Consider the following 288,358-nt stretch of genomic DNA (forward strand, 5'->3'; position numbering starts at 1 on the left):
AAAAATCTAAGGATCTAGAACAGTCAAAATAATTTTGAAAAAGAAGAATAAAATTGGAGGACTCATACTACCTACTTTCAAGACTTACTAAAAATTTCATTAAACATAATGGTATGGTATTGGCAAATAAATATACACAAAGATCAATGGAACAGAATAGAGAGAATCGAAATAGATTAATATGGTGATCAATTGAATTTTGTCAAAGATGCAAAAAGAAATTCATTAAAGAAAGGTTGATATTTTCAGCTAATTGTGCTGAAACAACTTAATGTCTATGTTTTAAAAAACAATAACAACAACAACAAAAACATGTGGCCATGGTGGATGAAAGACTCACAAGAACCCAGAGGAAAGGATTCACTTCTCTCTCTAAATTTCCAGTCCCATGATGTTCCAATTCACTTTTTCTTAGTCCCTCAATATGAGTCAGTAAAACAAAAGAATTCATCTTCCTAAGAGAGTTCAGACTTCCAGAGTTTTTGTTTTCTATGATTATATAATATAAATATGTTTTATGTCTATTAGCATTTGTGAATTGTCTTTCCACTTCCTTATATTTTTATTGGGAGCATTAACCTTCTTCCTATTTTATTCTTAAGAGCTCTTTATATATGTAGGATATTATACTTGTGTTTGACACATAGCATTTAAATTTTTTTTTTTTTTTAAGTTTCTTACTTGCTGTTTATTTTGGGTCATATGCTTTTTGACATTTAGGATTTTTGGTTTTTATGCAGACAATAAATCTTTTTTCTTCTTGGCTATATTCTTATTATAAATTCTCTTGAAACACCTCAAATGTTCATGAAACTTTCAGAATTGTATCTTAAAATTAGTTGTATGTGTAAGCATATAAAATAGGTTCAATTTTCCTTTAATAAATTCTTACATACTTGAGTGTGTAGGGTTTTTTGTTTGTTTGTTTATTTGTTTGCTTTTTGGACAATATAGGTTGATTGATAAGAGAAACTTTTAAAAAATAAACATTTCCAAATTGTTTGAAAAAGCACTGGTAATTAGAAGTTACAGACTTAAATTGCAGAATTATGGTACAAGCAAGTAATTAACTTTAAAAGATTTAGAAGGTATGATTTGCTTATCTATCTCTAACTTATTCTAAGTATTCCAAGCATTAAATATTCACCATAATAGTTTACTATTGTCCCCATGAAATGATACTTTTAAGATATTTGTGTGATGTGGAAGCTTGCATGGCTAACCATTTTGAAGTCTAGAGCCTAAAATGGTAATCATTCCAATTTACACATAAGCATATAAGTCCTGTTTTAAAGGGGAAAATAAATACCAAGCTGATAAATGCTCAGTTTTAATGGTGATTCGTTCCGTGATTTTTTTTAAGAGAACCTGTGATACCTCTTCCAGAAGTGGTTGATGAATAGAAAAGAAATGGGGAGTTGCTGATGTTGAAAGAGATAAGAAGATTTAAGGAGAGTTACACTTCACACAGATGGGTAATTTGCATGTTGAGCCTTCTAATCTTGAATTGGCTTGGACATGCTACAGCAAATTTTCTAGAAATCTAATGTTTCAATTATTGAAAAGAACCCAATGATCTAATTCTAACACAGTGTCATGTTTCGTTGCTGAATAAGTCAACACACAACATAGAATTAAGAGGCTCATTAATTATATGGTTATAAATTTCAGAGTGAAAAAGGCAAATTGGGTATTTTGGAGTAGTTAATGGCTTTGGGGAATGAACAGCCAATTTAAGGTGATTAACCAAATGAAAAGAAAAGCTGACCTAGGGGCTTTGGCAAAAAATCATAGAGCCTGTGACAAGGATGGTACTTGTGTTTGCTACTTTTCATTTGTATCTTTGGTTATGCTTTTAAAAATAATCTTTAAAAGCCAAAAAGAAATACCTACAATTCTTAGTTTACATCAGCACATGTGAGAAAAGCACTTGATATTTGTCAGGAACAGCTCCGAGGGGGTAGGCTTACTGGGACTTGCTCTGTGATATCTTTCTGCTCTATGTAATATTTACTATGTCCCCTAATCCTGACCAGATAATACTATTGTAAATACACACAGAGAAAGAAGGGCCGAAGAGAACATTTTTTTTGAATTGAAGGGAATGATTCTTTAAATGTAAAGATCATGGATAATTTTTTCATAACCCAAGATATCATTATTCTGGAGGAATATACACTTAACTGAATGTGATGTCAATGACTTAGATATCTTATAGATTCTGTAGCAACTTATATCAAGATTTATTCTTAAAACAAGGACAACATTTTATTAAATGAGAGATTGAATAATAAACTCTATTCACCCGAATGAATCCTTTCAGCAATAATTCTTAAGTTAAGAGATTGAGTCCCAAATAATGGTCCACAAATCAGAAATTAGTTCTAGTTTCAGATCACAAGAAAAATATTAGTGTCAAGGTATGAGGTATACTATAGCAAGTTAACAAGTTTTGTGCACTATTTTAACAGGGAGTGGGGGGCGGGGGAGAAAGAGAGCAGGGAAAGGGGATATGATTAAAGATAAATCCTAAGGAGTATTTTCAGCCCAGACTCAAAAACCCAAGCCATTCATACCTAATCTGGAAAAACATTTATAAAACATACATCTGCACCAAAGAGCACCATTTTTTATATTGTAAGCAGCAGGTCTTCATTTGCAGCAAATACTTTATTTTTATTTAAAGGAATGATGTTTTATTCAAAGGAATGATGTTAAGGTCAAAATCAATTTTCTCAAGTCAAATATCTGCTTTCCAAGATTGTTATGTAATGCCTCAGTTTTTCCAGAGGAGATTGGATCCAAGGTCCCAGCCACCTGGCTTTGAAATGAACGGTCCCAGGGCAATTTTCCCAACGTGCAGGTGTGCTCTAGTGCACGATGCCCTGTCTCTGAAATACAGCTCAACATTTGAACAGCGAGAAAAATTAGCTTGCCCTTTATCCTTGTAAGAGGAAACCTTGTGTCAGAAAATATCAGCAATGTTTCTAAGCTAAAATTGACTAAACCTAAAGCTTTAATTGTCAGGTGGCGTCCTGCAGTTTGAAATGTCCAAAGCTCAGGAGTCTCACATCCATTGGAGCTTCACAGGGGATATGGGGAAGCCAGACATGTCTAAGAGGCCTGTCTAAAGAGATGCATTACTGAAAATATCAGAAGGACCTTATTAAAACAGCATGTAACATAGTCTATCTGACTAGGTCCTCCAAGGATTATGTTATAGAAATGCTCTAGTGAACCTCAAAAATTAGAGAAAAATGCAGTAATTTATTCTAACTGGAGATATTGTCACATGGAATATTTGGATTAAATGACAATTGGAGAGGTTAAAGACATTTGTAGTAAAAACATTTTGAATACAACATTACAGAAATAAATATGCATTTTATATTTTATCAACCATCTTTTTGCTTATGAGGACAGCACTATTTAGACAAGCTGCAGGCAAACTATAAAGTATGGGAATTTAGTTTAGAATCTAATTATGTTAAAGTTAGAAGAACCCTTAGAAACCCTCTGGGCCAATCATTTCTAAACCTCCAAGTGTTTAAGAATTATTTAGGGAACTTCGTGACAGTGCAGACTCCCAAGCCCCACCTCAGAAATGTCAACCCTTGGAAAATGTTTTGGTTTTGAAGCAAGAGCTATGTGAAATATAACTGGGAAAACACTACTTAGTCTAATTTCCGTGGTGTGCAGTAAAGGAAGCTGAGAATCTTAGAGGATCAGTGCCATGCTCAAGGACATACAGGGAAATATTATCAGACATACTTCCCTCATCTGTGGCAGAACACTTGGAGGCTGACATCCCAAGGTAGTAGAAAACCAGCCACTCATTACTGGCCCTGACTGAATAGCCCTGGCAACTGCTTTTGTTAGGAGTTAAGAAAATTAGTTTCTGCCCTTATTTATGTGGGGAAAAAATGTGTGGATAGCACTTAAGTGCCCTTTCTGTCATAGAAACACATATATAGCATTCACTGGGAATCAGGAGGGCTAAATTCTAGATTCAAGTCCTCCCTTAGCAATAAGATTCTCTTAGGTGAGTCACCCTCTGACTTTCACTTCGTGCATTGTTAATGAAGCTGGGTTAGGAGATACCTAATAGCTTTTTCAAACCTTGGATTATGAGTTTTACCACAGGCAAAAATATCCAAACTTCTTTTTCTATTTTATTCGCTTTTTGGATTATGAGTTTTACCACAGGCAAAAATATCCAAACTTCTTTTTCTATTTTATTCACTTTTTGGATTATGAGTTTTACCACAGGCAAAAATATCCAAACTTCTTTTTCTATTTTATTCACTTAATTGTTTTATGAATGATAATAATTATACCAATAGTTAGCAGATAGTGAGTACTAAGTGCCAGGCAGTGTCCTTAGCATTTTACCTAATTTTTTGGACTCAATCCTTATAATAACCCACTGTTACTTATACCCAATCCTTATAATAATCCACTTATACCCATTTTTCAGATGCAAAAACTGAGGTACAGAGAAGTTAAATATCTTTCCTAAGATTTCATAATCAGTGAGTCAGTCGTAGAACTAGGAAGAAATCAAATGAGGAGGGAAAGAAAAGAAAAGCAATACTGTATGATGACATATTTTAAATATTAGCTATTTTTTAGCATTTTATTTTCCCCTTTGTCTTCCTCCACATGAAACAGGCTTTTTTGTGCTTATGGCCTCAAAGAATGAATATGACAGACAAAAGAGTCTTTTTCTGGCTTTTATCTTTCAATTAATTAGGCTTTTGGCGAAACCAAAACGAGTCACTGCGTAGATGATTTGGGAGGAAACATAAAGAATGAAGTTTACACATGTGCGTGCATACACACACACGTGTACACCTACACAGGTGTTCGAGCTTGCGAGAGACAAAAGCAATGAAAAAGAAGCATGAGAAGGCAGATATTGTAATGTAGAGCCTGTGTCTTGCTACCAAACCCTACCAAGGTGATAAAAATCTGCAAAGGAGTTTATGGAATCTAGAAGGATAGGGGCTTGAGCTTCATTTTCTGGGGAAGGCCAGCGATAGACAACCCAAATCCAGAGCATAAATGGCCAGTATTCTCAATGTTCAGGTAGTATCCATGTTCCCATGTGACATGGAAGCATCGGAATGCTTACCATCTCCTTAGAAGCAGCATCAAAAACACCGAAAAAACTGTTTGACCTAGGAGGACACGTCTGCCATAGCCTGGGTGCACAAATGGCAGAGGACCAGATGGAGTAAAGGATATGTCGGTGGCTGTCTGTGGGAAGAGATGACATTAAGGATTGTTGGACCATCTCTAACACTTAAGTATCCTTACTTGGCTGTAACTTGGGGAAAATCTGGTGAAATCTTGTACTGGTTGAAAATGGATTTCTGCCACCCGGGCAGAATTTGGGTTTAAAATAGAAAACAGTAAAATTTTATTTTCTGCATATTTGAGTTTGCGAAACGATGTCTATAATAAAGGAGCAATAATTCCAAGTTTTGAGAGGCAATAATTAGCTTTGGGGTATGGTGTGGTTTTGTTTGTGCATTTGTGTGCTTCTTTCATTGTCTTATATGCAGAGAAAATAATCAGAGATCTACGAAATACTAACAAAGTAACACTGACCATTAAATAATTACAGTCGCATCTGCAGGAGTTAAAAATAGTTGAAAAACCTCCATAGGAGCTCAAACCATACAGCAATGCTTTTGTTTCTAGTCATGGATACTCTGACTCCAGCACTAAACAACTTATAATTAAGTAATTTCAGTTGGAAAAGGTATTATAAAAAGATGAGAGGTGTGCCTGGCCAATATCTTGATTTTGAACTTTTAGCCTTTAGAACTGTGAGACAATAAATTTCTATTATGTTACTAGTCTGGGGTCTTTGTTACAGCAGCCATAGAAAAGTAATACAGAAATGTAATTGATAAGAAAACTTAAAAAAAAAAAAAAAGCTTGACAGAATCAACAGGAAGCTAGGGATAGCACACAGTGCATTACCTCTTCAATGCAACAGTGCATACCTTTTCAAAGCTTAGTACAATCAAAAAGACATTCTTGGCCCAGTCATATCCCAATTATTAGAATCTTTGGCCTCTGGTGAAGAACTCCCCTAATTCTCAATGCTGTTAAGAAAGAGTTCAACTTTGAAAGATGTTGCTCTTTTCTTTAATCCTTAAGGGAAGATGATTTGAGTCTTTATTCCTTATTCACCTTTAAAGAACCCACAAAAACCACTGCTACAATTATGTATACTCATGCTATCAATAGATATTTACATATAACAAAAGTTCAAAGCTCCACAGAAGTCTTTTAAAATCCCCCTTTCTATATCAGAATTACAAACTGGACTCTTTTAACTCCAAGACAAAAGCATGTGCACATTACACTTTCTATTAAATCAATTAAACTTAACAAGTAGTAGAGTTAATATCTAGTGACTTGAAGAGTATCAACTTACTGAAACTACCTATCTAAGATTAAATATTTTAAAAATAATTTCCTAATAGTTAACTCTAGCAACCCTTAAAGCATTACACTAATATCCTTCAGATAAAACTTAGATATTTATTTTATTAGAAGCTGATTGGTGATTTGCAGTGCATCTCATAACTAAAACCTTTGGTGAAGAAATAATGTTTTGTTTATGTTTTTTCCTCATTGTCTAAGAAAATTTGTACTTCTCACCAATAAAATAAAATTCAAAAGTCCTCAAACATTATATCTTTTAGAGGAAAGTGGATATGTGGAAGTCCTTTGGAATAGTCCGGATTGTAGAAAAAGAGATGCCAGAATAAATTCTTTGCATGAGTGTAGTATCTTACATGCAGTAGGCACTGTCTATTTTACTTTATCCTTCATTATAAAAGTTTATGTAAAGGAAGAGTATTTTATTTCAAACCAAGTAAGTTGAATGAGAACAGAGGGCTTTCTTCTTTAAGAGTACCTCATATTTATTTAGTATTTGACACCACCCTTCCATATGTATTATATCATTTTGTTTTGCAACAAACCTATGAGATAAATATGAGTTGGCCAAGTGTACAGGAAAAAAAAAAAAAACTCAGAGAGATTATACCGTTGGTAAGATCACCTAGCTAGGAAGTAGAAAAGCTGAGTTAAACTCAGGTTTCTAATTCCATATCCTGTGCCTTTCGGTTTTCTTCCAGGCCATACGGAAGCCTATCTCTCACACCACATCTTTCAGGGAAGTTTGTCAACTGGGTTTACGTTACAATAAAATATAACTTTCCTGCATGATTCCTTGATCTTGAACTGTTGTAGCTGATCAAGGCCTATTTGTAGCCAGAGTATAAATGGAGGCAAATAATATACTTTGATCTCATTACACATGATCTATTTCCAAGCTTCAGTTCCTGTAGTATATACTTGCTAAATATCAGCTAATAATAAAGTGACAGGAAAACATTTTACTCCATTTATTTTCTTGCTCAGTTAGAATGGCCAATGAGAAGCAACTGAATTATAGCTGAATTTATAGTTATAAATGTTATCACCAGGAAATTGTTGGATTTGATGTTATCGTTTCTGTAATTACAAAAGAAATATCCATTCCACTAGAAGTTACCGCAATATGGGAGTAATTGCTACGCTATTACAGAATAGTTTGCATGACATGGTTATTCTTTTCATACAAACTATAAATTATGTACTGAACATAATATAATTTATAATGAAAAATTTCACATGGCTTAAAGTAGCTACCAAATACAATTGGAGCTCTGTGGTTGTTACTAAGTAATTACATAATTATTTAAGTCTCACAAACTTTGAAATTACAAAGTACTTAGGAAAATCATTACCACGAGAAGTTAAATGGAACTTAAAATAGTTACTAATGCAATTTGGGTAATGTTTTTTTGTTGTGCTAAATGACAATCTCATCATTATCTTTTCCTGAGATAGCATCTAATGTATTTTAACAAGTGCTTCTCATTCATACAATCCTAGAAGCTCAGTGTAGGGGAAAAACAAAACAAAACACTTAAACCAATTCTTTACCCAAACTATGAGCCTATTCTACAGCATTCAAGACAACTAGTTATTGGGCTTCTTCTTGAACCAAGGCAGCCCAGAATTTCATAAATTAAAACAAAGTCAGTGAATTGGTTAGTATTCTTTGAATGCATGTGGTAGAAGACCCAACTCACACTGGCTTAAGAGAAAGAACAAACTTACAAGCTTAGGTAATTGAAGAGCCCAAAGGTACTGGCTTCAAGCTTGGCTCTGGTAAGTATTCAATCTTCTTTTAAATATCTGGTTGCATTTCTCCATTGGCTGTGTTCTCAGATAGGCTCTCTCCCTGTAATGGCAAGATATCTATCAGAAGAGTCAGATACATCCTACAAGCTCAGTAATTCCAGTCGAGAAAATTTCTCTTTCCTAGTAGTTCCAAGAAAGACCTATAATGTTCTGATTGGGATATTCTGCACTACATGCCTTCCCTTGAATCAATCATTATATACAGGTTTTCATGGGTCATGTGAACATCCCTAAAACAAGGAGGGTAGGGTCATTCCTAAAGAAATATTGTGATACTGTTAATAAAAGAAGAAAGAATGAATGTTGAGTAGAGAAATACAACAGATTTCCATGACAGGCAAGATTTATTGTTTTTCCTCTAATAGAGATACTTCTTGTCTTTCCCTTTCATAGTGGAGGACCTCTGGGAGATGAATTCTGGTGAAAATAAAATGGATCCAGTCAAATATTGGCCCAAGCTGGAAGCTGACATCTGTACTGTTGGCATTTACCATAAGCATGCCAGAAGGGTAATTACAAGTTTACAGAAGCTCTTCTTTTATTTTTCATCCAAAATGCAGTTGCTCTGGACACAATGTTCTCTAGCCTCAATCCACAGAGCATTGATTCACCAGCACCAATCTTTCAAAAGTACTTAAATTTTTCTTCTGTGCGTGTTTTTTTTTTTTTTTAAATAATGGTCATGCATGACTCAGGATCTCTGCTGACACCATTCATAGCCCACAGAACACTCTGGTGAACCACAAAGTCCTGCCATACATACTGATGACCTTAGAATCACAGAGTTGGGGATAAGGAAGACCTTACACTCACATGGAAAAGGGGTAAATTGTGTGATGTTAGAGAGGCTCCCACTCTAGTTCTCAGGTGTAGTGAGCATCTGTTATTCCTTCTGCCAACTATCTAAACCTCAACAGGCAATTATTTCCCTATGGATTTCGGTGGGCAGTACAGACATCTGTCATCACAGAAGCTAAAAATGCCCCAAACACACTGTCCCAATTCCCCTTGAAGCTAGTGTGTGGGCATATGATCTAGGCTCCACCAATCAAATTCATCTACTCTGGTCTTTGACTAGGCAGCTAGAGATGCAAGGAAGCAAAGATCCAGACAAAGCTTCTCTGGGATTGGAGGCCATTGTTATGAGATCAAGTTCTCAGAGCAACAGAGCAGCAGTGCCAGCAGCCATGTCCAGTGTCTGAAGTCATTTGTGTCCGTAGCTTAAGTGCATGTCTAGGGTTCAGTGACAGCCACTCCAGGGCCATCCTTCTTGGACCCATCTGCAGTGTAACTGTGGTGTTATTCCCAACCACAGAACCTCTGAGCCTAGATTTCCGGTACTCAAGAGTTTCTATGAGCTCCCCATGATCTTTTTGGGTTTTTTTTTGAAAGAAGACAGTATCTGTTGCTTGCATCCCAAAACTCAGGCTGATATGTTTTCATCTCATGCAGTCTAGAAAGATTTTACCAGTGTAGTGTTTAAGATGATGGGCTACAATCCTGTTTTGCATAATAACTCTATGATTTTGCTTTTAAGATCTATAACTATTCTCTTTCATAATCATCTTTGTGAAATGGAGAGAATGCTATTCCCTAAAACTGCTGCAAAACAAAGCACTTCACGTATCTCTGGAACATAGTAAAGTCTCAAACGAGCTTTTAAAGTTAAAAAAGAATTCTTAGTGTGGTGGCCTGGCTTCTGAGTTATAAGAAACATTTACTGTCATTGATAGATAAAATGAGGGGTATATATATAAAAAAATAAAAATTCTGTCATGAAGAACATTTAAGCATTTTAAATTTTTAACATTTCCTAATCTATTTAAATAAGTTTGTCTGCAGTAGTGGCCTTGATAAAGGGTGGAGGGAGCCTTGCTTGATGGGGAAGTGACTTATAGGTGTTTCTGAGGTATCTCCCTGCAGGGAGTTGGGTGCAGGGGGTGAGAGCCCTCTAATGGATTAGTTTACAGTTCGATCTCTATAAAAATGTAAAAATATATCTGTTGTGATTCCCCTCATTTATACTTTAGCATATTTAATGGGTCTGATCAGGTGTTGGGTAAAGGTATGAAGCAAAAGAGGATGACTTATAAATCCTGAAAGGGAGGGGGACCTCGTAGCTGAATTAGAGGGGAAAAATGACACTATGGTGATGCCTGGGCCACCCCTAGAGAGGAAGAGTGAATTTTCTGTCATACCTTTGCCCTCCTAAAAATTGGTGATTGACTCCTGTTTTGCTGTGGAATTTTACTGAGAAACTAAAAACGTATGTGCTTATTTTTCTTTTGGACAATAATTATAGCAGAAAATGCTCCCCCAGCTCTTGCAGGCATTTACCCCCCATACTCAGACAATTGTAGCAGAAATTGGAGATGACAGCTATGGTAGAAAGATTGAGAAAGAAGAGAAAGGGAAAAAGCCCACGTTACTAAGTTAATAACCAGAAGAACATCTAAATAGGGGCAGTTTTCTTACAATACCACATACTATTTCTTAAACAGAGTCATTCTGTGGTTTGTAATCAAGTGTCTGAATTCTGAATTTATAGGCCCCAGGATGGTAAGTGTGGTTATATGGTATTTAGCAATTTTGTGTGGTGTTGTGCTAAATATGGAAAAGTTAGAAAAGTATTTCGGTTCTTTTCCTTTGAGTCTACTCTAAAAGTTGGGTTGGATGACAGCTAAAAAAAAACATCAGCCTGGCAAGGGGCAATCAGGTTTATCTGCACTGGAGCTTTAATTTTGTTTGAGAAACATCTCTTTAGAATATGTCTAACCTAACTTCTTCCTTCTTGCTCGTATTGCAATCATTTCTCAAAATCTTAAAATATATTTTATACATGATGATGAATTTCTGTTCAGTATATAAAGAAAAAAAAGATGTCTTACATAGTTACAATCTTCTCCAGGATCAGAGATAGGGTCTATTCATAATCCCTGGAAGTTTTAAGCACAGGATGAAGGTTCACTAGCTAGGGCCTTGGGCTCTGAAAACATTTCTCAGTGTTTAGGGGCAAGAACAGACAGTAGAAAGAAGTTGGAGTCTGACAGCCTGGGCTTCAAAGGTTTGTTCTGCCACTTGCTGACACAGAATTTGAGAAAAAATTCAGTGGCCTCCAACAGCCCTTTCAATTCTAAGTTTCAGTGGTGGGATTGTAGATTTGATATAAAATTAAAATGTTAACACTTTCTATGCCAGATCTTACTTTTTCAGGATCCATGGTGGCTTAGAAGTTCCAAAATCAATGGTATTTTAAATTATCTTTTACTTTAGTCTAAAAGTCATACAAAGGCATTCACTACATTTCCTCAAGGGTTACACCTCATTTTTGGTCACAAATCATATTAATGTACCTTAGTCTCTCACCATTTTTGTCACGATTGATTCCAAAAGATTTCGGACTAATTTTAAAACTCAAATTCATACTGAAAGTAAAAAGATTCATTACTGTTAATATATTAAATGGATGTACCATAGGTTCTAATAGTTTTCCAAATAAATGTTTTAAGTCAACATGGCAGAATAAGAAGAATGTGAGCTTAGTCTCAAATTGCATTTTGACCAACTGTTATCTCTGCCACTGCTAGCTGTTACTCCTTTGGAGGCAAGTTGCTTAGTTTTCTCATCTATTAAATGAATATAATGCTTACCTCTTATGAATGCTATAAGATTAGAGATTACAAAGCATTCATAGTAGGGTCCAGCATATGATAGGAGTTCAAATTAGAACAAAAGAGAAAATGCAATATGATTTTGCTAGGTATGCAGTTGCCTAAGGTAATCACTTTGAAGGAAAAAAAATCCTTCTTTTGCACGTATAAGTTGTGGTTTTTTAAAGCATTGGTTTTATTTCCCTAAGGTTAAATTGACTATAAACTCTTGAGACCTTCTAAGATGAATATTTTCTAAGTTCACACATTTCTAGTCATGTATTCTTTACCAGTTCAACAATACTATTAATCATACTCATCACTGCAGTTTATTCGGATTGTTCCCAGATAAGGAGCTTCAGAGAGTGTTACCAAGTTGGCATATTCCTTCCCCTCCCAAGCACAACTCCTCAAAACGACTGAAATGCTAATGCTAGACAGATATTCTTACCATAAAAATATATGAATAACAGTACCATAAAACAATAATAAAGCTGTGCTTATGATGTAACGTTGACAACTACTCTCTCCCTGACCCCAAGTTCCTAGCCTTTACACTGGTCATTACTGGTCCTGAGGATGGTAGAGAAGGTAGAGGTTCCTCCCCTGGAGGTTTCTTTCTTCTGTGGCTGCAGTCTGTCCTGTGTGCTATTTTCTTGGTTCCAGAGAACATTGAAGAGCTGCTCTCTTCACTCAGCCCTGTGCTTGTCCATCTTTTCTGACAAAGCCCTCTCATTCCTCAGGGGATGGGTCCTTATATGGTTTTTTCTTTCTCTCTCACATTCACTATCATTCTCATGATCACCATTTTCCTTAGCTCACCAGTCATCCTGTTCACGCCTTTGTTCACGCCTCTCAGTCTCTGCCCATTATATCCTCTCTATGGCACGTTATTAGAGTCATGTCACCACATTGGTTGAATATCTACCACATTTCATGACATAACTTTCTAAGTGATATGAGTGAGGTGTGTGCAAAAGTTTTAGAAAGGAAAAAAGGTGAGAAAATAATTAGTTTGGCCTATAGAAACCTAGGAAGATATCACAGAGGAGCCAGGACTTGACAGATGATTAAGCCCAGTGCAAAGAGAGAAGGGAATGGGATTTCAGGTGGAAGGAATGAGAAAATCAATGGCAAGAAAGCAGGAAAATCCATAGAATCAGGAAAAAATGTCCACTATGAGTTCACCTGTTAAATGTGTGGTAGAGAGTAACTGAGGATGAAACTGGGAAGGGAAGTTGGGATCAAATCACAAGGAGCTAAATAGGGCTGTTTATGGAGTTCACATTTACATTGTTGGCTATAGGAAGTCACCAAAAACGTTAGACATGGCAGTGACATGATAGAGCTGCAATTTTAAAATAAATGTTTTAGCACAATGGGGGCAAAATAGAAAAAACAGATACTAGAGATAGGGAAATCAGTCAAGAGGTATTTGAGAAATCCACACCAGCAAGAATGAGCTTTTACTATTGAGTAGCAAGGGAAAAAGAGGATGGGATTGAATCAAATGACATTTAAAAGAGAAAGTTACAGGATGAGATGATTAACTGAAACTGAAAATAGAAGACATCAAAGATGATTCTGAGATGACATTTTTAACTCCTGTGTTCTAGATAGATAGATGATGGATAGATGATAGATAGATAGATAGATAGATAGATAGATAGATAGATAGATAGATAGATGATAGATAGATAGAGGATAGATAGATGATAGATGATAGACAGACAGATGATAGATGATAGATATAGATGATAGATATAGATGATAGATAAATAAAAAATCTATATTTCACATATAAAATCTTATATATCTAATATATATAAGATTTAATAAATATAAGTATTATATTAGATATATAAGGACATGCACAATAGACTAGAAGAGCTTCAAAATGCTCATCTCTTTTTCAGAAGAGCTGGGCATCTGGAATAAGTTACAGGGAGTATTAGATAAGTATTAGATAATACTTATCTAATATAAGTATTAGATATATAAGATTTTATATGTGAAATATAGGAAATATTTTAGGAGATACCTAATATAGGTATCTCCTATATATATATAGGTATCTCCATCTTACTTTCACCAGTACCCTTTTTAAAATCTAAACACCTGCATATAATATACTACCATGATGACAAAGCACTCGGTGCATGCACAATAGACTAGAAGAGCTTCAGAATGCTCATCTCTTTTTCAGAAGAGCTGGGCATCTGGAATAAGTTACAGGGAGGTTATGGAACTTTCTTCCCTGGAGGTCTTTTACAACAAGCTAGATACCCATCTGTCCATGATGGCTTAGGTGTGGTCCTCTCTGAAGCCTGGGAGGTGGCCTATTTGAATTCTTGTGATCTCTTCCAGGCCTACAATTCTATGCTTCTACATCATTGTATGGCTTAACCCCAAGGTATATTATTCATTTAATAAAATAAATAATAAGATAAAACTTGGAATTTTTTATGGACACTGTCATAGAACGTATTCTGGAAATTCTTAAAATTAACCAGCGAGTCCATCGAATAAATTATGAATGATGTTATGGGTCAGGATTTCCCAAAGTGTGTTTAATGAAACTAGTGCTCAATATTTTTGTTCAAAAAAATGGGAAATTCACAGTATACATTGGCATATCAAAGTCCTGATATGTCCTATAGGAAAGAAGTTTTTAAATTTTTATCTAGAGCTTCTCAAAACTTTTAGAAGAGATAAATATATCTATAACTATATATATGACTCTCTCACCTCTCTCTCCCCCACCTTTTTAACTTACTATGAAAATGAGGTTTCATAGACACACTTTAGTAAGTAGTATTCTGACTTATTCTTCTAATCATAAGAAAATCTGGGTTGGGCATATTACCAATAACATCTAAGCTTGTCCAAGGATGATCTTTGGTTAATCTGGTAATTGAGTTATTTTAAAATTAGTTTGTTTCTCTATTAATGGAGATAATAATACTTACCTTATATAGTGGTTAAGAGGATTAAATAAAATCAAATGTGTAAAGCCCCTGGCACAAGACCTGGTACTTTGTAGGTATTTCATAAATGTTAGCTTCCTACAATTTGTTTCTCCATTAAGTTTTAGTATCTAATACATCTTACAAATAAATAGTTTACGGGCAAAAATGCTTAAGTAATTTAAACCTTTGCTTCTGCTAAGAAATTAACATATTATCCTGTGTTAAGTTAAAATGCAGAAGATCAAGTGATTATTCTTCAATAATTGTGATTATATGGAAACGTGTGTGTATATTCACAAGGGCCACTGTAAGAAAATAAGAATATTTGTAATAAGTGGTAGGATCATGAGCTGTTTGTTTCATTTTAAAAAGTTAATGGATTTTAATTTTTAGAGTAGTTTTAGATTCACAGAAAAACTGAGCACATACTAGGAAATTTGGGGAAAAATTCACACCTTAATACTGAGTTTGCCAATCCATCACTATGGGGTATCTCTAATTGTCTTCTTTCATTTATTACAGTAATGTTTTATAATATATGTGTACATTTGTTACAGACTTTTAAAGTATATCCATATTTCATGTTTTTATGCTATTTTAAATGATATTGCTTTTTAAATTTTAATTTCAAATTGTCAATTGCGATCATATAGAAATATAATTGAATTTTGCATATTGACTTTTTATTCTGCAACCTTGCTAAATTCATTAATTAGTTCTTACAGTTTTTTTAAAGATATCTTAGGATTTTATACATAGAAGCTTATTGTCATCCATTGATCGATCAAGAAAGTTTTACCTCTTCTTTTCCAGTCTGTTTGTCAAGATATATTATCTTTTTAATATGTTATTGGATTCAAATTATCAATGTTTTGTTAAGGATTTTTGATCTATGTTTATGAATGATATAGATCCATAATTTTCATGTCTAGTAATATCTTTCTATTGTTTTGGCAACAGGTTAATGCTAGCTTCCTAAAGTGAATTGAGAAATATCCTCTCCTTTTTTTGCTTCCTGGAAAAGTCTATGTAGAATTGATATTATTTCTTCCTTAAATGCCTGGTATAATTCATTAGTGAAGTTTTCTAGGCCTAGGATTTTCTTTTGTGGGGAGATTTTAACTCTGATTTCAATTTAAAAAATAAATGTAGAGCTATTTGGCTTATCTTCTCTGTTTGGTGTAAGCTCTCGTACTTTGTGTCTTTCAAAATATTTCATCCATTCTATCTAATCGAAAAATTTGTTGGCATACAGTTATTAATAATATTGTTTTATATTTCTTTTAACATCTGTAGACTCTGTAGTTATATTCCCTTTTTTATTCCTGATAGTGAGTGATAATTTGTGATCAGCCTATTTAGAGTTTTAAATCAATATTATAGGTATTCTCCAATAACTAGCTTTTGGATTTATTTTTCTCTATTGCTTTCATAGTTTCATTTTTCTTATGTTTCATTGGTTTCTGTAGTTTTTACTTTTACTTCTTTCTTAGTTAATACTGATGCTCTCCTTTTTCTAGTTTTTTCAGGTAGAAGCTTTGATCATTAATTTTATAACTTTTTCTATAATATAATCATTTAATGCTATACATTTTTATTTATGTATAATACTTTTAATCAATCTCACTACTAGATATGTTGTATTGTCTTTTCAATTCATACCAGATTACTTTCTAATTTCCCTTGTGATGTTTCTTGAGCCCTGAGTTATTTACATTGTGTTGTTTAATTTCTATTTATGAATTTTCCAGAAATATGTTCTATAATTGATTTCTAGTCAATTTTATTGTCGCTGTTGTCAGAGAAAATACTCTGTAAAAATTTAAATCCCTTTAAATTTTTTGAAACTTGTTTAATGCCCCAGGATATTGTCTATCTTTGTGAATGTCTCCTGTACTTTTGATAAGATAATATAGTATGCTGTTGTTGGGAGTTTAGTATAAATGAAAATTAGGCTAAGTTGGTTCCTTAGTCACTTGAGACTGCTGTAATGAAAATATCATAGACTGGGTAGCTTAAGCATAAACATTTATTTCTCACAGTTCTGGAGGCTGGGAAGTCCAAGATCAGGGTTGCCAGGAGATCCAACAGCTGGTGAGGACTCTTCCTGGTTTGCAGATGGCTGTCTTCCCACTGCATCCTTACATGATGGAGAGCTGGGAGCAAGAGAAAGCATCCTGGGTAATAGTCTTTGTTCTGAAGTTTACTTTGCTATAAATACAGTCATCCAAGCTTCCTTTCTATTAGTGTTTTATGTTATATATTTCCTTAACCTTTTATTTTTAACCTATGTCTTTATAGATAAAGTGGGATTCTTATAAAGTGCATATATTTATATCTTGTTTTTGTATCCAATTTGACACTCTGCCATTAATTGAAATGTTTGGAAAATTTTAAATTTAATGTAACTATCGACAAGCTTGGGTTTAATTCTACCATCTTGCTTTAAAGTTTTCATTTGTTCTGCTATTTTTCTTTTTTGTACTCTTTTGTTTCCATCTTCTGCATTAACTTAGTATTTATTATGAAACCATTTTGTCTCCGCTATTGGTTTGTTAGCTATACATCTTTGCTTTAATTTATTATTTTTTTACTGTTGTTGTTGTTGTTATTATATTATTATTAATTAGTAGTAGTAGTAATAGCAGTAGTAGTAGTAATAGTAGTAGTAGTTGCTTAAAGCCAGGGGATGGCAAACTTTTCTTGTAAAGGGTCAGGTAGTAAATATTTTAGGTTTGTGTTGCAACTAATTAACTTTGCCATTGTAGTTGATAAGTATCCATGGACATCATGTAAAAGAATGAATATAGCTGTGTTCCACTGAAACTTTAAAAGTATAAAAACAGGCAGCATGCCAAATTTGACCCACAGGCTGTAATTTGCCAGGCCCTATTGTAAATTTTGCAATATATATCTTTAACTTATCCAGTCTAAGTTCAAATAATATTATGTTACTTTGTCTATAATGTAACAACTTTACAAAAGTATACTTCCACATACCACCTTCCAAATATGGTGCTATTTTTATCATATATTTTAAATCTGTATATGTTATATTCCCCATGATACATTGTTATTATTTTGCTTTAACTTTAAATTATCTTTCAAATAAATTTGAAATGAGGAGAAATGCCTTTTTCTTTTGAAATTTACCACATAGGTCTACTTTTATCTTTCTTCATTCCATTGTCTAAATCCAAATTTCTATTTAGTATCATTTTACTTCTGCTTGTAGAATTTCTTTTAATATTGCTTAAAGTGCAGATTTGCAAGTGGTTAATTCCACTATTTTTAGTTTTAAAAATTATTTATCTTAGATTTTTATAAGACTCTTTTGCTGGGATATTTTGTACAGAATTCTAAGTAGACAACTTGTTTTTAGAACTTTAGAGATATCGTTTCATTGTCTCTGAGCCTTCAGTGTTTATGATGAGAAGTCTGCTGACATTCTTCTTTCCCCCAGTTACATAATGTCTTTTATCCTTTGGCTACTCTTAAGGTTTTAACTTTGTCACTCTCTCTTTTTTTTTTTTTAAGAAATTTGATTACAATGTACTTTTATGTGATTTTCTTTATGTTTTTCTCCTTAGGTTTACTGAGATTCCTATATCTGTGAGTTTAAAGTTTTTAACAATTTTTTAATGGCTATTAATTCTTCAAACTTTTTTTCTGTCCTCTACTCTTTTATCTTTATTCTCCTTCTAGGAGTCCAATTACATATGTTAGGTTATTTGATATTGCTCTGCAGGCCATAGGACAGGACGCTAATTTTTCTTCCTTCATTCTAGATAGTTTCTATCCCCATGTCCTCAAATTCACTGACTTTTCATCCTACAGTGTGTACTCTGATGCTAATCCCACTGGGTGTATTTTTTTTATTGTAGATATAAATTTTTTTCTCTGGAAGTTGAATTTGAATATATTTCTTTTCTTTTAATGTTTTCCTTTATAGCTTTGAAAATATTTATAATTTTTTTTTAGCTGGTTAACAGTTCTTTTACTAATTCCATAGTCTCTATTATTTTTGGATCTGTTTCTATCGCTTGGGTCTTCTTCTGGGTATGAGTCATATTTTTTCTACTTCTTTCCATGCCTTTGATTAGATGCTGGGTATTTTAAATTTTATGTTGTTCAGTGATTAATTTTATTTTATTTCTTTAAAGAGTGTTGGACTTGTTCTGGTGTGCAGTTAAGTTACTTGTGATTCAGTTTGATCCTTTTAGGCTTGTTTCCATGCTTTGTTATGGCAGGTCTAGACTAGCCTTCATTCTGGAAATAATTTTGTCCCACAACTAATACATGACACTTATAACAACACTATCCATGTCTGAATTTTTAACGAAGTTCTTCCATTCTAGTTGGTAGAATCACACACTATATTCAGCCCTGATGAGCTCTGAGAATTGTTTGTCCTATTGTTTTATACTGATTTCCAAGCTTTAGGTAGTTTCACCCCATAGAAAAGTACACATCCACAGACTCTACAGGTCTCTTCTGTAACTCTCCTCATTTGATGACACCACTAGGCTCTATGTCACTTTATTCTGCCTGCTCTTAAGCCTGGGAACTGCCTCAAGCAGTAAATAGGGTTATCATAGGACTTACCTAATCTAGTCTTCTCAGGAATCATCATCCTGAGCCACCTACTATCCGATATCTGAAATCTTTTATTTCATTTATTGTGTCTGGTTTCTAATTGTTTACATTGGAAAGGCAATTCCTGTGGCAGTTAATCCTGCAAGGAAGGAAGCTCTAGTTCGTTTTCTTTTTTTTCTTTTTTCTTTTTTTTGGCATGGTAATTTATTTCCAATAGGTCAGTGTAGTTTTCTCAACTATCTTACAATGAGAAAAATCATCCTTGATTCTCATATTGCATTCTTTTTCTGTTTTGTTGTTAAAAAAAAATATACCTTTTATGAAACAGCTATGACGGTATATGTAGGTACTTTTAATACAGGTAATATAAAAAACCTGGAAACACAACCTATTTTGCTTATTTTACTAGGCCATAAAACTGAAAAATGTTTTTTGTTTCACTACCCTAGGTCACAATTACACCTATACAGAGACTGACAAAAGATGTAAAACAAAGGAAATTGGTGATGTCTACATGTTTGGTCAGATGGATATCACAAGGTTTTAGTTCTACCCCTATGGCTATGTGAAAGTGGTATTAGAGTAGTTAACATAAGCAGGTCTCTGCCAGCTAATGATGTTGTAGACAAGCTGTGTCAGTTCAGGTTCTCCAGGAAGAAAAAGTTAAGAGTGCAAGGTATTTGGAGATGGTAAAACCATGAATTATAAGGGAGTGCTCACATAGGCAAGGAAAGCCTTCAGACTTCTGACCCCTATACAGGAAGATGAAGGGGGAAGGAGTATTGTGTAGGAAGAGCCCTGGTTTGTGCTGAAGCTCTGAGAGAGTCTCAGACAGCCCGGTGGGCAGCTCTAGTGCAAACACTGCTCACAGTGTTTATTAATTCTGCCATATTCTGTTACTGGCCACAGTTTCTTAGGAAGAGGGTAGTCTTTCTTAGCTCAGATGTTCCAGCAGACCCTGAGGGAACTGCAATGGGTAGCTGCCATCTAACTTAACTTACAGAAACAGGTTTGTCCTTGAAGGGAAATTAGAGCAAATCTTCTCCAAGTCCTTCATTCTATTCTAATGCACTAAAGCTGCAGACATAGTGGTCCTGAGAAGGAAATGGCTCACATCAGAGAAATGCATCTGTCTTAGTCCATTTACTAGAACAAAATACCACAGACCTAGTAGTTTATAAACAGTAGAATTTTATTACTTAAGTTCTAGAAACTGGGAGTCCAAGATCAGGGTGCCAGTATGGTTGGGCAAAGAACCTCTTATGGGTCACAGACTTATGGTATTTTCACATGGCAGAAGAGACTAAAGAGCTCTGTGGGATATATTTTATAAGGACACTAATACCATTCATGAGGGATCTGCTCTTATGATATGATGACCTCCCAAAGGCCCTACCTCCTAATACCATTACCTTTGGGGGAGGGGGGTGTCAGTATTTTAACATATAAATTTGGGAGGGGGGGCACAACTTCAGACCTTAGCAGTATTCTAGACATCATCCTCCTATTTCTCAAGATATGTTCTAATCTTTCAGAATAAGCATAGGTCTGGCACTGGAACAAAAACTGCTATTTCTGGTTCCCTGGCTGATTTTTTAAAATTTGAGTTCTTGTGCCATTGAGTCTTAATTCCCTTACCCATAAAATGGAAATTACAACAATATGCTCTTCTGGGCCAAACATAAATTGAAATTAAATATGAGTGGCAGGGAGGGCATGAGGAGGGAAAAGGAAGCTATAATCTGCATCTCTTTTAAGCCAACATATTTTACAGGAAATCTATATGTCTTCATCAATTAGCATGGTCTCTCTTTCTCTACCACATTCCAATTTTTAAATGGATATTGACATCTCGGTTTTTTCCAAAATAGAAAGTCATAGTACTACCTCACTTTAAGTTATTAGAAACATCCATGAAGAATCTTTTCCTTTCTTTTAAAAAATTTATTTGGAAGCACCATTAAGTTAATTCTTACATCATGTTACGATAGAATTACTTGGCTTGCTTGTGGCCACCTTATTGCAACATCACTAAACTTTCTATTTAGTATTAGTTCTCAATTAAAAAACTGTACTATAAATCACTGGCTTCTTTAGCATTTAAGCTATTTCCCTTGAAGTAAAAAATAGTTTCATCATCTTTTCTGAAAGGTCATGATTTATTGTTTGTTCAGACCCAATGTTCTAAATTTAAAAGTTATAGCATACAGTTCTGTAGGGGGTGGGAAATGGAATACACTAAAATGCTGACTCATAATAGAGCGCAACTCTGATTAAATCCAAAAAATCCAAATTATGATCTTGTTCAAAATAAATTTTACCACAGAGAGTGAGTTGTTAAGAAAGCAAAAATACAAGCTGCACGTCACTGCCATCAACAGTGGTTTGAAAAGGCAGCTCCAATCTAAAACCCAATCAAAACTATTTTAGATTCCTCTGCAGTAATTTGAGGAATGCCTCCTTATTTCCCTGATGTACAATCTTAGTCTCACTAGGATTTGTGGCTTAGGAATATGGTAAAAATGTCATGATATGTCAGCAGGAATAACTAAAACAATGGAAGCACATCTGGGAAAGGGAGTGTACCAAAAGATGCGAACATATGGACAAGCGTTTCTAGGGAAATACAACAATGCTCTTTGCTGATCTACGGGGGTAAAATCATGAGGAAAGTAGGTGGGTGGCCAGATTTCACTTGCTTTCATTACACTGTTGTTTGCTCTTACTTATCCAAAGGCTTCTATTTCTCAAGGAATGCGCTGAGGATGAGGTTAGGAAGGTAGCTGAACCCCGAACTGCTTCTTCCATCAGAAGTACTCCTGGGAATACACGCAAGGGAGCATTTCATTTGGGAGAAGTCAGAAGCAAAAGAAAATTGATAAAGGCTCAAATATGTATCTAGCACTGGCAATTCAAAGGGGACTTGGCCTCTGCCCTCTGATAGCTTATCTTCAAACAAAAAAAATGAGGAAAACACATCTGAAACAAAAGTGAACAAAATAAGGTCATAGGTAATTTAGTCCTAGATTATTGCTCCATTGTTAATCACATTTCCATTCCATTTAAGTCTCACATCTTCTCTTATATAAATCCTTTTCTAGAGGTTGAAATTCTCTACATTCTTTTTTCTGCTTAAGTGGGTACTACTTGAGGAGAGAGGCCCATGTCTTCTACTTGCTTTTACCCTTACACACTGGGCCTGATATACATATATATTATTATTTATTATGAATTGATTAAGACTAATAAAAAGAAAGAGATTAATAATGATGAGGTAGCCAAAAAAATTAATGAAAAAATCTTGATCTTAGCACTCTAAGATTTGGCATGTAGGAGGCCCTCAGTATACATGCTGTGAATGAATGAATAGTTTGAAGAGATAAAGTATTCTAAGATAGGAAAACAAGATCAGCAGTGCAGCAAGAGAATGGCATATTGATAGATCTGAGAGAGATTAGCCAAACTGGAGCTGAAGTTGGGTATTATGAAATAACAGGAAGTAAGGATCACCAGGAGAGACAAATTATGGGTCTGGAAAACCCAGAATGAGGCTTAGATTTGTTGTTCTAGAAAACAGGGAGTCTTTGAAGGTTTGGGGACCAATGAACTGTGGAGCAAGAGTGTCTGAGGAAGATGAATAGCCTTACCATGTAGGATGAGTTAGGAAGAAGAGAAGGCCTCACCTAGTCTACCTCTGAACCCATGCCAGCCATGCAGGTGTGAAGTGATGGCTGGGAGAGGGGGAGGTGATAGAAAGGAAGGGGTGTGGATAAGAGGCATTTCAAAGGAAGACTCAGCAGGATTTAATAAACACTTTTCAGTAGATCGAAATCGCTGTGCTTACTGAGTCTGCAACAGAAGAGATAAGAAAATGACTAACACTTGTAGAAAGAGCAAAAGATAGAAGGCCTAGGAAATAGAAGCCAGGCCTGAAAGGACCCCATGGCCTGCCCCAGTACACTTGTTAATTTATTCCTTAAAATTAGGATGTAACCTCAGCATTATGGGAACTCACTAGCCTCTCATATTCTGCCATCATGTAAGGTTCAAGATGCAAAGAAAAAAAGATATGCCAGTTCTTGTCATTAGCAGCCTTTCTGGAACTGCCACTTCGCAGTTCATGCCTCCTATGAAGCTAAGAACATGCTAAGACAAGCCCCCAGGAATGTCTTTACCTACTGGAAGATTTGGGTCCATGAGCAACGTTAGCAGGTGACAACAGTTTCTTATTTCAGCACTTAAAATACTCACGTAATGTGTAGAGTGAACTTACCCGGTTGTAGAAATACACCTCAGCATACAAAAAAAAAAAAAAAAAAAAAAAAAAACCACACACAATGCAGTTAAATTAAAGCAGAAAGTGAAACTACAAAAGCATCATCCACTATACGTTTTCTTTATGTTTTCTCTCTGAGAATCTTTTTCAGGTGGGGATACTGCATGTCCTGAGGATTCTGCCATCTGAGGGTCCCAATAATGCTTCTAGTATTTCTATATCTGTTCGGGAGGAAAGAAGAACTTCCATGAAGAGATAACTTGATCCATGACAAAAAAAGAAGATAATTAAATGATATGTTAGAGGTGTTACTAATGCTAGGGTGCTAATCATATGGCAATACATAACTGTAGCAAACCAACCAGCATACTGCACATATTAAATTTGCATAATGTTATATTCATTTATATCACAACAAAAATAAATTAAAAAGAAAAACTTTATCCACATGGATAGAACTCAAAAACAAAACAGGCAAGTTGCAAAATATCTATCATCTATCTATCTATCTATCTATCTATCTATCATCATCATCTATTATCTATCTATATATATGTTATTTTATCTGTATAGAGCAAGATTCTATTTACATAGTCTCAAAATTGTAAAAGAACACTATTTTTTGTTTAGAGACACATTAATGTGTAAGAAAATCTAAAGAATTGTATCTGGAAGAGAGAGAGAGGCTAGCATATGGGAAAATACAATGAGATGTACATAGGGGCTTCAACTATATTTGTAATGATTCACTTCTTTAGCTGTGCAGTGTGTACATGAGTGTTCATTACATAATTCCTCATGCCTTTCTATAGCTTTGAAATATTAACAATATATTTTCCTTAAGTCTTCAGTTCTTTCTTCAGAAAGGTGGTGGAAGCCCAAACTGGTGCTGTCCATTCCTAGTGGACTGTGTTTCCTCCCTCCTCAGTGCAGAAGACACTCACATCCGTCGCAGAGAGACAAAAAAGAAGGGAGGAGACCCCTGAGTCAAGGGTTCGGTTATTACAGGGGAAAATGTCTTTCATTCAACTCTCACTAGTAAACTTTGAAATGTCCATATATTTTTATTTTTGCTGCACAAAAGTTTCATTCCAGGAGGAGGAGGGGAATCATTTCTTAGCATTCCTGAGCAAGGGAAAAGTCTTCCTCCTATTACAATGCTTAAGAAGGCAAATATGTGAGAGTCACCAAAAATGCCTGCTGCTGTCTTGCTGGCCCACAGAAAGGGGATTAGTAAAGCACCATTAACCCCACAATGAAAACACATCAGTTTGGGGTTTTCTTTCATCCTAAACTCAGTTTATAAACACAGCCTTATCACAGGGAGAATGTTTATCATCATGTGTTATAAGTAGATTCCCAAAAAGCAACAGTAGCTAATAAAATTAAATATGATGTTGGAAAATCTATTTTCTCCTTCCAGCAAAAATGACACAGAAGAGAGTTGAGCCAGAGTGTGGTTTAGTTTAAGCACCTTCTACTCCAATTAATTTAGAAGCTTTATTAATAAGTTTAAGAAAGACAGAGGTTTGAACCTAAGCATCTCCTACTTTTTCAATTACTTACACCAAATTTCTAAAGCAAGTCAAGAGATAGTTTTTTTTATGCCTTTGCAGTGCCAAGAGTAGTAATTTACGATCAGTTATCTAAGAAGTGGTTGATGACAAAGGGAACTTAATTACAACTTTCCTCTCCTCCCACTTCGAACCAAACAAGAGGTCCTTGAGCTTCTCTGTTTGTTTTTATTTATGTATAAACTTCCAGAGGCTAATTTGACTAAAGACCTTAACTAACCTCAACTTTTCTAAAAGCTTTCCTTAAGGGTTATAATGTGTTTCTATCCCTATTATCATTTTTTACTGGAGGGTCACATCATTATGCATAATTACTAATGAAATGATGAAACAAATGGAGAAATAGTACAGACTGTCACTCCCAAAGGGCCAACGTGCAAAATTAAGTGTTTTAAGCTCTTGAACATCAACACACATAAATCTGTTCAGCATGTGCCACACAAAATTTCTGACAATGCAAGGATCACAAGGTAGAAACTTGAAAGCAAAATGCAACTTACCACCTATTTATTTCTGCTGGTGTGTGGGTGGGGTAGGGGCAAGTTAGCAATGGAACTAAGTATATACTATTTCCTAAGCCCAGACTTGGAGCTTGTGGGCTTGTGTGCAATCAGAAAGACAAGAATTTTTGAAGTTAGGACTCTCCTGGAATGTTTGGGATGTGTGGTTTGCATGGATAGCTGATGGTAGAAGCGGGGAGACTCGAATGTACACATTAGAACTCATACATGGAGAAAGATAATTTTTTTACTTTCTATAACTGACAACTCTTCTCCTGATCTCCTAGGACAGACAACTTATCCTATTCTATTCAGATCTATATAGCCTGATCTAATGATTTGTAACCAGGTCTGAGCATTATTATCTCAGCCACTACCTAATTGTCACATGTGATTTATGTATCAATCATCCAGGACTTCTACCCTTTCCTTTTCTCCTGTCTTTTTCCTTGGAGGTAAACGAATTTCCTGGCTAGCATTCACATTGTCCTGGCATTGAGAAGGAACTCTAGCTCTGAGTGGTTCCTGGTTTAGGTTTCTCATCTTGCTTAGTCTCTGATCATTGGCTTCTCTCCTTGCCATGTTCACTGTGTTGTGCCTTCTGCTTGGTCTTTAGAGTGTCAGGATGGAATCTATAGACTTTTCTGTTACCTCTGTTCTGCCCTGGTGCTCTTGCCTTCTATCCTTTCTGATCCATTAGTTTGCTTATCCTTCTATATTTCTGTCTCCCTGCTGGGCCTAAGAATTCTCAGCCACTTTCTCCGTGAGTCCTGGGAGGCTACTCAAACCTACCTCCAGGGCATTTCCCTGAGACCTCACAATTTTACTGCTCCAATCCCACAGATTGGATTTCTTCGAGTGACTTGCAGGCTTGCAAAGAAAACCCAGCACATGTCCTGATGTTCTCAGAATCCTTCAAAAGCTTCTGGGGGTTATCGTCCTGCCCCTAGTCCAGGGTATTGGTCTATGAAAGGGGGGACAGAATTAGGCAATAGTTTAATGATAATAGTTGAGTTTGGAGAAGGATTTTCCAGAATAGAGGATAATGTAGAATGTTTTATTCATTCACTTATTTATTTATACATTCATTTATAAATATTTACTGTGCTGATTATATAAGTGTAAGCAAGACATGGTCCATGCTTTTAAGGAATTCTCAGATTAGTAGAGAGCAGGCATGTTAGCAGGTATTTCCAGGGCACACTAGGGACATACAAAATGTAAATGGATATCTGTGCAGAATAACAGGGCTGCATGGGAATTAAGAAAAGTTTTCTTAGAAAAACTGAAGCTTCTGTTAAATTCTTGAGGCATGATTAGGCTGTCATCAACATTGGGACAAAGCTTTTTTGGCAGTGGGAACAATGGGTGTAAAAATATGGGAGCATGAAACAGCATTGAAGAGCTACAAATACAGTACAATTTAGTTTGGTTGAAGCAAAGAAGGTAAAGTGGGGAATAGAAAGAAGTAAAAAGGGGAAAATGGTCAAGAGAAGAACATAAAAATAAGGAGTTGGAGTTTTAGTTTAATAATTAGGAAACTAGTTATTAAACTAAATCAAGGAAGAGATATGACCATATTTACTTCGTAGAAAGACCATTCTTGTCATAGTGTAGGGGGTGGACTTGAGTAAGTCAAGATTGAAGTAAGGAAGCCAAGAAGGGAATTATGAGAATGTGAATTAAGATAGCAACAGTGAGAAAAAAAAGGGGCAGGGGAGGGGGAGCGAATAGCTATAAGAATTACTTCATAGGTAGAATTGAGAAGACTTGATTACTCATTAGTGTTGGTGATGGAAGAGAGGAAGAATTTAGTGATGATTGAAAATTTGGTGGGTAGATAATGGTATAAGTTGCTGAGATTAAAAAAAAAGTATAATACAGGAAATAAATTTTATGAGGCAGGTTGTTTAGTTTAGTTTTGAAAATACTAAGTTTAGGGATGTTTTGAGATATCTAGATGGAGCTATTTAATAGGTAATTAAACAAGTCAGGAACTAAGTGTCAAGGTCGAGGCTAATTGAATAGCTTTGGAACTCATTAGCGTAAAGATTGCATTAATGACTGTGGCAGTCTTTGCATGCTTGAACGTGTTCTTATTTTGCACGAATAATTTGGTTGGGCATAGGATTATAAATGGAAATTATTGTTTTTATATGTTTGAAGTATCAATTGATATTCTAGTATACAGGCTTGTTGATGAGGTATCCGATTCCCATTTTGTCCTTATTTCTCTGATTTTATTCCTACCTCTGGGAGAACATTAAAAGAAGAAAAGAGAAAACAAAGATTGAAACTTGGAAACACCAGCATTTTGGAGGTTAAGAAGAGGACATGGAATATTATCAATCAGCCTGAGGAAAAGAAGTCAAAGACCCGGGAGACTGTCAAGTTTTTACAGGGAAAGGCTGAGAGGTTTTCAAGAAAGAAATAACCAACAATATCAAATTTCAGAAAGATCATGTAAAATAAGCTGAGAATGGGCCCGTTAGATGTGGCAATCTATACATTCACCAGAATAAGTTTTAGTGGAGTTTTAGGCTGGAAACTGAATGAGGGACATCCGATTCAAAATGGCAGACTGAATATACACATCTACCTCTCTTATCATCCTTCTGAGATGACTGGAAATATTAGAAAAGAGTCTAACTCCATGGCAGGTTGAAAAAAAGGAGGCAACGTCATCAGTGTACTAAAAATTTTGATAAGTTTCTGGAAAGCAAAAAGCAAACAAGCTTTTTGCTTTGTGACTAATCATAACCAAGTAAGTTAAAAACCAGAACATACAGAAAGATGAAGGAAAATATTCTTTCTATGGGACCTGGAAAGTTCTGCAATTGAAGTCAGAACTCAAATCCAGAAAGGGACAGTAAAGATATTATTAACGTATGTGGGCGAAAATGTACTAATGTGTGAGAGAATGGCTTTTGAGGTGTTGGAACATCTCTATCTTCAAACCACTAGATGCTAGTAATATACGCCACCCCACCCCCACCCCGACACACAAGTCATGAAAATCAAAAATGTCTTCAGACATTGCCAAACATCCCCTAGGGGCAAATCACCCCTCCTTGAGAACCAATGGTTTAAGGCAATGTATTGTAAATCTTATGAAAAGAAGAGCTGGCTTTATTGAACAGTTGGATGTTTTATTTTAGAGTCAGTTACAGTACCAGCTGAGAGATAGTACACAACCTTGTTAGGCTGGAGAATTATTTTTTAGGATGTGGTTTATTCTCTGAATCAGTATCCAATAAAAATGACAATTCCTCCACAATGAAAGACAGGCATCAACTCTCATCATTATATCTAATGATTCACTTAAAAATGTTTGCTCTACCATCCCCACATGATGCTTGTTACCATCCCCACATGATGCTTGTTACCAAAAGAAGAAATTATTCTGCAAGGACACAAAGCAATTGTTTCATTGGATTAGACACTGAGATCACCATTTGGTTACTTCATGCTCCTTTTGTTAAGGGAGAAGTATTCTAAAGAAAAGGTGGAGTTTGAGTCTTAACTGAGGAACTGAGCTTGCTTAGTAAAGATTGTTGCCACACAGTGGTGGCAAGGGAGTATAGAAGGACTATCTGTGTTATCTCTTAGCATTGCCAAGTCCAGCAAGGTTAATGGGAGAATCCCACATCAGATCATGAAGCTTAGCTTGTAGAAAATAAATCCCCCCACTGACCAAGAGAAAACTGTGAACATTTTAAAAGTGGTTTTTAAGGCATCAGAGAGCTGCTAAGGCAGTCAGGACCTTAGGAAACCCATTGAGGTGAGCCAAAAAATTCTGTGCTGTTTTTTTTTTTCTGAAGTCTAAGCAATGGGCTGAAAAGTTTGAAAAACTGAGTAAAAAGTAGCTGTTAAGAATCAATCAGAGAAGTTGAATAGCTCTTCAGGTGTCTCACAGGGATGGGGAGTGAAATACTAGAGGTCAAGACTACCATGGCAACCAGATAGTGAGGCTAAAAATCTTAGAGGAAAGAAAAACACATTAAAGTGAGCCAAGCACTCTACTGCTTTTTTCCTGGAGGCATTCATAAGTATCACAAGCCTATAGGTGGAGACTTCAAGCTAAAAGTGGAGGCTAAAAGGCTAAGACATTAAACAGAACCATCAGTAGTTTCATGGCTCTGAGGAAACTGAAATTGGAGTTCAGGGCCCACCAAGGTAGAGCTCTCTGATAAACACTAAAAGCTTTGGAATCTCCCCAAAAAACTACACCCTAGAAATAAGGACACACTAGAATTACATCAAACCTTACAATGACTGAAACTCAGCCTTGAATCAGATCAGTTCCTGATTGGATTAAGTGATTTACTCCTATTGTAACTGCCTGCCAAAAGCTAAAGAAAATCCTCTTTGGAGAAAGATAACCATCATACAGATCCTCTATAACATATTCTACACAATATCCAACATTCAACAAAAACTTATCAAGAAACAGAAACAAGTAGGAAGAAAATAGAAATAGACGCACAGGCAATCCAGATAATAAAGTTATGAGATACAGATATTAAACAAGCTATAATTAATATATTCTAGAAGATAAAGGCAGAATACAAGCTTTTACCAGATAATTGTATCTATTTAAAAGAAAAATCTGATGGAATTAACAGATATGTGAAATTAAGAGTACAATAAATGGACATAAATGCAGATTAAATCCAAGGAAAGAGAGAGAGAGAAGTAATGATCTGATGAACAGATCAATAAAAATTACCCAGATTGAAAAGGGTAGAAGAAAGAATGGGCAATATGGGACATGGCGAAAGATCTAACACTGTGTAGTTGGAATCATGGGAGGAGAAAAAGAAAACATAGCAGAAGTATTTAATGAGATAGTGGTAGAAATTTTCCCAAATGGACTAAAGCCACAGAATCAAGAATATCTGAGAATCCCAAGTATGATAAATACAAAGAAAATCACACCTAGGTAAATCATAGTAAAAGTGCTAAAACACAAACAAACAAACAAACAAAAACAAAGGCAAGAAACCTTATTTGAAGACAAGAAAATCTTCAAAGCAGCCAAAGGGGCTGTGGGGAAGTTCTCCTACTTTCAAAGGACCAAAAGTAACAGAAAGGATGGAAACCAGAAGACAAAAGAATGGTATTCTTTAAAGCAGTGAAATAATAACAACCATCCTGGAATTCCATACATAATGAAAATGTCTTTCAAAGGTGAATGGGCAAAGACCTTAACAGACACCTCACCAAGGAAGATATAGAGATGGCAAATAAGCATATAAAGAGATGTTCCACATCATGTTATCAGGAAAATGCAGATAAAAATAACAATGAGATACTATTGCATGCCCATAAGAATGACCAAAATTCAGAACATTGACATCAAATGCTTGTAAGTATGTGGAACAATGAGAATTCTCATTCATTGCTGGTAGGAATACAAAATGGTACAGACACTTTGAAAGACAGTTTGGCGGTTTCTTACAAAACCAAACATACTCTCACCATACAATCCAGCAATCACACTCCTTAGTATTCACCCAAAAAAAGCAGGAAATGTAAGTCCACACAAAAACCTACAGACAGATGTTTACAGAAATTTTATTCATAACTTCCAAAATCTGAAAGCAACCAAGATGTCCTTCAGTAGGCGAATGCATAAATAAATTGTGCTATATCCAAACAGCAGATTTGATTATTCAGTGCTAAAAAAGAAATGAGTTAACAAGCTATGAAAAGATATGGAGGAAGCTTAAATGTATATTACAAGTGAAAGTAGCCGATCTGAAAAGGCTACACACATAATTCCAACTCTATGACATTCTGGAAAAGGCAAAAGTGAGGAAGACAATAAAAAGATCAGTAGTTGCCTGGAGTTATGGGGCGGGGGGAAATGAATAAGTGGAAAACAGAGGATTTTTAGGACAGTGAAAATACTCTCTACGATACCATAAGGTGGACACACTTCATTATATATTTGTCCAAACCAAAAGAATATATACTAAGAGTGAATTGTAATGTAAACTGTAGATTTTGGGTGATTATAACACGTAGGTTCATCAACTGTAACATACCACTCTGGTAAGCTGATAATGGGGGAGGTATGCATGTGTGAGGGCAGGAGGTATATGGGAAATCTCTGTACGTTTCCCTTAGTTTTGCTGTGAACCTAAAACGTCTCTTAAAAAATAAAGGCTTAGAAAATAAAATTAATTAAAATTTTTAAAAACTAAAGTTGAAATAATGGCCATTCCAGAAACAAAAGCTGTAAGAATTTGTCACCCACAGGCTAGCAAAGAAATAATTAAATACGTTTTTAAGCAAAAGAAATTTAATGTTAGAATAAAAGCATGGAAATGTAGCAAGAAATAAAGATCGAAAAACAAAGTAATTATGTTGGTAAATCTAATTGAATACTGACCCTTTCAAGCCATAATGAACAAACTAATAGAAAAGAAAAGAATAAAAAATGCTTCATTAACCAAAAATGCAAGAAAGAGAAAAATATGTATAATAGGATAAATAGAAAACAGTAAGATGATAGATATAAACCCAAATATATGAACAATCACATAAATGTAAAATAACTCACTAACTCAATTAAAATGTAAAGGTTTTAAGACTGATTAAAACAACAAAACCCAAGTACATGCTACTTTAAAAAAGATATACCTTAAATATAAGGAAAGATGAAAATTGAAAGTAAAAGAACGTGAAAAAAATAAATATGATGTTAATATTAACCAAAATGTGTATTATATATACAAAGTAGATTTGGCCAAGAAGCCTGACTAAAGATAAAAGAGATAAAGAAGGACAATTTATGTATTAAAAAGGGTGAATCCGCAAGGAAGATGTAACAATTTTAAATTTGTACCGGAGTATAGTTTTTAAATGTATAGTTTTTAAATAAAGCAAAATTTAATAAGACCAAAAGGAGAAATAGACACATCCACCATCAGTGGGATTCTTTAATATACCACTTTCAGTAACTGAGAGAATTGAAAATAAAAATTAGTAAAGATATAAAAGGTATGAACAAATTTAAACTAATTGATGTGTATGTAGAACTACACCAAAAGAATACACAATCTTTTCAAGAGCACATGGAACATTTACCAAAATTGGCCATTCTGAACCATAAAACAAGTGTTAACATTCTTTGAAAATTGAAACCAACAGTCTACATTTTCTGATCATATTAGAATTAAGTTAGAAATCAGCAACAATAAGATAACTAGAAATATCAAAATGTTTGGAAATTAAGCAATATACTTACAAATAATCTATGGATGAAAGAATTCTTAGTGGAAATTAGAAAATATTTTGAACTAAATGATAATGGAAATACAACAGCATATCAAAACTGTGGTATCACAACAACTAAATACAACTTGTGATCCTTGTATTGGCTCATCCTATAGATCCTACAAACATTAAAAAGATTATATGGTGGTATTTTAAACTGTATGGTAACCAACTGGAGAATTCTGAATAAATGCATAATTTCCTAGAAAAAAAGTTACCAAAATAACTTCAAGAAGAATAAAAAATATGAATAGTTCTATCTGTATTTAAGAAATTAAATCTGTAATTTAAAACTCTTCAGAAGGAAAACTCCAGGCCCAGATGTCATCCCTAGTGAATTCTTCTAGAAGAAATAGCATCTGTCTGCAAAGATTAGAAAACTTAATGGGAGATTACATCAATTTTAAATAAAATCATCAAGATCTAAGAACTTTTAGGTATGAAGGTATGATTTTACCCACTGAAGAAAAAACTGCCTGCAAGCAAAGAGAATATGGAATGAATAATAGAATAAGGGAATCATAAACACTAACCATAGCTTTTTGACCAGCTGCAGATATATGAACTATGATATCTACCTGTATTTTATTTTTTCCTTGTTATATTATACATATATAATTTAGAAAATGAAAATTATATTTCTCTATGTATATTATATACATGATATGTATCTAGATAATTCCAATTTTTAAAATAATTTTTCTCTTCCTCTCTTTTCCCCTATAGAGTATATTAGTGGCAGTTTACCTGGTTATTTATAGGTTATGAGGTATACAGGAAGAATCACAATAGATAAGGAGGAAAGACATGATCTAGAAATTTTAGACTTGTTGCCGAACACAGTAGCTAAGGAGCCATAGTGAAGGTTGATGGGTAGGAAATAGACATCGGTCAACTGCTGGCTTTCTCGTGATTGGGCTTAGGTTTTTTTAATCCTATGAAGTACCCATACTGCTTATAAGTTATCCTCTCCCAAGGCTCCTGGGGCATCTGGAAGTCCAATATGGTGATTTGTGTTAACATGATCATCATCGTATAATGAAGGGCACTTAAAAAATAAGAATTGCAGGTGGCAAATGTAGTAATGAAAAAATAAAGCACAGAGTGAGCTCCCTCGGGTCACCGAGGATCACACCCAGAGGCAATGTGTCTGAGTAATTTCTTCAGAACAAAGCATAGCTCAGTGCTATTCCTGGATCTAGGCCTACTAAATATGTTAGAGTTTGATAGTGATCAAGATTACATCAACAGATAGTTGAATGAACAAATGGATTAACATCATACTTTAAGTATGAGCCCAAGAATGTGTTTGAAAACAGCTGCTGTGAGAAGTACTGGAACACAGTCATACTAACAGACCAACACACTCTGGCCCCCAGGACAGAGAGTCGGCCGATTGATGAACTCAATAAAAGGATTGTATTATCTGACATCGCTGCTGCAACGAGCTCAAATCCCCCAAGAGCAGACAGAGAAGCTAAAGAATGAGGTTCTAACCGAGCCCTCACTAAATCAAACGGGAAGCCCAAGCCCAGGAAAGACAAGCCAACTATCAACTCAGAGACATGGGTGGTTCCCCACATGCTGCTTAGTGTTCCATTATTTTTTTGGCTCAGTTCAAAAACTAGTACTTCTGGTAACCTGTCATAAGCAGGAGATTCTTATCTTAATAAGAGATGATTTTCGTGTACTTGGAAAATTCCCATCTTGTTACAAAATGTTATGAAATAGCAAGAGATAGCATATTTTCTTTCTTCCAAAGAAGCTAAAGTACTTTGACATATATCTTACTTAATCTTAAAACAACCCCCTCAGAGCTATGGGAAGGAGGGGATTAAATGTACTTTGCATATGGGCTACCCAAATCTTGCACAAAAAATTAGTGTAGAAAATGGTCAAGAATAGAATGCAGGGCCTTTAGCTCCCAGCCCAGTGGCCTTTCTTAGCCTTAGCCTTTCTTTGGTGACTTTCTGGACCCAGTTCTATTTATAGAAAATTCAGTTCACAATCTAGATTTCTATTCAATCAACAGATCTGTTGACATTCACTACATGCAATTTACTATCCAGGTAAAGGGACTGTATGGCGAATGTTGTGGTTGATAGGCAACCTCCATCCCTCTGCTCCTGGATGGTGTCAGAGCAGTTTTTGGAATTGTCAAAAGCGCAAAGGGTGAATTGATGAGTCTAGAGGGTTATCCTATCTATCCTCCATGACAGTGACTGGTTTAGGATAGGGCATGTGACCAAAGAGAGATTCTTCTGGAGGCTTCTGACTAAGTACTTTCTCACTCTGAAGAGAGAGCAACAGGAAAGCAGACGCTCCCCTGCTGAATGCTACTGGCAGCCATCCCACAGCCCCAGGAGGAATTGCCTTAGGATTAAACTGACACTGTGGACAGCAATGTGGAAGATGAAAAGACACTAAGTCCTTGATGACATCATTGAACTTCTGGATCTACTAAAGCTGAAGCCCACCCCTACTTCTGCCTTCCCTCACATATGTAAGCTGAAGAATAACCTTATTGTATAAGCTAGTTTGAATTGGTTTTCCTATTGCTTATAGCTGAAAACATTCTAATGCAAAAGGACTCCAAAAGAACTATGCTGACATGCAAAAAGAACCTACTCCAGCTCCAGAGCCTCCTTTCCATTCTTTATTCCACCCAACCAGGACCTGGTGTTTACAACCTCAAGAGCCCAGGATGTAGACTCTCTATTTCCAACTCCAAGCTCTCCTCAGGTGCCTTCTCAAACCATTCAATAGTCAGGGTCCAAGACACAAATACTCAAGTTTATGAAGGGATTCATCCTCATTTATAAAATCCTCTGTGTGAAGTTGGCCCAGGCACTTCCAGGGTCAGGGTCATATTGAGATAGTTGACCTGTTAAGTGCTTTTTAAATTTTAGCTCTAGTTATGTCCCTCTTTCTCACTTCAAGCCTTCCTCCTGGTATTTTGTTCTTAGAGGAAAAGGGGAGGAAGGCTTCTCTGTTGTCATTTTCTAGTTCCACGTAGTGATTTACACTCTCCTTGATCTTTCCTGTCTCTAGTGTACACAGACCTACTCCTTAAGCTGCCTGTGTCCAGGTGTCCCTGACTTAATGGTCTCCCAACACCAACCTAAAAGAGGCTGCAGGTGTCCAGAGCTGAGCTCCCAAAGGGAGACTTCTCACCCTACAACAAATGTTCCAGTGTAACTGAAACTACCTGCTAAGCAGGGATGCAAGTGTTATACTGAGCCCCCCACAAGAGCTGAGGGTCTGGGAACTGGGGATCAGAGCAGAAGGACAAGGAAGAGCAGACTCACTGGTAATTTCCGGAAACCCATACAGGAATCAGCTTGGGGTGAAATCCTGGGTGGCTTCACCATTGGGGATAAAGGAGCATTGACTTCGAAGTCAGATTGACTGAATTCACTTGTCACCTCCCAAATTTATTCACTTTGTTGCCTTTGAGACATCTTTAACTTCTCTGAGCTTCCTGTAGAATGCAGCCAATGATCACAGCCTCTTGGGGTTATTTTGAAGACAACAGAGACAAAGCACCTAGTACACACCTTTCTTCCAGCAGCTTTTAGGATCCTTTGCATGAATCTGAAAGCATTCAGGGAAGTACTCTGCACAGAGAGGAAGTGGGGACTTGGTGCTAAGATACTATCTGATTTGAGGACATGTGCCCCAAGGGATAAAGCAGAGGTGAGGAACCTGACGATTAGATCCAAGACCCAATTCTGTAAACTGGGTGAGTGAGCACCACACTCATCTTCTCTATGGTTAGCATCCTTTTCTGTAACCCACAGTGTCAGACTAAATGCTAATCCCTAAATTCACTTCTGGGTCTCAGGGTTTTCAGAGGAGAAACTGATAACTCTGGACTTGGCAGGTAAGGCTTGCAGGAGAATGTGATTACATCTGCACACAGCTTTTCTGCTGGCCCCTTCCAGGACTCCCTGCAGGTTCTCTGTCCTCAGCCACCAGCCACACAATGCCCTGCACTCTCCCACCTTCCTATTTCACATTCCTTCAAGAAGGCAAATGGTAGTGCCTTGACCATCTCTTTAAAATAGACCAAGTATAGTGTTTGATCATATACTTCAGGATGCTGTAAGGGCTGAATGTTTACCTAATTACTTCTCTTTCATCTTGTCGGTTCCAAATTAGGGGTCTCTTACTGCTCTAGGACTTTTTGCCTTGGGATTCTATGCCAGAGTTCAAAAACTCTAATAACAACCTTTTCACCTCTCCCCATGTAACATTCTCCCAGTGTCTGATTTTCACTATCTTTATGGAAACTTCTCCTCTGTTGTGCTCATCTAAATGCCATCGCCTTTGTGAGTTTCACCTTGAGCAGTTCAAATGGTTTCTTGATAACCTTGTCATGGTCTCCACAACCTCTCTTCTCAAGAAGATATCTTTCCCACTGGTCGCCCCAGTTGAGGTCCCATTTTTTGCTTCTCCTTTTGTTAAAGACTCCAAAACCAGGCTCTCTCTTTCCAACAGAACTGCATGCTTGGAAGTTGAGTGAGAATGTGGAACTCAGGCCATGTGTGCTGAGAAATCCCAGGTGATGTGTGCTAAAAATGCAGATTTCTGACCCCAGGCATGATGCCAAAAAGAAGTTTTAATGTCCAAGTGTTTTATGCTTCAAAGATAGGCCCTTGTGGTTGTTGGTTTAAACCTACATTCTCCACAGGAAGCAATCTGATATCCCACTGACTGGAAGCCATAAGGTAATTCTAAATTGCTTAGATCGAGGCCAACAACTTTGCTGAAGATTTGATACTCTCTAGAGATTATTGCCCAAAATAGGTGGGTAGAGTAACAAGTTGCTCCGCCAGTCATACGTTTACTGTATTCCACACATTACAGGCCAAATTTAAGAATTTGAGCATTAGGATAACCAGAAATGAAGCACTAGAATTAGTTTATACTAAGTATTTTCTGGCATTCATAGCTTCTCAAAAATTTCTGAACCTTCAGTTCATAAACTTGGTTGTAGTCCTCTTATCATTTGTTAACTATGAGGCAAATAAATTTCTTCAGGAAGAGGGGTGCTCCCCTGTTCTGGTCAAATAATGGTAGAGGATTGCGTTTATGGTCTCCTTCTGAGGGGATGCTTCAATTCTGCATGATTGCCCAACCCAATCAAGATGCTCTTTTAAAATATCATTTAATCCAATAAACACTGATTGAAAATGTCTACGTGCAAGGCACTAAAGATAATACCAAGATGAACAAGACATTATGTATCCTCTCTGAGGCTTACGGGTTAAAAGACACACATGTAGGCAAATAGCTATATAAAAATAGATAACATGCAGTGAAAAATGGTCAAGGAGGTAATTAACAATCCTAAGAGAATCGGACAAAGTCTTATGGAAGAAGTGGCTTTGAACTGAGCCCTGACTGATGAGAAGCAATCTCACAGTTAGAGGTTATGAGAGAGTGTTTCATCTGAAGAGGACACCTGAGCCCCAAGTTCAGGAAGAAGGAGAATGTAGACCCAGATGAAAGCCAGAAGGTGGTCTACACGGTGTACATGGGAAACGCAGCATTAGTAGAAAGTGAGAGGCCAGGTCAGAGGACTATGAATGCCTATCCAAGAATTTGGCAATTTTTTCTGTTCTGGCTTGTCTCTCTGGTATTGCTCAAGGGAACCATTCACAAACGTTGTGTAAATAACCCCAGAAAAATGCTATATCAAATTGCCCGTGAGAAAAAGCAACTGCATGGAAAATCAATACCTATTGCAAGTCAGCATCTGCAATTCAGAGAACCTGCCCTTAAATATTCGATTTGGTCTCGGATTGGAAACCATCGTTTGTTTGTTTGTTTGTTTGTTTGTTTGTTTGTTTGTTTGTTTTGTCCGTGACTGGTTTTGTTAGCTTTGCTCCTTCCAAGCAGGAGTCACACAGGGTGGTTCCAGGAGTAGGTTCCAGATGCTCTGAAGGTTAACGACCTGCAACATCGAGACGCCCTCTTGGGTGCCTCCAGGGGAAATTTGTGTAGTCCACATAACTCTATCTGTTGAATCATACCATCCTAAGTATACTCTCCACATTTGATGAAAACTCTTTCATCCATTTTTAGGTGATGTAGTAAGACTCAGACAACAGAAACAATTTCATTTATCAAGGTGAATGAAAAGCATCAGCAAGATCAGTGGCACGCTTTAAAAGGCACACTCCCATGGCAGTGGGTTTATAGGTAACAGGAGGGGTCGGGCCTGACAGGAGGATTTTTACAATGCTCCAGGCAAGAGGTAACAAGACCTGAATTAAAGCCCTAAGACTTAAAAGAAGGAGCAGACACAGGAGGAGTTTTAGAGATAGGATCAAAAGCATTTGAGACTGATGGAAAGTGCAGGGAAAGGAAGGCAGAAATGCTGAAGTGGCTTCCAAGGTGTGAAGCTGAGTCCAAAGGAGGATGACAGGATCATTACACCAGGAAGGGGGACCCAGGAAAGCAGCAATTCTGGCACTGAAGGGGGGTGACTTATTTAGAGAATAACAAGAATATGCTTGGCTTCCATTTACTGAATTAGTTATGATTAAGGTGACTATATCATTTTATCATTGAAACTGGGACACTGTTGAGAGAAAAAGAAGATACTTTCATAATTGCTCCAAGATGACAGCTCTAAATTAAGATTCTTCCAAGCATATCCAGATGTTTGGTTTCCCTATATATATAATAACTTTCCGTGTTCACCTAATTGGGGACTAGAGCTAATGACGATGACTCACAGTTTATTGAACTTAGGATCTCAGAGTTAGGGGATATCCTAGAAATTCATGTAACGTAGATGCTCAGCATTCCCAGAAAGTTCCCTGTATTCCATTACTCAAGTCCAGCCTCTGCTGGAACAGTTCCCAGGGACATGGGATTCACTAAGACATTCAGAAATCCATTCTATTTTTAGGCAGTGATAAGTGTTCTTCCTTATTATCCTTAGCAAAAAGTGGCTTCCCTATAAACTCCATACATTGGTACTAATAATTGTTCCAATAATAATGACATCAGCAATATTAAAATAACAGTTATTGAGCACCTACAAAGGGCCAGGCCTTACACGTATTATTTCTGAAGCTCTCCAACAACTCTAGCTTTAATGAAGCATCCATCACCATTTCAGAGATGAGGCAGGAGACACTGAGAGGGAATGTCACCTGCCAAGGACACATAGCTAATAAATAGTAGAGTAGGATTTGAACCAGGTTCTGTCTCCCTGATCCCCAAACTCATATTTTTCCCAAAATAACATGTATCTTCATGTCACAAAAAACAATCTCTTTTTATATATCAGCCCTTATGCTGTTTGAAAATAATTATCATCTCTTCTCTTACTAACCCTGATTCATATTCCATCCTCCCCGTATCTGCTCTGCCAATATATACCAGTGTTTTCTTTTTAAATTTTCTGGATCCCTTACTCATGACAAGTTTTAATTTAATAAAATACCTCTTAAAATATGATGACCAGGACCAAACCCCACATTTTAGGTGTGTAGAAACCAGTACAGACTATAATAAGCCTCCTACTTGCTCTGTCTCAGTGCAAGATGCCGCTTTTGAAGGTTGGTTTTTACCCTTCATTACCATCTACCATTCATTGAACAGTTGATTGCCACATGCATGTCAGGTTGTCATGCTGAACAAGGGTTCAGCATGGAGATTGTGGCAGCTTGATGCAATCTATCACCGACTCTAAATGCAGGTTTTGCTGATGGTGGATGCAGCAGACATCTGTTGTTTTTTCTTGTCAGCACTTCCTTCCGCTAACAGTATCTTTATTTCTTTGCCCTTTCAGCCTTTACGCCAAAGGTGAGCCGGATTCCACCACTGGGTTCCAGCAGTAGAACTCACAATCTAGACTTATCCAATCATATTCCAACCTACTGCCTTAGTAAATGGCATAAGGATGGGCATGGTAGGCTAGGGGACTGTATCTGTTAGCTCTTGTTCTAATATTGCCGTATAATAAATTATTCCAAGACTCACTAGCTTATAGCAACAAACATTTGTTTCTTCCTCACATTTCTGCTGGTGGCTGAGACTTGGCTGATAAAGTCTGGGCTTATATGGTGGTGACTCCAAGTGGATGATTATATGATACAAGAAGCTTGAGTGTATTACGAAGTTGGGCTTGCTCTCTTGCTGCACCCCTGTTTTTGTCATGAGAGGAACATACTTTGTATGTAAGTTTTGTTTGTGCATGGAAAATGAAAGACACATGGAAAAAACCTGGATATAATCATCCCCATTTGCTTCAAGCAATTGAGTCAGGCTTTCTGTCACTTGCAAACAAAGGAGTCCTAACAGCTATAGTGAATTAGCGAAACTGTCTTCACAACTGAGCTGTACATGATTATTAAGCCTATAACTACCTCAGCTAGAGTTTTTATAGCACAGCCTTCTAGCCCATTCCTCATTGTTGTAGTCCTTCTTAGGTGGTGTGATAGAGTACAAAGCACGAAACTAGGTCTTTGGTATTCACCCAAATCTTTGAAACCATTTCTGATCATTAGTAATCTAGACTGATTTTTAATGATATTTTATCTAAGGAGAAAGCCCTTTTTACCTTACATGACTTGAGATATTTCTCCATGTAAAAATATGGAGGAAATGCAACTGAATTTAGAATTCCAGGATTAAAAACTCAAAAAAAGAATATTTTTCAGGCAAAAAAAAGAGAAGAGTTTTATAATTACATTGTATCCTTGGCCTGAGTGATTGATTTTTTATTTTGACTACTGAAGGAAGAATCAACATGGTGTGATAGAAAGAGTGCTTAATTTCAGAAGCCAGCGGCTGTCCAGGCCCATCACATTAGTCTCTGAGTCTCGGTTTCCCTGTCTGTTGTAAGGAGGATGGTTTCTGTTTCATGTGACTTACAAGATTTGTTATAATAATTATTTAAGGTAATAAATGAGATCAGGATAGTTTTATTATTTTCCTTATAATAGAATTATTTCCTAAATATAACAAGTTTAGAGAGAAACCACTTAGTCTGAGCTACTAGAATGTAGTTTATGATGCTTCATACCATATTGCGAGACGATTCCTAGTATCATAATCTCAAAAATGGAAGGAAAAGAGGCCATATCTTCCAGTGCTTTCTCAGGAGCAAGAAAGCCTTTCCTAGAAGATCCCAATCAAGTTTCTCTTCACGATTCATTAGCCAGAGGTGGCTCACATGTCCAACTCATAAACCACTGTCAAGCAGAATGGAACAGCCAAGACTGACTTAGAGCAGACTCGCTTTACACCTTGGAATAGACTCACGTTGCGCCCCGTGCCATGTGCAAGAGAGGGTATACCGGAACAAGACTAAGGTTTATTTCCCAAGGTGGGGAAATGGCTCTGGGAGTAGAAGCCAGCAGTGTCTGATATAGTATTGTGCTTAACTAAACTCAACTGTAAATTGCCTGTTTATGTGCTTGAACTCCCCTCCCCGCCCCCACTGCTCTCTAACTTCTGGGACAAGAGCGGCAAGTTCTCACTGTGCATCCCCAGCACCCAGTACAATTTCTGAGACCCAGTGGCAACAAAGTAAGCATTTATTGAATTTTATTATCAGATTTTAAATCTATTTCAGCTCTAAGCTCTATGAACATGTTGAAGTAGTAGGCTGACAATAGTTTCTGAGCTTTTTTCGGTGCTGGGCACAGACCTAGCATAGAGGAAGAAGAAACACTCCCGGTACCTATGAAACTCTTGTTGGCCTTCTGTGATTCTCTGATTTTTAGAATGGTTTCATTTCCCTGCCCCCTTTACATTATTATCTAAAATCTTTAGAACTAATTAGAAGTGGGAGGATCAAAGATGATGTATTTTAAATTTGCTTCCCGCCTCACCCACTTAAAGTAAAAAATCCTGCATAGCCCATTAAGCTGGAGGTACTTGCTGACAGGAAGGAAACCATCTGGTGAACAACTTCTGTTAATTATGTTGGAACATACTAACGAGAATAAAGAACAGCCCTTAATGACCTTCCCCATTGGTGGCAGAATCCACTGCAGAGTAGACAGTCATGGCTCAGAGCCAAAAGTTAATGGTTAGTATTGGCACCAAACACTCAGGCTCACTAGTACTTAATAATCTCCCCTCAGTGGAGAAAGTATTTCAGGCATTCACAGCATAAATCCTCCTAGCACCTGCATGTAACTGAGCTCCAAAATAGTCATTTAGGGCATTATTTTGAATCCCTTAGTAAATGTGAATGTGGGTGTTACTTTCTCTGTATCTTTCTTCGCATGTGGACACACTTGATGAGGCCAGAGATTTGCATTTTGTTTCAACCAATGACAATATCTAAATGTTACTTGGCAAAGCACTGATACAATTATTTCATATCCCAGAGGGATAAAGATACACAAAAATAATTATCCTCATTAAGACCTAGACGAGTTAATCATTTTTAGTATTACTATTTCAGATGCCACTTTACCCTTGGAAATCTAGGCAATCCTGTAACTTCTTTTGACATCCATGCGAAAGGGCAGAGTTAAAACTTTGCCATTTTTATCATGAGTTAGCTATAAGTGTCAAAAGAGCAGCGATTTTTGTTTCATTCATTGCTACTCGATTTGAAAAAGATTTTTTAGAGTGCCTTATATATTATAATAAGATCAAATAAAAGTTAAAAGGAAATTATTTAAAATTAAAATTTTAATATTAACACATTTTTGAAGAAAACTTACAAATCGAACAGGATTAGGAAAATAAATTCAAACTAGGATGAGACTACTATACAAATATGCCTGTCATGAAATCCTATATGTTACTAGAGGCGGGCCACAAACATGGATCTAAGCTTCTTAGTATCCAACTGGAAGAGACAAACAAATGTTTCAGTGGGCATTTGGGGGCTCAGGAAAAGTTTTAAAAACATTTCAAGCATAAGAGTTTCCTAGTATTAAAAGTACTATAAGTCAACCATATCTTCTAGTGCATTCACAATATGTATGCATTAAAAAAAAAGAAGAAACGGTCCTAGAAATTGTTGCTTCAAATCAGGTGGGAAGTATTATTTTAATAGAAATCTTAAATAAAAGTTCTGTAACTAGGAACTGTCAACATTTAGCTCCTAAATTATAACAAATCTGTAAAGAATATGGATCTGTAATATATTAAATTTTAATAACCCTAACTATTAGCCAAGAAACTGCTTTCTATATCATTTCTTGATGTATTTTTAAGGCTTTTCATATGTACATTAAGAATATAAGTTTTATAAAGGCAGGTATGTCCAAGACTTTGCACAGAAGTAACAAAATAAAAATTGTTTGTGCCTAAATCATCCCATCTGTGCCTCTTGGACAATACTCAATGCTCTTTGCAACCACATGCATCAAGCAATTGGCTAAATATCCTTGTAGACAGGATGTCTCCTATTTGCATTTGAAATCCTCTTCTGTTTAAAATATAAATACAATTAATTTGCATTATTTACTTAATCTGTCTTTGTATACTAATGTCACAAAAACTGAAAATAAATGTTAGGTTCTTATCAACCAACATACCTCAAAATATTTTTGTGTTCAGTGAATTTTAAATGATTTTTTAAAAACTCACCTCAACTTTCTTTGAAGCCTTGATGCTTCCACACGTCCTGCTATCCTCTGCACGCCCACTACTATCTTTGAAGTTGGCTCATCTGGTAACAGCCTTATTGCAAGCTGTAGTGCACACCTACCATTCAAAGAGTTAGATGTTGTCCATGTGACAGATTTAATCAGTCCCTTGGTCTCTCAGACACACAGCTGTTGGTGAATTCTTTTTTGCTGGTGTAATATTGTAAGTGTCTTAACTTAAAATTAAAGCTGCCATTAAATTTTCATCTCGTTCTTCAAGAAGACTGTTTTCTGGAAGTAACATGTGTATACATTTTTAAGTGGCAGTGCCAAGGAGATATTTTATATTACATCCAATCTTTAATGTTCAGAAAAAAATGGCCCAATTTAATAGAAAAGTCAGTAAATAATCCAAGTTGTTGGATCTGGGCAAAAGCAGGTCGCCTGGAATCATTGGTTAAAATAAAAATACGACCTTCTTTGGCAGTTTTATGCTACAGATGCTGCATTTAAGATGACAAAATTGAAATAGAGAAAAACATGTGGGATTTATAGACATTCTCTCCATGTCCAGATTGCCTGGCCCCTCCAAGTCGAAGTGTCACTTCTGAAACACATCATTTACCAATCCTTCGGCAAAACAAACAGCCCGTAAAAAATTCTCCCATGGAACCAACAAGGTAAATAGTAATAGAGTAGGAATGTCATCATGATCAAGAGAAAATGGCGCTTCAGATATCGCCAACTTTTTACAGAGGAGTCAAAAAGGAAAGGGAACTAAAATTTAATATCAGACAGGAGAGGCTTTGAAATAACAAAACGAACTTTTGATAATTACCTACAAGCATGCATTTTCAGAGAGATGCTGGGTGTGGTTGGGGAGTGAAGGGTAGATTACCCCATTTTGTGAAGAAGAATGAGAACTCCAGAGATCAGGCAACACTCTAAAACTAATGCTTTGCTATAGCTGTCTCCAAACCTCCTGGAAATTCTAGATCTGGGCCTGTAGCAGGAGCCACCTTACAAATTTCCATTATTATTTTGACCAGGTAAAATAAAAACATGTTTAATACTTAACCTGATTTTAAAAGAAGCTAAACCACAGGAAAAGACATATTAAATTTCTATTATTCCTTAGGAAGGGATTCCAATGAGTTGGTGTTTGTGCTTAGGACTCATATTCAGAATTGTTGGGGTCTGGGGTCAGACAATCTTGGGACAGACAACAGGCTTTACCACCTTCTGGCTTTGTCATCTGACTGAGCAAGTTTTCTAACCTATTGAAGCTTCCAATTTCTCATCTGTGAAATGGAGAGAGTATATTATTCACAGTGTTTAAGGAATAAATGTGAATTATGTTGAGACTTTAGCAAAGTATGTGTCATGTAATAAGTAAGAAGTGCTCAGTAAAGTATAGCTGGTATTACTAGAGAAAATACACTACAGCCCTACATGCTAATAAGAGGTATGAAATTTTTCTCATCTAAAGCAGCAAAGTATTGTATTAGGAGCATCTTGCAAGGTATAGATCTAAATGTAGGATAGATTTAAATCAGAGAGCATTCTAAATACTAACCCAATGCCTTCTTTGAAAAAATTGTATTGCAGTTACAAATTGGTTAAAGAACAAAATACTACTGTCCTACAGTTATGTTAGCTGATGAAGAAACAAATTCGTACATGTAAATATGAGATTCTCCCTTTTTGAGAAATGTGTTATCATTTTTTATTTTGGATGCTCTCTAGATTCTTGGGTAACTTGAGAGTGAAAAGGCTGTGATTCAATTTTGTACAATCATTTTAAAAAGATGAGTGAAGGCTTCTATCCTGGTTTAGCAATTACTGTGTTCATCTCAGAGGGTGGAAATGTGACTCCCTATATCTACAAACTCACCTTGTCATGAGCAAATTGCTTAATCTCCTCATTAATCATCCTACTCATCCATAAAATAGCACAATAATATTTACCTAACCCACAGGGTGTTGTGAGTTGTTATTAATTAGTGTTTGGAAGATTAAGATCCTTACATAAAGGGAACTATCAAGTATAATTATCATTTATTTTTGCATATATTATGGAATAAAACTTTAAGATGGTATTCCTATGACAAAGGCAAATAACAATATGCAGATCTATGCATCTGATTACCAACAAACAGCCTATAAAGTGATTCCCTTTGGAAATGATAACAGAGGTTTCAAAAGATTCTAATTTTAGAATGTCTCTTTTTTAAGAGAATGTTTCCTTTCCTTCTCCAACTGCATGAGTTAGCCAGTGATGAAGGAAGAGAATTAAAATTTCCTACCATCATCACAGCAGTCTACCTTCATTCTTTACCTGTCACGCAATCATAACCACTATTGTAACATTCAGAGTTTATTCTTTTCAAGGTCGGGTTAAGGGGAAGGATCTCTAAGGATAAAAATCTAATAGTTAACAATAGGAACATGAGAAAAGCAATGTTCACCTCTTTCTTTCTTTCTTTTTTTTTTTTTTTTCATTTTTGATATTTCCCCCCACCTTTTGCATCCATAGTTCTTTCCTTTTCAGGGAAAATGCCTCAAATTTTACCATTGAATTTGCAATTTTAGTACCCAGAGATAGACACACTGATTAGAAAATACCCAGTTACACAGTGACTGCTTCCTCCTTACTTTTTAATGGCTAGGACTGTTTTTGAAAGACTATTGCAGGGTTTGATGATGCTTAGAAAACAGTTTAGACTCCTGAAGAAAGCAGGAAGCAGACCAAGGGATTTCTAAGCAAGTTACTGACCCTACAGACTTACTTTCTAAAACAAACATCTAATCACACGCCTGGTCTGGTCAACATCACCTTCCCATAGCCCCCCACAGTCCATAGATGAATGCCATGATTTATGGACTCTTTACAAAGTAGCACCAATCTTCATTACAGCCTTATTGCCTACCGCTGTCCTCATCCCAAACCCTCAAATCAAAATGCCTTTTCTCAACCTCACACTAATCCTTCAAGACTCAGCACAAAAGTTCTCTCTTCTACCATCCCAGAAAGTTAGTTATACCATCTTCTGTGTTCTCATATTATTCAAAAACACTTGTGCAGTAGCTATTGTTGCATTCACATATATATAGCACATATGAAAATTGTATATTTATTTAAATTGTTTTACTGTATTATTTAAAGTTAAATTATTTAAATTATATTACATTTTCATTATATCTATTTTTATTTAAATATATGCTTATATATTTATTGCTCTAATTTATATTTTATACATATATTTATATAGTTTTTAGTATTCAAATAATTAAATAATTAAATATTATTCAAATATATCTACATGTTCAAATTAAAATGGACATACTCATATATATGCCTTATATTTTTCATTATTATATGTTTTGTATTTTATTCATATATTTCTATTTCTATTTAAAATATGTTCAATTAAATATTAAACTTAAAATAAATATAATTATTTCATATTCTTTCTGCCTCAAGCACTAGGCTTGTGTGAACACACCCCTAGGAGAAGAATTTAGAATGAGATTCAGACTCAATTAACCACAATAATAATATCTACTTTTATTGAATACTCACTCCATGCCAGACATTAAGGTAAGTGGTTTGTGTATGTTATCTCATTTAATCTACAAAACCATCCAATATAATTGATGTTATTATTATCCACATTTATAGATGAAGAAATGGAAACACAAACAAATGAAGTAACTTGCCCCTCATATTAAGTGTTTAGTGAGGCTGTGGCCCAAGTTTGATGCTGACTCCAAAGACCTGGTTGTCAAACACCTGGTTATGGGGGATGTAGGACTGGGGCTGTGCATCACAGTGCAGCGCAAGGGAAGCAGATGACCCAGGTGCAAATTCGCATCCTATTCTCTCTTAGCAGTGAGGTTCTGGAATATTATTCCTGCCTTTCATGGCCACGTTGTATGACAGAGACTCAGGTCTGGAGTGAGTCCTGAGAGAGACAGGGAGGAGGTATCAGCAGTTAGTGATGGAAACTATAGACTTTGTAAAAAATTGACATTTTTACGTACTTCCTCAGTGATAAAACTAGAAAGAGCACTGGCTAGACATTAAACTTGAATATCTTCTGTACTTGGACAGCTTCGACCCTTTAGAGTCTTGCTACTTAAGAACAGATAATATTAGTATCACCTGAGAGCTTGTGAGAAATGCAGCATCTCAAGCTCTACTACAGACTATGGAATCAAAATTTGCATTTGTCTCAGAAGCTAAGCAGGGTTGGGCCTGGTTAGTACTTGGATGGGAGACCACCTAGGAAGACCAGGTGCTGTAGGTGTAAAAAATAAAAAATAAGGGATGTAAGCTGACAAGGTCCTTGTAATCTGTGAGGGCAACCGAGGGTTGCCTCACCTAAAAAAAGATAAAAACTATTTTAAAAATTGCATTTGGTCAAGACATTTGGGCAATTCCTATGTACAATAGAGTTTGAGAAGGACAGTTCTAGAACATTCTCACTTTCTGCTCAATATCATTAAATCACGGTTGCGAACACTAATCTGATCTTCCACTGTTATTTCGACAACTTATTTCAAAGAAAGATGTGAAGATCATAAGAGAGATGTGGAAGTGAGGAAGCAGGTAAACCAGATTCTAATATCAGATTTGTTACAAGTAAGTTGTATGACCTCAAGCAAATTACTGTGTCTGTAACTTAAATTCTACTTTTATAACAAGTGTTTTGAGAGGAAGGAGATAGGAAAGAGGGAAATTAGCATGGATTATTTTAAAAGGCGACTTTTTAAATTTGAATATTCATTAAATAAAAAATTAAAGTAAAACATAGATCTGACTAAAAATTGTGAGAATGTGTCTCTGTCTTAACCTCTGCTGTATTTTTAGCACGTAGTATTAGTTGAATAAATATGTGAACCAAGAATAATTGAATGATCATTCTTATATGTTCAGAAGCACCTTCTGTATGCTTATCATAAATTTTACATACATAAATGTTAATTGACTCAAGACAATATAACACATTTTTTAAGAGCACTTATACATTATACATTACACTGCCAATTAAAAACATATCTGCAACTTATCTTTCATAGGCATAAATCTTTCACATAGCTAACATCATAGCGTACATAGATTTGAAATCTGCATATTCCTTTATTATATCAGGACCCTGGTACACAGAGGCATTTAATAAGTCTTTGTAAATGTATGCAGCTTTTATAATTATTTTAGAATTACCCATTCGTTCAAATTAATGTATCCCAACTTTCAAAACAAGGTCTATAATGCCGAACATCTTGGTGATTTCTCAAATTTTTCACTTTTACAAAAAATATACTAGAGTGAACATCTTTGAGAATGTATATTTGTGGGTCTGTCAAGTGACATTTATTTGAAATCTGTTGGAGTGGATTGACTGGAACGAAAGGTATGAGCATCATGATGGTTCTTGTTGCATACTGCTGAGTTTTCTTTCTAGTTCCCAAATTCTAGGATTCTTAGAGAATCTCACATTCTTAAGTGACTGCAGCAAAGACTAGGAGCCAACAGCCAGCTACTGGTGCCACAACAGTCCTTGAAAATGGCAAAAGAGATATTCTCATGTTCTTTTCTTTCATAGATGGCTAAAACAAAATGGAAACCTTGTGCTACAAATTGGCTTACAGCATCCAATGGATGAAATATCATGTTACACAAATGACCAGAGACTACTTGGATAAACCAGATAAACTCAGAGTCGCATTCTTTCCCAGAATCTGAGAGTAGCACTTTGGAGCATGGACTCATAATTCTGTTTCTAGCTTACTTTTGAAAATCAAAGAGAAGGGCCCGATGTCACGATGAATTAATATTGTAGACTTTCAAATCTGCAGACATAGGTTCAAATTCTCCCTGGTTGAAAGTAAATATGAGTTTTCTGGCTTCTTGGAGCTCTTTAATGGATATTTCATTCACGCTTGAATTTGACAGTTTGACAGGATGATCCAAGCATCTTCTTTTTCATCATGACCTGAGGTCTGAAAGCTCAGATGAGGTGAGGCAGGTGCCATAAATGAGTTGAGGGAAAAGTCAATCTTGTCTCACTACACAATCCTTTTGGGATTTCTAGCTACTCTTTAGCATCTCCCCTTCAAGAGGCACTAACTTACATAGCTGTTGTTCAAGAAAGGATGAGGTCTGGCTCTTCGACTGACTTAGTGACGGAAAGTTGAAGGCCATCAAAATGCAGCTGCAGAATCCACTGGCATGGCCACAATACTGTTGCAGTCCATCCAAGTGAATCTAATGGAGGTTCTCACCCCATAGCTTTCCCCTCAGGGATACACATCTTTATTTTCTATTCAAGTCAGTTTATGAGTTATCACAGAAGCTGTGGCAATGTCGCTAACATTCTTATGCACGATCACCATTTCTTCTGGGAGGTCTTCCTTCTAAGTCAAGGTTATATACCCCTTCTTTGTGCTCGCATGATGTTCTTCTCCCCAGCACAGCATTTCTCTCATTTGTAATAACCTGTACTTATTTGTTTTCCCTAATGGACTCTAGACTCCATGAGAACAGAGAATGCGCCTACACAAGTCACCAATGCCTAGAAGAGTACATGCCCATCTCTAGTTCCATCCTTTGACTTGCATCTTTCTAAGCATCTCAACAAGATCTTCTGAATCACCCTGGAAATCATCTGGAACCAAGAGCGGTATTTAGGAGGCTTTCCTGATGGAATCTGCAATGAGGGATTTGTTTCAAACTTCCTGGCAGCTGGGCATCTCAGCTCAGGTGAACTAGATTTCCACAAGAAACTCCATACAGGTCCTCACATAAGAAGTGTGACTGGTGTGATGATAGAAAATGACAAGTGGTCTCTCTCAAAACAAGTGAACAGAAGGAAGCAAATTGAGCAGCCTATATTCAACCAATGTCAATATGCAATCCAGGACAATTACACTTCAGAAAAACCTGGACTGAGAAATTTTCAATCAAAACAAAAAAACAAAACAAAACAAAAAAAACTATGTGCAAGACATTACTTCTTACCTGCTTTTCCTTCTAGTTAAGTTGAGTTTTCAATTGAAAGTGTGTTCAGATAGACTTAAAAAGGCAGAAGGAGCACATTATTTCACATGTCTTCCTCCTGATAGTTTCCCATGGTATCCCTGAGTGAAGAAAGCCTGGCTGATCCTAAACTTTCTAAATAGGTGGGCTCTCCACTTACCTCCGACAGCGATGCCCTTCTTTTATTTGAGTTCAGCTGTATCAAACCATGAGCATATGTTTGAAAAAAAAATATGTCTTTTAGACATAGTAATGACAGTTGAAACATTCCTTCTCCCCTTCCATAAACCTAGGAATGAATTGCTCACCACAGAGGAAAAGTCCAGAAGAGAAAAGGGCAGGCAGCCAGCCAGGGAGGAGAAAGGCACCCAGAGAGCCAGTCGAGTCAGACCTGGAAAGCCCAGCTCCCCAGCCTCTGACCTGTGCTCACAGAGAAATCCCAGAGAATCGGTCTCTTTTACACTTTTTTCCTAAAAAGTATTACCCGGAGCTCCTCCCCTGAGCCTCACTACACCCCAATATTTGGGACAATTGTGTCCCACCTCTCTTGAGCCTGGGTGCTAAGATCTCCTTCTGGAGTTGGGGTTTTAAAGAAAGCAGGTTTAAAACTGTCAGCAAGAGAAGAGAGAGGGCCAAATAGCTCTCATGCTTGAATCTCATGGGCCAACTTGTTTGTAATTGGATTGGTATGCAGTGAAGATAGAGCTGTCTGGGGGCAGTGCTCCATAACTCCCCTTCTCAGGAGGGTGTTCCCCCTCATGCTGCTCCTTAGCCCAGTGCCAGCCCCGAGTTGGGGAGAGGCAGGGAGAACCCCAGCACAGAGGAGAAGGGCCAATTTTGTGTACTCCCAAGACAAAAGGACAGCAGGGAATGCCACATGAAAGGAAACATGACCTTTCACCAACATCTACCCAGATTAAAGCACACATTGCAAAGTCCATGTCTGAAGTTAGGGACTGTGGGTCAAGGAGGAAGTTTGGATGAGAGAAGGGAAGAAGGTGAGGACAAAGCTAGAGAGGGGTCCAACAAGAGACTAACAGCAGCCCTTACCAGAAACCTAAGGAAAACTTTTTTCATAAGATGAAATTGCTGCCACTTCTATTGCCACCTCAGTTGAGCCTACAAGGTCCAACTTCCAGACAGCCATATAGATCCCATCCCACAGCCAGCAGCAGCAGCAGAGGCAGAAAAATGTAGGCTTTGGGAGGAACAGATCTAGGTTCTAATCTTGGTTTTTGTTACTTCCTGTTTATGAGATTTTTAGGCAAGATAGTTAACCCAACTGAAACTTAGTCTTCTAATCTTTAAAAGGAAAATAATAACTCCTACCAGAAGTCTGACTTAAAAGGATCTTGAAAGTTTGAAGTGCCATATAGTGTATGATTCATTGTCAATTGGCTTCATCCTCACTCCCTTTGACAGATTGCCTTTTACCTAAGGTGCTAGACGACTGGGAACTACATATCCCAAACTTCCTTTCCACCAAGGTTTTGTATAAGGCCTGTTTAACAATAAAATTCATTTGTGAGAGATATCTGCAAGGCAGAAGAGAACAAGAGGCCCCTCTTCCTCTGTCAGCAGTGGTGGGGGTGACTGAGTGTGAGCTTCAGCTGATGTGATCAGCAGCGTGGCAGCTGGCTTGTCTCCACATTCCAGGGTTGTGGGTCAGTTGTAATTTCCTATACCTACCTGACCTCAGGTGGCAGCTTGTAGTGGCATAACTTGAAAGCTAGGAGTAGCCTTCCTTACTTTCTTGACTCTAGGCTTTCTCACAATTTAGTAAGTGCTTATATTAGTTTTTATTGCCAGGTAGCAAATTAATACAAACTTAGCAGCTTAAAATAACACTTACTGATTACTTCACAGTTCTATAGAAGTTCAGGTGGGCTCAAATGGGTTCTAAGATGGATCTCAAAAGGCTGAAATCAAGATGTCAGCCAGGCTAGATCTTACCTAGAGGCTCAGGGAAGAATCTACTTCCAACTCACTCAGGATGTTGGCAGAAGTTATCTCTGTGGTTTTAGGACTGAGGTGACCAATTCCATTCTAGTTGTCAGCCAGAGGCTGCTCTCAGCTTCTTAAAGCCACCCACATTCTTCTCCATGTGGCCTCCTCCATCTTCAAACCAGCAATGGAACATTGAGTCCCTACAACATCACAGCCAGCCCCAGGGTCTCTCACACTGAATCCCCTCACGCTCACACTCTGCCTTTCTTTTCTCTCAGTTGAAAAAACTCCCTGCTTTTAGAGGTTCCTGTGATTAAATAAGGCCCATCCGGGCAATCTCTCCTTCTTAAGATAAATGGTACCATATAACACAACAACCACAGGAGTGATGTATGAGCATATTCGAAACTTCTGGAGGTTAGGGTAGAACATCTTTAGGGGACCATTTTAGAAATTCTGTCTACTATGTATCTAATTCTCTCTATTAAATCAAATTCTATTTGGAAAACCTGGAGGGATTTCTGTTTTCCTGTACTGAACCACACGCGATCTAAGATCATTATCTGTAAACAAACTCTAAAGTAGAAAAAACAACCCTTAATATTATAATAGTTTTACCCTTAGAACATTCTGGACCCTTACCCAACAAACATCAGTTCAACAATTATTTAGCAACTGCCATATATCAGGTTGTGTTACAATTCAGGAAATTAAAAAAGAATAAGAAACGCTACCCAAGTGATCTGATAGGCAACACAGACCCATGAAGAGAGTATTTCAGTGTAATATATACTCAGAGATGATAAAAGAGATAGTGTTTAAAGTTGAGTATCACTCATTTACTCAAGATGTATTGATCTGACATCTACTCAAGGGCAGGCATTGAGTGAGTTAAAGATCAATGAGGCAGATTACTGCTCTAGACAATCTCAAGGGTAGCGGAGGAGTCAAATATTCGATAAAATGCTGCATTTTTTATAATAGCTGCAATTTGTTTTTATTTTTTACTAGTTACTTCACACTATGCTAAATACTTTGTTCACATTATCCTATTGAAATCTCACCTTAAACCTGAAAGTTAGATACAATTATTTTCTAAATATAGAGGAGGAAACTGAGATAGAAAACAATTGAGGCATTTCTCTAGGAAAAGACAGATCTGGATCTGCAACCCAAATAGACTCAATTCTAATGTCCTCAGAGTGGATAATGTCATATGTCTAATGGCTTCACTTCCAACAGCCAGAACCTGCTCTCTTTCTTGGAGAAGTAGCCTTTGAGTCTCCTTTGCCCACACAAAGAGACTAAAGTGCCTGGGACCGCCTGCCCAATAATTGATGAATGTGTGAGAATGAAAATTCTAGTTTCTTTGCCTCTGGTCCGGACAACTTTGAGACTTGATTTACAGAGTTAATAAGTCTGCCTGCAGAGCAGGCCAAATCTACCCTCTGTGCGACTGTGTGATTGCACACTTACTTGGCTTCTTCCCCTCCCTGCCCCCCACACCCCACCCACAACTTTCCTAGTTTCCCTTGGGAATTTTCCTTCAAATATTTGCACACAGATCTGAGGGTCTGCCTTAAGACACTCCTGCTCTGACATTTACACTATACCACTATGGAAACTAAGGGAAGAGTGTGATTAATGGTTTGGGGCAGTTAATGAAGATTTTCCATAGAAAGTAATCTTTCCAGTCATGAAAGCTGAGCAGAGGTCTGCCAAGATGGACAAGTGGAGAAAAGAGCATTCCAGGCAGAGTGATCTGCACACACAAAAACACAGGAAGATGAGGGCAAGTCAAAGGATAGATTAAACATGTGTATAGGCTGGAGATGTATATGCTGGACCAGAAGGTAGAAGGAGTTGAGAGGCTGTCAGAAATTGTAGCTCACAGGCTAGGAGAAGCACTAAAGAGTATTAAGGAAAGATGGATTTTTATCAGATTTATATTTCCATACAATAAATATTTATTAGGAACTTACAGTGAAGGTAGAAAAATAACCTAGATACTGGGGATATTGCAATGAAGACCAACCTAGCCTATTATGTCCCTTGTTATGTTACAGAATAATTCTTTTCTGTTCCATACAGTAACTACTAAATACATATGCCTATTTAAATTAAATTTACTAAAATTGAAATTTAGTCTCACAATCACATTAGCCACATTTTAAGTGCTCAGTAGCTACATGTGGCTAGTGGCTATCACATTGGGTGGTGCAGGTGTAGAACATTCGCAACATTGCAGAAAGTTCTATTAGACAGTGCTAGTCTAATCACATGAGAGGATAGCTACAAGCCTCCAACTAATTTTTAATTTGTACATGGCTAACTTACTTAATCTTTATTTATTTATTTATTTAAAATTTTTTGAACTCTTAATTTATTTTCTAATTACAATTGATATACGATATTATATTAGTTTCAGGCGTACAATATAGCGATTAGACGTTTATATACCTTACGAAGTGATCACCCCGATACGTCTAATACCCCCTCTGACACCATACAGTTATTACAATATTATGGACTATATTTCCTATGCTGTACTTTGCATCCCTATTTAGTTTTTCTTTCTTTCTTTTTTTTTTTTTTAAGTCTCTTCTTGAGCCTTGCTTTTTTATACAGAAGCAGCTGAGGATTCTTTTGATTGCACAACTGGCCTCTGCACAACCACCTGCATTTGGCAATCAAATCGTAGGAGTGGTTGTCAAAAGACTATATTTGCAGAAATCCCTCTTATGCATATGGTCTTTTTATGAGGGAGATATGGTCCTTTTATCAGATGAGGGAGATATACTTATACCTGCCTACAGAATCGAAGTAGTGGGCTCTACCTGACTCAGTCTGTTTGCCTTGTTCATTCTCAATGTTTGTAGCTCAAAGCATGCCCTCCAAAAGCAAAATAATATTCATGAAAGAGGAATTCCTCCCGTGTCTTTCTGTCATTTCCAGGGCTACAAAAATGAAAGTAAAATAGCCACTAGTTAACAGTAATCTCTGAAATCTATCATGGAATTTTAAATTGATGATTAAAAAAAATTTTACATGTGAAAGTAATAGGAACTGGAATTTTCTTTGAAGAGCCATTTCCCTCTACTTTTATTTTCTTACAAGAATCAATGAACAACTAAGTTTTTATTGATCTTCTAGAATAAATCTATCATAAACAAAAAAACTGAGCTATGCAATCAAATATTTTAATCAAAGTGTCACTACAGAGAAATTGAAACCTAACAATTCTGAAGGATGCAGTACAAACCCTGATATTGTGGCATTCGAAAACTCAATATTCACCCTAAAGAGGCAATTTAATATTCGATTGAGAAAAGATTATATGTCTTCCTATTCCTTGTGTGATACAGCTTTTAGGCTCCAAATGAACACTGCTACTGATCTTATGAAATCTCTCTCCTTTTTTAAATAATAAGAGGAGTTAGTTATAATATAAAAGTGTTATTTTTAAAATAACAAAATACCGACTTTTGTTGACTGTGATGCCTGCATCAGAAGCTTTTTCTTTTCCTTTTTCTTTTTTTTTTTTTTTTTTTTTTTAGCTATGTTATTTTTTATTGTGCAAAGTAGGAGCAAAACAGGTGCACCAGGGACAGGATACTATGTACTCTTGATTTATAATAAGCTGATAAACACTAGTAGACCTGGTCCTGAAGGCCTGGAGCAGCTACAGGCACCAGAAGATAAGTAGAAATGAGATTGTGTTATTTCCAGGATAGAGAAGGTGTTATTGCAATTAACAGGGTTGCTTTTACAGATAGGTTTCTTTGTTTGGGGTTTTTATTTTTTATTTTCGTGGTTTTGTTTTTGTTTAGCTCTTGGTTAATTCTCTTGCCCTGGCACCTGCAGGCGAAAGGGTATGAATATTCCCACTCTCCCCTTTGTCTAATTCTGAAAGCCTAAGAAGGCACTAATGACCAAGCTCTTGGAGTTCTCCAGCTGATTATAGAGAAGTGCATTGTATTCCACAGCATATTCTTGCAGCTCTGCCACCAGATGAAAGGAAGAGCATAAAAGCACCAGCAAAGCCGGGACTCTGCTGTTCCTGTTCTAACGTGCCATCAAATAAGGACGGGGCACTCAACTGATGTAGGCATTCTGTTGTTCACGTTCCCCAAGTTCAGCTGAGAATGTCTGAGATCAACAGGTGGCCTCGCTAATGGAACAGATTCACTCATTGTTTGTGTGTTTAATGAATCATTGAGTTACTGATCAGCAGAGAGCAATGGAAGCTGTTCAAACAGAAAGGAAGCTCAGAGAGGGGGTGCAGCTGCCACAGTCTTTGAAGCATTGCTGGCTCCTGGGGAGTGCAGGAGCCTTGGGGTTTCCTCCCTAAGGTTCCCAGAGAAGCTGGTAGCAAGAAGAGGGTGTTATTTCTAATTGGATGATGAAAGTCAACTCAAGGGACAGAGACCAAAGGGCCCAAATGTAAGAAGGGGAGGAAGTGAAAACATCGGAATCAAAGGCTGAGGTAAAACTGAGAGACAGGTGCTTGCAGTGAACTGTGCAATAACCTTGGGGCTGCCTCCCCCCTCCCCCCAGTCCTCAGGAAGCAACTAAATGGGGAAGGACTGAAAGAAGTAAGAAAAGCAAGGCTTAGGATTGGGATGCTGATTTCCTTACAAAGAGTTCATGTTCTAGTGGAAATTCTTTTGGCATGTCCAGAGGCAAGGCTGACACTGCTTTGTGAGATTCCCACATGTTGCACGGGGCTTTCTTGTGGCCAGAGTTGGACTGAAGGTATACCAGAATTTTATTTATTAGACTGTGCTTTTCTTTTTTTCCCATAAGTAAGAATATTTATTTGTCACCATTAAGTCTGAATTTTAAGCAGATTCTTGGACTGGTGGCTTATATCCATCAACTTGTTCAACTTATCATCTGTGTCATCCTTGGAGCTTTTCTAGAACTATTGCCTTCACCATGAAGCTTGATGGGTTCTCCCAGTTCAAACTTGGGCTTCTTCAGCATCCTTTTCTAACAAAGACACCAAAGAGAGGATAAACAGATTGGCAAGGCTTTCCTGTATCTTTCCCAATGCTGTCTGGAATCTATTATGACCATTTCTTTCAAGTCATTTTTCTGTACCTCTTGGGTCATGATTTCCATCATCTTCTTCTGGATTTGGTGGATTTGGTGTTAAGTGTAAGATGTGTTTCAATCTATTGTTTTTTGGGTTTTTTTTTTTTTGGTAAAACCAACATGGAACAAACAAAGCAAATAACCATTGGTAGTTTCGACATCAACATGAGCTTCAGTTATCTGCAATTTTTTTGACCATGGAGCACATTTTTTCATGGTTAAGATTCATGTCATGTGATCAGGCAGTCTGTGTCCTGAATAACTTTGGGTCAGTAGTTAGTTTGGATTTTCTAAATGCAACTTCATCATTCTGCGGAGCAACAAGCCTCACTTTAAAAACATGACCCTCAAGGCCATCAGATGAAATTTGAGTTCTTTGAGTTCTCAAGACTAGTGTTTTTTTTGTATTTCTTATACTGAACATAGCTGGTGCTTTTACAGCATACCAGTCTTTCTTAGAAAATGAACCAGCCTCTTCTTCTTCCAGTATGTACAGTGGAATGTTAGCTCCTCCCAGACATAGAAGCTGCACCGTATGTCCCTGTAATGAGAATAAAATGTGTCCCAATCCTTGAATAAAGGGGTTGCGTTTGGTCTACAATATTAAATAGTCAAACTAAGCACTCACCATCGAGACAAAAATAAGTGATCTACAAAGATGTTTATAAGCCCCCTTTTTTACAAGGTAGATAAAAGATAATTCCACACATTTTGTCTTTTTTAGATCTTTGAAACACTTATTTAGTGTTTATTATATAATAAGCATAATTTAACCAACAATGTTGTAAATGTTTCTATGGATATTAGTTTATTTAATTCCCATTTTAAAGGTAAAGAAAATGAGAAAGAGAGACTAGAGCACCTGCCCAAATTCACACAGCTAGTTAGTGGCAGAGCTGGCATTCGGACCCATGCAGTCTAGTGCTATAGTCTGTATGCTCAGTAACTATGTAGTGCTGCTCTATTGCTATAATAATTGATGAACCGGTATCTATATTTCCACACACACACACACACACACACACACACACACACTCCCCTGCCCCTGCCCCTATTCTCTTCCAGTCATTTAAACAGGTACTACCCAAGCCTTATGGATCAACAGCAATAAGTCTAAAGTGTGATCCTGGCTATGAAAATCCTTCATGGCAAGTATGAAAGCTGAACATAGGTTCTTGGTGAAAAATAAAATTGTTTTCCATATAAAATTTAATTCATAATGAGAAGCAAATGTTTAAACTATCTCGCTTTGTAGAAAATAGAATCTACTCTACAAAATTAATTTTGCCTCTATGATTATCTAGTTTTGCAGAATATGAGTCAAAAAGATAATACAATTGTGACATACTTTAAAGACTAGGTACTTAAATATTTAATGACATTCAGGAGTCCTGCTTTTTTTAGCATTCAGGAAGAATTTAGTGGAAAGTGTCAAAAGCTGCACGTCATGAGATCATTTCCACTCAGAGTATACCAAGGTTAGCTAGTGGAGATGGAGTGAGAAAATTTCATCTCTCTAGGCTCTGTTTCCTCGTTTCTGAAATAGGAAGGAAGAATAGATGATCTCTAGGGTCTAATCCGATTCTAGGACCATTTTGAATTCACTCTCCTTCTGGCCCATGAAGCTCCTTGTGATCTGGCTCCTGACAAACTTGATAAACTTATCTCATATCCCAACCTTGCTTAGCTCCGGCCACATGGGCCTCTCTTATTTGTTCCAAAACACTTAGCTCCTCCCCAGTTTAAGGCCATTCCACTAACAGTTCCCTCTACTGGGATGCTCTTTCCCTACATCATTACCCACTTGTCTCTTCTTATCATTCAAGCCACTGATTAACCTCTTTGGTCACCTCTTCAGTGAGCCTGTCCTTAACACCTTAATCCAAACTATTCTCCTACCCCAGTACTAACTCCCCATCACAAGTGATTTACTATTCCCTAGCCCCATCTTATTTGTTTATTGCCTGTAGTCTGTCTCCTCTCATTAGGTATAAACCCATGGGAGTAAGACATTCTCCGTCTTATTTGTCATTGTATCTCCAGTGGCTGTATGAGTGTAGTAGCTACTGAACTCAGCAAATCTAGAACTTGCAAAAGAGGCAAAAACAGTGTCTAAGATTTAAAGGCAGCAGGATTCCTTTCTAAGAGTCACATTAGAAAGGAAAGGGATTAATGAGTGCTACACTTTCCCTTTCTTACTCAATTTAGTGGCTTCAGAGCAAATATCAGGGTGTCTATGCACAGACACACATCACAAGAGGTAGGTTTGTGCTTCCTTTCTCTCCTGCTGACTTTCTACCTCTCAGTGATAAGCTGTGACTCTTTAGTGACATCTCGTCCATTTATATCACCTGCTGTGTCACAAGCAGAAAATGGCCTGGCTACCTAAAGAGACCAGTACCTTACTGCTGAGGATACTGGTGCAGCTCTAGTTGTGCAGATTCTGGGCTTCAGGATCTGAGGGAGGGAGGTTCCAGTTTGGTGGCCAATGAGGCTCAGAGAGTCTGGATGCTGAACTCTAAGTTGTGTCCTGCAGCAACAAGAAAGGAGTCAGGTGTCCTGCTACATCAGCTTAAACATTAACTGAAGCTGATTTAATGCTGGCTACTGCCCTGATGCAAGAGTGTTACCATATTAGACCACAATAAACATTCCATCTTGGGTCTCTGACCAGACAGAGAAAAGCTTCTCAGGCTTAAGGAAGCTGAGTGGAGTTTCTGGGAGGGACAGCTACAGAAGCTGCTCCTCCCAGCTCAAAAGAGAGAAGTGGTGCTTAACTCACATCCAGAGGCAGAGTCCTCACCCAGGTGAATCACCTGGTACTAAAGTAGGATAACGAGGAATAACACTGGTGAAGTCATAGGCAATATCAGAGTGTTACCAGCTAGTTTTCAGAAGTGGGGGCTGGGCTCCATGTGTAAGAAAACATCTCAACACACCCACAGCCCAGGGATAGAGTTTGCTTTAGCATTTTTATGGTTAATTGACTTTGCCTTTTCCTTTCTCCCTCCAACCAGTTTCAGAACTTCCAGATCTACCAAGAGGCACCCTCATACTCTCTCTCAGATTCCTCCACTTACTCCTCAAAACCTCCTACATCAAATACCTTGTAAAATGACAAGTCAGGACTAGTGATTTTCTATTCTATCATAAAAAGATTACAGGGTCAGAGATTTCAGCTTCCCTGCCTCAGTACTCAGTCAAGAAGTTCTTCTTTAAGCATTAGTAATGCATCTCTTTCTGCAGTGTCAGCACATTTCTTCTTTCGATCTACTGTGAAGAAGCAAAATAATAAGTATCCATATTCTTCATGATACTTCAAAACCAGTGAAATCAACTCTTAGTTTTCTCCCTCGCTCCACTAAATTTTATGAGGGGCCATGCTCTCACCACTATAATCTGTCTGATAATTCTTTTCTGGACTTTAATTCTTTGCATTATTTAAAAAATGCAGAAGTCAGAATTGCACATACTGCTCTCATGAGGTCCTTGGCAAGTCTTGGAGCAACAAAAGTTTTCTTTCTGATTTGTGAGGTACAATTTCTATCATTTTTGATTTGGAGTGTCCTGCTGACCGACATTCAACTTGCATTTGGATCTCGGATCTCTTATCATATATACTCACCCAATTCTTTCCTTATCAACACTGACTGTGTTAGTTTTTGTTCCTAGGTGCACCAATCTTATCCCAACCTTATCCTCTTTCAGATAATTGGCTTTCTAACTGTCCCAAGTTTACTTACATTTATTACTTGTTCATTAGAGATTTCAGAAAACTCAGCCAGCTGAGAAGAGATGCCTGCACATTGTCTGACAATATAGAAAAGTCCTGTCCCCAAAACTCCTGGCCCCAAGAATATACTGATGGAGAAAACCTGAAGTCTCTCTCAAGTTCACCTTGAGCCTTTGATGACCTTGATTTGCTTCAGACTCCTTCTAGTGATGTACCCACCTGATATTTGATCAATCTGGGCCTCACCCCTCCTCCCCAAATAATTGTTGGGAATCCATTCTCAGCTTCCTTTGTTCCCTCAACTTATCTTCGCTTACGCACAACTGCCATATTGTTCTGTGTATCTAGATACATTTTTTTGTTTCTTTCTTTCATACGTACTTGCTCAATTCCTTTCTAACATCATTAACTGCATTCTATTTCTGTCCCTAGGTATAATGCCCTTACCCCATCTTTATCCTCTTTCAGATAATTGGCTTCCCACACTTACCAAGGTTACTTACATTTTCCTTTCCCTTTCCTGGGAGATTTTGGCAGGCTCAGCCTGGGATAGTCCCAGTTTACATTTTTTAGTTTCAGCATAATTATTATAGAGTTTTCGTTTACTCTCAAAGATATTTTGGTTTGGATAATAAATTATATGGTCACCCTACTGATAGGGCAGGCTGAATCTCTGCTATCTATTCAGACTGACTCTTCACCGCCCCAGTCACCTGCATGTACCTTAACTTCGTCCAGAACTTCAGTTAGAGGCTACACATAGTCCTCCCTCTGGAACTAGTTTTGGTGGTCTAGAAAATGAGCATCTGGGCCCTAGCAGGGGTACAGTGGCACTGTCTAGGTTTTTAGGCTGATCTTTCTAGCTGTTAGGGCCCATGAGGGTTAGATGATGATTGCTCTGATTCTGTGTATATATCAGGAAGATGTAGTATAGTGTAGCAATTAAAAACTGGAACTTTGGAGCTGGACTGCTTACATTTAAATTCTGATTCTGTCACTTTCAATTATATCATTTAATTGGGGCATATAATCCATATATATGTTCTTTATCATGAGAGCTCTGAAACAGTATGTACACATGCACAGAACAAGCACTCACTAACATTTGTGGATTTCCCACGTCACAAGATCTAATAAGATGGATATGTCACAGATGACTCAGCTCCAGGGCGGCTTGCCCATTCTACTCTAATTCATTGAACAGTAAGCTTGCAAAATCTCTAGCACTACAACTTCCTCTCTCCAACACAGATTCAACAACTGTTCCCCTCTAGATGCTCAATAAAGATTGAGTTATGTCATTCACATAGTAATTCACAAAGCACAGGTTCTCTCGGACACAAAGTGCTAAGAGCTATCAGAGATCTAAAATGGTGTAGATCCTAACCTCAGATGAATTATTATTGAGCTGGGGATAGTAGATGTATGCACACAAAAATTAAATGACCTGCAAGACACTGGACTCAGAAATGTTACAAAAAAATATAGTGATTAAATGTCAAATGAGTAGGAGGACCTCACATATAATCATTAGGAGTTCAGAAAAAAAAAGAAAAACCCACAGATCACCTAAAAACAAAAACACCAAGAGAATCAAAACCTAGAAGAAGATGAAAGTAATAGATTTGGGAAGAAAAAGATAACTGTTAGATATGCACTAAACTTCAGATTTGGACTAAATCTAGTATTTGGCATCAGCTTCAGCTTCTAGAAGGTCAAATAGCTGAATATCTATTTCAACACCATTTTTTAGTATCCTGGAACTTATAAATGATCAGTTTCCAATCATGTTTAATAAGCATAACACTATGAAGATGAGATGACCAAAACATGGCATTTGGATTAATTTTTTAATAAGAGTTGCCAAGTTTTTATTGTGCTAACTAAATACATTAGGAAGGACAATACTTACAATCATTTCATAAAAAGGATATTTTGACACCACAAAGTAGATTAGACATAATCAAATAATTTTGATATCTTAATATGAATTTTCAGCTATAAGTCAGTATTCTAAATATCATTAGAGTAAAAAAATAATTTTTTTGCTTTATATGCTAACATAGTATCAGTCATTGAAACATAAAATATATTTATGATTGTAAAAGTTAAATATTTTATTAACTAATCATAATTATAATAGCTAATAATTTGTGTAAAAATAAATAACTTTCTAATAAGTAACTATAAAATAATAGTTTGACAGCTAACAGAAATGTTATGAAAAAGTACATTTACTAGATAAATTAGAATTTTATAACTTTCAAATCCATACATGTTTATAAAAATTTAAAAAATATAAGACAGAGTAATAGTGATTAAGTTTATTGTAATTCTAATCTTTATATAATTGTTTACTACACTATTGAAAAACTTTTTCTTGAATTACAGTCTGCTTTTCACGAAAAGTTAATGATGTTATTAAATGTACTAGAAATCTTATTTTTAAGTTTGACAGCATTTAGGATTAATGATAAATTCAATAGGTTTCTACTTTACCTGGTTCCCGAAGGATTTCTGGATCTCGAACAGTGATAACCACAATGAATCTTATTGAAGAAATATTTACAGAATGGAAAAATCAAGAAAGGAAGTATCATGTACTTATTGTCATTGGAACCAACAGGAAGATTCCATGAATGATTACAAAAATATGACATGTCTTGTTCATATATGTGCGCTTAGAAAGTAATTCTAGGACAGAATAATGTAACAGAATAACTGTTGATCAGCAGATAGATGGTGAGCCACTGTGATCAGTCTTCTTTAGTCAAAGATAAACTTGATACATAAGAGATTTGAGAACTTCCAGGTACTTATGCAAGTTATACAAATAAGATGGAATAGCAGCTAATACATATTTTTTTAAAAAAAATAGAAAAGGCAGTTAGACAAAAGAATGCCTTTGACTTCACTGATAGCAGCACCAACACAGCAGGACCTATTGCCACCAAGATCAGCTGTGAAGAAGTTTGTGTGCTGAAACCTATTGAAGAAGTAGCAAGGGAGGTGCTACTCCCTTGTAGTAGGGAGGTGCCAAGAAAGGGCAACAATTCCTACAAGGTACCTTCTCTAAAGATCCCCCCCAACAAAATTGCAGGAATGCAGCAGGAAATTCTGGATGGTTGCGTTGTCTGGAGACCCGATTACCTTTCTCACTGACAAATTTCCATATCCAAATTCAAGAACAACTTTTTCTCAGGTGATTGTAGGAAGCAGCAAGAACATGCAAAATACTAGAATAAACAATTTAAATGAGAAGAAAATAATCTTAAAGTAGCTTTTGAAAAGAGAAAATAACTTCAAGTGTTTTTTCATTCAATAATCATTTATTGAGTACCTCTGTAGCACTGAATCTGGAACCACATTGGATTTAAATTTCATCTGAGTCACTTGTTGGCTGTATGGCCTTGGGTTAGTTATTTAAATGTCCCTCAGTTTTCTTATCTATAAAGTGGGATTCATCATAATACCCACTTCATAGGGTTCTCTTGAGCATTCAATGAGCAATATTTGTGAAGCACTGGGAATAGTACCTGGCAGATTATGCACATTATGTAGTGTTTGTTAAAAGAGATGTGCCAGGTATAACCACATACAGTGCAAAAGTAAGCTGTTGTGAGCTTTTTTCCAAGAAATTATGTTATCACCATCAACCAAATCTTCAAGTCCAGGAGTTGAAGAAGACATAATTCAGTATTTAGTTTTAGAGAAAAAGGAAAACTAAATAATTTGGTGGCAACACTGCTATCTGCTATATCCCATACTGGCAGGATTAGCAAAAAATATCTTGCTTCTTCATCGATCTCAGTTGAAATTAGTGAATGGTGAATAAACATTGATTGAATCAAATTATGCCAAACTTAAGAAGAACCAGTTAAGACAGAACCATGTGGTGCCATGGATGCTGTTGGAAGAAAGGGGGCACATGACAAGGTTGTGCACTTCAGGAAAGTTAAGGAAGATACAAGCGAAGAAAGGGATAATGGTTCAGTGGATTAGGAAACCTGGTGGCCTTCAAAAGAACAATTTCACCAGAAGTACTAGGGAGGCCAGATTACTGGAAGTGAAGGAGGGTGCTCTCTGGGGGAAATTTGAGGGCAAAGGAAAGAAAACATAAAGGATGATTCCTGTAGATGTTAACAGTGTTTAAAACAATCTTTGTGACAACATGGATGGGCTTAGATGGTATGATTCTAAGTGAAATAAGTCAGACAGAAAAAAATAAATACCATATGATCTCACTTATATGTAGAATCTAAAGAACAAAATAAACAAACAAACTGAACAGAGATAGACTTATAGATGCACACAACAAACTGATGATTGCTAGATAGGAGGGGGGTTGAGGTGCTGAGTGAAAAAGGTGAAGGGATTAATAAGTACAAATTGGTAGTTACAAAATAATTATAGGAATATAAAGTACAGCATAGGGAAGATAGTCAATAATATCGTAATAACTATGTGTAGTGCCAGGTGGGTATTAGACTAGTCAGGGAGATCACTTCATAAATGATATGAATGTCCAAGCACTATGCTATATACCTGCAACTAATATAAATAATATTAAATGTCAACTCCAATTGAAATATAAAAAATAAATTCAAAAATGCGAAAAAGGGAAATCCACATGATTAGAAAGAAGGCACTGGAGGAGAGATTGAAAATATATAGAAGGTAAGGAATATAATTGTTGAAGAAGATTCTAAAGGAGGTGAAAGGGGGATGAAATCCATAATACCAGCAGAGCAATCGTGAGGCAGCAAAAGGCAAATGTGGAAGAGCTCAGGTCAGATATTCTTGATTTTCCTAGTAAAGAAAGAGGTAAGGAGTAAGGGTATAGGAGTCTCTTTGGGGAGTTAAGGAAAATAGAAAGTTTTGAAGTGCTTCTACAGGGAATATGATATGGCATTAACTTGTCATAAATAAAAAGATATTCAGTTAACCCTGGACATCCAACTGAGATGTGATCATAGGGATTTGTGTGAATCCAAGTTCAACCTCCAGTTATGATCCATTCTCTGGAATGGTTAGAGATGGGGCTTATAGAGATTATAGGCTTAGAAGAGCCAAGTTTGGAGAAGAGAGATTTTCACACCAAACGATTTTGCTTGGCCAACCCAGGCTCAAAGCGAAGTGAGACTTAGATAGGAAACAGGTGCAGCTCTAAGAATTGGAGGGTATAGCGAGAACATGGAGTGGCTTGATGTGCATGAGGTGGAAAGACTCTCCTCAAGTGCCTTCTGATCCTCCAAGGTCTGTACCTGGTTCCCATCTATGTTTTTCCTACAGGTGGCAGAGATAAGAGGGCTAATAATGAAGTCTTGAATAATGTGCAAATGGGAAGGAAGAAGAGAAACTAGTAAAGAAGATTCAGGGAGTACCATCAGAGAGGTAGAAAAACAAGACATGGTCATGTTAGGGAGATCATGTTAAGGAGAAAGAATTTCAAGGAGAAAGAGGAATTTATACAGTATATTTACACATAATATGCAATATTAATATTAATAAATATACAATGCTATATAATAATGATTATTGAGCGCTAGCTATGAGCCAAGAACAATGCTAAGAGTTCATAGGCACTGACCTACTAAATTTTCTCAGCAACCCAAGAAAGCAAGTATTATTATCACTGACACTCTATAGCTGAGGAAAATGAGGCATAGCTGTGTGAAATAAGTTAGCCAAGGTTACACAGCATGAGCTCCTAACCCTGACCCTGAACAGCCTTCTACTTTAATAAATGAGCATTATGTCTGAAGCAGTTTCTGTATTATTACAATAGTTTTGCAAATGCAGTATCATATGCATGTATTTTTATTATGTTTCAGTGTAAATAATGTAGAATTCAAGTAGAACTGAGACCAAGAAGTCATAGTGGGATTTGTGTGTTAGGAGAGTGTTAGGAACTGATGGCAGAGCAGAGAGGTGGGATGTACAGAGCACATTGCTGGGAGACAATGACGGGGTAGGAGAAACAAAATTGTGGCATAGCAGGTGGCATTAGGATCGTGGGAATTGGAGTCTGGCACACGTGAGTTCGAATCCAGGCTGAGTCATTTAGTTTTGTGATCTCGGACGCATTATTCTATATGAACTACATTTCATTTTCCTTAGATGTAAGATGATCATGATAATAATACCTATGTCATAGGGTTGTTCTGAAATTAACCAACACGATTCCTATAAATATTTTTTCTCAGTGCTTGGCTCACAATACCAATTTGAAAATGTTTTATTATGCAAATTGCATATATAATATGGTTAACTACACTGTAATCTGCTGACTTTCTTTTTAAAATTCTCTTCTACCTAAGCATTTATGACACAGTCATGTTTTGATAATCTTACTACCTCTCTGCACTCTGGTTTCTTGAATTAATATAGCCCATTTCAGAGCACTTTTGTGTATATTGGGTTTTGTTTCCTCAAACAAAATATTGTGAGACAGGTACAGTAAATTCTGTTACATACTGAAGGAAGGGAATAATGTGTTCTGATTGAACAAATATTCTTCCTTACTGATAGCTACTATATGTACCATACACAGATAATCATTTTTTTGAATAATTAACCTATAATAGAAAAATTTACTAAAACCATGCTCCTCATAATGTAAGTACTCTTTATTGATTCAAAAAGTCAGCTTAGAATTTTTACTGTCTTCATTATTTATGCAGCATCATTATAAACATTTCTTTTCACCTTTTTGTAGATGTGTAGAATACTAGTTACACTCCTTATAACAGAAAGCATCTCACCTCTGCAAATACAAATACATATAATAAATATTTACATGCACCTTTTGTTTGAAAAGACCAAGGTCCTAGAACACTGAAAATATTGTAGAGAAATCAACTACAGAGATTAAGGAAACACCCAGAGTTAGCAATAACCTTTGAAGAACAGCATCAATGGTTTAGGTTGTTTCTCCAGATAAGGGAAATATGGGTTCAGCTAGGCAAAGGGAAAACAAAGGATGGCCTAGAAATTAAGCACATCTGTTATGATCATTGAGACATCAGAATTTAACTTTTAGAACTAGAGATTATGTTTTAGATAAAGTCCATTTAAAAAAAAAAAAATCCTTATTAAGAACTTCTAAACACAGGACCAAATTCTGTCCTCGGATTCTTAAGCAAAACTGGGTCAGAAATCAATATAGGCACTGTTAGAAGGAATTTGAGGATTGAATCAGAGAATAGGATTTGGCTCCTAGGACACAAACCACGCTACTAATCTCGGAGAAAGGATTTGCCTGTTTAAAGGGTTATAAATTTTTGAAAAGCATATTCTGTTGATAATACTTTTCATTTCCTACAAATCAAATTACTGAGAGATATTTTCATAGTGAATAGAATTGGACAATGTTTTCATTGTTGTTTTCATTTCCTTTGTATCTAAGATACCAAACTTCAAAATTATCAAACATGAAGTTTCATGGGCAAAATGGCTACACATCCGAAAACTTAAATAAATTGAAAATAAAGCCTACTGGCAAACCAAAAGACAATTACATCTGATAGAAAGTCTCCTTGATTTCTAACACTGGCATTTCTGAGAGGAGAAAAATACATGCCGGTTTACGTGACTATGATAGCATGGATAGATCTGGGCAATGAGGACAAGCCCCGCTGCCTTACTTGGTGGCCTTCGTTGCATCCTGGCCACTTCCCACTCTGGACCATTTAATTCTAGTGAAACACATGGATATAAATAACAATGAAAGAGTGTTTTAAATTAGAGAAAATCTATTGGTTCTTGAACTTCCTTAATGGAACTGCCCCTCCAGAAGCTATTTGTAAGGCTCAAAAGAAAAAGAAGGAGAGAAAGCAAGCAAGAGAAACATTTGAGGTCATATAACACTTTGGTCTCTAGTGTTCTCTATGCCTCCCTCTGTGCACAGACTTCACTTTGAAGTTCCCACCAGCCACAGGCCTAGAAAATCCACTCACTGGAGACCATGTCTAATTCTTTGTTCTAAAAGGCACCCGGATGGTTTTCTCCAGAGAAGTAGTCATTATTGGTATTATCGTCACATTTTACATACACCAGCTCAGCATAAGACCATCCCCATAATACATCAATAAAGATTTGACCTTGTGGGCTTTTTATTGTTCGGAATTTTCTGCTTGTGCTTGGACAGAGGGCCCATCATTTCTGAGAAAGAAAAGGTGTGGTTGGGGTGGGGAAGGAGACTGCCAGAAGTCACAGCATAATACTATTAGTCTAAATTCTCCCATGACGGAGCTCTAGCTGGGAAAGACAATTACACGTGACAGGATGATAACTTCACGAGGCAATAACCTTCTGAGAGAGCCTGTGCCACTGTGCACAGGTTATTAATTTGATTACCTTACAGAAAAGTAGCCAGACTTCAGTAGCCCTCTCAGAACCTAGTCAATCCTTTCAAGATTTGCCCATCTCTAATGAGCTGGGTCTTTGCAGCAATCATCTAACCACATGATTTCCTTAATTCTTAGCCAGTTGCGTAACGACAAAGATAAATGTAGCTTTTCCCAGCTGCTTCTAAAATAAGTTCAAGACTGAATTAACATGAATGAAAATACTTTTTGTTCATGTAAAGAGTAAGGGGAAGAAACCACATGTGTGGGATTTGCTGACACCTGCTAACATGTACACTGTGTGTCCCACATTGAATGAAAGAGACAGAATAATGAACTTCTAGAACCTAAACTCTTAAGATGGTGAAATTTCATCAAATTCATTCAGCTTCAGTGGGAGCTAGAAAACTCAAAAACTTCCAAAAATAGACTTTGTCATAAAGGGATCTTTTGGGGATTCTTTAATCACTTGTTCAGTAAAATATGACAACTATGTTATTTCTAAAAACAAGGGATAAAATATGTTGGAATACCTCCAAACTAAAAATTTACATTCTCTTTAAGTTCTCATTTGTATTAGAAATATAATGGGTGATGGGAGAGCTTGAGAGTCTGAGAACAGCAAAGGTTTGATGACTGCAGAGGAAAAATATCTTACTTAAAATTGTGCAGAAAAGTGGGAGCTTCATACTGAGTGAGAATCTTGACCTAACAGAAAAAGAGGATTCCCTACTCATTAAATTGCCATTAGCCTTTCTTTGGGACACATTTATAGTTACTAGATGCCCTCTAATTAAATGACACATGTGTGCAGAACACTATGAATTAAAAATAAAGAAACAAACAAAAAACTTGGCTTGTTCTGTCACAGGATCTTATAATCTACTGGGGATAAATAGCTACCATGGACCAAAGAACACTCGAGATCTCAAAGATGACTATTCCAAGTAAAAATATGCACATGAAGGACAAAGTCCCTAAAGGCTGAATAGATATTGACAAAAATAAGTGAGGTCAGTCACGGATATATTTCCAGAGAAAGTTGAGGTTTTAGGTAGATTTGAGAGGATAACATGGCAGGGTGGAGAGGAGAAGGGAAGATGTTCCAGTGGAAATGGAGTTAAGACCCTGACGCACATTCATCTCCTTGTTCTATTCCTTCAACCTTGACAATGACCTAATCCTCTCATAGGATAGCAGATAGAGGAATAGCAGATGGTTCGGTAGTTAAATTATAAAGATTGCATTGTTAGGTACTGCAAAGTTTTGTGGGTTTTTTTGATAGCAACAAGCAAATCAAATCAGATTGAACAATCAAACTCAATTCACACTCTTTTATAATGTAAGAAGACAGACATGGGTTTTGGAGGGAAGGTTATAATTTGGTTTCTCATTATCTCATCTTTTTTTGAACTCTAACAAGTGCCTCTACTACTTATCATGATGAGTCTTTTCAATAAATTCTTTAATACATCAAAATACCCCAGAAAGCAAAAAATCTTCAGCTTGCTGATCCACCTTTAAGACTAACCACTTTGGATTTTTTCTTAACCAATTGCTTATAATTTCCTCACTTTCCTCTCACTATGGTATATAAATTCAGAGTAAAATTCATATAGTTAAATCCATAAGTGCTCATATTCAATTTGATGTTCCTGTTGTATATGTGTCTAAGACTAGTGACTAATAATGACTACCATGTTTTGGTACTTTCCACACTCCAGGCCCTCGCCTAAGTCCTTTGCGTTCATTGATTTATTTAATCCTAAAGCAACACTAACAGTATTTCCAAATTTCAAACATAGTAATCTTCAAGAATCAGAAACAAGAAATCAGAATTCCCAGGAATTCTTGTGAATTCCTAAAATCAAAAGTTATTTTGTATTTTAGTCATATTTACCAGGGGAAAGGTAGTAGTTTAGTAGTGGGTTTTGTCTTCTTGTGTTTAGTATTTTACTAGTATTTAGAAAGAATTATGCGCTATAGTGAATATTCAAAAACTAGAAAATGCCAGCAAAAATTGCTGGACAAGGCTAGAAAAACTTAACATTTGGTTATCCAAGCAAGATTAACAGCACTACACAGAATGTGTCAAAATTGCTAACTTGACTTATTTTGCTTCCAAACATACCATTTCTTAAAATATAACTCATAAGATTTGAATAAATTATACTATGCCTACAAACTTGTTGATATTTATTTTATTCACTAGAATGATTCACCATTGGTCACAGAGAAGGCCACAATCTCTTGTAACATGATTAATTAGATTTCTATTGCTATACAACAAATTGCCACAAACCTAACAGCTTAAAATAACACATTTATTATTTCATAGTTTCTATAGGTCAGGTCCACTGGGCTGAAATCTATCAGCTGAAGCCATAGTTCTTATTGGGAGGCTTGGGGGGGCTCTCCAAGCTTACTGAATGTTGGACAAATTATTTCCTTGTGGTTTTAGGACTGAGGTTACCATTTTCTGCCAGCTTTTGGTTAGAGACCACGCTCAGCAACTAGAAGCCTCCTGGTTCCCACAGGCAGTTCATAACCTGATGTCTCTCCTTCCTCTGTCTCTGGCTCTCTCTCTATCTCTATCTCTGTCTCTGTCTCTCTCTCTCTATCTCTATCTCTGTCTCTGTCTCTCTCTCTCTCTCTCTCTCTCTTTCTCTCTCTCTCTCTGCCTTTCCCTTCTGTGACCAGCCAGAGAAAAATCTCTGCTTTCAAAGTGCTCATGTGATTAGGTCAGGCCCAATCAGATAATCTCCTTATCTTAAAATCAACACATTCGAGACCTTATTTACCTCTCCAAAATGCCTTCACAACAGCACCTAGATTAGTGTTTGATTATAACTGGGAGATAGTGTGTGTACACCAAAGTTCTAAAAACTTGGGAGCATTGTTAGAATTTTCTCTCCACACATGACAATAGCCACAAGCTACATAGGACGACCACCTATGTGATTTAAATTTTCTAGAAACCACATTAAAAATGGAAAAGAAACCAAGAAAAAATATTTTTGATAAGATTCTTTTCCAAATTGATTTATTAATTCTTATTCTTATTATCCCTACAGCTGGCATCATTAATACTTTAACAAACCACTTAAAAAGCAACGAAAGCAAAAATAAACAAGTGGGACTATATCAAACAAAAAAGCTTCTGCATAGCAAAAAAAAAGAAAAAATCATCAAAATAAAAAGGCAACCTACTGAATGGGGGGAAATATTTGTAATACATTTATCTGATAAGGAGCTAATATCCAAAATATATAAAGAACTCGTATAATTCAAATGCAAAACAAGCTAATTAACAAATGGACAGCAGAAGATCTGAATAGACATTTTTCCAAAGAAGACATACAGATGGCAAATAAGTATGTGAATAGATTTGCTAAAATGATTAATCATCAGGGAAATGCAAATCAAAACCACAATAAGATATTACCTCACACCAATTAGAATGACTATTATTAAAAAAACCTGGAAATTACAACTGTCGAGGATGTGGAGAAAAGGGAACAATTGTACATTCTTGGTGGGAATGTAAATTGGTACACCCACTATAGAACATAATACAGAGTTCCCTCAAAAAGTTAAAAATAGAACTACCATGTGATCCAGCAATGCCATTCAGGTATTTATCAGAAGAAAACAAAAGCACTGATTTGAAGAAATATATGCATCACCATGTTTATTGCCGCATTATTTACAATAGCCAACATATGGAAACAACCAGTGTCCACTGATTAATGTAATAGATAAATAAAGGGTGATATATATTATTTAGCCATAAAAAAATCTTGCTATTTGTGACAATATGGATGAACCTCAAGGGCATTGTGCCAAATGAAATGAGTTAGACAGATAAAGACAAATACCATAAAGTCTCTCTTATATGTAGAACCTACATAAACAAATAAACAAACAAACAAACCAAGTTCATAAATACAGAGAATAAATTGGTAGTTGCCAGAGGTGGGGTGGGGGCTAGGGGGAACAGGAAAAAAATGGATGAATTGTTTGTTCATTTGTTTTAAATTTTTAAAATTAAAAAAATATATATTTTATTTAACCAAATAGATCCAAAATGTTATCATTTCAATATGTAATCAATGTAAGAATTATAATGAGATATTTCATCTTCTTTTTCCATACTAAATCTTTAAAATCTGATCTATATTTTATACTTAGAGCACATCTCAATTTAGACTAGCCTCATTTCAAGTGGATTGTGGCTCCTTTTCCTCTATATGGTCCTGTCTCAGTTCTGGAAATATTTACCTTAACTTTCACTCTCAGTGTCAGTAGTTAGGGCTCTTGCTTTCCATGTGACATCAGTGACTATCTTAATTAAAGTTTATACCATTTCTGTGTTGATGATTATAGTTCTCACAGGAGAACTATAATAGTTTGTCCTGTTTTCCTGATTTCTCAACTGATTTTTCATGGGACACAAGATTCAAGAAAATATACATGTCTTGAAAAATTCTAGAAAAGAATTCCCACATGGAAATACTACTGAAATATATACTACAGAAAGTAAAACTGATGCTCAAAGAAGTTAAGTTATTGCCCTAAATAACACAACTAGTATGACTGTCTGATTATACCCTTAGCTACCATACAGTACTGTTAATTCTTGTGTAACCAGAAGGGCAAGCCATCTTTCCTCTTTGCTCCCTATTCCCACTGTGGTCAAAGTTAATTCTAGTCTAAGACCTTAATCAGAAGAACAATCGAGACCTATATTTTCACACATCAGCTTAATCCTTGGATGTGCAAAGGGATATCTAAAAGCTAAAGTTGGAAATGAGGGCTAGTGATTGCCGAATTGCTTTGCTTAAGAACATAGAGGTAAACCCATACATTTAATTGTTAATTGGCTTTTCAACACGGGTGCCAAAACAATTCAATGGGAAAAGAATATATACATATATTTTTTTTACAAATGGTACTGGAACAACTGAATATCCACATGCAAAAGAATAAAGTTAGACCCTACCTCGCACTATATACAAAAGTGAACTCAAAATGAATCAAAGACTTAAATAAAAGATCTAAAATTATAAAACTCTTAGAAGAAAACATAGGTGTAAATCTTCATAAAGTTGGATTAGGCAATGGTTTCGTAGATATGACACCAAAAGCAAAGCAACCAAAGGAAAAATAGATAAATTGGGCTTCAACAAAATTAAAAACTTTTGTGCCGAAAAGGACACCATCAAGAAGGTGAAATAACAATGCATAAAATGGAAGAAAATATTTGCAAACCATATTTCTGATAAAAGTCTAACATTCAGAACATATAAGAACTATTACAACTTGACAATAAAAAAGACAAATAACTTAATTTTTTAAATGGCCAGAAGATTTGAAGAGACATTTCTTCAAAGAAGATATACAAATGTCAATAAGAACATGGAAATATACTCTACATATTATCCACTAGGGAAATGGAAATCAAAACCACAATGAGATACCAGTTTACATGTACTAGGATGGCTATAATACAAATAATGTATGGCAATAATCTGGAAAACTTTAAACCCTTATAAATTGCTGGTAGGAATGTAAAATCATGCAGTCACTTTGGAAAACACTTTAGCAGTTTCTCTAAAAGATAAACATATATTTACCATTTGACCTAGAAATTTTACTCCTAGGTAAAGAGAATTGAAAATATATGTTTATACAAAAATTTTCACACAAATGTTTATAGCAGCATTATTCACAATAGCCAAACATTGCAAATAAACCAAATGTCCATCAACTGGTGAATAGATAAATGAAGTATATCCATACAACGAAATATTATTCAGTCAAAAAAAGAAGTACTCGTACATACTATAACGTGAATGACCCTTGAAAATATTATGGTAAGTAAAAGAAGCCAGATCTAAAAGACTATACAGTTCATGATTCTATTTATATGAAATGCCCAGAATAGGTAATCCATAAAGACAAAAAGTGGATTAATGATTGCCAGGGGCTATTGAGGTAGAGGTGGTAGAAGAATAAGAATTGCTAATGGGTATAAGGTTTCCTTTTGAGGTTATGAAAATATTCTGGAATTAGTAGTGATTGTTGCAGAACTTTATGAATATACCAAAAAAACACTGAATTGTTTACTTTAAAATGATGAGAACATAGAAGAACTTAGCCTTTTTTCTTGAGAGGAAAAGAAGCATGAGCAGGAAGAGAAAGAAAGAGTAGTTGTGGCAAAGTAGTTGAAGACTGAGCCTTATTTGATAGAAGGAACAAGGATAATTTTAAGATTAAGGATGTCCAATATTCAGTGTTAAAATGTTATAATATTAAATCCTCTCTATCTTAACAAAACCTTAGTGAAGTATGATAAACACATAAAGACTTTCTGCAAATGGTTTTGGTTGATTGGTTGGTTGGATTTTTTGTTTGCTTGAGTCTTTTTCCGTGTATAAGAGGGTGGAATTAAGTAAAAGATTTGAGTTCCAAGTGTAGGTTATCACACCATGGAACAGAAATATAATGTGGGGGATGATATGACCACCCATAAAGAGAACTAACAAGGGAGCAGCTGGAACTTGGAGCCAGAGGTGGGCAAGGAAATATGAGTCCTTGGAATTCTGCAGAAAACTTGGGAAAGGTGCTAAACTTCACAGAAGCATGGAATGGAGTTTCTGGATAATATTATCTAAATCTTAAGGGCAAGAGTGACTCCAAAGGACATGTGAGTAATCAGGAAAACTTAGTCTAAGAAAGAGTGTTGCTTCTTTCATATGAGATTTAGACCAGGTTTGCCCTCATGAGGGCTACTGTATATTTAAATCTCTAACCTCAGTTTCCCAGGCTCTGTAAAGTGAAAAGATTGGTCTAGATCCTTTTCCATCTCCAAATTCTTATACCTTGGAAAATTAAAACTAAGTGGCTCAAGTTTTCTTTTTCTTCTTTAAAATTAAATTTATTAGGGTGACCTTGGTTAATATAATCATATAGGTTTCAAGTATACAATTCAATAATGTCATATGTGCATTGCATTGAGTGTTCACCACCCAAAGTTACATTTCCTTCTGTCACCATATGTTTGATCCCCTCTATCCCTAATTATTTCTCCCCTCCCCGCTTCCCTCTGGTAACCACTAAACTATTGTTCGAGTCCATGAGTCTCTGCTTGTTTGTCATGTTCATTTGTCACTTTTATATTCTGCATATAAGTGAAATTGTAAGTCAAGTTTTCAATCCAATGCTTTCTAGGTTAAAAAAATTTTTCACCAACAATTTGCTTTCAAATCAATAAAATTTCAAATCAGTCAGTTAGGAAAGTCACAAGGATGTCAGCAAGTACTCGCTAACAGATATATAAAGCAAGCTATTTTTCAACTGGGCAGGTAAGCAGAAGAGAACACCTGCCAGACCTATAATTATTAAAAATCAATTCTTAAAAACTCAAGGTCCCAGTGTACACTCAAGTGTATTTAGAATGATCTAAAATTTAGAATATTCTAATTTGCAAAATGGAGAAGGGTAACTTTCTGCATAAGTTCTTTTCTTTTGTGCTTGGCAACTCTATGTGAAGAAAAATATCCCACAAACAGCCTTGTTCCTATAACCAAACACTCTAATATGAACCAAATCCAAGAGAAATCAATATAAATCCTTTATTCCTGAAACCACAAAGGATGTCTACAGTGGCCAAGAATAAAGCTCTCAGGTCAAAAAGGTCTTCTTCCATCTAGAATGTAAACTCTGTGAGGACAGGGATTATGTCTCATTCATCATTATATCCCCAACACCTAGAATAATGCCTGACACAGATCAAATGTTTAATAAGTATTTATCAAATAAACGAATGGTTGAAATTTCAACTCTACCACCATGACTTGATTCACTGTATCTCCTGTCTCCTCATCTGCAGAACAAAGATAATTGCACCTCCCTCATAAAACTTTCTACAATGTAGTGTATGCAATGAGCTTAGTACAAGGGTTAGCACATAGCATTCACTCAACCCATGGTGTCTTTTGTTGCTATTTTTATAACAATCTGTCTTTGAAACATTTGTTAATCCACATTATGAGTCTTTAAAAATGAATGTCTTTTTACACAAATCAGACTAGCAGAGTTTTATAAGGATAAAGTAATTTCAGTTCAAATCAAAAGCCCATCTAAATCATTCAGAGAGAATAGTTTTAATGAGGGAGCCACTGTTTGCACATGAGAGATCTAAGACTGAAGGAGAAAAAACGACATTTCTAATTCTTATCCCACAGAGGCCTAAGAAAGCGCTTCATCTTTTTTCACTTCCCGCTACTGCAATGGCCCCTAAAGCATCCACCAGAAACTATTTCCATCTTTATGACTTTAGAAACTTCAATGGAAATCAGAGGTATTGATGGGCAATCTATGAATGGAGGGATCTCACTGTCTTAATTCATACCACAGAATGTCTTATTATTCAGTTTTGCAAATTAGCAAGTGAACAAACCAATTAAAAAATAAGGACGATGCCACATAAAACACACTCCTCTTATTTATCTTGACAAGGCATGGTTCCATTTTAATGATTTATGTTAATGTTTTATTGTACAGTGGTTATGCCCTGAAGTACATTTCATAGGACTAATGAAGTCTTAGTAATCCCAGACGTCTTCTTCAGTATTCTCTTATTGTGGCTTTGCTGAGAACTCATGTGTGGGAGACCACCAACTATCATGTGAATAAGAAAGTTTATGAATTAGTGAAATGAAAATAAGTCAAGTTCTACAGTAGTGAGGGGTCCATAAGCATTTCCAGTGGGATTCTGTGTTTTCACACAAAAATGTCTATTGGTCTTCATTACAATGAGAGATGAGCAAACTCTGCTGTATTTAGGGTTCATCAAACATCAAACCATTTTTTTTTTCAAATGTTTTGGGTTTGCCAAAATCTAAAACATGTTTTGCCCTCAGCATTTTTCCCTTCATTTTTAAACCCTTGTGTATTTTAAGGGAAATTTAATCCTTATGTTTCTGACTCACTTACACTTAACACGTGAACATGTTGTTTCATAAGACTTATTTGAAGTCCATGAAGCCTTATAAGTCTTCTAAAGCCCTTTTCTCATAGTGGCAAGAAGCTGTGTGTTGCAAAGACATGTGAACTTGAATTCCCAATGAGTAGAATTGGTCTGAAACTCAAGATTTGTTAAGATACAATGTTAAATTGAGTTAAACTTGGTGAAACCCATCTTCTCTCTCATAATTACTATCCTGTTCTTTGGTGCATGGCTTTTAACAATGAAGTCACTGAGGCCACAAAACAGTCATTCTTGACATTCCTGTGATATATATCATAAGCTGGATTTCCATTGAGGAGGAAGGAGCTGAGGTCATTTACTGTCTATGGCCAGCAGAGTACAGTTTAAATTATAGGCTTTCTAGCTTCTGGTCACAATCCACCATGGAAGCCATTGACTCCTGGCTGATCAAACTAAAAGGCCCCTCCGCAGCCCTCGTCCTTATTTTCTTCTACCTCTCCCAGCCTCACAAAGGTCTGTGTTGTGCACATTCTACCAGACCTGGGTTCAAATCCCAGTGCTATCACTTCTTGGAAAGTATGTGGGGTGGTGAGGGAGAACTGTCTAGACAAAAGCTTTCTTACCCTAGAGATGCATAAAATGAAACCAAAACTATAATCAACGCCTAGAACTTTAATCTAGATATTGCAGTACTGGGGGTGAGGAAATGGCAAGGTTTCAATTTTTTCCCCCATTCTTACGTCCAGCCCTGTCACATATCCTTTCTACAGCAATGGGACTCCAGATGATTCTAGAAGGTTGGTATAGATGGGGCTGTCAGAGCTATCTCCAGATTATTCCTCGAACTAATATAAACCATAGGCAGTTCCTGATGTTTCTTGAGGCCAGAAATGATTTGGAGTGATTAGGGAGCAGTAAAAGCACAAGGATCTTAGAGTTAATCAAATCTAGGCCTGTATCTTGCCTCTGCCACTTTTTGGTTGCTTGAATCTTGGGAAGTTAACTATATCTCTGAGCTCTATTTTATAACTGCAAATAGAGATTTAAAAATATACTATCTCAACAAGTGATTGCACAAATTCAATGAAATCAAGCATGGTAAGTGCTTAGTAAGCACATACTGAAAGCACAACAAATCATTGTTATTACTGCTGCTGTTGTGCTTGTTTTCAATCAGCTCCTGTAGGATTTCCAATATCTGGAGTCCTTTTCTTCACTATTTATGACCTCTGTGCCCATCTCGATATTTGAATAGGGCTGAATATCCAAGAGCAGTATTTTGCTCTATTTATTTTTTGTCACTATTGGATCTCTTCAGGGGGTCCAATTATATAAAGGCCTCCCTCCTGTCTGACCATATGATCCATCCTGAGCCAAGACTTTAGGTTAATCTTTAATCTAACCTTTAAGCAGTGATTTTCTGTATCTTCTCTTCTTAAGCACAAATTTAATTTCAAATATATTTGCCTTCCCTTGAGATTGTCCTACATTTTTCTCTATATCAATAGATTCTACCTCTTTATTCACTCCATTGCCAGCAGACACATTTATTGACAGCCTTCTTTCTGCCCTCAAGCCTTTTTACACCATTTCCTTCTATTATTTGAGTACTTTCTCACTTCTCATCTCCATCAAGAAGTATCCTTTGTTTAATTTCTATCTTGTTCTCAAAACCAATCCCTCTGTCTTTCTCCAAAGATTATTGAACAACTCTACCACCTTCCCAGACCCCCAAGCCAAAACTCTGGAGTCACTTGGGTTTCTCCCATTCTGTAATCCCCTGCATCTAATCACTCGTTTGATTCCACCTTGACAACAAATGTATTTATCCATCCTCTCCTCTCCACATTCTCCAGGTTAATCCACTATTTCCTGAGGCCCGCATGACTGTAACACTTAGTCTGATCTTGTTTCTATTCTTCCTCTCCTACAATCCATTCTCCACACGGTGGCAAAGCCATCTTCTTAAATTAACATTTGATCATGTCAGCTTTTTGCTTGAAGCCCTGTGGTGGTCTTACAATGTTTTTAGGATCCTACAAGGCCCACATAAACAAGCATATTTTGCTTTACTCTCTAGCTCGCCATGCGGCACACATGCTAACTTTTCAATTTTTCAAAGGTGTTGCTCTCCTTTCTACATGGAGGTCTTCCCTCTGCCAATAACAAGTCTCTCCCATTCTCTCTTAATTACGTCGATTCCTATTCTTTTCTTCTCATCAAAGTTGGAACATTGCTTCCTCTGAGAAGTCTTTCCTAGCCTTCCTCATACACCCTTGCAGCACCCAGTCTTCTTTGCAACACTTATCACAGGCATCACTGAGTAATTTGGGGGATGACTTTTGTTTAGTAGCTCCCAGTTGTGTCGTAAGCCTAAACTCCAGGAGGGACTGTGTCTCTTGTTCACTGCTGAATCCCCACTGCTGGCAGGAATGCCTCAGCCTGGTTTGTTCTTAATAAAAATGTCTTGAATGAATTAACCCCACCTAATTCTGTGCACGTTTGCCCCACGTCCCTTCCCATGTGAGTTTCAGTTTGCACAGCTGAAATTTGTACTAGTCCAAAAGTCCTTTCGTGGTTGTAGTCAAGGTACTTGATCTGGTTAAGGATTAGATCATAAGCTCTACATGGAAAAATGCCATATGTTCTATTTCTTTTGTTTTCACTACATATTCGCTACTCCTAATGCTATAAAATCATATTTACTAGCGTTTAATAACTGGCTGATAACTCACACTCTTCCTGGAGAACTGTTTACTTCTCTTCAGGATTCATCCTATCAAGAATATCCAGTTCTTGCTATAACTATAGTTATATATAGTTGAAAGATTCTTCTAATAATTGAGTGTCAATATGAAATCAATGTTGTTATAGTTCAGTAATCATTGTAAATCTGTAATAAGTATTTAGCTTAACATTAATGGGTTGATATAAGAACACCCAAACCTGTAGAGAATTTTTATAAAAATTTATTTGAACCAAATGAACCACCTGGAAGCAAGATCTCAACAGACTGAGACAAATGTTTTGGAGAATAAGTTTGCAGTTTCTTTTATGCATTTGAGATTAAGAAGGGAAGGGGGGTGGCACAAGAAGGGATCGGATTACAGGATAGCTAAAGTTTTGGGGAGGACATGTTTTAGAAGTGGAGTCTGAAAGGGTGGTTAGGTATTGGAAGTGAGGATTTGGAAGGGGGCACTTCAATGTGTGTTAACCTAGATGCACAGAAACAATGGGCAGAGCTTGCTTAAGGCAAAGATTAGCCTTTACTAAGAATTTATATGCCCAGGGCATGACTACCCACCATGACCTGCCCAGTTAGGCATTTATGATCACATCATTCTGTGAGGTTACTTTACATAGAGCCTTTTTTTCATCCATAAGTAACTTCATGCCTTTAATAAATAGTACTAATTCTAAGGCATGACCCAATTACATGAGGAAAAAGGCGCTAGAAAACAAAAGCATTTAATATACATTCTTTAAATTCGTCCGCTGATGGGATAATGGCACCCACATTAATGAGGCCAATGTGCTTTACTCAGTCTCATGTTAATCTCATCCAAAAATGCCCTCACAGGCACACGCAGAATAATATTTAACCAAATACCTGGCACTCCATGGCCCAGCCAAGTTGACACATCAAATTAATATCTTGGTTTTCCTAAATCCTTTTTTTTTGTTTCTAAGATTTTTTAAAGATTCAAGTTTTTCTTCAATCCTTAGACTAGATTAAAACCTCTTACTCTTCGTTCTCATAGTCTCCTGTTCCTTTTTACTCTTAACATTCACCATTCTTGTAATTAGTCACATGTTTAATATCAGTAATTCCCCTAGCCTGTATGGCTATAGAGGATATATTTCACTTGTTTTCTACCATAGTCCCAGGTCCCAGCACTGTGCCTGACCCAAAGGAGGCACTTGATAAACATTTGTTGAATCGAGTCGATTATGTTCAAGTTCCTTGGTTTTATGACCTTTAAACAATTGTTTTCCAGATCTGCATCCATACTGAACTGTATCCCAGGTATAAATGATGACAGTCCTCTTGCCATCTGTTTTCTACCGAGCAAGGGTACCAAGATTAAAATTTTCTCAAGCTTTGGGTTTAGCAGAAATCCATACTAAGTCAAACAACCAAAATTCTGGATTGTTGCTCTTTCTTCCACCACAACAATGGTTTCAGCAGCATACAACCCAGCCTACCACTGTCTACCACACATCCTCAGAGAAAACCCTCCCTCCTAAGGAGCAGCGCAATTAGGTGATGGTGACTACCTGCCAGTTCAGCTTTGCATCTCCAGATAAACTGTAGTATCAAACGCAGTAGAAGCAAAACAAAAACAAAGGAAATCCTGATGTAATGCTCCGATAAAACATAACCTAGTGTTTCTCCCTTCTAAAAAAAAATTGTAATAATAAGTGATGTTTAAACTTGAAATATGAAATTTCTCTGGATGTGGTTCCACAGTGTAGTGGTTAGCACATCTGCTTTACACGCAGAAGGCCCTGGGTTCACACCCCAGTGGAGCCATAGTCCATGGTCTACAGCCTGGGAAGACTAAGTGCTGTAGGTGTAAATAATAATAATAATAATAAAAATAAATTTTTTAAAAAAAGAAATTTCTCCAGTCTTGCTATATTTAAACAATAGCTACTCTTCCATTTTTACTAAGGGATAAAATTCTAGCAATAGTCTAATTTACATTCATCTTTTTTATTTTTATCATTATTATGGTAACATTGGTTAACAAAATCTAGTAAGTTGCAGGTTACATTCATCTTTAAAAAGAAAAACTGTGATAACAATTACCACTAAATGCTGCCCTAAGTGTCACATGTGAAAATATAGCTATTTATTATTTTCCTCTCATCATTAAAGTAGAGAAGGAATGAAGTCGGCCCAAGACTCAAAAATCTACTTTTGATTCTGGGCTCCAGATCTTATGAGCCATGTAATTTTAGCTATCAACTAACTGATGTGTAAAATGAAGATGGTAAAGTCTTCCCTATTTATCACACACAAAAAAAAGTTGTATAAATTCAATGAGATATCATAATAAACAGACTTTATCATTACAAAGTGCTATACATGTTAAACTAATACTGATACCATGTTATACAGATATATTTAATTATTAAATAAAGACTTTCTCAGAATGAATGAATTTGCTATTAAGATTTGATTTCTAAATTGTGGCTTTAAATATCTTTTTCAGTTTTCATACTTAACTGTTTTACAGGAACTTCTTTTCCTAACTCCAATAAGATTTCTTGTATAGCACTTTATGGATAATAAAAAAATAATTTGTTGAATGAACAAATGATGGCTTCATCTTTTCGGGTGGGTAGTTAATTTCTTAGCCAATGCACATACAAACAACTGCAATTCTCAGGAAGAGTTTTAAAACTCAGGGAATTCGGTGAATTATATTTAAGTTGAAGATGCTCTAATATGAAGAACAAGTCAATATGTTTTTAAAAAGGCAGTGCTAGCGCCATGTTCAAACCTCTTAGTAAGGCTTCCATCTTAGGAAAGGATTCCTTGATGGTGTACTTCCACCATGGCATCAGGAACAGCAGCCTGCTCCCACCATCGAGGTATAATAAATGAAGAATTTGAGTCATAAAAATTTCTACCCAATGTAAGATGTTTTTCTTAAACTAACTGCTCCTGGCAGTTCTAGCTAATACTTCCATTCAAATGTTTAAAAAAATCTTAAAAGACTTTTAAACTAATGTTTAAAATAATTTAGGAAACAATGCTGAGATTTCATCTCTTTTACACCAAACCTCCTATGAGATATGATTGTGTAAGCTCCCCCCAATTATTCCCCACTCTTAGCAGACCTGCTGAAAAGCAAGGCAGAAGGTACAAATCAGTCTCCCCAGAAAAACAAATGATGAGATGATATGCATTCTAAATTTCTTCCCTGTGCAGGGTTAAACCAACAGCAAAAATAGCAAACTCAACAAAGTGAATTGGATTCTTCCCAGTCATGGACAAACCGAGTCAAAAGCAAAATGTGATTTTTTTTTTCTAACTGCTATTCTAAAGTTTGACTCTTTGTCAAGCAATGTTCCATCATTTATTTCCAGCTCATGGGAAAATATTCTCTACTTAACATGGCTAATGCCTATACAGCGAACTTAACAAGAAATTGGTATGAACCAAGAGTAGAAAGTTTGGAAGTGACAAAAATGTATTTTCCCAAAATTAATCATGAATTGCCTTTGATTAACACAGATTCTTTTGAAAAAGAGGAAAAAGAGCAGGAGAGAGAAAAGAAATCATGGTGATGAAGAAATATCTCTTTTACCTCCCCTGAGTAAAAGTTTAATTTCTTATACAGCTTTTATTAAGACAAACAAAATTTTAGACTTTCTAAATTTAAAAATAATGAAAGAAATCAGAAGTGGAAAAAAATTCTTAAATAAGAATGGAAAATTTAGGTGCATCAAAAACAAATTAAAATGTCTTGGCACAAATGTGACCAAGAATTACCATCTCTACTGGGTAAAGAACTCATGCAAGTAGATAGGAACTACAAAAACATCCCCCCACCCCAAACTGAACAAAGGATACAGACTATCACAGATGGAGAAATCCAAAGTAAAGAAACATATGAAAAAAAAGTTCAACCTCACTAATTGCAAGCCAATAATTGCAAATTAAAGAAAAATGCTGTGCTTCATCTATTAAAATGCCCAAAAGGTTAAAAACAATAATAATGGTGTTAGTGAATATACAATGAGATGAAAACTCTTAAACAATGCTAGCAAGAGTATAAATTAGTTTAATTTTTTTGAAATCATTTTAACCATAAACATTAAGAGTTTAAAAAACGCCTTTAGTCTATAACCTAGTACATTCGTTTCTAGGATTCTATGCTAAGAAAATAATCAAAGAAGTGTCACAAAGATTTATGCAGAAAAATACTCATTGTAGTTTTTATATAATAGTGGGAAGTTGTAAATAACCTAGATTATAACAATAAATGAGCATGGGATTTTACATGATAGAATATATTATTAAAAGCAATGTTTTTAAAAAATAACAACAGTGGAAAATGCCATCCCATGGAATGAAGTAAAAAAGTAAGGTACAAAACTACATATATACCATAACCACATTTTTGGTTAAAATACATGCATAGAAAAAGAAAAGACAGGAAGTAAATGCAAGAATATATCAACAGAAAATAAAGGAGAACTATATTTTCTTCTTTTAGTTGTATATTTCCTAAATGTGTTCTAATAAACATTATTTAATAATTTTTTATATTTTGATTATTGAATAAAAAACCCACTATAGATACATTCTTGTCAGATTGGTCAGTGGGATATAAACTTGGCTTCAGAGGGAGTTAGTAAGTACAAAAATAATAGTATTTCTGCTAGTTTTGAAAGTCAGAGCTCAAATTCAACCCGATCCATTAAGCATTTCATGGAAATTCCTCTAAGTATTCTAGAAATCTCAAAGAAATCTCTTCCTTTAAAAACGCACACTTTGTTGACTTGCATCTTTTTAGTTAAGAGCTAACAATCATTGAACTCCTATTCCAAGAACTTTATATGTGTTAATTAGCTATTATTATTCCTATTTTATAGATGGGGAAAATGAAGCATAGAGCAGTTAAATAACTTGTCCTAAATCACACAACTAATAGGTGATAGAGTGAGGATTCAAATCCAGTTAGTGTGACATATACCATCTTTCGTATGGCATTTTAGCATGTTCTATCTGTTGGGTCACCGTTTTATGTGTTTAGTCTCTCTAATGCTTTAGGGGCAAATTAGAAACTTCTTCAACCTGTCTTCAACAAAATCTAAAATGGTGCTAAGGACTAAGGATGATGACCATAAACATGGACTTAATTATATTTTTTTAAAAAGCAAACAAGTCAAATGTGTTTTATACATTCATGAAAAACTCCAGGAAGAATACTTCAGAGATTAATATTACTGATTTTCAAGACTTGATTCCTAAACAGATATCTCTAAAAAGCAAACTATAACTTGTATGTACAGCCATATGCTCCAGTTCTAACTTTCCTGATCCAGCAACACAGAGAATAACAAAAAAAATCTTTTTAACTAACAGAATAAGATATTGTTATAAACTAATTTTCATATAAACTCATTTGTTACCTATGGAATTCTTTAGGACAAATGCAATTCAAAGGTAGGAGATGAAAAAGAGGGGAATGATAGACTCTTCTTTTGCATTCTTACCAAATAAGCAAGTGGTTTATAAATTTGGCTTCTGAAGGGAGTCATAAAGTACAAAGCACATGTATCATGCTACCTCAGCCAACTTGGTAGTGAAACATGTTTAACAGCATGTAACATGAACCAAGTTTTGGAGGCAAAGAGAACAGAAAAATGCAATGTCTTACCCAAGTGAAATTATTGGGAAATTCTGGGTTGATAGATTACCCAAATTGAATTTTGGCCAAGCGATTAAATTTAAGATCTCTAAATGGATAGAAAAGTTGCTGGACCTTAACTTTGAAAAACTAGACCTTCCAACAGTGGCCACTGACACCAAGGCTGGCACAAACCTGGTTTAGAAGACAGAGTGCCAACATTGAATTACCAAGTCATTTCCTAGAGCAGATTTTTCTTGGATGTCTCCCATGCAGTTTCATCAAGGCATAGATCCTATTTCATTTATGAGCTCATAGCCCAAAGTGATGTCTATATGAATATTCAGAGAAAAGTGTAAAGGAAGAGCCAAGAATATTTTTAAAATATCAAGGTGCCAAATGCAATAAAGGAAAAATACTAGGCTTCTGGGGCTGGAGCACTGAAAACAACACCCGCATTATCCTCAATACTTCTCTAGCCACATTATGCCATTTCTAGTGACAGTCACTATGCTTCTAACATCCCACATCTCTTTCTTATTTTGCAAAGCCGTTTAAAGAGATTTGCTAATGGAAACTCTGGCAGCGCCTTCAATGGGACAACTTTGTAAGTTTACATCTATTGAATTTTATCTGTCCTTCCCATTCCCAAGTGTGTAAATAGCATAATGCCCAGCATTTGGTAGGTACATCATGTATGTTGTTAAACTCTTGGCTCCTTTTATTGCATTGTGAACCTGGCATAGTATAAGAATCTCTTCTCCCCTTAAATTCTTCCTAAGCCCATTCCCCACTTTTATTCAGTCCTTCTTTTCTGTTATCACTGTGGCATCTTCTATATAAGATGATTCTCCAATTAAAGGATATTTTGGTAGAACATCTTCTGCTTCAGCCACAGCAGCCAAAAATCCAACTCAAACATCTATCTGCAGGGAGAATCTTAAGGTTGCCCAAAAGTTTGCCTCTTCCTGTTTACCATATCTATCTTTTCATAGCCAAGCCTCTCAAGATCATTTGTATGTGGTTCTCTTTCCTCCATTTCTCAGATTGCAGTATTTCCCAAGTGTTTATCTGCAGGGAACAAAGAACTATTTCCTTATCTGCTACAGTGCATTTCCATCATGTTTTAATTGTCTTCAAAGAGTTTAGAGAGAAGAATCCTGGATTAGCATTTGGAAAACCTGGTTTCAAATACTGAATAAAGGAAACCACTTAATCTTTGTTTCATTTCCAAATAGAGAATAAAGATCCCCATCCCAAATATCTCACAGAAGCAAGAATCGGGGTCTTCTTATAATCTGAAAGTGTATAAAAGCACGTGGAATCATGCACATGAAAATATAAATACATGTATGCAAATTTGAACAATTTCAAAACTATTAGTTGACTCATAGTATGGAGTTAATCTTATGGTCAACTAAAATTTACCTGCAAATGGCCAAATCAGTCATATTTAAATTAAAAGAGCCTTTTAATGCCATTCAAAACATTTAAGAGTATTGTCCTGAAAAGATAAACACTGTAATAGTTCTTTGAAGTAGAAACTGGTTCTGCTGCCTTTCTCCCTCACTCCATCCCCTTCAAAGTCATCAAAGCAATGTTCTTAAAGTGTGAATGTCTCACAAGTAGCTTCTAATGGATTCATCCTTCACTCTGTTCCTCACTAATCAGAGGTAACCTGACTTTTAAATTCTTAATTATGCCTCTTTCAAAGAGCATTAAAGCTAATATTGGTTTTAAATGGTCCTAAATGCATCTCTGCTTTTGACCTGGGCTGTTTTGACCAACATACATCCTGATATTAGAGCAATCCCAAGGACAGTATGTCCCAAGGGCACTAACAAGTAGGAGTTTTTTTTAGGGTCATTTCCCTTTCTTTTTCTTCAACCACCTGCAGGATGTCCCCTAAGTGGTTGATTTCCTTAGACCTCTTCCAGAAAAAGAATTAAAGTTTTTCAAAGTCTCGCTCTTGTCTGAAAGAATGATTTTCAAATTTAACGCACATTAAAACAAAAACAAAAACCCTTGGGGTTAAAAATGAAGATCCCTAGTCACTGCACCCCAGATATTTTGAGCCTAACTGGTTTAGGTAGAGGTGATCTGCATTTTGAGAAAAACTGTCCTACAGAATAATGTTCATTCCAGGCATAACTAATTTTCCAGGCATGTCCTCCACATTAACTCTCAATTCCCATCCTTAAGATATGCACAGGTGCATACACACATGCACACACACACACATGAACAAATATGTACATACACACACACTAGGCCACAAAGGATGATGCACAGTCTGAACTCTGCACTCTTCTTGTTCTTGGAGGGATTGTAAACTAGAACAATAGTTTTGGAAACCAATCTGATAACTTCCATTAATATGTAAAGTGCAAGTATTCACTGACCCAGTAATTCTACTGTTTTGTAATCTTCCCTAGAGAAATTCATATATAATTATCAAAAGACTGACACAGATATTTAACTAGCCTGTTGAATATAGAAATATCAGTTTGGTCTGGTTACACCAATTTTCTTCCTGTTTCCATGGGTCCTCTTCTCAAAGTCCTTATGCCTGTATGCTACATTCACCCTGTGTTATCATTCCCCTATCCCAGAACTAATGACAAATTATAGAAGTTTTTACTCTTTACATCTATATATGTATTAGTCAGCATTCTCCAGAGAAACAAAACCAAAAGCCTATCTATAAATATGTAGAAGGAGATTTATTATGACGGCTTGGCTCATGTGATTACAAAAGCAGAGAAGTCTCACAACCTGCCATTTGCAAGCTGGAGGCCCAGGAAAGCCAGTGGTGTAGTTTCAGTCTAAACCTGAAGGCCTGAGAACCAGAGGAGCCAATGGTGTTAAGTCCCAGTCTGAGTTGAAAGTCCTAGAAACAGGAATGCCAATGTCTGAGGACAGGAGAAGGTGGATGCCCCAACTCAAGCAGAGAGTAAATTCTCCCTTCCTCGAGCTTTTTGTTCTATTCAGGCCTTCAATGAATTGGATGGTGCTCTTCTACACTGGTGAGGCTGATCTTCAATCGGTCTACCAATTCAGATGCTAATCTCTTCTGAACACACACTCACAGATACACCCAGAAACAATATTTTACCAGCTATGTGGACATACATTATTGCAGTCAAGTTGACACATAAAATTAACCATCACAACACAGCATCACCCACTGCTTTGCATATTAATCAGGAATGGCTGCACAGCACTGCAGCTTTCTGTCTCTCACTCACATCAGCTGGAGATACTGCTTCTGAATGCTGTGTTCCCTATACCCCAGAAGAGAGGAATACTTTAAACTCCTCGTTCCTGGAAAGGTCACCATGATTGGATGTTTAAGCTAAGATGGATTTCGCTCTCCCTTTTTGCTCCTACCTCTAAAAAGAAACAAAGAGGTCAAGATATTTTCTATTTTTGTGAGGCCTGAGGTTTATACAATTTGGGGAATCCCTCTTTAGAAAAACAACTAGAAAATTACAAGTAAAAATTGCTAGGGTCCCTCGCAGATCCTTGGAAGAGACATGCAAATATAAGGTCCTAAATCTTAAGCTTCTTGGTAAATTCCCTCTGCTCAAGGTGTCATATCAGTAAACTTGAACCTGGAGTGGTTTAATTATTTCATATCCACTGTCAGGTGAGTCTCATAGCACTCTGGGTAATTTAGTAAGCACTGCTTGTGATGATGGTGATAAGAATGATGGTAAATCAGAGTATATCAATACACATTATGCCCTAAATTATTCTAAAATAAAAACATACATCCTTTAGGTCATGGATAATGTACACTAAATCCTATCTGATACTAAAAGAAAAAAAAGTAAAAAAAACTCAGTAGCTTTTGAGGACCCACAAACTTTATGTATACAGATAATTCCTATTTTCTGACAAAACTGATTCAAACAAGAGTTATACTCTTTGTAAGAGTTTATCAACACAAATGTTATACATCTTTTAGTTTACAAACTTTTTATATTTACAGTGTGATTGATGAAGTTTACATATATTGAAAACCCCTGACAAATGCATGGGCAATAGAAATAGTAGTTTGGATTTTATGAAAGGAAAGCTGCTTGTATTTGAAAGTATTGTCTTGGAACAATGTGGATCTTGAGCTATTCTTACTTAAGGTTATCATAAAATAATGGGAGGACGGGAGACTCACCATTCACTAAAGACCCATGAAAGAAGCAATGAGTTTGAAAAAACTTAATAGCAGACTTTCTTTTTAATATTAAATGGAGAAAATTTAGGCCAATTTAAAGTTTGTCTTTACATAAAAGTTCTGGTAAAGTAAAATTTTTAAAATTAACAATCATTTTTATTTTATCACAGCCAAAGATACGTTTCTCATCATCTTCCCTCTAGATTTGCCAAATGATTTCTCTAACCCACACTCTAGCAAACATAATCATTGTCATCATCATCATCATAACAATAACTACAGTTTATAAGAGCTCTCACTCTGGTCGGTCACTTTGCTGAACTCTACTTATATAAACACAATCCTCACTATGAGATAGATGAGATCCCACAAAGGCACATGTTCCTGAGAGACCATTTTGATAACTGTGCCTAAATTGAACATGCACTGTCTTTCCATTTCCCTGGTATATGAATTAGGAGTTTTCCAGTTACTAGTGCCAGAAGTTCTTAAAGTGGGATTTCAAAGAAAATATTATATGATTAAAACTCAGGACCCCCTTCAGCAGAAGCTTGACCCAGCACCTCAAGCCATGTAATAGAAAATTTGTTTTGCTGTTGTTGTTGTTGTTCCTCTACTGTGTCTTCCTCAATGTAGACTGCCCTAGAAGCTCCAGGTTCTCCCCTGGAGATTTAAAAAAAAAAAAGGAAAAGATAAAAGAAAAAAAGCTACTAAATTCCAGGCTTCACATTCTCAGCAGAACATATTGAATGGCAAGGTCCTTAGAAGATCCTGGATTCAATCTCTTTGGCTCACATGTCACGTGCCCATCCATGTGCTATCATAGTCACAGAGAAGCAGGTGAGATGAGGCAATTGCTTTAGGATTCAGCTCACCCTTTGGGCTCACGGTAAGGTATGATACTCATCTCGTGGGTGAGAATGAGGTCAGAGTAACTTCCCACAAAGGAAAATCTTGGTGTTGTTGGCAGGAAAAGGGAAGAATAGAGGCTGGGGGAGAGGAATATCAGCACTAAAAATATGTCTACTACACCTGCTAAGTATCTAAGAATCTAAAACTTCGATATAGCATCTGTACACATGCATTCAACTCAGTAAAATAAACAAAACTGTTGGTCCCTAATTCTCTCTACACTCCCTGAATAAGAGAAAAAAATTTAATCCTTATCTGCAATTTAGAAATGTTATATTAAATTACTATATACATGAATTTTCTTCTCTATGAGAAAACTACTGTGACTTAATGACTATAGACTCCAAAATCCTCTCACAAAGCAAAGACTGAATCTATGTGAGAGGAAAATGGGCATCCAAATAATAAACTAGACAATGGAGATTTAATATTTTTTCCATTCTCTATAGAAATTTCCAAGACCACTTGTACCCACGAATGCCATCATACTATACATAATTTTAAAATTTTTATATAAATACTTTTTTATCTTTTTATTAAGACTTTACTGAATTGCCAAAAATATAACTACATTTGGAATTATTCTAACGTTGGGAAGATTTGAAATGTGTTAAATCTTTATACAACTGAGTTTAAGATTATCACCTTTATTGCCAATAACGTATCCCAAGTATGAGACCAAGATAGAATATTCTGCCATGTATATTGGTAAATCAGGAATGGGTCTGAATTCTCACCACACTTGATAACTACAACAAAATATTTAAACTTGAAAAAACAAAAAAGTAAAAGGAATTTTCTTTTTCATATGTCAACCTTAGACTCATTTGCAATATTCTTTGTGGTGGTGGTCAGTTTACCACAAAAAAGTGCTGTCCAGCTTGGATTTAAGTTGAGTAGTGGAACATGTGTTGGAGTAGGGTGAAAGAAATTTGAATTTTAGTCTAAGCTCTGTCACTAACCAGCTGTGTGACCTTGGGCAAGTCATTTTACATATCTGGGTTTCATTTTCCTCATTTGCACAATAAAAGTTTGGCAGATATTATCTTTCCAAGTTCCCAACCCTAAACTATTTAGAATTTTGTGACATGAACATACTAAGTAGGGCACGTAGTTTACCTAAATATCTAAAATGGAACATTACCATTCATTTCCCTCCTAAGAAATTGTTATCAGGTGATGCAGATAGAAAGTTTATAGGACAATTCTGGCTTTTACAAACAAATTTCCATGTACCTCTTTAATTTGCAATTACCTTAGGTAAGCAATTCCCTTTACACTTTTATTCAAAAATAACAAGATGTGTTTGAAATTCTGGTATATACCGTTTATTACGCTCTCCAACCCAAACACGAAAACATTTGTACTTATGTTATGACTTCACCTGGTGGCTTTCATTTTCCCCAACATAAAGACAGGGTGAAGCAAAGTAATAGAAAAATAGAAAACATCTTTGTCGGAAAATGAGATTGCAGCTGTGTAACTGGAGCACACAACCATAAATCAGAATGTCAAATCCAAAACACATGACTTTTTGCAAGTTCTCCATGTGCGCTCTAATGTGATTACAGCCTGGTTGCTATTATGATTTAAAACAAAGTCTTTCATGCTAGAAACAAAATGCGGAATGTGAGCGCCTGGGGGAGAGAGCTGCAAGCTAGCTAGCGACATACCCCTTGCTGTCAGAGAGGTAGGCTACAGTATTTCAAGTACTGGTTTGTCAGGTGTGAGAGAGCAAGAGGATACAAGAAGAACCTTGGCAGAGGTCTTAACATGAGGGACAAATTAGCCAGCAGTGTTCAGCTCAGTTTGACAATCTGAAATTAGCTTCTTTCTTCCCCCTCCCATTTTTTCTTTTTTTTCTAAGCAGAATCCTGAAGCCAAATACAAAGATTACAGAAGTCATTCTTTCCTGCCTATCACATAAACAAATGGCCCAGCTGTTATTGCTAAGATTCCAGTTTTAAACTTGGACTTTCTTGTATAAACTTCAATGTAATGGTATTTAAAGTGTCATAGGCAATAAGCATCTAATCCTACTCAATAAATTGTAGGCTCGTTGCATGAACTCCTAGAGCTGTTAAAGACAGCTGTGCTTTTTTTGTAATTTAAGTCATTTTCAAATTGGGCAACTCTCCAGGTATATTTTCAGACAAACAATATGTGCTAGAAAAAGTGATGTTCTGAGTCTTTCAGCAATGGAATAAACACAAAGAAGTAAAAGCTGAGCTATAAGATGGTGCAACGTCATTCCCGATCACACCAAGAAGGCCAGCATCAAAGTCAAGGTGCTAGAACACTGTTCTTACTTCCTAGGGCTATTAGAAAAATTTGAGACAGGACATTTTTCCCCAAGGATCTTTTGCAAGCCCAATTATTTTTGTAATTGGTTGTTGAGATAATGACATAGATGGGTACCAGGATGGAAGATAAGAATTTAGTATTTCTCAAAATAGAATCATTAACTCCCAGAGCAATGACACAACTCTGAAATAGAAAAAGCTCCTCCCACCGCTGATATTCAAAGGGTTAGGGTTTCCACCCTGTGATGCTATTGAAACAAATCATCATGAGACCATAAGATAAGAAATAATTACAAGAAGTCATTTCATCTAGTGCACTGTCTCTAAGAGGACCCATAATAAAGCATCTAAATAAGATTAATTGGTAATTATTTTATATCTAAACCACCATTACATATGAAATGCATCCTCTCCTAATACATAAGAGCTTTGAGTGGGCAGGACAGGGTGCATGCTTTTCTAGATCCATCCCAAGTTGAGTATTCTACCATCAGCTGATGTACCTGAGCAGGAAGAAGCCCAAGTTCTACACCACCATAGCCTGATGATGGCGAGTGGTTTTCAGAAAGACCGCATCAAACGTTTGCCTCCCGAGTCTGATTCCAGAGCAGAGAAGTGTTGTTGGTGGTGTTTCATCAACAATGATTGATTTGCACCTACAAAACCTTTTTTCCCATCTTTGTTCTATGTCAGTGTAAGGTACTGTGCATTATCTTTTAGGCTAAACACATCTAATGTCCACCTCATTGTCAACAATGCAAAGAAAACTGGTAAAATCATGGGGAAAACATAAATTACAGTCCTGGAACCCAGTGTAGTTCCCCTGAGCCCCTCTGTGGTGGGTTGAACTTCATCATAGACAAACTAGGCCTGAAATGGATCAACACCTCTTTCAATTGCTGGAACATAACACAAGCTCACAAGCGGAAGGACTTTCAGGCAATGACTCAAGATACTTTTGGCCTAGGTGACAACTGGACAGCTACATCTAGTCCTAAAACTCTTAGAAATGATCTCCTGGATCCCTAACCCCACAAAATCCCCAAAATGACAGTTCTACATGTGAAGTAGAAAATTCCTACTGAAACTTTTAAGTTAAGTCTTAATAATTAGAACTTCCCTTCATCCAGGGACTCTGATGGTATTCCTACTATTTTGAGAAAGCTCAGACCTGTCACCTCAGTGGTAAACTTCACTTCAGGCCAAAGCAATGGTCTACTTGTTTCTAGCCTCATAGAGCAGAAGCTCTCAGGCTTTGCTCAGTTTTAAGGAGAAACTCAACAGTTTTGTATAGAGACCTAACAAAAAAGAGTCTAGAAACAACTAATCTCTCAGTGTCACTTTAAACAACTATAGCATACCAGACACATGGTATTTATCAAACAATTTAGTCTCTCAGCTACCCAACCTATTGGGTTCCATTTCTCTCATTTAAAAAGTCTCTAAAAGTCTACAAAAATACCATCAAAACTACAATGATAGTATTCAGAATTTTATTCTCAAAGCAATTTAACCAATACTGCAGGTAGCATTTTTCAACATGTGCATAATTAAAATGTTCTTTAATTTTCATGAAAAGAAGGACATGCCCCATAGAATGGAATGGTGGGTAGATTTTTTTTTTTAAGCTAAAAGCTGGAGAATAAAATTATTGAAACCATCTTCTGTTCTACTTTAATTTTCACCAGCTTTTTGCTAGTTTACTTTAACAAGTAATGTTTGATTGAATTCAGGCCTGCTTTTGTTTACAAAATGAACCAGAGCCAGCAAGTCGTGGCCTGGCTAATTTGCACATCCACTGCCTTGGTCTCCTCCCCTTTAAACAAAAATCTGCAGTTTGTGATTTACTGTTGATTTGGTTAGTTCAAATGATTTTAATAGCTAAAAATACCTTTCCTCCCATCCTTGAGATTTTTCACCAATCTCTGTCTACTATGCAAGGCAAAAATGCTCCCCTTCCACCAAAAAAAAAAAGTGCAAAACACATCTCTTTAACTCTCAAGACTTTAGATACCAACAAAAGAAACCGAGAATAAAAATCCACAGATGGAAAAAGGGAAAAGCAGTATCCATAAATCGATAGTTTTAGAAAGCAAAGCAAAGTGGTCGTGGTTAATGACAGGTCTCTTTGAGTCTTTATGGACCATCCTTGTTTGACAATCAGGTAAACCATTGGTTCTCAAATCCAGCAGACCATCAGAATCATCTTGGAAGCTTTATTCTCAAATTTTCTTCTCTGGAAATTCTGATATTAAAAGTCTAGGGTAGAAGGTGTATGTTCACAAAGTCCCCCCAAATGGTTCTAAAGGTGTACTAAGCTTTGAAACATTGGTATAGTCTTTATGGATATTTGATGTCCCCCTGCCCAGCTAGTCTTATCCCTTCCTGTGCTTGAATTCTCTACTCAAAATCTGAAGGTCTTTTTTTATTCTGGGCTGTGAAACTTGTGTGGTATTCCTTGTATAGTTAGGTGAAAATAGGTATCTAAAGGGGGGTGTTGCCCTGCCTCCTTTGCCATTCATGTATAAAATCCAATACTAATTAGTTCATACTAATATTGGGACTTGCTCCACAAGATCACTACCTAATGCTAAAAATCACTTGACTCTCATATGACCATAGGCTGTCTTAGCATTCCATCTCAATTTGATCTTCCATTCTCCTAACAGCAAGACAAAGCTTATTCCCAGTCTTCTTCACCGCCATGCAATGTACTGACTTCAGATTGCTCATTTAAGTGTAATCTCATTTGAAATAAAAAGGGAGTTTATCCAATACCACGAGTATTCAGGGAATGACTATTAGCTCTAAGTGGGAAGGAACCGTATACCCATCATGCTTATCCTTGTATCTCCAAAACATAGCCTATTGTATAGTGAATGGCAGATGTTTAATAAATATTTGTTCAAAATACAAATGAATGCCCAAAATTAAATTTCCTCTTAGAGACTACTTTAATAACTTATAATTTTTCAGAATGTACCTTAACCATGTGGAATCATAAAATCTTAGGGATGGAAGAACTGATGAGGAAACTGAGGTCATGCAAAGCTGTGGGTTTTCTAAGATCAACAGCATACAGATGGTAAATCTCAGACTAGCAAAGAGTCCAATGTTTGTTATTTTTGTGGTTTTATTTTGTTTTTTTAGAACTCATCTCTAAAATAATTAATAATACTTCCTACATTATAGGATAGAGGAGATAAAATGTAAGGAGAAGATACCTAAAATATGCTTAGAAATGTTCTTGACATATTGCAAGCACTTAATAAATTATATTGTACCATATTCCCCTTTCAAGTCTGATGCCTGATGTCTAAGTCTTCCATAGTCTGGCCCAATTTTGTCACTCCAACTGGATTTTCCATTACCAGCCTTGCAATGCAATTCCGACACCAACTACGTAGAGTTAGGTCAAATTTCACAGGTCAAGGACACAGTCCTCCATAAGACTCCCCTCATTTCAGACTCCAATCACAAGCTCTAGCGTTCTTAGGCCATCTGCACTGACCAACTGGCTACAAATTCAGGGGTTCCCACTACCCCCTCAGGTTCTATAATTCACTAGAGCTTCTCATAGAACTCAGGAAAAAACTATACTTATATATAGTTATAGTTTGATATAAAAGATACAAATCAGGACTAGTCAAATAAAGAGATACATAGGGCAAGGTCTGAGAGAGTCTCAAATGCAAAGCCTTCATGTCCTCAGGATCTGTCACCCTCTAGCACACCAATGTGTATCATCAACCAGGAAACTCACGTGAACCATGGGTGTCCATAGTTTTTATTGGGATTTCATTACCTAGGTATAATTGATGGAACCACTGGTCATGTGAAAGAACTCAATCTCCAGCACCCCTCCCTTCCTGCAAGTCATGCTCATATCTCACAGATCATGCCTTCATGTGTCAATCACATGGTTGGTCCTTCTAGAGTTACTAACCCCATCCCCAGTCATCTCATTAGCATAAACTCAGGTATAGTCCTGGGTTCACCATGAATAACAAAGACACTCATCCCTCAGGAAATTCCAAGTATTTAGAAGTTACCTCCCAGTCACAAAAGTAAAGTGCAGCCAAATTCTTTATTGTACAACAGGCCTCTACTCCAATATGATTTGTTTTCTTGTCCTCAGGCCACAATTAGTTCTAGGTCAACTCCTTCTGTTGAACACACCTTAGCACCTTGTTTTTGTTACACTTATCCTACTCATATTTATGTGTTCTTTATCTTCCGCATTTGACTGTAAAGTCTGCAAGGGCAAGGATCATGTCTGTATTATTCATTACACTTTGCCAATTCCTTACACTGCTCTAAGAACATAGTTAATGTAATTAAATATTTGCCGGCAGGTGAATTTCATCTCTATGCCTTTATTCACAGAAGGGAAAGGACATTTGCAAACCTACAGCTAGCAGGAGGGCCACAGTAGCTGCAGTGGGGGCAGGTACAAATACAAATACTCCTTGACTTAGGATGAGTTTACATCCCAATAAAACCATCGTAAGTTGAAAATATTATAAGTCAAAAATGCACTTAATACACTTAACCTAGCAAACATCATACCTTAGCTTAGCCTACCTTGGAGATGCTCAGAACACAATATCGAAAAAAAAAATCGCTGGCCACACAGTACAGTGTAGAATATCGGTTGTTTACCCTCATCATCATGTGCCTGACTAGAACATGTTGCTCACTGCCACTGCCCAGCATCATCAGAGAGTATCATACTATATCACTCACCAGGGAAAAGATCAAAATTCAAAATTCAAAGTACAGTTTCTACTAAATGCACATCACTTTTTACCGTCTTAAAATAAAAAATCATAAGCTGAATATCATAAATCAGAAATTGTCTATAGTAAGTCCTCACTTACTAATATCAACAATAGATTCTTGGAAACTATGATTTTAAGCGAAGAAACTTATAATGAAACCAGTTTTACCATAGATTAATTGATATAAATAAGAATTAAGTTTCTATGGTATATTTCTGCTCACAAAACATCACCAAACTTCTAAATAAAGGTCTCAAAACACTTCTAATATTAACCATTGAAATCATTGTGAGTTATACATATGTTTAAGAAAGATTAATAAAAACAAATAAAATAATTATATTCTAACCCACTAATTCCAATTCAGGGTTGAGGGTAGCCAGAGCCTTTCCTGGAAGCTCAGGGCACAAGGCAGGAACCAAACCTGGACAGGATGCCCTTCCCTTGCTGGGCCACTCACATATACACAACACTCACACTAACCCTAGGACAACTTAGACACACCAGTTAACCTAAAACGCACACCTTTAGAATGTGGGAGGAGCTTGGAGTACCTGGAGAAGACTCATGCAGACACAGGAAGAACACGCAAACTCCACACAGACAGTGGCCCCAGCCAGAAATAGATTTTTCCTTATCAGTGTCATATAACAAAATGACATTGAATGAAATGACATTATTCAAGGACCTGCTATACCATAGGATAACCTAGAGAATCACTCAGTCATTGAAAAAAATTTAAAGTAGATTTGAAAAATACTTTACCTCAAACCTTGCTGTGGCTATAAGAAAAGCCCGAAAAAATGTGAGACAAGAGGCACAAAAATAAGAAAATTTCTTTTTTTCACCTTGAAGGTGAAAGGCTTATGAACTATCATAGCTGGAAGCAATCTATATGATAGGATATATACTCCTTAGGATTTTCTACAATAATGTCATCTATAAATAATTGTAGTTTTATTCTTCCTTTATCTGAATGCCTTTTATTTATTGTTCTTGCTTTAGTGCACTTGCTAAGATTTCTAATATAACATTGACTAGGATGGTTACAATAGGTATCTTGCATAGTTCATGATCTTAGGGAAAAAGCACTTAATCTCTTTCTCTAGATATCATATTAGCTATAGGACTTGTTGATGCCCTTCTATTTCTGGCTTGCTGAGAATGTTGAATTATGAATAATTGTTGAATTTTTCCAAATGTGTTTTCTTCATCTCTTGATAAGATCATGTGTTATTTCCTATTTTTATGTTAATATAGTGAATAACATTGATCGATTTTTGAATGTGTAACCAGTCTAGTATTTCCAGGATAAACCTTCTTGGTGATGATATATAATTTTTCTTATATATTGTTGGATTCAATTTGCTAGTATTTTGTTGAGAACTTTTGTATCTTTGTTCATAAAAGATATTGGCCTGTAGTTTTCATTTCTTGTACTAATTTTGTCAAGATTTGGTATTAAGGTAATATTGACCTCATAAAGCGAGTTGAGAAGTGACCCCTTCCTGGTTTGTTTGTTTTTTTTTTTTGAAAGTTATTTTTTTCCCTCTGGCTACATTCAACCTGAATATATAGGGGGTGGGGTGGACAAAAAACAAAACAGAAATATCACTGCTGGATTGTTTCTTGAGTGCTGCTTGCTTCTATTCACCTTTTTGGATCCCCTGATAGTTGACCCTGATCACCCTAGAAAAGTCTTATGCCTTCTACATCTCATTCTTTCTGGAAATCTTTCTGGGTCCTACTCTCACATCTTGTTACTCTATCTTGCCTGCAATGCTCTGATATGATCCATTGCTTTTTTGTTTTTTTCATCCTTTACCCTTGGACTAGATGTTTTGGAACTTCCCTTACTTCCTGGGCCCACCCCAGCCCTCATCTCAGACTTTGATTCTAATTCTCCTTTAATTAGAGCCCTCAAAGTGCAGAAAAACCACACCCACTCCAATACCAGTCCCTGCTAGTAGAATTTCAACCTGGGCCCAGTCCCTGCTTGCCTGGGAAGGAAAGTTTGCCACCTTGCTTGTTATAAACATGAAATGAAACTCGATAGCGTGGAACCATCATGAAATAATTCAGGTAGTCTTGTTGACTCTATTGATTACATGACAATTTAATCCATTGTGCAAAATGCCTTTGATTTTAACAATGATAGGAACTAAGTTTTTCTGCCTTCCTAAAAGATTACATGAAATGTCATTTAACTTTCTTAGTATCATTTTAACATCAATTTTTCACTAGGCTATGATAGAGTGAGAACCCTAGATCTTAGTAAATGGGAAAGACTATTTCTCATGAAGAGGCCAAGATTGCTATAGGTTTTCTATGCTTTATTGTTGGTAGTGTTGTGCTTGTTAGTTTTAGTTCTCTTTTCTAGTTATTGTAGTATTGATGATTTTTCCTTTTCCATGCAGCTATTAATTTCCTCTTGAAGTCTTTTATTATGTGCTTCTAATTTGCTATAACATTTAGAGAAAAGACTGTTATTTGCTTAACTTACCACCCTATTCTTTCTTTTGACTTTTCATATTTATCTATGGTTTGAATTTTTATGATGATTTTATTACTTTTAATTAATTAAAAATGAATTTTTAAAATGCATTAAAAATAGTACTTACTACATGGGAGAGTTGTGAGTATTAAATACATGGCAAATGTATAGGAGAGTGCCTCATACCTAGTAACTGTTAGTAAGCATTAGCTATTATGGTTTTATTTTATGCCTGGTCTAGGAATAGTCCACCTCTGCATTTGCAGCTCCTGTGTGACATCTTCTGCTAAATATTCTTTTACCTTCAAACTGCAGAATTGAATTTACCATCTTTCCTGCCTCCACCCAAATTTGTTCTTCCTCCTGTGTTTCTTAATTCTGTCAGTAGCACCAACTTACTATCACAGGCTTCAATTTTTTAAGATGCCTTTGATTTTTCTCTCCTTTGCCTCCCAACCTGAACAATTCCCAAGCCCTCTTTATTTGAATTCACAAATTTTTAAGACTTTACTTTCTTCTCTATATCCTGTTCAGAATCTCATTGCTGTTCATCTGGACTTAATGCTCAGATAGTCTAATAAGTGCCTTTAAAATAGTTTGATAACTGCCTTTGATTTCAAGCCTCTGCAATATAGTCTATGCACTTAGATTAACTTTCCTAAAGAATGTGTCAAATAATGTCTCTTTCCCACTCAGTAACTTCCTTTGACTCCCTAAAAATACTGAACTAAAGCCTTCCACTCTCCAGTCCCAGCTGACCACTGAAATCTGCCTCAGCAACCCTTTCATGCTTTATATCCTATAGGCAAGTTATTTAACTTATTCTTGAATAAAAAAGGTAGTATTCTAATTGAAGGTCTATGACTTTTTTTCTTTTTATATTTAAATGTAAGAGATGTAGTGAGTAAATGCTGATCACCACTGTCTGGGCTTCTAAGAAGTATCTTTTGTTAGCTTTTGACAGATTTGGCTTTTTTCTGAATTGATGAATTGTCAAATAACTGAGTTCCTTATAGGTGAAGTTTCTTGTCATTGAAAAAAGTATAACACACACACACACACACACACACACACACACACACGTGCACACCATAAACACATGCTAAGGAATACTTTGGAATTTTAACAATATTAATTCTTTACCTCAAATCTATTATGTACCAGAGAAACACTTTTTCATTTCCCTTTACATTGGACATATTTGCAACTTGAGAACAAGAGCCAGTGTTGGTTTTCAGACAGAATCCATTTAATTAATCATACTATTTGAACAGCTGTGGAGGCCATATATTTATGTAAGAGCTTAACATTCTTTCAAAAATTGTCAAGTATGAATCAAAATAATATTATTTCACTTTTTAATGATACAGTATTTATCTTTAGATTTTATTAACACCTAACTTTATAAATCAATAGTTCCAGCCTTTGAAACACATGTTTACCTCTGTTTAAATGCTTTCTAAAAGCGCTATCATACACAGTGAGGTAAAATAGGGCTAAAGTTCTACTTGACACAGGATTCATTTGGAAAGTGTGAGATTTTCCAATTTTTGTTTCTAAATTTGACAAGCAATGAGTAGAGTAGAGAAGAAATAACTTGATAAAATTATATATTTCCTTCTTGGTAGTCACCAGCAGAAAGATGAACTATTTTTATTTTAAAAAGTTAAGTTAGTCTTGTTTAATGCAGCAGCATAAATGCTGCACAGACAAATGTGGGTAGAAGACATAGTAAAATTGGATTCTTGCTTCAAATCAGTCAAGAACACAGTTTTAAAAAAAAATATTAATTAAAACATCCAAGATGACAGGAAAAATAAATGGGAAAACTTTATTAAACTAGTTTTAATACTGGATTCTAGTTTTTGTTCTAAAAGGCTAAATTGAAAGAGAAACTTTGAATTCTGCCAGAAATAATCTCATAGAAAACTCCAGGGGTGTGAGCAATTATTTAAATGGAAGTCACTTATCAATGGCTATCCTTTGGGCCCCGCCAGAGTGGTCAGTGTCCCAGAAGGCTATGCTAAGGGCCCTTGGAACTGCAGTGTAACTCAAAAAAGTTATAAAGGAACAGAAACTCCATAAGACTAAAGTTGGGGACAAAGGGAAACATAGGTAACTGGAACATAGAATGGTCAATTTTAATTTTTCTTTCTGAATTATATCATTTCAGAACAGAACTGTTCATAGTTAGCAATATGCATAGCTAATGCCATATGACTTGGACAGGTATGGTACGATTCCAGTGGAGTAGAGCATATGCTCTCCCCTAGGAGGGTAAAACAGGAAGGTGCCACTGCAGGCTGGTGCTCAGAGAAACCCAAGACTTTTTATGCACTAATGCAGCCCTGAGATTCCAATTAAGATCCATCTATCCACATACCTCTCCACATACCTTTCAAACTGCTTTTGCCTTCTTGTGCTGTGTCTGCTTCTTCTCTACCTCTTTAGTTTAAATACATTTCTCTGTATAGGAAGAAGAGGAGCATGTGTCCTTGCATTCTCTGTTCTACAAACCCATAGGGGTGGTCCCAGTCCCCACCACTCTCTGAGACTACACTAGTACTGGGCAAGAGAAACTTGTCTCAGAAAACTGAGCTCTAGTCTTCACCCTCTCATAATTGTCAGGTGCAAATTAAATGAACCTTAATGTCATTCATTCATTCATTCATTCATTCACTCAATCTCTCATTCATTTCATCAATATTTATTAAATACTACCAGGCAAGTTCCTAAGCACTGGAGAAATAAGAATGAAAAACACTCAACCTTGTCTCTGCCATCATGGAGCTCTCAAAAGAGTGGAATAGAAACACAATCAAATAAGACACAAAATTGATATCGTCTTGTGAAGAACATGGTCATAGGAGAGCTTATCATAACCAAATGTAACACACTCAGGAAGGGAAGACTTTCATGAGGAGATGGTGACTGAATAGGAATAAGCCATGTGGCCATGAGGGAACAGTGTTCCATGTAGGAGGAGGGAGCATGAGAAGAGGCACTGAGAAAACGCACTGTGCCAAGAGTGTAGAAAGCGTGGGCCGTATGATGGGAAATGAGATGTGGTGGGGAGAGAGGCTTAGACTGCAAACTTTATAGAACTCACTGATTAATTTCATTTTGAATAAAAAGCAAGTATGGCACATACTTTGAGATAATTACCCAGAAGCGTCCTGTACAGTCTGGACAGAGGCAAGACAGACCTGCATAGTCTAGAATACAATATGGTTGAGAATAGTAAAATCATACTCACCCTCTCATTAATTGTGGGAGACAGCAATATTAAGAGATGGTTTCTTGAATAGGAGCCAAACTACCACTCGGTTAAAACCAGGAAGTTTTGACTAGCTCCACTAATAAATAATGAACCCAATATCCTTTGCCCGGCCTTCACTCGTTCACATAAATTCAATATGTTAATGCATCTGTAACAAATTAAGTATCTCTTAAAAGTCTCTTAAAAGTCTCCATATCTTTTAAAATTTAGAGAGCTATGGAAAACAAATAAGCAAAATCCTTGACCTTTTCGCTATTCATAAGTAAGATCAATAGAATATGCCAAGATCCCAGGAATCTTTCTATTCCCTGAATTTGAAAAAGGAATTTGCTTTTATGAACCCAAAGCAAAATTGGAAATCTCTTTCAAAAAACTAGCTTGTTTGATTCACTTTTGATAATGAAGTAAAGAGATACTAATATACACCAGTCGCAATGCAAAATAACCTAATCTCCAAAACTCACACTGATATTTGACATAAGTAGCCTAGACAACCCTTGGAATCTAAGAGGAGCAATTTAAATTGTTTATTCTTACATAAAGGGGAAGGAGGGAGGAGAATATCTACATCCCATTAGTCAGTGTTGCATGTCCCTTCTGTATTCCAGTGAGTATTTTCTATAATAACTCATTAAATTGATCTGTAATAACTAACAAAATATCTGAGACCATGCATGAAATCCAAACAGAATCTTCAAATAGAGAGATAACAAGAAGACAGCCTTTTGTAAGCACATTTAAAATAACAAATTTTATTTTTATATTGAAAAAAATGAGAGAAGAATGGGGAAGGAAATGCTATTAAAGAACTACCACAAGGAGTCAGCAATTTCTGAGTTTTTCAATTAAGTTGCCAATTTTAAGGCTATTACGCTGCTCCCTGAATCAAAAGGATTCACAATTTTCCTCTTAGCAATTAGAAAGGTAGAATTTTACCATGGGAGCACATGGGATAAGACTGTACAAGAAGTTAGAATTAACTAAATCTCCATCGAGGACCACCCAAGAGGAGCTAAATGAGGGGTTACTTTCAAGTGGGGCTGGGATCAAAGATTGAGGGAGATTAGAACCAATAGGAGGTTAAAGGAAAACATCTGGCCTTTTGCTATAATCACCAATAGAGAGGTGGATCTTCCTTGGGGGAAGAGCAGCCCATCTGACCACCGACCCTACAACTTGCCATAAAGCGCTGATTCCATGGGGGAGGACACCTCTTTTGCTGCAGGAAATGTTCTCAAACCTTCAGAAAAAATTAATGGGAGTCTTTCTTCATCAGGCAGAACGCAAATGTACAGTTCAACATTGGGGTTCAAAAGACATTTTTTTCCCTGTCGGGGCAACATAATCATGCTACATATCAAATATAACCCCTTGACACTCTTCCTCTAATGAAATCCATCACTATGAATGATGGAGATGGACACTGACCTTTTTGGGGAGCAGTTTAGAAATGAGGCCATCAGAAAAGGAGGCAGTTCATGTTATTATGAATTTTAATTAGCCCAATAGCTTTGGCTTATATAATAAATGCCCATTTCTGTTTGTGTAAGAGATGTTAAAGTCCTAAGGAGAAAACGAAAATATTCAGAAGAAATAAGGGAGAGGAGGAAGTTCCAATATTTTCCTAGCAAAAAAGTCATCAATGAAAACAGCACTTTCTTTTATAGAAAGTTCTTGCTTTTTGTAGTTTGGGACTTTTAAAAGAAGAGCTTACTATCACAAGGTTGCTATACAGAGTGTAATTCTACCTTATTTCCTATTCTTCAGATGATCTTGCACAATTCATAACCCAAAGGAATAGCAAAACAGCCCCCAAAATGGTATCTTTAAATGTGCCAATTTTTTCTGTTATCTCTGTGTATCACATTTCTTTAGAAGAATTCCAAGGCAGAAGTTTTTTAAAGGATCAGAGCAAACGTGTTTGCCCGACTCCTCTATCTAACAGGAAGGCGACTGGAAGAAGATTTCAAGTGCACTTTGCTGCCGGGTTGAGGAGGGCAGCGAGCTGTTTCCTTAGCCAGGCCATGAGCGAAGAGAGAGCTGGCACTTTCTGAGCACCATTTCTCCTTATGACATTTTCATCAGCAATGAGCTTGTGAGAGGGAGAAGCACAGACTATCAGGGCTGCAATAGAAATCTGAGATTAGACCATTCTACTTTTCCAAGGAGGAAACCAAGGTCTAAAAGAGTCACAGGTGGCAGAATTGGAGCCACTTCCTGCTGGTTTTCATCTAGAGCCCTATTTACAGCTCAGGAATTACCTGCCTTTTCTCCATATCTCATAATCACTATTCCAGTGGGCACTCAACCTCATCAATGGCCTCCACTTCTCCTCCCTTCTGAGTCAGCCAGCTAGAAGGTGATATAACAAGGACCAGATAACCTCTGCCCTAGAATTAGTGTTGGGGGCAGGAGAAGGGGGAAATCTCAATGAGAGAACACTGGCATCTAGCTTTTCCCCTACTTATAAGTGAATTTTCTTACTCAGCTACCTAAATGTTTCCCCCTTCTACTGTTTTTATTTTCTTTCTTGGCCCTCAGGTGTATAATACTGAGAATTATACTCCCTGTTTTGTGGCTCACTGTCATTTGGCCGTGCAAAGCTCTCTCTCTCTTTTTTAAAAAGTTGATTATTTTCCCACTTCATCTTTCATCCCTGGACTAATAGGCAGCCCTTCTAATGAGTTTACTATACATCCTTGGATAGCCATGTGTGTCCTTGAAGAATTTAGTGTTGCTTTATGCAGTACTTGATTTTAATTTACGTAAGTAAAATTGCATTAAGCTCCCCTTCTGTTACTTTTTCACTCAATATTCTTCTATTAAGATCTATCAATGCTTCTGTATGTATATTTAGTTTATTACCTCAGATTGCTGCCTATTATTATGTAGAATGCATCATAACATTTTACTTACCCATGGCTTCCAGTGACAGACATCTAAGTTGCTAACAGTACCACCTACCATAACTGATGTTGCACTGAACATTCTTATATATTCCCTCTTTAGACAATGAAAGAATTTCTCTTGGGGAATACATCTGAGTGAGACTACTGAGTCATGTGGAAGATGCATACTCATCGCCCTCTGGTATGCCTGTACTAGCCTATATGCCCACCTGCAAAGCAGGAGAATTCTTACAACCTCATTGATATTACATGACTTTTTAATTATTGCCTATCAGAATTTCCTCCTTGTTAATAAGGAGGCTTTTGACTTGGCAATTTAAATCATTATTTTATGTCATATTTTTCTATTTCATAAAATTATATTTAATGACAAATGCATGAAAATCTCTTGTGCAGCTTGAATAGGTACTGGGAATAACTCAATGTCCTGATTAGTGAAGAACTATCTGGATGGCATACCCAGGTTCCCATTTTCAAAGAAGTAGAAAATGAACTACCCGTAATTGTAAAATTCCTTCCATGACCATAGTTAGTCGATGAGAATTCAGAAGTCACTTCAGGATTAAGTGTGATCTATAGATCATACTATGAAAAGCAGCTCTCATTGTATTTTCATTGTGTCTAGATCAGTTAAGCAATTATTTTGTTTTGTTACAAGGAACAATTTTGGATAATGTAGCAGACATATTGATAATTTCCATGCTCCTCCATCTCACTCCCACTCCTGCACACTGTTCCATGCAGTTGCTATCCACCCATGGCCCCTACTGAAGGAGTAGTCCATCTTAGGTACTAGATCCATCTTAGTACCACATGCTCTTGCCCTCTGGCCACAGTTTATAGGATTAAGAGAATTCATTGATCTAACATTGAACTTATCTACAGTTTTGGATGAACCATTTATAACTTTGAACTAATTGAGATGGTGTCCCTTAGACATGGTGAGCTCCAGAGGAGGTACCAGGGCAAGACAGAGCTGGTGTCATGAGAAAGTAGAAACTAAGACATTACAGAGAGTCCTGATCTGCAGAGAGATGCAGAGGTTACAACTACTAGTCCAACAGCTATGAGTGTGTAAATCAGCCTAGCAGGAGCCTTACTGAGAAAAGTTTGACCTAAATCCTTCACCTAACCCTACGCCCATTGTACAAGAAATGAAGCTTATCAGACATTCTATTTCAGAGACAAGTCCTATCGATGTCAGACAAAAGGACTGACTTTCAAGCCATTGTTTTCTCTAGTTCTCTAGAGTTCTGTTCAACCAAGAACCATCCATCATTTTTTTTTTAAGGGAAAATAGAACATCTGAGCCTCCACTACTTCTTACTTGTTAGAAATAAGTTTTGATAATTACTTTTGAGGAGGTGGGTAGGGAACATAGGGACAAAGGGAGCTATGGCATTTACCAGGGGTCAATTCCAGTACCCAAAAGGTCAACTAGAGTATGAGTGACTCACACGTATCCAGAAGCTACTGGAATGTCAAAGCTAGAAAGGATCTAAACATAATATAACTCAGACATTTAATTTAATAATATTTTTAAACAACCATGGAGTGTTCTTGTTTGAGTACATTAAATACACTCTAAATATTATTTTTCAGCAGAATCAAATTGACTCGAAAGTCATCAAATTGGGGAGAAAGATGTCGGTAATCACTTCCTCAGCAGCGAGAAAACAACTTCTGGGACCATCTTAGAGAAAACTGTCTCCCTGGCAACAATCTGACAACAAGTGAACCAATAATTCTTCATTCGCCATGGTGAATTAGACACTATGAAACCACTGGCTCTATAAATCAGGAAGCAACGTAGAGTAGACATCTATGTTTTCCCTTATCTTTCAACTGCTTTTGTGGTAGCAGAGTGTACTGGTTAAGGGAATGGGCTGTAAACTGGACAATTTATGTTTCAAACCTGGCTCTATGTTTCCAGCCACAGGATTTTGAGCAAGTTATGCATCCCCTTTATACTCTAACTTACTCATGTATAAAGTAGAGATAATAACATTGTCGAGGGAATTGCCTTTAGAATAGTGCCTGGGAGATAAGTGCTCAATAAGTGTCAGCTATTCTTATAATTATTATCTTGATAACAACACCATGATTCTCCTTCAGGGAACCACCATCTCTCCCATTCTTGGTCCCATTGACTGAGGTGGACTTGACTCCCTCTTTTAGCTCTTCAGATATTGCCAGAATAGATTCTGTAAGAGTCAAGGTTAGGAGTTTTGATTTAAACTATTGAGAAAGAGGCACTTGTATTTTCACTGGGGTTTGTTAAGCTAATGACTATAAGCCTGGAGTCAGTAGAAATCATCAAATAGATTCTGCTTGAGGATAAAGCCAACACAGAGAAAACTCAGAGTTGAATGAGGCAAGAGATCAAATCTTTATAACATTATTCAAGCCCCTGGATCTAGCTGTTCCTGAAACCAATCCCTGATATCCTTGGAATTTCCAATGTGTGAGCCAATAAAGTCTCTTATTTGTTTAACTAATATAAGTTGGAATCATGTTATTTATCATTGAAGAAGTCTCAAGTAATATAGTACTTAGGGCAAAAAATATTTGGAGCTAAGTCATTCATTTCTTAATTAATTCATCCAAAACTTGTATTGAGTACCTAGCCACTGTACTGGGTACTATGATACAGTATTAAAAATAATATTTAAATTCAAGTGGGGGAAGATAGTCAATAAATAAATGATTATACTACATAAAATTGTCATTTTAGTAGGTCAGATACAGTCAAATGTTGGCAATTTCACAATTCAGCCCAATACCTAAAGGTCATACCGGAGAGAATGTTTGCCTTAAGAGGTTATATGCTCCGAATGTGAACCACGTTGCTTACTTCTAAGCAAATTGCTACAAGCGGCTTTTCATTTTATGTCTTCATCCCACAGACCCCCCACTCCTCCTGCCCATCATTCCTTCTATCATGAATTAACTCTGCGTAACATCACAAATTCTATTCCAGTGTGATAAAGAGAAACAACCACCTTAGAAATTGTTTTCCTATCATTAAGATCCCTCACCCCTATTAAACCACATTACTTACTAATCCTGGGGCCATATTTTCCTTCACAGGTTGTCAGAAACAGCCTGGTTCACCACTTCCTTCTTCTAACCTGTGGACCTACTTGAACCCAACGTAGCCCCTTTATAAATGATGTCACTTGGTACTTTCTCTGCCTGCTCCCCAGCTGAATCGCTGATTTTTGCTCAGTTGCTCATCCTTTGTCTTCCTAACTTAGAACACCTGGTCGGCTCCCTTCATCTGTAGTTTGTAGGAAGGTTATATCTTCCCTGGCTGGGGAGAGTTCAGCAGGGCTGAATCTGGTAGAAGAACTATTTATAGTGGGAGTGACAGTAAAATCATAGGGGTAGACTTAGAATGGAACAGGGAGGCAAAGTGGGTGTCCTGAGGAAGTGGACTCTGAGACAGAAATAGGTATGCAGGAGGTTATTAGAAGGTGTCATTGAGGGCAACACCTGTGGAAAGGAAGGGATGAGAAGGAAGTAGGATTGGGTAGAGGGAGAAGTGAGCTACAATGCAGTCCTAGTGGAAGCCTTAGGAACCTGCAGAGAGTTCTAAAGATGAGATGGCCCTTAAGACTTATTCTGAATTGGGGTGAAAAAATAAAATTGTTTTCATATCCAGAGCACAGTACCCAGGACACCTATTTCACCTCTTTACTAATATGTTATCAGCAATATTCATATTGTTTAAAGTTTGTTTTACATCTTAATTGTAATTGTAGTCTTTTCCCACTTATCATCAAGCCATATTGGCCCCTGAGTAAGTGCTATCCTTAAAAAAATCAGTAAAATTCTTTCTGAAAGTGTGAATGAACAAATGAATAGTTAATGATTAAAGAGAATAAAAGAAAACTATAATTCATATTCTCTACAAGGTCGTTTATGTTTAAAGAAGGAATCTTATCATTCCATTGCAATATCTGAGATAATTTCACATGATAATCTCTCAACACATCTTGGTTTAGTAATTTGTACTAAATATTCTAGGGATACAAACACAAATCAGAAGTGATCCTTAGTATCAAGAAGCTTGCCTTCTAGTTGTAAATCATATAAAAAAATAATTCCAATGCAAGTCAGGATGTGTCACTACCAGTGGAATCACCCCAAGAGATGGGAGGCTTAAATCACTATTAGACCTGGGATGGGGTAAGGCTTTGGGGAGATAGTACACTTTGTTTGGACTCTGAAGGATGAACTAGGCTTGGATAAAGTCAGTGAGATGTTCAAAGCTAAGAGAATGTCATGGACAGAGGAAGAGAAAGTCATGTGAGTTAGCTGGACGATGGAATAAACTTGTGGGATGGCAAGAGATAACACCAGAATATAGGTTTAAAGTCAGCTTTGGAAATGTCTGAGCAAGTCTGAACTACCCAGACACCTGAGTCTTAAGAGAAAAACACTCCAGTATTCTTTAGTGTAATTCTTAATTTTATTTTATTCTAAAGTGGGCCTATTTTAGGCCGATAATTTATTTGTGAGCCTGGCTGTTTTTTATTTGGTTCTTTCATTTTCAAGAAATAGATTATTTATAAGTACGTGTAAAAATCATCTCAGCAATTGTATTGGTTTATAACATCAAGGTGATTCTGAAATGTCTTAAAACTACCAAAAGTCTTAAATATTACCTAAATATTTCTGAGAGGTTCTTAATTTTGTTTGTTTGTTTGTTTGTTTTGGTGTTGGAGGGGAGGGGTCATGCTCTGAATACCCATTGAAGAAAGAAAAATTCATAAAGGTTTTTGGGTAGCTAATAACTAAACAGCTACTCTCAAATGATGTCAGACCAACAAACAATATGAGGAGTGATGAAATAAAAGCAAAAGAGAAATATATTTAACTTCTAAGGTTGGTAATTATTATACTAGCCATATGTTACTTCCAAAGATCTATCTTGTGATGATTTAAAATGAAAATGGATGAAATTATAAATAGTGATGGGAATAATTTGAGATTTGAGATAAAATTTAGGAACACAATAATAAACAATATATTTACTAACATTTTAACTGCTATCAGTTTTGTCTTTCAGAAGTAACACCAACCACAAGTGAACCTTATCACTAAAGGTCAGAACATTCAAATTATTATTTTTTTTATAACCTTACTTTTCAACTAGATGCATGACTAAGTTATCTGCTAGCATTTTTGTGACAGTCTTGTGGCCCACACCGAGCAGAAGGATGGACCTGTTGAATTACAACAGGACAGCCCCAAGTTTCTTTTGAAGAAATCCATGATTAATGTGTTCTCACATCTCCCTCAGCAGGTTGCACACTGGAAAGGTCTTTCCAGAGGCTTTCTGCATGGAAAAAAAAAAAAATCACAGGGCTAGGCAGATTCATAAATGTCTTCTAGCTCCAGGAAAGCCATCCAGACTGGAAATTTGCCAAGGGGCATGCTTTGGCATTCTGCCAGTGTTTTGCAGTGGGGAAACATTACGTGAAGGGACTTCCTTTGCTCTAGTGAAATCTTACTAAAGGTCAGAAAATTATCCATTTTACCCACACACAGAGTCTGACATTCACAGATTTATTGTGGCTCAGGAATTCATGACATATCCTTAGAGTTTACCCTGGATGACAAAGAAAGTAGAAATATGATAATGAAATCATTATACATAAACATTAGTCTTTTCTGCACATTTTCCTTACAGCGTCTCCCCCTCCCATAAAAGTATAAATAATAATGTGATTCGTTTCATTCTATTATTCTTTAAATAGCTTCTAAAAATACTTTCCCAACAGAAACATAATATCATCTAGTTTATAATAACTAAACCTGATGTACCAAAGCATAAATATAATACTTTATATTTAAATGTTTAATTTAGGTCATCAATTTTATAATTTCGTCTTGAAGCTACATTTATGAAATAAAACATTTGATGTTAAGGAAGGGAACTATCACGTCAGATTGGTTAGTTTTATCCCTTTATTCTCCACTCCATTTTCTTTTTTACATTAAACACTAAAACTAAGGAAATTAATATCTTGTTGTTCTTTGTAAAACAAATAGAAAAATCATGTACATAAATGGCTAAACTTTAACAAAGCAATGTGTACAGTTTTATTCTTTTCACAATTAAAATTTACCTCAAGTCTTTTCATTCAATACTAGTCCTAAGACCACCAACCTAGAAACAATTTCTAATTTTTAATAGCACCCATTAATATATATGAAAACATAGTAAATGCATAATTTTCACATCAGGATATTAAACCACAAGAAGTGAACTGTTTATATGGACTACATAAAAGTAATCTAGCAATATCAATGCTTGCCAAACTAAAGTATCCTTTATAATTTTCATTCATTCAGCAAGGATTTCTTAAAGGCCTACCAAATGCTTTGTATCAAGGCATTATAACATGTAACTCCTGTCCTAGGCAAACTAGACTCCAGTTGGAAAAACACACAAGTATTAGTGTATACATGCTTCCACACACACAAAACACTCAGTCATATGTGATTAAGGGTTCAATAGCAGGCGCAATATACAAAGGGCAAAGTGGCTCAAAGGAAGTAGTAATCACTATTGCTTCTAACAGTCTAAGAAGTTGTCATGAAAATGGTGGGCATTTTTCCAAAGGGTAAGTCAATGGCCAAGGATTCCATTCTTCACAGATATATACATCTAATTGAAAAGAAAATTCTGTTAATGCTCTGTTACTCTGAATAAATAATTTTATCCTTAACATCCCTCATCCTTTTCTTCTCCCCAACCCGCACCCATCATCTGCTTATGCTGATAGTGCCTATTGCTATCATTCCTACCCTTTCTACCAGAAATCCTAAGCAAAAGTGAGTCTTAACCTCTGAGCACCAGAGAAAATGATGTTACATTAATGATACATTCTTATGTACAAATGAAACAGCCTTCTCATAATTAGGAAAGGGATATATATATATATATATATATATATATACACACACACACACACACACACACACACACACACACACACACACATACATATAAACACCTGGATTTTCCAAATAACTTTTATTAAGAGTTATAAGCCATTCTTTGTATTATCTTCCATGGAACCAAATCAGATACTTCAGAATGATTTATCTTTGTGAATGAATGACTAATCTAGGTGGAAACAAAGATTTTATACACTATAGTCAAGATTTCTAAAAATTTTTAAACCTGCACATTTAATCGATGTCTCTTTTTTTTTTCTGAGCTTTATTATTTTAATTATTCGTTAGAACCAGCACTAGAAGAATCTATTACTTCATTAAGAACCTTAGATATACATAAAGGTGAGGGAATTAAAACCAGATAGAAACTGCAGGAGGTTTACAACAGAACTGAACTTTTTTTTCCAATCTCCTGGGTTGTAGTACCTCCAGCAATGAGATTCTACAACTTCGTCACGAGATGATAGTCCATGATCTGAGATGGCTGGCATGGAACAGATGCTAGAGAATTACAGTGGCACAGAAGCTCTCCAGAATGTGGAAATATTTCTATTTTTCTTCAAAACTCTTTTCTGTTTTGTTTTCTTTAGAACTCAACTAAAATTAGGATGTTTCACATTTGTGCTACGCCTTATTTGGATAAGTCAAGCCATGTATCTTTTCTTAACAAATTGCCTGATCTCTGTACCAGCAACATGAATGTTATTTTCACGTATCAAGCCAAAAAAGAAATCAATTTACAGCCTGTTATTCAAATTAGACCAGCTGTGAATTCCTCTCCGTGCAGGGAGGTTTTATGGCAATCCATTCTTAAAGTTGACAGTTGTTCAAGAAATATGTGTTAATTTTACCAATTGAAATTTTATTTATTAAGAAATTCCATGTACTCAGATAGATATATGACTCAAATAGACTAGCTTTGTTGAAAATAAGCAATATCTAGATTTTGGAGAGATATAAGAACCAACTTTCCAGACAAAGATGCCCCTTCCACTAATGAAATAGCAGAATTTATTTTACCACTAAGTTTAGTGATAGCTAAAATCTTATTCTGGGCCACTAGTCTGTAACTTACATTTCTGAGGTTACGCAAAGCTTTCAATGGTTTGAATAGATGGATAGCCACGAAACACAAAGGTAATGTCCGAGAGATTAGGAAAGGACTACAAGAGCCCACTTCTTCTCAATTTTGCTCATCTTTATGGCTACTTTATCCAGTGAAGTTATCGTCAGTGACTAAGAGTCATCAGATCTCATTCATGTAAGTGAATTCATTTCATTGCAAGTGTCTATAGCAGTTGGGAAGGTAGCAGCTGGGAAGGTAATACAAAGAACTCTGAGTTTCTAAAACAAAGGCCTATGTAAACATAAGGGATTTTTAATTAACTTTTCTTCCTCTAAGAACCTGCTTTTATATTTTTCTTTCTCTTCTTTTATTATTCCCCCCATCGTTCTTTCCTGTGGTCAATTGGGTTACCTTCCAAACCCACAGTGACACCTGCTGGCCAATTGGGAATGGCAGGACTGAGTCCCTGCAAAGGCCTTGCCTGGCCTGTGGTAAGCAACAGAGTATAATGAAACACTAAATATTATAGAATTATTTCAGAAACTTAGTGACAAAAAAAAAAAGGGGGTGAGAATTGCCTCCAAAGGGCAGCTTGGAACGGGGGAACTTTGAAGGGAAATCAGCATGAAATACTACAAATATAAAATTTAAGGATTGTAAGTGTTCTGACCTCATAAACGTAAGTCAAAAATACATCCTGTACTATAAACCAATTATTAAGCCTTCAATTATTAAGCCTGTACTAATTACTCATAGAAAGTCACTTTTTACATCGTTTGTTTTTTATCAACTATGCATATAGTCCAAAGATGTTAATGTAGTATTAACTTAATAAAGTTCCCAAAGAAACACACAGGAGTGTGTTGCACAAATGTTTGTTTTCTTTAAAGATGCTGATTAGATGTTCAACATAAAGGGTTAACAATTAAGGCTTAAGATATTCTTTCCTATCTCTTCCCAGGAACTTCCAATTCTTGGTTAAATTTCTTTACTGAAGAATATTCATATTTTGTTAATCTTAGGTATTTATACATTGGTTATTTTGGCTGGGTACATTTTTGAGGATGTTTGCTTTGTTTTAAGCAAATCCGTTTCTGACTTGAAAGTACAACAAGACAACAGGAATATTTTTTAACATTCATACACTTTCTTAAAATATTTACACATTTCATTTGAAGGTTAAATCCTAGGAAAATTCTCCATACACATGTTCATATTTGAACCAGGAGGATGTCCCTGAGGACTTGTAGCAGCAAATGTGCGTTGGACAAAAATGTTGGCCTTCTTCATCCTTACTCTGTGTTCTAAAAGCCAAAACTTCATTTTAGCATGACCTTAGAAGAATAGTGATACTTTTAGCATTTCCTGGTATTTGGTGGAAGGAATGTTTTTATTTGACTGCGGATGTCACTTGGTTTACAGGAAAGATTTGGTAATGTGTTCATGCCAGTACTGCACTTACCCCAAATTTCTTGCTATGTAGGAAGAACACATGTCAAAGCTCACTGTTTGTTAAATGGAAAAGATTCAGTACACCAGAAGCTTCTATTATAAACATTGTGACTTCGTGCAATTTACAAAATGTTCTATCTCCATTAAACAATAAACCCTTGACCCCTGAGCTCAGTTTCATGATTCTGTGATTTGAGAAGGTAGACATAATGGATGGCAATAATAAATGAAAAGGTCAAGAGGTTAAGAAAAACTGTTTAATTATTTCTCTAGAGCGTGGGCTGCAGAAGCTTTGCACGTCTGCCTTCTTCACTGTGGAAATACGACATGGAAGGGGTCCATCAGCGCAGCCCAGGCAAGGCATAAAAGCAGGTTGCTGGCCCTCCGCTGTGTTTATGAACAAATGGTCTCTAGATACCCTTCCATCTCTGAACCTTGCAGCTCCTGCCAGGGGAGATCAGTGCCAGTCCCAGGGCTCAGCATCTGTTTTCCAAAGAGCGTGGATTTGTTAGCATGAGAAATTCATTGCTCATAGTTACTTCCCAGCTGTGGCACTGGTGAGTTGCCTTTTTTCCTTATTTATTTGTAGAAAACCATGTTCTGTCCTCTCTTGGAGGCTTTCTTATGTAACTAGTCCCGGACACATGCTGCTGTGCTCTCAATACCAGACCCATTAAGCTGCCTTATGAGCTAAAAAGCTCTTCCTTAAAAGCCTCCTCATTTGAACTTCACAAGGTCAGAAGTAGGAGTGGTGGGGGTGGTGTCTCACATGAGGGCAGGACCTGATGGTTCCCAAGGCTCCATGTTCTCTAAATCAGAGGTCTATGAAATAGGCCAAGTCCACGGACTGGGGCCTTGGTTGGAGAAATAGTCTAGAATGAGCTCTCAGTGGAGCTTTGGAAGCCAGGTAAAAAGCCTTTGCAGAGCAGAATGACTGAAGAAGATCTGGGAATTCCTCACAGGGTCCACAGTGTGCTCAGAGCAGAAGCCAGTAAAAAATACACAAGGTTTTAAGGAGAGCAGACAGGCATTCTTCTTGCCAGATGAATGTGAGTTCTTTAGAGCTTCCTATCCATTGACCCATCCCCAAAACTTTTACAGTAAGTTGCTACCTATCTGATTCCATCTAGATTTGCAGAAACTGGATCAGGGGCAGCAGCTTAGAAACTTAGATCAGAAACTTAGACCTGGCTTCTGAACGCTAAAAGAAACACACTGGGAAAGGAAAGGAATTGGCTTTGCTATAATTTAGACACTGAAGATTTTTCATTATAGTCTGAAAAAAAAACATTAAAAATGAAACTTTAATAAAATAATTATTGTATTTTATTCATTCAATGTCTTAATGTGAAAGACACTGCTATCAGGATGTCCCATAAAAGAGAGGAAACTGGCATTTTTCTAATACGCGGGTTATAGAAGAGGAGGTGTGCAGAAGGATGGGTAAGAACCAGAACTTTGAGTTAGAAAGAACTAGATTCCACTATTACTTATCTGGGTAATCTTAGGAAAGTTATTTAACTTCTCTCAACCTTAGTTTTCTAACCGGTAAAATAGGAATAATAATAGTTCTGACTTCAGACTGTTGTAAATTTGAATGACACAATACAACTAAGAAGATACTCAACATAGGGTCTGGTACTACTCAATCATTACTGGCAGTAACTATTATAATTAAGCCATCGGCTGTGGGTATGAAGGCCTTAAATTTAAATACTATCTTGACAACAATATTCTGTGTGAACTCGAACAAAGGTCTTCCCTCAGCTTTGTCTCAGAATCTACCCTTAGGTATCCCTGGGATGATAATAGAGTAGACGAAATGTTTCTTGTTTCTAATTTCTGTAAGATTAAAATGAAATAATCATTTTTTTTTTTTTTTTTGCAGGAATAGACTATGTCCTAAGAGCAAGTATCTTTTTTCAGTTTTTCTTCTGCATTATGTAGATAACTTCCTGACAAGAGTAAATTATAAACCTTGAGGCTTCAGCACTAACTCAGACAGGTGAAAGGAGCAGCATGTGATTGAACATAGTGTATACAGGCCAACTGGTTCCCAGGAAGAGAAAGCCCAGCTGCACCCAAGGGCGAGGGTGGGCTAGAGCAGAATTTCTCAACCACCATGCCTACCCACTCTATACACCGGGCCTTCAAATGGATTAGAAGCACCCTTCCAAATTAACTGAACCCTTTCTCAAGCCCTTTCTGCCCCATCACCAACCCCTCCAAGTGAGAGCTATTTGTCTGTTTGTCCAGAAGCCATATACTTTTTTTAACGTGAGCCACGAGTAAAAAAGACAGGAAACCCTTGGAGTGGGGCAAATGAGGCATGGGGCAAAAAATTCTGTAATCAAGATAAATAATATTTCAATGCAATGTTTTAAAAATAAAATTTAATGCATAAAACCCTATGATGAACAAAATATAATTTTAAATAAAGAGAGGATCATGAGATTCAGAAGCACAGGGCATGGGCAGGGCTGGGTCTAACTTGGGGCTGTGGCTGTACCAGGAGAGAATCTAATGTGGGCAGAGTCAAATGGGCATCGGGAGACCCCAAGAGAAAAGCCCATAAGTGGGCCTTGCTCCACCAAAGCCTCATCCCCATCCTTGCTTCATACTGGACAGATGTAAACCTCAATAGACAGGCTAGGAGATAATTTGAGAAGTAAGCTCCAAATTGTCCTGGGTTCAGGGTTCATTCAAAGTTGGCAAAATTTTACTTTTAAGTTCAAAGGAAAAAATTACCAAAGAGCTCAAGAGATTTCTTGAACCCAGACCTAGTATTTACCTTGCAATATTTTGATGAATGAGTGTTAAATGATTCCAAAATACACAGATTAAATTTCCTTAGAATATACACAGTTTTAGAAAATGAAAGGGAAATGGTGCTTTGAGCAAAATATATTTTGGGCCCTGCCGTACCCCAAATATTTAAAATATACTGAAAAGCTTGCCAAACCCCAAGTGCTTCTGGGCTCACGTAGCCTAGCTCGCTACTTGAGAATACCTTTCCACCGTGGTTTTCCCCAAGCAGCTCTGTTCACGACAGGAAGTCTATAACTCAATTTCCTCTTCTGTAAATAAAAGCATCTCCAAAAGTATAGGCCTGACATCCACACCAGATGGCAAGAAAGAAAAGCCAAAACGATCCTTTCGGATCTTGTCATCCACACAGGATTATCACACAATTAGGCAACGAGATGCCGCTGCTGACCTTGGGGGACTCTCTCTAATTAAACAAACAGCACGGATTCTCATGTAATATTACACTCCATCACAAGGCCTTGGGAAAATAGCAATGCGGACACCAAGCTTATGAATCCTTATTGAAATCTAAGTACACAGATGAACCTACAAGAGTTGGTCTGTTCAAATTTAGAAATGAGCACCAAGTGTGTTTCTGAGTAGGGATATGATCCGTCTCAGCAGATACAACACTGTGGCTGGGGGACCAAAGTAAATGAACCGCTTATGATGAAAGCCAAAAAGTTGTGTTTGGGAAAAAAGTCTTATTACATGCACATGACCACCTTCCAAATTCTCCTAAAGTAGGATTAGAAATGGATATCAAACAGATAAAAATTTTGTTTACGAGTCAGAAAACCGAAGGGCAGCCACGGAGCACTAGAGGTGCCCAGTTCTCAGGTGTGCAAATAGGTTAGCAGGGCAGAGTTGAGGTGTTTCCTTTTGTGCGTTTGTTTTGTTCACTCATTGGCGTGAGAAGCTAGGCACATTTCTTCAAGCTTGGAAGCGACGAAGGAGTTCTATTCATTGGGGTTTGTGAATCAACAAAGAGGAATGGCGTTTAATATTTAAATATGTCTCATGTTGCCATTAAAAATCTTTTATGAGTGTTAAGCCATTATTAAAGCAAGATGAGCTCTAGGTCACGAGCCCTTTCATGGCACTCCCACAGTGCTAATGAGACAAATAATATCTCTTCACAGGACGATGGCTGCCTCCAGCACTGAATTCAGTGTGCCTACTGTAGTTAAAAATTCTAAAGGAAAAAACATTACCATTAGAATAATCCTACCCCAGGAACTTTTTCCTTTTCATTGTCTGAACAAAAAAGCATTTTCTAACTCAATTAATGTTAGGTTGGGTTTTTTTCTCAATGTGTATGCACATGTGCATGTAGTTGAAGGGGATGAGTAGGGAATATAGACCAAAGATAATAAAATACATGGATATTAATAACACAGATATATGCCCATTATCCACTGGGCCACATGAGTTACATTCCTAAAAGTTATTTGCCATCCTCTTGATCTTCATCCTCGTAATTTCAGCCGGTCATTGCTGCCCTCGATCCAAGTCTACCTCATGGCTTTTCAACTTAGTCCTTAGAGCTTATCTGTTGAGACTTTAAATTTCCTCATTCTAAATTCCAAGAGAGCAGAGAGAGGATGTCTCCTCTATTCCACCCAGACACCCCTGCTGTAGGTCACAGCAAGACCAACAGGCCACCGTTTGTGCCCCATCAATCCAATCTGATCTTGTCAGGCCGTGGAGTCACTGATCCTGCAGGGCCCTGGCTGTGAGGAGAGACATCCAAGCACAGCTCACACTGAGGGCATGAAAACTGCAGAACATTACACTGGTGAACTGCTGCTGCCAGGGACGAGCAGACACAGGACGGGCGATGGTGGCTGCGTCTCCAAGCAATGGGAGACTGTTTTCACTTTAATCTGGAAACAACTCAAAGGCAGAAGTCTTCTCCCCTTTATTATTTGGTTAAAAGGAACAAATCTTATACTATAAGAGTACACATAAAAAAGAAGACAGACATTCCTTGCTAATAAGTAGGGACAAGCATTTTTTAGATGAAAGTAGTTGAAGCAAGGTATCTTTGGAAACAAAGTTGGTTAAAACTAAACAATAACAACAAAATTGTACTTCAGATAAACTTGGAGAAAATGCTCTTGGGGCCCTGATGCATGAACGTGACCATGCCAGAATAGTCTGCTGAAGAGTAAGGGTGACACCCAAAAGAAGAACGGCAGCCAGTAGAGGTCCCAAGAGGAGAAACAATGTCAAGAAGATGCTGCTATTCATATCGGTCATTATTTTCAGGATCTATATTCATGTATTTTATTAACTATCCTTGGTCCGGGTTTTCAACAACCTTTAGCGAGGAGGGACTTAGAAGATATTGCCCAAACCAGTTGTGTTCTTGTTGATCATTTGTTACCCATAATTATGCTTACATTAACTGACATATAATATACTATACATAATTTTCAACCCATGGTAGAACTTAAACATACATTTGTCTTGTTCATTTAATGTGGGAATAGATATTTCTGTTGCTGCTCATCCTAAGAGGTTTAAAAGAAAAAGGAAAACTGCACAGTAAGGCTGTCTGGAGCTTTTTCTTTCAAAATGTTGTTTTTAAGCAATTGACTAGTCCCTTATTATCTTCTTAGCCATCTCCCCAACTGTTTCAAGGGAAGAAAAAGACCGGCAATCTTCTAGTTTACAACTCTGTTCTCAATCCATCAGAGAAAGAGAAGGAAGTGAGTCACCCAGACTTATTCTAACAGAATACAATTTAACCCATTGTATTTTTTTTTTTTTTAGGACTTAGAGGTTGTGTCCAGAATAAACTAATTCAAAAATACTCAAAAATCTACTTTATGGCACTGAAACCTAAGCTCTGTAAGGGCAATGAGAGAGCATGTCTGCATTGTTGCCCTGGTGCCTAGTACAGTGTTTGGTCCAAGATAATGATTCGATTAGTATTTGTTAAATGATTGAATTAATTAATTGATAGTAGGCAGGAAGGGAGGAAAGGACAAAGGGAGGTAAGGGTCACTAATAACATCTTTATAGGATTTTCCTCCCATCGTGTTAGATATTATTATACTAGCAGAATCCAAATTTAAACCACATTACTGAACACAGCTGTTAGATCATGCTGACTGATAGACTGAGACCTTTTAAGTTATGTGAATCTAAACGAGCAAGACACAAAAATAGCAGTCCTCCTTGTCTTCAACTAAGCCAGTGAATAATTTGAGGGCTCTAGAGTCATTGTCAAATGCTTCTGACTTTTTGAGTTGATGTTTGAAATTTATTGGGTTAATACTCAAATTGTTGCTTGATAAAACATCAGACATTTTAGAAAAGAAAAAAAAAAAGTTCATTGTGATTGATGACCCTGACTATATTCTGATTATTATTTGTAGTTTCATCATTTCACTGCCTAGTAGCTCATATCAATGTCTGGTTATAAAAATGTTCCTAAAGTTTACAATGAGAGGCCTTGGCGATTATAGCCATATAAATGTGTGAATAATTGAGAGGTTATGCTGCAGTACATGCCTCATCAAGCTCCTTTTCAAGTCTCAAGAACATATTTAAAGCTTAATACTAGACCTCAATTATGCTTGAATTACCAGCAAGAAAAAAAGTTACATTAACAAAGCTTTCAAAAAACACCCTCAGCTTTAAATTTACTTGGATGACTGGACAATGGAAATAGTTTACTCATTTAAGGGTTGACCTTCTCTGATAAAGATTTCAATGCATTTAAAATTAGAAGAAAAAAGAGAAGAACCTTGAAATTTACTGAATTTCTTTCTTGGTCCTCAAGAAGATAGATGGAAAGTCAATCTTGACCAAAAGATTGTAGAGTTGACTAGATTGCCAAATTTATATTGCAAATTCAGTACAATTGACATTGAGAGAAGTGAAATGTTTATATATGCTTGATCCAACAAGATCATATTACAGTGGTCTCAATAAATTACAAAGGACCCAGCAATAAAATAATCTGATGCAAAGACTAACCAAAAATTATGATTAAGTACTGATTAACTTTGCTTTGACTTCATAAGAGAAGATTCTACAGTTTGGAACTGAAACTAACCCAACACATGTGAAAGAGTTCCATCCTTTTCCACAAATAAAGACATATTTCAGATAATGCTTTTAAAGGATACTTAAAGTTCCAGAGAAAACTGCAAATTGTTCTAATATGAAAAAATGAAGAAAAAAAAGTGTAGTAAGATTTTGAAAATAATAATAACCAACAAAATTCAAAGACTTTTTAAAAATCTAATGTGTTTATTTTTAATATATGTAATACATTTTACAATCTGTACAACAGTTCAAGTAGAGATAATCTTGGATTACTCCCCTAATGCTAGGGTTTTTATTTTAAACTGTCCACAGATAAACTTGACAAATTCCTATCCTGAATTCCATATTTATGTAAAATAATCTTTATTGCTCAAAATAGAATAAATTCCTATTGCCTTGGAATCACTCTATTAAGTGATTCCTATTTTAAAACATCTCTCACTTTGTTTGAAGTTCTTCTCAGTACCTCACCTGAGATGAAGGTAGCATAAAACAGGAAATGTTAGAAGAATCTTAGTGTTGTGTGGAGCCTTAAAGGCCAAGTCATCCTATTCTCTCATTATAAAGAGGAATGGACAAAGGTTCAGAGAGTTCAGTGACTCATCCAAGGCCATATACAATGATGCAGTGGCAAAGCTTGGACTACCGTCCAGTTCTCTGACTCTCACTCTGATTTTCTTTCCCTATGGCATCCTCCACCAATACCAGACACTCCTCAGCAGCCACCATCAATTTTCCTTCTCATGCAAACTCTACTGAAGAAACATAATGATTCAATTCAAAAGTGTTCACTGTGTACCTACACGTGTGGCATTCCAGAAGGTAAGGTGGGCAGGTACAAAGCTGACTAAGGATTTGGTCCCCATCCTTGTGAGAGAAAGATATTCCCAGATGACTATTAGCCCTAGTTTGGTAACATCAAAGAAGAGCTGCCATGGAAACAGTCAGCTCTGGGAAGTCATGGAGCTAAGGGAGAGTTATTCCAGGTTAAAAGACCTCAGTGTGTTTTGAGAGCTATGTGGCATTTGAGAGTAGATGAGGAAGATTGTGGCAGGTAGCTTGGTATTCATTCTGAATAATTATTTCATTCTGCCAAACTAGTTTAACTTTAACCACTAAAAAAATATCTAAAAATATAGTACTTTATATCTCATTAATGGATGGTGGGTCAAAATGTTACTACAGACTCAACAGTTAAGCCTACAGAACACTAAATGAACATTCATCCATGGCTTTATCTAAGTTATTTATATAAATGAATCTGTCCCCAACACAATGCTTTCATTTTATATTAGGGCATTAAAACCAAGTATTTGGATTGAAAAATGATGATGAGAGAAATTGAAAACTTTCCTATAGACATCAGGCTGACAATTGGCAGAATTGAGGCTAAAATCCATTTCTCCTTACTCCCTGCATTTCCTATACCCCCATGTTGTCTTTACAAGTTTACTGCTTTCAAATCCATTTTTATAAGCATTGAATAAAATGAGAGGAGGATAAATACAAGGTCATAAACTTTCGGAATACCACCACGAAACCAACCTTGATACATCAGATATAGCTGTTATGCACTGTGGACTCACTCACAACCCACTATCAAAACTGTGATCAGCAGCCTAGTGTTATCAGGCGGATTCCCATAGATACAGTCCATCAGGCATTGCATATACATTCATCATCTTTCCTAAGAAAACCAGAAACACCTGGATCGTGTTAGGTCACTTCTGAGTCTCTACAGCTGGATCTTATGCTTCTCTCCTCTTAAGGAGTTGACAGTCTGGAAAAATCTTGAGATTCCGCCAAGAAAACAAGAGCCTTTTATTTTGAATATGGATATTTCTATATGTTCTGGTGAAGCAATGAAGTGGGGAGAGTGACTTGAAAATTATTCCTTATGGTGGATAAATAAAAGTATGGGCAATAAGAAAGATGGGTCACAACCTTCTAGTACGAATATATTAAGCAAGAAAAAAATACCCCATTTTCCTCCTAAACAATCCTCTGCAGCATAATAATAGCCTCCATCAGTAGCGCCCAGTGGAGAGTAACTTCGGTCTGTGTTTCAACTGGACCATCTGCTGTGTGAGTCCATGCAATTGGGCCTCCGCTCTGCGGTTCCTCCACCCTCTCTCAAAGAGACACTTGAAAATCTCTTTGCTCCAAGCAAAGGGCAGGGGGCCAGGGGTGGGGTGGCTCTGCTTACTCTGTAGTACACTTTCTCTGGTTGAAAAGCTTCTGATGTAAAATTAGTCATCAATTTAGCTACTTTTTTCCATGAGTCTGAATTCTAGCTTTCTAAATGTAATGTGTAGATGTAAAATATTCAAACCATGGGAAGAGCTACAGTTTCCACAGCATGAACTTTGAGACCAGCAAAGTTCAGACGAAATTTGACATCAATCAAACATCACTTCTCTACCCAGGTTATGAGCTGAAAAGTCATCATGCAGAAAATAAGAAAAGGAGGTTCCCTGCCCAAGGGAACATGAAATACTCTGTGACAGTGTGAAACAAGGGCTCTTTGGCTTTTTGCTTACGGCAAGAACAGGCCAAAGAGGGGTGCTAAATGCTACTTTGCATTTACCGATTATGAAATATGTGCATCACCTAGCATGGAGAAAGCCAAGGCAAGAGAAAAAATTCCACCCACTGCTGTATTGTTTCATTGAGCAAATCAGAATTATTTACACGTATATTTATTTCCCATCAGTGTATGACTCAGTACTTGTGTGCAACTAAAAATATGAGGGCAGATGTGTCTTTTGTTAAAAGGTCCCTTCTATATGGACAGTCCCAGTCATGCATCTGATCTACCCTGATCAGATGCTGTACTTTGAATCAATTTCACCACACTCACCTGCTGACTTCTGTCTAGCCAATGGCCATTAAAAGCAGGTTGCCCTGCTCCAGTTTCGGTCCTGCGATTCTCCAAAACTTTCCTCTATTACTCCTGATCTTGCATCATTCTGGCTCCACCTAGCTTCTAACTGTTGTCTTTGTCTCCCATGGGCCAACCTGAAGGCAACTCCTTGTACTTGAATGGCAGCACTTGTGTATGTTATTGTTAAGCTTCCATGCTCCCTAAGGATGGTGGATCTGAATCATCCTTTGACTTGTTCCACTCTTGGACACTCAGATGGTAACTTCCTCCTCTCCCTATCCAGCTCTGATTCCTGGCACCCAAACTGCAACCCTGATCTGTTGAGCCCCAGTCTCCCAGAAAATGAGGGTGGTGGTGGCACATACCATCTATTATGTTATTGTGAGGCAACTGGTTACCTCATTAAGGAGTCTCATGCCATGAGTTTAGGCAGAAAGGGTACCCTCCTTAAGTAAGAGGGTCAGAGGAAATAAGGGGACATTAATGAATATAAGTTTTTTGAAAATAAGAAAAACAGTGGCAATAAGGAACATTCCTACCTCCTCATTGTCAACAGCCAAAGCTGTGCAGAAAACTCCACTGCTAATCATAAGAAATACTTTAAACATTCTATCTTCCATAATATAATACTGGTAATATCAATAACTGTATTTCAGAATGGCATTCTAAAAACCTTGGATCCTGCCAAGGTTACAAACAAATGAAGGATTAGGAGAACCTAAATAACATGCTCATATATTTTGCATGGTAAGAAATATGCAAGAGTCACTCTCATTCAGTCAAAGAAAGCATTGTACAAGAGGATGTGTTGTTAGGATCGTCGAAAACTAGCAGAGAAGCAATTTAGAAGGCCTGGCAAAGGAAGAGATTCCAAGAGTAAGAGACCTTAAACACTCAGATTTAGGGCTGAGCAGGGTAAATAGCTGGAGAGAGAAGATGTTGTAAAGGGAAGAATGTAATGGGAAAGAAGAGGAAATAATAGTAGCTACTGTTCATTACCATAAAGATAACAAGGTTTAGAAAGGATGGGTATTGTTCTGGACAAGGACATGCTACCTTCCTGTCCTGGATTCACTCAGAAATGGTTTCCTATTGCTTATGACTCTTCAGGAAGCTTGTCCAGCACTCAGCACAGCCTAGTAGGTCACAAGGAGAGCAATTTAGAAGATCTTGGAGGAAAGTTCATTTCTGTCTTCAAGGTGGTAGTCTGAGCACTGGACCAGTTGGACCTACTACAGCAGCCACTCCTGGAGTCATTATAGATATGACTGAGAGCATCTTTTCTCCCACCTCACACTCAAAGCCTCCTGAGTCTTGCAAAAGGCTTTGTTTCATAATCACTGTGGTATGAGGTGCCACGAGACCCTCTTGGTGCTTATATCCTTGGACTGGTTTGCCTGGTCCTACAGTGTACAGGAAGGCTGGCCAGCAGGACTCCCGGCTTGCTGCTACCTATTGTGTGCCCTGTATGCTGTGGCTCAAACTAAAGAGACGGTTGCTACTGTGGGTCTGGCCTTCCACAGTGGCTATAGGAGGACCAGCTGGTGTAACCCAGAAGTGCAGAGGCAAGGTTTTACCAATGGAAGATAGAAGTTCATGGATAAATTCTTCTGTCTTCCCTCCCACAGGTGGACTGTTCTGAGACATGATAATTTCTCTGAAGATGTCCTGAAAGATTGAGCAATCAACAATACTAGCGACAAAACTGTGGCCAGTTTGGGAATGTACCTCCTTTGAACTTGCTCTTCATCCTATGCTGCCTCACTCTTTTCCTTCACTATTGTTTCTCTGGGATGACACTTCCCATTAAAATGATAACACAAACAACGTGACTTAGGCTTTTTTTTTTTTTTTTCCTCTCTAGGCTAACGATGGGCTAAGATAAATGACATCTCTAATGCTACATAACTTGTAAGAGACAGAGCTGGGATTTAAACCCAAATCAAGTTCAACTATGATACACAAACGAACAGGGACTCCACTATCTTAAAAACGGTACAAAACATCATTAAATACTCTGTGTATAGTAGCTCTTTAATTTTAAGATAAAGACTTCAAGTTAAAGATCTTGACTCTAAAACACCAATTACCACAATTTTGGCATCTGTTATTAACCTTATCTTCTCACTCTATATAGATTCTTCAAGAACATTTAAGTAAAAAATCTCTACATGAACAATAACAATAGAACACTCTCCTGGAAAATCCATCATCTTTAACAAAGAGATTTGATTTTTAAGATGTATATATCTTTGATTTCATGTATTGTTTTTAGAAGTTTTAGATTTTTACATTGAGCACTGACATTCCAGTAATGAAGAAAAGATTTCCAACATACATTTTCCACTCTACCTCATGGATTTAGATCCAATTTTCTCCATTAGAGGAAGATGGGCCACACATTACCAAATAAATCTGCTCTGGCTTCTTTTCTAGCAAACTGCGCATCTTTTCCCTGGAGTACTATTATACAGATGACACAATAATTTCCTTGGACAGTACCAATCTTCCTAGCTCATCTCTTTGGATGCTCATTCCAGACTCTACAACATGCCTGGGTCCAGGCAGCATCATTATTGTCTTATTGATCCTCTGTATACACCCTTCCCCCATTTTCTTCATTGCATCAAGGACAATTAATTAGCAAAGGTCACAGAGGAGTCCCCTAGTCCGCATAAGAACACCATGAGCATCGGAGAAAACTAAAAATGTTTAAACTCTCCCTTCCAGAAACCTTAACCGTGAAAGTCTAGAATCAATGATAAGCCTGGTATTAAAATCTTTCTTTTCCTACAAATGTGCCCAAATGAATAACTTTAAAGGTAAAAAGTCTTGAGCTGAATCCATTTGGAATTTCTATCTTAGCGAAGTCTGGGTTCCACACCAGTTGATCTTCAGATCTTTAAGGAAGTACGAAGAGAGCTGGAGGTGGTCTGTTAGTGAAACTGGTTAAATGAGGTACTGAGAGGCATCTCTTGGGTAAATTTCATAGCTTCTATCTGTCATCGCTATTACTACAAAGTTTTATATGGTTGAACTAGATATTAAGAGCAGCTTTGGATAAGAAAAGAAGTCACTTGTCCAACTCCAAGAGGCTGGCCAAAAGGTGTGTGTGGAAATAGAAAATGTTATCCAGTTCCATGCATTAAGATGCTGGCTGTGGTACTTCAGTGACTGAAAGTACGACTGAGGGCATCATATCATTTATAAACTTGTGAAGCCATCTTCTCTCTCCCTGCCCACATCTCAACAGTAGATAGATAGGTCCCCCAGCTGTGGACTTGCATAAGATCAATTACCCCATGATTGGGACAATACTGCTTACAGAGGACTACTTGTCCATTCAAAAGCTCTATTTTCTCATGAAAGAATCACTACTGTTCAAGATAATGGACTCAAAAGGGTTTGGGCTTTCATAAAAAGAACTGAACAATATAAAAATAGATTTTAAGAAAACCAGTCATTTGGAACAGAAAAAAATATGAACATTTCTTGGCCTACTTTTAAAAATTAAATGTTTTTAAAAATTTCTTTATTTTTTTGTTTTTACTTTGACTTCGATGGTTTCTTGGAGTGTATTTAAGCCATTTCAACATGGCCAAGTGATTCATATGCTATCCAAAGCGTACAGACCAAAGTACTTTCAGAGAAATCCAAGGAGAGGAGATTATCTATATTTGATCCCTGTTTGAAGAACAGTCATCACTTTGTTCCTACTATGAATCCAGCTTTTGTATTTTGGTTGTTATTAAAGTTGAGAGGAGACCAGGAAGCAATGAACTGTGGCCTTCGAGGCAATACTAAGTGGTGGAAAAATAGTCTATATTTGTTGAGATTTTAGATTGAAGATGTAGCAGGACCATAAGTCAAAGAATCAAGGACTCTCTTTCTCCCAGAGAGAATACTATCCTACTGATGGTCCAGGGAGAAAGAGTGACACGTATAAATCGCATCTATCTCCATGGGAGTATAAAAGGAGAAATTTAATGACTTCCCATGATTCCATTCTCTCAAGTCTATAATTAAGGAAACACCAACTTGGAAAAAGGAAGGACAAAGTGAAAAAAAGTGATAAAAATGGCCACTCTTTTCTAGGGAACTCTCACAATGCTCAACCTCTTTATGATTTTTCCGAACTCTGATTTTTTTTTTTTTCTGTATTCAGATGGCTTTATACTGTGCTCCACTTTGGGTGGCAGAATTTAATAGGAATATTGGCAAAGAAGAATGCATTCAGAAGGAGAAGTAAACAATTTTTGAAAAATATTACAACAGTGAAGGATCTGGTAAGAAAGGAATTGTTGAGGTTATAAAAGAAATTTAGCTGAGAGAAGACTATATGGGATAGTATGTCTATGTGGAGGAGAAAAAAACTTATGTTGTATAACACCTCAAGACAGAACTAAGACTAAGATTCACCATAATAGGAAAAAAATTTTAGATTATTTTAAGGAAAAAAATTATAATTGTCTAACATTTGAACATACTGCATAAATAAAGAGTAAGATTTTCGACACTAGAAAAATTTTAATAGAAACTAGATGACTTCTTGTCAGGGATGTTGCTAAAGAAATGTCTCCTTGGAGTAGCGATTGAACAGTATTTCCAACTAAAATATTACCTAAGTACCAATCAGCACTGGTAATTATTATTAAAAAATCTGAGATCATGTCAACAAATTTAAACAAACTGCGCTTAAAGTAGTTTGTTCACTTATTCATCCATTCATCCATTCATCAAATAATTTTTGCATGGTAACTTTTGCACTTATTCATCCATTCATCAAATAATTTTTTGAGCCCCTAGAATCTGCATGTAAGATTTTAGATGTTGTGGTATAGTAATGGAAGAGCAGATAAGGGTACTGCCTTCATGGCACTTGAATTCTTATGGGGATACCACAGAATGAACATTTTTACAAACAATACATAAGGTAATTTTAGAAAATGATAAATTCTATTAATAAAATAAAATAAAATAGAGTAATAGGATAGAAAGTCGAGATGAACAGAGACTTTAGTGAGAGTGAACGGGGAGATCCTCCTTTGGAAAATATCATTTAGTTTTAAGATCTAAATAAATAGCAAAAGCTGGTCATGCTAAAATCTTGGAGAAGAGTTTCAGGCAAGGGTAAGAGCAAGTAAAAGGGCTCCTGAGGCAGAAAGCGATAAGCAGGGGAGTGATACAGTCTGATTTACTTTTTAAAATCACTCTGGCTATTGTGTAGAAAATGGCTGTCAGGAGTCAAGAGTGAAAGCGGGAGGTCTACTTGGGAATCTATCTCAGCGGTCTAGGTGAGCACTAATGAGGGCTCAAGAGGGAGCATGATTCAAATAGCGTGTTGACCATTCTTTAGACATTTAGACATGCCGCAGTCTGAATGCTGTTCAAAATGCCATGATTTAACAGTGTGTGTGTATATACATTACATGTACAAGTATGTGTCCATGTGTATATACATTATACCATAAGGACAATACACACAGTGTTTTTAGAACTGAGAACACAAGTTAAATAGAAAGCAATCTTCAGTACTAAGAAAATTCAAATTGATGGAGAATTTAACAAAAAAATACAGGAATATATATATATGTTTTTAATTTTTTGCCCCCAAAACACTCAGTTTTCCAAGGAAAGTAAAAAGTCCATTGTGTCTAATACATAATTAGTTGTAAATGATAATAAAATTGGTATTTAACACCTACTGGGATGGACTTCTTTCTCCAGCTATGAGAAGACAACAGGGGAACAAACCACAGGCTAAATCTTGAGACCCTCTCATGGCCTGTCATGGAGCCACACAGAACAATTGCCCAGGTTTGTTCAATGGGGAAGAAAGGAAAAGCTGACTTACAAGTATCTATTCTCATTGTTTTGTGTTTTACTTTGGGAGAAAATATGAAGTTGTTTGGAAACTGCAGGTGAGATGACACATTCAAACCGAGATTTAAACGTTGGTTTTATGTGCAGATGGATAAACCATCGATCATTTGGCTGTAGGTGGAAAATCTTTGCTTAAGTCATCAGCACTCCCAAGTGTAATCCTACCTGTGTTAAGCAAGGGGAATTCTGTTTTTCTACTGTGATTTGATATAGAGAAATAACATGAACAGATAAGCTTTATAACAGCACTAGGAACCCCTGTTATTTCTAACAAATGAGAATTACTGGGCTCGATGAGCTGGACTCTGGCTCATGGTCAATGTGTGTGATGACCAAGGTAACGTGGCAGAACCCACATTACTCAGAGGGAGCTAAGCAAGAAGGCAGAGTAGTTGAAACAAACAGTGGGGAAAGAAACCAATGAGATAAAGAGACTAGTCAGCTCCCAAATTTTCAAAATTATTCTTTTACTATAATTTTAAATCCATTTCAATGTGACAGCTAACTCAGGAGAGTTGTCTTTCTTCAAAACTCTGTGCTCACACAATGCACACCCAGAGTAGTCCTGACTCTCAGTGTCTTGAAAATCCCTTCCCTCCCATTCTATTGCTAAAACTTTAAGGAGGATTGTTGTCATTTAGTGTCTACTGAGTGGTTTCAGCTTAGGAGCTATTCAAAATACCCCCTCCTAACCTAAAAGCAACAAACGAACAAGACAAACAAACAGAGACTCCTGGACCTGAACAATAGACTAGTGGATACAGAGGGTGGGGGGAGAGGGAGGTAGATGGAGTCAAATATGTGGTGACAGAAAGAAATCTAACTATGGGAGGTGAACACACAATGTAAATATATAAGTGCCTTATTGTTAAAATGTACAACTGAAACTTACCGGATTTCGTTAACCAATGTCACCATAAAAAAATTAAATAATATAAAAAATAAAATTAAATAAATAAAAACAAAATATCCCCTCCTTACTCTCTTTCTTTCTACCTTTGTGGTACCAAAGACATAATGTGACCCTACTCACTCTTTTCCTGTTCATGTTTTTCAGCTTCTTCCAAAAAACCGTTGGAAATTCCAGTCAATAATAAGGATTGCAGTGCAGCCACAAGAGAGAAAAGTGTCAACACTTAGAGACATTCGCCCTTGTTATGACTAATTCCTATGTGATTATTATGCAGTGTTTGGAAAAGACATTTGTCGTAAGGAGTGTATATACACATGCATATATGTGCACTTGTGTGGACACGCCTAATATACTTATATTCTAAAAAGAGTTGGGGTAAAATGCCACTAATTCTCAATGGCTAGTAACATAGTCATCACTTAAACTGGGTTTATAATCCAATTCATTTGTGAACGATAATTATGGGATAGCAAGCAGTACAGTATAGTGGTGAAGATCACAGTCTTTTGACCCAGACCATCTAGATTTAAACTTCAATTCACTACTAACCTGCCATGTAAGTAAGCTAGTTAAACTCTCTGTGCCTCAGTTTCTCCTTTTGGGGTGATAATATAAGTTTTTTGTGTGTGAAGTTTAAACAAATTAATATATGAAAATGCTTAAAACAGTTCATAGTACATAGTAATTACTATGTTTGCTCTAATCATCATCATCACAGTTTTCACTATCATTAACTTAGGACTTTTCAAAATGAAGAAACAAGCTATTAAATATTATGCCAGTAGTAGCTATTATTATAAGAAATGCTTATCTTCAAAAATTTCTCTTCATTCAATTCAATTAAAAACTATTTATTCAGTCAATGTTTTCTGACTACTTACTATGTGCTGAGAATACTATTTATGTACCAGGTGCTAGGGACAATCATAAGCTAGACAGACAAGGTTTCTGGTCTCACACAGCTCACATTCTAGGGAGCTGGGAACTATGTGTGGTTCATGTGCGCCAAAAACTGTTTCAATTTTAAAGAAGAAAAACCACAGTTTTCTCTGTCCACGGGCAAAAGATTAATGTGTTATTGTCCTTTAGAGCTTTATCCCTATCATATTCCTATGTAAATATATCACTTCTGTTTTATAAGCCACCAGAAGACTCATATTGGTGATTTTCTTCTAATTGATCTGCTTCCTTTACAAGATGCCTGGTCAGAAGGAGAGAACACTATTTGGCTCCCTTACCCTAGATAGTAACATCTTGACTGTAAAAGACAACAAAATGTGAACAGTATGTATGAACCTGTTGAAAAAAATTCAGCAGCAGATATCTTAGTCATTCTAGGCTGCTATAACAGAATACTATAGACTGGGTGACTTATAAACAATAGAAATTCATTTTTCACCATTTTAGAGCCTGAGAAGTCCAAGATTAAGGTGTTAGCAGATTTGGTATTTGGTGAGGGCCTGCCTCCTGGTTCATAGACAGCCATCTTTTCACCGTGTTCTGGCATGGTATAAGGGGTGAGGGAGCTCTCTGTGGTCTCTTTTACAAGTGCACTAATCTCATTCGCGGGGCTCCACCCTCATCACCTAATCACCTCACGAAAGCCACACCTCCTAATACCATCATGTTGGGGATTAGGATCTCAAAATATAAATTTTGAGGAGACACAAGCATTCAGTTCATGATAGCAGGTTATTTTCAAACACAAAAAGAAGGAAATACAAATCAAGCTCCATTATAATTTGACATTCACTGAAAAATCTGAGTTTAAACTATACACAGAAAAGGCTGATCCTAGCAAAAAGATATAACACCAACTTGTATGTACATGGATATGAAATATCGTGGTATTAAAACAGAATGAGCTTAAGACAATTAACTAAAGTCCAACAGTCTGGGTTCTAATCCTGTGCAATCTGTGAAAAGTCAACAAACTTCACAGAACCGTAGTTTTCTCTTCTATAAAATGAGACTAGAGTTCTTACCTTGTTTATCTCATAGGTAAGAATCCAATAACATAGCATTATAGAAAATAGAGCACAAGTAATGGTCTTGATGCTGGGGCATGAACCATGTAGTAGAGATGACTTGCAGAGAACCATATCAATCAGGGTTCAATCAGAGAAACAGAACCAGTGGGGATTTGTTCTAGGGAATTAGCTTGTGCAATTGTGGGAACTGGATAAACTGTCTCTGTAAGGCTGTTGTCTCCACATCTGATGCTAAAGATTGATGTCCATAGAGCAGACAGTCAGAAAGAAGATGGCTGTGAAGTAAAGAATATCAAGGGCAGGATGGAAGCCAGAGGCACAAGCTGGGATCCCTCGAGCATAGATAAAACCTGTGTCTGACCTTGGTGATAGACAAAAGCTAGACCCTTCATCACAGACCTAACACAGGCTCACCTGTCTCAGGAGTCAGAGAACATGAAGCAGGTCCAGGGGAAGTAGAGCAGTTACGGGCCCAGTTTCTCACCAATCACCGGGTGACTCAGCAGATCAGCAAAAACATATGTGAGCAACAAGATGGCTACTGCTTCCCTTCCCCTCCAAGCTTCTTAAGAATTTTCCTTGTAGTTCCTCTGTCACCAGATATACACATGAAAGTAAATTTTGAGAAATGTAGTTCAGCCTACTCGAGTTGACACACCAAAAGATCATCACAAATCCTTTGATTACGACTGGGAAGTTGACACAGCAATTTTCACATTCTTATCCATACAAACATCATTAAGTTCTAAAGCACTGATACTGCAGCAGTTAAGAGCAAGAACTTCAACGTCTTCCTGAACCAAGTTCAAATCCAAGGTTTACCATTTCTTGTTTTGTGACACTGAGCAAGCAAATTAGTCAACTATTTCCTCATCTGTAAAACTGGGATTGTAATACCTGCCTCATCGGTCAGATCAAAGAGTATGGAAGATGATACAGGCAAAATGCTAGAATAGAGCCTATTATGCAGCCGGTGTTCTATAATCGATAACTGTTATTATTCTAACAGTCACTCCTAAGAGCTAACTACATTAGAATCAAATGTCTGAAGAGATTCCCAAGGATCTCCTTTCCCTGGTAAGCCACAATGTATGCTTAAGGGGAGTGCAAAAGAAGTGTTCAAAGGACATTCTTGAGGCAAATAAGAATGGAATCAATTTATACATCAAATCATAGAGGCTGACTATTTTCATATTTTCCCAGCTGCCAGAGATATTTGCTGAAAGAACATTGGTATTTTGAAGCATTTTGCTTCCAAGTTGACTTGCATAGTGGGTTCATCAGAAAAAGTACTTAATAGGCAAGCCAAATTATGTTGAACAATGTATGCCAAGAAATAGAGTTATGAATATGGACTTATACTCTAGGGACAGACTGCCTGGGTTCAAATCCTGGCTCTATCATTTATTGTGCTTAGGCAAGTTATTTCGTGTTTTACATCTGAAAGGTGAAAAAAATACTAGCATCTATGTCATAGAGTCACTGTGATAACTAATGAGTTAAAATATATAAAATATTTAGAATAGTAAGCATAGTAATCATCAAGTAGGTGCTTGCTATCATCACCATTGTCATCTTCATTGCCATTACCCACAAACCTCTCATCTTCTTTCATCCAGGAATCAGAAACTATAAACTCAGATCTACCCACACCTAGTAAGAAACATAAAAGCAAGCAAAGAAAACTTGACCTTCATCCAAGGACCAGCATTCAACTCTCTAACACCTGTACTCCTTCTTATTGTGATCTACCTGTTCCTTTTGCCTGAACTTGACTCTTTACCTGCCCAAATCTGGAGAATTGATCAGCTCTTCATTGTTAGCTGGATTTCAAGAGCTTCTTCCTGGCCAGCTGCAGCCAGCTCCCACTCATACTCCAAAGTAATAATTCATGAGAAAAGACTTCCACGACACCCTTGTGCCTAAAAAGAATTAGTGAAATAACTTTCCATTACTTGTTTTAACAAGTCAAAATAATGTATTATTTCACAATGTCATTGTCCCAAAGACAATGCAATTCTTTAAGCTCTTTGCATCCATTCGAAAGCATCAGGTGATTGAAAACTGAGCCCTGTTGCTCTATAAAGACCACAGCTTTTCTCAAATGTTTGCTTTTCCACACTTGCACCTGCACTTCACCATAATAGTAAAACCTGGAGAAGTTTAAATAGAGATGTGTCTAATTCAGAACACAGATGCTTAAGGAAAGATTTCTGTTTTTAAAAGAGATTCCTATAAATGATTTAGCAAATTTGAGCATATAACCTGTCCAAAGTGCTAGCACACTTTGCTTCAAGCAGCCAATTTTGCAGTCAAAGCTGTGGTTTTCTTGTTCCTTCTGTGAGCTGTGACTGCCATTTCCTTATGGCCCAGCCCTCAGCGATGCACGAACCAGGGATGTATTTCTCATTTGGTTTCCTTGAATTATGAGCCCCAAAGTTCCAAGACGCTTACAGTCTGGGTGGCCACACAGGTATAAGTGCATAAAAGTCTGTTCTTAGTGTGGCGCAAGGAGCAAACGTATTCACTTCAAACAACTCTCATCTCTCTGGGAACATACTACACAGCACTCCATCAGAGAGAGGCATATTTGTGGCTATAATGAACAATAGTAAAGGTACAAGAAGACACACACCAAGAAAAGTTAGAAAACCAAAGAGCCAAATAAATCCAGCTTTTTATAGGAGAAGATTATGTCTGTGAACCCAACCATAAGCTCAACAGTAGATGTTACAATCTAGACTTTCAAAAAGAATAAAAAATAAATATATAAAGATTTTTTGGGAAAGAGTTTCTTAATTGCACAAATTATAGTTTCCGCTAGAAGTGAAAGGTCTCATTCTTTTCAGACTTGGAGAAGGAAGGCTCCCATTGGCTGGAGTGGTGTGTGTGCATCAGGATCTGAGCCTGACAGAGTGAGTCAGCACAGCCCATAGCAGACCCCAGGACTCCCCAGAAACTGAAGACCACTACCACCAGATGAGTCACCTCTTCTTTATTAAAACAGAGGAAAAGAATAGAGAGGGGTTTGGTCACCTGGATCTAGTGCAAGTTCTTTAAATTCAGGACATCATTTTCTCTTTTGAGCAGATCCTGGAGCCCCACAAACTTGTTTTTTTACAAGCCAAAAGAACTCTTAAAAGGTTATAACTATTTTTCTGGAAAAGTTAACTCAAATTGGAAGTACCAAATTTTCTATAAGCAAAATATGTTATGCTCCTTTTTCCTCCTATGCACCTAGGAATATAATTATTACTGATTATAAAGTACATATTTGCCTATTAAAACAAAACTGCCAAACTGAGCAAGGTCACAATGAGTCATTATGAATGCATGAATTTGATTCTGTTTGGTTATATGTGCACTTGAACTAAAATTGTCTACAGATGTATTTTTGACTATAGAATAGATACACCCCTAAAGACTTGCCAGGAAATCTTTGAAAATATAAATGTATCTTTAGAGTGCAGGGGAGCTCATTATTTCCAAGAGCCCTGAGATGAATTATGTAGTAGAGAAGCATGTGTATTTATGGAAGGCCTAATGGATGAAGGATATAAAAGAAATATAAGACACGATCTTTGTCCTCAGAATCCAAGTCAAGGAATTCTTTGATGAATTTAAATTTTCACTTATTGAATTTCCTTAAAATGAAGCTACTTTTACAATATACAGCATCCAAGAAATCCCAATCTCACTTTGTGCCAAGGAAGCAACCTGTGATAAGGCCCTATGGTCATATGATGCTCCTTTTCCCTAACTAAGACAGTCCTGAACCTCAGATATCTTGCAAAGGCGATTTGTCTAGGATTGAGCAGCCACTAAAGAAACTTGAGCAACCATTCTTCCTCTTTCCATTGTCTTCCCATGCTATACTGTCCTTTGTTCATTCATCATACATACACACATACCATACACTTACACACTTAACAGTTTCCAGTGTCTTGGGCTACAGTTCTCAGTTATCTCACATCTTCCCCAATGAGCCCTCATTCTAATGACTTCAGCATCATCAGCCCTTTCTTTAGGTGCTCATTGACTTTATTGCTTCTCTTATCTCCCCAATCAAAAGAGAATCAAATTCAAAATGGGATGTCTCTCTGAGCCCCTCAAATCATATACATAAGTAGCCCTAGTCCATCTATGCTAGGTCCTACTCTGTCTCGAACAAAATGGGAACAAACTCATCTGATTCTGTTGGTTTGGTTATAGATGAGAATGTGCCTAGATGACTAAGAGGAAATGGGAGTCTCATAAACATGGACTAAATGGCAAAGGACTGTTGGTGGTTTGATAGTAGTAAGTGAATCAGAAATAATGCTGTTCTCTCAGAATCTAGAAAATTAGATCCCCATAGATATATCACTCTATGAATAGTTAATGCAACATGTTTAGCTCTTGATTTTGTGGCTTTGGCCATCTCTACACTACAGTATACCTCCTCCCCTTGGCTTCTGTGACACCACACTCTCCTGGTTTTAATCTGTGCCTCTACTAACAATAGCAGCACCAACAATAATAGTTGTTATAAGTTATAATGATAACTTACATTTATTGAGTGCTTCCTCTGGACCAGACAAAGTGCTAAGTATATTCCATGCATTAGCTCAAGTCCTAAGCCTGAGTTCTCACTTTATTCCTCTTCCTCATTTCCCTCCATGGATTTAGAAACCAACTGTAAGCTAGTCCTTCCCAAATGGCTAGGACCAGCTTAGACCTCTTTTTTGCATTCTAGACCCAATATCTAACTGCCTAGTTGGCAACTCTTTCTGAATAGTTCTCAGGCATCTCAAAGTGAACTCTTCATCTTACTGCATATAGCGGCTACTTCTCCAAGGTTCCCCAGCTCAGTAAATGGCACTGTAATGACAGGAATATAGAGGTCATTCTAACACTTCCCTTCCCTCAGCTCTTCTACCCAGTCCATCATCCACCTTGCCACTGCTGTCTCCACAGTGCGTACCGAACTCGGCCACTTCCCTCCCTTCACGCAGCCACCTCTCACACACAGACAGATCCCACGGCCTCATAACCAGCCTCCCAGTTTACATTCTTGCCCTACGTCAACCTATTCTCCACAGAACAGTCAGAATATTCTTTTCAAAACACTCCCCATAGCTTCACGTGGCACTTAAGATAAAATTGAGAATCTTCATGTGGCCTCTGCCCACCTCTGCAGCTTCACATCTCACTACCTCCCTCTCCCTCACTTCTCTTCAGCCATCGCTCATTTCCCCAAACACTCCAAGACCACCCAACCTCAGAACTCTCCCACAGGCTGCTCTTTCTACTCTCTTGATATTGGCCTCCCTCCATAGCTTGTACCTTTTACGAGTGTCCACTAGCTCAACACTGTATCCACAGAACCAGTACAATGCTTGACATAGGTGTTTGGTAAATATTTGCTAAATACAATATGTGCCAGGAATGATGGTAGACATGTAGACCTCTCCATAGGTAAGATTCTGCACCCAATTCCAGTGTATGGGTTTTTTTCCCCACCCTAAGCAATTCTCCAAGAACAGCTGTCTGTCTTACAATCCATCTCATTTCTGACACTATCTTCCTAGAGATAGCATCAGACTCCACAGGTGAAGGGCTCAGCCCCGCAAGACTACACCCCACTTCTGATACCAATCACAAGTCCAGGTTGTCACCTGTGTTCTGATCCACCAGCTATAGACTGTAAGTTCCAAAAAACCCCTCCTTGAGTTTGATTAATTTGCTAGAATGGCTCACAGAACTCGGAGAAACATTTTACTTACTAGATGACTGGTTTATTATAAAAAGATATAACTAAGGTATAGCTAACTGAAAGAAATGCATAAAGCAAGGTTTGTGGGAAGGGGTGCAGAGCGTCCATGCCCCCTCTGGGTGAGCAATTCCCCCTGAATCTCTACTTGTTCACCAACCTAGAAGGTTTCAGGACCCTGTCCTTCAGGTTTTTATGAAGGCTTTATTACATAATCGTGATGGATTAAATCATTGGCCACAGATAGTTGATTAAACATCTAGCCCCTCTCCCCTCCCTAGAGGTTAGAGGGTGGAACTGAAAATTCCAGCCTTTTAGTCACATGGCTGGGTCCCCTGGCTACCAGCTCCTATGCTTAGGTTACCTGAGCATTTTCTAAAAGTAACCTTTTTAATATAACAAAAGACACCTTAATTGTTCCCATCACTTAGGAAATTCCAATGGTTTTAAGAGCTCTGTGCCAAATAAATATTTCTTATTATTTTAAATCACAACAGCACAATTAGGCCAGCTTGCAATATGGCAGCTGACTTTTTTAAGAACATGCAAGTAAGAGAGCAAAAGAGAGCAAGAAAGAAGACTACTTTTTGGAAACTAATCTCAAAAGTGTTATCCCATTACTTTTGCCATATCTATTCATTAGAAGCAAGTCACAAAGTCCAAGAAGAGTGGACCAAACCAGGGCATGAATACCAGCAGGCAGAGATCACTCGGGGTTCACCTCAGAAGCTGCCTACGAGAGTGCCTATTGCTCCATGTCAATATATATACATTATATATATATATATATATATATATATATATATATATATATATATATATATATATAAAGATATATAAAGATATATATATATGTATAGTTGTTGTTGTTATTGAAACTGTAGGGTATTCTAAGGTAGAATGAAATAATTGGCTATTTGAACAATTTTCTATTTTTTGGATATTTACGATGTTTATAATTTCCCACTAATTTTGTAGTAAACTTCCTTGAACACATACATTTTCACACTTCTCCAATTATTTCTGAAGGAGTAATAGACTAGGTTATGCTATAGTAACAAACAAAACTAGAAATCTCAATCGTTTACACATAAAAACTTATTTCTTGCTCATATAGGCTCAAAGGCTCTCCATAACTGCTTTACTTCCCCAGAAAGGTGATTCTGGGCCACCTTCTTCTTTCTACATGATGGTTGCACCAGATCAACATGTGGCATTTTTGGTTGAAGTTCAAGAAGAAGAGAGAGCTGTAGGGTTGAGCTTTTAACTACTTCGGCCAAGATATGACATACATAATTTCACTCTAGTATGCTTTGACTTCCTCATCTCGCCCACCCAACATTTTTGGTGAACATTCAATTATTAATTAAATGTTTAACTTTACTAAATATTAAATAACTAACAGCGATAAACATTTAATATTAATAAATTGCAATTGTTGATACTAATAGACATAAAATATGTCAGTAAATATTAAAAAATGATAATTCTTTTAAAATCTATTAAATTATATTTCTGTCACAAAACACAAAGGTAAATATACTTTTATAGATAGCAGAGGCCTCTCTCAATGGGCCCAGATTTTGTCAGCAAATCGGTAGCCTTGCCCTGACTTTGATCTTTTTGGTAAAATTGTGTAAAAATATAAAAGTAAAATTGCAAGTCTCTAACCTTGCCTTACTTTGTCCAGACAGACATGTACCACTTTTCTCCACATGTTGAAATGGCCGTTGCCAGATGATGTATTTTTTAAGTGGACACAAATTGGCACTGGACTTTTCCACCTCTCCTGTTTCTAATCATCCATTGCCTGGGCATGTCAGGGTCAGGCTTAAAGACTTGCTAGAACTGGATTCAAGATTTATGAGAACGAGATGTAACCAGGCCTCTCCCAGAGGTTTGGGAAGAACAGCTGGAGTTTGGCCCTCTGCATCACGACAAGGACTATTAAAAACTAAAGCAGCTTTTTTTTTTTTTTTGAAAGATGAGTATAGAAAAGCAAAAAGTAATCCAAAGGAATATCAAAGGCATCCTCCTAAGAAGCATCTTTAAAGCAAAAGACTGTAACAGTCCTGGCTCTCTACCTCACTCACATTTCAAATTCTTTGTAAACAAGAGGCAAAAATTATTAGGTTTGAATTGTGGATTTTCCCCCTTGACCCATTCCTGAATGGAGTTGAATCATTCCTATTCGAGGCAGTGAGGGGCTGTTTTGTTCTCCAGGCCCCACCCTGTGCTGATGTAATGCACCCAGCCTGTGTTTTTCTGATGAGTGTGCTAGGGAGGGTCCTCACCAGGAGGAAGGAAGCTGTTGCCTAGTGCCTGTGGAGCACGGAGAATAGAGGAAGCCTGAGAGCACAGATGCCTGCAGCAGATGAAACTGACAGCTCACACTGAGTATTGGAAAGTTCACCTTGTCTTTCCTTCTCTTAATCTCCGACGACCGCCCCTCCCCCCACCTCCCCCATCTCATCTAAGACCATCCGACCCTGAGAGCTCATCATTCATCACCAGAGAGCTCTGGTTTCCTGAAACTGGTTTCAGGGATCACACCTCCCTTCCTATGTAGCATTTAGACAATAATGTCCCAGCCTAAGTGTGCCCAGGTTCACCTCCCTAGGAAGAGAAGACAGCTCGAGGCCTGAAACACACAGCCCAGGATCTTCTGGCCTTCACCAGGGCAGCCCTGTCTTCTCAGAGGGCTTGATTTACTATTTTTCTGTATGATTTACTTTTAATGCTGAATTTGTATTTGTGATCATGTCAGGAAGATTAGGGCAGAGAGCAAGTTTTAAATAAAGTTAAGAATTACGAACATTCCATTTATTATAAACCCCTACATGTGTGCCCTCATGCACGTGTGCACGCGCGCGCGCACACACACGCGCGCACACACACACACACACACACACACACAAATACTCCTCACTCCTAATTTATCTCTTTAATGTCTTTACTTTTCCCATTGGTTTTCAGTTTCTTACTATTTGAAAATTATTTTAAATATAGGAATTAAGTATACAGTTTCTAAAAATATATGAGTGATATATATAGGTAAATTTTTACATGCAATTTCTTAAACTCTCCAGTGTATTTCATAAAAAAATAAACAAATTTGGTATTTTAAAGTAATTTTTTTTCATATGAAAGCAACTTTAGTGAAAAACTTCTACTAAAAATGATAGATTCCTGATGGACTGGTGGAAACTGCACACAATTCTTGAATGTAGAGAAAATTGATTAGTAAATCTACATTGCTGTAAACCATTCATTTTCCCTATGGAATTTAAATATATCCTGATCTAGTCAAAGATTTTGACTTGTTCTCTGCTTGATAGTTGATTTTTTTTTTTTTTTTTTGTATTCTTGAAAAGGGGAGCAAAAAAATGGAGAAACGCAGTTTCTTTCCTTGAAGGAGAATAGAAGTCATGCATACTGTAAAAAACAAACAAATCATTTTCTGGTTCTCTTTCTTCATCAGTGAAAAGCATATTAGCTAAGCATCAAGAGGTCTACACAAATGATTAAAATTATAAAAGAACACAGTTCATCTGCAACCATTATTTTTCCAGTGGTGAGAATTTGATCACAAAAACTTTAAATCTGATAATAAATAATAGCTTAATGAAATATATCCTGAAAATCCTCTAATATTTTTGGTTGAAACCATTCTAACCTCTCTAACCAATGGTCCCCTACCCTCCAAAAATGTTTCTTATTATCAAACAAGAAAAAAAATCTATTTGAATTTCTTAGCCTGAGATTAAAGAAAATGTAGAAATGGATTCTATCCCTATGAACCTTTGCCTTGGGGCTCTATCTCCTCCTACCTCTTTGGAATATCCATAGAGAACCTCCAAGTATACATATCAAGTGAATCTGCTTAGCATTTACTCAGCCAGTAGCAATAAAGCAAAAGAGTTAAGAATGTGGTCTCTAGAATCAAACTGAAAACACAGCTCCATCCCTTTAAGTTATGTGATTTCATGCAAATTACCTAATTTCTCTGAACCTCTGTCTTCTTATTTACAAAATACCCACTGTCATAGTATCTCTCTTGACATTATTGCAAGCAATAATTGAACTAGTCTATGAAAGCACTAAAAAACTGTTAGCTATTATTATTCTTACATTTCTGACACTACAAGGGGATCTTAAGCGCTTATAATTTCTCATTTGTTTTACTCATATATTCATAATTTACATGAATATATGAATATGAATGTATAAATCATATATTCATAACTGATCTTTAGTTGAAGTTTAAAAGCATAAGTAACCCTGATGTTAAAATTATAATAATAATGAGCATAAAAATAATAATTCTGCAAATTCACTTCAATATTATCTTCATTACATTCACAAAGGGCATTCATTTCATCATGATTTTTATATGTGTGTAAAGATCCCTGGTATTTCAAAAATTAAAGTTACAAAAAAAATTCAGTGATAATTATTACTCGATTTAGCTTTTGTTTGCGTGCAGTACAGCCTATCTATATTTGAAATGTATTATTTGTGCAGAAGCACTTGCAAATGGCAGCCTCGAAAATTCTCCCAAATTTAGATTTAGAAAGAAAACAGGAAAATCATAAAATCACATCATTTAAGCTTTTAAAGCACCAAATGCAAGAATTACAAACATCAGATAGTAAAAGCATTTTTGTCTATTTTTATGTCATCAAAAAAATTACATTTCAACTTACATTGTCTTATGTATTTGTCCTCATACCTAAGTACAATATTTTCAATGTATTTATCTTACATCATGCTTTTTATTACATAATTTATTGAAAGAATATTAAATCAAAGGCATCACTTGTGAAATAGAGAACAGGCAAAACAGGTCTATATGTAACGAATGTTACCAAGACTAGATTCAAAATAAAATTAATAATAAAATAATTCAAAGTAACATTTGACTTACCTAAAATAGCTTTTTACCATATACCACACACATAATAAAATCATAAAAAGTAAACGCCAAGGAGGATCAAGAGATTATATAATTTTAAAAGGGCAAATAAGTCAGAAAAGATTGAGAAACACTGCTATAGGTGATGAGGGGGTTTATACAAAGGAGTGAAAGATGGTCTGAAGAACAAGATTGAGACAAAAAGAAGTTAGGGAGCTGTTGGAAAAACCCATGTGAAAGAGGGTAGAGACCCGAATTTAGCAGTAGTAGATAAGATTTTCCCTGATGAGGAGAGATTTGGACATTTTTAGGAGGTAAAGTTGTCAGGATTTGTGATGAAACGATGGAATAGATTCTTTTGGTGAGAACAAGAGAGAAAGAAATGGATGGCATCCAATTACCACTTGGCCTATAGGGGTGATGCTGCCATCCACTTAAGTAATGAATGCTGAGGAAGAATATTAGGAGAGAAACTAATGAGCTCAGTTTAGCCAATCAACAAGTCAGGTTTTTTCTTTCTAGTTGAGCATACATTCCCTTTTCCTTTTCCTTTCTTCCTTTCCTCTATTCTATTCAGCCTCTTTTCCTTTATTCTGATGCTAGTGACTTACACAAACTCAGACTATACTTTGAAAGGCTCTGAATTGTGGAGAGGGGTAAGCTATATTTTACAAAACTAACAGCTCTCAACCTGTAAACCTGGCCTTAGCTATGATCACTAGACCCAAGTTCTGGTTCTTGTTCTTCCATAAAACAACTGTATGATCTTGGGAAAGTCATTTAAACCCTCTAAGTCTTGATTATTTTCTCTGCAAAATGGAGGGGGAATGAATTAGATATCCTTAAGGCTTCTTCTAATACAGAGATTTTGATTTCATAAAAGCAATGCTTTTTTTTTTTTTTTTTTTTTTTGCCAACAAAGCCTCACAGGCTTGAATTAACCATGCAATGAAAGTGTAATGGTTAATTTTTATTAACTGACTAAAATCACTTTTGATCTGATGGCATAACCAGCAGGTATTGCATCACGATAAGTGTTTCAGAGTTTATGATTAGTGCAGGTGGGAAGTCAGGGGATCTGAGAAAGAGAGAGAAGGAAAATGGTACGAATGTGAAGGAAGGAAGGAATGAAGAAGCCAAATGGAAGGAAGGAAGGAAGGAAGGATGAATGGTCAAAAAGGAAGGAAGGAATGGTATGAGAGAGAAAGAGAGAGAGAGAGAAAGTTGTTGTTGAAAGAAAGTTGTTAATTGTTGTTAGTTGTTGTTGTTGTTATTGTTGTTGAAAGAAAGAAAGCCGAATGAATGAATGAAGGAAGCTGAAGGAATGAATGAATGAAGGAAGGAAGGCCGAAGGAATGAAGCCGGAAGCCGGTGGAATAGCCGTGAGGGCTGAAGGAAAAGTGGAAGGAAATGATGTGAATGAAAATGAAATGAAATAGCCGAAATGGTTGTTGAAAGTTGTTGTTGTTGTTTGTTGTTGTTAAGAAAGAAAGAAAGAAAGAAAGAAAGAAAGAAAGAAAGAAAGAAAGAAAGAAAGAAAGAAAGAAAGAAAGAAAAAAGAAACAGAGGCAAGGAGGGAGAGAAAGAAGGAGGAAGAAGCAAGGGAGACAAAAAACGTTATTTCATGGAAGAAAAAATGATTCAATTAAAGCTCTTCATGGTCTGTACTCTGTTGTATATAGACAAGTCACTACTCTGCTTTAATATCCCCGACTTTTGATATAGAAAAATAATCCTTCATTTATAGCCCAAGAGTATAGGAAGATGATTAATAAAGTTAAAAGCTGAGAGGATGAAGAAAAGCATTGCAAATGGGGTCTGATTTGTTCCTGGGGGGAGGCGAGCACTTCACAAATTAGACAAAAAATAGACTTAATTATCTTACTTTCTATTAAAAAAATGCTAAGATCCTTTGGTTAATCATATGCCAACCTTTGTTTCATCTTGCTCCTTCCAAATGACAGAATAGATATAAAAGTGCTTTGAAAAAAATTAAAGAATTTTCTAATGAAAATGGTATTTTTAAAATATTTACAGTCTTCCCTCAGGCTTGGAAAAAAGTATTAAAATGAATTTAAAATCCTCTAGATAAGGTTCTCATTCCAAATCTGACACTTAGCAGATGAGAGATGAAAACATGTGGCAAAAACCCCTGAACCTCAGTTTTCTCATCTGTAATACAAAGATCATAATATCCACTTACTTAATTGTTGAGATGATTAAATGCAATCTGTATACTCAAAGTCCTTAGCAGTGGACCTGACACGAGTGTTATTTGTTCTCCTGCCCCTTCTTTCCATATATCCATCACACCACTTGATTATATCACTTCATTGCTTAAAATTTATCAATAGTTCCCCATTACCTTAGAGGTGAAGTTTGAATTCTTTAAAGTGATGTTCAAGACCCCCGCCCAACTCCTATCATAGCAGACACAGACACTGCACTTGTTCTCCTCGCATGTGCAACTATTGTTGGTCTCCTGAAGAAACCACATTTCTTGCTTCAGAGCTTTGGAAGGTGCTATGCTTTTTGCAAGGAACACCATTCCCAACCTCACCTGTCTGGCCAACCCCTACCGCTCCTACAAGTCTCACTTCAAATATCGCCATCTCTTAGAAGCCTGCCTTGACCCTCCTGGTTGAATTAGGTGTTCCTCTGTCTTCTGGTACTTATGCTGCTTTCTTTCCCTCAAATTTATTGGGGAGATATTGGTTAACAAAATTATATAGGTTTCAAGTATATAATTCTATAATACGTCATCTATATATTGCATTGTGTGTTCACCACCAAAATCAAATCTCCTTCTGTCACCATATATTTGACCTCTTTGACATATGTTGTTTTAATCATCCATGTTCTTGAATATGTAACCCATCAGCCTGGGAATATGTAACCCATCAGCCTGGGAATATCTTGACTGTAGCTTTGATGGGATTTAGCTCTGAATTCCTAGCACATGGTAGGGACTCAATATATAATTGAAAAGGGATGAAATGTAAGAAAAATGGAAAGAAGTAGAAAAAAAAGAAATAAAAGGGGAAGAAGGAAAACATAAAGGGAAGAAGAAAGGAGAAAAAAATAGGAATGAGAGGAAGATAAAGATATTTTAACATTCAAACAACCCAATCAATTCAAAGGATATTTCCAGGAAAAGTACTCATTAATCTAAATGAGGTTTATCTGCCTAAATCGCTTTTATATGTTGGTGATGCTATAAACTTATCTAGACTTATGATATTCCAAGGTTGTAATTTGAAGAAAAAAGAAATATTTTAACCAATATAAATTAAATAACCTAAAAAATAATTTGGTATTGACAAAAAGAGAATAGAGGTTAATTACGCAATACATGGTTATTCGATACTAGTAAAAATGCCCCAGTGGTAGAGATACTAACATGCTAGAAAACACCACTGAGAGAGGTTTTCAAGTCTATGTAGAAAATTCATAGAAAAGCTGAGAGGAAGAGAGACAGAGAAAGAGAGAGAGAGAGAAAGACAGAGAGAAAGAGAGAGAGAGAGAGAGAGGTATGATTGATATGATATGATATGATATGATATGATATGATATAATATGATATGATGATATGATATGTAGAGATAAGTAACTCTGAAGGTGATTTGAAGGCAGGCCTGCCCCTGTGTTTCATTTTTCAAGCCAACTCATTTCTTTGATGATCTTTTATTCCTGTGGTCAAATTATTATGATTATGAACTATGACTATGATAAATTCATTCTTTTTAACAAATTTTTAAAATTGAAAACCTTTATATCTTATTCATTGATTGCCCTAATTTAAAAAAATCAGTACCAAATGAAGTTTGAAATCATATTTCACTTTTAGGAACTATGGAACCATTTAAAAGAACATGTTCTTCAATAAAAATTTGGATAAAATTAGCAAGTCACAGCACGAACACTCTTGTTGTTATTTTAGTGTTTTCTCTGTGCCCGCCTCTCAAGTCTTGTCTCCTGGGTGAACCAAATGAAGTGCTTGGGCTAAAACGAGTAAGGGCTACAAATTCTTAGCAAAATGTTACTCAAAGAGAAACAAGAGGGATAAAAGGAAAAACTAAGCAAGATTCCCTTATGCCAAGAATTCATAATGTCTTTTATGGTGAATATATTTCAATGCTCTTGAGAAAGACATCCCTTCTGGTGCCAGGGTCAGCATCTGACCTTACCTCAGGCGAAACACTTATCTGGTCGAATTCTCTTGCCCAGCTTTGGAAAGCTCTGCACAATCTGACACACAGAGACCCCAAATGCAAGCCCAAGCTTTCCAATCTTTCGCTTTAAAGGACACTAAATTACCAGAGTCATCAAAGAGCATAATTTCTATGCAAACTGCTCTGGGTGGAAGAGGAAAACCCTTAATATGAATAGGCCCTGTTGAAATTATCTGCAGCATAGCCCAGATTTTTTTCTGCTGGGTCTCTCATTATGAAGGTTTTGCCCATTCACATGTGAACTGTAAACAGACTGACAGATGGAATTCTTTTGTATAAACAATTTCGGATACACTACTCCTTCGTGGCTGTGTCAGTTGTTTACAGTATCAAAAAGCCACAGATACGCCTAAAAGTAAGGAAAGTCCGCATTTCTGCCAAACATTTGCACAACATCTATCTAAAGTTTGTACCCGGGTACTCAAAGTGTTTCTGATGGAACACAGTTTCTCAAGTGTATTTATGACCATTGTCTCAACAAGACTCCCGAGGAATTTTCTCATAGCACCCCACTTCCATAGTGGCCCGTATCTTTGTAAAGAAGCCACAGGGATGACAATACTAATCTGGATGCAAGTTGGGAAACGGAGTGGCCCAAGAAGAAATACAACAGTGAACAAGCAGAAAACACTCTCCTCCTCTCTTCACGTGTTTTTTTCTCTCAGGGTTTGTCACTTTCTCCAAGGCAAAGAATTCATTGCTTTTTTTTCCTGCAACTCAAATTCAAGAGTCTTGGGAACTTATTTTGCAAACATTCATATTTATTTTAGATTTCTCTTCCTCATCCCCTTTAGCCATTTAAGCACCTTAATCCTTAATTCCACATGCTTCCTCTAAGACTATCTATCCTCTTCCCTGGCTGTTTGAGATATTTCAAATCTCTTTTTCCTTTTTATTATGTCCCCTCTTACCCAAAAGTTCACCTTTTCTGTGGAAATGTTTGGTTTTATAAATCATGCCTAAGGCTCTCCAAATCAATAGAATCGAAACAGCCTATTTGATCTGCCTTATGTACAAAAGCTGTTTTTTATAGCTTTATTGAGATACAATTCACATGCACTATAATTCATTCCTTTAGAGTGTACGCTTCAATGTTTTGTTGTGTAGTCACAGAGTTATACAATCACAATCTATTTTAGACTTGTCACAATCTATTTTAGAAGATTTTCATTACTCCAAAATAAAATCTTGTATGCATTAATAGTCACTCCTCATTCTGTCCCCCACACCGACAACTGCCCCAGCCTTAGACAACCATTAATTTACTCTTTTTCTCTATAGAATTCTCTATCCTGGACATTCACATAAGTGGAATTATACAATATGTTATTTTTTATAACTCACTTCTTGTACTAAGCATAATGTTTTCAAGGTTCATCCAAGTTATAGCATGTCAGAATTTCTTCCTTTTTATAGCCAAATAATATTCCATTGTATGACTATACCATTATTTATCCATTCATCAGTTGATGGACATTTGGGTTGTTTCCACTTTTGACTATTATAAATAATACTGTGAATATTTGTGCATAAGTTTCTATGTGAACATATGTTTTCATTCCTCTTGGGTATTTAGCTAGGAGTAGAATTCTTAGGTCATATAGTAACTTTATGATCAATCTTTTGGGGAACTGCCAAACTGTTTTTCCAAAGTGGCTACACCATTTTCCTTCCCCACTAGCAATATATGAGGGTTCCAATTTCTCTGCATCTTTATCAATGTTTACTGTACCTATGTTTTTATTATAGCCTCCCTAGTGGGTATGAAGTGGTATCTCACTGTGGTTTTAAATTGCACTTCTCTTTATGGCTAATGATTTTGATCATCTTTTCATGGTTTATTTGTCATTTGTATATAATTTTGGGAGAAATATTTTCCAAATCTTTTGCCCATTTTAAAATTGAGTGTTCTTTTATAATTGAGTTGTAAGAATTCATATATTCTGGATACAAGACCCTTATCTATGCACGATTTGCAAATATTTTCTCACAGGCTCTGTGTTGTCTTTTCACTTTCTTTATGGTATCATTTGCAGGATGAAAGCTTTCAATATTGATGAAGTTTATTTTTCTGTTGTTGTCACTTCTACTTTTAGTGTCAGATCTAAGAAGGTTTTACCTAACCCAGGGTTATGGATATTTACTCCTGTTTTCATCTAATAGTTTTATAGGTTTAGCTCCTACATTTAGGTCTATGATCTCTTTTGAGTTGATTTGGGAGATGCTGTAAAGAAGTGATCTGACTTCATTGTTTTGCACATGGAGATCCAGTTGCCCTAGCACCACTTGTTAAAAAGATTATTTTCTCCCATTGAGTATTTTCTGCACACTTGTCAAAAGTCATAACTGTAAAAGTTAAGTTCTGGATTCTCAATTCTATTCCATTGATCTATATGTTCATCATATGTGGGTACCACACTGCCTGGATTACTATAGCTTTGTAGTAAGTGAATCAGTAAGTATGAGTCCTGCAACTTTCTTTAAGCTATTCTGAGTCCTTGTGTTTCCATATGAATTTTAGGATTAGCTTGTCAATTTCTGCAAAAAAATCTAGCTGGAATTTTGATAAGGATCGAGTTTATTTGTACCTCATTTGGAGGAGTATTATTATCTTAATAGTATTAAATATTCCAATCCATGAACATGGGATATCTTTCCATTTATTTGGGACTTCTTTGATTTCTTTTAACAATGTTTTGTATTTATGAGAATGAAAATTTTACACTTCTGTTTAATTTCTATTATTCTTGATGATACTGTAATAAAAATTTATCTTCTAATAATATTTTGAAAATGGTCACTGCTAGTATATTAAAATTCAATTGATTTTTGAATAGCAATCTTATATCTTGCAACCTTCTTGAGTTTATTTATTAGTTCTATTTGTTTTTTCTTTATGATTCCTTAGAATTTTATACATACAATATCATATCATCTGCAGATAGAAATAGTTTTATTTCTTCCTTTCTGATTTGGATGCCTTCTATTTCTTTTCTTTATAAATTGTCCATGCTTGATCCTCCAGTACAATTGTAATTGGAAGTGGCAAGAAAGACAGTCTTTCATCATTAAGCGTGATGTAAGCTGCGGGTTTTTTGTAGATGCTCTTTATCAAATTAAGGAAGTTCTCTTCTGTTTTTAGTTTGCTATGTGTTTTTATCATGAAAACGTGTGAGATTTTGTCAAATGCTTTTCTGTATCTATTAATGTAATCATGTGGATTTTGTCCTTTATTGATATATTTCATTTATTAAGTTTTGGATGTTAAACCAGCCTTGCATTTCTGGGATAAGTTTCACTGGGTTATGGTATACAATACTTTTACAAAAGCCTTTCGAAATATTTTTTCTGAAGTTAAAGAAAAGAAGAGATGTTAAATTTGCCATCCCTGGAATTCATTGTTTACATGTAATTCAGTCTGGGGGAGCAATCTTAATAAAACATAAGTTCTGAGTGGTGGATCCAGTAGAGCAAGCAGCTTCATAGCGGCAAATAAATTCTCACAGGTCCCTTGTACCTGACTCATTGGGAAAACTTTGGGAGCAGTGTGTAAGTGATAATTTAATTTAAAGCTGTAATTGTATACAAATTATATTACAAATAAGAGGAATTAAGATGGGAAAATGGTGGGTAGAGAGAAGGAATCACAATTTTAAAAAATGTAAATACTCTGTGAGTAAAGCCATTTTAAAAAATAAGAATAAAAACTGCAGCTTCCTAGTGAGGTAAAGGACCGCACAGACTAAAAGTTATTTCTATCACACATTAATGTGAAAAAATAAATAAATAAAGGTAGAACAGATGGAAACCAAGGCGTAAAGAAGTTAGATGAGCCTACCAATGTCATAACATTTGACTTCTACCCATTTTCCCTTATAAAGGCCACCTCCCCTTGACAATAATGCTCAAATATCTGGCCAGCACTTTATAGTTTTCAAGTCATTGTCACATATATGATCTTCCTTCATCCAGTGGCCTTTGCACAGTGCCAGCTGCCTCACGTGTCAGTTAAGGGCAGATGCTAAGTGAGTCCCTTCCTCTTTGGTAATGACGATGGCAGGATTTAGTCTCAAAATTATTAAGAATTTTGTTCCATAGGTCAGGGTAACAGAAATGTAAGTTGAATTATGTGATTCACTGCACTAAAATGGAAGTAAATACAGAGGGACGTCCTATCAAGCAAGGATCTACACAAATCTGGGTTGCTTGTGAGTAACACTATAGAGTGAATAGAAACCAGTGCTTTTAATCTGCTGCTAAGTATAATGCAAATGTGCCCAGACATCCACATTAAACTAAAGCACAGAGAAAAAATTTACTAGTTTTCGGCAGTGACTAGAGCAAGCTACATTTTTTGATATCTTCAGAAATGTTTGGATTAACTAATTCAGTATTGAATTAAATTGTTACATTTCTACCAAAAATAAATTATAATAGGCCTCTGCAGGTGATAGCCTAGTAAAATGAAGACATTCTGGGCTCATCTTAGGCTGGATTGTGGCAGTTATACAACAAGGATATAAAGGGTGGGAATGGGGTCTCTTTACAAGCTGTACAGTGTAGGCAAAAAGAGTGAGGTTGGGAAACAGTCATCTCAGATCCTTTGGAGAAAGACTGTGGGTGAATCGACGGGTGAAAAACTAAATGGCCTTGTTATCAAAGGACCTGGGAATAGGGCTAAATTGGTGTCTTTAGGCAAGTTAATTCATTGTTAGGCTTCCATTTCTTACCTAACAAGTGGAAATAACCATATCTGCCCTTTCTCACAGGTTGCTGTGAATTTGAAATAAGATGATGTCTTTAGAGTAATTTTATAACTGTAAAATATCAAATAGATATAAAGTAGTATTGTTATTAGCTGAAACACTGATAATTTCAAGACTACAGCAGGAAGCTAGAAGGGAGAGTCAGAGAAGATAGGAGGGAGATGAGAGATGTACAATAAAGCTGGTGCTTGTTGGAGAAATCCAAGTGTCCCAAACTTAAAGACCCAGAGATATTGAGGTGTCCATGTAAAATAAATGTCCTCCTGCTCAACTCCCACTTTGAATGTTACGAAGTACTTTATGATAGCACACACCACTCCAAAATGCATTTATAGAGATTTCTGAAGAAAATTAAACTCTGTAAACTCAGCCACCTTCTCCCCTTATTTTAGTGTGTTGAGCTTTAATCAAGACAACCTTGTGAAATATTTTTAATGCAAGTTTAAAACCTAAAATGTGAAGCAGGTGGATAAAATGGAGACCACGGGAGCCACTGAACTGCAAAGAAAACAAGTAAAATATCAATTCAGGAAAAGTGTTTGCAATGTGCACACTTGTAATAGGAAGGAAGATTTGCATGCAAGAGCAGAAAGAAAAAGAATCAGGGGGAGTTGGGAAATCACTTAAGAACATAGATAAGCTAAAAATTTCCCTCTCTTTGAATCGATTATATGCTCTTTGAAAAAGCTGGACCCAGTTGCAGAGGAAGGACTGAACCACAGAATCTTTTTGAATAATAACATTAATTAGCTATTATGTTAATAATATTAATCAATCCAAATTTATTAAGCCCCTCAAAAGTGTGTGCCCTGCCTCACTTTTTGAGACAGCTTCCTCTCTTTATAATGCAAGTTTCAGAGTGCACTTTTGAAGTCACTAGGAATCCCCACCACTTTAAATTATTTCTCCTCTAAAGCATTTACTATTGCTTGGAATGCTTGAAACTCAACCTTCATGATTAGAAGTCTTACAACATAATTTGAATTATTGTGTAGTGCAAAGATTAGGAAACCAATGAGATTTAGCATCCTTGGCCCAAGCTACACAGATATTGATAAAGCCTGTGAGGTAACTGAATTTATTCTCTAGGCTTTATCGGCATTTCTATGAGACAGTAAAAAAAAAAAAAATTGCATTTCAGGATAAAGCCATGATTTAATAACTATTTTCAAGCCTACATGTCTTATAGGTCATTTCATTTCTGATTTCTAGGATCTTTTCATGATGTATTAATTTTGTAGTACTTAACGTAAATGCATTTTAAAACCATACCACTGCATCCTAACATGTAAGAAAATTTAGCAGAAAAAAATTTAAATCTTCCATGAATAATTTTTAATATTTATTATATGCTGAAATGATAATTATTGATATATTAAGTTAAATATAATTAAAATTAATTTCATATGATCTTTTTTATTTTTTTAAGTGTAACTAAAAGAAAATTTAAAATTATAGGTGTGACTCACATTTCATTTCTACTGGACAGTCTGAGTCAGGGTAGTATGCTCCCAGGCATAGATGAAAGTTTACAAATAATTAAAGAAGAATTCTCTCTATAAAGGCAATCTTACAGACAAAGTAAACCCAGATAGCCCTTTTTGAAGATTCAGACCAAAATAGCCCATATTAAGAAAGAGAGGTAATACTAGCTTCCTTATCCAGTCCAGGGTGAGACCAGACTCAGGAGGGCCCATTCAAGCTTTACAGACCTCACAGTGAGAAAGATGCACAGTGTGTAAAGTTCAGAGCAAGTCAAAAAGAATTACTGAATGGCCAGAGGGGTTGACTTGTGATGGGGGAAAATAAAAGAATGAAATCCAAGGACAGACTAAAGACGATATAATTGTCTGCAAAGGACAGAGGGGAATTAGTTGGCCTGACAAAGAAGTTGTAACTAGAAGTAATGGGATAAAGGGAAGAAAGAAAATTTTAGGCTCAAGACATTTCAAGTTGAGGAAAAACTAGACAGGGCTCAGTGGGTGAGGCTGATCTAGGCTTGAAAATGAATGGAAGACTTGACCTAGAGGTCTTGCCAGCTCTGGTTTCTAAAATCCTTCCTTGGTGGTATAGTAATTTGCTGATGGAGGTGGGCGTGGCAGGCAAAGGTAGAATGGGGAGGAAAAATTGGATGGTGATTTCAATCTGGGGCAATACTGAAATGGCTATTGTCTCCCTGCTCCTCTGGCTTCCTCGAGCATCATTTTGGTGGCATCAGTGTGTGTCCCCTCTTGGGAACCTCTAAAGTGTTCATCTGATACACAAGTGTGTCTGTACAAAAATTCCACCAGGAAGACTAGGAGGGTTGTGAGGCCACAGATATGGTGCACCTGTTTGCTACTAAGTGTTCCTTTCCCACCACATTTTCTTTGTGAAATAGAGGTAGAAAGAGCTGAGCCCAGGCCTGAAGATTGAAAACAGATTGATGTTCACACACATGCACCAAACCTATTTCTTTCTCAACAGCCTTCCAACATACAGTACAGAAACTCCTCACAATTACCAAGATGGGAGATATTATCTACAAGACAAGATAGGTCACCAACCTTGAAAACATGTCATAGTTATCACTAATCTGCAAACATCACTCTGGCAACCTTTTTAATAACATCACCCATGCTCCACTAAAAGGTAATGTAAAACAATGTGTTTCTACAGTCAATGGAAAGAAAATGAACATTTTACTTCTCTTAATTCAAGTAAACTGTATTGGAAAGGAACTTCCCATCATCATTAAGGGTATATGTGGTGGGGGAGAGGCTACCCCATCCCCTTCTCCGTACTTCATATAGTCTCCTTACTATTAAGAAATCAAAAAGAAAAAGAAAAATACTCCAAACACTTGTACACACATCTCTAGCAGTTGCCTCTTGTTCTGCTGATTTTTAAATGTAAAATGTAGATAGGCTTGTTCTAATTTTCAAAAATTAGCACAGATGTGAGACTTTTTTACTTATAAGACTCTAATTAAAGTATGGATTCTGGGATTCGAGTGCCAGCATTCAAATTCTGGCTTTCCCACTTAACAAGCGTATGACTTTGGGCAACTTACTTCCTTCTCTGAGTCTCAGTTTCTTCATCATTAACTTGAGCCTTATATTCTCTCAAAGGGTTACTTAGTGAATGAAGTACATGAGCTAAAATACATAAAATTCTTAGCATAGTACCTGGCACATGGTACATATTTTTTGTTGTTATCATTTCTGTTGCTGTTGTCATTGTTATGATTAATACCACAGTTAGCACTGATAGAGCACCAGATACTATTAAGGAAATATAAGCAGTTAAAACAATTGAAAGCAGAATTTAAAGAAACCCAGTTCTCCATAGGAGAGTAGCAGGTTGCCTCAACTGCCAAACACATATCAGAGAGGAGATTCCACTCTTTATTCAGCAAAATGACTCTTGAATATTAAGATCAAATGGGTTGGATGAGTGTACTTGAAATAGCCATTGCATAACTCTGTTAAGGCTAAACTGGGATAAATTATTAGCACGGCCCTGGAACTGTGTTTCATTGTGCAATCAAGAGATTCTGTATGGTTTTACTTTTCATACAAAAAAAAATATATCAAAAACTAGAACCAGAAAACATTTGGAATTTTTTTTTAGTCCACAGCCAGATCTTACAACATCAGTGATTTAAACCAGGCATAGAATATGAACTCAACTAGGCCTCTAATATTTCTGCATTACTCAGTTACAGGGAACAATGCAGTTGCTGGCTGTTGTTGAAACTCTGCAGCATGTGAAAGCTAAAGGGCTGTGCAGGACAACTGGAATCTCACTTTCACAGAGTGACTCTCCTGGCATGCTGGATTAACTTACTACTACAGTGCTCAAGTCTTCTGCACCATAAGTAAAAAATAAAAACATTAAATTTAATAAGTTCAGAGATGAAAATCAAAGCCACATTTACTGCCAAAGAAGCCAACTAACAATGATGTGAAGCAAGGAGAGAGAAATCTACATTCACCCTGGTTTAAATTTCCAAGAAAATGATAGCAGAAGAATTATGTATATAACTCCAATATACCATGAGCTGTGACCTCCTTTCCAAAAGTCTTCAAAGTACACACAGGATTTCATAAATCCATTATGAACTGATTTTCTAAATGGTTACAATTCTACCAGCATTGCTTTTCCTGAAAGAGGAAGCTGTTTATTTGCATCTTCTATGCTGTCTTTTCGAAAGAGCCATTAAGCGAAGAAGCAGCTACAAGCAAGTACCTGAAAAGAATGGGATCAAGGCAATGGTACAAAGCTTTGTCCCAGCAATCTGAATGCAGGTGTGAGAGACACAAACCAGGTGGCTAAAAGGCTTCTTTGTTTGAAGCTGTCAGTAGGAGGACCTGATTAATCTCATGCCCCATCCCTAAACTGCCTTTTAACTATGTCAAGACATCGCCTCACATCAGGAAGTCTACAATGACATGGCTATGTGCTAAGCTCAGTTAATGTGGCCCTAGGTTTAAACACTTCAGGTTGAAAGTGGATAATTGGTGGTAGTGGATTTTAAAAGCTCACACAGGTGCCTTTGAAAAGAGGTCAAAAGTCAAGTGCATCTCTCCTGAGAGTACTGGTGAGCCCTTCCTAAGGAGATCAAAATTCTTTTACACAAACCCCCAGGGTCTTGTAAGAACTGTTATTAATTTAGTTCTGTATGTTCCAAATAATGGAAAAACGATACCACATGTGTATATTACCAGTAACCTGGGCATATTTGTTCCAGAGAGGTAGATGTTAGATTTTCACCTGGCACTTCTGGATTGCTAATGAAGTAATCCACTTTCTACCAGGGCAAAACTGGGAGTTCAGGTCAGGGTAATGAACCTTGAAAACGGTGTAAAGCCTGAGGGAAAAAAGAGTATAAACATAGGAATGTGTTGTCATATACTGAGTATATTTGTAAAACTAAAGCTATGGAGTTTTAACTATAGCTCATAAAAAACAAACATTGCTGTATATATTCTGACTTCAAAAAAAAGTGTGTCATTAAGCATTTTTCTCTTTTTATTTAATATGTTACAAAGTTTCATCATCATAACATATTTTATATATTTTGAAAAGCACTCAAACACTCCCAACCATTAATTGCTGCATTTCAAATAGCAGTTGGGAAGGTTTCTAGTTCAATCTGGAGGTCTTCTACTATCCATCTTTACTTTTTCTTTCCTCCACTTGTTAGACAATTTTATTCAATGTGTTTACTATCCTATTATATTTAAGATGTGTTATTTATTAAAATATTATATTTGAAGTTGACTTTAAAACAGGGACACATAATAAGAAATTTTTATTTTTTGCATATATCCAGTAAAAATAATTTTATATCTTTTGTGTCTGCATATAAAAGCTGCAACAGCATGTCAATATTTTTTAAACCTTCAAATATACCCACTAGAATGACTATTTAAAAAATGCAAGTATTGGGAAGAATGAGGAGAAATTGAAACACTTGTGCACTGTTGGTGAGAATGTAAAAAAATGATGCAGTCACTTTGGAAACAGTATGATGGTTCTTCAAAAAATAAAAAATAGGATTACCTAGTATGATCCAACAATTCCACTTCTTGGCATGTACCCAAAAGAATTGAAAGTAGGAATCTGAGCAGATATTTATACACTCATTTTCAGAGCAGCAGATATGCAATATCTAAAAAGTGAGGCAAGCCATCAATAGTTGAACAGACACACACACACACACACACACACACACACACGCACACAATGGGATATAGTTGGTCTTAAAAAGGAAGAAAATTCTCACACATGTTACAACATGGGTGAACCTTGAAAACATGCTAAGTGAAAAAAGCCAGATACAAAAGACAAATATGGTCTGATTCCACTTACATAAGCTACCTAGAGCAGTCAAATTCATAGAGACAGAAAGGAAAACGGTGACTGCCAGGGGCTGGGGGGAGGGGAAATGAGGAGTTACTGTTGAATGTGTGCAGAATTTCAGTTTGGGAAGATGAAAAAGTTTTGGAGATGATGGTGGTGATGGTTGCACAACAATGTGAAGGTACTGAATGCCACTGAACTGCATACTTAAAAATGGTTAAAATGGTAAAAAAATATATTATATGTATTTACTACAATAAAAATTATTTTAAATTAAAACATTCTTCGTATGTACATTAGTGCTCTGGAGCAGGAGTCAGGATTGGTTGTGCTTGCTTGATTGACAACACTTAAGTCTAATGCACTGTTACTAATCAAAAGAAAATGTGTTTCTTCCAGGACCTTAAAGAATCCAACTGGCTTGAACAAACAGATAAAAACAAGGGTGTAGCTGACATTTTGAAATTGGTACACAAATTCTTGGACTCACTTACTCTATACTTAAAATTAAAAAAGAATGTTTGTCACTAAAATTTTTAATGAAAATCACTGGTTTGTCATAGTAGTTTTACCACAAAATCATGGTTTCACTCAAGAAACAGGGAAAGAAGAAGAAGAAACTCTTTCAGAAATAACACTTTAATTCAAATTTAATGTTAAGCACACATGTTCATGGTATGTGGCAAAACAAAGTTAATAGCATAAAAAGTAATATGACATTTGATTAACTGGTGTTAAACAGAACGTGTTAATTGCAGAGAAGAAAGGCTTGCCAAGACATGTTAGAAGCCGAGCTTCCAATTTGAACTCGGAATACAAAAGAAATGGCCCTAAGATCTGAGTAGCTATTTTAACATTTACCCAAGTCCAAGAAATTCCAAACTCAAATCCCAGGAACATAAGTTCATTTATTCTACTTAAAGTGTTAACAGAGGACAGTTCAATTAACAGCATGTAACATTTTTTTGAGAAGACCTCAAAATCCCTTAACTTGCCAATAATAGTTTAAAGACTTCACTGTGTTTTAAAGTCTGGGAAAAGATTCAGACTCTACCAAGAAGGAGATTGCCCTTGGAGAGCTTGCTAAAAACTTTGGTTAACCAAGAGGCTATAAATCCCAGTGTTCTCATTATTACTCACATATCTTTCACTGTTGATAGATCACAGTGGTTCACTTGATTGCTTATAACTAGCAGTATTCTCTGATAGAAGTTCACCAATAAGAAGAGAGTTACAGAACTTAATTCTCCCAATTCCCACTTTCTCAGCTGATTCTTATCTACTAGTAAAATAATAATAATAACAACAATAATAATAACCACAGATATTGGATGGTCACAGAGAGATTGGGTAGTCATGCCTGATTTCTGCTGTCTTTTAATCAGTCTCATGATTGAAAACTTTCTTAAAGAAACAAAACACACAAACACAATTTTAGTGAAATTAAGGAGCACAGAAATTGAACATTTCATAGAACTAAAGTTTTTGGAGTACAATTCATTAATTAGCATTATTGGTTAAGTTGTTAACCGAGATCTTGACAAGTATCTTTTTCTGGTTTTAACACTGGCTGCATAAAAAAACCATTACATTATAAACTTCATAAAATCAGAGACCATGCCTGCCATGTCCACAATGAAATCCTCAGCTCCTAGTACAGTGCTGACCCATGTTAGGCACTCAATACAAATATGTGCGGAATGAATAAATGAATATAAAAATAAAAACTGGTAACATTATTAGAAGCAAATAGAATCTAAGAACTTAAAAATAAATTATGAAATGTTTACTATGTGCCCAACACCATTCTATGTGGTTTACACGGAATATGTCATTTCATCCTCAAAACAGTCCTATGAAGTGGTCCTATTATTTTCATCAGTTTATAGTTCAGGAAACTGAGATGCAGAAAAACGTACAGCTTATACAGTGGAGTTAAGAAGCAGAAAGTTGGCTTTCAGAGTCTACACACTAAATCGTACACATTATACAAAAATCTTAAACTAAAACCAATGATGTAAAGATTTACAGGAACTCTGACCCTCCCTTCCTTAAAAATAGACCTTGAATATGTAACATTTTTAAAGTACTAAAGTAAGTCATTTCAATCAGAAATGGTTGCTTATCAGCATGAAAATGGAATTACTAAGAGGAAAAATAGCAATGTCTTAGTGTCAACCAAAGCAAACGGTTTTTAAAATCACTTCCTCAGACCCACCAAATATTAGAGAGAGAAGCCAAGGGGGCCACCTATTCCCGCTCTTGACTCTTTGCAGGTGTTTAGAACAGTACCTAGCGAGAACAGTACCTAGCAAGGAACAGTACCTATATACATGTTGTCACTACATAATGTGACCATGATACAGGTATCTGGTCACATTATTTTATACTTAACTCCTTCAAATATAATGATCAAGTCCATTACAAGCAACTGTAATATCAGAAAACTATTTCTTATATTGAGATAAAAAACATATTAGTATTCTCCCTGCCCCCTTTGTCAATTCAAATCAACTTTTGTATAAAATTCTCTTCTGTAGAATAACAACTCAGATTTTATTTAAAGGTAATACCTATTCCCTTAAGTACTTATCTGACATCCTCTAGTTCATTAACCACTCGTTTGGTGCCATGAATTCAAACGATCTTCACCAATTTGAATGGGCTATTCTGGATACAATCTAATCAGTCACCATGCCTCCTAAATTATGGCATCAGCATTGTGGTCTATTATTATGCTAGCTATTTCTATGCTTGTACCGTATTGTTGATTCATAATAAAATAAAGGTCATCTAAAACTCCTGACCTATTACCATACGCCTTTAAACTTGTGCTTGTGATATTAATATTTTGACCCTACTTGATTTTACATTTTTGAATTAAATTTCATCTGTTTTTGTCTAGAATTTTGAGACTACTTTGTAATTTTAATTCTGTTGTTACGTGTGAATTTTACAATAAAGGCAGTAAAACTTAAGCTTTCAGGGTCCTTCACTTACATAGATACCTTCTAAGACCCTGGGAGAGGCCATAGCAATATGTCCATGTGGTCATAAGTTTTTGTAGAATTAGTATTAGTAATCAGTTTTGATCTTCTCACTCCATCTTCCCCTCTGTCACACGTGTACCATGGCACTCAGCACAGCAATATGTGGGAATGCAGGAAAAATAAGATGTGAAGTATGTAGAGCCAAAAGTTAATCCATAGAAAATTCTTCCAAATCTCACAGCTCATTATGAAAGAAACTTACAGAAGTTTTTCCAAATTTGACAATTCTAAAAATTTACATAGCATTACCAAAATAAATTTCAATTAGCCATGCTAGAGAAGACAATTATCTTTACATTCTCTCGTTAGAAATATATTATAAAACTATTCCCATATGAAGCAACCAAGAGTAAGCAGCCAAAAAATGAAGGGAAAGGGGTATTACGAAGATGTGTCCAAAAGTTACAAAAAAAAATTGTTGTGTATTTCCCTATATACTAAAATGTTTTTAGATATTTAGATTTGTAATTAGTCGTATTTTTCTTTTTCTAATTAAATAGATTATCGACCCTAAATATTGCTAAACACTACAGTTATCAAGCCTTAGCAAAATTCTGTAACCGATAATGTGTGGTGTGCTAATAGCTTAAAAAGAATGCAACAACTACTGCAAGTCATGTTGCAATAACCTCATTTTTAGTTTCCTTAGTAATGCCAGTTTTATACATGAAGATAACTATAAAAAGTATAAGGATATTAGCAAACTATACTACATTTGACCAAATCTCCCATAAAGTACATGTGGATAAAATGATGTCCATGGGGGTATGTGGCAGATGTGGGATAGTGTTGTGCAGTTACTGTTTAGGTAGTTGAACAACTCAAATTATTGTCAACCTAGTGAGGATCTCCAGGAGTAATACACCTCAGGCTTTTCAGTAACCTGTAGCAAATAAAATAATCTGGCTGCAGATAGGAATGCATTTAAATTGTGTGGGACATGAAGTTTATATAATTGGAGTGGGGGAATTGAAGGGGACAGAGATCGCATTAGAAAACAAATACAAAATTACAAGTACAAAGTTGAGTATGAATATTTATTTAGAATGAAAAAGAAATGACAAATTTTAAAAAGCTGACATGCCACAAGTATCACAGAATCCAGGAAAATAACATTCTATCTTTATTAATTCATTGTTTAACATACCTTTATAATATTTTTCCCCATAGCTTTTTGGCTTTACTCTTTAAGACAGGTTTGTGTTATTTGTGTTTGCATAAAATCCTCTTCAAATATTGATTTATTGATTAATTAATAAAAATATAACAAAACCTCAGCAAACAAGAATAATCAGGGGAGACTAGTTTAAGTGGAAAATATAAATTATAGAATTCTTAAAATTGTATAAATTTCAAATACTCTTCAATATATATTATTGTCTAAAGCAGGGCTAAATCATAAATATGTAGTTTAAAGGCAAAGTTAAATTTTATAATAGGACTACATCGTATAAAAATGTATCATAAATATAAAGTTTCTTTAACATAAAAAATTAATAAATGCAGAAACTGGGTTTGCTGAGCCATTTACCTTGATAAAGAAAGACAGTTTGGATTGAAATTACTTTTGAGTGCTTTAATAAAATCATTTTATGATAAAAATATTACTGATATTAAAATGAATTATGATTTTCAATTAATAGAAGTTTATCGTATACCTGCCTGGGTAAATTATATTTTCTGGAGATTTAGAATATAAATGTTATTTAATGCGTGATTTCAAGAATATAGGATTTAACGGTAAGCCATTTATTAGCATATACAGATTTAATATAGCTTCCTAAAATTAACAGAAAGGAAAGTAATTAAAGTTGACCCTTGAACAATGAGAGAGTTAGGAGTGCTGACAACCATGCAGTCAATAATCTGCATATAATTTTGCCACCCCAAAAACTTAACTACTAATAGCCTGCCATTGACTCGAAGCCTTACCAAAAACACAGGCAGTCAATCAACACATATTTTGTAAGTTATATGTATTATATACTGTATTCTTACAATAAAGTAAGCTAGAGAAAAGATATTATTAAGTAAATCATAAGAAAGAGAAAAGACATTTACAGTATTTATTGAAAAAAATCAGCATATAAGTGGACCTATGCAGTTCAAACCCGTGTTACTCAAGGGTCAACTGTATTTTGAAGTTTGATTTTTATCCATAATACATATCAATCATGAAAATTAATATCTGTTTACAAGCACAGAAGTTAACAGAATCTTCACTATAGACGGTGGTAAAGACACAAAAAGTCTAAAGCAAAATCTGTAATCTAAATACAATTTAAAATTTTTGGAGAGCTGGCAATTTAAAAGAAAACTATAGTAAACCTTCCAACTGTGAAATTTATGTATTTGTACGCTATTAAAAAAAAAAAAATGTTCATGCTCAGAGAAAGGCAATGAAGTTTTTTCAGCACCATCAGGGGCTCTTCATTCTAACATTAATCAAAGACAAGCCAAAGGTCTCAGGACAGCCAGGAAACCTTGACGCAGCTTTCAATGCTGCTGCAGGACAGGGGTATGTGGGGTTCCATCTGATCTCTTAGAGTCTATCTGCTCACCAGCCTTGGCTTTGATCTGGCTATTTCTGGTGATAATTATACCCTTTTGTTTCATTTGCTTACACACTAGAATTTTCATTGTTTTTGTTTGCCGAATTACTCAGTAAAATAAAATTTATACAAAGCACCAACTAAACAAGTGGTTCTCAACCCTGCTTGCACATTCCAAACACCAGGGAAGATTTTAATAAAACCGAAGCCTGGACTCCGTCAGAGTTGGTCATGTTGGGTCACAGCATCATACAAAGCTGCCAGGTGATTTGAACATGAATCCACTATTGAGAACCAGGCAGTGGAATAATGAACGAGCCTGTCGAGATGATATAAGGATGGCAGAGCAGCAATAAAATCATCAATTTATTTTGCTATACTATTTAAATTGTAGTCAATTTAGAAAGGGTGAAGCGTGCCAATAAATACCAGTGACCCTCGGGAGTATCAAACTCAAATTTAGAGGGCATGGAGATAAAAAGGAAAAAAGAAATAATTAAAGAAAAAATAGGGATTCCCCATTATGGCAAACAGGAGAGAGTTCAAGCTCTATCTAAAGGGGATGGCCATGACTGAGCTCTGGTTAATCATTACCACACAGAATGTGAGTCAGTGTTGTTGCATATTTTAATTTTTCAAGAAAAGTCAGGTAGGGATATGAGTGCGTGCGTGCGTGTGTGTGTGTGTGTGTGTGTGTGTGTAATCTCCTGACTTTTTGAAAAAATTTTTGAAGTTAGAAAGCAAAAAAATTATGCCTCCCAAGATACTGGAGCCTTTGCTATATACAATCTAAGGCCTAATTCCCACTGCTGGAGATATAAGACCAAGGAATATGCCCTGTACTAGCTGCAGGGTCCTGAGTTTCTTGACTGAGCTGTCAGTTCTATACCAAGGATCAAAAACAAACAAATTAGACAATAAACATGTGACAGAGAACAAAAGTAAACATTTCTTCACACTGTGACTTATTCCTTAAAAATATTACCTCATACTACCATTAAAAAAGAAAATGAGTACTTACTTAAAAACCACATTAAAGTCATTTTGAGAAATGTGAGATCATAAAATTCTGTTCTAAAAATGAACACATCAGTGGAACACACATAACATGAGGAGTGTCCATCCAAACTTGCCCAAGAACGGTAGTGCTCATGTGAAAGGAGCACGTAGATATTTCTTCATATCTTCTTCAATATTTATTTCATAGTGATGTGTACATTAGAGACACTTACAAAATATCTGTGGATTGGTTAGACACCAAGAGTGACTGTTGAGTATTGCCTTAGTGCTCTATTATTGTTACTGGGCATTTCTAGTCCCTGAATTCACTTATGTATTACAAAACATATACAGATGATTTCTAAAAAAAGCAATCTGACAATGGAAATTAGGATTTATAAAACATACTTTTGGGGGCCAGCATTTACACCTTTAGAACTATACAACTAATAGAAATACACAAGTATACAAAATTGTATGTGCAAAAATGTTCAGCAAGGAGCTATGGCATATTCACCACTTGAAGCCTGGGAGCCACTTTCATACACTCAGACATCATCCAAATAAAGCAAGAAATGTTTAGAAACAAGAAACCAAGGAATTATCAGAAAAAATAAGCTTCAAGGTAGACTCTTTAAATCAGTGTTTTTCAAACTGTAGGTCACCATCCATTAGTTGGTCATGACGTCAACCCAAGGGGTTGCCAATGACAAATTAAATTAATTAAAATTCTTTTTAATTTAAATAATAAAATGGTGCAGAACAGAAAGTGTGAGTGAATTAAACATAGTACGAGTAAGTGCCATGCTTCATAAATACTTCGTTTCTGTTTTCATACATATACACACAGGTATCTGTGTACCCGTTGTGATGTCGGTTGTGTTTCTTACTATAGGTCACAATAAAAAAATTGAGAAACATTAGCTAAAAAATTTTTTGGACTAATGTTAAAACAAAACGCTGTTTTTGTTTATCCATTGATAGATGGGAGCTTATTAGGAAAACCTACTCAGTTATATATGTATGTAAATATATGTTATTTATAAGGCCATGAAGAGGTCTTAAAGTATACACACAAAACAGTTAACTATGACTACTTCCAGGGAATATGGAAGATGTTATAAAAAGGGAGAATTTACATTTTATATTTTAATTGCTTTACATACAATATACATTTATGTGCTTCTGTATTATAATTTCTAAAAATAAAAAGTAGGTGTGTAAGAATATCCTGCCTATTGACTATTGAGTCAAATGATATAAAATGTGCCAATGTCTTTCAGTCAAGAAACGAAAGAGAAGGGAGCCATGGTTGAACCATGGAAAGTCGGTGGTAAATGGGCAGAAATGAGTGATAGTTTATATGTGGCCTATTTATTTATGTCCCACCTAATTTATAAAATGATTTGATGCAGTGAGGTGTTTGGACAGCCAGAAGACATGGCAAAGAGAATCTGAGAAAAAAATCTTAGAAGAAAACCTGGCCATAGAAAGGAGACTTGAAACATGAGACAAGAGTCAAACTCCAAGTAAAAAGTAGGAGCAGTAGAAAACCCAGTGCTCAGAAACAAATAAAACTCTGAGGAATGTTCATCATTGGCCAGCAGTCCCCGAACCATTAGGCAACTATAGAGTTAAAAAGAAAAGAGCTACTACCTAGAACCCAAGATGTCCAGGGTTCCTGTGACCACGAAAAAGGCCAGTTACCAGGCAGTTCCCTCCATTCACCATCATTCACCATCATTCAATCACGACAGGCTGTAGCATCCTCCTTCATCACAAGGCTCCACCTACTACTGCCTGGACCAGGCATTCATGTTCATGGGCCCAGCCTCTGGGCAATGCTGGGTGTACTCAGAGTTTGCCTCTCTGCCTCTCTCTCTTTATGATTCTATGGTTGAACAGCTTCACTTCTGGCTGGCACACACTTGTGGCAGAAATGCTACTGTCTTCAATTAGATCTCATCCAAGAAGCAGTGCGGGTTATACTGGGTAGCACGAAATTGATTAGCTTTTGCATCAGACTGGCTCTCATGCTTGATGATACCAGTATTGACATCCTACTAACTTGCTTTGTCCTGCTGTCCCCAACCAGCTCTATGGCCTCTCACCTTCCCCAGGACATACTGATAGAAAGGTAGTCATTCCTCATATTTGGTGCCTGCTGGTTCGGAGACGATGGCAAAGATTTTTTTCTATTAGCAATAATATAAACTTGAATGGCAATTATTCTACCTCTATTAAGCTGGGTACGGCCAAGTTCCAGCATGCCAAGATGTTCTAAAGCAGTACTTTCAAAGGGAGCAGACTTCTGTGTCCTGGATTCTATTGAAAACATGCAAAATGTGCAAGGCCTCGAATAAATGCACCGTTATCTACTCGATTAACCAAACCCAAGCGAAGCCTTTGCAATATTTGTCAAATTAGAAAATCCATTTAACAGTGGTATCGGGTAAACTACTTTCCTAACTAAACTCCACAAATTCTCAAAATATTTTACGCAAGAAATTACTTGCAAGTAGCAAATATGTCTTAGTCGTGTTGATATTTCAGTCCTCAGCAGTGTTGTTGCACATAGCACATGCTTAATAAACATTAAGTGAGCACATTGATGGGTAACCTAATCAAGCAAGGTAACTTGAGGCCTTATTTCATTGATGATTGTTGCTAATTACCACAGAACTTTGAATCATAAAAGTGAAGGCTGATTCTATTCATTAACTTTGCATTTATGAACATTAATTATCCTTTTTTTCCTGGCTTCCCACCCTTCTAGTCATTGAGATAACTGCAAGATTTCTTGCTCTCAGTTTTTATGGCAACTAAAATGCATAAATTCCCCAGGGGCAAATTACCAATAGAGTTTTCAGTGGGCCATTCAATATTGGCAGCTTCACTCTGTCGAGTCTCTCCTAAATCATATTGATGATGCCTGATTTTATGAGCACTGAAATCTATTAATTATCTTTCCTATTGCTCTTTGGTATTTTATTGTGAGATAAAGGAGATCTATTCCTTTGGTAAGTAACTAGCATAGACATAACACAGCCATAACCAAACCTAACTCTTTTTCTCTTTCCACCCACCTTTTCTTCTTTCGCAATATTCAGTTTAAGACCAAAAATTCAGATTAAAGTCAGACTCTTAACATTAAATTCATTTTTACAGAAGTAAGTGTCTGTAAAATAAATTTTATAGGAACAAATGATCAACTGAATTTTTAAAAGCAACTCCTACACATACTGCTGGGTAAATTGCCAAAGGGTTCAAAGAATTTCCCACACTAGGACAGATGGCTAAGGACACTCAAGAAGTGAGCTAAATATTTCACAGCTTAGAAGCTTAATTTTTAAAAACTTGATTGAGATAATGCAATAGCAGTTTCAGAATAACGACTGTTATTCAGATTCTCTGTCCTGGTGTCATGGGACTATATTTTTAATCTTCCCATTCAAAAGTTAATCATTCATCTGATTAGATAGAAAATAAAATCTTCAAAGTCTTTCTTACTGAGCAGGAGATTCATACCATCAGCCATATCAGCAGTGCTTTTTCCATCATAGGCCAGAGTTACAGTCTTTATAATTTTTAAACTACAGGCATAAGAGAGGCCTCCTGGAGCAATTCACCAGCTGTGATAAAACTACTATAGAATCTCCTTTGTGTTTGAGAACAGTGGTGGCAAATTCTCAGTGGCTGATGGCAGACCCTTTTCTAAACATTGGTTTTCCAGGTTGACCAGTGGCAATGTGAACAGTAACAAATCCAAGGCCAGCCAGCGATGGACACCTCACATCTTCATTTAATCAATTTCACTTAATCAAAAATGAAGAGTACTATTTACTTACTATGGGATACACTTAGCCATTTTTCTGAAGAAATAAGCTTCCTTAAACAACCAATTTTAAAACAAATAGCATATAATCCAGAGCTAAACAAAATAAGCCTGCTTTCTGACATGGTGGCCATAACCTTAGTCAATGTGGATGCTATTGAATATCTGAAGAATCACAGTAAAGAAGAAAGAAAACTCATGCCTGTGGATAGAAGTGGTTAGTTCCCATAAAGTGAAAAGTGTGTCTCAATAAACAACTGTTCTTAAGGCAAATGGAGGAGTGACAGGAGTTGGGTAGGGAAACACCTCCCCCTCTGACATCACTCTAAGTCAGTAATTCCAAGGAATTAGTCTTTGCTGACTTTTAGGCAAAAGCTTAGTTTTCCATTAAGAGAGTGAACTTGCTGCTATTTTGAGTAAGTGAGCACAATACACTATGTCCTATAATCAGAGAAAGAAACAAGAAAAAAAAAGAAAACGCATTGTGCACATGAGCTAAACAAAACCAAAGACAGAAGCAGGCATACTGTCTACCTCTAGTCCCCAAAGTAGAAGAAACTTTCCCTTCCTCTAAGTTACTGTCGCCTTAACAAAAACGGCTTTTTATCTGATACTGTTACAACGGATACAATACAATAATCAAGGGAGCAAACTGCTATTTTTCCTTCTACCATGTGCAGACAAACTCTAACCTTAATAATTTTGAGAGTTTTATGCCATATATATACATATATACATAGCCACGTATCCTTTGGGAAGCCAATCCTTCTGAATTCTAGTCTTCCTTTACAAGAAAACTATTTTTCTTTCCGTAAAACTTTTTGTCCCTGAATCTTCTGTTATTGTTGTATCTATAAAGCCTTGTAACACATAAAAATTAAAAAAAAATAAAATCTTGATAAACAAACATGACATCCTTCAGGATTCTCTAACAGCATGGTCAGAGAAGATGATTTGCTCCAAACTGGTGCAGGCAGAGACAGTGGAATAAAAGGCCAAGCATTACTCAATTAAAAGCATCTTCCTAGGAAAGAACATCTTGAAGTATAGTGTCAACCTGTTTCTTCCCAGAAAGTTGAAGCAAATGAAGAGAAATTTGACATCGTTGGAGTTTCCCTGAGCCTTTATTTTTCAAATACCTTTCTAACACACATGAGAAAATCTGTCTCTGGAAAAAGGTAAGAGAGGCCCTTCCAAGAACTACATCTAAAGAAGCCTGTGGTACAGAAGTTAGGCCCAACTTGGAACTTCAAGGATCCATTTTCAAATCCAAAACACTTGAGATAAACCAGGACAAAGTATTACTTGACTTAATGAGGTCAGTAGATGAATTTTTCTTTCTGGGACCAGAGATTGCTGAAGCAGCCCAGATGCTAAGAACTTTCAAAGAATGAGAAATCCTTTCAGGGCCTGGGAATCAGGATGGCACCCTTCTCCTAAGGTGTGGTTATACAATGTCTGGGCAAATAAACTACTGCGTGGTAGGAGAGTAAGCTATCCATCAAATGAATCGAAATCAATGAAATAAATTCAATATGCACTTAATAATGAAGGCTGGGTGTTTTCTCTTAGTGTATTTAAAAAATGAATCTGTTAGTAAACTATTTAAAAGTTATAAAGAACAGAAGTACAACTGTAACATCGGCATAACTTGTTGGTCATTGCATTTTTATTGAGGACTCATAATCATCCCATTTAATTGAAACAACCTCCTTTATATCTTTGATTGCTGGAAGCTCAATAATAAAACTGAATATTTAAAATAAGGAGTAAAGAGGAAACATAAGGAGAGCTGATCTTAGAAGCAATAATGGCTGGAAATGTTCTAGTACTATTCGTGCATTCCCTCACATCAATCTAGCAGGTACTCTCTCCCCTATTTATACCCTATTAATCTCTTTTAATAAATTTTATCTTTAAATTTGGTCACTCATTAACCTCTTCTATGTTAACCTCTCCATCTCTCATCACCTTACCCTACATATAATTAGCCTAATGAAAAACAAAATGGGATTTAGTAAATGCCTAGATTTTTTCATTCACTAAGTTTTACAATATTTTTGTTCTTCGTGTATTTATTGATATATTATCTTAGAATCTAAGAGCTATAAGAGTATTTCCATAGTACATGTTACTACCATATATCTAAGAACATAATCAACACATGCTGGAAATCAAATTATATTTGTTAGTTTTACCATATGTAAAGTAGCCCTAAAAGAACAGAGCTAGATGGTGAGAGAACCATAGTGTTTCATGATCATTTTTGGTTCAAGTTAATACTAGTCAGCCTGAGATCTTGTAATGTATTCTGAAGGAAAAAAAAAACAAACAAACACACAACCGATTCTGTACAAAAAAAGTAAAACAGGACTAAGAGATTACAGAGTAAATTCTGAAAAACAAATTAACAATAACATCATATAATCTAAACCACAACAATGATAGATTGTATTTTTATAGCACTTAATACTTTTTGAAGATCTTTCACCTCCATCATCCCACTTGATCAAAAATGATTAGTAATTTTTCTCCCACACAGAGGATCAACCTAGAAGAAAATTGTATCCAAGCATGGTTACATTCAGTTTCCTAAATACCTTAGTGGGGATAGAAGAAATACCTGGGGATAAAAGAAATAGCCAAGCTAAACACAAGGGAAACTTCCCAACTGTGAAATTTATCTGATGCTAACACAAGGGCCAGAAATTTTAGATTTTGTTTCCTAAAGACATTTAAGAATGTGACATGTACCTAATTTTTGAAATAGTTTAGATGCAACCTTATCCATAGGAAGAAGATGTATAGACTACAGTGGCAAACAGGTAGCTCATTAGTAGTCCTTATTATTAAGGTGCAGCCCCTTCACCACCTTGAGACCATTAATCTTACTCTGAAGAGAACCACACTGCCCTAATCTGCCCTGAATTATCCCATCCAGTGGTTAACATGTGGATCAATATCATTCGAAATGGATTCTTCATCACTAGCTTTCTTCGCTCTCAGGATGATGCATGTATGTATTATTCTCTTTCCTTACCCTGTTTGTGTCTCTTTAATTTATATTTATTCTAACTTTATCTCTTGGAAACTTCTAGAATGCTTTCGTACAGGATAATTTTTATATCTTTTAGTTCCCTTTCATCCAAGCTAAGCATATCCTAGTTATCTAAAAATCTCAGCATCTTAATTTGTCAACTTTGAGCATATTTTAGTTTGTCTATGTCACTCTGAAAATGTGGTGTCCAATGCTGATTAAAATACTCTGTGTATAGTTTGACAAGGTTAAAGTAAAGCAGGATTGCCACTTTCCCCAGACTAGACATAAAAAGTTACTAATATATTCTAAAAAGACATTAAGTATGTTGGCAGCAATGTCACTCAGTTAACATCCATTGCGCAACTAAAACTCCTAATCTAAATTATGTCCTTATTTTCATCTAATCAAATCTGCTAGTCTTCAAGCGCCTACATTAAAAATTAATGTCATTAAATATCTTGTTGGCATTTCATATGTTCTGTGTTATTTAAGTAGGATTTTTGCAACAGTAGTCTTTCTGCTGTTTGCTTATGTTAATGCATAGCTTTTTAGCTACATTTTTACTTAAATAATTTGGGATAAACCTAACCACGTCTTAGAACTTCTTATTTTTAAGAAATCTGTTCTAACCTCCAAACAATAAACCCAAAATGATTTTTGAAATTATAATCTTCCTTATTTTGAATAGATGATTTACTACAGGCTTAAGTTGACTGGAACATCTTACTTTTCATTAACATTTGTGTTCTAATTAGAGTCACAACATTATCTCAATCTTAACTCTGTTTTCTTGCCTTCACTCTCCGTTCAAAACTATTTAATTTTAATCCTAGCCAATATTTATATTTATGTAACCATAAACTATTATAGATAAGCACAATTTTGCAAATGATGTTTTAGAACCCCTATTATGGCTTAGTGATACATGAATAGACTATTTCACTAGGGTAATTCCTGATAGTATAGCTAGCTAAAGTCCCCAGGTTCATTGCTAAGTTCTGTAAGTTATATCTACCCATATCTCTCAAATTCATTTACTTCTTTCCATTCCCATTGCCATTATCTTAGTGGGAGTCATAATCATCTCTTGAGGAGAATTTGGCAACATTCCATGATAGCCATGCCTCTAATATAAACCCCCTCCAAAGTATTCTTCCACTTCAGACAGGGTGATCTTTCCAAATGTATAAATCTAATTGTGTCAGGCTCTTTAAATCCTTCAGAGCCTCTGCATTGCCTTCAGAATTATAGGGAGATGCATCTTACATGAGAATTAGTTTCCAAAAGTAACTAATAAAGCATAAATCAAGTACAGTCAAAATTATCCTGACAAAATTATGTATATTGTATCTTGTTGAGTGACAACAAGATACAATATACATAATTTTATGTATATTTTATGTTTAGTATCCTGTAAGGAAAAAGTATATATAAATATATAATATATATAACAATGTACTGTGTATAATATGAACAATATGTACAAAATATACTTTATAGTATTATGATTTTTTGCTTTACTTTATGTTCAAAGTTAAATTTTCAAGTCACATGAGCCTGTTATTCAACTCTGCTAGAAGGACAAATGTATTAAAATGTATTTGATAAATATTTATTGAATGCATACTGTATATCAGAAATTGTTCTAGGCACTGAGGGTACATCAAGGAACAAAAGAGACGAAAAACCTCTGCCCTCATAGAGCTTACAATTACTAAACCAATAAGTAAACAACAGAGAGTTTAATGGCAATAAGTGCTACTGGAGAAAGCTAAGGCAGAGAAAGGACAGAGGGGAAGATGCTGAGGGCAGGGTAGAGAAGGGAGAGGACTGTAATTTTCAATAAGGAGTTCAAAGAAAGCCTGACAAAGAAGGTAGCATTTGAGCAAAACCCTGAAAGAGGTAAGCCAGGCTACCAGTAGAGGACAGTTTCTACAAGACGAAGAGCTAAGTACTTACACTCCAGAGGAATGAATGACAAAGAGCAGACAGTAGCTGGAGTAGAGGGAGAGAGGTGGCAGGGAGCCAACAGTGCAGGGCCTTTTAGGTTTCTGCTCTTTGAGTGTTGTGGGAAGCCACTTGAAGGTTTCACACAGTGATGTGATGGTCTGACTATTATGTACCTCCTAAGGGCATCCAAGAATATCCCTCCTCTTCCCTTGCCACCCCTTGCCTCACACTGGAGCTGCATTTCTCTAAAAGCTCTCCTTCTCACACCTTCACTTCCCTGCCTTAGCTCCTTAGCAGCCTCTGCCTGAAGGATTGCCCCCTCACTCAACTCCACAGCTAACTTGTTCCTGTACTTGGTCTCCAAGATTCCAAGAATGCAGGTCTGCCTCATCCAGGACACCCTCTCCAATTCCCCCAGCCTGGCCTGGCTAGATCCAGTTCAGATTCCCTGAGTGTCTACACCACACTGCTGAGTAGTGGTAACCATCTGTCCCCATTTCTTTGAGAGTTGTGTCAGAGCCTTCTTTGTAACTCCAGCACATAGCACACATCTGCATGCAGAAAACAGTAAATATTTGCTGAATAAAGAAAAACATAATGATGCAATAGGATGAAGCGGATGAGTATGCAGGAAAACCTCTCTGTGTGAGGCATTTTGAATCATCTAGGATCTCTATATATGGATTTCTCCTTTCCTTTTTAGACAATTCTGTTCTAACACATTCCCTTTATTATCTTTCAAACGCGATTCTGACTACATTCTTCTGAGCTTTAAACTTAATGTGCATCAAAATGAAAAAGAAAAGCTATGAAGTTTTTCCTTTGGCAAACTGTAGGCAAACTTTTATATTTGTGAGACAAGAGAAATGCCCTAATCCAATTGTGAAAATTTAAAAATGTTTTAAAATATTTACAAAATTGTGGTGTTATTAACAAATTATACTAACAGATACAATCCAAACTGTCACTTACTTATAAATATAGGCATACTGGCTATTGAGGTGGGGTAAAAGAAGCGCGAACAACCTCACCTAAATTTTAACCACATTTCGAAGTCTATATTCTAAAGGGTAAAATTAGAAATAAGAGATCACCGACAACAGTGTTCAGTTTGAATCTTGATGTGATCAGCTACTGAAAAGAAAAGATGGTCAGTGTTCATGTTAATATCCTCCACAAATGTAATTTGAGCATTCTAGGTGAGAAAGAAAGAGAAACAGACTAGACAAACAAGAGTATTTTGTGTGATATAAACTGATCAAAATGTTAGCCTATAAGGATGGCTACAAAGTCCTTTATTGTACTTGGGAGAAAAAGTTTCCCTTCCTCCCTTCTGGAGAACATGGTGTTTCGTGTCAGTTTACAAAGGCACGCTCTCCCTTTCAACATACATTGGAGGCCCCGCTCTTGCAAAAAGGTAAGATAATGTGCTCTGTAAGTAAGAAGTCAAGTACCCACTGCCTTTTCAAACTGCCTGATGAGAATTAACGGCCTTTGCCATCCTCTTTTAAACAACTTTGGCCAGGTTTTCTATAAGCACCTCGTTTATCTTGAGACTCTTTCATCTATTATCTGACTGTAAGCGTGTTCATAGTTCATCAGCTGAATTCACTTTGACAGAGAAGTCTTATGACGAGTAGCCAACAGCCTAATGTCAGGTCTGTGAATATCTCTGGAATTAAGGTGATGGGAAAAGGGTAACCTTCTGCTACTTCTAACAGCATTTGCTGGACAACAAAAATAGAGCCTTAAATCATCTTCCATTTACAAAAGCAAGTCCTCTTTGCTAATAATAGAGTTCAGTGCAGCTGTGTTCGACTGAGATCAAAAACGCCACTGGGGGCCACCTTGGATTCATACTTGTATATGGTTATGAATGTGAACCATGATATTTCCAGTTATATGGATGAAGTTTACCATCCAAATGATTTTACTTGATATCTAACAAGTCCATTTGCAGATATTTTTGACAATAACAAGAGGGCTAAAAAAGACCATCATCCCCTGTCTTTAAAGTTTAGCCACCTGGGCCGCAGGGGTTTATAATTGTTAGTACTCTTCTTCTGAAGAACTGGGAATGGGTTTTGTGGTGAAAACAAAAATACCTGTGCTGCAAACATAAAACTCTTCTTTTTAAACAGCTCCAGCTTGGTTTACGATAATCTGGAAGAGCATAATGCTTGACCCAAAGTCTTCTGTTTATAATAACTTATAAGAATTATATTTCAAAACAAGTTTGTCAAGCTGTACACATCCATAAATATTTTAAGTAACTGAAGTAGACTTTTGAGAAATCTTGCCAGCACAGAATTCAATGTTTATACTTTCTGTGGATAGAACAGGAGCTTTTTTTGAAATTAGCATTTCTTCCTAAATTGACAGGGAGGTGCCTGTTGTTCTAAATCCTTCATTACCCAACCAGCCTGGCCCATATCTGCCCAGCTGAAGAGTAAATCAACCCATTGGAATGTGTTTAGCTTTGCTAATCACCTGATGATTATTCAGAAACATGAAAAACAGAACTTTTCAGTCCCCAAGGTAAAATTATGCTATAAACAATGGCTTTCAATTGCTCAACACTTAGTCAACACTTCTGCTCCAGTCCTAAGAATGTAACTTACATTAAACTGGAAGAAACCAGTGTGGACATATCCCAAGTAATACCAATAAAAGAGCAGTTGGTATTTTATAGATAAGTTTATTTCAATCCTCAAAGTCCTTTCAACAGAGCTATTGCCAGGTGCTATAGGAATTGGAATTAAACAAGTATCTGTATATTATAGCCTCTCCACATTTAGTGTGTTGCCATTTACACCATTTGTCAGCCATTTGAAAAATAACATACTGGAATTTTCATGCGTAGAAATAGCAAAAATAAAAGCTATCTTTTTTAGCTGTTATTCCTTTATTCTTGAGAAATTGTGAGGATAATAAAGAGAAGCAGGTGCTTACCTTTTGCATGGAGCAGATAATACAGCAGAAATATTTGTTGCTAGATGTCTTTCAGGGTAAAGTTTTCCCCTTATAAGTTGTTAAGAGTGAAAAGCAAGAACTACTATGAAGGTATTAATGACTAATGATTTTTCAGATGTACCCTAGCTCATTAGAATATTGTGATTAGCAAATTAGGGCTTTGGGTGATTGTAGTTATTTTAGTCTCTGAAACAAAAGAGGAATCTGTCAGAATATCTAGCATAATTTTAAAATAAGAACTCCTACAGCACTTCATCTCCCCACAAGCACACACAGATATAGAAACTTCTCCAAACTACCCCAAAATCTTAAGTACTATGGGATTTGCACAGGGTCACCCCTCAGCCCTGTGTTGCTATCACTCTTGTAGGAGCTTCCTCCAGGAGTGCTTGCTCTTCTGCATCTGAGCTAAGTTCAGATCTCCAACTGAGTACCAAGTCTTTCTACTTGGATAATTGCTGAAAATTAAACTGACATATCTAGAAGCGATATTCATGCATTCATCTCTCTTGCCGTCTCTCTTCTTCCTCCTCTCCCTCAAAAATATTCATAATATGTGTCCCTCCTGTGACTTTCCTGAGTTGTCAATGGTATGGATAATCTCCCTGTCACCCAGATTATGGTTTTGGGATTGTGTTAGACTCTTTCTGATTTCTTTATTCCCTGCATCTGTCATTTCACAAGTCCTGTTAATGTTTCATGAAATTGTCTCTCAAATCCAAGCTTCTTCTTCTTTCTCACCTTACACCATCCTAGGAGAGTCCATCATTTAAAATCTGGGTTACAGTAGCTGCCAGGTGACCTCCCTCTTGACAAGCTCTCCTATGCTCCAAACCTTCAAGATTGTCAATACCACTGACAAAGTCAGGAAAGTCACAGGAGAAAGACACATAATCTTAAGTGTTTTTGAGGGAGAGGAGGAGGAAGAGGGGAGGCAAAGGAGATGTATGAATGAATGAGTTTGCTTTTAATATACAGTTTGATTTTTTGGCAGTTATCCAAGTGGAAGACTTGGTAGTCAGTTGGAGATTTGCAATTGGTTCTGGTGCAGATGCAAGCAAAACATATTCTAAAAAACTATTATCAACACATTGCTACTTGATCATAAATTTCCAGTGGCTGCAAGCATCCTTTCATACTTCTAAGCATGTGAAAACTCTTCCCAGGTAAATCAAACTGTTTCCTATATAAAATTAATTACCTCCCTACAACTCTTACACATTTATTCGTAACGAAGAAGAATTAATTCTTTCTTCTACCAGACAAGATATTTGAAAACAACTTTCATGCATTCCTTAATATTCTTTCCTTCAACCTAACTCCTTGCACATCTCTTCAGATGATTTCTTTTTTTCAGACCCCTCATCATTCTCATTTAGACTCACTGTCATAGCCCCATTTAAAATGTATAAGACTCTTGAGTTGAATATTATAATTTTACTTTTCCCCCTTTCAAATTCTTCCATGTCCACCCAAAGTAATAGGAAATTCTCCCATAAGATTTTTGATAATAGCATGAATGTATTTGAGAAGTTAATGTAAGAAATTTTATTTTTTTTATGTTATACTTTTCTTCAGCATGACACATCTTTTACATTTAAGTAATATTTGGTGATTGGTTAACTTCACTTAGTTATAAATAATTGTGGTTAAATAGATGCGTGGGGAAAAAATAAATCTAGGCTCTTTGAATATGATATAACTTAGGTAGAAAAGCAAGAGAGCTCATTTTACAGAGGCATTGTGTCTTTAGCTCCCTGATATCGTCAAAAAAAAAAAAAAAACCCTGTAGCTACCGTCAGACAAGAGCTAAGAGTCTTTAAACGTCCTTTGCAGGAAACAATCACTCTATTTTTATTCTCCCAACTCTTAAACCAGTGACCTCCCTTGATCTTTGAGATGACAGTTAGCCAAGTTCCATGAAGAAGGCATTCACAAATGACCCCATTAGATTTCCTAAAGACCTTAATTGCCCAATTCCTTTCACCCAGGTTTCTGAGGTTCAAGGAATGCTATCCTTCAGTTACTCTCTTGCATAGGTTCTAGCTATTGTTACCTTAATCCTTTCTGAATCCCTGAGAATGCAAAGAACTGAAGCAGACTTTGATTCTCCTACTGAATTACAAGATACTTTACATACTTCTCTCACAAAGTCATTCCCCCGTGTTTACTGTTCAACAATGACATTCACTTTCATGTCTAAACATAGAAGGGAAGCACCATTGCAATAAATGTAATCTTTAAGATTCAAATCTGATCCCCTTCAAAGAACCATGTTAAGTACCTAAAAGAATTAATCACTTCCTGCTGTCCTAACCACATAGTTCAGTCTTATCTGAACAAACACTGTAGGCTGAGGGCTAAGTATACACTCTGCAACTATATTGGAAAATACTATCTAGGCTTTTTCTTACAAATCGAGCCAACACATATGCATTGAATACTCACTATTTGCATGGCGCTGTACAAAGTGAGTCTATTGAAAATAAAGTAATTTCATTTAAACTTTATATTCTCTTTCAGGATTTGTGATGATCTTGAAAAAAAGTATTATACTGTATATCTGCAGACGTACTTACTTGAAACTAAAATGAGTATATGATGTGGATAAGGACACTAAAATAAGCAAAAACAGATTAATTGGTTAACCAAAAAAATATTAGGAGCTCTTCTCTAGTTAATTAAGTCATTCCAGAATCATAATGCTTTAATTTCCTTGTCTACAATTCTTAACAGCATTATACTAAAACCTGTTTGAATTAAGTCTTTCAGTTCCATGAAACTTTGCTGTACTAAGTGGCACATCTGCGAGTACTAATGTTTCTTTTATTTCCAATGCAATTTGTTTCCAGTGGCAAATAAAAGTGCACAAAGGGTCATGGAGTTATTTATACTCCGGCCCAAACAACGCCCTCCACACACACAGCATATATGTCTGCATGCGTGCACGCTAGTGCACACACACACACTCTTAAAGTATTCAGAGGCCGAAGGTTAAACACTCCTTTGTTAAGAGAAAAACAAGATAAATGAAGGAGGCTTTACTTAGAGGACAGACCCAGAGGAAAAGAATCACTCTATAGACACGCTAAGGGCTTCCAGCAACAGCAAGAGACTATGACGTCATTAGATACTAATAAATATGCAGCTAAAGCACTAAAGCAACCCATGAAATAAATCAAAGATTTCTTTAGTCAAAACATGGTTATTCAAACTATATTCTATCTCTTGAAGAGAAATTGGGCTAAAAAAAAATCTCCAAAGATATACATATGAACTCGAAAAATGAATTCATAAGATTTGTCCTAGTGGGGAGAGGGGTAAAAATAAATAATACATACATACATACATACATACATACATACATACATACATAAAGCCTCTCTTTAAGAATAGGCTAACTACACTATTTCATGATAAATATAGCACATGTCAAAATTAATATGACACACTTTGTGCATTTATGTTTTATTTCAGTAAAAATGTTCAAAAATATATTACAGAAAGCTGATTATTTATGTAGGACTTCTACTATTGGGAATCCAGTAACACAGAGGAAACACAATTTTAAAAAATGTGGTCTGCCGACTAAAAGAGGTGAGCCAGGAAACAAAGAAGTGTCTGATCAAGGACAAAAGACAAAATGAATTTGGTAAGGGAAAGAGATGAAGGTGTTGCCTCTTTGCCCTGCATAAAGACTGGGTCTGCAATATGACCCTGGACCATCAGGGATGGCCGGCACCCAGCTGAAGATCATGTAGGCACCATGAAACAGCCTGTGAATTCCAGAAAGGCAGAGGTGCTATGCTAAATTGCAATTCCACTGGACTGGCATGTCTGGATCTCAATGTTTGGCCGGAGGTGGCAGAAGCGGTGGAATCCAAGCCCAAAGACACTCCGCATATCCAGCAAATATGAATAAAAGGAAGAGCATCCAAAGTCTGGGAAGCTTGCGGAAGGAAGGGCTGGTCAGCTTCATGTTTCAACTAGCAATGTTTTTTGTTTTTGTTTTTGTTTTTTATTGTTTTCTGCTTTTTAAACTTCTTGATGTACTCTTACCAAGACTGCTTGCAAGACATGATTAGTGGAAAACAAGAAAATTGCCCCATTCAATCTGGTCAACATTCCAAGTTTTACCAGATGCCAAAGTGAGAGAATATTCATAAGCATCATTCTCTTGACCTCCTCAGATAATATTATTTGGGACAAGAGGTTTCCAAAAGCTGTTCACTCTTCTTTAATACATTAAGCCTTTCCTACTTCTAGAAAATCCAATGAAAATCTCACTTCCAGGCTCCCTGAACCGTAGAAGTTTCTCCCTTGTCTGAGTAAGCCTAAACTCCACAGTTACAGTGGTCAGTACTTGAAATCTGTATATCTGCATTGATTGTGCCAGGGTATTATGTGATCCTTACCAAAGCCAACATCATCTAATTTGGTTTTCTCTAATAATCTGAAAAGTCTTTAAATTCCAAATGGCAGGTAAAGTAAAACAAGAGTGTTCCTTCTTTGATCATTTCAGTATGTTTGAAACCTTAGATATTAACCTACTTAGAAGATGAAATGAGATGAGGATAAGAATATTAAGCATTTTAAAAAGTATTTACTACTTTCACGAGAGACAACAGAGTATCATGGTTAAGATTGCGGGTTCCAGAACCGGCCTGCCTGAGTTCAAATCCCAGCTCCACCACTTACTAGCAATATGACCTTGGACCAGTTACCTAAGCTCTCTGTGTCACGATTTAAATGAATTAATCAGTTTAAATGAGTTATGTCTAATAGGCTTTTCTTATGGTAAATGCTAAATAAGTACTACTTAATTAAAATCAGATGCTAGTTTCCCTTCCATTTTAAATTATAAACATAGTAACTGTGATTAAATATACTACATCGGATTACCCACATAAACTTCAGCGCTTTCCTGATATTAGAGCAAGGGTCCACAAATTGCAGACCACAGGCCAAAACCAGCCCCTGCCTTGTTTTTGTACAGCCCAGAGCTAAAAATAACGTTTACATTTTTAAGAGGTTGTTTTAAAAAAGAAGAAGAGGAAATGGAGAAAAAGTAGGAAAAGAATATGCAACAGAGACCAAATGTGGCATGCAAAGCCTGAAATGTTTACTACCTGGCCTTTTACAGAAAAAGTTTGCTAACTCTTGTATTGAAGTATAAGAATATCATTATACTCTGAGAACAATGTAATAGTTTTCTAGAATATTTTGCATGCCTGTTGGTCCTTTTAAGTATCATAGCTTTTATATTATATGGTAGAAAGAAACATCAGGGCTTGGTGACAGGAAGCTATTAGGTAACATTACAAATGGCAGCTTTGCCATTTCTGCCACTTCATTGTCTGTAGGGAGGAGATGCCCTTTGCACAGTTTCAGCTCACACCTAGACACTCCCTCCAGAAGTGATGATGTTAAGACGTGCCCACCAAAGAGCAAGTGCACACACAAATTCTCTCCATTCCAAAATGGGTAGCATTGCCAGACTTAACAGAGATGCCAAGTTACATTTTAATTTTAAGTAAACAATGAATTTTGTTAGTATAAGTATATCCCATACAAACTTATTTGGGATATACTTACACTAAAAATTATTCATTGTTTATCTGAAATTCAAACTGAACTGGTGCATTTTATTTTATCTGTCAACCATAAAACTTGTAAAAAAATAATGAAAGGGATTGTGTACTACACTCAAAGCATTTTTAGAGTAGTAAGAGTTTTCTTTCTTTTCTTTTTTAACTTAATAACAATAGTTAGCAGTAAAAATAGTTTACATTTATTGAGAGTTTTCTATGTTCCAGGCACTGTTTTAAGCATTTATATATAATAATTCATTCAATCTTCATAGGCACACACAGAAATGATAAGTTGTATTAATATTTTCCTTGTTTTACACATGAAAAAAGGTCAGGAAATGAAAGATTAAATAACTTATGCAAGATTACACAGTAAGTGTTGAAGGTGGAGCAGGACAGTGCCTAATATACTCTCACTCCATTCTGTTAGCAGCTAATTAAAAATTCCAACTAAACATAAACACCCATAATGTTAAAGAGGTGAATTTACTTTGGTTGGGTTTGGATCCTGGAGCTAGGTGTAAAGATACTGGCCTGAAAACTTGTCTCTCAGTCTCAGCACTATCGATATTTGGGGCTACACCCTTGACCTCTACTCATTAAGTGCCAACAACACCTCCCTCCCAGTCCTGACAATAAAAAATGTCCCCAAACATTGTCAGTTCTCTGGATGTAGCAGTGCCAGATTTGTCAAATGAAAGTACAGGACACGCAGTTGAATTTGAACTTCAGAGAAGCAATGAATAATTTTTCAGTATAAGTATATCCCATGCAATACTTAGGACATACTTATCCTAAAAATTACTTGTTTTCCAAAAATGATAATGTAACTGTATTTTATCAGTCAGCTCTACCTAGAGAACAAAATTGACCCTACTTGAGAACCAGCATTAGAGCTCTGATGAGGAAACAGAGGCAATGTTTCTCGCCCTTCTGTTTTGAACCCCCATATAACGCTCTAACCAGGGAGCTGGAGAAAGAAGGAGAGGACTTCTCTGGCAGCAAACCGGTGAAGTGTGAGCATCAACTTATTTCATCTCCCTCTACTGCCACACATATCCCTATTCAGCCTAGTTCAGATAGTTCTCAACCTCTGTTCAAACTTTTAGAAATCTTCTTTCAGAGATATGAAAACCCGTTGGCCTTTCCTCTTGGTGCTGAGCATGCGCCTCTTAATTTCCTACTCTCCATTTAATTTGCCTTATATTTTAGGGTTTTTTTCCTTTGAAATAAAAATTCTGATTCATTCTTCCCCTGACCTCCCTGTCTTTATATTTTTCAGCATCTCCCCCACTTCCTGGGATCACTAGACCAGCCTTGGCCCTGGGTCCCATGTTAGATGCCCAGCCCCTAATCCCTTTGCTATAACCAGGACAGGGATTTACTAGACCAGCAGAAGGCCCAGGCTTAGCTCTCCCTCTCCAACTCCCACTCCTATACTAGCCTACTTGCGAAACTGGATTTTGGTCTCATCCTCCTCCTGAATTCTGACCAGTTTCTGCCTAGTATCCTAGATATTCTTCCAAGGCCCAGAGTTCAGCTAAACTTCTAATCTGAGACATAAGCCCTGAGACTCTGCCTGGTATTGTTAGGTTTAGAAATATGTTATTTCCCCTATATGTACAAACATGGGAGCAGCATAGTGTATACAAATCACTTGGAACCACAAAAGATTCCTGGGCACCTCCAGGGTACTCCACTGCCTGCACACCATGCTGCTTTGCTAGTACAGGGAGATACAGTTAAATGAGTTAGCACACATGTGACAAGTGGGTGTCTGCTGCAGATGAGGAAATTCAAGCTCTTTCCTATGAGTTACTCATAAAAGGACCAAAACACAGAAGAAAGAAAAAAAGGGGAGGGTATTAATATAGTGGAAGGAATGGAAGGAGAGGGGGCACTTGTTTTAGATCTTGACTCTGCCACTACCTTGGACAAGTTCGTACACTAACCTGAGCCTTCCTTCATGTATAGTTAATAGAACAATAATGCATACCATAAAGAGTTATTGTGAGAATTATATAAATTAACATATGTGTTTCTGGATTAGGAAAAGCATCCAGTAAATATTAGATCTATCTCCCTCCTTGCTTTCCCTATTCTTTCTGAAATATGGTAAAGATTATTGTGACCTTCAAGAATGGGCAGAGATTTTTTCCTCCCAAACACCCCTGACCCTCACACTTCAGACTCTCCTCTGCCTGTGCGTGTCTCATTTTGTCATGTTGTTCCTCTTGCCTCCATGCAGTAGTCTAAAGTTTATCACAATTTGGTCAAATTCAATTAATGGAATTTTAAAGGAACCAGGAAAATCAATACTATAGTAATTTATAAGTGCAAAAATTAGAGCAACATAAACTTCATGCCTCAGAGCAAAAGTTTATGCTTTTAATGTGTAAGGAAGCCATTTGTCCTTGGCCCCAACCCAATCTTCCTTCTAAGCATCCATATTCAGCCTTACCAATCATTTAGATTTATTATAGAAATATGGTTGCCTTCCTCCCAAGGAACAGCTAGTGGTGACCACTGGGGGTTAAATACTAAACCTGACAGCAGTGTTGTGATCCAGCATGTTACATTCTGCTTTAATAGTTGGGCAAGAGTTGTAATTGCGGTCATCTTAACCACCACCTTAGTCAACACACCAGCTCTGGAGATCCTGAGGAAATGATCTTATCATCACTCCATTATTAATGCACACCTTGCCTAAAGGAATTTGTCAAGCTATTAGAAAGACATGATTCTCAGATCTTTGTCACTATGAAATTCCTGTGGGACTCTGAATTGAGTGAATCAGTGGATTATCACACCTGGCATTATTAAGATATATCAGGGTATAAAATGTGACTCCCCACAGACTTCTGTCATGGAAAAAAAAAACTAAGAATAGATGTTTAAGTATCTGTTTCTAGCCCATTACCCCATAGCCTTTCCTATAGTTAAGTTTGCTTAGCTAGTTTTAGCAACACTATTGCAATAGATGATTTCACAGGACAGTACACTTATATGAGAGTATTTCTCAACCGTTTTTCTTTTTCCTTAATTCCTAGGGTGCTGTTTATCCCAGTAAGCCAAACTCCCTTTCCTCTAATTTTCAAGAACTATCTTTAAAAACAATAACAATAATGTTATGATGATAATCTTCAAGGCATTATGAGTGAGAACTTCTCACTTATTTTTTTTTTCCACTGAGAGTACTAACTATCTTCATAAATCTCCCCAAATTAATAAATATTATTTCCTTTCTAGGTAGAAAAGGAAAGCACTGAGAATTCAGCCTCCCCCAAATCACTCATTTTATACCAGTGATTCTCTGACCTTTGCTTCCTTTTGAATGGTGTTTGTAAAATGATGGAAATCTTCAATTGCCTAATCACTTTTCACAGCTTTTTCAGCTTCTCTGAGCCTTTTTAATGGGTGTGCATCCATTTCCTCTCTTCCCTCTGCTGTAAGGACCATAGTCTGATGATTTCACCCTTCCCCTCTCATGCTTCCTTTCCTGAACCTCCCGCTTTTCCTTCTTTCCTTCGGTGAGTCTCGGTTCAGGACTGTGGGCTTTTTTCCTTCACAGCACACTCCTCTTGGAAGCTCGCTGTCAGATGGCTTTAATTACCACCTGAATGCAGATGACTCCCAAATCCCCAGCCCCAGCCTTGACCTCTCACCCTTTCTTCAGTCCCATATTTCTTTCTGTCTGCAGAATATCTCTACTTGGGTGTCCCACCACCTCCTAAAACTAAACATGTCAGAAACAGAGCTCATTATCTCTCCACAGCCCCCTTCATTCTCTCCCCGTTTCTCCAAGGCTGTCAATAGCACCCTCTTCTCAGGCTCCAATCCATAGAGATCCCACATGGGCACGGGGCAGTCCGATACCCCCATGCTTCAGAAAGGCAGATTTCAGCCCCCACATTCCGGTACAGCTAAAGACTGTGCTCACCAACATCACTTAGAATCTCAGAAAGAGATTTTGAAAGGACAACATTGTGATCTGAATTGATTCTGCTTCAGTTTTTTTTAAATCTACTTTCTTATTTATCCAACATCGACAAATACTTAAGATCTTTCCTGCATTCCATTCCTTATTATATCTTGAAGTCTTGGGGCCTCTGAATTGACAAGCAAATCATGTGCCTCCTCCTGATTCATGGCTCTAAATTATAGAATAAATGAGACTGTATATTTATAAAACTTTTTATTTGCTAACATAATTAATAGATGTGCTTACCAATTAGATAGTAAACTAATTAGTAATTAGCCTGAGAGATTGATAAAATGGAAGTTTTAAGTGATTGTTTTTGTTCTTAATTCCTATTCTCTGCACAAAAAATCACCACCGTATCACTGCGGCTTGGTTATGTGTCATTATCTGCGGCACTTCCACTTTGCCCCCACCATGTGACAATAATTGTACTGTAATGATGGATGCTGTCTTAGAACTTGCTAGGCACTCTGCTATTTATTCACATGCAACCACTCTAGACGTAAGCATACAAATTGGTTTATGTGGGAAATAAACTGGTTTAACAAATAAGAAAGATTTATTACTCATATAACTGAAAAGTCTAGTGGTAGCGTGGGCTTCAGACATGGTTTGATTAATGCTCTGGATTCATTTCTCTGCAATTCCCTCATCTCTGTCCTCCTCCATGTGTTGGATCTGTCATCAGGTTCATTCCCTTCATAATTACAAAGTGCTGCCAGCAATAATCAGGCCTACATGCTTTCTCATTCACATTCAAGGAGATGGTCATCCTCCCAGAACCAATGCACAAAAACGGCTCTTTAGACTGAGTTTCATACGTAGGCATGAGTTAACTGTACAACCCTGACACCATCATTGGCACAAAGAGTGAGAGTACAATGATAGCCTAAGACTAATCAGAGCCCCCTCCTAAAGCCAGGGTGGGGTCAATTTCACCCAAAACACATGTTATACAACAGGAGACAACTTTAATCTCATGGTCTCTATTGCTTACATGAGAAAACTGAACATCACAAAGCGAGTAACTGATAAAGCTTGGATTTAAATTTGGGTCCGACTTCAGAGTTTGCTCTTAACCACTAGGGAGTCTAGTTCCTCCATATAAATATCTAGATTCTTCAAAACAAGAAAGTGAGAATTTAGAATGTACATCTCTTGGCTCTTTACAGCTTATCATGGAAAGGTCATCCTTTGCTCCCACTCATTCATTTGTACCACACTGAATTGATTTTGCACTTTTACTGTCCTACTGATATTCACAAGGACTTCTCTTTCAAGGGGAAAATGTGTCACTCATACTTCAACCAAAATTTTATTTGACAATTATGTTTATTCACATGAGATTATAAAACCCTCAAGACTTGACAAATGGCTGATATGGGTTCCAGGCCACTGTACCCTTGACAGGTCATTGGCACAAAGAATGTTAGTGAAGAGAGATCTTAAAAGTTTTCATCACAAGGAAAAAAAATTGTATGTATAGTGACAGATGTTAGAGTTATTATGGTGATCATTTCACAATATATACAAATATCAAATTATTACATTGTACACCTGAAACTAATATAATGTTATATGTCAATTATACTTCAATAAAAAAAAAGAATGTCAGTAACAATGTCCTTCACCTACAGCACTGAATGATATCTGCCTTTTGTAGGGCGGTCATTTTTGCTAACTGACCAGTTCTTACTAAAGAGCCATTCAGAACATAAGAACTTCTGGACATAGGTGAAGGCAATGTTGAGAAGCGGGAAAATCTTGTCTTGCATGCTTTTATCTGTATGCTTTTATTTTCTCCTTTCGATATCATTATCCAATAGGTATAAAAGAAAGAACATGGACTTTGGAGAGAAGTTGGCCAAATTTTGGCTCTTTCCCTTCCCCGGGCAAGTTATTTGACTTCTATGAGCCCCAGTTTTCTCTTGGTAAATGGGGCTACTTCACAGATTTTGTTTTATGTATTTAACAAATGTTTATATAGAGAGCTTAACTTTAGCCAGTCACCGTTCTTAGCACTTTACAAACATTGACTCCTCCTCACAACACTCTGAGGTAGATACTATTATCTATACTTTATGGACAAGGAAACTGAGGCACAGAGAAATTAAGGAATTGCCTAAAGTCACAGAAGTGCTAAATGGCAGAGCCAGAATTCAAACTCAAGTAGCCTGGTTCCAGATTCTATGTTCTTAACCATTAAACTATCTTGACTTATTCAGAGGGTTGAACTAGGCAACTTAACTGAACACATAGTGGTATATTATAGATGCCCAGTATGCATTAGAGCATTTCTCTTTTTTGCTCTTTAAGGACTTTCCCAGCTATCAAACCACAAAAGACCAGATCTGTAATTTGATAGAAAAGTTTTATAAGTTTATTAGATTTTTTAAGCCTTTTATACTTGCACATAATTTTATGTGTTATTAAAAAAAAATTCAAGTGTTATTGAGTAGGTGAAAAAGATACTTCAGGGAGAGTAGAGGATTCTGATTCCAGTGACCCTGAGAAGATTGCACTATTCCTACCTATAGAGTTGCTCCTGAAGAGTCACCAGTAACCCATTGCATAGTAGCTAGGTTTATAGGCAGGATGTTTCTAGTTCTCATTTTTCTGGTTTCTCTACCACCTTGAAGAAAGACATGGCCATGTGACTTGCTTTGGCCAATGACATGTGAATGAAGTGACATGTGATGTCCGGGCAGAATTTTTAAGAGTCAGAGTGATACTTGCCTTTCCCTTCCCTTCTCCTTTAGTTAAAATCACTGATGTCCCCAGATATTAGAGATTCTATCAGCTTGCATGCTGAGTGCAATGATAGAAAATAAGTGCCCAGCCAGCCCATGATGGACATGCAGAATAAGGGAGAAATAAACCTTTGTAGTGTTATACCACTGAGATCTGAGGGTTGTTTTTATAGCCATGTCATTTAATCTATTCTGAATGATTCACTAGGGGCCAGAATAAGGGAGCATTGTTCTTTGGTCTCTCTCCTAAATATGCTTTATGTCCTACTCAAGAGAACAGGTAAGAGACTGTACCAGCTTCTATTACTCAGGGCTCATCCCCTATTGCTGCTAAATAAGGAATGTCCTTCTGGCCAGAAACCATCCTACTCAAGTATGTCCCGCTCCTCAGCAAGACCCTTCTTCCTATTTTTCCAGCCTAAGCATGGGGTCTTCTTCTTAACCTTTACCTTCCCTTCTCTAAGACTGGCATTTTCCTAAGAGGAAAGGGTACTTCCCCCTATGTTTCTCTACTCTCTATGCTATCCACTCTACCGGGTGTCTATTATTCCCCTGAGCAGAATAGTCCAAGGTCATGTATCAGAGTTCCCTGGTGTCCAGACCTTTACCATCTCAGAAACTTAGAGTGGTAAATGCTGGCAGAGAATCCCTCAGTGACCAACAGAGGGCAAGAAGTGGCATGAGGAGAGTCAGATTGTTCATTGAAGAAGGACAAGCTCTCTGAGGAAGTCATATTTTTAATTAAGGAGAGCACCGAGTATGTGATACAAGATCATTATGCAAGAACATGTGTGAGTCACTGTAGCACCTGTATGATTCAGATTAAAGTGTATGCATAAACTCCTTAACTTTAAGGACAAGACTGTTCATATTTATATCTCCCAGAGCCCCGCACAATACTTGGAACATAATACAACTCAATAAATATTTGACAAATGGATTTTAATGGATAGTACACGATATTAATGAATACTGCTGACAGATCCATTTTAGATAAATAACTAAGAAAGGAAAAAGAAAAAATAGTTGATTTGACTTTAATCAATATGAATTACAATATTTTTAAAGGATTGCTTACCACCTGTGCCGAACTACAATGTAGCACAATAATGACTGTGAATATTATTAAATGTGTGTCAGATTAACTTTGTTGTGTGTTTTATTTGATGACAACAAGCTTCATAGTCTGCTGCTCATGTGCAGTGTCTGTTTATGGAGCTTGCTCATTCACTTCCATCTTAAAAAAATAAAAGCCATATTGTTACTTGATGCTTTACTCAATTAAATCAACCAGAGTTGAAGTTTACTTATGTAAACAGTAACAAAATCTCAAATAATCACAATTGCTTCTTCAACTTAAAATAGTGGACTTATAGTTCTTATCCTTCTTAACCTGTACAGGGTGTTATTATAAAAGAGGCCTTCCTCATTTGTTATAGGCAGGAGATCCCACACTGGACTTTGCATTAAGCTTCTTCTTACAAGTTATCCATCAACTCATGTCCCTCCACTCTTACGAGTGTCTCTCCAGCCTCACATCCTAGGGAACACAGCCACATTCGCCATCCTCACTCTAGCTCTCACTCAAATTTCCATTCCATTTTACCAGATGTCTTTAAATTATCTCCACTTGCATATCTCTGTGCCTGGACTTATTTCTTCCCCCAACTTTCCCAGTTTCCTATGGCATCATTATTCTTTCTACCATCAGGATAGAAACGTTGTCTATTCTATTGCCCCCTCTCCTCACATCCTGTTTCTAATGATCAAGTCCTGTTGGTTCCTTCCCACCTACAGTTTCTTAAACATACCCCTTCTCTTCTATCTCTGTCTTCACAGAACGCAAGCCTCATAATATTACTGAGTGATACAGGAACCCGTGAGTTCTCCTATTTACCTGCCATCTTGGAAGAGCCTGTATTAGTCAAGCTCTGGTAAAGAGACAAAAATAACATATCATTAAAAAATTGTTAACTAGATATTGATGAAAAACAGAAAACTCACAATGGGAAACAACTTTTAGGTATCACGAAGGTAACAATTAAAGGAAGCAGCTATGTTCCTAAGGCTTCAAGAACAAAGAGCAGAGAGGTTGCACAAAAAACTCAGACCTCTGAGAATGGGTGCTGTTTGCTGGGCCTGGTAATTCTGAGCTACAGGGGTTTCTGTGGGGTTGGGACCCCAGGCCTCTGAGCCAGGGGGTGATACTTGGCTGCAGCTGGTGTTGTGAGAGATGGGAGTATGAACAAACAGGTTCTGTCAATGTAGGAAAAACTGCTAATTGGATTCAAATGCTGCTCCTGACACCAACTACTACTGCCAGGTTTTGTAAAGAAGGGAGGCTGGGGTAATGTTCCCAGGAACAGGAAGCAAACAGGAAGCCCACAGGAAACAGGAAAGAGCAAGTCTTCTAAACTCCATCAGCATCCCCATATGACAGAGCCTCACAGGGAGCCAGCTGGCAAAACCAAATTGTTTGCAGACCCCCCAACCCCAGCATGGCTAAAAGAATATAAAAGGGTAGCCTTGAAGCTCAAAGACTAGAAATGGCACATGCGACATAATGAATGAAGGTCACTTCAGTCATCATGACTCTCATCTTCTTAATTTCTTCTGGCTCGGGTCCAAGTGCAAAATCCTAGAACTAACAATCTCCTCTGCTCCCTTCCATGTTCCCAACATTACTACTCGACACTACAGATATTCTGCTTGAATCAATTTGTCTCTTGCCTCTCTCACCCACTAACGCAAATTTCCACCAGTGCCACTTGCAACTACTTTAGTATTATCTTGTCAACTGCATTACAGTAAAGCTCTCCCAGCAGTCAAAATGCTCTGGAGCTCTTTTCAAATCTATTCACAAAGCTCAGGCAAGGGACCACTCGGGGATTTCATGTGCCATACTGAGGGAGCTCCATCTCTCCTCTTAGAAAGGAGCTCCTTTTGAGGAAGAGCAGAAAATACTCAGGCAGGGGTGTGGAAGTATGCTAAATGGGAAGTCCATTAACATATAGGACCGGATACTGTCCTAGTGATATCCCAGACATTCATGAAGTCAGCCATGACGATGACTCAAGCTTTCCTCTAGCATAACCATGAATAAGTTGGACCAAGAAAACAAGCCAGGGACTCTGGTTTCTACACTTTACTCACAGAAGCTCTTCTATCCTGGAATTTCTTTTTTTCCCCTCCTATCCCTGAAGGTAAGCCCTAACTTTTCTCTAACTTGCAGACTCATTTCTTTGCGGTACCATGTTTACCAAACCTCACAACTTTTGGTAGTATGAATAAGGAAGTAGAGAGTGTAGAATTAAGTTTTAAAGAATATAGTTTAAATGCATCTAATCCTTACCCAGAGCAAATCCTATTCCCAAAGATGCCAACTTTCATTCATTAGTCTGGCAAAGTTTTTAAAGATTGGTAATATGTTATGCTAGTTTAAGGGAAAGATAATGGCATTTTAGAGTTTATATTATAATAATGTTTATTTATAATTACATTCACATACATACAAACAAACTAATGCATTTTAGAAGAAATCTGGAAGGATATACATCAAACTATTAAAGGGGTTATCTCTGGCTAGGAAAGTTTGGGGAAAAGTAAGTACAGGAAAACTTATACTTTTCAGTCTATATTTTTCTGCACTGTGAATTTTTTACAATGCTATGCATATATTTATAATTTAAAAAAATTTTAATGATAGACCTCAAGTTAAAAATGATAAAATTGTGGACACCAGAATAGACATCAGAAACAATCTAGTAAAAAACTTGATTAACTCTTTTTAGAAATATGCTATATTTAACTACTTGTTTCCAAGAAAAAAAATTAAATTTAGTAGAATAGTTTGTCCAACCAGCCAATGGCTCTTTATTGAATTATATATATCAAAGTATGTGTTTCTGTGTAGATTTCAAAGAAGAACTGCCATCCTCAAAACTTTATTTTTGAGCTTTTATGCAGCTAAAAATTGTGGGAGTCTATCCAATGCAATATGCAGTGTACATTTTGGCACACACAGTTGAACATTTGAACAGAGCAAAGATCAATGGGAAGCCCGTTATCCTTGGGTTTGGCAAAGTATTTAAACATGTTTGGGTTTAAGTATTCAGAATGATGAAATGTTAGCCCGTCTGAGACTACTTCAGCCTTTTTTCAGGTGCAATTTTGACAGCTGTGTAAAGGATTTATGCAAGTTTGGATGAATTCAAACACAGGTGTAAAAGATAAAAGGCAAGTAGAACGAATGGTCTACCTATGATCATTTTTCCATGTTTAGCCATCTTATTTGTGCCTGTTCATTCCAGTACTCTTTCATGCAACATCTATCTTATGAGTCATGAAAAAACACCACCTTATTTTAATTTATTGCTAATAAAGAGTAAATTTTTTAACAAAATTATGCCTGGTTATTCCCTCTAAACTCAACTCTTATTCTCTTGTGTTTCTTCCATCTTTTCTCTACAGCCCGCAAGTAAATTACTCTGCCTCCTTCAATCTCTTCAGGTCTTATAATAGTATCTCAAAATGTCACAGCACAATATTTCATATAATCCTTTGACTATATTCTAATTGAAAAGCTTAATATTTTGTGTCTCCAGTAAAATGTAAGTTCTGGAGAGTGGCATAAAGTCTAATATTCTTTGTTCTTTGTCATACCAAGCATATTGTTTATGAACTGATGTCAGGCAAACGATAATCAGATACTTAAAATCTGATTTTTAAAAATTTCTGCTATGAAAAAAAAATGTCGTTTAAGGATTTTTGTATCACCCTAATATGTTAAAATGGATTCAGAATGAGATTGACCATTCTCACCCAGATTTTGTCTAAAACAAAAGAAACACAGTCAAGATCTCACCATAGCAATAGATAGGAGTGGCTCAACAAAAATGACAGCCATGGGACATAAAGGAGCAGGATCACAACACAAAAAGGGATAAAAGTAGCGGATTCACCATTGCTGCCTGAATTTGTTCATATGCTCATGTGCTACACAACAGCCTCAAAGTCTTCTAGAAATTCTTGGAAGAACTTTGAGGTCTTTCATTTGAAAAACAAATACAACAACAACAAAACCATGAAGTACAGAAAAGAAATTCAGCTTATGTGTGCACACATTTTTGGAAGAATTGGAGCCCTAGACAAGTTTTAGGATCCTGGAATCTAGCTTAAATTACTAGCTATGCAACTCCAGGAAAATTTCAACTCTGAACCTTTTTTTTCTCATGTGTAAAGTGGAAATAATAAATTCTGTCCAATTTACTTCTGAAGGCTCAAATGAAATAAGAAACATGAAACTGTTTTGAGAAGTGTTGAGCATGATAGAGGGTAATATGATGCATAATTTCATTTGCTCGTAAAATTGTATTTGGGATATTATTGCTGAAAGAAATTCTTAATTCCTTGTGAAAAGTTTGAGATATTAGAGTATAAATTATTCCTTCTAAATTTACTTACAGAATTTACATTTAATGGTCTAATTTTTGTTGCAAGTAGAATTTTTAGCTGCAAAACTTTAAGACATTTCACATTTATTCATTTCTGGCAGTTTTTGAAAGCAGAGAAAACTCAAATGTAACAAAACCAAACATAGTAGTAATGATTATTTACTTTTCTAATATTTTGAAAACTCTTTACTGCTGGTTATTTAAAAAAAAACTACCATTTTCTTAAAAAAAAAAAAACAATAGGAATTTTAAAAGACTTATTATAAAAAATAGTCACGACATCTTTTACACCCAGCTGTCTACCTAATCATCTTAAATTTCTGAGCTACTGATAGAAGCACTTTTCAAAATTTTTCCTGCTTTCTTTTGTCACCTTTGTAGACTTCTGAAAACCTAGGGTTTACAATAATTGAACCATGCTTCTTCATTGTTCCTAGAAACAGAGCTGTAAAGGACCTCAACAACTTTTTTTAAGGTAAGAAAACCGAGGTATAAAGAGACGGTATGACTAACCCACAAGGTGTTAGAAGAACCAGGCTCAACCAGGTCTCCTGGCATGGTCCTCAGTCTTTTCCAGAACACCAGCCAGCTAGTTTGATGGTTCCAAACATAATCCACTTTCCTCTACATACAGTAGATGATGGAGGAATCTAAATTAGAGAATAAATAATTGGATACCACATTGAAGAGATACACTAGAATTTCATGCACCCCATATCTACTGAAGGCTACTTTGTTACAACAAAGTCATTTTCTGACATTAAGTCCTACTCCTTGCTCCCACCATGGGTCCTCATCAGATTAAAGCCAACTGCTGGAGAGAGTTTTCTAGTCATCTAAACTAAAATCACCATCTAACTCTAACCCATTACCTCATTTTAGTTCTCTGTGTTTGCAGTTGTTTCTTCGTGTATTCCTGTCTTCCCCATCAAAATGTAAGTTCCATGAGAGTAGGGACCCTGTATTGTTCTATATTGTTCATCAATCATTCCCCAGTGTCCAGAACAAAACCCAATACTTAGAATACACTCAGTAAATATTTGCTGAATGAATGAATGAATGTACTGCTTGCTTTGTAACTGAATCAAATACATTAACATTACTATTAACGCTTGCAATTCCTGTCTTAGAATGTTTGTCCAAGAAGATTTGCGGCACCATAAATTAACCAACAAGATTCTTCTTATTTGTTTTCCTCTTACCTGGGTTGATAATATTAATAAAGTAATTCATTTTGCTTCTGTATTTATAAGAGAAAATACACTTGTGCTTGTGGGAAAAGCAATGTTATCTTTGCCCTTTAATTTGACAATATACTAATTGAATCAATATTTCTCATTCAAGAAAACCAAAATGTGTCTAGTACTCAAATGAGAGATTTTTTTTTTTCTTTCCTTCCAGGCCTTAATGTATCCAGACTCTCTGCTGTCTGTTTGCCTAGAAGTCCTTTCTCAAAATGTTCCTCTTTAAAAGCTTTCAAGAACATACCAGTGCTCTTTAGTGTGGAAGGCTATTTTTAAAAGGTTGCGGGGAAGGCGGGAGGAGTTAAAGAAAACAAAATGAAAAGGTTGAAACCTCTTGCCTATTTGATTTGTCCACTTGGTGCTGTTAAAGCACAATAGCTTTGTCTATCCTGTTTATCATGAGATAGACACACTAAATGACCCCTACACACTAAATACCCTTCACAAGAAATGACGAGTTTTCCGCAACAATAACTTCATTTACTTAATCAGGATCTTTAAAAATCTAGGCAGAGATCGCGGAAACAAACTAGCTAAATGCTGGTTGTTGAATAAATTAAGATATAGCACTGAGATGCTGGGTTCTAACTCCACATAATAATAAAACCTGAGCCAACTAAGGCAAGGAAAAGATGAAGTTCCACTGGCACCTTCTCTTTTGAAGTGGCCCCAAACCTTAAAGCCTGCATTTCATTTGAGAAAATCTTTTGCTAAAACCACTTCCCATATGCAACCCATCTGGAGGACTATAATCTAGTCTTGCCTGCAGCAAACCGACAATAATGATGCTTGCCTTTCATCACAGATCCCTGAGCACTAGACAAACATTAATTAATGCCCCTAACACACCTGTGAGGTAGGGGAGTATTATTATCCTTGGCTCACAGATGAGGAAATCCAGACACCAAGAGGTTAAATGGCTTGCCTTAGGCCACAGAGTGAGCTAACAACAAGGCAAAACTTTCCACTAACCCTCCTTCCTTCTGAACTCTGAGAAATTTTGACATCAGTACTGTGAGCAGAACCATTTCTAGATGAGATAGGCTACAGGCAACTTACTTATCTTTTTCACAGTAAGTTTAGACCCTGTTCCAGAACATAAATGAACTTCATGCCCAAAAGTCTTAAAATGTAGAAAATCTGGAGAACTTATATATTTCAGTGCTCTTTCCAAAGTATCCTTTAATCCAGCAGTCCTCCACCTTTTTGGCACCAGAGACCAGTGCTCCTGCGAGAATCTAATGCCTGATGATCTGAGGTGGAGCTGAGGCAGTGATGCTTGCGCTGGGGAGCGGCTGCAAGTATAGATGAAGCTTTGCTGGCTCACCCACCACTCACCTCCTGCTGTGTGGACCCATTACTAACAGGCCATGGACCAACCAGTACCAGTCTGCAGCCCTGGGTTTGGGAACCCCTGCTTTAATAATCGTGTCTGGTAGAAAACAATCAACTTGCTGCACCTATCTAAACTTCGGTTAGTATTTATTGACCCACTATGTGCTAGGCACTGTGATTTCAGTACTGGTTCCCACCTCCTTTCCCGAGAACTCCAAGTGTGACTTTGCTAAAATAATTTTTGCAACTTTTGGGTCAAGTGGAAATTACAAATTACTCTGAGGATGGCTTCTCTCCTGCCCAAAGGTTGGCAAGAGGGATACAAAATTATCCAGAAAATCTCAAAGGTGGACCAACATGATCTTTACATACCAGAACAGCATTCCTGGTAGTCACAAAATTCTGCAACCCACTCAACTTTTAAACAGCCTATCAAAAGTTCTTGAGGTACAATCCTAGTTTGTCACTAACTGAATTTTTCTATGTTCTAGGCTTTGCATAAAATGTATAATTTAATATTTGCAACAACTTTCAAAGAAATTGTTAGTATTTTTCCTTGTTTTTCCAGATGAGGAAATAAAGGCCCAGGATATTAGATAACTTGCTAGTCGGAGCCAGCATTTAAAACCATGTCTGTCCACCTAGTTTATACTCTTAACTGTAATATTTTACTACTTCTTTTCTGAGAATAGTTGAGGATATTTTATTGATCATTTCTTTTTCTTTTATGTTGTATTTATTCTCTTAGCACCTGCTATAAAGGCTTTTGAATTGGTACCCATAGCATAAAAATGAATCCAAATGCCAGACCTTTCTATGAAAATCTCTGCTCCCCACCAGCCCACTCAGTAGTTTGCAATACAGTCACACTTTGAGCTTTCGGACTTTTGCTGACCAAGCCCTGGAAGGCTATCTTTTGATTCTGTTACATAAAAAGTAAAAAATAATAATAATAATAAAATTAAATTAAATTTAAAAAAAAAAACACCAAAAACAAAACAAGACAAAATCTCCTGTATGAACTAGAGATTCTTATTGAAGGAACCACTTCCATACTCTAGACCTGATCTCAAGCTTCTGTGTATAACTGGTTCATTTCTTCATCTACTATGTATCAGTTTAGGCTGCAAGTATTAGATTAGTCAAACCGACAAACAATAAAAAGGATTTATTGGCTGACTAAGTGAAAAGGCCAACGGTAATGTGGGCTTCAGGTATGATTTGACCAGGACTCTCGCTCTGCTTCTATTAAATTTATTTTCCCCTATGTGCCAGATTGTTTCTTAGACTGACTCCTCTCCTGGTTGAAAGATGGCTGTCGGTAACCATTAAAGTTCCAGCTTCCTTGTTCATATCCAAGACATGGTGAAGAGAGATGTCAGGGGAGAGGGAGAGAAGGAAAGAGATGGAGATTTTGAATGAGAATTGAATGCGAATTATGAGCTTTGAGCTGATTGGACCACCTCTGAACCTTTTTCAAGGCTGGAGAACTGACAGGAACACTGATGGCTTAGGTCCGGGTTACCTAATCCAATCACTGTGCCAAGGGGACATAGAATTATCTGAATTATCTAAAATCAATCCACTTCATTCTGTATAGCTGTAACACAGTGGTGGAGGGGTAGTTCCCCAAATGAAAATGTGGAGAGTGTTAGGAAGGACAAAAAGGGAATTGAGTGCTGAGTAGGCAACTATTAAATGTTCTCAACAGTTTACCTCATTGGCTACCCGAATTCATACGTTCGTCTTCTCATATATGTGCTTTCAAAACTGGTCACACCTGTGTAAATGAATTCACCCAATGAGGTACAATGGAACACCTCATGTAGTTACTACATCTAGCTCCAAGCCTAGGAACTGTGGCTGATGGTCACACTAGTCTGACAAATCTTGCATTAACCTCTCATGCTCAGTGACACATGGCTAAGTGAAGGAATCTCCATCATCAATATATTCAATACGCAATGGCGGAATAAGAACAAAACAACTGTAATTTTTTAAAATCCCATTTGGAAAAGGAGAGAGGGAATAATACATTTGCCCCAAACTCATAATATATGTATATATGTTATATATATATATATCATATTATATATATATACAATATATATTATATCTTGCTAAACAAGAATGTCAAAATTATATGTATTGCATATTATACATATTATATAAACATATATTTAATAAATATAATGTTATCATATGCATATTTCACTGCCTTGGCAGTAGAATGAGTTCCTTGGTCAATTAGTAGATTTCTCTTCTTTTGAAGGTAGAAAATGATTATCACAGGTGCTTAGAAAGAGCAGGAGTGTCCGACTTCTCCACCATTAACCAATCAGAATCTACCTCTGGAGCTTAAAACAAAATCAATCTTGTTCAAACTTCAAGGCTGCTACACAACACACAACAGAGAAATAAATCCCTAAAGGAAAGATTCTCTTAGGATGTAGGATGGGAGTGAACAGATGCTGGTAGTGTTTGCTAGTTGCCTAGCCTAATATCCTCATTTTCTTTAATAATGAACTCTAGATTTTACTTAACGTAATTAAACACCTCACTGCCAGCCTCCCTTATAGTTAAGTGTGGACAAGGGCCTAAATTCTAGCTAGTGAGATGTAAGCAAAACTGTTCTGTGACAGATTACAGAAAATTTCCTTTAAGTACAGCTGGCTTCCACCCTTTCCCTCTTTTCCCTTCTTTCCCTCTTGCTGTCTGAACATGGTTGTGATGGCTAGCACTCTAGCCACCATCTTGGACCATAAGGACGAAGGCCACTTCTTAGGGATGGTGGAGTAGTAAGCCGAAAAGAAACTGAATCCCTAATTTCGTGGAGCCACTAAAGCACCCATGAATTCTCTGTCTCAAGACTTACATAAGGGAGAAATAAATATTTACCTTAATTTAAGCCATTTTGGGGAAGGGGCATGGTAATTATGATTAATATTAATCTAGTAATAGGCAACAAAATTTTTTTCATTTAATCAACATTTATTTGAGATTTAAGATCCTCCTCTGCTTGCTTTCTTAATCTTCAGCTCCTTTTACTCATTCTACACCAGAATGACCCTCAACCTATTTTGACACTTTGTGTTGATTCTTTTCTGTAATTCTTTGGATCTCAGTAGAGAGTTGATTTTACTGTCTGCTGCTTACCGGGGCCCAGTGTGACACTAATTCCTTTTCTGAGCAGTTTTTTTCCAACACTGCTTAGGTGGATAAATTCAAATCCAAACTTTTGCCTGTCCTTATTCAGTTAAGCTGATCTTATTTACTATTTCAGGGGAGAATAAATTATTGCATATAGTCATCCCCCCCTTATTCATGAGGATATGTTATAAGACCCCCAGTGAATGCCTGAAACTGGGGATAGGACCAAATTCTATATATATTTACGTTATATATTTATATTTATATGTATATATATGAATACCTATGATAAAGTTTAATTTATAAATTAGGCACATTAAGAGATAACAATAATAACTAATAATAAAATAGAACAATGGTAAAAATTTCCATAAGTTGAGAACTTTTACCTTTCCATTTAAAGGAAGCACTTTACAGCTTTTCTTTGGCATATTCAAATTCCCAGCATCACTACTCTTGCGCTTTGGGTCCAAAATAAGGATCACTTGAATGCAAGCACTGTGATATCGTAGCAGTTGATCTGATAACCTATACATAGCTACTAAGTGACTAACGGTTGGCAAGTGTATAGAGCATGGATATGCTGGACAAAGGGAAGATTCATGTCTTGAGCAGGATGAAGTGGGGCAGCATGAAATTTCATCACACTACTCAGAATGGCATGCAATTTAAAACTTATAAATCATTTATTTCTGGAATTTTTCATTTAATGTTTTTGCACCGTGGTTGGCTGCAGGTAACTGAAACCACAGAAAGTGAAACCACAGATAGGAGGAACTACTGTATTCCTAGTACTTAACAATGCATTCAACCTGGTTTGTCTTCCTTCAAAGCAGAAAATTCTTCCTTTCCCCTACAGCCTTGACTTTCTCTTATTAAATGATTTTCTAAATGAATATCTCCCGACATTTCCTACTTCAACAAAACCTGATTTGAATTATAGCATAATGTAGTTCATATCTATTTTTTACATTTTCATAGGTCTATATCAGCAACCAAGAATGCTTAGAATAAGAATGTGTAAGTGGGTACTTTAATGCTTTTTAATGAAAAGAATGAAGATGTATTTGTTTACTAATTTTAAACAGTACAATGATAATGCTTATGCTATTTATTGAATACTCACCATATTGCAGGGACAATACTAACCACATTAAATTACATTGTCACACTTAAATCATATAATGATCCTACAAAGCAGGAGCTATTATTTCCCATATTTGATAGGTGAGTAAACCAAGAAGTTAAAAACGATTGCCAAAAATCACACAGCTAGTATTGGTGGAATCAAGATTCGATCCTAAGTCTGGATGGCACCACAATTCTCTGAGCCCACAAAAGGAACAGAAATTTTTCAGGTAGTGATTCCTTACCTGTAGTCATCTGCCCTGAACTACACAGTTAATCCTTGAACTGGATAAGAAATAATATGCATTTAAAAAAAAAAAAAAGTCAATGTAGAATTTACTTTTTCATCTTTGGGAAATAATCAAAGCCACTCAGATGCTTCCCTATTATCTGTCAAGTATTAAGCTCTTGAATCCAAGCAGAGAGTCAGAGAGATCCCTGCACTGAATAATTCATAAACTAGAAAATTCACTTGCTCAGAAAATTACAACATCCAGCACAATGTTTTATATACATAATAGGTGTAGTCTATTAATAAAAATCTTGAGCTTTAGGGAAATTCTTCTCTAAAGCAGTCTTTAAAGGCAGGGTCCCTGATATACATAAAAAGCCAAAATCCCTGGCTTCCGCTCATAGCTCTTGCAAATCTTCTGCTTGTAGTGCAGAATTAGAAAATAAGCAGGGTCCACCTTGCTAATACCAACCCTGATTCTCAGGGCTGTTGATAGAACACATCGGCAGAGGGTATTTGTTTTAGCCATCAACAGTTTTACAATAAATGCAAGGAGGCTGTAATGGATAGGGTTCCTGAATACACAGCCATGCTCACACTGTGCCACCTGTAGGCAGAGCCCGGTAACCTCAGTGAACACCTGAAACAGGAAAGAGGCCTTGCTATTCACCAGAAATGAAGGAATGAGCCTGGAAATTAGTGAGGCCATTGAGGCAATAGCACAAGATCAAGGGTCAACTTTGGGTTGGGGTGGACAAAAAACGAATCTACCACATACCACCTATGGCTTCTGAGGGATGCTACCAAAAGAAACAAATCTGTATTTCAACCTTCTATGTTTTAAGATCCTAAAATATTCTAGTGTGATTCATTTAAGGTAAATGTACTTGGGTATATTCTTATTTTGGGGGTCAGGGGGATGTTTTCACTTTCCTTCAATTCTCACTCTACCTTTCTAAGTGGTAGTCAGTTAGCTGTAACTGGCTTCACTAATCAATCCATTGGTCATTTTTAGCATTCAGTTTCTTTACTTAAAATGTAGCTCAAATCAAGAAAAAATGTGGATGTGTTGTACATGCATCAACTCTCAGAGCTGTGCTATTCAATTCAGTAACCACAAGCCACATGTAGCCACTAAACTTTAAATTAATTTAAAATAAATAAAATTTAAAATTCAGCTTTTCAGACATAAAAGCCCTATTTCAAGTGCTCAACAGCGAAGTGTGACTAGTGGCTTCTACAGAAATAACCCAGATATAAAACTTTCCATCATCACAAAAAGTTTCCTTGAATAGTATTGGTCTCTAGTCTAAATCATCACAGTAAGAGATACCACTGCTAAGAGGTTAAGGCTGTGTATTAAGATATTCACTGCAAAAAATACCACCTAATTGTCTTAGTGAATTTGAGTTATACTTTCACAGAATCACAATTATCTATGTTGGTTATTTAGTTGAACTATAACTTTCTACTAGCTACTTGTAGCTAGAATTAAATTCAGCTGCATGTGACAAAAGCACAAATTAACAGTAGCTTAAACATGTGGTTTTCTATTATATCAATGTCCCAGAGATCAGAAGTACAAAGCTAGCACAGTAATTGGATTAATTCATTAGGGACCTAGGCTCCTTCCCACTTCCCATTGTATCACCCCCAAGAAACAGACTTCATTGGCCTGGTCCAGGATAGTGTCTGGGGCTTCAGTCTTCATGTCTGCCTTCTGGCCAACTGATTAAGGAAAAGGGAAAGAGATGGGAAGGCCCTCTCCTTTAAAGATATTTCCTTAAGTTGCAAACAACGTTTTTGCTTATATCTTATTGTCTGAAATGTAAATACATGGCCACTTCTAGCTGCAAGGGAAGCTAGAGAATGTGATCTTTATGCTAGTGACCATAAAAGTAGAGGTTTTATTAATATGGAAGGAAAAGAGGATGACTATTGGAAAGTAACCAGAAGCACTTGCCACACTAATAGTGTAGAAAAGTGGTAAAATGGAGGAATAGAAAGAAATTAAAGAGAATTAATTTTTCTAAGTGTAAACAATATTGGTAAAAAGTTGAATAAAAAATTAAAAGTATTGGATAAATAAAAATCTGAGTTTTTGGAGATTTTCAATGATCTATATATATTTGGTGGCCACCTAACTGTTGTGATTTAAGGAAGACCTCACACACACACACTTCTAAGCTTTCTTCTGTTATTCAGAATTATTCAATTTTTAAAATTTTCTCAGATGGCTTGAAATGCCATAACCTACAGATTTATTTCCATTAATCGGGTCTTTACAAAATGCAAATATTCCTAGGGATACTAAAAATGTCTATTCATTCTCAATTTATTATCAATTAGTCAATCCAATTTATGATCTCCAAAGATAGAGAGATTGACTGAATTGGAATTTTATGGAGAATGGGGAATGAGGAAGATGTAATTTTGCAACTTTTGAATTTGGGGAAGACATGAGAGGAAGAGTATGCTCGGTGTTTTTTAGAGAGGTTGGGGATAGCTAACGAGCAGAATTAGATAATTGGAAACTTGGGGAGAAGCGAAGAGAGGGTCAAGGTAGAAAAGAGGAGAGAGAAAGAATGAAGGACACCAGTATGGAAGTGAGAGCTGAGAAAGCATCAAAGATAAATTTTATCATCTTGAAATTTTGCCTGGAGTTGACCACAAATATTACAGTATTGACATGATTTCTTAGCAAAATAAGCAAGGACACAAACTTTTTTTTCTATTAAGAAATTAAAAGACATATAGGAGGCTCAACTGCATTGTTCAATTAAGTGTACAATATTTATTTACATCCTAAAAGAAAAATAAGTTCTATTATCTAAACTAAAAACCTTCTCTCCTCCTATTTTTGAATGTGTTAACTCATTCATTTTTTTATTTTAATTTTGCTGTCATTTTTTCAGAGATTCTACCCAACAACAATAATAACAACAGTGATAGCATTTAGCAAGAACTTTGAGGAAGGCACTATCCTAAGTGTTTTATCTCTACTGTTCTATGTAATCTTCACAATATTTCTTTGAAGTAGATATACCCACTTAACAGAAAAGAAAACTGAGGCTCAAAAGGGTTAAATCACTTGCCTGATGAAATACAGCTGGTAGTGGTAGACTCAGGCTCCAGACCTATAAAGCCAAGCTTAAGATTCTGTGTTTTGTCAAAAATAGCAATGATGCACATTTAGATCAAAAGCGACACCTGAACAGGCCACATGCTGTATTTTTTGCTCTATAAGGCATTCTCCATAAGATTGACATGACATCTGCCTGCTTCAAATGTCCATTATGGAGGTGAACTGCCACTTTCTAATACAACTTTCTTCAGTGTCCTTCTCCCATCCTTTCCTGCCTCAAACTCCCCACCACAGCCACCATCATCACCATCCCCCACCCCCCAGCAACCAAGGTGTTTTTTGTCAATGGTGTCATCTAGTGGTCAGAAAGAGAAACTCATTTATTTAGCGTACCTTTTCTATGCCTAATCCTATTTTCCTCGGTAAGGATTTTGACAGAACATATTCACCTCTTTTAAGTCATCATTCACAGATCACTCAATTCTACTTTAAATAATCTTCTTCTCCTCCTCTCTCTCTCTTTTAAGAAAGATATCTCTCCTACTCATTTATTTTACTAGCCAAAAAGTCAATTTAATCATCAGGGAATAGTGGATGCTGGAGTAAGACAGAACTGGATTTGAATTCCATATCCATGACTTATTAATTGTAAGATCTTGAGCTAATTACCTAACCTCCCTAAATCTCGATTTTCAAGTCTATAAAATGGAGATGAATTCCTTATTTCAAAGAGTTGTTATAGGAACGAGATTAATTAAAATAACTTAAGCAAAGCACTAATACCTATCTGCCACACAGTAGATATTTAATGGAATATCATTCATTTTGATGCCATCATGAATAACGCATAAAATAATCATGCTATTGAATTTTAAAAAGCGAGAAAGCCATACTTTTTAGGCTACATTGGTTCTACTGAAGAGGCAGCATCTGTAATATCTAAAATCTAATTTTTTAATGAAAGCCTCTCCAAAGCTCTGTACAAACTAACTTCATAATGAAATATGAGCTTGTGAATTTTCTCATTTTGTACTATACTGACATTTCTTGCAATGTAATTAAAATATAAGATCAAATAGAAAATACTATGTTTTAAATCAATATATAATTGACATACAGCACACTTAAACCTTTTAAATAAGTTTCTATCAAAATCTTCACAAGCGTCCATCTACTTGCTGGTTCTTCTCCATATTATAAATGTATGGTAGTTCTTCGTGATGCCTTGCTTAATCAAATATTTATAGGATAGCCTGGGTATGTCACCATCATTTACAAATGCTATTTCTATGCAAAAAATGCATCCTAAATTTCAAATAACTATAAATTGAGAATTTCTTCTGGTTTTGGTTTTAAAATTATAAAAAACTTTGACATAAATGAACCAACAGATAAAAAGTACATTTTACCTTTTTTCTAAAAGAGGCCAGGACTTCTAAGCTCCCCCAAATAGAGTGGCTGTTTGCTGATACACTAGAGAGAAACATTAAAATTCAACCTGCTCTAAGAAGCACTGATCATCTTGAAGTATAGTTTGTCATCTCAGTTACACGTGACACATAAAACAGAACTAGAATTAGGCAGTATACGCAAATTACCAATTTATGTTATTTACCAAAATGTGATGTTGCAAAGGCAATTCAAAAGAGAAAGAACAGTTATTTCAGCAAGTGATATTGGAACAATTGAATATCTATATGCAAAAAAATTAACCTTGACCCATACTTCCTACCATTTATAAAAATTAACCTAAAATGGACCATAGACCTAAATGTAAAAACTAAAACTATAAACCTCTGGAAGAAAATATAGGAAAAAATCTTATGACCTTGGGTTAGGCAATGATTTCTTAAACATGACACAAAAAGCATGATACACAAAAGAAAAAGTTGATAAATTGGACTTCATTAAAATTGAAAGCTCCTAGTCAAAAAGATACTGTAAAGAAAATGAAAAACAAGCCAAAGATTAATAAAAAAAACATTTCTAAAACACATATCTAAAAATGGCAAAATATATAAAGAACTCTCAAAATGCAATAATAACAAAATAAACAACCCAATTAAGAATTGGACAAAAGATTTAAACACTTCACCAAAGGAAATGTGCAAATGTCAAATAAGCACAATCAAAGAATGCCCAACATCATTAGCTATTGGGTAAACCCATATTAAAGCCATGATAAAATACCACTATACATCTATTAGATTGGGGGGAAAAATGACAATATCAAGTGCTGACATAGATGCAAAGCAATTAGAACATTCTTGCTGCTAGAAAAAACAAATGGTTCACTTACTTTGGAAAACATTTTGGCAGTTTCTTATGAAGTTAGACATACGACCAGGCAACGCTTTCCTAGGCACGAAAGAAATAAAAATATATGTTTAAATAAAAATCTGAACGTAAATGTTTACAGTGGCTTTATTCATAACCATCAAAAACTGGAAACGAGTCAAATGTTAACTAACTGTAAATAGGTCAACAATCTGTGGTGCTTCCAAACAATGGAACGATCAGCAATCAAAAGAACAAAGTCCTGGTACCCACAGCAACATGGGTGACTGCATTGAGCTGAGTGAAGGAAGCAAGACTCTATAGACTATATACTCTATGATATGCTAGAAAAGGGGAAACTATAGGAACAGAAAAAATATTGGTGATTGCCAGGATCTGGGGGTCATAGGCAAGTTGATTGACAAAGAGACATGATAGAACTTTTCTAGCTGATAGATATGCTCTATATCTTGATTTGTATGGTTGTTACATGACTAAATGCTTTTCCCAAAACTGCACCAAAAAGGGTGAATTTTACTGTCAATAAATGATAATTCAATAAAAAAAGTAATAATATAAGTGAGGGTATTAGTTTCATGTTTCCTCTCAGAAGATAAATAAAATAAATATTTTTAAAGTCTCTTTTTGTAATTCATATGTACAAAATAATGTAGTGTCATAATTATTAAAGAATACTTACTTTTGATGTTATTAAAAGGAGTAGGTCATAAAACAGCATGTATAGTATGAGTTGCATTGGGAAAAAAATATGCATAGAAAAAGATGATACCCAAAATATTAATAGTGGTTATCACTAGGTAGTAAAATCATAAATACCTTTCGTTTTTCCTCATCTCTATTTTCTAATTCTACTACAATGGACATATGCAATAAGAACAAAGGTAGAAATTCCTTCTTACCAGTGTCATTGGTTTGACATATAAAGAATTTTAGTGCAAAAAGTTATCTTAGATCATGTCACCCAAACCACGAATTTAACGAATGACTAAAACAAATCTCATGAGGTCATATGACTTCTCTGAGGTACACAAGAAAGCCACTCGAATAACTAAAGGGAACACAAAAATTTTACACAAATACTTTTACATAAAATAACTAGAAAGAATCAATACAAAAACTGATAATTATTATTTTTTAAATTATATCCAAACGTTATTTTCCAGCCTGATAATGGGAATATATTTCTCAAAGAGACGCTATCTAGCCATGAAATCCACCTTTTGCTTCTTCCCCACCCCTTCCATACTGGTAAATTAGATAGACCGTTGGCTGTGCCCATATGCTATATCTTAGCAAGAATTATCAGACCAAGAAATCAACATATATTCCGTTGTTGCTTTTACTTGACAAAGGGAACTTTCATTTGTTTGCAAATATGAAAATAATGCTAAAACAATTTGAAAGCTATTTTCAAAGCATTTTTGAACATCTTTACTGCACTTTAATAATTGAGTGTTCATTAAGAAGGAATTTTTAAATAATTTATGTCTATCAGCCTTAAATTCCATACAGATGAACTAAAGAAAATCAAAATCCAACAGGTGTAACTGCCTAGATATATATTAGTAAATAAAGATTCATTGACTTACAGACTAATAGAGTTGTTAGGAAATCTAAAACATCTACTTATCAATCTCTTGTACTTTATTTCATTAGGGAGGAAAAAAGCAAAAACAAAACACAGTAGCCCAGAAAAAGTAACTGCTTTGTCTCAAGTCTCACACCACGTTAAAGCCACTAGACTGAAGGTCTCTAAATTCCACTTAGGGCTCCTTCCAGTGCATGCGGAGAGAGGGGGCAAGCCACAAAGCTGAGATGAAGAAATGAGTTGTATCATAGAGAGCCTGATAGCATTCTCTGCTTTTTTATGTGCTAGTTGAAAGACAAGGTTGTTTTTATTAATGTTGACTTTAGTTGACTCATGTTTTTTGAACTAGAAGGAGTGAAATTTTGGCTTGTAAAAAGTCACAGAAAATGATGTTTCTTTTGGGGGATAGGTTTGGTAGATTATATTGTACTATTGAGTAAGCACAGTGCTACTCCTGGTACATTCCAGAAGTACTAGTGTTGATAAATTATACTGCTGTGCATGTAGCCACTCTCGAGCAATATTTTCAGTCAACAAGTTGGCTCACATAAGAAGAAAAATGGGAGTGGGAGAAGAGAGGGAGATATACAACTAATCCTAAATCCTAAATGTGTCAAGAATCTTCTGGGATTTATTAGGGTCTAGAAGTTGCCTTAAGGATTCATTTAAGATAATTTCAAAGATAAATGGAGCATAGATTGCCATGCCTCAGAGATTGTTCTTGAATTGGATCAGCATAATTTGGGGCTGGACTCAAGACATTCAGCATAATTTTCAAATGAAAATAATTTTTTGATGCAGAAGTAATATACGCCAAATGTGTTTCTAACAAGAAGATTATTCAGAAAAGTATTTAGAAAGAAAAAAATAAAAATAATCCATAATCTTACCATGTCAAGATAACCACAATTAAAATTTTGGTATATTTCTTTCCAGACATTTTCCTGTATATGCATACATGTGCATTTGTGTGTGAATTTGCAAACATTTACTTAAATTTAAAATTAATACATAATCCTATTTTATAATTATGCATTTTACTTAACAATAGAATCATAGAAACACATTTTCATGTCAATAAACATAGATTCACGTCATTTTTAATCTTAGACAAGCCTCTGTAGATTTAGTTTGATAACAGATTTTTATAAATCAAAAATATTACCTGATAAGTAATTGATTTATAGTAATAGTAGATTAATAAATATTTCCTTTGCAAAAATATCTGGAAGTGAAATAGCTAGATAAAAGAATATGTACCTTTTTAAAGATTTTTTGTTTATATGAAAAATTACCCTCTAGAAAGATTGTGCCAACTTATACTACCATTAGTAATATATAAGACTGTCAGTTTTTCTACTCCCTTGTCAATAGTAGATATTATTTTTTTAAATAGGCATTTTTTATTTTGAGAATGAGAAAATCATATTGTTTTTATTTGTTTTTAATTATTAGGTTGAATGTTTTTCATATATTTATTGGCCATTTGAACTTTTCTTTGTAAATCGACTTTGCCCAGTTTTCTATATGAATGTTGATATTATAAGTATATGAGAGCTTTTTCCGCAATAAGATATTCACAGGAATTCTTATTGACATTAAGACAATGGCAGCTGTCTGGATCTAAATCTCTTCATACATCCTCCCCAAATCATAAAATGAAAAAGGAGAACAAATAATCCACCCATGTCCCAGAAGAGAGATTACTTCAGATTACTTATAAGTAGACAAATAAATACTAAATTTCAACAGAAGTACTACTAGGTCTCTCATTGCCGCTATAAGCCTATTAATGTGGAGAGCAGTGGGAAAGGCAGTGTTAAGACACATCATGCAAAAGAGAAGAGATGAATGAAGAACATAGATAAAACAAAAACAAAGTTATTCTCAAAAAGAGAAAGTTTAACACTAAGCTCTAAAACAGTAAACAGAAATCTAGAACTTGGTGGATCACAGCAACAGTTACAGAAAATTCAGCAAAACTGGAGGTGGTAGTCTTGAAGCATCACCTGTGGAAGAAAAAAAAACTCATAAATAGAGAGGGAGGAAGTATCCTTATGTAGAAGTGAAGAAAAAGAAGAAAAGAAAAGTAATACTTCTGCATAAATAAAAGAGAATCAAAAGACAGGTCAGCGGCTCCGCTTCCCAAACAACATCACGTCACCCATTTAAAAATTGCACTACACTATAGTGACAGGAGAGGATGGCTTTGAACTAGGAACTCTCTATGAAATACCTAAAAATAGAAATCAGAATAAATCTCTTCAAAACCACAAAATAATAAGAAAACAGAATATGTAAATCAAAACATTTCACCTGTTGAAAATCTTCCCCCTCAAAAAACAAAAACTAAAGCAGAAGAAAATTGTAAAACAATATTCTAAATGAAACTAAATGTTCTCAAACATTTATTTGTTATTCTAAAAAAGAATTCTGAAAACTATGAACAAAAAAGGAAAGAAATGAAAAAAGAGTTAATGGAATAGAAAAAAAAAGATTGAAGAAAACCCCTCAGAAATATAGAATAAATCACACGATGCCCAAAGGAGACTGTTTTCAAATGAAGGAGGCATGAAAACAAATAAACAAAATTAAAAGGATAAAAATACAATAAAGAGAGAAGTAAAAATGATCAGAGAGAAAGTGATTGAAATAGAAGACTGGCAAATAAGATCCAACATTTGTTTAATTGGAGCCTCTGAAGCAGAAAACAACTTTCTAGAAATAAAAGAAGATATAAATAACTGATATAAATAACATATTGAAAGGGCTTACCTTGTACCTGGGTAATTTGACTTAAAATGGTTAATTGTAAGGGTACCTGCCCTTATTTTGAAGGAAGGTAAAGATGATTAACTTTATAGTTGTTAAGTATAGAGGGAATGAAAAGGAAATGAAGAGAAGGCCTCAATGCAAAAGAGGCCAGAGGTATGGGGTGGTTAATACAAATCCAAAGCATAATATGATTTAAGAATCCAGCCAAATATATCAATCACAATACATGCAAAAGGATTAAACACTCCAATTAAAAAAACAAAGATAGTCAAACATCAAAAATATTTAATAATATGCTACTTACATAATGTTTACACAGTAAAAATTAGATGTTAGAAGTTTGTCAAGCTATCTGGATTTAAAATATATATATTAATATATATATATATTGCAGTTTTATTCACCAGCAACGACCGTTTAGAAAATGTAAATTTTAAAAAGTTGCCATGTTCAATAGCTACAAAACACAAAAATATTAAGTATTTAAGGATAAAGGTAACAAAATATATTTCTTTATAGATAAAACTCATTGAAAGACATTAAATGATTATACAGATAAACCATATATAATAGAGATTTTAATGTTTGCCCAATGTGTTCATATTTTCAATGAAATTCCAAATTCTTACCAGGACTTTTCGTGAAACTTGAAAATCTGATTTAAAAATATATATGGAAGAACAAAGAACCCCTAAATAATAACAAAGTAGATGGTCTTATATTATCAGATATCAAAACTTAAGATAAAGCTATACTAATTACGACAAAAGGATATTGGTACAATGATAGCCAAATAGACCAATGAAACATTATTAAAATAATGGAAATTCTATTTATGTTTAAGCATTACATTAGAGGATCAGTAGAGAAAAGATGGACTATTTATTATTAGCTGTTTATATAGGAAAAAATAAATTTGATTATTTACCCCTCACAACCCAAGAAATTATTCCAGGTGGATTAAAGTCATATATAATTAGAAAAACAATAAGACTTTTTTAAGATAATAAGGAGGAATGCTTACAGCCTCGGCTTAGAGAAAAATTTCTTAAAACACAAACTATATAAAGATGCAAAAGAAAAAATAATACATTTGACTATTATGAAATTAAAATTCTTAATTCATCACAAGACATCATAAAAAGGGGAAAAGATAAGCAATATACTAGGAGAAGATATGTGTAGGACATATAGCTGAGAAAAGGCAAGTATCTTGACTGCATAAGGAAGTCCTACAAAGACAACTCAATGGAAAAATGAGTCAAAGAGATGAACAACAAAAAGAATCTAATTGCCTCATAAACCTTAACAACAAAGAAAAAAAATGGGAGACAGATAGAGATGTCAACATCGTCAGGAATCAGGCAGAGGCAAATTAAAACTACAATGAAATACCATTTTATACAAACTAGATGGGCAAACATTTTTAAGTTGGCTAATATCAAACAACCACATGGGAAAACAGATGGGCATTACCTAGTAAAGAAGAACACATATTTTCATTACTCAGCAACTCCAAGTAAAACACTTAAATGAACCAGAAGACAAGAATATTTACAGCATCATTGTCTCAAAAGGCAAAATGTTCATCAACAATAGAATAAATAATACATTGTATATTCAGACAATGGACTACTATGTAGTAGTGAGAAACAAAGGAACTAGAGCTATCTACATCAATATTGATGAATTGGAAATCAATGTTAAGCAAAATAAACAAGTTTTAGAAGAATATATTCAGCATTCTTTTGACTTATTTCGAACTCACAAATAGGCAAAATTGAGTGATGTATTGTTTAGGGATATATAAGTAGGTATAAAATAATGAAGAAAAGCAAGAGAATAATTAACACAAAGTAGAGGATAGTGATTATCTCTCGGTGGAGAAAGTAGGAGATGTTTATGACACAGTAATCTTCTAAGTTACTGGTAATATTCTATGTCTTTATCTAGGTGTTGGCTACACTATTGCTTATTTTAAATTATACACACATACTTTAAACACTTATGTGAATGATATTTGCTACAATTAAAAATCAAAAGGAAAGTATTGTAATGGAAGCTTCATTTGGGGCTGGCTTCTCCTGGAATGTTAACCAGATTAAATTTTTAACATTTTAAACTTGTATCTCTTGGAAATCAAAACCAAAGCAGGCAGGCTCTAAGCCTCAAATTTCAGACTAGCTGGATAAGTGTTTTTGCATGTGCTATCTACTTTGGTTATTTAAGTGACAGATTTTCTTTATCTTCCACAAGAAATTCATTTATGAAGCCCAAAGGCACAAAGCTGCATTTGACTAATAAAGCATTCTGTCTGTCTCATCTTGTTCCTTGATTATTTGCTACAATTGTACAACTCCTGGGAGGACAACTTTCCACTAGCACCTCTGTACACCAGCACAAGTATCTACTGCATTTTAGTGCAGGTTAATTTATATCAGACTTTAAACCAGTTGGGCCAACTCTGTAATTCACAGATCTGTGAGCACGCTCCTGAATAACTCCAACGAGCAGGAAAAAGAGGGAGAGAAAGAAAGCGAAAGAGAGAGAGACCTATTCAGACACAATAGGCAAATTATAGGTAGATAGTGGAAAAATAGAAAGATACATGCATAAGCAAATGAGAGAGAGAGAAAGAGACAATATTTGAGGGGATTTTTAATTGTATATTTTCATATTAGCTCTAGTATATAACAAACTAACTTAAAATCAATGTAACTTGAGTTATTGGATGCACCCATTCCTGTAACAAAGCTCTATCCCAGAAGTATTCAGTTATATGGATCAAGAAAACGTTATTTTCCTAAGGTACCTAAATTTTTTAAATTAAAAAAGTCCTTACTTTTGCACAGTATCACTAAAAACCATTGGATGCAGGGTGACATAGTGAAAAGTTTGTGGAATGCAACATACTAGCTTGAGAGGCTTATAAGAGTCACAGAAACAACTGCATTTTTGTTGCAGAGAAAAATCGAATCTGCAGTGATCTAGGCACTGAGCAGTTGGTGAGGGTGTGCAGCAGACATACATATTTAATGAGGAAAGTACAGCCAGATTTAAAATCACACTTCTCAGCCCCTCAATTAGAGAATTCTTTCAATATTTGTACACATAATATCTTCACTGCCAAATCAATAAAATGTGATTTTAATGTGGACATGTGTGGAGAATTTTCTGTTTCTCACATACCCTTCTTTGAACCGGTCAGTGGTTCCACCCTGGAATTGGGAAACCCAAATAGAGAATGTGGGCCCTCTTCCTTTCCTCCATGTTTTCTGAAGAGAATAGAAAACAGCTCCACCTAAGGAAAGAAAACTTAAAATGCCTCTGAAACAAAAGCTTGCTGAGATTGGCGAAGAGAGAAGAGGGAGAGGTATTAGGTTTGGCCAAGACTATCAATTAATGTAATCCAGATGTTAGTCTAAAATCTAGATAAGATTTTCTTGAAACCCCCATTCCATCACTTGTGGGAAGTCCAATGCTTTTCTCCAAATGTCTGTGAATTCTTGGGTCCTTTATGTGCTCAAAGTCACCTGCAGAATTCTTTCCAGTTTTGGATCATCTTCTCATCTTCCCATCAAGACAGGGATATCAACCACTTTTCATGATTTCCACACCAAAAAAAAAAAAAAGTAGAAGCAAACACAAAAAACCTTGTGAGTATGGCAGCCTGTTAATATAAAATGAACACAGTTGTTCTTTAAAGGCCTTTGTCATTCCTCCAAGTTGCTCCTCTCTCTCTCTATCCCTCACCCCATCTCCTCAGCCATGGCCCCATTCAGTTCAAGTACAGAGCCAGCCATCTATCTCTTTCATTGCATTGTCTACAGCTAACCCATATTTCTCAGTATTTACCCCTAAGAATTTGTCAAATGTTTTCCTATGCAAAGCAACCAAGAGGAATTTGGGGTTCAAGTGTAGGAAAATAAAGTTTTGTCACCACAATATGCAAAGAACTAACGAGGGTAGAAGTGTTCCCATTGGAGAACATATTCTTAGAGTCCCCAATCAATGGAATGTTTTATAGAGAAGTGGCGGCCCTCTGCTCTGTGGACTCAAGTCTGTGGACAATGCACCAGGAAAGGACAGAAAGGGAAGGTTCCCTGGCCAGAAGAACTGGAGCAGAGGAGATGCTAGACACCCAGACACCCAAAGACAGAAGAGCCCCTGTCTCTCCTTAGGGACTAAGAGTGATAATCAATTTTCTGAGACTTTCCGAAACTCTCTGTCTTCCTATGCAATCTGCAGGTCTAAGTTTATCTATTCTATTTTCTATTTATTAAATCTGTTTTTAAAATATCATTTGAGGCAGATGGTGGTAGGGAAGGAGGAGGGATAGCTTAAGCTTACCCCATGTTTAGATATATTTTTAAAAGGGTATTATCTTTCTTTATTATCCTCAGTGGTGCTCATCTCACCTTAAATTCATATGTCTAATGATGGGAAAAAAAAAACCCTTACATTTGTCAATTAAAGCTATCACCATCTCTTCTGTTGAGAGAGAAGGGCCTAGAAACCTAAGAAACACTTCTCTCCAGAGAATGAAAATGACGAAGGGGTAGCTTTCAGATTTTGCAGCAGATATAGTTAGTACACATCTCGTGAAAAGAAAGAAGAAAGGAGAAGGAGAGAAGAATGGCTCTGAAGCTACCAACCCATTTGGTCATCTGCTCACGGAAAGGCAAAGAAGGAGCGCAGCTGGCAGAGGGACACAACCCTCCCATGCCAGCTGTGGAGCCACTCAACAGGCAGTGCTCTGGAATTCAAGAAAAATTTCTCCCAATTCTAATTCAAACCAGTGCTAGGCTGGCCACCAGCTAGAGGGCTTTGTCACCAGGAGCAGGTAGTGCTAGGCCAACCAAAGAGACTCAAGTTGTTCCAATGATTTCTCCACCCAAAAACCCAGTATGGGTACAAAATCAAGTGTCCCAAAATGCTTAAAAGGATCAAAAGGACCAGGAAATGTTAAATACCAGAAATGAACTCAGAAACCATGCAGGCCAAATAGCTCATTTCAAATATGCCTTTCTGGGAGTACAAAGAAGGCAGAAGGGAGAAAGGTAGGCTTGGGAAGATTCAAAGAAGAGGAGGCATTAAGACTCCATCTTGGAGGATAAATAAGGGTTTGTCAGATGAACAAGGAGATAAGCAGGTGAAAACATCACAACAATATCAAACTAGCACCTCCCTGGATCTGCTCTATCCCAGCCTACCAGACTCTGAGTTCATCAGCCTATCCTGGGAATATCAAAGGAGGTCTCACAGTTTCCCTTCACTCATCTTTTGGCACTGCAGTGTCTGTCCATTCTTGCTATGCTACATAAACAATACAATACACGTAAAAAAGGAAATCATGACATTTACCAACAATGTTAGGTAATAGAACAAGATTGGTTTATTCTGTGACTTAATTCCAAATGAGCATTGATATATTCCAAGAAAGGACAAGTTACCTGCTTCCTCCAACCTCCCTGGTTCCAACCTCAGGATGGGGACTCCTGTCCTACGCCCCCATATGCCGGTTCACCACAGAGATTCTGGATGCTAGTTTCTTTTCCACCTCTTAGCTCTTCTCGCCAGCCCATGGAGGAGTACCAGCAACATAGGTGCAAATTTCCAATGAATATAGAATCTTCAAGTATGAAACTTTTTTAAAAGCACCAAAAATAAGTGAATACCTAAAGGCATAGAACTGTAAGTCCACAGACATGGATGCTAGTAACAACTCTAATCTAACCAAATGAGTGACTTTGACTCTCACACCCTCCCTGCGGCTTGGTGTGTACATCTGTAAAACAGGAAGGCTAACTGATCAACTCTGAGGCTTCACCAGGTCTAAAATTGGGTGGTTTCATGTTTCCATTATAAAAATGCTAAAAGTACTAACAACTTTGTTTGCCACCACCTACTGAACTTTGAATTTAATTCTCATCATTTCGTGTGATTCCAGGCCATTGGAATGTCATAAGAACATGTAAACATCTGAAATGATTGACCCCTCTTATTTCTTTTTACCAAGTCTTAAGACAAACACAATCCACAGCAACACAAGCATTCAAAATAGTTTTGACCTTTCTTCAGAAAATATTCTAATTATAAGCACACAGTGTAAGTACAATGCTTTTCTCATGTTGTCTTACTTGGGACGCCTCCCATAATTCAAGTTAGCAAGATACTTTGAAAATATACATATGTTGGAATTTGACTCAAAATAACTGCCTTTTATGGTTTACACTGACTACAAAGGGAGTTAACTGGTAAGATGTACGTGGTTTTGGGTGCCCTCTCTGTGCTTTTACAAGTGTTTTTTCTCTTTGATGATTTAAACCATATGTTGAGGTATTTAGAGGATTATTTTATCAGGAATCCTCTAGTTTGAAAGAAATACCGGGGCAGATCCCACAAGTTTATGCAAGATGTTATGCATATACACATACACACACACATACATTCACACACATACACACACAGACACACACACACACACACACACACACACACACACACACTGCACCTAAATCATTTTTTGTCCTCCAGCAGTAGGGCTGTCATATTGATAAATAGGACTTGTCACATTAATTTAATCTTGAATTGCTCTGAAACATAGTTTTGGTGCAAATATAAATTCTGTAGAGTAATGGAATGTGTTAAGACTTTAACAAATGAATGTTTAATGACTGTGAAAAAACATAAATAATGAGAAACAAAAGTTACAGGATTTAGTAAATTTATCCTCTAAGTTTGTAAAGCTTGTAAAATATTTAGAAGCAGCAATGTCATATAATACTTCAAATAATGTCCTTCAAAAGCATTTCTGGTGATAGACTCTGCCAAGGTTCTGATGGAGATCTTGCTACTAAATAAATTCAAAATATTGAGTGACTCTAAAACCTGCAAAACATACTCATTAACTGTTAGGTACTTTAACACAAGTAGCTGATGTGGCAATAGATTTCATCTCTTTTGCCAGTTCTGATTAACAAATAGTAAGCTCAAGAATGCTGTGTTGAGAAGGATCTGAGGCTGCATCTGGAATCTGAGTCTTGATTCATTGTTGATGTAGGCAGTGGGAAAGGGAGGCTAGAGTGGCTACATATGAGCTGCACATCTTCACACATCTCCACAGGCATCGATATCCTGAACCACTATGCATGGTGCTGGAAGCACAGTCCACCTCTCACACAGTTTTCATCATGTCACTATCCCCTTCCATAATTTAAAGTAGCTCCAAATTGCACTTCAGATCAAGTATAAGCATTATTTAAAGACTTATATCAACTGATTACATCTTCTAACTGCCCTACCTCCTTCCTTTCTCACCTTCCCAATTAGAGCCTCAATTGCTTTTCTATTGCTGCCCACTACATAACCCCTCCACGTGAGTCACTAGATCACCTCGTTGTTTCTCTATTGTCCTTAACTACTTCCACCTCCTTGCTTTACTCATGCCATCCCTCCTCCTTGGCCTACCTGCCTGCCAGTCTGGGCCAGTCACCTCCTCAAAGACTCAGGCTTACCATTCAAAAATCTTTTGGGACAGACAAATTTCCCATGCCCATGTTTAGCCTCATTTCTTCAGTCTTATTCTAGATATACTGAATTATCATACTCTTATTTTATGTTGATTTATAACCATTCTTTAATTATTTCAAGAGGGTTTTTTCCTTTCTTCTGTTAAAGTGGATGCACCATAATAATAAGTACAAAATCTAATTTTCTACACCCCCAACTGATGCTTCTTACTTGAATACTGCGTCATCTTATTGCTGTTATGATATACCAATAGGAGTCATGCATTATTTTTAAATATTCTATCTTTTCCTGTATTATGTGGAGAAGAAAAGAACAAAAGATAATAAGATTTTCTCTGTTCTTTCTATGCCCAGATAATGCCTTATTTGCATTATCTCATTCAGTGCTTATAACAGCCCTATGAGGAAGATATTATTTTTATTAATCCACATTTTCCAGGTGAGAAAATTAAGGCTAAAAGGAGTAAGAGACATGCTCAAGGTTACATAACTGATAAAAGTCTTTCAGTTGTTCCTCACTGTCCCCCTTTTTGACAAGGTTCAATGAAGGTAAACGCCATTTATTACAGAAGAAAGAAATTACTCCAACTAGACAGGTTCAGGATGTCGAAAGATCCAAATATTTTTGAATCCTCAGTTAACTAAGAACTCCTTTTTTATATAAACAAAGGAAGAAAATATGTCATCACATCACTTTATTGCAACTTCAATAGAGAAAAAGTTAATGCTATTGGGCGAACATTGCAAAAATTAGGCAACTACTTTTTTCCAATTTTTGTGGAAGCAGACAGAATGAATTCTTTTCCATCTACCATCTTCTCATATTGATATCAATCTTCTCAACTCTCATGTAAATAATCCTCTTTTTAATCTCCTTTTTATTGTCTTCCTTATGCATTCCTGGCACCCAAAACAAAAACAGTCAATCCCGACCCCTGGAAACCACTGATTTGATCTCTCTTCTTATAGGTTTCATTTCCAAAATAAATCTTATATAAATAAAATCATGCAGTATGGGAGGCTTTTTAGTTTCATCAGTGAAAACTAATATAAGTCGCTGCTTCTTCTGCTTGTGATATGTTCATATTTCTTTCTTAACTGCAAAGGGAAATGAGGGAATTTCATGGGGTGATAGAAATGTTCTGTATCTTCATAGTGGAGGTAGTTACACAAGTGTATTCATTTGTCAAAACTCACTGAACTGTATACCTAAAAAGGATGAATTTCACTCTATGTAATTGTACCCCTCTGTAGTTGGTTTAAAAATAAAATAAAAAGCTTTCAATAATTTGAAACATAAAATCTAACAGTAATAAAAGAATGTAGATTATGTCTGTACATGGATATATATAATTTCCCTATTACAATATGTATTTAATAGTAATCTAGTATATGGCTGTTATTTTTTATCGCAAAGAATTTAAGAGCGGCAAGAGCATTATATTAGACTGACACAAGCTTTTATGGAATTGAGAGGTTTTCCCTCAAAAATGTCAAGATCACCCAGCCTGAACCTTTTTGCCTGCAGTGAAACCACTGGTTGGAATGTCAGTAAAATGTTGGTATGATAGCTTCTTCTTGGAGGAGTTGGCCTCTGCCAACACCTCTTCCAATTGCAGTACATTTGTAATTAACAAGACAGATGAGTTCTCTCAATCTAGACTTCCAAGTCCGACCAGACAATGTATCCAGGAGTCTTTTAACATAGAAACCCTCCCTCCCCCCCAAAACTTACAAACCTAATAACCCAGTTAAAATATTAAACTTCTGACCTGTTAAAAAAAGGAAATGAAGGGCCAAATATTGCAAAGTATCAGTACACTACATATCGGAAACAAATTACTTTAACTTAATTTATTATCATTATAATATTACAATCTTACAGTTTCCAGGGATTATATTACCCAGAATGTTCACAAAGAGAAAAGTTAAATCAAACCTTTCATTTTCTTCAAGTGAGATTTAAAAATTGCATATATGTTAAAAATGTACACATTATTACTAATAATAAAAACACACTGTACTTACTAATGAATTTGATGAAAATACACTTAACTTCTCAGTATATTTTTAGACAAATTCCTCTTTTGGACTTTTATTATCCTTTTTGTAATCTTAATCATATTTATCTGCTTAGTCACTATAAAATTGTGAAAGTTATATTAACCTATCTTAATTTCGTGGTAAGGGATTTTAAGTATTGTAGTCTATAAATTGGTTCTGAAAAAAAAAACAGAAATAAACTGTGATCATTGCCTAATTAAAGTAGCTCCTTACCAAATGCAGAATGATGTGACTTTGTAAGTGGTTTGGGGTTTGTTCGGTTTTTTTTTTTTTTTTGAAGGTGAAGGTGGTTGTTTGTTTTTAATGAATTTATTTTTTTTAATAAGCTTGCGGGGTTTTTTATAAGCTTGGTTTTTGTTTTGTTCTGTTTTGTTTTAAAGAGTTCACATATGAGACAGATGATACGGTATTTCTTTCTCTGTCTGACTCATTTCACTTAGCATAATGCCCATATTGTCACAAATCAAAAGATCTTCTTTTATGGCTGAATAACATTTCATTATGTATATAATTATGATTAAATGTAATTATAATTAATATATAATCTATATATATCCATTAATCCATTAATGGATACTTAGGTTGTTTCCATATCTTGGCTACCATATATAATGCTTCTATGAACATGGGGGTGCATAGCTTTCAAGTTAGTGTTTTTGTTTTCAGAAGTGAAATTGCTGGATTATATGATAGCTCTATTTTTAATTTTTTGAAGAATCTCCATACTGTTTTCCATAGTGCCTGCACCAATTTACAATCCCACCAGCAGTGCACAAGGGTTCCCTTTTCTCCACATCCTTGTCAAACTTGTTATTTCTAGTCTTTTTGATAATAGCCATTTACTGGTATGAGGTGAAATCTCATGGTACTTTTGATTTGCATTTCCCTGATGATTAATGATGTAGAGCGTCTTTTCCTGGACCTGTTGGTCTTCTTTGGAAAATGTCAGAAGCTTCTGCCCATTTTTTAATCAGATTGCTAGGGTTTTTTTGCTATTGAGTTATATATATTTTGGATGTTATATATTACATATTTTGGATGTTAGCCCCTTATGAGATATATGATTTGCAAATATCTTTGCCAGTCAGTAGGTTGCCTTTTCATTTGTTGATAGTTTCCTTTGCTGTGAAGAAGCTTTTTTGTTTAATGTTGTCCCACTTGCTTTCGCTTTTGGTGTCTGGTTCAAAAAATCATCATCAAGACCTATGTTAAGGAGCTTACTGACTATGTTTTCTTCTAGGGCTTTTACATTCAAGTCCTTAATTCATTTTGAGTTAATTTTTGTGTATGGTATACGATAGTGGTCCAGTTTCATTATTGTTTGCATGTGCTATACCATTTTCCCAATAACATTTATTGAAGAGATTATCCTTTTTTCATTATATATTCTTGGCTCCTTTGTTGTAAATGAATTGACCATATATGCATGGGTTGATTTCTGGGCTCTCTATTCTGTTCCATTGATCTATGTGTCTGTTTTTATGACAATACCATACCTTTTTTTATTACTATAGCTTTGAAATCACAGAGCATGATGCTCCAGCTTTGTTCTTCTTTCCAAGATTGCTTTGGCTCTTTGGGGTCTCTTACAGTTCCATGCAAATTTTAAGATTGTTTATTCTATTTCTGTGAAGAATGTCACTGGAATTTTTATACGGATTGCATTGAATCTATATATTGCTTTGGGCAATATGGACACTTTAACTAGCACAGAATATCTTTCCATTTATTTGCATCTTCTTTAATTTCTTTCATTAATATCTTGCAGTTTTCAATATACAAATCTTTCACTGCCATCTTGATTAAATTTATTCCTAGGTATTTTATTCTTTTTGAAAATATTATAAATGTAATTGTTTTTCAATTTCCATGAGCAAAGGGATTACTAACAAAGAGATGAAATCAATAATCAAAAACCTTCCAAAATATAAAAGTCTAGGACCAGATAGCTTCACTGGTGAATTCTACTAAATATTTGAAGAATTAGTACCAATCTTTCTTAAACTCTTCCCAAAAATAAAACTTTTATAAATTTTATAGTAAGAAATTTTAAATATTTCAGGCTATAAATTGATTCTGGAGAACAGAAAAAAACTGTGATCATCACCTAATTAAACCAGCTCCTGGCTAAATGCATATTGGTCTGACTTTATATATGTTTTTAATTCTGCTATTTCAACAGAAAATAGAATACAAACAAGAAAAAGGCAACTACTTAATGGACTTGTGACTTCACTTTTAAATTAGGTTTTGTTTTATTTTGTTTTAAGTAACAAAAAAGCAAACAAAAGCACTAGCCTATGAGTTTAAATGCCATTTGTATATAACAGTGAGCATAAAAATATAAAATTATTTTCAAATCGTAGTCTCAGTAAATAGTCACCTTATTCGCCCCTCCTCAAAATTCTAAACAAATTCTTTAATAACAATTAGCTTCAGATATTGTTAGGTTATGGGGACGAATAATGTACCACCTAGAAAAAGATAGTTCACCAAAGGAATTTAGTGATTGAGGTTGAAACATGTCCACAAATGTTAAAAAATCAGTCTTCTTAAAGAGCGTGTACTGAAAATTGATGGGCTGAGAAAAGAGAAAGAATTGAGAATCTTTTTGAGTTTCTAAGTCTTGTTAATAGGTACCATTTTCTAAAATGTTTCATTACGTTGCTTCCAATGCACACCTTTAGAACCTTTAGTATCATGTTTTTGATCCTTTCAATATTATGCTTCACAATGGGGGCAAATAACTATAGAAAAAGTTTTTTTAAATTCTTTGTTTAAAAGTTTTTTTTTAACTATCTTCAAAATGGAGTCAACAGATAACCCACAAAGTCATTGTAAAGATTAAATAACACATGTAAAGCTCTTAAAATAGTACCTAGAATACAGTGAGCACTCTGAAAGTGTTTGCTATTATTGTTGTTGTTGTTGTTGCTGTTGTTTTAATAGTAGCTACAGTTCTTAGAGTATCTACTATTTTCCAAGCACTAACATATTTTAATTTTCTTAAACTCTGCAAAGTAATAAGCTATCACTACTTTACAGATGTAAAAAGTGAGTTTAAGAGTTAAAATAACTTGTTCAAAGACACATCAATCTAGACAAAGTCTGAATTTATATCAAGATCTTTCTAACATTGAAGTCTGAGCTCCATCTACTTTACGACTCTAACAACATGATTCTCTTCATCTTTATCTTCACACATTTAAGAACCATGATTTTCTCTACACAAAATACTGCAATAAAGCATGATTATGAAAAAGGCAACATTTAAAGTCTTGGAATACAGCTTTTAAGTTCCACTAAGAATATTTATTCCTCATGAGTCAGATAATTAATCTTGTAACATCTCTAATCAAAGCATGTGCTGGCCTCAGTATGTGTTTAGGTGAATATTTAAAGGTTTTTTTAATATTAAATAAATGTTAAAACCTAGTTAAAAGTGTGTTCTAGTCATTAGCAGAATAATTATTCAGAATCATCATAGATTAGTAGATCCATAAGCAACTGATCAGAGGTAAAATGTTCTATTCTGAAGAAGAAATTAAGGTTTCCCTAATTCTTTCCCATCAGTATTGTGGCAGTTTACTTTCGACCTTTTCTGTAAGGCTCTCAGGAAAAGTACATAATTACTGCTTATAACCCACTCTTGCTTTTCTCACAGCATTTATTTCCTATACTACACATAGAGCATGATTTAAATTTTTCTTGAATTACTTTTTTGTTTATATATCTTATTTTCTCAGTGAGTGAAACAGTAGGCCAACTATCATATTCTTTTTTCTTTTTTCCTCAAATTAGATCTCAAAGCACATTTTTAAGTGCAATTAAAATTAACTAAACTCTAAATAGAAGATAGTCCTTACCACCACATCACTGTGCTCATAAATATTAATCCACATAGACTGTCCTCTTAAAGGCACAGAAACCATTGAAACTAATGGAGATTGGCCAGTAAAGCACAAAACAGGACAGAGAAGCAGATACTTTAATGTGCTACAATGGACTCATGGACAACTCTCAAAAGACACAAAGACACAGAGTCAAATTGTTCAATACTGACCAAAAGAATCGGATCTTTTTGCTTGCTGGCCAATATATCCAAGATTTTTGCAAAAAGAAGAAAACAACACTATTTGTAATAAAAACAGTTTATCCCCAGGATAATTTCTTTCTCAATGGTTTGAGTTTTCCAAGTCAAATCAGCTGAAATAGAAAGTTATTAAATGGCTGTAATTCATGACTAATTACCTGGGTAATTTATGGTTTGTAGTCCAAGAGTTCAAAATGAGAAGGGTAAGCAACTATACTTCCATCCAAAATGTGTGTGGGGATAAGGAGATAAATGAGGAGTTGTACTACCAGTGTCACTAGGCCAGGGATCATCATGGTATGAAATGTGCACGTTGCCAGTTAGCATACACTGTTAAAGGTGCAAATTTCTGAATGTAGTCACTGTGGGCATCTGGACTTGAATCTGACACGTTAGCATGTAGTTGTGTATCTCCAATCAGTATAGTGTTTTATCCTGACATCTTTCAGCACACTCATTAAGGAAGGGAAGGCGACTACATGTGGTCACCAGATTCTTTTTCGTTTCCGAAAGAAAGCCGCATCCTTTAATTACCCCTTACCATCTTATTGCTCCAATTATTACTGCAACTTTGAAATAATTCCTATTTGACATAGGCTTTTTAATCAAGAATAAACAAGACCACACACTCACTTGATTGATACATTAAAAACATATGTCTATTATGATAAATACTCTCACAGAAAAAAAAAAAAGTTTAGTGAAAAGCCAAAGGCCAAACTAAGTGATGGAACCAGACTCACCTCTAAACCATTTATCATTTTTCCTTCTGGCTATCAAACCTTTATTGTGCTGAACAGGATGTCGATAATGTGTGTGCTTTCTGTCAGAATATCTCAATTTGGTCTAGAAGTTTCAGGGTATGATTCTGATCTCAACTTTGTTATATTCTAAGAGTAAGAATCATTGAACCAAAAAGAAGAGAAATTGAGTTGTGACATAAAATTTGTAAAATTTAAAATTTAGGACCTGATAAGCAAATCTGCAGCTAGATATCACTGACCTTTTTAATTTTCCCATTTGCAATTTTCTAAGCTTAACCAGATGATATTGAAGAGCAATTTAACAAAAGAAAATTCTAAATATAGAATGGAGAATTTCAATGCCTGACATTAAATTATCAACATGTGAAACATGTGAAAAATAATAGATAGATTGACATCTACTGGGCACAGTCCACAGATATAATATGTTTGTACCAAAGCACATAAGTGAGAGCAGTGTGAGATCCAGCAGCACAGAATGACACAGAAGAATCTAAAATACAAGAAGCAAAAAGGAAGAAATAAAGAGGAAAAGAAATAAAAGAAAAAAGAAAATAATAGAACACAGAAAAATAGCAGAACTAAAAGTGGAATCACTAACCATACGAGAGAGAAAAAAGATCAGTCGGAAAGTTTGAAAACAGCATTTTATTTTGTGAATCTAACAAGGTTGCAAGGTTTTCAGCAGAGTTTTGGTTGGGGATTTATGTTTTCTTTTGTCTTTTATTTCAGATATTATGGAAGATTGAAGAAATTCTAGACTTCTAGCCCAAGAAACTAAAAATTGATGAGGCCACTCATTGGGATGGATAAATCAAATTATAAGAGAGCCATTTAGAAGAGAAAGAGCCATGATACCTCAAAGCGATATGGTTGGCAGCTGTGGGGATTGTGTAATTCACCTACATCAGAGCTGGAAGCATAATTTGGAGGCATAAATCCTCACTGGGAGAGGATTTTTGCAGTTACGAGAATGAATAAGTGTGCCATAGGTCTCTTGCAACAAATATTTGTTAGAATAAACTGAATGAAAAGGAGTGGCTAAAAAATAAACAAGAGCATGGAGCTAAGAACAGAACCTTCGAAGACGCCCTCAGCAGTAAAATTAAGTGAACCAAAGAGACCGAAAAACAATTGCAATAAAAGGATAGAGGTGAAATGGGAAGGTATGGTGTCAAGAAAGCCAAAATTAAAACATATTTAAAAGACATGGTCACATTATCAAATGAAAAGAAGCAATATAAGAACATTTAGTTATACCTGTTCGGGGAAAATGCAATTTTCAAAATGTTCTCTGAAAGGAATATGATCCTTAAAATTTTCTGAAAACTATAGCTGAGACTTACAAGCTGAAGCAATTTATGGTATTAAAAAAAAAAAAAACAACCAAGTATGCAAATAAAGCTAAAGCCAATTTCAGCTAAGAAAAGAAATTTAATATTGTTGAGTAAGGCACAACAGAAACAAAAGAAAGAAAAAAGTTCCTCTAATGGGAAAAAATCACTAGGGCTTTGATAAACACAGTGACATCATGCTGCTGCACGTTTATTCTTTCTTTTGCTTTCTCAGAAGAAAATAAACCAGCGTTTCCCCAAAGTACAAGGAAACAAAGACCTTCCCTGTGTATATTTAGAAGTTGTTTCACAAAATACTATGAGTCTTAACCTAGGATTCTTGAGTGTTGGGCTTCAGTAGATCTGTTATTCCCTTATATTTCATTCCATTCTCGCTATTCATGTGTGAAAGAAGGTACATGGCTTCCATCTGATTCTCAAAGAACTTGTTACCCTCCAAAAGTTAAGAACAACTGTTCTAGAGAAAGTACTATGTTTTGGCCAGTTGGGGAAAAGGTTTAAAGGCGTTTTGATGGCCAGTTGAGCTGACATCAGTGCATTCTTATTCATACTTACCACTTTTCTTTCCGCCTCAATAGAAGTATTGCTCTCCTCTTAGTCTTTCCCTGTGCTTTAAATCTCACCTCTCCCCTGTTTCTTCTCAGTCTCCTTTGCCCATAAATATTGTAATTCCTGGGACTCCATGGCCACTCCCATTCTTATCTTGCTTTATATATTCTATCTGGCTGATCTGTATTATATCTGACTCTAACAAATTTCTACAGGATGGTTTTAAAGTCTGGAAACATAGATGAATACACAAGAAATGATTTATTGATACTATATTATAACACATGACAAATTATCATTATCTATGTTTTCAGAATTTATAGTCATCCTGTATATATTTATGGTTTCCAAATTAATCTCAAACCAAGAAGTCATTCTTGAGCTGGATTTTCAGACTACGGGCTCTCTATAGCACACCTCTATTTGGCATCCTCCAGACACTTCTCACATAACATGTCCAACAGCACCTCCTCTTGCGTCTCTATCTTAGGGAATGGTATCTCTATTCTTACTCAATTCCCAAAGCACAAACCCAGGAATTACCCTCCGTACTCTTCAGATTTCTGAGAGTTATCCTCAGCAGCTCCCTCTTCTTCACCATTTCTCTTTCCAACTGATCATCAATCCTATGTACTCTGCTTTATAAACACTTTCAAATCTTCCCCCACCCCAATCCATCTCCACTGATATTGTCTTAGTTCAAGCACTTGTGATTTCTTGCCTAAACTCTTATATTAGAACCTCTCTACTGGCCTTCTTACCTCTAGTCTCAACCAATACCTCCTTTCAACCAATACCTCCTTTCAACCAATACCTCCTCCCAAGAATTTTCCTAAAATAAGAATCCAATTGTGATAATCTTTACTTCAAACTCTTCCATAGTTCCAAATGCTAAACAATATTACCCAAAGTTATTGGCCTCATATATAAGGACTTCACCTTCATCTCTTTGGTGCTACAGCCACATCCCCTAATTTGACCTTCCTCAAATATGCCTTGATGCCTCTGCTTGTGTTCCCCCACGCCCACCCCCCACCCCATCCCACATCTGCTGATATCCACCAATGATGAGCTTCTATTAATCCATCAAGGCTCAGCTCCAGATCCCCTCGACCTATCCCTTTTCTGGTGGGGCTAGGACTCTCAGCAGGTTATCAGGACTGGGAACTAGGGAAAAAAGGTGGATTTTGCTTCAAAATCCAAGTTAAGGGGAGCTTGGTGTCAGGGACACAGCTAAACTTGGAGCAAAGCCAAAGCCAAAGACATTCCAGCAGCAATGTCTTGAAGTTAAGTAATAGGAATATTGAGCTAGCGCCCCTGAAAATCCCACCAAGGATGGCAATGACCCAGAGTCCTAGGGAGAGCAGAGTGAAGCTATCTATGATGTTGTCTTAGCATTAGAAAGAATGCTGTGACCAAAGAGGTGGGCAGGCCCTGACAATGTCTGTGCAATACTGCATTTAGAAAATTTGAACATTGATTTTCTTAGGCATGCAAGCCCAATTTTATTTCTTTTAATAAGATACTTTTCTATTGGCACTTTTTTCTAATAAAACCTTAGCTATTCCAAAGAAACATGGGATTTTTCCTTTTTCACAGTAAGGTAAGTAACAATAAATAAAATCAAGCTAAAAAATCTTTTCATTAAGAAAAATAATTAAGATAAAAATTAGGATTGGGGTTGGGGGAGGTAGACGAGGTAAAATATGTGGTGACAGAAAGAAATCTAACTATGGGAGGTGAACACACAGTGTAAATATATATATGCCTTACTGTTAAAAAAATTAGGATTAAAAATGTTTTCCTTCTTACATCTTAGTTTTAAAACTTAGAAATAAAACTCTGACAAAACAGTATCACTGGATTCCTTCAAGAAGCATAAAGTCAAAACTGTTAAACCAGAATTAGAGCACTCTTTATTTAGTCATTTTATACTCCAGGTTTGGGCAGTGGCAATTCAAGACTGCTGTAGGAGATAAGGGGGGGTCATCTGGAGGTCAGGAAGGTGACTTTATATGTTGAGGTTCAGGTCAAATTTTACTTGAAAAAAACAAAAACAGTTTTGAGGCTAAATTTAAGTTTTTAAATGACCCATCAAATACAAGCCTATAGAAGTTAAAGAAAATTCCAAACATACCTCTAGTTGGTGGCAGACATTTGATGACACAATAGGTAACTAAGTAAAAAAATATTTACACATACTCTAGGAGTTTTCAGTTAACAATAGAAAATCAATGCCCCAATGCCTATGTTCATAAAACCCACAGAGTAGTATAAAAATATTAAACAGAGAGGAAAAAATATTAAACAGTATAAAAATATTAAACAGACAGGAAAAAATATGGCATAGATGATAGAGGCTCTGTTCATCCCTCTGGTGACCAAATCAAAGTTGTGACGAAAACAAAGAGCAAGCAGCAAGGAAAAATTGCCTGAGATCTAGATGAACAAGCCATACAAATAGGGAGAGATCCAAGAAATAACCTTCCAATGGCAGAAGTTAGGATGGGGCGAGGATGCGGGGCTGCCGGGTCTCAAGCGGCTGAGTGCAAAGGAGGCTGCAGCAGCGGAAGTGGCAGAAGCCTCTTAAAGGGGCCACTTCCGTGAGCAGATTTTCACAGTGATGGATCTGCTCGCTCTAGGCACCAGTGCCAATTCGGCTGCACGCAAGGGTCACCAAGGACTTACAGGGAGACATTGTCGGAGTGATGGCCGAGGTGAGACTCCCACTATACAAAAGTGCTTGTGACATTATTGTTCCCTTTTGAGCCCTCCCCGCTCCCAGTGCACGGACACAGCACTGCCATAGCCTAGATGTCGTAAACAGGATAACAGAGGTCACTCTGCCCAGAGGATTCCCTGAAAACCTGCTTCCCACAATTCGTGGCCCCACCCAACCACATCCAGGTATTCTTCAGCGAGTCAGGTGCTCTTTGCTGAGCAGTGCCTAGATTCACACTGGAGGCAGTCGGCCTCAGTTCTGGTGTGGCTTTTTGAGGAGCCATCTCTGAGACAGCAAAGCCTATGGATTTGCTGAATCTTAACAGGATGTCCCAGAGGGGTAGAAGCTTGGACTAAGTTTGGCCTACAGCTGAACCACTCTCAGGACTGTGCCACTGGACAGTTACTTCACAAATCCACACTAATAAGACCGGGAGACTTAGGAGCTTTGCTTAGTACATAGAAACAGACACGAAAAAGCAGCCAAAAATGGGAAGACAAAGAAGCAGAAACCATGTGAGAGAACATCCAGATATAATGGAGTCAAGTAATCTAACAGATACAGAGCTCAAAACACTAGTTATAAAGATGCTCAATGAACTTTTGGGAAATGTAAATAAATTCAGCGAGAACTTCAACAAAGAGATAAAAAACATAAAAATGGAAATGGAAATTATAAAAGAGAACCAGTCTGAAATGAGGAACACATTATCTGAGATGAGAAGTATATTAAATGGAATAAACAAAGAAATAAACAAAGTGAATAAAGAAAAGGATCAAATGACCTATCTAGAGGACAGGAAAGCCAAGGACACTCAATCAGAATGGCAAGAAAAAAGATGCCAAGACTATCAAAATAATTTAAGGAGCATATGGGATACTATTAAGGGTCCAAATATTCATCCGATAGGCATACTTGAAGAAATACAAGATGTTGAACAGCTGTTTGAAGAAATAACAATAGAAAACTTCCCTAACCTGGTGATGGAAATGGACATAAAACCCCAAGAAGCTCAGAGAATCCCAAAAACCAGGGATCCAAAGAGGCCCACACCAAGACACATCATAATTAAAATGTCAAAGGTTAAATACAAAGAAAGAATCTTAAAAGCAGCAAGAAAAAATCAGATAGTTACCTACAAGGGAACAGCTGATTTCTCAAAAGAAACTACGCAGGGCAGAAGGGCATGGCACAAAATATTTGACATAGTGAAGACCCAGGATCTACAACCAAGAATACTTTATCCAGCAAAGCTATTATTTAGAGTTGAAGGACAGATAAAGAGCTTCTCAGACAAAAAATAAGCTAAAGGAATTTATCACCACCAAGCCAGTATTATAGGAAATGTTGGAGGAACTTCTTTAAGAAGAAAAAACATGTATCAAAAACAGGACTAAAGAATAGTAACAACTACATTCCTATCAATAAGTACCTCAAATGGAAAAGAATTAAGTGCTCCAACTAAAAGATAGTGTGGATGAATGGACAGGAGAACAAGACCCCTATATATGCTGCCTACAATCGACTCACTTCAGATTAAAAGACACACACAGACTAAAAGGAAGGGGATGGAAAAAGATATTGCTTTGATGGACCTAGAAGGTATTTAAGTCAGACAGAGAAAGATAAATACTACATGATTTCACTTAGATGTGGAATCTAAGGAATAAAAACAACAAACTAATCAAAAACAGACTCACAAATATAGTGGACAATTTGGTGATGGACAGAGGGGAGGAGGGTTGGGGGGCTGGGATAATGGGGTGAAGGGTTAAAGAAGTACAAATTAGTAGCTAATGGATGGTCATAGGGATGGGGAGCATAGCATAGGGAATGCAGTTAGCATTAATATGTTGGCTAGGTGGGGGTCAGGGGAAAGAAGGAGCAATTGGGGAGATCATTTTATGAACTATATAGATGTCTAACCAAGGTACTGTATACTTGAAACTAATTAAAATAAATAAATTTAAAATATATATATATTAAAGAAAGACATGACTGGATAGGTATATATGTCTATATAGATCAAAGTCAGTATTTTCAGCTTTATACATTGAAAAATATCTCAAAAAAATGTGACAAATGATCCTATCTTTATAAAACTTAAAAACTGTTTGAGCAGAGCAGATTAGTGATGGTATGGTCAAGAAAACCAAAGCCATTCTGTATATTTGAAACAAAATAGAATTGGAACAGTGACTTGGTCACGTAGATGAGGGAAAAGCTGAGAATCCAAATAAAGAGTGGTGAGACTTACCCAAGATGAGCAAAACCAGGAAGATGCCACCACTCCTTTGGCTGGACAGTCAACAGGAAGAAGTAGTAATCCCACAGTCCATCCAGTGGGAGCTGAGCCAGGAAGGGTGTTTCCAGCAGAGATTGGGTCCACAGTGGGTAAGACTGCCCAGTGGGTCCTAAAATTCTGGAGGAGATTCAGTCATTACTCCTTCCAAAAACCACAAAAGACTTCCTTTTAGGGTAAGAGAAAGTCAAGTTAAATTAGGAAGTGACTCTTCTCTAACTCCACCCGAGCTCTCTCATTCTGGTTTTTTGCTTGCAATCTGATTCATCTTCCTCACCCCCCAGAGGCACCTCTGAGAGGAGAGAACTTTTCCAGCCCACTCTTCAAAGAAAGGAAGCAGTCCAACAATGCTGATATGAGCCAACGACCCATATCCTTTGGGGTTAAGGAAAACGGCACAAGGAGTGAGCCATCATAAGACAAAGTGACGCAGAGAGCATACTTCCTGAGCATAATGAAAACACCAAGGTTAAAGATGATGAGTAACTGCAGTCAAATCACCTTCCAAGTTTTACTTTGCTTAATTAATCCTTTCTTTACTCTCTGACATTCAGTGGACTCTTAAAGGAACATTTTAAACCTATACAGTCAGTTGCCTCCTTCGAGCCAGCAAAAGCATAATCCAGAAAGACAGGAAACAAAGAAGTCAACTCTGCTCTACCAGTGAGATATTTCTGGAAACCCACTATTTTTTACATCTATTCCTTAAGAGCTGGGGATAATACCAGAGAGGGTCTCTGAATTTGAATTTACCATTTGAGGGGAATATGTAACAAGGGATCACTGATTCCCCTTTCAAGGTCACCCTGATATGTGGAGGCTTTCCATCATTCCAGAATCTGATTCATTTTAGTACATTGCTTTGTTACAGTGTCAGCTAGCAGTGGGCCAGGTGACCGAAATCGAGCCACCTTTTAGACAGCAAAGCTTGAGGACAGAGAAGCAGATATTGGATTTGTCCCTTCTTCCTTCCAATTCTTCCTCTCACATGAACACCCAGGCCTCATAATCTATCCCTTTTTTATATCATTTATTCATTTTTTTCATTCATCAACTCCTTTAATAAACATTTATTATTACTCACTATGTGCCAGGCACTGAGGTTAGAGCAGAGAACAAAACAAGTAAAAGTTCTTGTCCTCATAGAGCTTATATTCTAATCTGGGGTGACAAATAGATAAGAAAAATATATAGTTTGTCCAGTGATCACATGGAGTTACAGAAAAAATAATAAAGTAGGGAAATGTCATATGTCTTCTTAGAGTGGGAACACTGAAATTTATATAAAGGGGTCCAAGGAAGACCTTTTCATAAGGATGACCTTTTTGGCAAAGATATGAGTGCTACAAATATTTTAGGAAAGAGCATTCCATTCAGAAGAAATAGTAAGTGCAAAGGTCTTGGGGCTGGACTACTTGTGATGACATGATCCAGGACCAGCAAAAAGTCCACTATAGTAGTGTGAGCATAGAAAATAAATAGTAAGAATAAGAGATGAGTTCACAGATGTGAGAGAGATAAGATTTCATAGACCCTTGTGGGCCTTTTTAAGAACTCTGACGTTTACTCTGAGTTGGATGGAGAGCTAGTGGAGCCAGAGTGACATGATTTGACTTGCTTTTTTAAAAGGATCACTCTTGTCTCTTGAGTGGAGATTCAAATGTAAAAGGCACAATGGCAAAACTAAGCAAGCCAACAACAATAATCCAAGGGAAAGATAAAGGTGGAGGTGATAGAATTTGGATTCTGAATATCATCTAGACATATTTTTAAGATCCTTCAAAGTATGAATTTGTGGCCAGTCATCCTCTTTCCTTGAGACTTGGGATGAATCTATGATTTCCATTAATCTAGGGTACAAGAACCTGGGACAGGAAGGAGTTCAGTTATCAAAGCTTGGGTTAGTGCCTTTCATTGATTTTCAAAAACCTGCAAAGTGGGGAATAAGTATAATGAAGAGGAAAAGATATAAGAGGTTAATATTGGCCAGGATTATGAACATCAACATCAATATTAAGTCTCTAGACTTAACCATATTAAGAGGGTAATATATGCTATCTCATTTATGGTTGATATATTAGTTTGGAGTTCAGGGGACAGGAACAGGATGGAGATAAAAATACAGAAATAATCGGTATATGCATAGTGTTTAAAGCTCTGAGTCTAGATAAATAACCTAGAGCTTAGCTAGAAAAGATATCTTAGCATGGGGACACTCTGATTATTAGAAGTCAGAGAGATGAAGAGGAGTCAGCAAAGAAAACTGACCATTGCCATCTGCAGACCACCTAAGTCAGAATCTTAGAAGTTTGAATAGAAAAATCTGGAGATTTAGATATCCAAGTACATGAAGTTCACAGGTCTCCAAACAGATTCAATCCAAAGAGATCTTCTTCAAGATATGCTATAATAAAACTGTCTAAAATCAAAGACAAGAGAGAATTTTAAAAGCAGCAAATTTCTCACATACAATGTATTGCCATAAGTCTATCAGTGGATTTCTCAATAGAAATCTCACAGGCCAGGAGAGAATATATTCAAAGAGCTAAAGGATATATTCAAAGAGCTAAAGGAAAAAAAAAATCTGCCAACCAAGAATATTTTACCCAACAAAGTTGTCCCCCAGAAATGAGGAAGAGATAAAGACTTTCTCAGGTGAAAAGAAAAGAGAAAGTTCATCACCACTAGACCTGTATAACAAGAAATGCTGAAAGTTCTTCGAGCTGAAATTAATGGACACTATCAAAATGAAAACATATGAAACTATAAAACACACTGGTAAATGTAAGTGTATGGTCAAATTCAGAACACTGAATCACTTAACTACAGTATAAAGGTGAAAGGACAAAATTATTAAAAATGAACATAGCTACAATACATTATTAATGTATATACAATATATAAAGATGTAAATTATGACATCAAAAGTATAAAAAGTAGGGGGAGGTGGTTAAAGGGTAGAGTTTTTTCATGCAAGCAAAGTTAAGTTGTTATTGGTTTAAAATAGACTGTGTTATCTATGTTTTATGCAAGCCTCATGGTAAGCACAAAGTAAAAATCGACAGTAGATACTAAAAAGACAAAGAGTTGGAAATTAAAGCATACCATTACAAAAAAAAATCATTAGTTCACAAAGAAAGACAACAAGAGAGGAAGAAAGGAACAAAGGAATTATAACTGCAAATATTTAGGTATCCAACATCATCACAGCACCCAAATATAATATATTTGGGCAAATAAAAACAGATCTAAAGGGAGAAATAGACAACAATACAATAACAGTAACAGAGATCAACATCCTACCTTCAACAATGGATAGATCATTTAGACAGAAAATCAGTTAGGAAATACTGGACTTAAGCTATATTTTTAATCACATGAAACTAACAGACATATACAGGACATTCCATTCAATAACAGCAGAATACATTCTTCTCAAATATACATGAAACATTCTCCAATATAGACCATGTGTTAGGTCATAAAACAAGTCTTAGCAAATTTACAAAAATTAAAATTATACCAAGTATCTTTTCTGACCATAAAGATATGAAACTAGAAATCAATAACAGAAGAAAAACTGGAAAATTCATAAATATGTGTAAACTAAGCAACACAATTCTGAACAATTCATGGGTCAAAGAAAAAATCAAAAGGAAAATCAAAAAATACCTTAAAACAAATGAAAATCGAAACACAACATACCAAAATGTGGTATGCAGCAAACATGTCTAAGGGGAAAATTTATAGCAATAAATGCCTACAGGAAGAAAAAATGAAAGATCTCAAATAAACAATCTAATAATATAGTAAACTATCTTTAATTGCTCGATTTATTAATTTTAGGTAATCTAATAAAGTGCTTATGATAAGGAAATTATGAATAGACAACTAGGAAAGGAGGAAGAGTCAGGAAACCATGGCCAATGCTATAGATCGTGCTTCTAATCAAAAGACTTAATGTTTGCTAAACGTTAGATCACTTCCTTCAATTCCAAAAAAAAATGTATATCCTAAATTTTGACCTCTCACATGGTCTTAGAGAGATGTGAAGCATGTTTTCTGCATTTGTTCATTCTTTCATCACATAACTTCCTAACTTAGGAAGTTAGAGAGATGCTGTAAGCATGTTTTCTGCACTTGTTCATTCTTTCATCACATGAAATAGCCAAAGAAATCCTAGCTTGCCTCTGTGTACCTATTTAACAATGAAGCAGATAACAGAAAAGATTAAGAGTAATTTTCATGCGGGTCAAAGTTAACCAGGAAGTGCCAATAGCAGACACCTGGGACTCTGATAAGTGGTACATATTACTGAGTTTGACAAAGCCATGAATCTGATGGTGAAATCAACCAAGGGAACTTAAAATCTAAAGGCCAAACGGCCTCAAGAGAGTCCCTGCATCTGACTACACATTTTTGTTCATGTATATATATTGCTTGTTACAGCAACAATTACATATACAAGGACTGAAATTCTAAGTGGATGAAAAATATCAACATAAGATAAACTAATTGAGAAAAATGGAGCTAAGAGAAGGCTGCGTAAATCTACAGTGTTTAGTGCTGCTGAAAGAAAAAATGGTCAGAAACTTCCACCTGAGGATTCAGAGAGAAAAAATAACTAGATTTGCTGAAAGGCTCAGTAAATGTTTAGAGAACTGAATCCCTACAGGACTTCATGTATAACTTGGGATAAAGTTATACTTAAACTCTTGATCTATATACCAGCAGGATAAAAATCACCTGGAAGCTTGTTAGAAATGCAGAATCTCAGGCATTTCTGAAATTCCAGATCTCTTGAATCAGAATCAGCAATTTCATAAAGACTCTAAGTGATTTATACGCACACTAAAGTTTGAGAAGCTCTAATGTGGGCTTTTTTATTATCCTTAAAAGTAACTCTGAGGAAATGGGTGAAAGGAAAGGAAATGGTGACCAGCTCACCACCAGACTATGACAGAGAATTCGCAGACATCTAAACTCACTTCTTGGATTTCAAGAAAAATCCAAGAAGCTCCTCAGCTTGTTAGGCAAATGAAGATTGGTGAAGGAGGAATTTGAAAGGAAGGTATGAGCTGTTAATTAAATGCAGCCCCAGACTACCTACCACCAAAGGAATGGAAATTATAGTCAAAGAGCGACAATTCAATTTTGGTAACTGGAATTTCCAGATGCACGGAAAATATGAACTTTAGAGGACTCCACAAACATTAACATTTCTGTAAAATCTTCGGTGGCTGTGAATCGTACTTGCTTGCATAGTATTGAATTCTAACCATCTCCTACAGTGAACCTCAGCCCAACAGGCCTGACCAACTCCGCTAGGCACAGAATCGAAGAACGCTGTGTCCTAAGACAAACCAACACACGTGCTCTTGCCGTTCTGAAAGTACTTTCAGGAGAGCCCTCTTCCTTCAATACCACAGTGTTGAGCAAAGGACAGGGAAAAGTCATATCATTATCCCCTATATTCTTCGTCCAACCACAATTACAGGGAGCCTTGTGGCATGTAACACAAACCTGTCATCAAGGTTGAAGCTGAAAAATTTAAGTTACATAACAGTAAGATAAGCCTGTGCAGCCACTCAAGCAAGGAAGCTCAGCCTCGAACCAACTTACTTAAGGAGCTTCTGCCATCCATGCTAATGGCCAATAACACTGAAGAGTTTCGACACACATACATGCTAATGATTTGCAAAGTGACCAGCAAAAATATTTTTAAAGCATTCAATGGTATTAACTTTGTTGTGTCAGGTGCTGTGTTAAGTGTATTTAATGAATTTTTGTATTTGATCTTCAAAAGTAGTGCCCTCAAAAGTTATGATTATCTGTATCATTTTTATGTTATTCTATTATTATCAATATCATCATATCATAATTATATTAGTGTTATCTACATTATTTCCATTAAGTTTATAAACAAGATTCCACTTGATTACAAACTCTTACATTTCTCTACTAAAGGCTAGACTTCCTATTATTATCTGCCCAATCTCCCAACATAAAGTATAACCATAGCAGAATTTATGAGACAGCCTCATTTATCATCTACTTAAAGAGGATCTTCTTGCCTGGACAAATGCTTGCTTGCAAAAGAACCGAATAAGAATACTTCTTTTGAGTATCTACTAAGCACGGAAAAACATTGTAATGGAAGTGAAAATTTTAGACTATTCACACTGCTTTGGCCTTCACGGGCACTGGTTTAGACCCTTCAGCATATTCTGTAGCAAAAATAAGGTAGAACCATCTGATTTGATCTCTCTTCTTATAGGTTTCATTTCCAAAATATATCTTATATAAATAAAATCATGCAGTATGGGAGGCTTTTTAGTTTCATCAGTGAAAACTAATATAAGTCGCTGCTTCTTCTGCTTGTGATATGTTCATATGTCTGCAGGAAGCCAGCTTGCCACCTAGACACTATTACTGGCACAGGATAAGACTTGACGTCTGGCTGGTAGAACTGCCAAGCACACCTTGCCAGTGACTACAGGTGCTGGCTGCTAAACTGCTACTACTCCAGCACTCCAGGGGATAGGAGAGTATAAGAGAATATTACGCAGACATATTGTCAACTTAGGGCAGCAATTATACCAATGTGTCCTGTCATTGTGTTGCTATATAAAAGAGCTGGGTTCTGATATTATGAGCTTAGCTCAAGCATCAATGCATAATCAGGATTGGGGAAGGCCTTTCTCATAATGGTTCTCAGTCGTGAACTTTATCACTGAGAATATATGCACACATGCACACACACTCATGAATAAGGTTTAGAATCAGCAAAAAAGCATTCTATGAGTTTGAGGACATCATACATAAAAGATCACAGTGGGAAGGAGAAAGCATTAAGCTATTAAGAAAAGAAGGGACACCCAGATGAAACAGCGTCTCCCGGCAGCTTGGAATTGCAGTCTTACATCGAGCTCTGTGGCAGGAGAGAAGACAGGAAAGTGATGGCAGGAGTCTAAATAGAGCATAGTGTAAGGTTTTGGATCCCCAAGATGAGGAAATCTTACTGGAAAACTACTATTAAAAAAGAACCGAGGGTTTGTAAGCAGAGGTTCCCATATGAAACCAGTGAAAGAAAAGAAGATAGGGGGAAAAAAAAAAAAAAACTTGTAATTCAGAAAACTGAAAAAGAAGATAAAGATCAAGTTTTATGTAAAAAAAAAAAAAATGTCTGTTCATTTAAAAAGCTGGCTATTTGTAATTGCTTTCAAGAAGTCATCTATTTGTTCAGGAAAGTTTCTGGCCTCTACTCTGCCTGGAATCTCAGGAGTAGTCTCAGTCTCTTCAAACCAGAGGTTCTCTACTTACTCAGAGAAATTAATAAGGCTTCCAAGCCTAGCCTTGTCCTAGCCCGAAGACAACACGCCTACCAGAGAAGGTGTCTAAGACTCTCCAGACCATGATTAGCTGCCCTTCCCTAAAAAAATAAATAGTAGGAAGGCGTTAGGAGAGGATGTTATTAAATTTAATTTACCAGTGTTCACTGAGCTGTGCATACCCAGCACTGCAAACAAACCAGCTAACCAGAACCAGAAAGGTGCTACAGATTAACAATTATTAAGCACGTAGTCAATGTGCAAGCATTGTATTAGATGCTGAGAAACATATCTGCCCCGTATTCTCAAGATGCGTACTACACAATAGAGAATCTTACAAAATACATACAAATCACCTGACTCAGTATACTACTGCAAGGTGGCATCAGCTGGATTTGCTGACTGCTTACCTTACAAAGACATTATTCTTCTTAAAGTTGATTTTGCCAGTTAAAAACTTAAAGAGTTTTTAAGAGTGGTTGGCGGGGCAGGTTTAGCAATTAGTTCTGTGTGAATCCTATCATTTAGAAACCAAGGATGAGGACTGGATGTAGGAAATGGGTAAAAAGAGCTCACACTCTAAAAAAAGCCTTTGGACTCACTTAGCTGGAAATTATCCTCTTTATTTTCAGGCTAAAAGAGTCACTATGGGTTTGAAGAGTTCTTACACCAACTGCCTGACCGTGCTTGCTTCATAGGCACTAGGAAGCTTCGTTATTTTTCCTAATTCTTCATCTTTTGCCTTTATACTGACAAAACTATATTTCAGTTGTATTCTACTCCCCTCCAAAAAAATTGAGATAAGATAATATTACCAAAAATTTCCAGCTCCTCGTGCAAACAAGACAGAGCTCTTTCCTACAGCAATATATCATTAACTTGCCAACATCTGGGCTGGGAGGTATGTGATGTTTTGAATCAAACTTCAAAGGTCAAAGGCAAGCCAGGACCTAGAATTACTAGTGCATCTAAAATTATTTTATAGCCTTCAAAAGGACATGGAAAAAATGATTGCAATTCTCAAAATTATATGCTGCCTTTGGGGAAAACATACATCTGCGTCCTTGGGAGTACATAGGTAATGTCAACAGGGTCGTGCCATTTTCCACTCCATGGTCAGTGCCAGACAGGAGGCACGGAGGGCGGGGTACCGCCTTAGAGTCTCCACCTGTTGTCTGAAATTAGCATGTAGGCATTCATCATTTTCTCCCACAAATAGACACCCCTTCCCATTTTTTCCATTACCTCCTTGTTCCCTGAGCTTGCAGTCTTGAGTCATTTTCATTTGTCCTGTTTTCACATCATTTTTCATATATTTGACAATTACCTAATGACTATCTGTATCATATCAGACCCTGGGTGTTAGGATTATAAAACTCTCTGCCCTCCTACAACTACAGTCTAGTCTAGGATTCTAATAAACAGTCAATTATGATACAGCAGTATTTCTAAAAGTGTGGGCTCAACCAGCCTCCACTAAATCAGAGCCTTTGGTCTAGGGCCTGGAAGTCTATATTTAGTAAGCACTGGAGGTGATTTCTGTGCCCACCAAAATCTGGAGAGCCATTCAATAGTTTGTGTTAAAGTAGGAAGCTATCATCACAGGGGAGAGACAGTTAGCCCAGAGAGATGTAAGAGAAGGTTGTCAAGAGAGATTTTCTTCAGAGAGTGATGCTAACTGAGATCTCAAGTATGCAAGGGAATTCCCTCAATTTTGAAGGGGGTGGGTGGTGAAGTGTATGTGCACATAGAAGGGCTACCCCAGGGAGAGGCACTCCATACAAAAACTCAAAGTGGTAAGAGTCATTCGGGGTGGCTGGGGCATTGAGTTAAAGGCGAGCAGTGAGAGCAATTGATTGGAGAGGCAGTCAGAAGCCAGAGTGTACAAACCTTTACAGAATCTGAACCTTGTAGAATCTGAACCTTATCTTGAAGGAACTGAGAAAATATTAAATGATTCTTAAGGAAGATGGGGAGAGAAATAAGCAGAGTGATCATTTCTCCTCATTATTATGGTTTGTGCTATTCACAGAGAACCACCTTCAAACTGGAGATTCTCTTCAATTTGTCCCTCTCTTTCCATTCCTGCAGACATAACTCTTTTCCAATATTCCTAACCTTCTCATGTCTAGATTGTGGCAGGATCTTTCAAAGTAGTTTCCTTATCACCTTGCCCAATCTTGTTTGTTAAGTATACCAAAATGACCTCAGCCATTGATTTCATCATGTTACCTTCCTGCTCAAGAATATTCCTCTTTTCTTATCTGTGACAAAATTTCTCATCCTAACATTCAAGGCCTGCCACCATCTTCTTTTCCCACCTCTTTCCCCTCAGCCCTTAGGGTTATCATGCTTTCTCAACCATTCAGGCACAGCAGGGAAGAAATAACTGTACCATCTTTTATCCACTGATGAAAACATTTACTCTTAAATATTAACTTCCAATTATATCACTCATTCAAGTTTATTAACTCTAACGATGGCATGAAAGATCCTTTTTTTTTTTAATCAAAGGAATGTTAGGTATCAGCAAAGTAGGTAGGAAAGGTTTTGTGAGAGCTAAGCTTCTCTCTGACTTTGTGACCTCATATGTGGTATAAAATTGCCTAATGAAGCCCAACTGAGCCACAGTGGTAGGAGATGATACTTGGTATTTAGTTTTCATCCTGCCCTCTCTCTGTCATTTTGCATTTCATAATTTACAGATTTATTTTTTTCATAAACTACCAGGTTTTATGTTCTGTTATATTTCAGGTAGTTACAAAAAGGTTTCCCCCCATTTCTGGAATACTGGGATGTCATCTGGAATGTTTCATTGCAATATTGGGGATTAGGCTGCCACTACACTAAATTCCCTCCTGACCCCCAGCCTCACAGAAAGGAACTCAGAATCTATTCTTGATAGGAGTGGTGATGTTTCATTCCCAATCTCTGGATCAGTGTCCCAGTCTGAGCCTCCCACCCCATTTCAAGGTGATGGATCATGCTGTCACCCCGCCTCCCCATCCCACCCACCAGAAAAGGTGAGTGGTTTATCCAGTCTAGTCTCAAATGAATTCAGGTATCAAGATTTTTACTACTGTTCTTGGCAGATTTACGGAAAGTGTATAAAAAATATTTTTGCTGACTTCAAGGTTGAATTTTTCCTTTTCTCAGTTTCATTAAGTCAATCATCTAAAAATCAGAATCTATGAGTCATAAATTATGTCTCTTGTAGAATAAGTCATAATAAAGACAGAAAGAAAAAGAGATTGAGAGACAGAGAGATCTTTTATTTTAAGATTAGGAGAGCATTTTCCAAATTAGCTTCAGTGATGCCAAGTATCAGAGAGTCCTTTATTAAAAACAGCCTTATTGAGATATAATTCACATACCATGCATCTCACCTTCTAAGGTGTAAAATTCCACAGTTTGCAGTATATTCACAGGCTTGTGTAGCCACAGTCTAATTGTAGAACATTCTCATACCTTCAAGCCCCCATTCCCTGGCAACCACTAATCAACTTTGTCTCTATAGATTTGTCTATTTGGGACATTTCATATAAATGTAGTTATACAATGGGTGGTCTTTTGTGAGTAGTTTCTTTCACTTAGCATAATATTTTCAAGTTTTATGCATTGTGGCATGTATCAATATTTCATTCCTTTTTGTTGCCAAGTAATATTTCACTGTATGTATAGACTACATTTCATTTATCTACTCACCAGTTGATGGACATTAAGGTGTTTCCACTTTTAGCTATTATAAACTATGCTGCTATAAATATTTGTATACAAGTTTTTGTGGGGATGTATATTTTTAATTCTCTCAAGTATATATATTAGGAGTGGAATTGCTGAGTCATATGCTAGCTCTATATTTAACATTAAAAGAAGTACCAAACTGTTTCTACAGCAACTGCACCACTTTACATTCCCACTAACTATATATGAGGGTTTCAATTTTTCTACATCCTCACCAAAAGTTATTATCTGTGCATTTTATTATAACCATCCAAGTGAATTGTATCTCATTGTGATTTTGATTCTCATTTCCTTAGTGACTTCATGTTGAAGAATTTTTTCATGTGCTTTTTGACCATTCGTATATCTTCTTCGGAGAAATGCTAATTTGGATCCTTTGTTCATTTTTAATTGGGTTATTTGTCTTTTTGTAATTAAATTGCAAAAATGCTTTCAATATTCTGGATACAGGTCCATTATCAGATATATAATTTGTAAATATTTTCTCCCATTCTATGAGCTCTCTTTTAATTTATTGATGGGATTGCTTGTAAAACAAGTTTTTAATCTAAAAGTAGTCTAATTTATCTATTCTTTTCTTCAGTTACTTGTGCTTTTATGTGATATTTTAAGGACCCAAGGTCACCAAGGTTTACTTCTACATTTTCTTTTAATAGTTTTATAGTTTTAGCTCTTAAATGTATACCTATGATCCATTTGATTTCATTTTTGAATATGGTATAAGGTTGGCATCCAACTTCATTCATTTACATGTAGATATCCAGATATCCCAGTACCATTTGTAGAAATGGCTATTCTTTTCCTATCAAGTTGTCTTCGCACCTTGTCAAATACTAATTGACTATAAATGTAAGAGTATATTTCTGGTCTCTTAATCCTATTTCATTGATCTATCTATGCTTACACCACCAGTACTACATTGTCCAGGTTACTGTATTTTGTAGTAAGCTTTGAAATTAGAAGTGTGAGTTCTTCAACTTTGCTCTTCTTTTTCATGATTGTTTTGGCTATTCTAGGTCCTTTGTATTTCCACATGAATTTTAGGATCAGCTTATCAATTTCTACTAAAAAAATAGTGAGCTGCAATTTTGATATGGATTGCATTGAGTCTGTAGACCAATTTGGGAATTATTTTTGTCCTGAAAATATTAGGCATTCTAATCCATGATTATGGGATGTCTTTCCACTTATTTAGATATTTAATTTCTTTCAACATATTTTATAGTTTCAGTGTACAAATTTTACACTTTTTAAAATTTATACCCAAATATTTTACTCTTTGATACCTAAATATTTTACTTTAAAGTATCTAATCAAAATTATACTTGCTGCAATTTCATTCTAAATGTGAAAACAAATAACTAAAGCCTATATCCAAATAAGCTTGAACAATGCAATTGAAGGGACAAACTCTGGAAGGAGGAAAAATGTAATAAGTATCCTGGTGATTTTTTCTCCGGTGACTCTCATTACTTATTTCAAAATTAAAAATAGATATAAAATACTTGCAAGATTTTCACAGGGAACACTTAATTTAGAGAACTTACAAATACCAGTGAAAACAAAGAAATCATGGATTTTTAGATAGAAAGACAGTAGGGTGAGAGAGAAGTAAAAAATATGAGTGGTTTCTCCAATCTAGTTTTAAGTGATTTCAAAAAACAAGACTTCTACCACTTCCTTTGGCAGATTTAAGGACCTGTATAAGAAATATTTTCCTGACATTCAGGCTGAGTTTTCTTTTTCTCAGTTTCATCATGTCAGGCATAACTGTGCCTCTGTACACCATCCCAAACAATTCCTCCCTGCACTTAGTTTGAGTTTCATCTCCTCCAAGACCTGCAGAAGGCTAATATATTCTTTTTTTTTTTTCATTCTTCATCCAAGTCAAACATATTTAGTCCTCTTAATCTGTCTTCTTAAACTAGCTATTATACTTTTAAATTTCTGTTCTTTGAATTTAGTCCAGTACATTTACTCTTTCTAATTCATGGGTACCCTGAACTGTTTGTGAGTCATAAGGACTCATTCCTGATGTCACATAAGCAACTGTCCACCTCTGTGCCCCTGGCATTTTATTTGAGCTATGAAGCCCAAAATAGTACTTAAAAATAAAAAAATATAGATGTTTGCTTTCCATTACCAACCACAGGTGGTTTTTAGTCTCACTGCTTTCCAAGTACTGAACCACCATCCCGTTGGATGTCTGTCAGTTGGATTATTTTTTCCCTCTTTTGGGCGGCAGAAATAAGCAAGTTCTTTCCCTGGCTCTCTCAACATTCCCAACAGTTCATCTAGTCTGGTTCAACCATTCACAGCTAAGGCCTGCCAAGTTTACAAGTGCATAAGTTCTTTCAGAGTCCTGCTAGTATACTCTGGCTATTTCTGAAACCCTGGGGCTAATCTATGCCTTCATATACCTCCCAGTGGCTTAGCTGATTTATAAGCACAAAGTCTGATTATTTTGTATGCTTTTTAAAAAATCCAGTTAAAAAATGTAAGATATTCTCTATCTAATTTTTAGAATTCTGTTTTCTAAAGAGTTCAATAGTTCTTAGATTCCAATGGTTATTACGTACTAGTCCAAGAAAGTACTAGTATGCAGTAAGTACTAGTACTAACACAGGGTGTAAGATTCACACACATGCCCTCTCAAGACTACTGATGATGGCATTTTACAACGGTTTCTACCTACTGATATTTATGGGCAAAATCTACTGACATCTCATTCATTTGAATTCCACTGCACTGAAATTTATCTTTGCCCTGCGGACATAGATTCCATAAGTAAGTAAACACTGTGTGGTCAGGGTTGGTACAATGGACACATCTAAAGAAATAATGATGCCTGAAGTCCGTAACACAAAAATTATTGGGTATTTTCTCCAAGAATGTGTTTTAGATGTTGATTAAAGTAGGCTGGTAGCATTTCTGTTTGAAAGAGTTAAAAAAAATAATTCAAGTTACATATGAAATAGAGAAGACTGTATTTCTTTTCAAGTGGGAATTCAAGTTTTTCTTTACTTCCTACAGCTTTGGAAAAACTATATGTGTGTCATCTGTTTAAGTTCCAACCACAGGTGCAAAGCCAGGATCCAAGAATGGAATCCATCTCCTACGATACTGGTTTGCTTTAATATTTTGCCTTTAGTGGTCATTCCTTTGCTCAAAAATAACCCTAGAAGTGTTATTGCCATGTGATAACTTTTAGGTAATGAGTTTGTTAGATCATAAGCCCCTAAGAGCAGAGATTGGGACTGTGTTTTCTAGCACAATGCATTTCATATACTGTGGCCTCAAAAAATATAAGTTAATGTACAGGCAAGACCTGAATGCCTTAAACCAAAGGAGTAAACAATAGAAATTTCAGGCATTCTGGGTGATTTTTTTAAAATGAGTGGGACTTTTCATTTTATTTTCAACTGTACCACAAAGACTTTTTCTTTTCTCTCTCAATAAGTAGAGTATCAAAGAGCAGTGTTTAGGAAAATATAGAGCCAGATATTGGCTCAGATAACTGGACCTAAAGAATTAACATTCCTTAGGAGGGGAAGAAAAAGGAGAATCAATAGCAAGATTAGATACTCAACCCAATGAGTCCAGGACAGTGACACATTCAGGTCCAATAAATGACAAGCCCAGATATACAACTAATATCCTAGAAGTAGAGGGAATCTTTTAGAGTACTTTGCTCAATCCTTTATTTTCTAGATCCAGATATTGAGACAAAGAGAGATTAAAAGACTTGTTCAATAACACAAAAGTAGTACTAAAGCCAAAACTAAACAGACTTTTCCTGACCCCTAATCCCATGCTTTTCCAGTTGTCTCAGGTTCATTATTTATATTGCCAAATGAGTAGATGATCATCTATATAAACCCAAAGACTTGTCACTGACTCAGATTTTTTAAAATTTAAATAGGAAAAACATTCATTTATATCTAACTCAAAAGAAGCCTCATCTTTTGCTTTACATAACATTATTTGGTTCTTCCTTATGCCAGGTGTCATAGTTAATTATTCTTCATGATATTCTCTAATATTTTTGCTTTAAAATGGTCATTATACTACCACAGGGCAAAAAATACATGTAAAATAACTTAACTCCCCTGACTATGATGGAAAGTAGGATAACAGACTGTCTATTAAGGAAGATCACTCAGTGAGCCAATTCGACTGTTTGTGTAAGTGGATGAATACCCAAAGCTTCCCGGGTACAGTGCTGCTCTGCCGTGTCTTGGGGAGCCCAGAGGACCTGCAGGAGAACAGTTACTATTGTTCCTGGCCACAATCTCATTTGGATGCTATGTCTATGCAGCAGGCAAAACAAAAGGCCAGAAGCTGATTCCAGAAGAGTACAGCAGACCTTAACTATACAATTTCTCACATTTCTAATGAGCGAGAGCAGGTTTTTCCTCTCTATTCCTAAACCCCAAGGTTTCTTACATTTCCTAGAACTTTGCCAAGGTGTGGGTATTCATGTTGGTGTCAAGTATCAGGAAAGTATACCAGAAGCCAATATGGTAGGCCCCAGGAAAAACTGTGAGATGCTTTCCCACACTTCAGCACCTCCTCAACACCCTTCTCCTTTCTCCAGGCTTCCTTTTCCTCCAAAAGTATCTCACATCCTGGGGATCCTGATAAAGGCTTATGGCAGGAATGGTAAATATATGACACATTTGCCCCTATTTTTTGCCTATTGTACCTATGGCAAACACTGCTAATCATGATTCTTTCCCCATGGACATGGCCTCCCCATTTATCTCAATACAGAATTCCAAACAATTATTCCTAATCACACATAACACACAAGATAAAATCTGTTTACCATCCCTGGCTTAATGCAGCATCACAATCCAAAAGAATTGGCCCTGAGGGAAAACTCTTAAATCCCAAAGTTCTCCAATGACTCAATGGACTTAGACAATAATATGTAAAATAACAACATACCATTTTAATAAAGACGCAGTCTATGTTTACCAAGACAAAATTAGGAAGCCTTTGAGAATACTGTACCCTAGGTCTAGGGACTCTTTCACAATCAGATTTAACACTTGGAGTCTCTAAGGCTCAACAGCCTCATCATGCATTCCCGTAACACGGTAGCTCTCAAACTTTAGCAGCCATCAGAACCACTAAAGGGCTTGGTAAAAAACAGATTACTGGGTCCATACTAGATTTTCTGATTCAGTTGGTTTTAGGTGGTGCCCAAGAATTTGCAGAAATAAGTTCTCAAGTGATGATGACACTGCCGGTCCAGGGACCATACTTTGGGAACCACTGCTATAATCTGTTGTGCTGGGGATTCTATCCTTACCCATATCCCTAATCCCGCTCACCTGAAATCACATTCCTAAAGTCTCAGAGGTCTAAAAAAGCAACTCCAATTCTCTTCTCCCCATCTCTGTTCTCCCTGTCCTCTTAGCAGTATTTCATTTTGAGACCTACTCCTCTCTTAGCTTTCTTAATTCTGAACCGCCCAGAGTTTCCTCCTAAATATGTTATTGAATAAATCTTCAATATCTCCTTAAGTCCATAGAAACCTAAGATTTGGTCCTTAGTTCTCTCTTTCTAAATATAATTTACCTAACCTACTTTGATAAATGCCTTCAGTAACCACAATAATTCCAATTAAATCTCCATCTCCCAAATATGTGTCTTCATTTCTGACTTTTTCCATCTTTATATCCTTGGCATGTAGTACAGTGCCAAATCTCCCATTCAACATGATCCACAAGACAGTGAAATCTACCTTTCTAGTCTTGCCTTAAACCACTCCCCCAAATGAATTTGACAGTTGAATCTGACAGTTGTATTTCCTAAAGGTTTTGCTTCCAAACTTATGGGTTTCATTTATCCAGTGCCTCCATCTGAAAGGCCCTTATTCCTATAGCTCCTCATTCAAATCCTATACAACCACCAAAATCTAATTATGTGCTAACATCTTTATAGAGTCTTCTCTGATTACCCCAATTGAACAAGCTCTCTACCTTCATGAACTCCTCTTGTAAGCACCAATCATATTTAGCCTCTATAATTCTCCTATGTGCAACCCCTCTCCCTCCTATTCTGAGGTAAGCACCCTAACTACAAGGCATATCTTAGTGAGCACATAGTCTCCTATTTTCTAAAACAATCCTGTTTGCAGGTATCGTGTCCAATTATCCTCATCAGTCTGCTCATACTTGTCATACCATGTGTTCTAATTTTTGGTCCAGAGCATACATTTTCCAAAATAAATAACCCATGATTTATTCTGAGACATTATCATACTTCTCTTGATATAAGAGCCACCCAGAAATATTACAAATATACCCTTGATAATAATCTAATGCTTCCTGTACTAGCACTAATTTTCTATGTCACGAAAACCTTTTATTACCTCCAAGAAAAGAGTACCTGCTCCAACTTCATCCAGCTAAATATGTTAAAGATTTAATCTACATATTCAGCCCCAGCTAGATCCTGAGAAAGTTCTAAGCCCTCAGCACGGTAGTCTATCAACAATTCCACTCCCACCAATAAGTAGGGACTAGGATTAGATTTACTGTTACAGGCGATATCCTGTTTCTCTGAAGGAAGCCACTAGGGCCCACGAGTCTGCTGACTGCAGACTCTTTACCAGGCCTTACTAAAACTCTACCCAATCTCTATGATTTTGCTTTCTTCTCCAGTTCCCAGTTTGGATTCTAGTTCTTCCTGCTCTGAGCCACATTCTTGATTGAGTGCCTACAGCTGACCTAGTCCTCATCAGGCACCTCTCCACAAGGTCCTGGATGCTGTCACTATTCCTCTAGGCCTCCAGACAGCCACTCCTCCCCCCACCCCACCCCCCACCTTGACAAGGATGCTAGTTTCTAAACTATGAGTACTGCTGCTTCCCAGGTATCTCTGCTATTGACCTCTACTCACCAAATTAGAGCCTACCCAGCATTTCCGAAGACTCCTTGGATGTAATGATTTGGGCAGCCTCATGACCACACCATTGTGGCTAATGACAGTGGTCTACATTACATCATCCATCTAAGAACCCCAAGGTCTGGATGGCTGCCATTGACTCGCTTCTGATGACAAAGGGTCTCCCTTTGCATGGAGTTGAGAAAGGCCCCACTGGTGGTACTACTGGCTGCCATGTATTTTTCCCATGGATTACATGAGTTTAGGCCTTAACCATCACTAACCCATCCGCTCTAGTTCTAGCCTATCTATCACTGTGTGAAGAATGACACACCACACCAGTCACAGAGGGCAAGCTCTTCTTAAGAGTTCCTCCTGCCCAGATGCTTATCCTCTGATCAAGGTGATGTTGGTCTCCCTGTGACCCTACTTTCCTCCCAACTAGCTTCAGAATAATTAGAAGGATTAGATTGCGAAAGAGGGAAAAATCTCTGTCCCACCTTCTTGGGATATCTCAAAACCTGAGAATTCTTGCCCTGAAATTTTTACCCACCCTCCGGATACCAAATATTGAATACCCACCAATGACCATCAAGAAGCCCCACTGCCTAGGGTTGGGCCAGATGTCTGAACAATTGTAGGGAGGGTAGATTTTGTCTTCAGCTCAAACTTTTCATGTTTAAACACTGGATTTGTATGATTTTCAGATTGCCCTGGAGGCAATTTCAATAGCTCCTCAAAATACTGGAACTGCTAATGCAAGCTTAGCCCACATAGGAAACAAAGACACACTTGCCCTATGATAACCAGGATTGACATCCAAATTTAACATGAATTTGAAGGCTACTGCATAACAGAGGCTGCTTCAGATGCTGCAACAATCAATAATAGTACAGGATTTGAGAATTTACAAAGCACCTTTCTCATGCTTCATCTCATGTAATTATAGATGCCTACTTGCCATATAGATTAGATCAGGAAAAAGCTGGTAGCCTTCTTGTTTCTTAACTTCCTTCTACCCAGCAAGCCAGCAAGCCATTCTAGATGATCCCTGTCAAGTCAGCTATCAGTTTATATAACCAATTTGACTGCTATATTTGTCTCAATACAGCCCCCCAAGGCCTCTACCCCTATGCTACCACCTCCCCCCCAAAAAACAAATTAATGTACTAAAATTTCTCCCAAGTAACAATGCCTTAAATCATGACTATCACTAAGCTTGGGGGCTAACTCTAATGTTGACATTAAACTAAATAAATAGAGTAGAATTTTATTTGAAAACTCTCATGATTTGGACTATTAGTCATGAGTAACCCATACGAACAACTTTTCAAATTGACCTTTCTTACTCCTGCCACTTCCATGTAAGTCATCCATGACTTCGGTCATCTCACGTACTTTGTACTGACAAACATTTAATTTGCAAATGGAGATGGGATGACTAAGGTAATTCTTCATTTGAGGAGTAATATGTTTGTTAAGTGCTGTCTGTTTAAGTTAACAACCAAAGTTAAATCCACAGGTTGAAAAAAAAAAGAGTTTTGTTCACAAAAAAAGAGAGAGAGAGAGAGAAATTCTTGTTCACATCATTCTTCTACAATGCATCTGAATAATAGCTGGGCTATAAATAGAAGATGCAAGAATGACTAATTCTGTTTTGATTCCATCTCTTCGATGACAAAGGAAATCCCTCTGTACAAACATTAAGCTAAATCATAACAGCTGGACTTGAGGAATTTTATCTAGAACATCTACATCAAACAGTTAAGAATGCCAACTCCGAAGATGGACAAATAACTCCCAAAGGAATACAGTTTTATAACTACCCACTCAGGGGATTTGTGTTTTAAGTATAGCCTCGCTTTAAGAGAATACTCACTTGAAATCATCACTGCTAATAAAATGCAAGAGAAATTCACCCCCAATTACTTTATCTTGGAAAAATCCTGACTTTTGAGACTGAGAGAGAATGCATGTATCATTTATAGTTAGAATATTTCTTTTAAAAATGTAGTTATATCTTCAGAAATTTGTCAGCTAAATTAAGTCCCTAGCCATATAGAGAGAAGTGTGCTGGCTCTGCACTGGGAAGGGAATGAATGAAAAGCTGGATTGAATTTTCCATGGAAGCCGACAATTAAAATTGTTTTCTTTGGTATATCCCTTTCTGTCAGTTGTTTTTGAGCTCTCCAAGAGAAGAAAAAAGTTAAGAAGCCTGATTCAGTCATTTCCAAATCTCACTTCCAGTTTCCATCTTATTAAAGACATGACTTAACTTTAATGTGTATAGCATAAACAGAATCATAAAAGGGAAAGAATTAGAACAGTCTGGAAGAGTCAGTGTCTAAGGCAGGAAAATGCCACAGCTGATTTGCTCTTTTTATTGTTGTTGTCCTTTTGTATTGTTTACTGCAGGGAGAAATTCTCCGTTCCTCTGCTGCTGATTCCTCGCCCTCCATTACGATCGTTGGGAATTCCAATTTCACAAAGTTATTACAATACAGCCACAAATAATCCATCTTGTCAAGTCCATCTTCGGGACTGAAGATAAAGTTGGAGCTGAGTTGCTACACACATCTGGAGAAGGTTCGTTACTTGTAATCGTGAGCCGCTCTGTTAATGCACCCATGAGAAAGGGGCTGACAGGCTGCATATTTCTGCAAACTGTTCCCAGAAAGAACCAATTTCCTGACTTCCATGTGGTGTCAATAATGGAGGCATGAGATGGAGCGGTGCTTATGAAATATTGAATCTGCTTACAGAACCAGCTAGAAGCAAATTCAGACCACCTGTGAGAGGAAGCCTTGCCGTGGGTACTCATACTTTGGCACACACATGGCACATGTGAATGATAGGCTCTAATCCCTGTATTTGGGTTTATTTGCCACAAAAGTTCCTGATGGTAGTAGTACGAGAAAGAAAGAGGGGCGGCGGGGAGAGATATGCAATAAAACACATTTCTGCACATTTAGAATTGAAACAGTTCAAATCACTGACATTATTAAATTTACTATCATAAGCAGCCAAAGTTCATCTTATTCATCAGGAAAAAAGTGACTGATGTTTCATGGCATTAGTATTAGATCATTTTGGTCCTTGCCAATAAAAACAAAGCATTAGTGTTTCAATGTTTTAATATCATGATTTAATTCTCTCAATGATATTAGGACCAAGAAGCTCAACCAACGTGAAGACCCCATCAAAATTCTTGAGTCAAAACTATGGTTCTAAAATGAGTTCACCATTCTGACCTCCCATTTCACAGCATATATTTTATGCTTGTGACTTTACAAATATGGGTTCTTAACATTGCAAATGTAAAGTTTTATATCACTAACTTGTGTTTCAAGGGTTTGCCTAAGTAAATAGAAAAACATCTGGGCTCTTTTTTACTGGCAAAAGCAAGAGATATTTGACCTAAGATCAGATTCTGAGACTTGAACGTTAACTTGGTCTTTCCACAGAACGTCTCTAATTTTCCACAACTCTCTGCTGAGAGGGTTCAGCCCAGTATTTTTAGGGGAAGGACAGGACAAAGCATGTATCCCAGTAAGACATATGTCCCAGTTGGCTTCCTTTACCCCAAAACTTTACCCACAGGTCTAAACCATTTAAAAACAAACCTTTCGGGTCTCGACTAACCTGAGAGCATTTAGCTCAAGGTCTCTCTAGACGGTAGTGTGCGGGATACTGCTTCTGTTATGAGTCTGACAGAGCTTTTAGTCTCTCCCATCAGCAATTCGAGGACATCATTGGCAATTCTAGTCTGAAATTTTCTGTGCTTCAAACAAGCCCTCTTCCTAGGACTCCCTAGAGTCTGCAGAGTGACATCCTGGGCCTTAGCTCCATTTCCGACTTGGCACTGCCCTCCGTAAGCAGAACATGCCCCACCTCAAGGGCAGAGTACGGATGACCCAGACTCAAGAGACTACAGCCACTTGTTACAACAAAGCTCAAGGCAGCACCATTCCCATTATATCCCATGTGACTGGCACACTCAGACACAAAACTCCAATGAAAGGATGCCCCCTACAGTTGTGCAGCATGACAACATCTAACTGTTCTTGAAATTTTAATTAAAATTCAACAATGACCAACTTAATCCCTTAACTGCTTTTGACTAAGTATTTTATTAAAATAAACTTTTTTCATTTTTCTTCCTTAACTGAAAAGTTAAATTTCTATGATGGATATAAATAATTGTGCTTCTTCAAAAATATCCTGGCAAAAATATAGTTATTGCTACAGGACAAGACCCAAGCCTGCTATAATAGTCATCCTCTTCACAAGTTCAATGTTTCTTAGAACTTTAGGCTTTTAAAAATGGAAGATTATATGTCAATACGTTTACATAAAGACATACATAAATGTTCATAGTCGCATTATTCATAATAGCCAAAAAATAGAAACAAACCAAATGTCCACCAACTGGTAAATGGACAGACAATATGTGGTATGCCTATACAATGCACTACTATTCAACAATGAAAGGAAACAAACGTACTGATCCACACCCTAACATGGAGGAACCTCAAAAACATTATCTCAGTGAAAGAAGCCAGACACTAAAAACTGCACGCTGTATGACCTTACTATAGAAAATGTTTAGAAAAGACAAATGTATAGAAATAGAAAGTAGATTCACAGTTGCCTGAAGGTCGAGAGGGAACAGGGTGTGACTACAAATGGGCATCTCTTTTTGAGGTGATGAAAATATTCCAAATTTGGATTTTGGTAAGACTTGCCCAACTCTGTAAATTTAGTTTTAAAACCATCGAATTGCACAATTGAAGGAAAAGATTATATAAAAACAATAATGCCTAACATGTATTAAGCATTTACTCTGTATTCAAGAGCTCCAATAAAGTATTTATGTACATTCTCTTATTTAATCTTCACAACAATCCTTTTGGATAGGTACTACTATTTCCATTTTAAAAATGAGAAAACTGAGGCTTGAAATAATTAACCATTCTCTCAAAGTCACATGGCTAGTAAATGGTAGAATGAAGACTCTAGCTCAGACTATCTGACTCAAGAGTTTAACCACTATGCCAGAGCTTCCCTAAAGGTGTTCTCCAGTGTACAGTATAATAGGTCAGAACCTAGAGCAAGCAGAACCCCAGGCCAATCTCTTCAAGACACAAGTAGCCTCAGCAGTTTACCCTAAGTGCCATGTAAATGTGTTTATTTTGCATATGTGCTATAACTCAAATTCCTACCCCAGTACTCACATTGTCATATATTGCAACTATTCACACTTTCTGCAAGGAGATGATTGACCAGGGTCACACTTGGGGTTTGTGGTAGAACTGTACCTATCATCCAGGCAAATGCTCTTTCCCCCATACTTGGTGCCTTCTGTGTGATGATAGACTGTTTGACAGCAATTGCCCCTGAAGGCAAAATAATTTCAGATTTAAAAAACTTCATTTTCAAGAACATGGAAACATATAATACAAGAACCCTGGGCTTCATTCTTTATTACTCTCTCTTCCACACACCTGGACTGATAATCAAGTTGCAGCCCTTTAATCTTCTAAATACCTTTCAATTTCATCCATTTCTCTGTATCTGCACGGCTATTACCCATCATCTCTTATCTGTATCACCTCAGTGGTGATACAATGGTCTCTATGCAACCAGTATTGCCCTAACCATTGATTCTCTATGCTGTACCCTAGTGGTTTTCCTGAAGGATAAATCATGTCATATCACTCCCCTCCTTAAAACATTTCAGTGGCTCCCCAGTGGCTCACTCTGATCACAGAGTGAAGTTCATCTCTTTAATATGAACCCCTTTCACCTTCATACTCTTCCTACAGCCAGAATAGATTACCTTCAGCCCCCTAAATCATAGTGTGCAGCCAATGGGTCTTCCACACATGCAGTTCCCACAGCCTTACCTAAGGTTCAGAGATTTGCCTAAATAAACTAAAAAAAAAACACGTCTGAACTCAGTTTTTTGGCAAATTAAATCTTTTAAAAGAAGACATAAACCCCTTCTCCCCTCCTCACCTGGTGAACTCCTACTCAACCTGCAAAGATCAGCTTAGAACATCCCCCAGGATGCCACCCCTTACCTCCTCCCATCCCCAGCCCCAAGCCTGGATTAGATGTTTTACCCTAAACATCTAATTGTGGCCCTCTGTGTCTCCTTATCACCTGTCTCACTGTCTAGTCTGCAACTAGATCCTTGGTCTGCTTTGCACTTGAATATATCCCCAGTGTGTGGCCCACAACATATTGAAGGAACTTCACACATTTTGAATAGATAAAATCATGACAAAAATTAAAACCACAATAATGCAAAGCTGGATTAACTTTTTCTCCAGTTTAATACATCACACCTACACCCATTAATGAGCTTTTGTCCTCCAACTGCCCTTTTAGTAGGAAAACAGTGGGATGCAAACATGTAGACGGTTTGTCTGCCAAGCTGGCACACCAAGAGAAAACACACCAGCCCAACAGCTCTGGCTTCCTGGTAGGATGAGAGAAGATAACTGTATTTTTTAACCAGCATACAATTTATTTGACTAGATTCTATCATGTTCATTGGGAAAAAAAAGCAAAATGCAAAAATTGAGCCACCCTGTATATAGCTCTGTAAATAATATGTTTATGTATGAATGGTAAGAATGAACTGACAGAGATAATGGAAAAATGAATACAGTTGCTCTGTCAGAGTGATAGGGACATAGATAATTTTTAACCTTTTGTTATTTTATCTTTATTGTTATCATACTATTGTTTGTGATCATTCATATATATTTTTCACATTAGGCAGTTGATGTCTATATATCAAATTAAATATTGGGTCTGATGGCAAATGAATAAATATAACAAATGAAGTTGATTGCTCTATTTGATTTCTAATGCATAGATAGAGCTTCCATAAGACCAATGTAAATTTCCTTGTGAACTTGCAATAATCTTAATAATATAGGCAACATGTATTGATCACTTAGTATGTCTAGACCCTTTTATTTAACCTTCATCTTATTATCTCCATTTTACAAAAGAAAAAAGTGTTTAAAGAGATTAAGCAAACTTGTTAGTAAGTTAAGAGCTAGAGTGATGGTTGATTTTGTCAATTTGGCTAGACTGTGGCGACCAGTTGTTCAGTCAAACCTTAGTCTGGATGTTGCTGTAAAGTTTTTTTTTTTTTTTAATGTGATTAACATTTATAATCAGTTGACTTTAAGTAAAGCAGATTACACCTCCATAACATGTGTAGGCCTCATCTAATCAGCGGAAGGCCTTCAGAGCAAAAACTGAAGTTTCCCAAAGAAGAAAGAATTCTGCCTCTAGACTAAAACTCAGAAATTCTGCCTTCATTTCCAGCCTTCAGACTCATGACTGCAGCATCAACTCTTACCTGAATCTTTAGCCTATCAGTTTACCCAACAGATTTTAAACTTGCCAACCCCCACAATTACATAAGTCAATTTCTTAAAATAAATTGATTGATTCATCAATAGGTAGATAGATAGACGATAGATAGATAGATAGATAGATAGATAGATAGATAGATAGATAGATAGATAGTTAGGAGAGAGAGAAAAAGAGAGAGAGAGAGAGAGAGAGAGAGAGAGAGAATGTAGGACAGAGCAAATTCCCCCAAGAGGGGGAGGGGGAACTCAAGCCCTGCACCAAGAGAGAAGAGGGTTCTTGGCAGAGCGTAAGAAAGCATTCAAACACACGCCAAAGTTATAGTCTAAAAGAAAGTTTATTAGAGAAGGAGTAACACTTCATAGACAGAGCATTGTCTCCTCTCAGAGGCAGAGTGAGAGCCCAAGACTCAGAGGGACAGAGACAATAGAGAGAAACGAAGACAGTAAGAGAGACAGAGTAAAGGCACTGAGAGGGATCCTGAGTGTTCAGGGAATTCAGTTTATATATCATTCCTTAGTTCCCGTGAGTTACAGTTCAAAGACTTTGTTACCTAATTTTCTTTTGATATGGACATACAGCGAGGAAGGATAGGCACATTTAGTGGGAAAAGATAAGAATATGTAGTGTGAAAGGCCTGCTGGCATTTTTGAGACTTTGGTCCATAGGTTCTCCATGGTTTTAGCCATACAGAATGAATGATTTTATTTTGCGTAGGGTGCCACTTAAAGACTTTTTCCTGTCTTCTCTTCAGGGTGTGGAGAAGTGAGTTGTTAGCAATCCCAGCAGAAATCTTCCTTTGTTCTTCAGGTTTCCTCGTGGTCTGGGTGCAGGGCTGACCAGCATATTGAGGTTTCTGAATGTAGCTAGATTTAATATTTTAGTTCTTTTGCCTCCTCCCTACATTAGCTATACAGACTGTATTCTGATTAGGCATGGATATAGAGATAGAGACAAAGATAACCTACTGATTCTGTTTCTCTAAGAAAGCCTAATACACCTAGTAATTAATGTTACCAAGATTTGAATTCTGTAAAGCCACTACTCATAACCATTACGAAAACAAGATAAATTACTAAGCTGTATGTATCTAAGAGTTTGCCTACAGAGCAGCCATCTGATCATAAAAAAAAAAAAGGCAGGGAACAGGCCAGCATGCTGTGGGCATTACTGAACAGCAGAAAGCTCAGCATGGCCTTCCCCGTGCTTCCTTCGGCACAACAGTGCTTCCTTGTGGCTTTACCCTGGGATCCTAATCTCTTTCCAGTGCCCTGTTTTACAGCGAATACAGACTAAGTGGCACTCTGCATGTCGTTTCCCCGAGACACCAGTCATCTCCATTTTCCTTCTCGTGCGCTCTCCATAGCTGCCCTTACTCGAAAGCCCCAGGTCTCAATCACAGCAGTCTCTGGGAAAATATGTGCCATTAAGAGTAAAGAGGAAAGAGAATTAAAGTGTAGCAGGAAAGATTTAGATTCTTCTCATAAAGAGGAGTTGGAGAAGAAAAAGTATTGCAGAGTAAAATCATGTTCTTACCCTGAAAAAAAAAAAAAAGTAAGAACGGGGCTGTTTTTTTAATGGCTTTCTGGGACATTTTAGGTGTGGCTCACCACAACAGCACAAAGATGCAGTTGATGTTTTTGCAAGGTTCATTTCGGCCCTACCGCCCTGCTAGTGGAGCAGGCGTCACAGTAGAGCTGGAGCATGCACAAGCCTCCATGGCCATCTCCCAGCTTAAGTGGGCACCGGCAGGCTGGGGTGGGGGAAGGGGAGCATGCCAGGCTGAGAGCACCTCCTCCCTGGATTTCTGAGCAGCACTCACAGTTTGAGAGTCCTGGCAGCTCAGCAAGCTTCCTGCTGAGCTGTAAAGTCATTCCAGACAAATCTCTGTGTTTACAGAGATTCCAGAGCAGCAGGGAACATCTCAGAATACCAGTCTGGAAGTAGAAATTGGTGTATCTGCGCTAAACCGCTCTCCACACCTGCCATCGCCCTCAGCTCCCCATTCCTTCCACACCCCCTCCTCCGCTTCCTTCTCTGCATCTGCTGTGGTTTTTCTTCACACTGAGTCATTCTGGGATGTAATAGTAAAGTCCTCTAAAAATCAAGTTAAGCCAGAGGGAGAGAAGTGGAAAGAAAGCTATTACTTGAGGAATAAATGAAAGAGAGGCGAGAAAGAAGAAAAAGAACAAGTATAAAAAAGAGAAGAAGTTTGAGTAGGAGCTCTAGTCTGGTATCACTAAGTATCATTGAGATACTTTTCTTTAGTGTCTTATGAATACAGTCCGATATGACCTATTATAATAAACTGGTGGGTCCATAGACCATGTAGGCAACTCAGGCACGTTACCTGTTTGATTCACCTATGTACCCTTAACTTGAACTCAGACTTTTTTTAACCAGACATAGAGGATTGAATTTATAGTCAAACTCAGGTTTAAGACCTGATTTCACAAATTCCAGGCACTTAAGTTCTCTAGGCTTCAGTTTTCCAAATCCTTAAAAGTGGGATAATAACACTGTTCTGTATAATTCTGGGGCTGATATGAGCATAAAATGAGATAGTGTATATGCCTGTGAGCTTATCCAAATATAAGGTGTGCTTATTCAATTCAATAAACAGCAAGTGTTTCTTATTCATTGTTCTTTCTGCTTTCCAACCCCTAAAACATCTTTCGTAGAAAAACCACCTTCCAGCCAGAATAACTAGGCTGTTTTTTTCTAGGCGAGGCAACCCTTGGTTGACTTCACAGATTGCAAAGACCTTGTCAGTTTACAATCCCTTATTTATTTTATTTTATTTATTAATTTTTTTTATGCCTACAGTACCTGGTCTTCCTAGGTGATCTCCCATCCAAGTACTAACCAGGCCCAACCCTGCTTAGCTTCCAAGATCAGACAGGATCGGGCTTGTTCAGGTTACTTGGCTGTAGCCATAATTGGGTTATTTTTAAAACTCATACAAAAGCCATAAAATGGAAAAGAAAAGCTAAAACTTGCCATTTAGTGGGGTTTCCAAGATAACACTCAGCAAAACAAAGTCATTCTAGAAGTTCTGTTCAGATATACCAATAATAGCTACTCTTTTTAGAGTCAGGATATATGTGATTCAAATGTGGCAGGTAGTTTTTCTAATACCTTCTAATACTTTTTATTTAGAGAGATCGGGGGGAATTTTCACCACACTTACTATTCTTCACATCTCAGCCAGTTCTCCTTGATCATAACTTTTCCTCCTTAGACTTTTGTGACTGTATAAACTGTTCTCAATAACTGGCTTTAAACAACATATCAAGTGAAACATTATATAACCAAGTAACTCAGGATGAGGCTAAACTCTGAGGTTTCAGCACCTTGATGAGAAGAAACTGAAAAGAAAGTTTCTAGGACTATTGATATTTCACATGTGGTGTTATTTAAGACCAAATAACCGGGACTTTGGGAAATGTGCTCATGTCAAACTATTATAGTCAGACCACACTCCTGAGGGTGGGGATGGGGTTTCCCCCGAAGGGAATGGATGTTCCCACTGTCAGTCATCCTGGAGAAGGGTGAATACTGGGTCAAGAGATGAGGGTTTGAGAAGCAGTCCTAAGAATGAAGTCAGGGAAAACTTTCTTCTCTTTCTGCATCCAGAAGTCGGTTTGATCACGACTCTGGGACGGGGAGTTGCCTGAAGCTGTTCCAATAATAGGCATCCAACCATCACAGGTCACAGTAGAGGCAGACGGAGAGGGGCAGTAAGGTTTCAATGATATTCTAATATCCCCAAATCAACAGATTTTGCTAACGGTTACCATTTAGACCCTACTGATCTACATTGCACCTGCGGAATGACTTAGATTAGAAAGTGGTATGACATTGTCTCAGATTTTCATCTGATAGTGATGCAGCAGTCACCATCAGAAGTCAGCTATGGTGCATAGACAATGATCTCTGCAGGATCCTCAGATATGATGGTGGCAGCAACTACAATCAGCACCTAGGCCTGGATGTGACATAAGATTCACCTGAGGATCTTATTAAGTGGCAGGTTCTAATCGAGTAGGTCTAGGGCATCGTCCAAGATTTGTATTCCTAGCTCCCAGAGGATGCCAATGCTGCTAGTCCCCACATCATACCTATAAGTAAAAAAGGTCTAGCCTTTTCACATTGAGGCACAAGTCTGAGAAACTGCTCCATCAGCAAGCAGGACCACCAAGACTAAAAATAAGCGACCAGTAAGCACACCCTAGACTATTATTTATATCTAGAGATGAGGACCCCAGGGGTAGACTAGCTAGAGTCCTTATTGATTAGGAAAACAATTAACTTGAACTTGCTATACTTTAAAGAACAAACAGTATGGTGAGAAGTATTCAACCTCAAGCTAGTGAACAATGGGCATATCTACACTTAGAAATATCTAACCATCTCAAAAGCAGAGAAGAGTGCGAAAATGACCCTCTTTTAATGCTTAATTGCTAGACTGTGGCAAGGTTTGTTTGGGAAAAACTCAGTTTTCTTTTACACACATTACTACCACACTCACAACACTTCTGACACCAGATATGTAGGTTTTCTACACTAATCAATTCTGACACTAACTGCCTGGAGTTAGTGCAGATCCTACAGGTTAAGGGCTCAGTCCCAAATGAATAAACCTTTAAAGTCATTCCAGGCAAAGGATGCAGCAAGTATAAAAGTCCTGAGGAAGGAAAGGCTCTGATGTGTTTGAGAAATACAGGCAAGGGTGATTGAAGAAGTAGACAGAAGCCAGATCATTCATGGCCTGGAATCTTTTGAGTTGTGCTTGGAAGAGGTGATGATGGGTTAGGCAAACTTTTTTCTGTAAAGGACCAAGAGGCAAAATCAAGAAATATTAAGTAGATATTTATACAACAAGAGAAAGAAAAGTTCCACAAATTTTGTATTGATGAAATTCAAAATATAAAAATAATTCATAATAATTTTTGTAATATAGGTCTAATGAGAATAACAGTATTTTGCGGGGAGATAACATTTTATTTAATTGGAGTTCAAAATTTATGTTCCTTATCAAAATCAGTTGAAATGTTTATGTTCACCTGTAAAAAGGTTTCATGTATTTCATATTTGAAAATGTCTTTTACAAAGATAGATACTGACAAATACCGACATCGATTCATGAGCATATGATTTTCATTGAGCATATTCATCACTTGAAAGGCATTTATGGAATTTTATTCTCTTGATATTTGTTTTTTGGCATGTCATTGCATTTTAGATTAATCACTTCCAATTGAAGGTTAGGTGGAAGCTCCTCAATTGCACAGTTAAGTGGATATCAGAATACAGAAATTTCCTTCACATTTACATTGAGGTCTGAAAAATGCTGCTGGAACTGCAGTTTGAGTTCAGAAAATGTATCTCCTGAAAATTTATGTAGAAATGGAGATTTTGCTTCTTGTTTTAGCATTTGACAATATGGAAAGTGTATTTGAGCTTGATATTACCTGTGATTCAAACATTAGTTGTCATCAGAATGACTATTCCGCATATAAATTTCACATGTAAGTGCTGTTTTGTATTGTAATTTTAGGTTGAATTAATTAACAAACATTATTGTGTCCACAAAGAAATTTCCAAAGCCATTTAATGTTCAATAATAATTGAAGACACTTCTCACGCAGAAAAATTTCAATTGCTATTTGAAAAATCATGATAAAACTATGCCACTGCTATGCCATCAAACTGCTATGTGGCAGAGCAAGTTAGGACGCTCAGCCTCCATTGCTAACAGAAATTCAGAAAACCAACACCCAAGGCGATACCCCAAAGCACTCCAATATTTAATCACTAGGTTGAGAAAGAGAAGCAAAAAAATAGAGAAGCCGCCAGAGGTGAGAGGAAAACCGGAAAAGAGAAGAGTGTTAGAGAAAGTTAAAAGTTGCTGAAAGGTCAGATAAACTGACTAAAAGTGTCCACTGGTTTGGAAGTCACTGGTAATGACCTTGCAAGTGCAGTTTCCATCTAATGGTAAGAAAGAAGCCAGATTAAAGTGAGTGAAACAGTGAGTGGAAAATGGGAAGAGCAGAAATCTCAGTCAAGATGTTTTTCTGTAAAGGGGAAAATGAAATGGAGCCACAGATAGTGAAGGTCATTGTGATGTTAATTAATGATTTTTACTTCCAGTCAAAGAATTCCCTTTAGCATTTCTTGTTGGGCATATTTGTAGTAATGAACACCCTTAACTTTTGTTTGTTTGGGAAAGTTTTTACATGTCTTTCGTTTTTGAAAGATAGATTCACTGGTTATGAATTCTTAGTTGATAGGGTTTTTGTTGTTTTTTTTTTCAAAATTTTGAATACTTTGTCCCATTCTCTCCTGGCCTAAAAACTTTCTCTGGGAAATCCACTGATAATCTTATAGAGGTTCACTTGCATGTAACTTCTCTCTTCTCTTGCTGCTCTTCAAATTCTTTCTCTGTCTTTGACTTCGACAATTTAATTATAATGTGTGCAGTCCTATTCAGGTTCAACTTATTTGGGTCCTTTGGGCCTCATGCATCTGGATGTCCATTTCTCTCCCCAGGTTCAGGAAGTTTTCATCCATTATTGCTTTAAATATACTTTCTGTTCCTTTCACTTTCACTTCTGCTTCTGGAATACCCATGATGCAATTTTTTTATTGTCTCATAATTCCTAGAGGCTTTCTTCACCCTTTTTCATTCTTTTTTCTTTTTTGCTCCCCTGACTGGGTAATTTCTAATCCTATCCGCCAAGTCACTGATTCTTTTGCATTGTTGAATCTCCTTTTAAAAGTCTCCTTTGAAGTCATTGGTACGGTTATTTTATTTTTAACTGTAGGATTTCTGTTTGGTTTTTTTTTAATAGTTGCTATTTCCTTGTTGAACTTCTCATTTTATTTATGCATTGTTTTCCTAATTTTGTTTAGTTGTTTGTTCATGTTTTTTTGCAGTTCACTAAACTTCCTTAAGAGGATTATTTGGAATTCTTTAATAGTTCCTAGATCTCCATTTCTCTAGGGTCAGTTATTGGAGCTTTATTCATTTCCTTTAGTGGTGTCATATATACCTTATTTTTTGTGATTCTTGATTCCTTACATTGCTACCTATGCATTCGAGTAATCGGGCTCCTTTCCTAGACTTTACATGTTTACTTTGGTACAGATCGATCTTCACCAGTCAGCTCAGTTTGAGTTTGTCTGCCGGTCATGTCCTTGGGCTGGTGGTACCTGCTATTATGGTCTATTTTGGGGTGAGGCAACTGTTCAGGCTCTGAGGAATGCCTCTGGCTAAGAACAGTTGGATAGTACTGATGACTTGTTTCCTTACCCAAGTGAGGCTGCAGGATAGGCTTTGCAGTTGTCTGGATTCTCTGATCAAGTTTACTAGGTGGTAAGGACTAGGTTTCCCAGTTAGACAAGCTGAAGGCTTTATTCAATAATGAATGGAGCTACAAATTAGATTCCCTACACCTGGCACAGCAGAAAAAACAACTCTAAAGCTGGTAAAGGTCTTTATTGTCTTAACTTAAGCTACTCCACACCCCAAGTTCCCTGGCCAAACAAGGACACTGGCTTAGCTTTGCAAACCATCGGCTTTTCTTGTCCTTCCCTAGACTCAAGCACAACTGTGCTGCACAACTTCCTGGGGTTGTCACCAGCTCATCTGGTCAGATGGGGCCAGAAGGCACTCTCCACAGTGGGTGGGGCTGTGACCCCATTTCTTACCTGGTTATGGACAAACTGAGCTCTCAGGCCAGCAAAACTACTCTTTTGAGGATCAGCATCAGGCAGATCTGCAAGCCACCAAGTTCCCTAGCCAGAATACACCCCTAGCTTGGTTCTGCAGGTGAGTAAATCTGCCAATCAGGAGAACTACTTGCACACTGCAGATGTAAACTTGGTCTGCCAACATTGTATGATGGTTGTTGCAAGCCCCTCTGCTCTTCTTCATCACAGTCAGAGTCCCAATGGTTGAGAGTCCCACAGATTTTCTTGCAATCTCTGTGATGCTAGATCAGAATAGAGGCCCCCACAAAGAAACTCTAATGCTGGGATGGAAGCGGGGGCTAGTTGTCTTTCCTGGGTTCTCTTTTCCCTCTGGAGGAACCAAGGGCTCAGGGGAGACCTCACCATGCAGTGCAGTGCTGGCCTGGAGGAGAGGTAATGCAGTCAACATGTAGCCACTTCTCTTACCCTTCTGGCATGGTCTGTCTTGATCTCATGGTGCAGAGGGAGCTTCATCCTCACCTCCACATTCTAAGATTCTCTCAGAGGTGTCTTAGTCTTGAGTAATTGTTAATTATTCTTCTTGTGATGGGGAGCACAGTCAGGAATGACCTAGAATAACCTATTTGCCATCTTGGGGACCTCCAGTTTGGTTTTTCTGATCTCCATCCTTTAACAAGAAATTACAAAGCCTCACAACAAACCAGACTACTTAAAATATGAAAATATTCACAATAAGCCTTAATGACCAGGCATCCATGAAACATGAAGTATTCTGCATATATGGCTTTGCCAGACAATTTATCCTATTAAGCATCAAATCTTTTTTTTTATGCATTTTTGTGTAAATCGTTCTAAAATACACTAACCAATTCTCTACTTGCTAAATTATATTGTAGAGTGCAGTTATATTCTGGACTACATAATGTAATGATGTCCTCTCAAGGACTATCGAAGTGGGTATGAATATTTGCTACTACACAAGATGATCCCAGGTGACTAGAGATTGTTAATTTGCTTCTCCCTCACTTTAAAATTGCCAGATGTCTCTCATAGTCAGAAATGTGAGAGAACACTTGGCACAGTGAATCTTAACCTGGCCGTATAATACAATTACAGGGGGTGGGAAGATGAGGGGATAAAAATACCAGGGCCAGTACGCCAGGGATTCTGATCTAATTAGTGTGGGTGAGGCCTGGGCATTAGTGTTAAGTTCTGCTGGTGGTTCTAATGTGCAGCCAGGGTTGAAACCATTGATATGGCCCAAATTCTTCTATTTAAGATAAAGAAAGAGAGATCCAAAGAGGTTGGATGAATTAAAATCACTTAATTTCCAGTAGTCAGCTTACTGTGCCTCTTTAAAAGACTCCTGTCTCCAACTTTTATAAAGGCTGGGAAATGACTTCATTCCCTGGAACATTTGTTGGGTTCTTGGTGTGTGCTAGAATCTGATCAAGGCATCTTAGAGACAAAGGTCAATAAGACCCAGTGTTTAGCAGTGGATAGTTCAGAGCCTATTGGGTTAAAACTGCAAAAATAAAATTACAGTTAAATATGCGGTAATAATTATTTATACAGTGAAGTACAGATAAGTGAGTGACTAAAGAATTTCTAAAATAAAAGAAAATTAGTTCTGGGAGAGAGCCTGAATAAAGAGGATGAGCTTTAGTGAGAACACATAATTTTTAGAGAAACTACAATGTAATAGGCAATAATCAGCCTGTTTCTTTGCATACTAACCCAACCTGAACTTGACTTGCCTAAATCAACTGATCTCTTTTTCTTGTGAAATGTTCAGGGTTTGGCTGTTTATAAACCCCATCTTTGTCTTTGTTCAAAGAGACAGCATTCACAGAGGCTGTTCTGCCTTGTACACAGCAGCAAATTTTCAGTGCTTTAACCAGTTGTCTCAGGTATTCATTGATTGACCCATCTATTTTATATGTGGACATGATTCTTATTTCAAGGTCTTCGCTTATGTGTTTTACACTCATAGTCACTACAGAAGTAACTTTTGGATGATATAGAAGCAGCTAAGAAAGAATACTGAACTTAAAACTTATAGTTTATTTAATGTGTGCCAGAAATGTTCTAAGTGCTTTTTATGTAATAATTTATTTATTTCTTAAGCACCTCAATGAGGCAGGTATTATTATTATATCATCCCCATTTTATAGAAAAGAAAACTGAAGCAAGCAAGGTTAAGCAACCTTCCCAAAGTCTCATAGTTGGTAAGAGAAGCCAGGCTTCAAACCCAAGCGTCTGACTTCAGAGCCCACATGATTTATCATGTACTTGTGCTGCTTCGATACTGGACACCTGACAAGAAATGCACTCATGTGGAGAATGAGTAGCCAAAAGAGCAATAATGTGGTATTTAACACTCATATTCTAGAAACTAAGGATAAACTGGAACAGAAAATCTGGCAATAAGCAATAAAAATTGCCTGAAGTAGCCAAAATATTGGAAACACTAAACTAAGTCATAGAAGAGATAACTTAAATTTAAGTCAGTAACCAAAAAAAATACCCTATTTGTGCTGAGTCACCTTATACACTTTATAAGATTTGCTTCAAATAGATTGTTTTCCATGTTTGTCACTTACTTTTTAATAGTTGTCATTTTTACAATTTCCAAAATTGTATCTTCTCATTGTAAAAATTAAATCATATTCAAATATTTTAGTACAAAGTGAAGCTCCCACATAATGCCCTCAGAGAAAATCACCATGAAGTTTGTGTATTTTTCTGATTGTTTTTCTATATTATACAAATAATGTACTTTATTATACTTATTACAATTTCATAAAAATAACTATAAAACTGTTATATAATTTGCTTTTTAACTTAACAATGCTTCATGGATATCTTTTCAAGTCAATACATAGCAGTTACATCTTGAAAGGAATCAGAATATGCCACCCCAAAATATGCCACTTTGGAATAAGGATAAATTTGGTCTGAAGGCATTTCAGAAATTGCAGGCAAAGGAGACGCTTTCTGCCCTCTCTCTATCTACCTACAAGCAAGGCATAAATTTCTCTTTGTAAAAGTAACATAAATTTCCCTGTGAAGGTGTCCTATCTCATACCAAAAGGATGGAGATGGCACTGAGGTATGTCTGTAAAAACAAACATTACTAAAGAATCCTTATCTATCATCAGTTTCCACCATATATTTACCTTCTCACAATGTGCTGTCTCTAGGAGCCCAAATCCCTTTTTCTTTGCCGAGTAACTTCTCCACAATGTATTGCTCTTTGTTAAAATAAACCCTCAACTCAAACCGCCTCTTTGGGTTTCACTTTTCTGTGGTGACCCTGTGCATGTAAAATTTTTTTAAATCTTTGTGTAACTTTTCTCCTGTTAATCTGTTTTTTTTTTGTCAGTTTAATTCACAGGCCTCAGTTATTGAACCTACGAGGGTAGAAAAAAATATTTTTTTCTTCTCCTACAACTTCGTTCTTTTAAATGGCCACATGGTATTATGCATTTTGAAGTTTCAAAGCAGAGATGAGATTGATTTATGGCCACTTAATTTTTTGATAAAACGTTTAAGTGTGTTTATTCCTAGTATTCGAGTTTGCATATACTATCTGTGCTTAAAGTACACAGATTTAATTTAATGAGGCATTACTAATTGTCTGGTGGAAGCTTCCAGCAATAAAGGCAAAGCACTTGAGGGCAACCTTAAAGTTTTTGGAATGCTCAGCCTTCTTTTGAATATTAGATTTGAATATTAGATATGTATGTCTCAACAATAAGAGAAATTGTACTTTTTCATGGTGGAAATTGACCAGGTAAAACAATGAAAACAGAAAAACCAAGCCACCCAAGAATAAATGTGTTTAAAATTTCAAGACTTTTGTTCCCACAAGGAATAATAACCACCACTACACATTGATCATCTATTAAATGCCAGGTGTGTTAAATGGGTTACCTCATTTAATCACCACAATAACCTCATGAGACTACTGTTACTATCCCTAAAAAGTGGAATTTCTTAGCTCTGATACCTTTCCCATTCAACATTCCACATTCTTAAAATACTAAAGGCTGATCAGCTTTGCTTTCCCTCATGGAATTTTTTCATACATAACAGAGGTCTGGAATTTATATCTAAATCTCTGAAGTCAACAAGTAAATGCAAAATTAACAAAGAATATCTTCAACTAAAAGAACAACTCTTACAGACCTCTTATAGAACTGCATCTAACTTTCAAGGCAGACTCTTCAATAAATAGTTTTCTTCATGACACAAAGGAATTTGATTTCTGAAAAATAGGAATGCCTTTCTGTGGGAACTGCACATATCATTAGAAGTGCCCAGCTTCCTCTTCTAAGCTAATACTCTCCTTCCTTTGGTCTATGCTCTGGGAAATAGCAGGCAGGATGGGAGAGAAAGTGCAATCCTTAGCCAGGTGATTGCTGACGTAAGGGCAGTTATTCCATGGAGATGTTTGTGAGTGTTCTCTGACTTCTCCTAGCACACAAGATGAGACAATTTCCCTCTCTTAAGACTTTGAACTTATCCTAATACTGAAATATTTGGGCTTTTAGCAAGAGAAGATGAAGCTAAATATTAATGAGTAACAGAGAGACTAGATGATCCAGTAGGATCATGAAAAAGCCTAAGAAAGTAGCAGCATAAAGTTAAGAAGAAGAAGAGAGCTTTAGCACAAAGGACAAACTCAAAGTCCTGGGCTCCTATCCATCTCCTACCTCCTGGGCTATGATGGGGATCAAAATATGCCACCCCAAAATGTGACACTTTGGCATGGGGATTATTTTGAACTGAGGGCTGCTGAGAAACAGCAGATACACACACACACACACACACACACACACACACACACACACAGAGCACTCTGATGTTCCCTCTCTAGTACTCTTAGTCATAGGAGAGTCTAGACTCATCCTCCCAGAGACAGCACTGAGAGTAATCTACATAGCAAATCTTACCAAAATCTTCCATTAGTTTCCCCACATATTTACATTCCCATAATCTGCCTCCCCTGAGAGCCTAAACCCCCATTCCTTTGTTTTATCACTTCTCCACAATTTTATTGCTCTCTGTTAAACTGGTATATGCCCCCACAGGAGTCCAACCACACCCCCTGGATTACTCATCACTGAGTTTCTCCCACCTGTATACATGCTGCACATGTAAATAAATTCTTTCCCTTTCTCCTGTTGATCTGTCTTTTGCCCATTTAAAATGCAGGGCCCCAGCCACTGAACCTGAAAGGATAGAGGAAAAGATTTTTTTTCCTTCCCTTTAGCTGCAGTCTGAGGCATCCTGGGCCTCAGTACAGTGGAACAGCAGAGGAGCCCAACACTGAATTCTGTGCGAGGAACTAAGGAGCACTGCAGGGTCTCTTTTCTCTTTTTTTCTTTTTTTGGTTAGTTCATTAATTTTTTTTAAATATATATAACTTGTATTTTTTTTAACTTTTTTTTTTTTTGGTGACATTGGTTAACAAAATCCAGTAAGTTTCAGGTGTACAATTCAACAGTAAGATATATATATATATATATATTGCATTATGTGTTCACCTCCCATAGTTAGATTTCTTTCTGTCACCACATATTTGACCCCTTTTATCCCATCTACCTCCCTCTTCCTCCTTCCTTCCCCCACCCTCTGGTAACCACTAGTCTATTGTCCATGCCCATGAGTCTCCGTTTGTTTGCCCTGTCCATTTGTTGCTTTTAGGTTTATATCCCACATATCGGCACTCTGCCTTCATGACCCAATCACCTCCCAAAGGCCCCACCTCCTATACTATCACTTTGGCCCTTAGGTTTCAACATAGGAATAGTTGAGGGGAGGGGCATAAATATTTAGTCTATAGCCATGAGGGAACCAGCAAGTCTAGACAGAGGGAGATGAACTATAAGGCAGTCACAGCAGGAACCTCAGCCAATCCCATACTGAGCCTCGGAGCTGGGATGGCCTTTTTGAACTGGCCGTAAATTGAAATAAGGGGCCAGAATTTTGTACCAGAGACCTGTTACAAGATGCAGGCTGCCTCTGGGGAGGGTGTTTAATCTTGGGTAAGTGGCTACCTTAGGGCAGCATTTCTTAACCTGAGCACTACTGACATTCTGGGCTAGTTAATTCTTTATTGTAGAACACTTTCCTGTGCACAGTAGAATATTTAGCAGCATCCCTGGCTTCTACCTACTAGGTGCCAGTACCACTCTACCCCTCAGTTGTGACAATCAAAAATGTCTCCAGACATTGCCAAATGTCCCTGTAGGGCAAAATCACCTCCATTAAGGACCACTAGCTTCGTCCAAAGGTGATACAGATGGATTCAGCTGTAAGCCATCAACATCCAATACTCCCAACAGTTGGGGGAATAGAGCCTCAGTTTTGGGGGGTTCTTTGGTGGGGGATGGTTTGGGGGGTGGTTTCTGGGTGATACACCACAGCTTCCACTACAAGTGATTACAAGATCACACAACTGGGGACAATGCCAGAGCTCCCACCTCCCAGTCCAGTGCTCTTTTCTCAGGAAGGTTATTTATAATTTACACATTTGAAAAGCAAGAATGATGGATTGGGTTGGACCATGATGATGACCTTAGAAAAGAGCCAGAGAAGAGGGCTCAGAAACACTAAACTGTTATTAAAACTCATCAGCCAAGGGGAAATTGAAAGAAGGCACAAGGACTTCCATTTCCAGAGACAGATGTGGGAAGGGGAACAGGGAATAAGAGAAGACCTGTTGAAATGCAGCCACATTCTGCCTAGTAAAGCTCCAGGGCTGACTCTTTACCACATTACTCTTGCCAGTCCTTTCCTGAAAGAAGTGCTCCCCTAGGCATGTGAGTAGCCTAGCCTTTCGCCCACCTCTCCAACAAAACCCTGAGGCCCCATCACTCACTTCCCTCCACCTTGCTTCTCATACCAGCCTTCTCAGCCTTATCTCACCTACTAGTTCCTGCCTTCAGTTTCTCAGGCCTCCTGAGCACCCCGATTCCTGGAAGCTCTCACGGCCTGCAGCCACATTCCTCCAGGGCAGTCATGGGATAAGATAATATATAATTGGGAGGAGAGGGAGATGGACACAGAGCCTTAAGAAGGCTCCCCTTCCTTGGAGAAGCAGCTGGCTTCTCACCAAGAACAATATTGAATGAACTAGCCTGACACTACCACTCCACCCACCTCCCCGCCCCACCAAAAAAAAAAAAACATGTGGTGAAATCAAAATAATTACAGCAAAATTTTTTTTTTCTTTAATATTAGTGGAAAAACATGAGGTGGGGGGCGGGGAGAAAAAAACAGGTTGGTGTGAAACATTCCCCTAGAGCCTTCTGTCAGCTTTTCCCAACAATAAGAGGAGGAGTGGTTGTAACTACACTTTTAATGTGCTGTCCCATCCAAGGATCCTGCTGCTTCCGGGAACTTGAAGCCAAAGTCTGCATCTTAGACTTGGATCTATTTCTTCAGGACCTTATTGCTGACTGGTTTCTTCAAACCACTGTTGCTAGGCCAAATTCAGTCTTAGCAGGCACTGGTGAAAATATGACTAAACAATTCACAACCAATAAGAAAACTATGTTTCTCTTCTTTACTTAGACACTCCAACCTTCAGACATTTTCTTTAATAACTATAGCTAAATTCTATTGAGCACCTATTGTGAATCGCTTCTAATGCTATGTCCTTGACATGCATTATCTTGTCAATGTCCATAAACGCAAAAACCCTTTTGCCCCATTGCAATGGACTGAATGTTTGCATGCCCCAGAAATCTGTATGTTGAAATCTTACCCCTCAATGTGGTAGTATTAGGAGATAGAGCCTTAGAGAAGTAATTCGGTCATGAAGGCGGAGTCCTCAAGAATGGGATCAGTATCCTTATAAAAGGGACTCCTGAGAACACTGTCACCCTCTTTTACCATGTGAGGATACAACAGGAAGATGGAAATCTGCAACCCGAAGGAGGGTCCTCACCAATACCTGACCATGCTAGCACCCTGATATTAGGGCTTCTAGTCTCTAGAACGGTGAGAAATAAATTTCCGTTGATTATAAGCTACCTAGTCTATGGTACTTTGTTATAGCTGCCTAAACTAAGACACCCATTTTATAGATGAGGAAAGTAAGCATAAGGTGCAATGTCACTTACCAGAGCATGATGTAGATGGGACTTGAACCTGGAGCTCTTCTAACCATTGTGCAGTCCGACCCACGTTGGTTCCTTTCCTCGCAGCTGCATTTCCTGATATACCAAGGAGAATGGAGGTAAATGGGATGTGGGGTACTGACATGAAAACTGGCCTTAACCTCCCAGCAAGGGTCAGTCCCAAAAGCTAACCACACAGACGCTTTCTTGCCAGTCAAATTCTTGCCAAACACCAAGCAATTTTGTGCATCAGACTCAGAAGGCAACAAGCCCAGTGAGATAATCTATAAAATTTGCTTTTAAAAGGGCTGGAACTGGAGCAGAAGGGGCTTGCTCTCCTGAATATCCCACAGAGTGATCCAGCACCATGGGAATTTTCCCAATTTGAATGATTCCTTTTGAAATAGGAATGTAAAACTACCTTCAGTTTGCTCTTTTGCCAGGCCAAAATTACTTCCTTTCTATAAACACTCTAAAAATATTGACTGTCTGCCCCATAACCAAGTTAATGTTTGCTTTAATTTATGGTATTCCAAGTTGAAAGAGTACTGAAGTCAGAGTCAGAAAATCTGACTTTGACAAATCCTGGCAGTTTGAACCTGAGCTACTCATGTCAACTTGCTGGATCCCGAAAGCTTCATCCGCAAGTGGCAAAAATGCAGTGCGTGAAACAAAAGGCCATATGGCAGCTCAGTGAAGAGCACAGCCTAACAGTCAACCTAAGGCTTGATTCTTGTCTTGACCACCTACCAGGATGCGATACTTAACAGTTTCTTCAATATCCCTACATCCAACATTCTCATTTTTGAAATATAGATAATTACAGTGGCAGTCTCTAAGATGTTGTCGTAATTAAATAAAATATACATCTAAAGCTCTTAACCCAGAGCCTGGAACACGGATAGCACTCAAAAACCTTCACCATTATTTTTTACAACTATTATTAGTGCCACGTAACTCTCTGGAATTATTGTGAGGATTAAATAAAATAAGGAACAGAAAAATGTTTTAAAATTATAAAGCACTGTAGAAATGAAAGTAATTTTTCTGTTCATTAGTTTTCACCCTCAAATTCTACCACTCAATACCATACTGCTTTTCTTTGAAATGATTAAAAATTTCAATGCTTGTTTTCCAAGGAAAAAAATGAAGATCACTCTTGGTTTTTGGTTTTTGTATTTTTGGCTGTGATTTCTAAAATTTGCCTTATATTCATCTAAAAAGGAACTCTTTCCAACTTGTGTTTTGCAACCAAATTTTCCATTGTTTAGGAAACTAACATAAACCTTTATAATTTCAACTGTGCAAGATAGTCTTCTTTATTAGTGAGAGTAGCCCTAGCTGCTGTAAGAGGCAAACCCAGAAATCTCAGTGGCTTAATACATTTGTTTATTTATGTGAGTTTGTTTCATGTATAAAACAAATCAGGTATTCCTGTTCGGTGCACAAGGGTATGTACGGAGTGGGAGGAGGTGGGAAGGGCTTTGCTCTATAGTTTTTTGGGAACTTGGGCTCCAGAAGTTTTGTCATTTTCAACACAGGGCTCCAAAGTCATCCACGGCATCAAGATCTAGCTGGCAAATAGGGAGGAGAAAGGCAGACAGGAAGAGACAGGGTAAAGAAAATACACGAGCTTTTTAAACACATCAATCCAAAAGTAACACATGTCACTTGCAGTCATATTCTATTGGACACGTGGCCCCAACCAGATACAGAATGGCCTAGGAAATGTAGCTGGACTCTGGCTGAACAGCTGCTCCCAGCAACTGTGGACAGCGAGCCATCTTTGTTCCGCCCTCTCAATGGTGGTTGTGATCATACATTCAGATGTTTCATTTCTTGCCCTTTGTAAAATGATTCTACCACACAAATAAGTCATAAGCCCTGGAGTTCAAGTCTCTTGGGAAATACAGTTGATAACCTCGTATTTAAATAATTCAAGACCTAATGTTTAATCTCATTGATCAACCCATTTTCTTCATGTGCTAACCAATGGAGAAAAGACCCTATATGAATGCAAAGTTTGTCCTCAATTACTATTCAACATGTCCACATCTTAACAGCCGAAATCTTATGTAAGAAAAACATGTAAAACACTTTTTAGAACAGTGTCCAATGAATGTTAAACACTCCATAAAAAGTAGTTATTATTTTTCTCTAGTCATCAATGAAAATTTGAAGTCTAAAAGCCTATAGGAGAGTGAAGAGTAGGAACCAGTAACCATAACCCTCTGAGACCACAAATTTCTCACCCTCTTGCAGAGTGAATCTAACTCCTTCCAACTAAACATGACCTTGCCCACCGTGGACTAGCACTTACCACCCCTTCCTCACAGACCCGGACACTGAGGCACATGAAAGCCCTCACTCTGTTCTCCTGTCTGTACAACGCTGCTGTGGATTTAATGGTATGTAGTGAAATTCAGAATTTTTCATACATTCTGTATTTTTCCTTTGAGCTATATCACAGATTGTGACCTTACTCCCTCTGCCTCTTAAGCTTTTCCAATGAAAAATTTAGTTGATTATTTTTTTCTTTTATGGTTTAATACATGACTACATGGAACAGCCTTTGGAGTACAAATCATTATTTGTTTTATTGCCATGGTGTTTACTTTTCCTTCATAAACATTCTGAATCATAACGTCTGCTTCAGGGCAACAAAGTTTTCCCCCTCTGCCTTAAAGCCTTCACCGTCTTTTTTTATCTGACATGTCCTTTATCTTCTTCAAAATGATTTGAACTATTAAAATTAAAGCTTTCAAGGAAAATGAGCTCATAGTCACTGAAACTAGACTGGTAAGAGGGCTTGGACTTGCCAAGAAACAAACGTGACAGAAGTTAAGAAACCTATTTACCACTTTTTTATTAATCTCAGAAGTACAATTTAAGTTTCAGGTGATGCGTCTACTACGACTTCTCCCAGAAATAGTGCCTACTTTATTTAGAGATTAAGCCTACAATATTTTAGTGATTAATTCAAAAACAAATCCTTAAGAAGCATTTCCATTGTAAGCCTGGGAGGGAAGGACTCCATAATAATTTCTCCTTAAATTTTTCTACGTCTTCCATTTAGACTTAGGCAGTCGATTTGATGGGGTGGCAGAACTGAGTTTTCTTAAGCATAGGGCAAAAGTCACCTCTCTCATTGTTTTTTCTTATCGTTAGGCATTCCTAATGTATTAGACTTTCAGTTATTACAAAATCCCTGCTCTCTGTGACCTTGGGAATGGTAAGAAAATGTCCACAGGATTTATCAAGATGCTCATAGTAAGGAAGGCATTCTTCACAAACCACCACAAGATATAGATGGATGCTTGAAGTACCACTCCTGGAGGGATGGTTCAGATTCTGTGCATATAAATTGCCATTGTAGGAACAACCAGGAAGTAACAAAAACTTTCACCTGTATTAGGAAAAGTTCCCTGGTATGTAAAACAGATTTACCAGCAACCCTGATGTCAAGTTCATCTCAAAAACTGTAAAGCAATACAGTACAAAACACCCACCAGCACCACAGGAATATGCAGCATACTGTTAGAATTATATCAGTTTATTTGAATGTCAAGAGCCACATATCATCATCACAGAGAACTGCAAGAAATTTTCTTAAATTGGAAAAAGATACAGAATCCTCATTACCACAGGTACCGCAACAATCTGCAAATTGAAGGCTATGTTTGCCAGACACGCATTCCCTGCAAGAATCATCTCTTTGACAATGGATCATCCTCTCCTAAGTAATTTGCTGAATCAACGAAAGGCAGGCCAAAAAATTTCAATTGGTGCACTTAAGCATATGGTTCCAGCACAGAACAACATGGTGTCCATATGGCCCTCACCACCTGAAGCAGCGCCTGGGGTAAGGAGCTGTTTAGCAATGTGTCATGATCCAAAGGTACACATGACAACTAAAATGGGCTTTTCTTTATCCTGTTACCAATCTCAAAGTGCTCCTGCAAATTCCATTCCCTGATTCCTCAAGGTTGAGGATGGAGTGGTGCTGGTGTTGAGGAAAGGAGATAGCAAAGAGGGGATTTTTATTTTTATTTTTTTAATTAAGTTTATTGGGGTAACATTGATTAATACAATTATATAATTTTCAGGTGTACATTATAATTCGACATCTATATATTCTATTGTGTGTTTACCACCCAAAGTCCAGTTTCCTTCAGCTACCGTATATTTGATCCCCTTTACCCACTTCACCCTCCCTCCACCCTTCTATATTTGACCCTCTTTACCCTGTCTACCTCTCCCCTCCTCCCCCACCCTCTACCCTCTGGTAACCACTAGTCTATAGTCCATGTCCATGAGTCTCTGTTTGTTGGTCCTGCTCATTTGTTGCTTTTAGGTTTATGTCCCACATATAAGTGATATCACATGATCTTCAATTTTTTCTGTCTGGCTTATTTCACTTGTTATGATTATTTCAAGGTCCATCCATGTTGTTGCAAATGGCAGTATTTCATCTCTTCTTATGGCTGAGTAATATTCCATTGTATATATGTACCACAACTTCTTTAGCCAATCATCTATCATAGGACACTTTAGTTGCTTCCACGTCCTGGCCACTGTGAATAATGCTGCTATGAATATCGGTGTGCAATTATCTTTTCGGGTATGAGTTTTCAAGTCTTTGGGGTAAATACCCAGTAGAGGGATTGCTGAATCATATGGTAAATCAATTCTTAGTTTTTTGAGGAACCTCCATACTGTCTTCTATAGTGACCAATTTGCAGTCCCACCAGCAGTGTATGAGGGTTCCTTTTTCTCCACATCCTCTCCAACATTTATTACTTGTCCTGTTGACTATAGCTATTCTAACAGGTGTGAGATGGTATCTCATTGTGGTTTTGATTTGCATTTCCCTAATAGCTAGCGATGTTGAGCATCTTTTCATATATTTTTTGGCCATTTGTATATGTAGGTAGAAGTGTCTGTTCAGGTCAAAGAGGGGATTTTTAAATTACCCATTAAAGTAACAAACTTTTCTCATTTAAAGGACCCTTGTCAACTCAATCCTTTTTAGCCCGATGGCCTTTCCAAGCCTAACCCCCCTAACAGTAGATTCTCTGTGCCTTAAAAGGATTTCCCTCAGCCTGTTCCATTCACACCTAGATGATATCTTGGAACAGGGCTAAGTTTAAACATCCTCATGGTGCTGGTTAAAGGATTCCTGATATATACACTACCCTCTCAGTGTTCAAAGTAGCTTAGCCCAAATGTCTCTGGGCCTAGGTCTCTGTCTGCACTCTTGCCCCTGTGCAGACAGCCCCAGCTGGTGTCATTCAGGACCTGGACTCTCAGCAGAGGCAGTATGTGGTGATTGCTCATAGGGTGCTTATAGGCCCCCTCTCAGCTCTGCCTAGTGCCATGGCATCCCTGAGACGTGGCTGCCACTCTCACTTAGTCCCCTCCTTAGGAAGGCCACATGCTATCCTCATCTATACAGTCCATGCTTCTTTTGTTTCAGCCATCCAGTTGGCAAGGTTACCAGCCAGCACTTTTAGTTACTTCCCACATGCCTCATAGAGGATATGGAGGACACAGTGAGGGAACATAAGAATATCTGTACCCTTATGTGCCACATAAGCCATAGGGAACATGGGGCTCAGTCTCAGGCCTCCTGCCTAAGCATACCATGTTGCCATTATTATTCTACAGCACCTGCCTATGAAGATGCAGGGGGAACGCTAAAATGCAGTCTCCTCTTAAAGTTATAAATGGGAAGCAGGGCGCAGTTCACCTCTGCTTCTAGCTATTCTCTCAACTATCTGATGTTTCTCCTTTCTTGCCCACTATCCCCACCCTAGGCTATGGCCTAAGACAGCATATCCTCCCCATTCCTCATCCTTTTATGACTCCTTCCTTCCTACAGAAGAGAGCTTTCTGCTTTCTCCATTTGGCAGGAGCATCCCTTATATATCTGCTGTCTCTTCTACACTTTGACATAGTCCACCAAGCCGGGCTCGATATTTTAAGAGAGTACCTCGAATTTAGAAAACATTCTCTCTTGGTAAAGTCCAGGTTTCAGGACTTGTGTTATTCAAAACTCTTTATATTGGAAGTTAAATCTGGACTTTGTTTGTTTCTTTGCAATCCTATTTTAATCCTGTAAAATCTCCCTAAGGCAATGGATGCCTCTGGTTGAATAAGAGTGAGATCAAACACAAGGAAGTGTGAAAAAAGAAAATTACTTTAAAAATTTCAAAACTAACATCTTTCCTTCCCTCCCCATTCTCTTTTCCCTTCCATCCTTTCTTCCCATAACATTTGTCATTTCTCCTCCTTCCCTTCTGTGTGCAAAGATTTCAGCATCCAAGGAAGAGGCATTGAGGAGCAGCAGCTTGCCCAGCAGCCTAAGAAGCAAGACAATGAGGGGGAGACGGCAAGTGGAGGCGGATGGAGTGTGCAGAGATTGCTCATACTGAGGAGATTGCTTATATTGAGAAAGCTGCTGTGAAGAAATTTTGCAAATGTGATTAAAGTTCCTAGTCAGTTGACGTTAAGTTCATCATAAAGGAAATTATGCTGGGAGAAACTGACTTAATCATCTGGAAGGCTCTTAAATGAGGGCTTAGGATAGTACTAAGTGAAAGAAGCCAACCTGAAAAGGCTACATACTCTATGATTCCAACTATGGTAATGCACCACTTAACAACAGGGATACTTTCTGAGAAATCCATCGTTAGGCAATTTTGTCATTGTGTGAACATCATAGCGTGCACTTACACAAACCTAGCTGGTATAGCCGACTACACTCCTAGGCTATATGGGATAGACAACTCACTGCTCCTGGTCTCCAAGTCTGTATAGCACATTACTGTAAAAATAACATGAGATTAAATCAAGCAGAAGAGAAAATGATGCAATCAAAAAGACTCGATAAACACAAAATGTATGAGGCCACTGATGGTATAACACGGCATACTGCTTCACTGCAAACTTTTTCTTAACAAGTAGTTAAAAGTACACTCTAAAGTAATGATAAAAAGTATGGTATAGCTAATATATAAACCAGTAAAATAGTTTATTATCAAGTATTATGCACTGTATAAGTCGTATGTGTTATACTTTTACACGACTGGCAGAGCTGTAGGTTTTTTTATACCAGCTTCACCACAAACATGTGAATCATGTGTTGTGCCACGGTATCATGACAGCTATGACATCACTAGGCCATAGAAGTTTTTTGGCACCGTTATAATCTTATGGGACCACTGTAGTATATGCAGTCCATTGTTGACCAAAACATCATTATAAGGTGCATGACTGTATATGACATTCTGGAAAAGACAAAATTATGGAGACAGTAAAAGGATCAGTGGTTGCCATGAGTGGAGGTGGGGGGTGGAGAGAGATGAGTAGGCAGAGCACAGAGGATTTTTAGGGCAGTAAATCTATGGTATACAATATTATGATGATAGATATATGTCATCACACATTTGTCCAAACCTATAGAATATACAAGAACAAGAGTGAACCCTAGTGTAAACTATGAGCTTGGGTTTATAATGATGTACAGATGTTGAGTCATCAGCTGTAACAGATGAACCACTCTAATACCGGATATTGATAGTAAGGGTTGTCCATATATGGGGCCGGGAAACACGGAAACTCTGTACCTTCTGCACAATATTGCTGTGAACCTAAAAATACTCTAAAAAATAAAGTTTATTAATTAAAAAAAAAAGAGAGGGTTCAGGCTTCCCCTGATAAAAGCAGCACCTGCCCTATAATGTCCACCCTTTCCACTGGATCTTCCTTCCTGTCTGCAGCCTATGGACACAAAGCTTCAGTCCATGCCCACTGGTGTCCATCCTGCTTCTCACATTTCCTTCCCAACTGGTTGCCCATCAGAATGGCCCTTCACACTTTCTTGCCCAGCTCCCAAAGTTGCATAAGGCAATTCCGTGTGTGTGTGTGTGTGCATGTGTGTGCATGTGAAATTAAGTAAGACATGTGGACTTTGGTGAGTTCTTCAAAGATAAGCAAGATGCTATTCTTTTTTTAAAGTATATTATTGTTTCGTTATGTCACAAAGTGTAGTATTAGCAATGAAATTACACATGCCCTAAATGAATCAAATGTTAATTTTTCAGACTTTAAAAAAAATTATGCTAATAATAAAGTGTACTAGTTTTCTATTGCTGTGTAAAAATTACCACAAACTTATTGGCTTAAAACAACATTTATTATCCTACAGTTTCTATGAATCAAAGATCTGGGCAGAGTATAAGTGGAGTCTCTGCTCAGAATTTCAGGAGGCTGAATTCAAGGTGTAACTGTATCTACATTCTCATCTGGAGTTCAAGGTCCTCTTTCAAGCCTATCCAAGCTGTTGTCCCCATTTTCTTGCTGGTTGCTAGCCAGGAATCACTCTCAGATCCTAAAGACTGCTCTCTAGGAGGTCGTCTAGGTCCTAACCATGCGGCCTTCCATAGGTAGTTCACAATCTGCTTTTTGATGCTTTATCCTCCTTTAAGGGTGCATCTGATTAGATCAGACCCACACAGGATAATATCCTTTTTGATTAACTCAAAGCCAACTGATTAGAAGTCTAATCACAAGGGTAAGATCCCATCATGCTCATAGGTCTTTCCCATACTCAAAGGAGGGTGTTATACCAGGTGGAGGTCATTAGTGGTCATCTAAGCATTTTGCTTTCCACACAGAACCAGCTACTTTGACTGCTTAGACCTGCCAGGCTGTGAGTCTCACACTGAGTCAATATGACTGACTAGAGGAAAGAAATCCAAAGCAGTACCATTTTGTTCTTGTTATTCAACCATGACACAAAACAGCATTCCAGAGACTTGTACTTCTGGTTATTTCCCAAATAGCCCCCAGTACTTTTACCTTCTTCCTGGTCATGTAAATCAAATGAGCTGGCTACGATTCTTTTCTAAAAGGAGTAAAAGGGGTTGTCTTCCTCACTGTCTTCACTCAGAGTCTGTAAGTAAAGCCTACATTAACAATGACGTCAAGAAAAGATGATCAATAAGAGAAATGGGTTTTAAAAAGAGTTTTCTTCTACCAGACAGCTAAAATTGCTGACTCCCAACTACCAGCCCAGTTAAAGGTTCAGGTTCTGGTGAAGACTGTGGTGCAGGACTTACATCTGTAAAAATAATCCTTGACTCTGGGTTAGATCAAAGGATTGAGTTGGCTCTTCTGATGTTCATACCTCTGGATATCTTGAGTCAGGGCATCACAGGCTAACTTCCTGATCCGTCGATCTTCCAAGATCTTGACCACCGCTCTTGGAACATTCTGCCTCCTTCTAATTGACCAAATTTAGACCCAGCTAGTGTGACCCCTTGCACACGATTCCCATCCCATTGCTCCCCTGCCACCTAGCTCTACAGCCTTGCCATTGAGACCAGCATCTCATGAGCCCCAGGAGAGAACAAAAAGGTGGAGTAGCTCTAGGGGAGAGTGATAGGAAGATGAGGAACAAGTAACAATGATGTCTGAAAACACTCCAAGACTTTCAGCCATGCCACAGTTCTTTGGCACGGTTTCAGGTATTCCCTGTCTTACCACCCACTCCCCACATCCTCACCACCATTCCCCAAATAAAAGCTAGGGAATGCCACCCACTCCCACCTAGAGAACAATTTCAGATTGTTCTGCTACATAGATCAGACTACGCAAGAGGATAATTGGGCACTTGACTCTATGAAGTGGCCTGTACTTTTGTTGTTTTTTTGGCCTTTTTCTCAGAAAGTAATGAGGAGAGAACAGCTGTTAGAAATAACAAGAGGAAAAAGCAATACAATACTCCGAATGGCTTGGTCTTCCCAGCCACTATGTTTTCCTTGAGATAATCTGACCTAACTAGATCCTACATATGGAATTTGCACACTCAACAACTTTTAATAGTTGCTCAATTTTTGAGAGAAGTTGAACTCCCAACAGAGTAGCAGAAAGACCTGCAGTGCCCTGAGATTAAACTAGCCAAAGAGGAGTTCAAAAATCAGTCTCCCTGGCAATGTGTGCGCCAACACCCAAGGAAATTGGGCCTTCTCCTGAAAAGGCCTTGGCCTCTCCTCTCACTACCCTCTGAGGTTTGTCTGTAGTGCCAGATCCACCAGACAAATGTCCAGTTAGCAGTATA

The 288,358-nt window shown here is 36.7% G+C and overlaps 1 long non-coding RNA gene and 1 pseudogene across 1 annotated transcript; both read right to left on the reverse strand.

The window, feature by feature from the left end:
* Positions 1 to 8,147: 8,147 nt before the first annotated feature.
* On the reverse strand, positions 8,148 to 237,113 carry LOC120604414 (uncharacterized). The gene is made up of 3 exons (XR_005653331.1): positions 236,976 to 237,113; positions 211,278 to 211,336; positions 8,148 to 8,314 (listed from the first exon to the last, which is right to left on the reverse strand). It is a non-coding gene; the product is annotated as an uncharacterized LOC120604414 (long non-coding RNA).
* Positions 237,114 to 265,204: 28,091 nt separating this feature from the next.
* Positions 265,205 to 265,322, reverse strand: LOC120604728 (uncharacterized; annotated as a pseudogene).
* Positions 265,323 to 288,358: the final 23,036 nt, after the last annotated feature.

Source organism: Pteropus medius, unplaced genomic scaffold, assembly GCF_902729225.1.
Source record: "Pteropus medius unplaced genomic scaffold, Ma_sr-lr_union100, whole genome shotgun sequence".
NCBI classification, from domain to species: Eukaryota; Metazoa; Chordata; class Mammalia; order Chiroptera; family Pteropodidae; genus Pteropus; species Pteropus medius.